Raw genomic sequence first — 217,840 nt, forward strand, 5'->3', positions numbered from 1 at the left:
CGTTTACTATTACTCTTATTCACGCCATGTAATCGCCATGAACTTATTAATGACGTATCATGTGATCATTTTACTTTGGAAAATAAAAGATGTAATGTGAACATTTTTATCTGCGCGCGCGTGTGTGTCACTGAATGCATTTAACTCCGTTTTATTTATATCGCACCAAACAATCACTTTACACCGTGAAGTAAAGACCCTACACTAATAGATTGATTTATCTATTGATAATTATCACTGAATCACTGTAACTGTACCTGCCTGTGTGCACTGAGCTAAACTTTGTTATTTAAGTAACGTCTGTCAGTTCAAACTACACAGAGCAGAAAAATGTTATCTTTACAATTAAATTAACTCAGGCAATCCATCTTTAAAAAAAAAAAAAAAAAAAAAAAGACAACAACAACTATCATCTAGTTTTGGATTCTAAGTACATACACAGAATACTCAGAGGAGAAGATTGTGCCATCGCTGTTGCTCCAGTGTTTCCCTCCGCTGCAGGTGTTGGGGTCCTGAGCTTATTAATCTGTGCTCAATACACCTGTGAACACCACTGTTGGTGAACATGTGGCTAATTAAGTCATCAACTACTTCATTAGGTCCACCTGTTTAATGCAAATATCTAATTGGCCAATCACATGGCAGCAACTCGAGGCCCTCAGGCACAGCCTGCTGAGGTTCAAACTGAGCATCAGGATGGAGAAGAAAGGTGATTTAAGTGTGAATGTGTCATGGTTGTCGGTCTGAGTGTTGGGATTTCCCCACACAACTATCTTTAGGCTTTAATAATAATAATAATAATAATAATAATAATAATAATAATAATAATAATAATAATAATAATAATAATAATACATTTTTATTTATGAGCGCCTTTCAAGTCACCCAAGGACACTTTATAATAGGATAAAACACTTAGTAAAACAATGGGAGAATAAGAACAATAAAACAAAAGCACAAGATAAAATGAACAAACAGTGGATTCACAGTGAATATGCAGATTTGAACAGATGAGTTTTGAGTTGGGATTTAAACTGGGGGAGAGAACCAATGTTTCTTATTTCTGGGGGCAGAGAGTTCCACAGCCTGAGAGCAGAGCAGCTGAAAGCTCTGCTTCCCATGGGGGTGAGGCGGAAGGAAGGTACAGCAAGCTGGATAGAAGAAGAAGATCGAAGTGAACGGTCAGAACAGGTAGTGGTTAACAGGTCAGAAAGGTAAGGAGGAGCGAGGTTATGAATGGCCTTGAAGGTGAGCAGAAGAAGTTTGAATATTATCCGGAATTTCACAGGGAGCCAGTGAAGTTCCTGAAGAACAGGGGTGATGTGCTGGTAGGAGTGGGTTCTGGTGATAATGCGAGCAGCAGAGTTCTGAAGCAGTGGAAGCTTATGGAGGGATTTTTGGGGGAGACCATGCAGAAGAGAATTGCAGTAGTCAATACGGGAGGTAACAAGACTGTGGACAAGAATGGACGTAGACTAGGTGGAAAGAGAAGGAAGCAATCTTAATGCTGCGTAGATGGAAGTAGGCAGAACGGGTGAGATTGTTGATGTGAGATTTATAGGAAAGTGAACTGTCTAGGATGACACCAAGGCTCTTAACCTGAGGAGAAGGGAAAACTGTGGAGTTATCGATGGTGAGTGAGAAATGGTTCGCCTTCAAAAGGTTGGATTTGGTGCCAATAAGGAGGATCTCAGTTTTATCCTCATTACAGAGAATGTGCTGTAAAAGAGACAATATCCAGTGAGCAGCAGTTCTCTCAGTTAGAATTCTTTGTTGTTGACCAGCCTGGTTCAAGCTGGTAAAAACAGGCAATACTAACTAAACTAACCACTTTTTGCAACTACAGTATGCAGAAGAGCATTTCAACAGGAGCAGAGGGTCACTCCTGACTAGAGATGGACATCAGATATTACGTATCGGTATCGGTCCGATACTGACCTAAATTACTGGATCGGATATCGGAGAGAAATAAAAAAATGTAATCCGATCCATTAAATATAAAAAAAAGCACCTCACAAAACTTGCGACATGGCGTAACTCGGCTCATAACCGTAGCATGTCGGAGCAGTGTGCTCAAGTGATAGAGAGGCTGTGTGTATTTGAAGCCTGCTACCAAACCAGGGTTTCATCTCTGAGAAGGTTATCCCAGAGAGAAGTAAAGCAAGTGTGTAAGTCCATCTCTGAATGTTTGTAAAGCATTCCCGCGTTAAGCTTAACAACCAATACCTGGAGCGACTGCATCTTCTTGCTGCTACTTCAATCGTGAAACTGCTTAATGATCAGCTGATCGGCTTTTCTGTGCGACTCCTTCTCTCTTCTTTGTTTTTGGCCCACTTCGCGCCAGAAAGAGGAAACCAGCGGCTGAACAACAGCAGCACGTTTAAGCTTGATAATCTGTTGTTAGAATTTATTTAGTATTACTTTCTACTCGAGGATCTTTTGCAGCTGACGGCTGGTAACTGTCCAGGGGCGGATCTAGCAAAGTTTAGCCAGGGGGGCCGATAGGGCATGAACAGGGAAGAGGGGGCACAAAGACATACTTTTCTTTCTTATTCTCATTTAAAATGTCTAGCTTTTAATCAATAACTATCTGAATCTTACACCCAAAGTCCATTACTGTATATAGTAACTGTTAAGTCTAATATACCCTAGTAAGCTATATTACTTTTTCCTTTGGGAAGATACCATCTGTGCAGTCTGCAGTTCTGTTGAAGGAAGATGTTGAATCTATTTAATTATTTTTCAAAAATAATTTATTTCTGTGCATTTTTTTTCCCACACTGCATCAAATTAAAGTTGATTACGTCGATTAAGCATCATGAGGTGGAGGGTGGGTGGTTCCCTATTTTTTTTTTGCTGGGAGTTTGCAACCCTATTAGTTAGGTTGCTTAAGATTTCTGCTAAGTACTCTTTAAAATACCACAATAGGAAGGATGTAGTAGGTTTAAGTTTATTAGATTGATCAGTATTGCTGAACTATGAAATATTTTGTGCAGTGTATTTTTTACATACAGGTATAACAGAATAGCTTTAGTGTTGTTGTTTATTTAAACTTGAGTATGAACTTATACAAAATGCAGCAAGATATTTAAAAAACAGTTTTATTGATTAAAAACACACTATATCGGATTCATATCGGTATCGGCACATATCCAAATTTATGATATCGGTATCGGTATCGGACATAAAAAAAAGGGGTATCGTGCCATCTCTACTCCTGACATCAACCAAGAGTCGTCTTATTCTTCTTCTCTAAAAACAGGAAACTGAGGCTACAATTCAAATTCACCAAAACTGCATAACAGAAGATTGGAAAAATCTTGCCTGGTCTGATGAGTATCAATCGCTGCTGCTACCTTCAGATGTTTTCAGAATTTGGCATAGACATTAAAACATGGATCCATCCTGCCTCGTATTAGTGCTGCTGGTGTCTGCTTCCAGCAGGATAACACACCATGTCACAAGCTTAGATCATCTCAAACTGGTTTCTTGAACATGATAATGAGTTCAGTGTTCTCCACAGTCGCCAGATCTCAGTCCTATAGAGCGCCTTTAGGATGCTAGATGGACAAATCTGCAGCAACTCAGCGATGACATCAAGTCTATAATAGACCAAAATCTTTGAGGAATAAAGGGACACATCAGTACTAGAAGTGGCAAAGCCAGCGTTTGTATACGAGGACAGCAAGGTGGCTGTCTGAAAGTGCTAGCAGAGGATGGTTTTGATCCATCGACCACTGCGTTATGGGCCCAGCACGCTTAGGCTGCGCCACTCTGCTGGACAGCACCCCAGATGGGACTCGAACCCACAATCCCTGGCTTTTAGGAGGCCAGTGCCTTATCCATTGGGCCACTGGGGCTGCACACAGGAGCTAGCAGGTACAAGCAAGGTTTAACTTTAAAGGACACTTAGACATGTTAGTGTTTGTGTGCCTGATTATTAACCCATGAAGACTTTTATAATCACTTGAGTACTGCTCCATTTTATTATTTGCAGCAATTGACGTTAGCTTTGGCTTCCGGACCGTTTGCACGTCTCTGAAACTCACTTTGAGAACTTGAACTACTTTTCAGTTTTTGAGTCATATTTTCAGTGCTGTGAAAATCCATTAAGTTCTGCACTTTGTGACTCATTTTTATTTTTGTAATACCGCTGTGTAGTCATCACCAAATTCTGTGACCTTTTCATGAAATTTTAATACAGTCTTTTCTAATAATAAATCAGTGCACCTATGTCTCTCTTATTCTTTCCTCTCTTCGCTTTCTCCTAATCCTCTACCAGTTGCTTCCACTTCCTGAGACTTGGTCAGCTGGAGATCTCTTCCCGTTAAAAGGGAGTTCTTCCTTCCCACAGTCACCAGATGCTGCTCACAGGGGTTATTGGTCTAATACTGTCAGTTCTTTACGTTGTGATTCACCTTGAGGAATTGCACAGAACAAAAGAAAAAAAAAGCATACTACTTAACCTCGACTTTAAATCTGCTCGCGTGCTGCTCAAATAACCTACAAGCCTATGCTTAAGAGGCAGACACAGAGAAAGAGAAATCTTCCAAGCGTGCTTAAACTAATTGCGTTTATTTATATGCGTATAATTGCCCATCAGGGGACTAATGGTTATAAATCCCTCTGCAGCGAGAGCTCTGAGCTTCAGCCCCTGCTGACAGATTGTGAGGGGGAAGCGGTGATTACACGCCATGAAACATTTTGGGGAGGGCTTTCTCCAAACCTGGATTTTCACACTTAAAGAAAGGTCAAATGAATCACCGCGTATGAAGTTACACGTAGCACCTCCTTCACTATATTGCTCAGAAAAACACAAAGACATCCTGCAGCTCAGGTTGAAATAGGAAATAGTTTCTCGTATTTATTTAGGAAATAGTTACATAAAATATAGCATTAAAGTCTAGTGTAACAGACAAATTGCACACAGTAATAATAATAATAACAATAATATTAATTACCAAAGTAACACTGCTGGTAACTTTCTCTTTACAAAGGAAGGTTTAAGGAAAGAGGTGAAGCATGACAATCACACTACAGTCTGACAGTACAAAATGTGGGTATAAATACTGGACATCTAGAAAAATACACAAGTCCTCTTCAGACTCTCTTCATACAATATTAACAGTTTCATAGAAAAATCGAAAACACACAGTCGGCTCTGTTGATTAGCACCAGCTGGTCAAATTCCAGAGAGAAATGTGATAAAAAAAAAGTGATAAAAAACATTTTAGCGTGAGCTCTTATTGATCAAAATAATATTTTTACTTTTTTTAAAAACAACAAGAAGAAGAAGAACGCCCGAAAGAAAACACAAGACGCCAAACAGCAGACATTAAACAGGTTGAACGATTGGCAAACAATTTACATCTTTTTACTTTCTTTTTGTTCTTACTTGCATATATATCGATCAGCAATGCCCGTTCTGATATTAACTTATATTTTTTTAATATATACAACATAATATACAGCCACGAGAGGAAAGCTGAGGTTTTGGAGAGTTTGGGTGTGTTATGCTACATGAGACTACGTTTGGATGCTTGGAGAGCCATTTGTCTACGCTTTCCCGATGGCTGCGTTTTCATTTTTACAATCGACTTTAGTCCAGTATGTTCCCTGAGCTACGGGCGACGACACCTTATGTTTGCTTGTTTTATCTGTACCTGGTCTCATTAATTCATGTACCATGTGGAGTTTCAAAAATGGAGTTTTATGCAAATATTGCCCATTCTGCTTGTCGTGTTTTCTTTTATTTTACACATCTTTGTACAGTATTTGTTACAGTGCAATGATAAGAAGTACACCAGCATGGTGGGAGGAAGAGGAGGAGGGGTGGTCACTAATGATACAAACGTGTATTGCTGTCCAGTCCACCACACCCAAGCCAAACCTTTAAAAGTCCTGTTTTTTTTTCTTTTCTTTTTTAGGTTGAGGATTCATCCTCGCGTCTGTAGCTCTTCTAAGTGCTTCTTGTTGTAGGCAGAGGGGACCGGCACTCGTCCTTTCATGGCAGGGCTGTAACTGAGACAAGTCCTCTCCAAGATTAGCTGAAGGTTGAGAGGAAATCAAGAGCAGATCCAAACCAAAACCAAGACATTTTTGCAAGGCTGAGAAAAAAGAAGAAAATAAACACAAACTAGTGTTTAGGGTTGGGCGATAGGACAGTGACCGGCTCAGATGATTGGCGGTTGTATTATTGCGGGAGATTTTTGGCGTTTTAGTTTGCTAATTTTCTGCGTTGCAACCGTAGACAGTATAAAAGATGGATGTGGCTGTGGTAACATCACCCATTGGTTTCAGAAGTTCAAACTTCCGATGTTTTTAAACTGCAGTTGACGAGGGACGGACATGGCACACCCCGGATAATCGTTAAACTTCAAAGAATGTACAGAATGGACTTAAATATTTACTGAGTATGACCTAAATTAAGCAAGTGAGCTAATAAACTCATCACAAAAGTGTTTACTTATGTTGTCTCTGGATTATTTTCCCATAGACAACAAGTCTTTCTGGAACTACAGGTCTGCATTCCCTGGTGGTTATTAAAGAATAATGCAGGTTTAAGGCACTTCTGCATTGGCTTTATTTCTTTATTTATTTTGTTATACTCGGAAGTACGTCCACCTTTTATAATGTCGCTGTAAATAATTAACTCTAAAGTGCAATAGCTCCTTACTTTCTGGAGGTTTTATGAGCAAGAGTGGAAAGCTGTACACAGATATCAAAGTTTTTCACTGACATGCCAAATGTTCCTGGTTTTCTACCCTAATTGTTTGATAGAGTTGCTGTTATCCCATCTGTGGTTCCCAAAGTTTGGGCGTTTTCAATAAATAAATACAAACTTTTTAAAATGTCGGCTTTCCAAAACGATGCCACTTCAAATTGATAGTTTTTTAATTAATATATATTTTTAATTTGGGAATGGCTGCTTTAAGATGCTAAGGTGTACCTCAGTTTGCCAAAATAATTAGTTGTGGAGATGTGGCAGAAAATGTTAATGTATCGCCCAACCCTGTTAGGGGTAATCCCCTAGAAAAACAGATGTAATCTACCCAAAAATCCACTCCATATGTCCACTGTGTCGTTCAACCTCCAGCCAATCAAGGCATGATTTCCAATAAGAAGGACAGAATCTGAAAGAGAAATGTCTTGAAAACTGGACTCCATCTCTACAGCCCTGCTTTTTCAGACTTCGTTGGATCCCTGGCTGGTGCAGGAAGAGAAGCTGTCGTACAGCGAGTCGCTAAGGGAGCCCACGGGATCCACCCCGGGCCTGCTCGTGAAACTGGAGGAGGACGAGGCCTCGTCTCCTTTGAAGCAGCTCTCCCCGCTCTTCCCCCCGTCGGCGTGGCAGTCAGCTCTGCGGCCGCCCGAGCCCGTGTCCGGGTACAGGCTGCTGGAGCTGCTCTGATTCAGCTTGTTTAAGGACTCCAAAGAGAAGTTGAGAGAGAGCGGCTGGCTTGTGCTGACGGGCATCTTCTCCATGGGAATCTCTTTCTGCAGAGAGAAAGGAACATCTGTTAATGAAGAGCAAATACACGCTAGTTCATGTTACGGTAAATGCTGCAGTGTGAACTTTTTGCGCTGCCCTGTCTCTACTCTAACAACAGTGAGTACGACAGTGATCTATATTGAGATTTTTGTCACGCTCAACGACCAAATGTACGTCTTGGGTGCTGGCAGGCATTCATCGCAGGGAATTTGGTCCCCTCGGCACTCTTCCTGCTACATTAACTGTGCCATTCAACGTTATTATTTCTTTTGCATTACCTCTGACCATCTGCTTTGTAGGAATACATTAGTAAAAAAGCTGCTGTTTGTTAACACTGCTTCAATTAGCAGGAGTGGTTTCATCTCTTAGCTGATGCCAAAATGTGCCAGACCAAGAAACACACCTTTAGCTAACTCAGCTACAAAAACTGTAAAAGCATGCATTAGCCGTCTGCTTCACTGTCATATGACCCATTGCCACACAATCACAGAGTAAAATAATCCCTTCAGAGGGAAAGCAACACAACACATACACCTAAAAATAGTCTGTTCTTATTCATAATGTACCTGCTTCCCAGTATCTTTTTAATGCGTGTCTCAAAAGACACTTTAACAAGGTAGTTACTGTACCCCTCAGCATCAAAACACCTCCTCAGAGGCTGTAAACAACTTTATTTCTGCAACAAATAAAGCCTGGGAGCACAGCAGCTATCTTCATAGGTGCTTTTTGCAGGGGTAAGTACACAGAGGAGTAGCTGCAGGGGCTGGACAACCTCTAGGGACCCTCCAAACCTGGACCGTTTAGCATTTAGCTGCGAGCTGTAGCTCCCTTCGGACATAAATCCAGAACTACTTCACACAAGGAGCACAAACACATACGCCACTGAACTTTATTAGCACAATTTGGCCCGTGCAAACTCTTACTGCAAGGGTCACGCACACACAGAGATCTTTAAAAGTTCCCCTTAATATGAAGGTCTCATCTGCCTCTTATCACACTGAAAACGTGATCACATTTGTCTTACTTAGCCATAAATACATGCTTTCACAGCCTTTATTACAAAAGTTCCACCTAAATAAAAACCAAAAGGGTTTGATCGAATAAGTCATAAAGCAAGGAATTTCTCCTTTTTATCAAAGAGGCCACAACGAGAAAAGTTTAATTTGGTTATTTCTGATTTAACAGTATGTAAAAGTGGGCGACCTAAGGAGACATTAGCTCACCTTTTTTGTTTACTCTGTAAAAATGTCTATGTTCATAATGCTGCTATATCCCAGCCTAATTAATATACTGTAGGGTGAAAGCTTCACATGAGCCTGTTGCTGTTAGTCTGGTCCACAGGGTTGACATTTCCAGCCACAGAGCAGGAGCAGGCTCATAGCATCAATCTACAAGAAGCTGAAGTCACGTAATTTTGAACTGTAGCAGGAAGTACAGTGTCCCTTTATGTAAGCACAGCTGTTAATTAATTAATTAGTCCTGTTGTCTGTGAAACCATTGATTGAACAGCTTATTTTAATTTATTTTTTTATTATTTATATTTTTAATTCATTCTAAGGTCTGTATGTAATGGAAGTGTGTCCATTTAGGGTTTCTTCTATTTCCTGCTGCAGCCTGATCTAGCATGTTTTTCTCCTTATCAAGTAGCCTCATCTCTTATCTTATCAAAATATTCCACCTTTGGTGATGTGGTGCTTCTGTAGATGTATGCAGTGACAGCTTACTGACTAAATGACATACCGCTGAAACTGGATTTCTTTCTGTGAGACATAGCAGGCTGTTCGTGCTCGATACAGGGATGTCACTGCTCTATAGTGAAACATTAGTGAAGTCTTCTCAGTTTCTCTTACTAACAACCTAATTACATTCACGTGCCAACCCAGGTGTAAACTATGTCATGATGAGGAAAGGATTGAGAGGGAAGAGAGGAAATCATTTGCCTCTAAATGCAGCAGGTCTCATAAGAGCATCAAATCCTGGAAGAGTTTTAAACATGCAAATGTAAAAGAAAATGCCTGAAAAGTTCAACAGGAAGGCTAAAAATGAAAGTAATCACCTCATATTGTGACTGACGCCGAATCAACACAAAACCCTAACATCCCATCGAGGCCCATTAATCTGCACGGTGACCTTTGTTGGGAGGCGGAGTCATCATAAATTTGTAAAGAGGTCGGAATCAAAAGAAATATTAAAGGAAAAATGTGCCCAGAGGTGACGTGTGACTCACATCTGACACACAGGAGCAGCTTTTTTTTTTTTTTTTTGCAGGTGCGGAGGTTAACTTCCAAATTAAAAACAGGTGCTGAATGCAGATTAGACCGGACGAGTTTTAATTCGACACCCACGCGTGCTTTTTCATAGCTTTCCTATTTTTGTGTCAGATTTTTGTCAGCTGTACAAAAAAGAAAAGACCTGTCGTTAAACCGCCTCGGGGCAAAGAAAAGAGTGCACAACGTGAATCTGTGATTAGCTGTGCGACAGTGAAAAACAGTCTTCAGATGCTGATTCTCTCAGCCAGCCTCCATTCGTCACAAACAAGAGGAGAGAAAAGAAAGGGGGGTTGGCTGTGCCATCGCTGATTGGGTTTGATTTCGGAGGAACACAATTACCAGCAGATCGAAGCTTCCCGGTGCAGGTCTCTGTACCACCTGCGGGCGCAGCCAAAATGATGGCTCCACACATAACTCAGGCTCCAGGCGGACGTCTCAGTGAGAGCTTCCTTCTTGAAAACACGAGGGCCCGAATCAGCAATTGGTTCTGCATCACATGCCAGTAATAGGATGTCTAAACTCAAATTCAGCAGACCTGCTTGCTACAAAAGCTGAGTGAAAGGGTCTTTTATTAAGGCTCAAGCAAGAAACATTTTTTTGTTTTCCCCTGCTGTTATGTATTTTTCCCTTTTTACGTTAATATTCTGAGTCGTACAGATGTTACACGTCTATGCTTTAGATCTGTAATCCTTCAGATTTCTCATGAAGTCAAACTAATTGTATGCACACTGCTATACTTAGTAGCTTTTAATGACCAAAATTGTAATAGCCACACTCTGTAAATAAAAGATGGAGCTAGTAACAGTTGCCATCTTGGAGTCCCCAGGGAGGGGGGGGGGGGGGTCGCCTTTACTGGAATGAGAACACATCAGCAGCCACAGGTCAGGCAAAATAATGACTTTACCTTCTAGGGAGGCTGATGAGAGCCAAACCGCTCCAACAGCTGCTCATCACCTTCTACACATGCACAACAGAGAGCATTCTCATAGCCTGCATGACAGCCTTGTATGGTAGCTGCACCAAAGGTGACACAAGCATGTTGTGAAAGCAGCACAAACAAAAACAAAATCATAAAGAGGGCCAAGCAAAACCATGAAGACAACACACCCCTCGGACGATGGTCTGTATTTGTATAGCACTTTTCTAGCCCCTAAGGACCCCAAAGCACTTTACACAACCAGTCAGCCACCCATTCACACACTGGTGATGGCAAGCTACATTGTAGCCACAGCCAACCTGATGCGCACTGACAGAGGCGAGGCTGCCGGACACTGGCGCCACCGGGCCCTCTGACCACCACCAGTAGGCAACGGGTGAAGTGTCTTGCCCAAGGACACAATGACCGAGACTGTCCAAGCCGGGGCTCAAACCGGCAACCTTCCGATTACAAGGCAAACTCCCAACTCTTGAGCCACGACCGCCCCGATCTGTGTTCAGGCTCCTATGACTATGGCAGGCGCTTTAAAACTATCCAAACACATACAGACCGACCGAAACACAGCTTCCTCCCCATCTTAACACGACCCCACAGTAACTATGCATGAACCTCATGTGCAGTTTCACCTCCTTATGGGGATTTTATATTATGCAAAAAAACTCATGTAAAGTGCTCAGCATCATACCATTACAACCCTCATGTATCTGTTAATTAGTCAGTAAGCTATGTTTAAATATGGTATTTATTGTCAGTAATTTTGTTATGCTGGGATATTGACAATGAAGAATTTTTCTGTCTAGTGACAGTGATGCTGAGATGAGCTGTTTAGGGCGTGTGAACTTTTCTGTCAGTAAGTGCAACTGTTTTTGCTGCTGTTAGCCTCTGTTAGCTGCTGTTAGCCTCTATTAGCCACCGTTAGCTTCTATTATCTGACATTAGTGAAACTGTCTTCAATTGGATTGGACTTAGACACTTAGTGAATAAACTCACCAAGGATTTGAGAATGTAATCAAACTGTTATCAGAGGGAAAGTGTGGTTTTTAGGACTCTCAAGCCTAACATTAGCTGGCATAATGTTAGCTTATAACCAGCTGTTGCTGCTGTTTAGCGAGCTCATTGTCAGATGTCCAGAGACAGGAGCATCACATGTCTAATGTGCTGATAATAACAGTATCAGGAATAAATGAGTATATTTATCCACATTTTTGCATGTTAGTGTTCAGGACATTGAGGATAACATTTTATTAAAATGTTGTTTGCGTTTTCTCTTTCCTTTGCATTCTTTGGTGGAGAGGACACGTTCTCATATAATAAAACATTGGCATGACGCCTCATATTTTGAGTCTGCAGTTGCAGTTTGTTAGAAAACATAATTACACACTAATCAGTGCATATTTATAACTATATTATTCTTGTTTTTCTATTTAATAAAGCAGCTGATGCAAAGCAGTTGGTCCAGAAGTAAACTCTGAGGTTGAAAATTGCAACGACTGCCATTTACTGACATATCAGTGAGTGTCAAACGTATGGCTATGCTGGTATATACATGCATGGTTCATCATTATATATTTATATGTAGATGATGCTTTAATACTGCATAACTTGGAACCTTAATACGATTAAAATGGGTGGCTTAAAGGAGCCCTCATCTAGTTTAGTTTAGTTTCGTAACAGGCTGCAAACATGTTTATTTCTCCTGAATAGTATGTATTTTTAACAGGAATGTATATGGAGGATTGACTTGCTTCTTTTGACTGGTTTATTAAAGATATAACTTGCAATAAGATGACAAATATTATTATCTGCACTGTAAACCAATTAGCAAACCTTCCTGTCACCACGAGCCAAGATTGAGAGCTCAAGGACTTTGACATAGATGTTATTTGTTCATCCTCAAAATAAAGCAACAAGTCCACTGCTGGCATTTAAGTTTGCTGAAAGGATGTGATGAGAAAAAAAATTAATAGAAGCAGATCTGTATTCAGCACATGGAGGCATTATGAAGCGAGATTTGTGTTAATACTAACAAAACAATTTTTTTCCCATGTTATCTGCAAGAAAATCAGAGCAGCTGTGGACAGACATCAAGCTGGGTGTTGAATGGTTATTAGAAACTATTCATGGCCAGTTTCAATGACGTGAAAGTGTATTCAGTGTGAACTGTGCTGAAAGGAGGCAACAAATCACAAGTTTGGTCAGTGTCAGGTTTGAGAAAAGTTTGGAGGGAGAAGTAATTGGAAAACTCATTGGGTGGATGCCGTAGGCATCCACACTATTGAGATCCTGTTTCTCTTTATTCTTTATCCTTTATTATTCTAGTTGCTCCGTTTCTTTGCCGCTTAACTACTCCCTCAGTTTTCAGCCGATTTTTACCATTCAAACTCTAAACTGTTCTGCTATTTCTGCTTTCGACTGCTATATCTTTTGGTACTTATTACTATTATACTTTTTAAAATATTACACTTTTTTCCTTTAATTTGTCCCATTGAAATGAATGGGAAACTTCTACAATTCTGCTAAAACTTGCTTGTCTTTGAAACTTAACTACTTCCTCATACTTTCACCTAGAAACTCCATTCAAACTTTAAAACGTTCTCAGATGATTGGGCTATTCCTGTGTGATTCAGCTTTTTCATATCTGTTACCGTTTTCATGTAATGACTCTTTAAGTTTTCAGTTACAACTTTGTGATTTTTCAGAAAATACATGTGTTGCTATGGTTGCTATGCAATTAACTCCCACTGCACACTCGTCCGTTCTGAATTTTCTCTTCATGTCTGAACAACTCCTTGCTACTCGCTCAATTTCCACTCAACTTCCACAAATTATACATCAAAACGTAGGTATTTTTGCTGGCTTTAAGACAGTGTCACTATAATTATTGTGAGAGTTACGTTTTTTTCACAATTTGCCTCGAAGTGACACATGGTCTAAAAACTCCCCATTCAAAGTCTATGGGGAGGTTGTGAAACTCAGAGCTGAAATACTGAAACTGAAGGCATTTTCAAATCGTCATATCTCCTTAACGAAGCAAAGTTAAGACATGAGGCTTGTCCCTGTATATCTTCAGACACTCCTGACACTCACAATTCAAGAATTATTTTCTCACCTATTACCGTTCTGAGATGAGTTAGACTTGTTTGAGGGGTGGAAATCTGTCCTCCTCTCATTTTTCAAATTCCGAAAATGAAGCCGTTTCTTCTCTCGTCATATCTCCGCGACGGAGATACAAAGAGCTATGTAAATCGCAGTCAAAGTACACCAAAGTCCGCTGATTCACCCAGTGCAAGAATTATGCTTCTATCCCACCTAGTTTTTGAGTTACACGACGTTTTGTAACTCCAAAAAACGGCGTTTTTCGCGTCTCACCGCGATCTAATTCTGACTCCTCATCACCCTTTTTTTCAAAGCGCCCGCCCCCTTAGAGGTGGCGCGATTGGTAATGACACCGCTCTTCAGACCAGAGGTCGTGGGTTCGATTCCACCTTGGCCCACATGTTTTTTTTTTAACTACAAATTTATACACTATCACAGACCGGTAATTCATATTGATAATTTATTACAATTCTGCAAAGTTTAATGATTTTAGCAGCTTTTCTAATATGGACCTCAGATTCTGGTTAACAGTCTATGGCAGAAATACATACAAGTACACAGCCTGATGAAGCAGACAGAAGCAGTACCTCTGATTGGTTCCGCAGTTTCACCTCTTATCAGCACAAATCTCACCCTCTTCTGCTGTTTTCACCTCTTTTCTGCTAATTTGAGCTTCTGTTCCACAGTGCACTCAGCCTCTTCTGCTGTTTTCATTAGAATTTTAAGCTTTTCCACCTTTTTTCAGTTACGTGAGAACCAGTTTGGCTCAATGAGTAGCTGAAAAATATCAGCCTCTTCTGCTGTTTTAGCAGGATTTCAGAGTTCAGCTTTTTCACTTGTTTTAAGCACAAATTTCAGTTTCTTTACCTCATTTCACAACAAAGTTCTTCCTCTTCACCTCTTTTCTGCTAATTTGAGCTGCTGCTCCACAGTGCACATTTTCCCTCTCATCATATCTTTGCTTGTGACCAGAACTCATTTGGCTCAGAGGGTAGGGCATCTGTCGTGAGACCCGGTGGCAGAGGTTCGAATCCTACCTGTGACAGCTGCTACACATGTTCACTGCTTGCATGCGCTCTGCTTTCTTGACACTCTCCAGTGTGTCATTACACATACAGCCATCTTCAGCAAGCACTTCTGCTTCTACACTTCTTTTCAACTCGGCTTTTTGCTTCTTTACCTCTTTTCAGCAGAAATTATTCCTCTTCACCTCTTTTCTGCTAATTAGAGCTCCTGCTCCACAGTGCACTTAGCCTCTTCTGCTGTTTTCATTAGAATTTTAAGCTTTTCCACCTTTTTTCAGTTACGTGAGAACCAGTTTGGCTCAGTGAGTAGCTGAAAAATATCAGCCTCTACTACTGTTTTAGCAGGATTTCAGAGTTCAGCTTTTTCACTTGTTTTAAGCACAAATTTCAGTTTCTTTACCTCATTTCACAACAAAGTTCTTCCTCTTCACCTCTTTTCTGCTAATTTGAGCTTCTGCTCCACAGTGCACATTTTCTCTCTCATCATATATTTGCTTGAGACCAGAACTCATTTGGCTCAGAGGGTAGGGCAGCTGCCGTGAGACCCGGGGGCAGAGTTTCGAATCCTACCTGTGACAGTTGCTACACATGTTCCCTGCTTGCATGCGCTCTGCTTTCTTGACACTCTCCAGTGTGTCATTACACATACAGCCATCTTCAGCAAGCACTTCTACACCTCTTTTCAACTCATCTTTTTGCTTCTTTACCTCTTTTCAGCAGAACTTCTTCTGATTCACCTCTTTTCTGCTAAATGTTTAGCCTTTTCACCTCTTATTAGCACAATACTAAGCAGCTTCTGCTAATTTCACCAGAATTGTCAGTCTCTCCACCTCTTCTTTGTAAGAATCAGTTTGGTCCAGTAAGGTGAGACGCCGCCTATAGATCAGAAAGGCCAGGTTCGAATCTCGCTCAGGGCAATGTTTTTTGTTTTTTCAACTTTTTCTGCTTTTTTCAGCAGAAATCTTCAGCGTAAGGTATCCACACAGCATTTTCGCAGGAAATGCAATTTTTTCTAGTTTTCTATTGTTGCTGACAGAATTTCAGCAACTTCGTGTCCGTGCATCGTGTGATTGTAGCGTCTGGGTTACTTTACAATGAGGACAACAGTGGTGGTGGGAGGGGAAATGCTAATATAACTTATTTATTGTCTCGGGCTATGTGTTGTCTTTGCTGTCACCACTGCGCGAGTAATTTGATCGCGGGCCAGTGTGGTGAAAGTGCGATGGCGGCTTCTCGCTTTCTATTTCGGGGTCTTTTCCATCTGACTCTGGCGATGCTATCAGCCTGACAGTGACACAGTGGGAAGCGCATATTCCTGCTGCTGATATTTATTTGTACACTGATGCAGTTTTGGTTATCTAGCAGCCTTATTTCAAACTGCATGTCAACTGAAATGTTCCCCTAACCCTCACCATGTAATTACTGCCCAAGGTAACAAGCTGTTCCACGCTTGAGGAGTCTGCTGATTTGTGCTACACAGAAGGGTTTTGTTTGGACCTGGGCCACAGGAATATCACCAATGCCACACCTTGGCACAAGTTCTGATGCTGTTTTCCTGCAGCAATATCCCAGACAAAGCGTGGAAATAAAGGGGGGAAAGTAATGAGTAAGCAGGAAAAGCAATAAAAGCACAAAAGTTCATTCAAGGAGGACAAAAACAAGACAGAAGGAGACAAAGGAAACCTGTTTAGAGCGAAAGCGGGCAAAGTCAACTGGGAAGAAAGACAAAGAGAGTTGTATGGGAGACAGAAATAGAGAGGGGCAAAACTGAAGGGGAAGAAAGGCAAAGACACGTGGGAGAAAGAGAGACTGGGAGGAAGGAGAGGATAGAAAGGAGAAGGGGGTGGGGGGCGCCGTTAGCGGGGCTGTCAGGTGCTGTCAGGATGATGAATGGGAGGCCAGCATGGGCTGTGAGGGCCCTGATGGGAGCCGCTGAGCTTTACATCACTCGCCTGAGTGTTTGTGAAAGGTTATTAAAGGCGCTTAAATCACGGGGCTCTGACACAGGCCCGCTACCAGCCACCAAACTTCCCCAAACTAAAGCCGGTGACAGTCAAATGCTCCCGAGCCACGACAAAAGGAGAGCGGCCGCACAGGTGTGGACGTGCACAACCAGGGGTGAGGAGGTGATGACACTCGGATAGATTGTCTTTTTCAGAGGAATAATGCGGGGTAAATGGGTTCAGAAGCAGTCATCCATCATTACGGTCGGTTCACGGCTGACGAATAAGGTTATTGTTGACACGAATGCTTATTTTAACGCAGAAGTTTGAAATCAGTGGAATTAGCTGCTAGTAAAATCACAGCAAACGTACACAGTGCGATAGGATGCTTCAGTAAGTGGGTTCCCATCGGAGTAAGTAAATTTACTATGCAGCAGTAGTAAGGTGGAGTCAAACTTTACAGGTTAAATTTTACAGCTGCTCTTTTTTTATTTGTATTTTGGGTTTTTTATTGGTGCTTTGTCTAAAAACTGTAAGTTTACAATACTATTTGTACCTAAGAAAAAGTTTAGACAAACTCAGGTGTGCTGTTGTTGCATTTGAAACACCTTTTACCTTTTATTAAAGCTAATCAGACTTCCTCTTCATCTGGATTTGTCTCCCTGGGTTTGAAAAGTCACATTTTACACGGACTGGTACTTCCACTCACCGGTGACTTCATTAGGTACGTGTGTTTAACTGCTCATTAATCCAAATACCTAGTCAGTACCAGCCAATCACAGGGCCCACGCATGCATAGATCCATCCTGTCTTGTAGCAATAGACATAATCAAACTCAGTTGGTACTAAAGGCGTACTAAGAAACTTTAAGCACTTTGTCTAACATTCGTTCGAGGAGTTCTAAATTGGGACCAACTTGGGGTCAGTATCTCGCTCAAGGACAGTGTGACATGCAAACTACTAACCTTTGGATTAACAACAACCAGCTTTACCTTGTGAGAAACAGGACTTGAGATGTAAGCTAAGGGTAGCAGGAACAGATATCATTCGTCACATTATTTGGTTAGCCTAGCAGACAGGTGTGGATACTTGCGTTGGCACCCATCTTCCAGTGAAAGCAGCCAGGCTCTTAAATTGGGGGAAAATTGGTTAAAACCATAAAAACAGTTTTTAGCTGCTGGGTGGAAAGTTGTTTATTTCCTCTGTAAAACTGGAAGTCTATGGGGAACGAGTCATTTTCAGAGCCAGTAGAGAAACTGCAGTTTCTGAAATGTCGTTGTTTTTGTTATTCATGTATGGAAGTTGCTGCTTTATTTGAACTTTTTGCAGTAAACATGACTACCATAATACGAATAGCAGAAAAATACGACACATTTCATACCAAACGCAAAGTGTCTTGAAATTAGAGTTAGAAACCTGCAAAGTGGTCTACAAGTAAATTACTCCTCATGACAGTGTCAGCTATTATTGAGGAAGCTGTTTCTTTAATCTCTTGGATCAGTTCATAAACCTCCAATGCTATGACACACAAAGCCATTGATCCCAAGTGGTAGCAGCTAACACTCATTATCGCTGTATTACTGTACAATGGAGGCCTATTGATAAACTGCATTTGGGGCCATTGCAGCTTTGGTCCTAAAGTACGTGCTCAAAAACACGTGAATATTAGAATTAGGCACATCCACAGACTAATATAATCTCACAGCTGTGAAACAATACTAAGCAGCTTTTTAAAGAAAGTTGAGCAGCTTTATGACAGCAAGTTTTCACGGGTTTCACTCTGACAAGGCGTGCTTCTTGGGTGTTTCAGGGGTTGAACTTCTGACCTCACATTATTGCAGCAGTCCCTGTAAGTGTTGCAAGCCAACACTCAACTGGGAAACGTAGCCTTGCGCATCCAATTACATGACAGGCAGGTCTGAGGATGAGACAAACACAGCCTTGCTTGTCCTGTTTGAGTCCGTTGCGTGTGGGCTAATGGAGCTGTGCTTGCAGCTTGGCCGCACAGCGTCACTTCAAAAGCTTCCCGTTCGATGCTTTGCCTGTCCACCGGGACTCGGATCGGAATCAGAAATCTCTCTCTTCCTGTTTCCTCGCTTGTAGTTCGAGTGGAGTCGCTGAACTTTGCTTTGTTAAATGGCGAATCGGCCTCTGTACAATAATGTAATACTTGATCGAAACGCTGCTTTTGCTTGACTTGGCAGAGTCAGCAAACTGACCTCGGAGCTTAGGGGGATTCATTTGTGCTCGAGTGCCGCTCTCAGGACACTCGGGTGTGTGTTTACTTGCTGAATCACCCTGGACTCACTGCATCACCTACACCCAGCGCAATTTGTCATAATAATCTGCAGCATGGTTCAGATGGAGGCTGCATGTGCACAACAAAACTTGACTGTTTAATGGTGGGAATGAGATCTAAATTCGAAAAAATGTTTATTTTTTCTAATTTGTGGGTGTAAATGATTACAAATAGATTCGATCTGATCTCATTTTAAATTCCAAGATGACTTCAGAGGTCGAGAACCAGCCCACACCATAAATTGAGATTTTTCTCCCCCATCTCTAATAGACAATAGTTTTTCTTAAAAAGTCGTGCTGACTCAGGCCTTTTTTTTTTAAATTATGGATTTTTATGTCAGGGCTGCTGCTGCTGGGGCAGGCGCACTGTAAGAGAGTTTGTCCCAGAGAGCCGGCATATTGCAGGCTGCAGGCCATTTCATGGTCTCTGATTCTAATTTGTCATTCAGCAGCGTTAAATACTTGTAGGCAAATACCCGCTGACACAAGAGGGTGAGGTGATCGAAAGTAATTAGGCGGATTTTTTCCGTGAAAATCTGTAAACGATTCCAAACGGCCGAAGAGAAAAACCTTGGGAGCGCAAACAACTCTATCGGGAAGAAAAAAGAAAAAACCTTGGATTTTTAGTGACTTTGAAAGAGCTCTTGTGCTTTGGGAGTCTGACCATCTGAGGAGTCTCCTTGCCGAAGTTTGCGACATACGAGAATCCTAACGGTCCAATTTATTCTTCCTCCCTCTGCCTCCGCTGCAAGGAAAGCGAAATTATGCATCTTCCATCCTGGGAAGACTTTCATTGAGGTCAGGCGCCGTTTTTCTGACTCAATACTCATCCTCTTTATGCTGCATAAAGAAGCATACATCTGGGAGCTGCATGGCTTTTAACACTTTAAAGTGCCTCTTTTTGGGCTACGCTAAGAGCCAATTGATTTATCCTAGAACAACAAACACAGGGCGTAGTGCATTTTCTCTTTCTAATGGTATTCTGAGGCCTACCAATCAATAATAACTATTAATATACAGAACATTCACCCGCTAAATTGAAACACTTAGAAAGTGACCTACTGGACGGCTTCCTTGACAGGAAAGTTTAACACGAATAAAATGCTTGATGGGAATCGGCAGCAAGCCTGTAAAACAGCTGTTAATGAGCGAATCTGATTAGCGGGGAAACAATGAGGAGTTTGAATACTCACACTGAGTCTGTCTCCAGCTTTTCCATCAAGGGCCGACTCCTTGTGCAGCAGGTTGTACTGCGAAATCTTCCTGCTGTCCTTCTCCAGGTGCGAGAACATGTCGTGTTGGTAGTAGTCCATGATTGACAAGGATTTTTCCACACTTCTTCTCTTCAGGGTGTCCTCATTCTGCTCGACTAGAAACACAGGAAACAGATTCACAAAAAAGGCATTTTTTGTTAAACTTGATCCAACTTCTACAAAAGATAAAGACTGAGGAAGCTTCATGAAAGATTCAGCGACTACAACTTTCAACCACACCTGAGTCATTCCTCTTAGCTCTGTTGATCAGGGTCTTTTGCGGCGAGCCCAAAGTGCTTCCCGTCCCCTCGGGTTCAGTCTCAGTGTCGCTGCTGCTGCCTGAGTACGTGCACACTCGCAAGGCTCTTTCCTATTCATGGACAACAAAAAAGTCATTTTAAAACAGAGACATAACGCGCCTTCAAAGCCATACGAGTGCTATTATGCAGTCTGGTTTTTGCACAGAGAAGATACCAGGAAAAAACTTTAAATATAGCCCTCATGACTAAGTTAACTTTTTGCAAAGCAAAGTGGTGTTTAAGCTTCTCTCTTTTTTAGTTCAGTAGCAAATTTAGTTATTCATATGTAGATACCTACAGTTTTGAGAAAGTTTACTTTTAAAAGTTATTTGCAACATTATAAAACAGTCGGTAATGTTACAGAGTCACAAAGGCCTGGAGACCGGCTGGGAGCCATAGATCCCAATCCCAAAGTGTCAAAGTGTCCCCTTAGCAACTATACTAACCCTATAAATGGAGCGGAGCGGTCAGTAAGCCTAGAAAAGCACCATTTGAATCCCAGGTCTATAAGACCTCAGTCACACAGGTCTAGAGTTTGGTCAACAACCCCCCTGGCAACCAAGAATAACTTTGTTGGCAATTGGCTGCTGAAAGTTGCTTTCTAGGTGAAACTAGTTGCAAAGAGGTTTACTGTGCTTGGGGAGTAACCTCCTTTTAATTGCTTTGGTCTCTAGTGGTTGCAACAGTTGCCAACTAGTCTGCAAGCACTTCTCAACTACTTGCTAAATGGTAGTGAAACTGTGAAAAGTGTGACACAAACCAGAAACAGAGACTATTAACTGTCAAATAAAAAGCCTTCTGAAACGTAAGTGAGGAGAATACGCATTTTTCACTCATGACTGGAGGTTGCCACGAGGTTGCAGACCAGTCTCTGGGCCTGTGTGATCTTACCTGCTGAGGAGAGCAAAGTCTACAGTACTTTTGGGTTATTCTTTTTCTTTTAATTTTCTTCCTGTGCACCTTGGACATGGACTAACTGCAGAAACATCTGATTCTAAACACACTTTAACCAGTGAAGTGATTGTGTGAGTATCTGTACACTGCACATCATGCTGTAGATATTGGCCAGATTTCTTTGATCTCAATGGGACTGGTTAAATAAAGGTAATAATTAGCTTGTGCATGTTGGTTATGTTGTCAGATTGGAGTATATCCTACCGGACTTCTACATCTGAATGTATTCTCCTCTACCACATAATCAGCAACAAGCTAATTAATCCCCCTTGGAGTGACAGTTTCAGCTGACCTAAAAGCTAGGCACTGATGCTCTGTAGCTGCAGCACGGCCATCATTATTTTTCTCAACACACACACACTGCATTTCACTGTGATGCAGTTATTGTCTCCTTTCAACTATATATTCAAAATAAAGTGAATACTTCCATGAAGAAAAGGCTGTCTTTTCTGCCATCTCACTAGCTTAGCAGCGCTAAAGAAACGCATTAAAAAACTGTAACTGCTTAATTCAAAAGCAATTAACTGCAACAAAAACAGATATTTCTAAGAAGCTCCTTCACAACACGTTACCCTCAACAGTTGGTAAGTATACAGCCTCCCTGGTGACATTAGTGGGAAAAATGCTAGTGTGTGGCCACCACTTTATTACCTCATTCCTCAAAAACAAGCAATGACCATTTTCAACTCTGCAGCTAATGAAAGAATTTCATCTTTGAAACTGTGTAAAGTTTGAGACAGTGTCTGGGTATCTCTCGAGTCCCTTTAAGAACCACAAATATGTCAACTTAGACTAAGTGTAATGTAAACGACTTACGCCCAGCATATCATGGTCCTTGGATTTCATCTTCCTCTCTGCTTCTGTCTCTTTGTCCTCAGTGGAACCTGAGATGTTGCTGCGTGGGGCACAAAAACTCAACCTCTTTGTCTGGATTGCGTCTAGAAATCGGGGGATATAAAAGAGAAATGAGGCAGGAGGTTTATAACAAACATGATAAGACGGTGATGAAGGTGATGAAGGTGATGTGGCGAACACTGACCACTGAATTTTACAAGAAGATCTGAACTAACATATGACCAAGTGGATTACCTATGCAAACAGAGCGTGGAATATCCACTGGCAACTAGATACACGCAGGATTTTTGAGTATTTGAAAAATCATTAAATTATAAGTGATCAAATAGGTTATGCAACTACTTTTTCTCTTAAAATTGATATATTTGCTGTGCTAATCGATGTGCCTGATAGTGTGTAATGTGCCACTGCTGCCAAAAAGTGGTAATAATTCAACTAGAGGCTGTTCAGCGACAAAACAGAAGCGGAATGGTTTGTTAGCCAGCTAAATGCTACCGCACAAACAGGAGAAACAGCTGTAAAGCTAGCAAGTCAGAAGTCTACCACGACAGTCATTTGAGGAACAGTCAAATACTTCAGAGCGACAATCGAAAAGGACTTTTACTTATAAACTACAAACTGCAACATATTTGGACGTAGGGCAGATAGACGTGGGAGTGGAGCAGGGAAAGACCACTGTAATTCTCGTGGTAATTTCTCCTTGAGCTGACAGGCTGATGAAACACGGGATGAGTACATCTTGTACATCCATTCAGTCGAAACCTATCCAGCTGGCTACAAACCCATTTCCCATTCGCATATCTGAATGAAACATTAACAGCGTCCACCCTGTGACTGCTCCATCCACAACTCCTGGCAGCCAACAGAACAGCTTTCAGCTGTCATCCCCAAATGACGTCGGGCCGTCTTATTATCACTCTACCCAGTGCTGTCAGACGCCAGTTTAATTGTCTCGCATTCAGAAACCTCTCTTTCAGCTGCATTACAATAACGGGCTGCTTTTGGCTCGTGTTCTGTCTCCATCTGAGAAATCTGCATGGAGATCATAAAAGTCCTTTCCCCTTCTTCCTCTCACCCATTACGAAACAAACAATGTGACAGACGTTCTGTCTGTTCAGGTATCCTTTGCTTTTTTTGAATTTTTTATAATGATGAAGGAAAGGACAAAGAGGTAAAACCTGTGATAAAGACGCACAGCTTACTGTTAAGGCTTTCATAATCAACTTGTTTCACAGGGAAGACTCAACAGGAGCCACTTTATGTTTGTAGTTTTGCCTCAGATTCCTGCCTCTGCAGTGACACCGCAGCACTGGGGTGAACGAGATGCCGCCTAATGTCTTGTAAGCATAAATCTCCGGGTGTGAGCGCTCATCCCTGCATGTTATTGTAGCTTTAATTAGCCATCTGATTGCATGCTACCCTCCGCAGTTCTGCCGTGCATCATGGCCGACGCCGAGGCAGAAGGTGCTTTATGATCTATGGCTGCGGTGACGTGCCTATCTAATTGCATTTGTTGGTTTTCCTCGGGGAGTGGGAGTGTATGGCTTTCTACTATCTCAACTGAGTATCAGATGTCAGTGTTGATGCATTAGTCTCTGAATTAGCTGAACAAACAAGGTTCTTCTTTTAATCAGAGTTTAATAAACCAAACGGCTTCCTCTTGTCTGCTCCTCGGGAGCCCTTGAGCAGTCAGGAGGAAAATGCATTAACATAAAGTACAGTGACATTCAATACTTCACTTAACTTCCTGAAAGGTAAATAAGCTGTCTGAGGCTTTCGAGCCTAGGCTTTTTGTCCATCAAACATGATAATGGTAACGTTTACAGGCATGGATTTAAATTTATTTCCACTGTGACCTCGATGGAAAACATGAATAGCCTGAAAAGCACAATGAAAAGCACTGTTCTTTCTATTGTGGTGCCACATCCTGGCAGCTCTGATGACCTTCAAGTTAATTTAAAGAAAAAAAGTGCTGTAAAAAACTAACAGTACAAAGCACTGATGAGTATCAGTGATATATTAGATTAATAAAGCCAGACATCTATTATCTGTAAGATATAAATGAGGCTGGCACCTTTGCTTTGATTTAAGAAGCACTGCAAGTTGTAAATGTAATGCTTATACAAGCGAATGCACAAGCTAGGGTTACTGCAGGTAGATATACTGCAGAAACTCATCAACCATCACTTGTAACATTGAAGGAAACTCTTCAGAAATGAAACTGCTGTCATTGTAGTGGATTTGTTCATTTGGCCTGAAAGGCAGATTGACTAGGAATCAAATATTCATCCAAGAGATTCACAAACTAGCCAGCCATATTTACTTGGCTGATATTTTGGTTAGGTGTTTAATCCAATACCGATGCACTCATGTCAGTGTAACAACACGAGTAGCTGGGTGTATTCTCCACTTTGACTGTTTCAAAGCAAACAGTTGGCCTCTTTGGGCAATCGCCATCTCTGCTGTTTCAAAAAAATCGTCCACAGATTTCCATTCAGGACTACAACCTCATTCCATTTAGGAAAAATTGGTGGGTGCCCAGTGTTTGCATTGATTTTTTTCTTTTGCATTTGGTGACCGAATGCAAGTAGTTAGCAGCAACCAACTGGTTCCCCAGAGGTTGATCGTGCAGTGCCTTCAACTCCTAAGGAAACAGTTTCAATCACAAGACAATTAAACAGGTTGCTTATTGGAAGGCAACCTGTCTCCAAACGATCAGAGACCAGCTCTGGCTGACTGCAATCGCTCTCAGCAAAGGTTTGTAAGTAACTGCTTCTAATCTATGAAACTCCCATCATGTTGCAGTCAATCTGATTCACTCTACACCAATGAGTACAACTTGTCTGCGATGCCATAGGGGACTCGACTCAATGGGTTGCCATTCCACTTAAAATGACCGGTCAATACTATAAAGGGTCTACAAACAGGAAAAAGAAGGCTATGTTGTGAGGCATTTGTTTACAGTTAATATTCCTGTCTTACCTGAGGATGCTAATTTGGGCAGGCGGCTCTGGGTGTCCTGGGCGTTGTTGTTGCTGCAGGTCACAGTGGGGTCAGACAGGGAGTGACCCATGCTCATAGAGACATGCGGGTGGGGTTTTGAAAGGGAAGGCACTTTCACATCAGGTTGTGAGGGGTCAGGGTGAGAAGAGGGAGGCTCCCGATCGAGCTCAGAGGAGCCACTGGTCACCCCCTCGGGGCTGGATTCAGATTTAGGGATGTGGCGACCGCTGGCCCGGGTGACAGAATCGGGGAGAGGGAAGGTGCCGATGCCACTGTCCAGGGTTCTCATCTGACAGCCGAAGCCTAAAGTGACAGGGAGAGGAGTGTGACGTCTGGGAGAAGCAGGAGACAACGACACAGGAAAAGAAAAGGAGGACCTGGATTTACATGCAGCGGAAAGGGTTGTGTTTAAACAAGGAATCTGTAGCAGGTTCAAAACACAATGTAAATGGAAAAAGAGAGAAAACAAAACATTTTAAACTGACACAGTACTTTTTGGAAGCTCCTTTCTGGTGCCCATTTGTAGTTATCACTATGGTGAGAGGCACACAGCTCTCATATACACAGTACACAAGAAACACCTGCTGCCAGCAATTCTGAACTAAATACACGATTGAGCTGCAACCCGAGGACATGCTCCTTGGATTCATCAGAGTGCACGCTGGGTTGTAATCAGGCGATGTGACAGCGAGTAGGAACAGATGGATGTCGTTTAGAAACCACAGTTTGCAGAGCCTTGACTCAGGCTGGAACAGATGGATGGCCATTCAGCACAGCACAGGCCCTTGTAACTGTGAACGGTAATGGCCAACAGTTACATCGGCTAATTATTAGTGGTTTGCAACTTTTTGCTGAGTTACACTGAAAACCACTGAGGATTAATTAGCTTTCTTACCAGGGACCTGTTATTCTTTTTCTTGTTTTCAGCTGTGTATACTGTTCCAATGGTGGACGCTCATATTAAACATTGCCAGAGTTTTACATAATTACGTCAAAGTAATTCTTGGGTCAAAAAGATTCAGATTAATTTACAGCACTGGGAAAAGCCTTGAGCCACCCCCACTTCTTTCTATTTTGCAAGGAAAATGGGAAATAGTGATTTAATGAAGCATGTGTAAACATACATGTAAATACAGCATATAAAGCAAAACCAAAATGTGTAGAATTCCAACGAGCTTGAAAGTCGGAATTTGGTATGACCAAGTTTTTACTTAATATCTCTTTGGGAATCACCTGGTGCAAAAATACCATACTAGTACAGTTATCTTTGGTATTTTTCATAGATTGTACTTAAGAAATTGGGGAAAAAAGTGTTTTTGTGACAGGCTGCTAATAACAAAGTTAAAAAAGTAAAATAGGCTCTTCACTAAGGTGGCTGTTACATACAAAAACAAAACTGGTTCATCCATTGAGTTAGGAGTCTTTTTATGCTTGAATAACTTATAGGTCAGAGTTAAGTGGCTTAACAGACAAAGCCATTCCTTTTAAAATGGTTGGGAACACGTTAGGGCTGCTCAATTAATCGAATTTTAATCACGATTACGATCTGGGCTTTCAACGATCATTAAAAATGACTGAGCCGATTATTAGCCCCTCCCTAATTTATCCGCGACACCTTAAAGGCCGGTCCGTGAAAATATTGTCGGGCATAAACCGGTCCGTGGCGCAAAAAAGGTTGGAGACCGCTGATTAAGAGGACCCGAGGGAAGCTCGGAAAGCTAAGCAGAAGTTATTTGGAGAGTGACTGCCGTTGGTTGAAAAGAGAGTTTAAAAAAAAAAAAACTTCAGTGGTGTTGCACACTATTTTATATTATTTTTTTAAAGTCATTGTTAACCCTTTAAAGCCGGTCAGAGCAGCACGCTCCGTTTTGCGTAACTATTTTTAAATCCCTGTAGAACCTGAACCGAGTAAGCTAGCGCAATAATTTGTTTTGCATATGAAACCGGAGGAGTTGTACTTACATCTGATGCCATCAGCTTGTCCTCGGTCACGGTTTCGTTCCACATATAGCTTTGCAAAAATTGCATAAAAAGCGCTTGCAGGAACAAAAACATAATATTCCAGAAACACGCTTTGCCGTTCCTATCAGCTGTTCGTAACACTTCCCACAGTGAAATGATGCACATGCTGTTTTCTTTGCAAATCTGCATCATAGGATTGTTTTTTGTTTTTCCTGCAGTATATAAAAATTGCTGTATCTCCAAAATAAAACTATGAAGACACTCAAAATAAATTTCCTGTTGTTGTAAACTATTTTTTGCAACTTTATTGTATTTAAAATTTTGAGGGATAAACCTCTTAAATTTCTCCAAGTAGAAATATATGTAAACAAAACAAAAGCGATTTTCAATTTTTTTTGTAGTTTATTGCACTTTTTTGCAATTTATGTAATTACTATGGACTTAATGCATACATATTATTAAAATATGGGCTATAACAGTTGTATTGATGTATAGCAACTTGAAATGCTCCCACAAATGGCACTACAGCATGTAAAAAAAATAATATAAGCTCTGGTGGACTTGGTTCTATAGTAGGTCTTAAAGGGTTAAATAAATATCGTCAAATAATCGTGATCTCAATTTCAGTGAAAATAATCGTGATTATCATTTTTGCCATAATCGAGCAGCCCTAGAACACGTTCTGGACTGACAGTGAGTGAAAAAGAAGCCAATGTCTAAAGAAACACTTTGAAAGACCTTCAGAAAGTCTGGAGAACTATTGCTCAAGTCTGGTTCCTTGGACACAAGAAAGATGAGAAGTATGATCGGAGATACTGGAGTGTAAACCTCCTAAAAAGTTGTCTGAAGTAAAAAACAGTGGAAGTTCAAGACTTTTTCAGTTCTGCATCTCCAAGTATTGGTTGTTAAAAACTCTTAAAGCGAACCTGAAGGCTTTCTTTTCTTCAGTCTCTCAGAAATGCGTAGATATTTACAGATTCTGCTTCTCAGTGTTACTAAAGCTTAAAGGGTTTCTTTCAACGCTGTTGTGCTTCACAGTGAGCTTTAAAAAGAATTTGCAAGTACTTAATCGGGCATACTTCAGAATTAGTTTACCGCTAGAAAGAAAAACAGAAAACAATATTTACACTTAGATGTGAAGCTCATACCATCTATCCATTTTCTCTTTGGACGTTTTTCTAGCAAGGATGCCAAGTACATTACTTAAATGTACATTATCTAAATTTAAAAGCATTGCCAATAGATGCACAAAGTAGGGGAATATTTGAGCGAGTTTTTGAGAAGAAAAATCGGTGCATGTCGCCAACTTTCAGCAGATTTCGCAACATACTGTGAAAACGAGTCCTTATATAAGTGTTTGGATGTACAGATACACCATGTTCATTGCACAGATGGCCTGTTAGTTGCAAATGTATCTGCTATCAGGCCCTCGAGGACACTTACATGTACTGGAATAAACAGAAATGCTGATCTCAGTGCATGTCATAGCCTCCGTATGCACATGGATGTTTACTTGTATATGAGAGCGAAAGGCGGAGAGAGCCATAGATTACACGGCTGTGTAATTGAATGCCAAGCCTGGCAGTTCAAAATGCCCTCTATAACCAAACTATAACAAGGTCCACAGTAATTCTACCCAGAGGGAACAACGACTGGACATAATCTAGTTTTTCATGAGCTCCCTATCACTTCTGTATACAACCTCCAGGGTTTGCGCAGAGAGAGTTGCCTTATTGATACCTCCTCTGCGTGGAAATGGGTTTATTCGAGGAAGAAAAACACAACAGAAATTGTAAGGCTGGATTAATACAACAGAGTGTACTATCTCTTTTGTTGCTGGAGCAAACATCCAGTTGAAATTATTCCTCTTTGGCTGAAGAATACAGTCTTTTTCTGTTATTTTGTACTTTCGTGCTTGTTAAAAATGTTTTAAAAAGGCAGCGCCATTTTCTAAAAACAAAAGTCTACAAAGTAAGTTTTGAACACCACACACATCAGCACCTGGTGAAGTAATAGCTGAATTATTAGTATTGATCAACAGTGCCATCAAACCTCTGCAGACGTATTAGAGTCATTTTGAGCTCCGGGTCAGTCAAAACGTTATTTATTGTCCCTTTATGAGGAAAAAAATACCTGCCTTGAGGGAAATTCTTCTAATGCACAGTACAATAACTGACCAGTGTGAACCTCCAAGCCCACATTCATAACTCGAGCTGCTTGCATCATAAACTGGCTGGATGTAAACTATTTTTATGATTGATGTGTTTACCTGGCATTAAAGCCTGTGAATGCTGCACTTTGGAGGGACGTGACATTATAGCAGTGCTGAAAAGCAACGAGCAGCCACAGCTGAACCTTTATTAAATATTTAATTCAGGCTGTCGGGAAGCGCTTAGTTGGCAGAATGTAAAGAAGGCAGCCTGTTAACCAGAATACAGAGACAATTAACATTTTTATTTTTGGTGACATGGCTCAGACCCAATATTAGTGGCTCAAGCCAAAAGTATTTTGTGATTGATTAGTAGCTTCGCAGCTCAATCTGCCAACTCTGTGCTTCTGTGGAGATTATTTCCATCTGCACTCAGCCTTAACAAACACATTTATTTTAATTGTGAGAACTGGCAGATGTATAGATTTTTCACTGTCACCAGCATGCATGTTTTGCATACAAACAGGACTAATTAAGATGCAACCCCAGAGAACAATGGCCAGCTTTTCCATCTAGTTAAAATATATTACGTTTGGAGACTAAGACTTTATTGCTATTGTTAGTAAACCTTTGAATATTCAGTTTTGTTTTTGCTCCGTTTTGATCTCCACCAACTCCTGGAGGAACTTTCTGACTCTTTAGCACCTAAGTTCTTAACTACAGTCCCTGGCCACTTTGTTAGGTACACCTGTTCAATTGCTAATTAATGCAAATATCTAATCTAATAAGTAACGCAACAACTCAGTGCATTTAGATATGTAGACATGATCAAGACGACCTGCTAAAGTTCAAACTGAGCATCAGAATAAGGAAGAAAGTCGAGTTAAGTGACTTTGAATGTGGCATGGTTGTTGGTCTGAGTATTTCAAAAACATAGATGTTTCTAGAGTTTACAGGGAATGGTCTGAAAAATTAGAAAATATCCAGTGTTTGGTAGTTCTCTGGGTAAAAACAGCATGTTGATGCCAGAGGTTAGAGGAGAATAGCCAGACTACATTCAGCTAATAGGAAAGCAACAGGAAGTACAATAACCAATCATTATGACCAAGGTATGCAGAAGAGCATCTCAACAGCAGCAGAAGACCACGGTGGGTAGGGATTGGGTACTGATAAGATTTTCACGATTCCATTTTCGATTCTGTTTAACGATTCGATTCTCTTATCGATTCTTTTTTTTAAAAAAAAGGAGAACACTAAGGTCGATTAGCTTAGAACTTTGTTTTATATCTTCTCTTTGAACAAGATAGAAATTTAGGAGTAACATGGCCTTACAAACCCAACAGTGAGATCTTAAGAGATGCAGCCTATGGCTCTTCAATGGGGTGTCACAGGGTCCCCAGGAGAAAAAATTGTAAATGTAAAATAATAAAATAAATATTCTCCTGTAGCAATAACAAAGTATAACATAAATTATTCTGTAGCAATTACACAAGAATATCCAGTAATGTCCCTGCCTACAATTAAACACATTCACTTACCAAAAATCAGGGCATCTGCTGTGGTACATGGGTGCAAGCCTTTTACCACAAACTTAGTCACTGCTCGGTGACATTCGTCTATCCTGGCCTGAAAGGAGACGCTACCGGTAGACTGCAGCGAGAACTGCCAGCATCTGAGCCAGACTCTGTCTGTCTCTCTCATCATGGTCACCTAAATGCACAGTAATGGCAGGTTTTGTAATAAGGCAGATCGCACTAACATAATATGCACTGTTAGTTGATTATTTACCTGCCGCATTAACGGGAGAGGACGTGGAAACGTTACCGCTGCTGCTGGGTTGAGATTCACGAGTCCGGAGCGGAATTAAAAACACGACATTCATTTAAGGTCATCGTGTGTTTTGTGAGCAAATGCTTTTGCATATTCGCAGTGTTTCCTCCCTTAAATGAAATATCTACTTTGCAAGTATTGCAAGTTGCCCTGTTGTAATCCGTTCTCGTAAAGTATAACCAAACTTTTGAGCGTTTGAGCCGCCATGTTTCCTGCCAGGTAAATGACGCTCCGCAACGTGGTGATGTCATTCAGGGCGACTGGAATCGATAAGGGAATCGTTTGCAAAAATGGCAAAGAATTCCAAGGAATTGAAACAGTGGGAACCGGTTCTCAACAAGAACCGGTTTTCGATACCCATCCCTAACGGTGGGTGCTGCTCCTGTCAGCTAAGAGCAGGAAACTGGGACTACAATTCACACAGGCTCACCAAAACAAGACAACAGATTATTGGATGTTTTGTTGTCTGATCAGTCTCGATTTCTGCCACGCCATTCAGAATTTGGTGTAAACAAAATGGAAAACTTTGGGCTCTAAGTACCAACTGAGCTTGAACGTGTCCATCCTTTTAAAACCACAGTGCACCTATCTTCTGATGACTGTAGGATAACACACTGTCTCACAAAATTCAGATAATCTCAACTTGTTGAATCTATGCCATGAAGAATTAAGACTGATCAGAAGGCAAAAGGGGGTCTAACCTAATACTAGAATTTACAAAACCACGACTCTGAGCAGTCGTTGGCGAGCCAACTTTCATAAAAGTCCACTGCTGGAACTCACCCCAGATGAGACTTTAACCCACAATCCCAAAATCCCTAGCATAGGAAACTAGTGCCTTATCCATTAGGCCACTGGGGTGTGCACACTGTAATAATGTAACAAAAACATTTTGTTCAGTGTACAGCCGGTACATTGTGGCTTGTTTATTTAAGCTGTCTGTGCTAGCAGCAGCAATCAAAGATTCTTATCCTTTCAGGAGCATCACAATGGTAAAGTAAGGTGTGTCTTTAAACATGGCATAGTTGTCGTTGGTGCCTTGTTGCAAAACTCAAATAAAACTGGTTTCTTGAACATGACAAAAAGTTCACTGTACTCAAAAGATTACCACAGTCGCCAGAGCTTAAGCAACTAAAAGCCCATTCACATGGATGTGCAAGCTGACAAATCTGCAGAAACTATGTGACGCTATCATGTCAATATGGGCAGAAAAGTCTGAGGAATGTTGCACCTCGTTGAATCTGTGCCATGAAAAATTGAAACAGTTTTGAAGAAGAGGGTCCAATACTTTTACTAGCAGTGGGTAGCTAATAAAGTGTCCGGTCAGTGTATGTTCACCAGCTGTGTCTGGTGGCTAGTTGGTTTTTGGAGGTTTTCATTCTCTGAAAACTCCTACCTATCACAGCTGAAAATGACACAAAAATTCTAAAGTTACATGCTTGAAAAAAGTACCCATAGGGCTTTTCCCTGTCTAAAAGGAATCACAGAGTCAGGAATTTCATCACCTTAAATGACCTCTTTTACATGCAGTACACGCTGTCCTGCAATTCTATTTTTAACATGCATGTACAGGTTGGCCCTCGGGTCTTTTGCATCCTCAGACAGCTGCTCTAAGTGGCAGCTCCAACTCGGCTTCTAAGAAGGACACATTTTTAGTGGTTTTCAGCTCCCTGTAGCGTTTCTGAGATTTTAGAATATACTATTTATTTTATTTGAAGTTTTATTTGCGATACTGTTCTTACCTTTACTTCACTTACATCTTTTATTATTTTCGATTTCTTCTCTCTTACAGTTATAGCACATATAAAGCACGAAATGGTTTGATAGTACAGCCATCCTAACCATTTGCCATCAGAATAAGCTATTTTATTTACAGTTTTAGTGTTCTCCCAAGTTTTGGCAAGGCAAGGCAAGGCAAATTTATTTGTATAGCACAATTCAACAACAAGGTGATTCAAAGTGCTTTACAGAGACATTAGAAACAAAAACAAACTAGAAAAATTTGCATTTCCTGCGAAAATGCAGTGTGGATGCCTTAACGCTGAAGATATCTGCTGAAAAAAGCTGAAAAAGTTGAAACAACAAAAAAAAAAAAAAAAAGCGGCCCTGAGCAGGATTCGAATCTGGCCCTCCTGGTCAAAGGGTAGCTATTTAGCTCACTGAGCCAAACACTTTCTCACAAAGAAAAGGTGGAGAGATTGACAATTGTGCTGAAATGAGCAGAAGCTGCTGAGAATTGTGCTGATAAGAGGTGGAAAGGCTGAAAATGTTTCAGAAGAGGTGAATAAGCAGAATTTGGGCAAAAAAAGAGGTGAAAATTCTGCTGAAAAGAGTTCAATCAGCAGAATTTCTGCTGAAAAGAGGTGAATGAGCAGAATTCTGCTGAAAAGAGTTTTTTTCTGAAAACAGCAGAAAAAACTGAAAATTTTGCTGAAAAGAGTTGAATGAGCAGAATTCTGCTGAAAAGAGGTTTTTGCTGAAAACAGCAGAAAAAAATGAAAATTTTGCTGAAAAGAGTTGAATGAGCAGAATTCTGCTGAAAAGAGGTTTTTGCTGAAAAAGAGCTGAAAAAGTTTGGATTTGTGCTGAAAAGGGGTTAAAAAAACTGAAAATTTTGCTGAAAAGGGGTGAAAAAGATGAAATTTGTGTTGAAAAGAGTTAAAAAAAAGTTTAACTGTTAAGTGAAAGAAATGTTGCCATAAGCTGGATTTGAACCCAGGCCTCCCAGTCTGAGAACGGATGCTTATCTCACTGAGCTAAAACACAGCTCAGCCCATCATGCAAAATCAGTGACCACATTGATAATGTGTTCCATTCATTTCAATGGTCAAAAGTCATAACACACATCAGCAGAAATAGCAGAATTTTTTAAAGTTTAAACATAGTATTTCTGCTAAAACTTAGTATTTATACTAAATAATATTTTTTTCCTGCCAAATCATAGCATTTGTGCTGGAACACAGAAAGTTCTGCCAAATCATACAATTTGTACTAAAACATTATTTATGATTTAGCAGAAACACTGGGACTTGGTAGAAATACTATGATTTACATGAAATACTTTGACTTAGTAGAAGTACTACAATCTAGGAAAAAAGTACTACAGCATAGCAGAAATTCTATCATTGAGCAGAATTACTAGGATTTAGAAGAAATACTAAGATTTGGCACAAACACTGATGTGGCTCAAGAACCTTTATTGTGCAGTTATACTATGATTTGGAAGAAATACTATGCTTTGGCACAAATACTATGATTTGGAAGAAATACTATGTTTTAGCACAAATACTATGATTTGGCTCAAATACTATAACTATCCTCGGTCAGAAGGAGAGGCTGACATCCAGGGATTAGATTACCACAGGTGGAGTTTATTGCGGTCAGATGGATGGTACAGGGAGGTATGGCATACAGTAGGAGGATGTGGAGAGGTGATATGGTGTGGTTTCTATGATTAAGAACAGGGTATGCATTACAACATGCATACAGATTAAAGATTAAGAAAACTATGATTTAGAAGAAATACTATGACTCCATACAAATACGATGCTTTGGGACAAATACTATGTTTTGGTTCCAATACGATGATGTGCAACAAATACTATGATTTGGCACAAGTACTATGATTTAGTACAAATACTATGATTTGGCAGCAATACTATGCCTTAGTAGTAAAACTATAAAATAACAGATATACTATGGTTTTGCAGACATACTATGTTTTTGCACAAATACCATGATTTGGCACAAATGCTATGATTTAGCAGAAATACTATGAATGGGTACAAATACTATGATTTGGCAATAATACTGCGTTTTAACAACAACTACTGAGATTTGATTGAAATACTATGACTCCATACAAATACGATGCTTTGGCACAAATACTATGTTTTGGCAGAAATACTATGACTTAGTAGTAATACTATAACACAACAGATTTCCTAAAAAAACTATGAAATTGCAGTAATTCTATGACTTGGCAGAGATACTACGTTTTAGCACAAATACTATAACAACGCAGAAATACTATGACTTAGTAGTAATACTATAACATAACAGTTCAATGTTCTTGCACAAATACCACAATATGGCAGAAATATTATGTTTTAGCACAAATACTGTGATTTGTGAATACTATGTTTTGGTTCCAATACTATGATGTGCAACAAATACTATGATGTGCAACAAATACTATGATTTGGCACAAGTACTATGATTTAGTACAAATACTATGATTTGGCAGAAATACTCTGATTTGGCAGAAATACTCTGATTTAGCAGAAGTACTATCTTTTGGTAGAAATTCCTGCTAAAAGGTAGTATTTCTGCGTTTTAGCAGAAATACTGTAATTTGGCATAAATACTATGATTTGGCATAAATACTATGCCTTAGTAGTAATACTATAACATAAGTGATATACTATGGTTTTGCAGACATACTATGTTTTTGCACAAATACCATGATTTGGCACAAATGCTATGATTTAGCAGAAATAGTATGACTTACGGTGTGTTCACACCGAACGCGATGGACGCGAATAGAGCGTCAGGTTTACATGTAAAGTCAATGGAAAGGCGCGATGACGCGCGATTGCGGGTCCCGCGAAAATTCGGAAGCAGATTTGCGTCGCGAAAACGCCAAAACGCGTGAAACGCGCGTCAGTGTAGCGCGTCTGGCGCGTTTGACGCGCGAATAAAACCACGCGCGTGAGTTTTTGTGTTGCACTTTGTGCATACGCGCGTTTCGCGTCTACCGCTCGAGTTGGAAAAATCTGAACTCCAGCGTCAAATCGCGCCGCGACAACCAATCAGGAGCCTGGTGACGTGGCTGTTACCTAGGTCAAAGGGGCAGATCCAGCCAAAGCCTTTCATACTTCAATGGAGGGGAAGGCTAATCAATGCGGTAGCAAACAACTCGGAGCTGTACAACACCAGCTGCTTTCAGTACCGAGACAGGAATAAAAAGGACTGAGCTTGGAGGAAGATATGTGAAGAGATCGGGCAACCTGGTAAGTTCATTCATTTCTCTTTTGAAAGTTTTCACTGACCCGGGGAAGCCGCACAAAAGCTAGCAAGCCACCGCTATTTTCCCACTGACGTACAAATACCGTTCTGCTTTTATGCATGTTATCATTTAGGAATATATTTTATTGTTTATTAATAAACAGCACACAGTGGTCCCGCTGTTCATCCGTCACTGCTTTGCTTTTTCGCTGATTTTTTATTGCACAGTACAGCATTGCATTCTGCAGCCTGATTGACAAATCTCCTGCGCTTGCCAAATTTATCACGTTTGGTTTTGATAACCATCGCGTCCAATAGAAAAAACAGCACAAAAACACCCATAACTATGAGCCTCATTCGGAAATAGACACCTGCACCGTGAGGGAAAAAGGCGCACGAAAGTGGCGGGCAGATGAAGACAAACCGCGGCATAATAATACTTTTACGTTTTGCAATCTACAAAGGTTTGCACTTTGAGAATCAATTGTGAGAACTGTGACCAGGGGCTAGTTATTCTGAGAACCCCTGCAATAAATGAGGGACCACTGTCTACTCTACGATTATTATATCCAACCTGTTAACATTTAATACTGTATTGATAGAACCAACTGATTCTGCAGCAGAGCATCCCCAGTCCCTGAGCTCCTGCTGCTGCACCCACAGATATGTACAGCAAGCACTGATACCTTTTTAGTCGGTGGGATTCCCTTGTGATCACCTTTACTAAATATCTACAACCAATCTGATTATATCCTGTTATTGTTTTTTTTTTTTTTCAATGTTGAAATTAAAATCTAGTAGCAGCCTTCTCATTTCTTTGTGTTTTGTGCTGTTTTACAGGCCCACAGAGGAGGACGGCTCCGAGGCAGATGAGGGACGGGTCCCAGGACGGTCCATCGGCGGTGGAGCTGGCCATCCTGGAGTCCCTGAAGAGGCCACACCAGTCTCCAATGGAGCATTTCCTCCTCAGCCTTGTTCCTGCTCTGGAGAGCAGCTGGTCCTTTTTATTCCTGTCTCTCTGTAAATTCTTATATTTTATATATTTATGTTTAATGTTTTTCTGTTTGAGACTTTTAATATTATTTTAAATAAATGTTTATAATGACTAATGTCTCAGTTCTACTACACAGCAAATGTTGGCACACGACTTGACACATGTAGACTTTATTTCATATTATACTAATGACAAAATATACTGATACAGTGGGATGCAGAAGTTTGGGCAACCTTGTTAATAGACATTATTTTCCTGTATAAATCGTTGGTTGTTACAATAAAAAATGTCAGTTAAATATCATACAGGAGACACACACAGTGATATTTGAGAAGTGAAAAGAAGTTTACTGGATTTACAGAAAGTGTGCAATAATTGTTTAAACAAAATCAAGCAGGTGCATCAATTTGGGCACCACAAAAAAGAAATGAAATGAATATTTAGTGTATATCAATGTGTGTGTCTCCTATATGATATATGGGGTGCCTTTGTCTGGATGTGCTTCCCATCCAGAGCTGCACAGCACAGAGGAAAGTTCCAGCGCTCCTGGAATCCCTCTGTGATGGAGCGCCAGTCTCCAGGTGAAGGCACAGCCATGAAGTCGTCCACTAGACAGTCCCAGATGGACGTCGCTGCCTGGGGGGTGATCTGGCTCACCGTGGACACACCGACTCTGAAACTGAACGCGATGGTCCTGAAGGAGTCCCCGGTGACAAGGAACCTGGACAAAATTGTTCAAAATTAGTATTATGTGTGCTGCAGTTACAAAATACATTATTCAAATTCCAAAATACTTTTGTGATGTCAGATTTAAATCACAAAACATGAATCTTACATAAAACCTTTTGTAATTATAAGGATAATTACAAAATGTATATTAGATAATATCTAAAACAGTTGTGTTTTGTTTTAACTTTAACATATCATAATTTGATTGGTAGCAACTTTCACAACTACAGTGAGCCAATCACTCATAATTCCTAAACATGTCAATCAGGTAGGAATGAAGTAAAACATTAATAGAAATAAAGAGTTGTGTGTTGACATGTAGCCCTTTCCTTGCTTAAATCATTAATATTTTTGAAAAATTAATCTGTGATAAGACAGCTTATCAAGATAGAACCATGTAACTAGAGATGAACCAAACTGTTCACAGTTTTATCTAACTCTGTTTTAATAAAGGCTGTGACCCCTGCTATAGAGTCTGACAGCTGCAGGGATTATATACAAATATTCAACTATCCCAGAATTAAACCAGGTCTAAATAAAAAGGAGTGAGTATCACTACAAAGGTTAACTCAGTGGTCCTAATGCTACAGTTTGATATCAGCAAACACCGAGCGCATACATTGATGTGACACCACAGCCATGCTATCATTCAAACACTGATAACAGCATAAATCGAATTAAATCGGGACTTGATGAGACCTTCTGAGTATCACTAGAAATATTATAAAGAGTCGTCTCTGTACCACAGTTTGCTTTCAGTAAACACCGACAGCATTCACTGTTAGCATAGCACATCCATGTTAGCAGTGTATAACTGGATGGATTAGCATATTAGCACAGATATCAATAAAGGACTACCGTATTAAATAGTTTTACTAACCTCAGGCAGACGGACAGGCGCTCTGCAGGTGGGATTGAGCGTCTGTAGTTGGTGTCTAGGCGGGCAATGCTGGGACCGACGAGGGAAAGCAGGTCCTCAAACTGGCCGACGGTGATAGCGCTGGAATCGGCCGTCATCCAGGCGCAGCTCCTGGAGCAAGTGGTGAAACTCACCAAACTGCTCATGCCTCTGGAGGACCTGATGGACCCAGGTATGGCGAGAACGTCTTTTACGCTGCTGCTCTGCTCTCCACAGTACATAGAGAAGGGAGACTCTCTCTTCAAGCGCTAGCTCGATAGCTGCCATCTTGCAAAACCAGGTCTGGCACAACTCCCTCCCACATTCCTCCCACATTTCCGGTTCACGCGCGTCAAAATATCATATTTTGAGGCGCGATGGATTTTTCTTGGACACGCGTTGAGACGCGAATGTACACGCGTCAAATTAGGGGCGTTTGGGGCGTTTTATTCGCGTCCATCGCGTTCGGTGTGAACACACCGTTAGTAGTAATACTATAACATAACAGATTTCCTAAAAAAAACTATGAAATTGCAGTAATTCTATGACTTGGCAGAGATACTACGTTTTAGCACAAATACTATGATTTGGCAGAAATACTATGACTTAGTAGTAATACTATAACATAACAGATTTCCTAAAAAAAACTATGAAATTGCAGTAATTCTATGACTTGGCAGAGATACTACGTTTTAGCACAAATACTATAACAACGCAGAAATACTATGACTTAGTAGTAATACTATAACATAACAGTTCAATGTTCTTGCACAAATACCACAATATGGCAGAAATACTATGTTTTAGCACAAATACTGTGATTTGGTATAAATACTATGATTTGGCACACATACTATATTCCGCAGATACACTATAACATAACAGATATTCTACGACTTAGTAGTAATACTATAACATAACAGAATTATTAATTGGGCACAAATACCACGATTTGGCAAAAATACTATGATTGGGTACAAATACTATGATTTGGCAATAATACTGCATTTTAACACAACTACTTGAGATTTGATTGAAATACTATGATTTAGAAGAAATACTATTACTCCATACAAATACGATGCTTTGGGACAAATACTATGTTTTGGTTCCTATACTATGATGTGCAACAAATACTATGATTTGGCACAAGTACTATGATTTAGTACAAATACTATGATTTGGCAGAAATACTATGCCTTAGTAGTAATACTATAACATAAGAGATATACTATGGTTTTGCAGACATACTATGTTTTTGCAGAAATACCATGATTTGGCACAAATGCTATGATTTAGCAGAAATACTATGAATGGGTACAAATACTATGATTTGGCAATAATACTGCGTTTTAACAACAACTACTGAGATTTGATTGAAATACTATGATTTAGAAGAAATACTATGACTCCATACAAATACGATGCTTTGGCACAAATACTATGTTTTGGCAGAAATACTATGACTTAGTAGTAATACTATAACATAACAGATTTCCTAAAAAAACTATGAAATTGCATTAATTCTATGACTTGGCAGAGATACTACGTTTTAGCACAAATACTATAACAACGCAGAAATACTATGACTTAGTAGTAATACTATAACATAACAGTTCAATGTTCTTGCACAAATACCACAATATGGCAGAAATACTATGTTTTAGCACAAATACTGTGATTTGGTATAAATACTATGATTTGGCACACATACTATATTCCGCAGATACACTATAACATAACAGATATTCTACGACTTAGTAGTAATACTATAACATAACAGAATTATTAATTGGGCACAAATACCACGATTTGGCAAAAATACTATGATTGGGTACAAATACTATGATTTGGCAATAATACTGCATTTTAACACAACTACTGAGATTTGATTGAAATACTATGATTTAGCAGAAACACTATGATTTAGCAGAAGTACTAAGATGTAGTAGAAGTACTTTGCTTTAGCAGAAATACTATGATTGAGGAGTAATACTTAAACATAGGAGAACTATTGATACACAGACACACATACATAGACAGTAAAGGGAACAGGAGCTGTGGAGAGTCTGTGCTTGGTATATGTAGGTCAGTTAAATTGGCTGCACCTGCTGTAGTCAGCCCTTACACACACAGAGACAGAGAGAGGTGTGAGTTTTCTTCAGTGTATTTCTGACATTCAGGATTCCCCTCGAACAAATGGCCATAATTTCCTAACCGTAGAGGCTAGAACGGTCATTCAGACATCGTTTTGTTCAGAAGAGATGGGGGAATCTTCAGGTCTTCTTAATTCAGAGATAAAACATAAATTATTAAAGATATATGACTTGTAATACACTGTAACTGTGTAGAGGCGAAGCAAAAACTGCCTTGACTTGCTCTCACACAACCTTTGGTAACTCTAAATCTATATGGAGCATCAAAATCATTCTTTCACCGTAAGAAACAGCAGGCTTTGGTGAACAGTCATGGAAATTTTCAGGGCTCTGTGGAAATCCATCGAAAAGATATGATGAGAGAAAAAAGTGCCTCATTTCCAGAGATTGAAATCTGACGAAATCTGAGCGAGGGACAAATTTCCACCCCTCAATCAAGTCTAACTCATCTCAGAACGGTAATAGGTGAGAAAATAATTCTTGAATTGTGAGCATCAGGAGTGTCTGAAGATATACAGGGACAAGCCTTATGTCTTAACTTCGCTTCGTTAAGGAGATATGACAATTTGAAAATGCCTCTCATTAGAGAAATCCAGCGGTGATTTTGAACAAACTCTCCATTGAGTTTATATGGAGAGTTTTCACACTTTGTGTTACTCTGAGGAGATTTGCAAAATATCTATGAGTCCCACAACAATGATAGGGACATTTTCTGAAAGCCAGCAAAAATACCTACGTTTTGATGTATAATTTGTGCAGCTTGAGTGGAAATTGAGCGAGTAGCAAGAAGTTGTTTGGACATGAAGAGAAAATTCAAACAGTTTCACTGTCCCCTCTGAGTTAATTGCATAGCAACCATAGCAACGCATGTATTTTCTGAAAAATCACAATTTTGCAACTGAAGACTTAAAGAGAGATAAGATGAAAACGGTAGAAGATCTGAAAAAGCTGAATCATACAGGAATAGCCCAATCATTTGAGAACGTTTTAAAGTTTGAATGGAGTTTCTAGGTGAAAGTATGAGGCAGTAGTTAAGTTTCAAAGACAAGAAAGTTTTAGCAGAATTGTGGAAGTTTCCCATTCATTTCAATGGGACAAATTAAAGGAAAAAAGTGTAATATTTTAAAAAGTATAATAGTAATAAACACCAAAAGTCATAGCCGGCATAAGCAGAAAGAGCAGAACAGTTTAGAGTTTGAACGGTGAAAATAGCACAAAAATTGTGGAAGTAGATCCACGGCGAAAAGTGTACGGAAACACCCGGAATAATAAAGAATAAAGAGAAACAGGAACTCAATAGTGTGGATGCCTATTAAGGCATCCACACAATAAAAAGCATGATTTAAAATTGATTAAAACAAGCAAACAAACAAACTAATTAAACACACACATTTCACACCTGTTCGCGCGATCTGAACCCTTATCGTAAGGGGAGCTACCAGTCCCTCTGTGGACGAGCTACTTTCTATTTTAAATTCCCTGAATTTAAAATACTCTCTAGACCCAGTCTAGACCCAGTTGGGGAGCTACCCAGAGCTCTAATCCCACACCTGTTCGCGCGATCTGAACCCTTATCGTAAGGGGAGCTACCAGTCCTTCTGTGGACGAGCTACTTTCTATTTTAAATTCCCTGAATTTAAAATACTCTCTAGACCCAGTCTAGACCCAGTTGGGGAGCTACCCAGAGCTCTAAACCCACTTAACAAACAAACAAACAAACAAACAAACAAAACAGTATATAAAATCAAAACAGATAAAATCAGAACAGTAGATAAAATCAGGCAATGAAGGAACAAATAAAATAATGATTCTGACTTATCTGCACACCTCTCTTTTCCCTCCGAAACAAACTGGCTGGGGTTATAACCCATCTAATTTATTTTAATAAAACTAAGAGAAAAAACAAAATCGCTACCCTGCTATCAGCAAATCTAAATTCACACCTGCAATAGAGCTACATTTCAAGAAGCATGCCATTATGTACTTTGAGATGAATCTGTGAAACAATTTGTCAATAACCCGGTGAGTGACAGCTGAGTAATGAACACGGTGCACTCCACATCCAGTAAACAGCACCTACACCCCCTCCTTCCCCTCACCGAGCTACAATCTACAATGTAAGTTTGTCGCTCTGCAGTAATAACAGTCATCATCTCATCTCACAATTGTTTGATGCATTTATTTTTTCACTTCTTTAGCTGCTCAGGCATTGTGAAACATCACCCAGCTGCACGTCAATCACCTGAACAGACTGTCAACGTGCCGTTTGCAACCGCTGCTATTTCCCCACAGTAATGGTGAGTCTGGCAGTGAGGGGAATCAGTTGGCGACGGACTTGAGTTGTCAGTCACATCAGGAAATTGCAACTGTAAAAATGTGTTAATGCTTTGTTGCACCGGTTGATTTTTGACAGGTTTAAGCCAAATGAAAACCTGTACTCAGTGAGATAAACACTTGCAGATAGAGTATGAAACCCAGAGAAGAGAAGACGTGAAGTTTAGGCAAAGTAACAACTCAAATCAGAGAAGAGGAAAGATATTGTTCTTTTAAACTGCCTTTAGTGAAAGCTGAAAAGTAACTCATAGACTCACCTAACATGTGGTCTTGACAAGCTGCGTCTGGGATGTGTCCCTCTACATTTTCAGCCTTTAGGTTGATCTTCTCTGTCATTATGAGGGTCTAGAAAATGAACAAACTCCATGTTAGTGACAAAGTTATGACGTAAAGCAGAGATTTTAAACCTTTTTTCTGACACACCCTTAAAGGTTTGTCAGATAGACCTGAGAACACCTCACCATCCCCACTTTTCAAGTTCAAACACGTTTATTTGAAAATTATTTTAAACTGGAAACACTTTCAGCTTAGTAACCAATCATAGCAATTAAATTCAGTCACACCACAGTACAAATAGGACAGAAACCTTCTTGCTTGAACAGAGAAAATCAGTGGTTGCTCAGTAACTGCCCTGAATTTTTTCACATTGGTCAACTGATTGCAAGATGTTGCAGCAACCGCTCTCCAAACAATCCTAGTCTAGCTCAGATTGCCTGCAATCACTCTCAGACAGATTGGCATACATTTACTGGGAGTGGTCCCCAACTTTGAAATAACAGTGAAAGCCCGTGCTTTGAATAATTTTAGTATAGTATGACTAGTATAACTGCAGCACTAGTGAAATATCCCAACTATTAGATGACTGACAGTTTGTTCATCTATTCTTATTTTGCTAATAATTTGCTAATAATTTAAAATGATTCATATTTCTAGCTAGATTGTGTAATGGTTTAAGCTAGTTTTAGCTAGATGGTGCAAGTTTTATTGCTCTTTCATTTCTTCATCTAAATTTTTATTTGATAGGTACGCTGTTAGGTCATAATTTCTCCCTTTTTAACCCTAATTTTAGCGAGCTACTGTGACTTTCCTGCAAAAAAATTTCTCTTGCTTATGCCAACATTTATCCAGGTATTTTGACATGCCTTTTCTTAATTTTTTATTACTTACGCAATCCAAATCCCTATACATGTTTATAGTTACATTTCTATTGCTTATCAATTAATTATTTTTTTCTTTTAGATGAGTTGAGCTAAGCTGTCCACATACCCCAGGATACCTTCTGGATATATTAGACCGTATAGATGCAGCTTTGTTAGTATAAGCTGTTAACATTTATCAATTTAAAAGGCTTTCTTTTAGGTAATGTGCAAAAGAAAATTGTGGATGAAAAGGATCGGTTAAACCGATTCACGTACTATATGACTTTCCAGAGGACTGGACAAGATTCTGGCTTTGTGAAATGTGTTGAAAGTTTTGTTCAGAAAGAAGTAAGGTAATTGTCACAGACTTTCTGCCATACTTTAATTAGGTTATTTTAAAAATGTGGTTTTGGGGGTGGTGTAAAAGGAGCTTGTAGGTCATAAAGTGTGGCTCTTTTGTTGTATTTCTGTGGGGAGAAGATAGACGGAAAGCTTGGAGGATGGTATTAAATGGCTCTTTTGTCAAATTGAGTGTCTGCGATAAGGGGCTCCTCCATGTTATCAAAATTTCACATCATCTGGATTAAATTTCCTACATTATGCGGTGAGACTGTCATTCTTTCCCCCTGTTCAGACTGCTCCTTTCAGTTTCTTTTATTATTGCTGTCTCCCTTCTTTCAGTCGCTCTCAAGCTCTCAGGCTCTCCGTCATATTTTGGCATTTTGACTGACAGGTAATAAAGAATAAACCCACAAGGTCAAGATTTTAGCATTTTGCTTACAAAGTGCACTGATATGATTTACAAAATCAAACAGCTGATAGGAGCCTAATTTAAGTCTGTACTACATCCACAGCCTGATGGCTGCCTCTATGTGAGATATAGCTTAAAAACCTTCAGCTTTGTGGAGACAACAACAACACAGGATTGGGTTTGATAATAAAAAAAGTAGGCGATGAATTGTAGGCTGAGTCAGAACACAATGCGAATCAATATTGAGCCTTCAGGGGATGTGATGGTGAAGAGGCAGAGGTGTTGTGGATCTGTTTGTGAACATGTTCATACTGTACAAGTGTGAAAACCTATGGGAATTTTGCACGTATGCGTGCACTGCAAACAAGCTTGCCCCAAAAACTGTAACAAAGTCCGCAGTGCATGTTTGTCTACTTACAGCAGTATCTGAACAGATCTCCATATCTCCCTTCGTTTCGCTGTGTTTTTTGGGCGTGGCGATCCCAGGCGGCGATGTGGCCACGGAGTTGCCCTTCACAGCGGTCCTGTCAGGAAATAAGATTTGATCTGTTTTTCATGTCTGTGTGCCGAGTACTTCCTTTATCAACTCACCAGGTAGAAAGCGAGACTCCTGATAAATTGCGTTGACCCACTCTTTCGCTTCATGAACGCGCAGGTAAACACATATGTGCACGCACACATACACACATGGAAATGTCATCGCACGGTTAACAACCTGCATGAAGTGGTACTTCACAAGTGTTTGAAATCTGTCAGCTGGGTTTTTGAAGAGGAAAATGAGCAAAGAGAGTAGATGACTGTGGCTTAAACACACAATAATCCTGAGTGTTGCTGACTATGTGTCTGATCCCCAAACTGTTTATGCTCACTAGTGAAGAGTCACACCTCAAACAGACAGCTGCTGTTTGTGTTTCTCTGAACACACAAGCTTAATGTAGGGATTGCTCATGTTTAATGTAATAGAGCTACTACTTTGCTTCTGAATCGTTGATTCACTTGGTAGAAAGGCATCTCTGAGAAAGCTCGGTGACAGGAAATAATCAGCACAGCATCCGATCAATTAGGATAATAATACTTGATTTTCTTAATGACAAAGGTGTTGCTAACTCACCTGCCAAGAAGCTCTTTCACGAACTGGTCTTTTCCAATAAAGGCCGTCGTGCACTGGATCTGACTGGCAATCTGACCCATCTGATTGTTGCAGTGGTCCATAATGGAGCTAAGCTTGTTGTTCATCTCAGACAGACCCTGCACCTCCTGGCTTTCTTTCTGCTGATTATCATTTTTCTTCTTATCCTTCTTCTTGTCAGACTTCATCTGTTTGCCTCCGATCTTCAGCTCTTTCTTCTCCTCTTTTCCCTTGGGAGAGTCGGCTTTTTTAATACTCAGAGCTGGAAGTTTGCTCTTACGGAGGCCGAACCAGTTTGCCAGAGAGGGACCCGTCTTCTGTTTGGCCTCGGTGGCAGCGACTTTCTCCTGTTCTTGACATTTCTGCACGTTCTCCTCAATTCCCATCATGACTTTCTCTTCAATAGTGGTGACTGTTGGGCTGATTTTTTTCTCCTCCATATCTGGGTGTTTGTTTGGGGAGTCCGCCTGGGTTTTGACTTCCCTGCTGAAGTCTGCCTCATTAGGGAATGCTGCTTTGTCTTCTGTCTCTCTAACTGGATTTTCCAAGCCGTAGACACAAGAGGACGGAGGATGAAACTGTGGATGAGAGGCAACCTTCGATGGCTTACGGATGTTTAAACCAGTCCGATCACTGATGGGTAAACTACGAACCACTTTGTGAGAAGGTGACATGACTGCCTCCCCCTTCCCTGTGCCCTGTGACCCCTCAACTTTAGAACCCGATTTGAAAGCTCTGTCAGGGAGGATGCCGTGACTATTTGACCCTGTCATCCCTCCATAGTGGCTAAGTCTTGTCCTTGGAGAATGAACAGGGCTCTCTGCTAACCCAGCACAGGTCGCTTCTAAGGAACTCTGTCTCGACAGAGAGTTCCCCCTTTCCCCTGAGTTGGTAATGATCTGAGTTCTGATTTTTCCCGGCCCATCTAAGGAATTGATGCTTGGTTTTTCAATGTAGTTGGTGCTGAAACTCTGGCTACGAGCTTTTGCCCCGTTCATCCCTAACGCTGGCTTTAAATGAGGTTTGGCAGCAATAGATATGGATCTGCCAAAAAGCTGACTACTCCTTTTCCCATTATCACAAACACCCCCTTCCTCTGGCACCATAAGAGCTTGTAATTCTTCTTCCAGTAACCTACACTGGACTTCACCTTTCCCCTCTGTAACAGACATCTTGGATGGCGAATCAATATTGTACTCTGTCTGCAAGTTGTCACACTGGGCAGAAGCATTTGAAGTCACAGTCTCCTTGGAGACTGAGTTGATATGATCTTTCTCTTGTTTGCCTGGTATAGAGGGACTATTTTTATGGCTAGGAGGAGACTTTAAAAATGCCTTAAAGCCCATTGGGATGCGAGTCTTTGAGGCTTTTTCTGCTAGGTTAGGGGACATAATAATAGAGCTGTCTAAAGCTTTGCCAGTTTGTGGCTCTGCCTGACCTTGAGGTGTGTCCTGAAGTGAAACAGGTAAACTAATAGAGGTCTTCTGCACTGACTGATGGACATTTTTATTAGCAGATCCTTTTTTGCTTGCAGGTGAGTTCTGAAATGAGGACCCTCTGAGGGCACTGTAGGGAGGAGGGACATTCTTCGAGGTTTTAGGTGCGGTTTCAGGTTCTCGAGCACACCCTGAGTTTGCAGAAGGGAGGTAGTCTTTCGTGGTCATCCGCTTGGAATCGCCTTTAGCAGGTGTCTTAGTCATGGCAGGGGACTTTTGAAGGTGCTGACTGGTTTTGTCAACCAGTTTCTGAGGTGCAAGTGCAGTCCCGTAGCCTGCATCCAAGTCTAAACAGTCTTTATCCTTGATGGGTAGCGTTGATTGCATATTTGGTAAAAGTGAGGTGTGGTAACTTGGGGGTGGACCCCTCACAGTGGTTGGCGACCCCTCGTAATTTGGTCTGATCAGTAAAGAGGTGGTGCGGCCCGGGGGAGGGGGAGGAGAGGGGGACCTGAGTTTATTTTTGCTGTTTTCACAGTGTTTGTCTCTGGTTGGCTGTTCGCCGTTGTCAGCATACTCCAGGTGTCTCCTTGAGAGGTGAGGGGAACTCGATGAGGCGCCCTTATTCCATTCGGCCCTGCTGGGGAGCTTTGAGTTCACCGCTTTTGGGCTTTGAATACAGGTTCCTGGTGTCTTGATGAATCTGGACATTTTAACTGTCGGAGAGGAGGGGGACTTCTCCTGCCCAGGGGGTCCTGAGTTCCCGCTGTTACTTGGTTCAGTGGCAGAGCCCTTAGATAATCTCAGTGGGGATCCTGAAGGTTTATTACTACCAGGTATCTTTGAACTACTGTACTTGGAACCAGCAGCATCATTCATGGGAGGGATGGAAAGGCCTTTACTAGCTCGGTTGCTTGGTGGTTTGATAAGTTTCCGTTGTGGAGTCAGCTGCATTGATAGCCTCTCTGCACTTCCCTCCCTGCTACTGCTTTGCTCCCTTGGCTTGTGGGTCCTGATCTGATATTCAGACGGCTTCTCTGGAGACTCAAGAACACTGTAGTTTCTTGATTTTGAGGGTTTCTGCTTTGTTGGCCTCTCTTGGGGCACCAGTTCTGTGTAGTCAGGAACTACTTTGCTACCCTGAATGTCTTTTTGAGTCCCAGCAGCTGCTGCAAGTTTCTCTGCACAAAGTTCAATAGGCTCTCCTTCTGCATCAAATATTGCCAACACGCTCTCCTCAGATTGGGTGCATTTGGCCACTTTGGGCTCCTTAATCAGGCTGAAAGGCCTGGGTCTTCCATCTGCAGACTGGGTACGAACCTGGTCTCTCCGCAAGCACTGCTGTGTAATCAGCTTGGCAGCATCTCTTGACAACCTCTTCGAGTCCCTCTCGGCTTGCTCTGGTGGCTGGCTAAAGGACATTCGGATGTCACTTGACTCAGACTTTAACTCCTCCAGATCATCCGCATCAGACAGACGGGGAACTTCTGGTTCAGTAGGGGTGAGGTGCAGCTTCGATGGTCTCGTAAAAGCTGATATCCGCCCTCGTTCAGGGAGAAGGCTGTTAATAAAACTCATGAGTCTTTCAGGCTGCTCCTTTGAGTCATACCCAGAAGGGTGTTTAGTAGCCACAGGACTTGAGATAGTGTCACCTCCGCTGTCTTGCGTTCCCTCCCAGCTACATAAACTGTCTGAGATGCTGTGTGAGAGCTTCTTACAGTGAAACCAGTTGTCCTTGGTGGGGATGTTATCTCTACAACTAGAATGTGCTAGTTCATCATCTGCATCATCAGAATCATAAGCGAACTTCTTTCCCTGAGCAGTTCTCCCCACATGGGTAGGCCTAGACACCCCTTTACTGCTACTCTTGATGCCCAGTGAGTAGATGCCCTCATTGGAGTTCATGCAGTCTTTGTAGCCTGACTTGGAGACCTTGGAGGAACAGGAGGAGCTCCTGTGTTTCCTCCTTTGGAGCTTTCTCAGTCCTTCCAGTATGTGGCTCTCCTTACGTCTTGTGGGGAGGTGCTCCTCCTGAGCAGCACAGATATTACTAGGGGCTGACGAACCCAAACTCAGCCTCTTCTCCCACGTCAGAGATGACTAAATGGGAAAGAGAAAGGAGGCAGAGTCAGTCTCTGTGTAGTAAGAACACATATTCTTTAGTACGTAAAGCAATAAAACTGAGAAAAGCAAATCATAATGTTGGCTTTTGCGTGCAAGCTATTTTTATTCCACCACATATTTTAAATGCTTGGAATTAGGATGGTGCAGGACTGTCTTTAAATATGAAATCTCACATTTTCTCAGAAGCTTTAAACTCCAATTGGAAACATAATCAGCAAACTCATGCATGAAGGTTGTGGGATTAATTAAGGTCTCGAAATAAAGACTAAAGCACCCCTAATGAGCCTGATGAGGTGGTTTACCATTTTCCCACAGGAGCGTCCATCATTCCAGGTGTACGAGCCGCTGGAGAATTCACTGCACGCGCTCGACAGCGACAGCTCACTGCTGCTACAGCTGCTGCGTGGGTACACGGGGGCTGGCACTGTCAGGCTCAGCTGGCTCAGACATTTGGCCACAGGGAGACCTGCCTTTCCATTCAACTGAACCTCCTATGACACAGAAAAGAGGCGACATAGCATTAAGATGGAGTCACTTACATGGCCGCTTAACAATGTTTGTGAGTTACATAAGCTTTCCTTTAGTCCGACTAGACATCAAAAGTGTTTATGTGTTGGGTACTGCTGCATATCTAATTGCCATCATGCTGTTGATTTTGTGATGAAAGGTATTGAAGAAAACCTTGAGACACCCAATCAAATATCACAGAAAAGTCGACTAAATTGTCGATGTACTGCACTTTTCAAACTTAAAGAAATACCGATATCAATCATCTTTCGTGTGCAGTCACCACACCGCGGCAGATGTTTGTCCAATTAGCATTTCCCTGAAGACAATCTGACAATGACAGTGGAGTTTAAGATGAGGAATCTGATACATCCATGGCACAGTTTTCAATTCTCTAATCTCACATTCGTGTGCGTGTCACTTAACACGGCTTATTTAAGGATATGTAGAGGTTTTGCTCATCCTGATTACAAGATGATTCATAATTCGCTTTTCAGCCATTATTATTTCATTTTCTTTTTCTGCTCTGATGGCACGCATTAGGGTTTATCAGGTGGCATCCTCAGAGGGGTAAAAGGGCAAAGGAAATGGAGCAAACTCATTTTCGGGCCTTAATGCATAATATATAAGATGATTAATGTTCCAGAGTGTCCTGTGGAGTCATTTTTACTGAAGACGAGTCTCAATCGATGGTTTTCTGGTAATATGACAAGGATATATCCCTCTTAGTGCCAAGTGATACTGCTGGCTTTTCCTGCTGAGAGCACAGGAGGGGTCACGGATTTGGATTTTAGATCTGTATTTTAATATCTTGGAATGATTTCTTGATGGGAGACGGGGGTATAGTTGTGCTGCAACACTTGGATGAGTTATATGGGTAGGGGAAAAAAAGTACATTTAATGTTTCCCATTAGGCTTACATTAGAGGGGGAGTCTGTATTCCTGGAAAGTAGGAAAGCCTTGCTTCTCTCTGGCTCCAGGAGCAAATCTGCTGCAGACAGATCCATGATCCGAGAGTGGAGTTTCTGAAAGTCAAACGGGAAGTACACGCAAAGATGAATTTTTGACTTTGGGGGATCTCAAGAGGAGCATCTGAGATGACAGAAGAGCATAATTGGTATGAAGATCTTTATCAGTACTTTATGCGGCGCACAGCATAGCCTGAAATTCCTTTTTGTAGCATCTCAGCTGGGCGTGAGGATTTTGATCTGAGTATTGTCTAAATCTCCCTCGAATGACAAATATTAAAAGAAAGCAATTAAACAAAGTAATCATTTGAGTTCATTTTTGAAAATCTCAAACAACTGCACAGTAGGCTGAGGCGGAGCAATATTTTTTACCTATCTGATTCCCTCCACTGGTGCCAAACGGAGCCCCGATTCATCCCTCTCTCTCTCAAAGTCATTAATGTCATCGTCCAGAAAAAAAAAATAATAATAATGTGAATAGGAAATAATTGCATCAGGGAGTTTGGGATTGCTTTGATTTTTTCCCCCTTTTTTATTTGTGCTAGTCTCTTCTGTTATTTCACTCTCATGCTTAAGAGGGAAGGATACAAAACCAAATACATTTCCACATATTAATCCCAGAACTTAATTACACTGGATTCCCTGAGCTCAAATTAACTTAAACTAGAAATCTGCAGGAACAGAACACTTGATCTTGTGCTGCATTTCCTGCCAAGGGTAGAACTAATGCTCACTTAGGGAGTATATGCATGTGCTTCTACGCACTGGTCGCTTTGTTTTCTTTTGTTTTTGTTTTGTTTTTTAATTCAGTTTCTACCATTAAAGTAAGTGGCGACTCACATGCTGTGCACCCCTTGAAGAAAATAAATTGGGTGTTATAAAAGCAAAAGTCACCCACGGTAAATGGAAACTGAGCTTTGAAAATGATCTCCTCAAATTTTCCTTCAATGGCATGAACGTTTTAAAATAAAAATGGTTTCCATTTTATTTACTTCCATAAACCTCTTTCCCGACTGTGTATATCGACTTGTGAAAAGAAAAAATACACGACTTCTAATGACACCAAAACTTCCCTGCTTTCTTTTGTCTCTTTAGAACAAGTAACCTGTGTTGCATTCATTGTGGATTTTTCACTCCAACTTCAGACAAAAAAAAATCCAAAAGAAAAGCTGCTTTTTGTATTAGAGAAAGCCTGTGAATAAGCTGTTAGCGTGACTGATTTTTGTACCATCAGCGACAAGGTGGTAATTTGCCATGGAAACAGATCGATGCCCATTTTCCATGTTTCCTCTGAACAGACTGTATAAGGACCGTATTCTTTACCATTTGTAAGATTTATAAAAGCATCCGGCTTTAGATGCTGGCACAGAGTTCTTTCTAACGTGTTCAGGTTTCAGTGAGTTCAAAAACAGTTAAGCTACAGGGAGGATTTCTATCTTTTTTTTGCCTGTTACAGATCAAAACTTAACTTTTAAAATGATCTTGCCGAACACTCATCAGATTTATAAATATAAAGGGTCTGTTCTGTGCCCTGGAAAGCTTAGGAGATCACATTCTTTCAAAAGCAAATAAAGGCAAAAGTAGTAGTAGTAATATCGTGCAGTTGTACTAGTTTGGGCATATGTATATATATATATATATATATATATATATATATATATATATATATATATATATATATATATATATATATACACACACATTCGGATGTCACTTGACTCAGACTTTAACTCCTCCAGATCATCCGCATCAGACAGACGGGGAACTTCTGGTTCAGTAGGGGTGAGGTGCAGCTTCGATGGTCTCGTAAAAGCTGATATCCGCCCTCGTTCAGGGAGAAGGCTGTTAATAAAACTCATGAGTCTTTCAGGCTGCTCCTTTGAGTCATACCCAGAAGGGTGTTTAGTAGCCACAGGACTTGAGATAGTGTCACCTCCGCTGTCTTGCGTTCCCTCCCAGCTACATAAACTGTCTGAGATGCTGTGTGAGAGCTTCTTACAGTGAAACCAGTTGTCCTTGGTGGGGATGTTATCTCTACAACTAGAATGTGCTAGTTCATCATCTGCATCATCAGAATCATAAGCGAACTTCTTTCCCTGAGCAGTTCTCCCCACATGGGTAGGCCTAGACACCCCTTTACTGCTACTCTTGATGCCCAGTGAGTAGATGCCCTCATTGGAGTTCATGCAGTCTTTGTAGCCTGACTTGGAGACCTTGGAGGAACAGGAGGAGCTCCTGTGTTTCCTCCTTTGGAGCTTTCTCAGTCCTTCCAGTATGTGGCTCTCCTTACGTCTTGTGGGGAGGTGCTCCTCCTGAGCAGCACAGATATTACTAGGGGCTGACGAACCCAAACTCAGCCTCTTCTCCCACGTCAGAGATGACTAAATGGGACTGATGACTGATGCCGAACACTCATCAGATTTATAAATATAAAGGGTCTGTTCTGTGCCCTGGAAAGCTTAGGAGATCACATTCTTTCAAAAGCAAATAAAGGCAAAAGTAGTAGTAGTAATATCGTGCAGTTGTACTAGTTTGGGCATATATATATATATATATATATATATATATATATATATATATATATATATATATATATATATATATATATATATATATATATATATATATATATATATATGTCTGTGTGTGTGTGTTAAGGCATTTACAGCAAAAGAGCAAAAAAAACCTAACATAAAAAAAATGCATCAGAGAGTTAGGGGTTTTCTTTGATTAAATAAAAAAAATATATTTTAAGTGCAAATTCTTGTCTTATAAAAAATATGCAATTTTCACTTTTCTTTTTAAAAGCCGACAAACTGCTGAAAAACTAATTATTAGAAACTTCTACAGGACTAAACGTGATAAAATAAAATTTGAGTTCATTTCGTTTTGTCAAAATACAGTGCATCTCAGGTTCTGTAAAATTGTTTGTAACTGTTTGTTAAACACAATCCCACTGTTCCCAAGAACAGACGGCGATTGAGCTGCTGAGGTCAAAGTGATCAGCCTGTGCCAGCTAGGACTCGGGTAATTCTGTACCCGGGTTTGTGACAGTTCTGCTTCTGTGTCTAAACTTTGTCTTGTACTGCTCTTAAGCATGTTTTAATTATTGTGCAGTATAAACGGCCTAATTAGTATTATTATTATTATGATATGTGATAGTTTTAGGTTTTTAAATAAAAAGCTGTCTTTTTCACATGGTTTGTTAAAAAAACAAAGCTGACAACCTTTTTCAACGAATGTTTCATCAAGAAAACATCAAAACCATATCGAAACAGTTTTAATTTAAGACAGATGAAAAAACATCTACAGGATTTGAGTTTATTTTGTTTTGTGAAAAAAAATACAGTTCAGGTTCTGTAATTGTCATTTTACTTTGTTAATCTTTTAGTTCTTCACACTTTCCTTGTAACATTTTTTATCTAAAATTATCTTTTGTTAAACATAATCTCACTAAGAACAGGCGGTGTTTGAGCTGCCGAGGTTACAGTGACCGACCTGCGTCAAGCTAAACACTCTTAGCAACCGGCTTCGTTCCATTTCTGCTTTTGTGTTTTTTTACATTAAACCTTTTCACCCTCACAGTGCTCTTAACCATGTTTTAATAAATGTGCAGTATTTGTAGTTGATCTTTTTTTTCCTTTTATTTAAAATTTAGATTATTGTCTATAAAGCACTTTGCAGTTTTTGCTTGTAAAAGGCACCATCTAAATAAACATTGTTTGGTTATTATTTTATTCTGTCCACAGAGATAACTGTGTATGAAGCTCTGATGCGACACGGCCGGGCCTGGATGCTGTCCACACAGGATGGGAGTGGCTGAGCTGTCACGGGGGGGCTCTGATCTTATCATGACGGTGCTGGATTTCACCTCCTCAGCATCCTCATCAACGATTCAGTCAATAGTGTCACAGGGTCACGGGGGGAAAGATAGGTGAAGGAAATGCTAGCTGACAAGGCCGACTGTACGCTTCTTGAACTTTTTGACATTCAAAGTCAAAAATGTAAATTGTCCCATTAATGCAGGGATGACTGCAATATATCATGCAAATAATGGCCTTTTATTGACTATTAGCTAACGTCTGGAGTAACTTCATTAGTCTGGGAGCCAAACTTTTCAAGATATACTGAACAGAAGGAAAAAGCCTTCCTGCTTTTGTTCTTTTGTTGTTGCTTTTTTTCTGCTTTGACAGTGGTCATATTTCAAGATAATGAACGTCGGCCCAGAATAGCTTCCAAACAAATACGTCAGTATTGGCACTCGCTGTCAAAAACACATCGTCCTGCAACACACCCACACATGCACAAGAGAGAAAAGCCGTGCTCGCAGATTAATTCACAACACACACACACCTACTCATCCACATAATGCTCACCTGCATGACCTGATCTATACGTCTGACTCATCACAAAGGCTCTTCCTAAATTTCCAGCTACACACTGCCCACTGCACTGTAGCTGGAACTAAGACAAATGCTCCGCTGCAATATAATAAAGTAAGATATATGGAGCTCCATTAAAAACAGACATTCTAAAGCTCCACTCTGCAAATTTTGTTATTTATGTTTGTGGAAGAGTATTTGTTTAAATCTGCTATTGCAAACTTCTTTTTTTCTTCTGTGCACAAAGTTTTTACAACTTTTTCACAACCGCATGAGCAGTAATGAGGTCACGGCATGCATGTTGTGTCCTTGGGGCTCTTAGGTTTGAAAAAGAAAACAAGCATTTGTCCCAGTAATGGGTGACTCAATTGCTACTAGCCCGAGCAGCATTAGTGGCTGGTACTACACATAGCTGGTCGTAGTGCAGAGTTTGAGAAATCTTGCTTTTTGTTTTATTTTTTTTAACATGTGGATGTCAGAAATGAATATGTGGCATTTTCACACAAAAACATTTCAGCTGAAGGCAGCGAAGGTGCACAAACGGTGCATTCACTATCAAATGTTCAGTTCAGTTCAGTTCAGTTCATTTTTATTTCAAACATTTCAAACATGTGCCTTCACAATCATTACAAAATATCATTCCATTATTTGTTTGAAAAGGAGTAGGCTGAAGTATTTACTTATTTGTCCCTACCCCCTCAAGTCAAATGCATTATGGTTCTTTATCAGAGGAACTCAAGATGCCCACGGGGAACTGGGGAACGTTTAATTACTGATAAGCAAAAAGGTCCAGAGCTAAATGGGAAACTGTACACTCATATCGGTGATTAAGTCTCCCTCGGCTTGAGGGTGTAGGACAGAAAAGAAATGAAAACTCACCCCGGTTATTTTCATATTCTCCTAAGTAATTCAGCTCAATTGGTTTAGTAAGTTGAACACAAAATCTATCTGTAATCTGACAGATACAAAATCCAAACCCGTTTGTTATCCTTTGCTGTACGCTTACGCAGACTTCTCAACTGAGTATTTATGACTATTTAAATAATGAGAGCCTCATTTCTATAAGATGAATGTGTAATTGGTTCACTGTGCTTAGCACGTCAGCGGTAAACAGAGAAGCTATGTTAAAAAAAAAAAAAGATTCTTGCATTTTTCAACTTCACTAAATGTGTAATCCATTAAAAAGGGGGAGGAGAGGGTTAAGCCAACTATCAACTAGCTTTTATTTGAGGCCCCAGTAACATAGGCCCAGAGACCAGTCAGAGGAAACAATCAAATCATTCAAATGTTTAATTAATAAGGAAAATGTGTTTGATATAAAGTGAATGCGTACCAATGCAGTATATTCCATTTGACCATATTTAATAAATGTAACATTTTGTAGTGTAGTTGTGAGCTTTGTGCTAACACAAATCCTGTATTCTTTATAAGAAGAACACACAGACTTCTGTGTCACGGTTTGCGGGGGCAGACCGTGTGTATTGTGTATCAGAAATACACAATACATAATGAACTTGACATTCATTATGTATTGTGACAGATGGCTGCCCATCTATACAACCAGAATGCCCATGACATTCTGGTTGTATATTTAATTCAATTTAGCTCAGTTCAATTCTTCTGTAGCCCCAAATCTCAACAACTGTCAACTCAAGGTGCTTTATATTGTAAGTTAAAGATCCTACAACAATACAGAGAAACAATACAATACAGAGAAATCCCCAACAATCAAACGACCCCCTAAGAATAAGCACTTGGCAACAGCAGGAAGGAAAAACTCCCATTTAACAGGAAGACATCTCTGGCAGAACCAGGCTCAAAGAGGGGCAGCCATCTGTCACAATCGGTTGGGGGTGAGGTAAAGCATTGAAGTCTAAGCTCCCTTGTTCTGGGACCTCCATAAACACTTTCTTGATGACTTAATGGCCTCAATTGTTGATTTCAGGCGTTATTAAATAAAACACAAAGTTCATTTTGTAGCTCATGGTCACTATTGGAGTCAGAAAGGAGGATTATCAAGGGTATGCTCATTGGCTATGCTCATTGTACTCATTTTTTGGTTGGTTCTGCCTCTCAGCTGTCACATCTGGTTTGAAAACACTAAGATAAGAACAACAGGAAATGCTCAGCTCGAGGCTTCAGAGTGACTTCACCACCACTACTACCCATGAATAGCAGCTAAATCCGTCTTTTATAGAGTCTATGGTTGTAGTGTTACAATGAACAGGAAGATAAGAAAGTGGCCTCGATCTTCTTATCTAACTCTGCAAAAAATAAGTATAAAAATAATAATTATACAGCACGACAGATAAAAATATAGCTGTTCCGTAGGAAGTCCCGAGCCTTTGTGACGTGGATAAATATAGCTGTTTTTAACAGCTCTCCCACACGACTGAAGCCCTCATAAAGGACACGCCGAGCATCCGGAGAGGCGTGATCACATTATGATTAACTCTTACATTGAATCACCCTGATGATGGTTAAAATGTTGCTATTAAATAATGAGCGGACAAAAACCCACACGCTTGTAGAAACCACACAAACAGCACTGTAGCACGCACACGTTACATGATTATGTTCCTTTCACCTGCCTTACGTTACGTACGTACTCATAATGTCTGAATCACGCCGGAAAGAGAAGAAGAAAAACAGTCTCGGCTGGATGCCAGAGGGATATAAAGCAATACGCCGCAATCCAATTACCCGCATGGGATCTCAATAACGACTGAACTTGATCTCAAACTCTATCATATTCCTGAGTGCCTTAATACACCTCTTCAGTGAGATTGCACCTCTTTGGTTTCCGCTGCGGTGTCGGCAGTATCCTTCTTCCAGCCTTTTATATTGCACTTTCACTTAACAATATTCCTGCCTGTCTGCTAATGGCAGCAGAAGTACCTTGAAAGGATCTTTCTAACACGCCTACAACTACATTAGTTCTCTTTCCTCATTTTTTAAATTCATTTTCTGCATTTGTACCACTTCCTGTTTTTGCTTTGCTTTCTCATGTCCTTCCTTTTCCTTATCTACCCATAATTTCTTTCTCCCGAAAGAGCCACAATTATGTGACATTCCACTTTCCGAACTCATCATATTCCCCTCTGACTTCGTATCATGGTTGACAATAGCTGCGTAAAAACACAGCCGCAGGTCCGTCAGCCTCATAATTACACCTTACAGAGTCTGCTGGATGGACACATGGACACTTTTCAGTAAATTGGGACCAAAAGGAGAGAAAAAAACACCCACTCCTGCTGAGAGAATATAGGGTTTATGGGGTGTACAAGTACAGTGATGTTTGGTGATGGCTACAGGGTTCAAATCTTTGTTGTTTGTTGGATGTGGAGAGTTGGAGATTATAGCCCTGGCGCTGCAAACATTTCAGAACTTATGTGAAGTGTGTTATTTTGATTTGGAGGAGGGGATTTGTTTTCAAGAGGGCACCAGGGAAGACGCTCTACTTTGGGGGAAGGCAGGAGATGTTTTAAGTTTGTATCTGCCATTTAAAGACTTCCAACATAGTTTTTAATGTAGAAAGCCGTGCTGCAGGGAGACCCGATTTCATGTGAATCCTCAACATAAAACTATAAAAGTAACATTAAACGGCACATATGTAAGCTTAGAGAGAAAGATGTAAACCCGTAAACAATCAAAGTGTTTACGGGTTATTTTTCTTTTCTTTTTTAGCAGTCTCTTTCTCTGGTTAGGACCCCAAAGCTCTTTAAAAACAACTAAAAATGGAAAACAACTTCAAATGCATGAGAAGAAGTACTCAGGGTCGTTTACTGGAGTTCTTTCCACCATGTTTGAGTGTGGATATGCAAACTCAGGCTAAAACTATAGGACCCCAAACTGACCTACTTAATTTTTAAAATGTATACCTTGAATTTTTTTCAGGATAAATAATATTAATAACTATAAAATTTAACTATATAATATGATATTCAGTCTGCTGCTCAAGTTTGCCAGTAACTTGTCTGAGCAACAGGAGACATAAACTGTTCCAGTAACCTGAGGAGGTGGCTGTTTCGATTGGAGAAGCCAGAGCAAAGACTTATGTTTGAGTTCAAATATCTACAGCGGGGAAAATAAGTATTTGACACATCAGCATTTTTATCAGTAAGGGGATTTCCAAGTGGACTATTGACACAACATTTCCACCAGATGTTGCCATCAAGCCAAATATTGAAGTCATACAATCAAATCAGAACATATAAGTATACAAGTTAAACCATAATAAATAAAGTGAAATGACACAGGGAATAAGTATTGAACACACTTTATTCAATACTTTGTAGAAAAGCCTTTGTTGGTGATTACAGCTTCTAGACGCCTCTTGTATGGATAGACCAGTCGTCTGCATTGCTCAGGAGTGATTCTGGCCCATTCTTCCACACAAACGGTCTTTAAATCTTGAAGGTTCCTTGGGCCTCTTTTATGAACTTTAATCTTCAGTTCTCTCCATAGATTTTCTATGGGATTTAGGTCAGGTGATTGACTGGGCCATTCAAGCAACTTGATTTTCTTTCTTTGAAACCACTTCATTGTTTCCTTGGCCTTGTGTTTGGGATCATTGTCTTGCTGAAATGTCCACCCTCTTTTCATTTTTAGCTTCCTGGTAGATGGCAGCAGATTTTTATCCAGAATGTCCCGGTACATCTCTCCATTCATCCTGCCTTCAATAATATGAAGTCTGCCAGTACCCCTTGCTGAAAAGCAGCCCCAAACCATGATGCTTCCACCCCCAAACTTGACTGTTGGTATGGTGTTCTTGGGGTGGTGAGCAGTGCCATTTCTTCTCCAAACATGGTGTGTAGAATGACTGCCAAAAAGTTCAATTTTGCTTTCATCTGACCATACTATAGTCGTCCAATAATCCACAGGCTTCTCCAAATGCTGTTGCGCAAATTTTAACCGAGCCTTGACATGCTTTTTGTTCAGCAATGGAGTCTTGCGTGGTGAGCGTGCATGGATGCCATGGCGGTTCAGTGCATTGCTTATAGTTTTCTTTGAAACAACAGTACCTGCTGATGCAAGGTCTTCCTGAAGTTCTGTCCGAGTGGTTCTTGGCTCTTGGAGAACCCTCCTGATTATTCTTTGGACTCCTCGGACAGGGATCTTGCGTGGAGCACCTGATCGTGGCAGGTTTATGGTGAACTGATGCACTTTCCATTTCCGGATAATGGCCCCCACAGTGCTCACAGGAACATTCAGCATTCTGGAAATGCACCTATAACCATTCCCATCAAAATTCTTTTCAACGATAAGATTACGAAGATCTTGAGAGAGTTCTTTGCTTTTACCCATCATGAAGTCTTTCCTGTGTGCCTTCTGGGTAATGAGGAGCCTTTATAGGCCATCAATTAGGACTAAAGCAGCTGATATCAATTAGTACTGATAGGGGACAGGATTTCTCTATCAATACTGACAGATTTCAGGTGATCTCCTGGCTTTCTATGTCATTTTGCCCCTTGTTATCTCCATGTATTCAATACTTATTCCCTGTGTCATTTCACTTTATTTATTGTGGTTTAACTTGTATACTTATATGTTCTGATTTGTTTGTATGACGTCAATATTTGGCTTGATGGCAACATCTGGTGGAAATGTTGTGTCAATGGTCCACTTGGAAATCCCCTTACTGATAAAAATGCTGATGTGTCAAATACTTATTTTCCCCGCTGTATATACAGTACTTTGTGCATTACTAAAACATTTATGTGGTAGTAGCGAGACTAAAATAAAAGTATACTGGCAAAGGAGTAGCTGAGGACGGTATAATCCTGCAAAGCTTGCATATGACAGGACTCTCTGCAGCTCTGTGCAAACTAAATCATTCCTTACTGATTCACATTAAGAGGGTTAAAGCACTCGATTAACTGATCATCAGCCACAGGGCCTGGACATCTTACAGTCACTGAGTGGACCATGAACTCCTCTGTATTTTTAATTCACTTTTATTTATATAGCCCCAAATTAGAACAACATTCAACTCAGGGTGATTTGTATTGAAAGACAAAGGCTCTACAAAAATATAGAGAAAGGCCAACGATTAGACAACCCTCTGTGAGCAAGCACTTGGCAACAGTGGGAAGGAAAAACTCCCTTTTAACAGGAAGAAACCTCCCTTAGGCTCAGGGAGGGGCGGCCATCTGCAGCGACCGGTCTGGTCGGCTGAGGGGAGGAACACACTCTGTTCTTCTTTGTTTTTTGTTCTTTACCTGTTTAACGATACATTTCCTGCCATTTGATCACCTACAATGTAGTGTATCGACAGGAGGGTAGGTTCTGGGAAGGGCAGCGTACCTGGAGAAGCAGGTCCGAGGCCGGCTTGATCTTCTGCTGGAACAAAACACCGAGCGCCCGATTCTGCTGCTCGAGATCGAAAACCCTTGTTCGCAGCTTCAGACACTCCTCCCTCAGATCCTGATTCAGGAGGACAAATAGAAAGAGCATCGTCTGAGTGTAAAATTCACATGACAGTTAGAACAACACTGAGAGTATATCCATTAATTTATATTAGCATGCATTAAGAGAAAAAGAAGTAACAAACCTTCTGGGTTAGAAGCGCCTGCACGACTTGATTGGCAACCTTAAAGAGAAAAAGAAAACATCACAGAATATAATTTATCTGCTTTGGCACCATAATAAAGTCCTGACCTCATATGACCCTTCCGGGCCTCTATAGAAACCCTTACACTGCACTTTGGAGTGTTTGTACTTCCTCAGCCAATTTACACCTCGGATGAATTATTATGAGCCCAAGCAACCGCTGTGGCACAATACATTGCACATTTTTCCTCCGCTATTGGGTGTGTGTGTCTCTTTTACACACTCGTGCAGACAATGTTGAGCTCTCACAGCATAATGGTGGTATTGACAGTGCCTGGTTGATGTAGGGTACCAGAGGTGTGCCTGACTTAAGTGCTGCTGTGCCCGGGTCTTGGTCTCAGAGCGGTTCGCACTTCAGACCGCAACGCCGATGGAGGAGCGTCTACGATTACTGCCCATTGATTGCTCATTAATACCCCGTGAAGCCCCATCGGCTCTTTCGAGCGCCTCGTTTCTCGTTTATTGAACGAAGAGAGATGGGGGTAAACATAGCAAAATGAGCCCTGCTTGTGGAACCGCAAAGTTACAGATCTGCCTCTTGTGATCAAACAAACTGGAGTTAATGGTGTTTGACAGAGGATGTGAACTTGCGCACGCTGTACGTCCTGGAAACAAGTTACAAACACAACAAACGACTTTAAAATTTCACACAGACAGCTGGTGTAACATAAAAAATAATCATCCCTTCTGTTACACTGTTGTTCTAGTTAGAGGGGCGCACACAGTCTCCATCATTAAAACAGGATTATTGCTAAGCCGTCCTTCCACCGAAAGCCAACCACAAAGGAAAACAGTTGACAAATAAACACAACAAAACCGAGCTGAGCCATCTTAGTGAGAGCAGGGAAGCAGAAAGGAGACGAAGGCTGAGTTTACTCCAGATGCAATCCATCGAGGATGCAGCTCTGTATAACAATGGCCCCGCTTCCCTGTACTTTCTTTTCTTTTTTTTAACTTTCGATCTTCTTCCTCACCCCCTCTCATTTTTATTTCCCCTTATGCTCTCACCAGTCTTTCCCACCCTGCGGCAGATCTGCTCAGTCTGCTGAGCTTGTCGGTTTGAGGACAAATTGGGCGACTTGTCCCTGCTGGACATGCTTTCCTTTAGCAGCGCTCCCTCCATCCCGGAGTGATTCAGCAAGCAGGCACAGCCCAGAGCCGGGGCTGCTTCATTTCCCTCATGTAGCTCCCTAAACAGTGCTTAACAAGCTCTCGCAAAATAACCAGAGGGCACAGAAGTGATATTGTTATGTAAACTATTTCTGCACAAACACCGGTTCATGTCAGGATGAAGCTACATACAAGCTGACATTTCAGACTTGCATCACAAGCACTTAACTGCACGTTACAGTTACAAAAAGAAGGAAAAATAAGTAGTTAAGGAGCAAAAGAGACTGCAGTACCTCAAATAGCCACTTGAAGCTGGCACCAAGTATGAGTCAATCCCCACAGATTTTCATATTAAAATGACCAACTTTACAGCAGAAATAAACATGTTTAAAGGCTAATGCAAGAAGCATTTTGGGCTCTATAAATAATTTCAGCTTCCATGAGAACTTTACAGAGGGATGGATACCAGCCGTATGCTATAACAGCTGTACGATAAGCTTAGCTTAAGCTAATTTGAGTGACTGTACTTGTAGTGTTAGTGCCTTTTACAGTTTAATGTGTGTATAATTGTACTTCAGTGCATCAGTCTCGAAGAGTGAAATTCTAGTAGTTTCTTTGTATTTCATTTTTAGCACTGATTACCGCATTTCTGTTGTGTATTATGCTATTCACACTAGCTAGCATTAGGTCCTGGTGAATTATAGCATGAAAAAACAAAACCAAAGAAAGAAAGAATGGGGTATTATCATAATGCTAAAATTATACATTGTTGCAAACTGGCCTTGTTTAAGGAAAAAGTAAGTGCCTACCTAGCTGCTAGCTGTCCACTAGGCTTAATTTCAGATACTTTGTGCTGCTGTCTTTGTGGTGTTGGTGCTTTTTGGAGTATTTTTTATGCAACTAGTTGTCAAATAATACGGCTTAATGTGTGGGTAACTGTATTGACAGCCTGTAAAGAAGTCTATGCTTCAGTTTTGATGAGTGAAATTCTAGTTGTGTCTTTGAATTTCAATTTTAGAAAATTGTTATCAGGTATCCCAACCTCCAATTTGAACCCATCTGTCACACCTACTGTCTGCCTATCCTCATGTCCTTCCTCCTCACTTCCTTCCTGTCTTTGCATCATATAGATATACTGTTGATGGCCTACCAGCTACTTGCGCTGTATACTGCAGCTGCTAATAGTATGGAAACTAAGTAGTATCCATGTAGTTGTGAAGTTTTAGATTCTTTATTTGACATATAGTGCAGACATAGACATAACAAAATTCCAAAGGCAACTGCTATTAACTATCATATCTTCTATTAATTTAGCCTGGATAGTATAGAGTTATGTAAATGTGTGTGTGTTGTTACTTAACAGTTTAAAAGTAAACAGAGGATGTGAAAAGACAAAAAATGTCAGATAAAAGAGTGTGCGTTAAGATTTAGTTGCATGAAAAATAAAATTAATTGTCATTATCAACAAATTCTCTCCAGCCTTCCTCGAGCTGTGGCTGGAGTAAATTGCCAAGCTGTAAGATAACCATAGCATGGCTCAGGACCTCATTAAAACCTTAATCTTCAGGTCCACAATACAATTTATTTTATTCTGTCAAAACAAATTCAGTTTCAAGGTAAGTAAAACATCTCACAAGCCACTCAACGTCCTTGAATGTTGCCTGGAATGAATAAAGATAAACAAGGTGTGCACTCACCTCGTCGAGACACCGCTCGTACTGCTCCCTTTGACTCTCATTCTCTAAGGCCAGGGTGGAGTTCTCCTCCTGCAAAGAACACACACTCCAGTTATGTTTGATCAAAAAACAACAGAGACAGGAGCGGCAATCGAGCGTTGCTCCGGCTAAGACTGAGACTTCCCTCACAAAGGTCATATGTCAACTTTGAACCAGGACAGCCAATAAAAATTTACCAAGTGCAACTGAGAAAAAGGTCAAGGGGATGGAAGTTATGATGCTGAACTTTGGGGCGGCAGCTAGCCGTTTGGAGCCCGGACCTAATAAGAATATCTCCTCTGCTTGCCAAGCGATGAGGTGGCGTCCTATTGATCTTTGGGAGTTTCCAATTTGTCAGAGGCAGGCAGCATATTAGGAGCTGTCAGACTCTTTGGTTCTCTCGCCCTCTGCCCTTTACTAGAAACTACCAATCCCTTGATGAAAACATGGGAAACATGATTACAACCCAAAACAGTCCAACGATGCTGTCTTACGAAGAAACACTGACTAATTAAAGCCTCAAAGCCTGCAGCGTGTGGTTATGAGTGCAAATCTAATGAATGGCCTGAGCAATTAAAGAGAGCTCGAGCATCTCATGTGTTAGTTTCTATTTTCAAGAGATGCATTTAGCTTGGGAAATCCCCCTGACAGTGTATTTATCACTGTTACACAACTTAATTTATGATTCAAATGTGCCAGCGAAGACTCATATTCCCATCATTAACTGCAGAAGGAGAAAAACAAATAAATCAGCTCCCATTTATTCACACCCAAAAAGAAATGAGCATGACTTTTTAAAATATGTGATGATTTAACCAGAGCCTCGCCTACACGGCAGCTCATTTTCTTTAACTCAAGCTTCAGTATGAGGCGCTATCTGACACGTCCGCGCGCAGCCTAAAATCAGTTTTGCTATGTTGTTTTAGTGGCATGCAAGTCTGTAAGTGTTGGCGACTGGACGTGCTTGTGTCCTTCTTTCTTTGTGCTGTAGTTATAGAGATGAGCAACCTGGAAGTGCACCGCTCTCTTAGCAACAGGGCTGCACATGGAAACACATGCATGTGACATTTAGGTCTGTGAGGTAGCACGGTTTGGACGGATTATTTACATTCCTGCCCCTCAGAAGACACCAGAAATATTATATTAAATAATCATATAGCATTTAATTTCAAGGTTACTATGCCAAAATAGTAAAAACATTTCATTGTATTAAGTTATGTCGCTGTTAGAAGAATGAATGGCGGTGGCTCTGAGGTGTCTACACCAGGGAAAACACTTAAGCGGGAGCACATCCTTGGCAGGTGGCAGAAAATTAACTTTCTTTGTGTTGAGACTGGAATTTAATATTTTTCAGGGATGATGCTTTCTGAGACCAAGAATCAAGGTAAAAGGATTAGTCTGTCATTGAAAATAGTACAACTCAGCACAACAGGCACTAAAAATTTGACAATAAACCTTCTCAGTCAAACCGTGTAATCCCGCTATCATATTCTGCCATAGTTCAGTGTATTATTATAACACCACAACAACCCTGCAGTCATAATGTCAGTGTAAATAACAATTCTTGTAACTAACTTTAAAATCTATTCATGACTTGGGGCAGAGCAGACGCCTAAATAATATAATCTCTAAAAACCTTCGATTATTTAATAATGCTCATGTTATGTGAAAAAAATCTATTTTGGGCCATTTTAAAGCTGTTTGTTGTCATTAGAAATGAAACAGGATTCATCTGAAGTCACCACTGACAGTACAAAAGACCGATATAGCTACCATGACATCACCCACTGTTTTGAAATATTGTCACGGTTACCATCCCGCTGTTTTGAAACCAGCGAGGGGTGCATCTAACAGTGAAACATTTAATGTGTTTCTCATCCTTAGAATGACCATAATTTAGAAAATGCATTTAATTAATTTAAATAATTTATACAATCCAAAATGAATGACTGAGCTCATTAACTCATCTGGAAAGTGTGTACACAGGTCAGGGCTGAGGGGCGTTTTCCCACAGACATCTACAGCATTGGAAGTTTTTTTGCAACCAGAGCTGTCGCCCCCTAGTGATTATTTAAAAGAATGTAGGTTTAAGGCACTACTACGTTGGCTTCATTTTTCAAACTTGGAAGTTAAATCACCTTTAATGTTGCCCATAGAAGTCATGAAAGTCTATTTAACTTGCATCTGCAAGCCGCTTTGCAACCCCACTGAACCCCATTTTCTCCATTTAACGCTGAGTAAAGTCTGACATAACAAATGGCATGCCTATTATCATTGATGCCTGCTTTGTACTGGACCTGCTGTGGACCTTTAATGCTTCCAATCTACACTGTAGGGACAAAATTATTGGGTTCCACAGCTTAATCTTTTATTTTATACCTCTGTGGCAATGGGACTTAAAAAAACCCTTCATGTTAATGGTGTGGGTTTCTATGCTTGAGCAGCTCCTGGAAGTGTAGGTGGCCTAGCACTTTAGTTCATATAGTGCACGTAAATGTGAGGGTGGGAATGTTCCAGAACAGAACTACAAAATTCAAATTACTGTACATGGGATACTAATCTTCTTTTGACAGTAGTTTTTTCTCACTGTTTAGTGACTAATAATTTAAGGATTCGACTCTTCTTTATGCTCTATTTTTTGGGGCCCAACATTCTCTGAGAACATTTCTTTGGCTCTTTAGCTCTTTAGTCATTTTCTTCATCAACTAGTACTCTACTTTATCTCCCTGTCATTTGGTGCTTCCTAGTAATGAACTGGCATGGGTAAAATCAAAACAATTTACATAGCTGATAGGAATATATCTATGCTGTCAAATAATATTACAGCAATTACAAACCTATAGCTTATCCAGTTTATCCACCAATATGTGAAGTACAGACATCTTTAGACTCAACCTAATCCATATATAATGTATATACCCTGACACGTCTTACAACAGGCTCACACGCTTGCATTTTTGGGTCTTTGGTAAATATTTATCAGGTTGTGTTTGTCAGGTGTGGACTCCTGGGTAATTTTAGCTTTAATGCCCTTATCACCTAATCAGTAAAATGACCAGTGGCCATTTCTCCCAGAATGTGCTATGTGTATTCATTTAGGCCCCGGTTACAGACTGCAGCACGTGCCTGCCAAGTTAATGAAGAGAAACAGAAACAGGAGCCGGGCGGTGCTTACTTAGTGCCAGTGGAGTTTATGCACAATGAGGGGCAGTGATGTATTGCCTCTGTTTTGTTCCTGCTGCTTTAGCTGGGGGTGCATCCATCACCCACACAGCAGCAAGGAATAAAAACGGCAGATAACTTTTGATAAAGCTGTTTAAAATGTAGCGTCTCCGTAATGCGCTTCACCAGATGGATCGCAGGGACAGGTTGACCATACTTTTCGCCAGTCTCAGAAGATAACTCACCGCTGGAGGAGCAACAGGCAGGCAATTATCTGCCACTTTGCTGTAATTAGGGTCTGTTTTCTTTCAGGGATGAACAAACAAAAGGAAGAAAAGATCAAATACACTCTGAGGACTTTTTTTACTTTTTCACTTCTTTCTCCTTCATGTGTCTTTCTTGCTACCAAAGTGTCATCTTTATTTTTCTACACGCATTTGGATTGTTTTAATTGTTAGATGGCATCTGCTGAAATATTTGGATTGTTTTATTATCAGCCTGTGTACACAAAAATGTTTGTGAGCACTTGTTTTGAACCCATTAAATTGAGTAGTAGGTACTCTGTAGTATCTAGTAGGTAATTGCCACCTCATTAAATGCAAGCTGCTCCACCAAGTGAAACAGAAGCAAAGGGCAGAAAACAGCAACCAAATTCAGCAGAATGAAGCATGAATGGTGGTAGAAGCTTTATCCATTTAATCCAGAGCTCAAAACAATTTTTTTATACAAGCTTTCTAACAACTTGCCTTTTATTTTCAATTTTATTCACTCTATTTTTATTTAATATGTGCGCTGTTTGTTTATATCAGAGGTCAACAACCTTTACTATCAAAAGAGCAACTTTTTAGCAAGGTTTGGCTTAAACAAGCTGTATGGAGACACTGCTGTGTGTGGGGTTATAATGAAGTCAGCTAAATACATATTACACTATTAACATAAGTAATAGGTGCAATACTGTGTACTTGTTATATATAATAAGTTTTTATATTTGAAATAACTAAAAAAACCTACTGACATATAAAGGCCTACTTCAAGCCTGCTTTTGATTAATAAAACATGTAGCATTAGAGCATGACTGATATATATCTGCTGGACTGATATTATCGACTGAACGTAGCTATTTTGGATTTGCTATTTATAAAGGCCAATAAATGAAAATTTAAAAAGTAAACCAGGGATAGAAAAAACACCCTTCAACCATGTTATGAATGTTGATGTTACATAGTTTGTCCACCAGAGGGCACTCCCTTTGCAGCCTCTCTTTAATGTGTTTGGAATGGCACAAACAATAACCAGATGATCCAAGCTGAGCATAAACGAGTAAATGACGAGCCGTGCCAATAAAACAAGATCATGTTTAAACTGTGTTATCATATTACCTTAATAATGATTAATCATTACGCATAACATATGTTTGGAAAATTAGTTTACTGTAATGTGTGTCTAAAAGAAATAAAATATCAGATTTTTAAAATCACCAAATCTCGATATCAGTTGTAAAAATGCTATATCGCTCGTGCTCTATGTAGCATAATAGCTTTAGTAAAAAGTAACATTTTCATTTCAATTATAACTGAAGTGCACAGATCAAGCACACCAGTAAGAAAACTATCTTTAAAAAAAAAGCAAAGCAACAAACCTCTTTGTTCATTTTTATAATTAAATTCTTTTGTTACCGTCATTAGAAGAGTTGCTGGAATTGGATAAACGAGCCACATGTGGCTCTGGAGCTGGAAGTTTGAGACCCCTGGGTTAAGCTTAGGCACCAAAGTGTCTGGCTGGGGTTAGGAAATGGTCATGACATTTACTTCTACTTCTTCACTTCCTCCTAGATAATCTGTGTTGCTCTCTGTTTATCACTGATGCAGCGGAGGATAATAGCCTCCTGAGCCAGACTAGAAGGTAGAAGAGGGCAGCTCCTGGCCGTATGCATGTGACAAATAACAAAGGATGACATCCACTCACTGGGATGATAATATATGAAATGAGTGACATGACTCGGGGTAAGACCGAGTGCCACGCACCCTTCACCACACCAAAACCAAAAAGCCACGTGGAGCCACTTAGGAGTGTATCAGTGAAGACTAAAAGCCTAACTTAATTAAGCCTGAGCACTTTAATTACTGAAGAGATCTGAGCGGATATGTGTCCAGTGGCTTCAGCACAAAAAACAAACAGTGTAGATCGCTGTGGCTGAGCATCTGCTTTGGCTGCTTTGGCTCGTGGCGGAGTATAGCCCAAATCCCCAAGCGCAGAGGAAAACAAACCAAAGCTGGAGTACAGCCCGAGGCCCCGGCGGCGATTCTCACAGGATGACTTTGCTCTCCAAATGAAGGAGACCGGAGAATTTGATGAGCTGTCATGCTTTCAGACACAACCGAGCAAGGACTCTGACAACTGTCAGACGGGCTGGCCACAAAGGATAGCCAGGGGTGGCTAGGAGTATGGATACAAGAAGTATACAGAGGCACGAATAAAGAAAACTCAGAAGGAAAAGGAGGTAGGCAGAGAGAAAAAGAAAGCTGAAAAATTCAAAGCAGGAGAGACTTAAAGAGACAACAGAAATGCGTGGTGGCGAGTTAGTACCTCCAGGGCCTTGAGGCGCTCCAGCAGGAGCTTGGTTTTGTCTTTATCCTCTTCTGCTTGGCTGGCATCATGTTCAGGATTCAGCAGCAGCCTGGGGTCCAGCTCTGCTTGAGTCACCGGCAGGGAGCCCTTCTCTACTGGGCCGTCGTGCTGTTTCTGCACTTCCTCAGAGAGTTTATCCTGACGCACAGACAGCGAAAAGAGGTTAGAGAGGGGGGTGAAAAAATAAGGAACAGAAAATCAAAGCATGAATTTGGCGAGCAAAAAGCAGAGCAGATGGGAGGAAAGAATTGAAAATAGAGGTATGACAAATGTTTCAGGGTAAAACGGTTAAGGAGGCGTGAAAGGCAGAACTCAGAGGGAAGGAGGGAGTGAATGAAGAAGAAAGGAAAAGGGGAGAGGATCAGATGGGCAGATGGGACAACAGGGAAGCAGCTTCAACAACAGAGCTCCAAAACATCCCATAATCCCTAATCATGTTTCTCTTGTTTTCTAAAGAGTGGCAGTGACCTTCAGGGGCTTTCTTTTCTGTATAATGGGGATCCTGTGCTCTCCCTCTTTGCCCTTACACAGTGTCTGTCTCACGCAGTCTCATTGCCAGCAATCTTTTCTCTTCTGGTGTTTCCTGGCATCTGTGATAATTAAACACTGGTTATAAGTAGCTAATAATGAGGTACTGTCTGGCTAGCGCCAAACTGCTAAAAACAAACTCTTGGTCACAGTTAGAACACTATTCATGCTTTTCAAGGGATCTTTGGAGCCTCACATTAGATGCTTACTGAAAACATCTATTCATCAATATTTGCTGGAAAAAGATCATCTGCTTCTTTGCTACAAGGGCTGAAAAACAAAACAAACAATTTATAGTAATGTCATTGAATTTTAAAGAAGAAAAAAAGCCCCAAAGTGGATTGTTCCAGCTTTTGTGTTTGTCTGAGAAAACAATTTGAAGACATCACCTTAGATGAAAACTCTGATGCACGCTTTGTTCTGCATTTTTTACTTTAAAAGCTGTAAAAGTATCTGACTCCACTTTTCAGTTGAAGTGAATTTTGCTTTGGCAGTAGTTTAGATATTAAAGTCATCGCTCTCTGGCATTTTTAAACCTAAAATAGTGGTTCCAGTGTTTGCAGCTGGTGACCTTTGCAAGCGCTCATCATAGGCTGAACATGTTAATAAAATTTGAGCACTGATGTTCTCTAAATATTGCATTTCACCGTACCTTAATAAGTGTAAGAGACAAGAAGTAGCCAGTATAAGATAACTTCTGAAATAAGAAAAATTATATAAACCTGGGGGGAAAATAATAATTGTTTTTGATGAGATATACTCAGATTTGGTCTTTGGACTTTCAAGGAAAACCAAGTCAGTGCTTGCCCACAACCAGTGATTGCCCAGCTGGAGTTCTGGGCAAGTAAAGCTGCACTTCCTCTAACATCAACTTCCAGTTGGCCCTAAAAATCAGTCGACAAATAATAGTGCTTGTTGAGCAGTAATACGAACTAAAACTGACTGACTGAGTTTTAATTAGTAAAATTCTAGTTTTACTAGAGAATCATGGGTATGGACAAAAACAGCCAAATAATGACAGAATCGAGAACAACCAGTGTTTCCAATATTTCACTTCACTGCCTGCAAATATTTCTCAAAAATGTGCTGTTGAATAGTTCCTGATATATAAACTGCAAATAAACAGCGTACTATCCTCCTCTAGCAACCTTCTCAGGTATGAGGGATCCAGTCTGGCCAATTAAGGGGTGACATTTACTTCCTTGGTGACTTTTCTGTCTTTGGCCTGTGGCGATAACATTTAGTGGACTGACGATTGACGATTTCTTTTAAATATAGTGGAATTTTTATTAGAGGTTTCACCATTTACAAAAATGCAAAACTGGGTATTTATCTGTTTGCATTGTTACTACATCACAGTAATTCAATTAACTGACACAGTTTGACACCTTCCAACTCCCAACAAGATAAACAGCACGTTAATCCTGTTAAGCTAGAAACTTTGATATACAGTGCTTGGTTCTGGAGATTTGTAAGCACTTTTGTTTGGGTCATTCAGGAGTCCAGTAAGGATCTCAGTCATAAGAGCTTGAATATACTGATGATTCTTGAGAAAAGAATTGTTATTTTCCTACAATAAGTCTTGCACTTGAATAAATGAATGAAGTAAAATACTTTGCTGTATCTGATATTCAAGAGTGGCTGATTTCTTTAAAATCAGCAGTGTCTCAGTGCTTGATCATTTAGGGCAATTTTCCCCCCAGTGGTCTTTGATTTCTTTCATTTGAACAGGTTTTCAAAGAGGCAAAGATTCACAGGATAAAATAAATATGTGAGGAAAAGCTGGATGGTAAAGACCCAAATTTGATGCACATTTTTCTTTTTTTTCCCTCACAAATTCATCATCTTGTGACCCTTCAGATTGATCCTAAAACCTCTTGAAGTGATCCCTAGTTGCAGTTCTTTATACTTACTAACTGCAGGCTTTTGGTAAAAAGATGTGTTGAATAAATGTTAATAACATGTTAGCTAGATGACAATGAAGGTATTATTGCATCCTAAGTCACAAGAGCAGAGTAAGAACTTGAGTGCGACATATCACTGTGCATGTGCCTTAAAATTTTCCTCCTCAGCAGATGAAGTCTGAAGACACCTGCGGTTAATGTGCTCGACAAAAGTGAGGTTAGCATCACAGATGAATAGCCGCAACTCTTTTTTTTTTTTAAATCTGAAAGCTGCACAGACCAAGCTGCTACTTTCTTCTAAAAGGAATTGGAAATAATGTCCTTCAGAATACACCCCCACCCCACCGCTTGATTAAATGTCGTCTAAACATGTATTAGGTTTTCAATCTTGTTCGATTCCATCAGACAATTGTGTTCAAGGCAATACTTTATAGTCAAGGTTCTAAGTCTGCTTTCGTTCGCCTGTGATGCCTGTGATTTGAGAGACTGCTCATCAGACGGCGTTAAAGGGCTCTGTAATAATCTCCGCAGAGAGAGTCTGGAGTGGGAGAGGGGAGGGAACTTTGTCCCTCACGTTGCCCTTTCAAGTTATTGAGTTTGCCTGCTGAATACACAGAATACAGCAGCGGCAGCAGGAGCACATCACTGCGTAGGAGCGGCTGGTGTTTAGTTATACAGCATATGGGAATAGCACAATAACCCTCCAAGTATATTCTCTATCCGCTGCTGATCACATAAGGAAATGTTTACAGTTTACATCAAGCAGCAGATCACTGAGTTTAGCTTGTTTTTAAATTTTTGACTTCTGTTGCTAAAAAAGATAAAGAAATCCAAGTCCTTCATATATCTGTTATCATTTTGTGATCGTTTCCATGAAGGTTTATGTGATGTATATCCATTTTAATTTGCTTTAATCTAGCTAGCAGTTCACTATGTAGAGAGCTGGCATGCTAACATACTAATGGTAATGTAGTACAATATAGGCTACCATAAAAAACATATCTTGTATATATAGTAGCCTTTCAGAATATACTAGCTAAGGTTTTGAGGGGGATATAGATTCCTGATCTTCCTGTTGGTCTGTCTTTAGGCTTTAAATAAAGAGCACAGAACTTTCACTTGGGAGAGTAGAGTTCAAATCTCACTTGAAGACAAAAATTAGCACTGACTGGTAGGAGGGGCAAAGAACAATTGAGAAGGGAGTCTCCCTGTTGTTTAATTGCAATGGGTTTTTCTAGATTTCCACCTTCTGCAGTTAAAAAACTTTGCAGTGTTAGCGTTCTTGTTGGTATTTTGACGGCAAAAGTTACCATGTTTGGAGTACAACGAGTTCTAAGCTATAAGCTAACACTAGCAAGTGTAGTTAGCAAGGTGCCATCTGATAACAGGTGCCTAAGTAAGAGACTAAAGCTTATTTTAGACTTCTGTGTTGAGCCAAGGCAAGTAGCCAATACCGTTGCCAGCATTTATACCTGTTCGTGCACTTTTGGCACCAAAAACCAATTTGGTGGCTGATTTTCTCTCTTCAAATTGATCCCTTATCTTACAGTCGCTTTTGAAAATGGCAGCAGAAGAAGTAGCTGAAAATGCATAAACAGGCCAATCAAAGGTGTTTTGAGCTACATCGAGGCAATGGAGGTGCATGTCAGGAAATGGCATAGGGCTTCTTCGGTGTTAATGGTTATGATGTATCTACGGTATAGATTTAATTACACTGTAATAAAATACTCTAACTTAATTCATAAGCCACAATCTTCTATACATCACAGCAGGTCATATTTTTCCTCAGATAATTCAATTGCCAACAACATTAGAGAGATCCAATTAAGTCCAATTAGTGGAAGTGGGTAGTAGCAGGAATCCATTAGCACAGTTGCTACCCCTAATTCCAGTATTTGATGGACAATTTATTGAAGTTGGCTCTTGAGTTTCTTCAAGTTTGTCTATTGTTTTCCTTTTAAGGCTTTAGATAAAGAGTACAGAAGTTTCACTTGGGAGAGTAAGGTTCAAATCCCACCTACAACCAAAGGTTAGCAAATGTTATTAAAAAATTAACCCCATTCAGAGTTTTTGTGAAGAAGGAAGCACAGAAGTCAGAAACACTCTTGTATTAAACTGTAAATGTGCTTTCTATAGCTGTAAAGTATTTTCTAACATGGGTGTCCAGGGTGAATTGAATCGCTTTTGGAGAACAGCCTCAAGTGGCCATTAGACGAACTGCAGATTTAGTACTTCATGCTCAGAACCCCAAATTTTTTAACACCACTGACTGAGTGTTTCTTCCCCTCACACTCCCTTTTTAAGGGTTTATTTTATATGCACAGACAACAGACAACGCTATCTGCATATTAACAAAGTGGATTCATTTGATATATATTTCATAAGACTGCACTGTCGAGTTGCATTTTTGTGATGAAGCTTTTGCGCCTCAGGACAACTTTCAGACATGAGTCTATTATTATGGCTGCTAAACCCATGTTTCACATGTACTCAGTGGAATACATAAGCAATAGAGCCACTGACAGTGAACTTTACGATCCTTGTTCTTTATTCGGGACACTTTGATTCGCACTCATCAGTCAAGGATGATTTTTGTCTGCATCTATTCCTGTCTTGTGATATACACATGTAGTCATTAATAAAGACACTCTTTTTATTGCATACTTCATGAACTAGTGGCTGCCCTTTTCTTCTCCTCCCTCGAGGCATTTCACTCTCATTTCACCGGCTCGAAGTTAAAGACAATAATGTGGCTGCTGCTTTATGGACACTGTAGTTACCGTGTGCCCCTAGTGTGACATATAAGAAACAAACGACCAGTGAGGCTTAATAAATACTCTAAGAGTCTAAAGTATTTTCAAGACTACAAATGAATGCAGCACACATAGCTGGGGGCAAAAGAACATTTGTTTTCTATAGTTAGGCCTCTCAGATAATGCCCCACTGATGATAGACCGAGCGAAGCATTTCTGCACTGCAACACTGTGTAAACATGTTCAGCTCCAAATTGTGAAGTGAGACCCCAAAGGTGACCCAAGCTTCAAAAATACACGGTATTACTTATTCTTTCTGCATTTCTGCTCAATCCCAGCAGCTATTTCTCTTACATAACAGGGCCGGGAATGAATTCTTTCACCTTGACTCAGTCTGGCTTTAGTCAATACCCAGGCTCTCAGCTAAATAAGAAAAAACAAACAGTGGAAGACAAAGACGCATGTCTCTACTAAATGATCACTGCATGTCAGTAAATAAATTCTGAAAATAACAAATTTCATTTGTCCTTTCATTATTTCTGTACTTTTTCCTAAGATTGAAGCAGCTTTAAGAATAACCTCTCTCTGGACCATCACTGGCATCACAGTCTCACTGTAATGAGATTTTTAAATGAGAGTTTACCTTGTAGACCTTCATGATGTCCACCGTGTCCACAGCAGTCTGCTCCAGGACACCCTGATTCTGCAGCAGTGACCGCACTGTCTCTTCCATCCTGCGCACACGAAACACACATCGTCAGAAAAAAAGATGCATTAGTGGGAAATGATGATGATGTGGAGACCTAAAAGTCAGAGGCTATAATGTCCTTAAAACTAATATTAAGTTCTTTATTTTATTTTATTTTATTTCATACAACAACATTGCTAAATATCAGCCCAGCAAAGGAGGAAGTATGCTAATGTTATACATTGCCACTGTGTGCGTACGGAGGAGCTCAGGGTGCATGTAGGGTCAACAAAACATGTAGGAGTGAAGAAGTGTAGTTTTAAAACAGTTTATTTTCCTGTTAGCTCTAAATACGTTTTTTTTACACATGAAATTAGGACCGAGTGTTGTCAAAACTGTTGGTAAAAGCATCTGATTGGTAACATCTTCATTTTTCATCATGATAATGATCCCAAACAATAAATAATATTAATAATAAATAGGTAAAGCTGGACTTTTTCATGTGTCGATACGTCTTCTGGCCCTGCACCTGCCCCATTTTTAGATGGGGTAGTGCATGTACTGTATTTTTCTGTCTTACTGTAAAGCAAACCCTCATCTTTCCTGAGAAATCTAATAAAACCTCCACCACCACCCTCAGATTTGAGGCATGTACTGGCAGATGTGTTTTTCTGCAGGATGGTGCATATTTTAATTTAATTTCGAGGACTTCTTGTTCTCATGCACGCTCACCCAAGCAAAAACAAAGATAGATAAAGGCTAATAACGGTGCCTTTCAGGGTTTTAGGTTCCACTACTCCAAAAAAGATAGTAACTCAGAGCCAAGGTCCAAATGACCTCAACAGTATATAAAACATCCCAACCCATGTGATACCAGCAGCCTCAAAATGATGAGCAGAGTCAAATGTTCGGCTAAAAATATCTGACGTGGAATCTGTTTTCAAGCTAAAGGCTTGCTGTTTGAAACGGATCATTGCGTTCTTCTTCCTTTGTTTTAATACTCTCCATAAGAAAGCCCACACAAACACACACACAAATGGCTCAGAAGTGAAAATAGAAAGGGGAATGGGACTGAATCAGAGCCAGAAGACACAAGATGGATGAGTCGCAATTTTTCTGGACTGAATCCCAACTTCTGCTCCGTTCGCTATGCGAGGAACATGTCGTCCAAAATGACCAGACTGAGTGCAAAAAACTGCAGTCGCAGTGTTTACTGACTTATTGTGTGAGATTTTCTAGGCGTGTGTCAGCGCACAGCTGTATTCACGTCTGCTGATGACTTGAATTAAGCGCAATCACGGCAGCACAAACCAAGCGAGCGACCCTGACCTTCAAGGCCCCCGTCTGCTCAGAAACAATCTTTTGCTTCTATTTTGTGCTGCGAACGCTGCAAGCTGCATGCAGAACAGGTACCAAAGAGTGAAAACACCTCTACCTATTTCCATCTGAATAGCAGCCACATGCCCTTTCAATCCCCAGCGCTGTACGGTGACCTTTCACCTCACAGGCGTTCACTTTGTGATTCTGTGAAAAAGAAAAGAAAACCTACCCCAGCACCAGATAAGCTGTGAAAGATAATCCCAGCTGGGATCATGTAAATGGAAGTGATAAGATGAAACTGACATTCAGGAGCACCAGAGGATCCAGAGTAACAGGCAGTCTTTGTAAAAAAATAAATAAATTTTAAAAAAGTCTCGACAAAAGAAAAAACGTTGACACTGTCAGCTGGGAATCATCTGGATTCATGACACCATCTTCTTCTTCAACTTTTGATTGGTTTGATTTGCGGTGAAGTTAAACAAGGAAGGACCCACACGGAAGGAGCTGAGATGTAAATTTGAACGTTCAGAGCGACATTCAACCCAGTCTGCCGCATGCTATTTGCATTAGCAAGGACTATCACCTCCTTTTTTCTCTAGCCTCAAAGTCGGGACTCATGTGCCTGTCAGTGTGACAGAAGGCCTTGTATTACTTACTGAGGCAGTGCAAAAGTGCATGAATCATTCAAAAAGTTTAACCAACCAGAGTTTCAATCAATTTCTGGATGTCCTTTACACATTTACAGGCAATGTTATCAAAGTTTTGACTTATTTGTACAAGAATGTCAAACATTCATAAACTGTATGTGGGGGCTACGAGGACACTGTTACACAGTTTTAAAAAATACTTGTGTAATTCAAAGAAATTCTTCAAGGTTTCAGGATTCTCACGTACAGTGTTGTGAGGAACCTTCCTTTCTGATTTATTCGTTTTTTATATATTTGTCACACTTACATGTGTCAAGATAACCTGAGTAAATTCAAAATGCAGTTTTAAAATGATGATTTCATTTATTAGGGGATCAATTTTATCCAAACCTACCTGTCGCTGTGTGAAAAAATGAACTGCCTCCTAAACCTAATTACTGGTTCTGCCACCCTTGGCAGCAAGAACTGCAATCAAGAGTTTGTGTAAACTGGAAATCAGTGTTTCACATCACTGTGGAAGAATTACATCCACTCTTCTTTGCAGAATTGTTTTAATTCAGACACATTGGAGGGTTTTCCAGCATGAAGGGCCTGTTTAAGGACAATGCAAAGCATCTCAATCCAATTTAAGTCCAGACTTTGACTCAACCACTCCAAAACCTTCTTTTTTTTTTTTTGAGTCATTCTGAGGTGGACTCGCTGCTGTGTTTCTGATCATTGTCCTGCTGCGAAACCCAAGTGCTCTTGAGCTTCAGAGCATAAACTGATGGTCAGACATCCTCCTTCAGAGCAGAATTCAAGGTTCCATCAGTTACAGCAAGTCGTCCTGAAGCAGCAAAGCAGCCCCATCACACTACCACCACCATGTTTGACTGTTGCTGTGATGTTCTTTTTATGAAATGCTGTTAGTTTGATGTCAGATGTAACAGGACTTAAACCTTCCACAAAGTTCAGCTTTTGTCTCGTCAGTCCACAGAATATTTTCTTGGGATCATCCAGATGTTTTTGGTAAATGTGAGACGAACCATTGTGTTGTTTTTGGTCAGCAGTGGTTTTCTCCTTGGCCTCTCCCATGGACGCTATTCTTTCCCTTTCTTATTGTCTTTCTTATTTTAGCGTTATGGTAGGGAGCATTGCCATTTTCAAGGAAGCTGGTGCCACCGGGGAGTTGTGTGTTTGGTCTGAAACAGATTTTGGTGGACTAACAAAGTGCAAAGTAGAAACCATAAAAATACCAGGACCCAACGATAACCAATGCTCCTCATTTTGTCTGTCTTCATTTTTATAATGTCGTGACTGACCAGTGGTTTTATCCATTCATATTTTTGGAGCCAAAGGCAGAAGAGCACAACGATGTTCCTGGTGGCTTTTCAGTGATCAGCAGTGGCTGTCGGCTATGTGGTAGTGGGTGAAAATGAGCACATGGAGGCAGGGCAGAGGAGGAACACCATCTGTCCAGGCTGAGCCATAAAGCCGGCTGTAATCAGGCTGCTAGCTGCTGAACGAACAGTCAAAGCGGCAGTCAGGCAGAGCTGATGGCAGATTGCTCCAGTTTCTGCTTTAAATGCTGCCCTTAATCAGCACAACCTATAGAGAAAAGAGGGCGTAGACACGGATAGCTTCGGTGTCCGGAGACGCCGAAATGGGTCAAGGACGAACATGATCAGCATTGCAAGCGGTTGCCGTCCTTGGGGCTGAGGGGATTTGGGCAGGTGACCACCAACAGATATAGCACCAGTGTCTGCCTCTGTGTATTAACATGCCACTGAGATATCTATCAGCCTGAGAGATAAATCCCTAGCAATTTTTCAAGAAGTCACAAAGGTCTTTTTTTTAAAACACCTAACTTTCAGTTTCACACTCAGTTTCTCAAGCTGTGACTCTTGATTCCAACCGAACGTGACGTGCATGAGCTGATTCTGAACAGCACTTCATTATTTTGTTGATCTCATCCGCGACAATTCAGGAACGAATTGCCAACAATTTATGAGAATGCACTATAAAAATGTAGAGCAGTGTGTGTGTGTGTGTGTGTGTGTGTGTGTGTGTGTGTGTGTGTGTGTGTAGGGGGCTTTTAAACCTAAACTGCGATGACATTTCATTAAGCGACACAACAGATGGAGTCGAAATTATTCTAATACATGAAAAATGCACCAGATAAGCCGGCAAAGCGAAGCAGAAGAATTAAATGAATACATGAATGACATGGTTTGCCAAAAGTTTGGTTTTGTTGCACACAAGTCCACACCTGCATAACTCGCTGTGAACTGGCAAGGCCTCGGTGACCTTCACTTTACTAAAGTGGCAGGATGGTGAGAAACACTTTGATGCCTCAGGATGCCTGCCTGCTGCTCATATTGTGGCTGGAGAAGGAGGAGGAGGTGGAGGAGGGAGAAGGTCTGGTTTTGTGGCACACCTGAAAGAGAGCCTTTGTGTTTCTAAACAGACCCGGTGCGCTCTGGAGGTGCCTCGTTTTCCATACCCCTTCCATTTCAGAGATCACTGAAGCCACAGATGTGTGTGTGTGTGTGTGTGTGTGTGTGTGTGTGTGTGTGTGTGTGTGTGTGTGTGTGTGTGTGTGTGTGTGTGTGTGTGTGTGTGTGTGTGTGTGTGTGTGTGTGGCATCTCACTGGATAGACTTTGGTCCTTTTGAAGGCTCGGGCAGAAAGACTTTGAAGTTTTGCGGTGGTGCTGGGGGACTGGAGGTCCTCATTGTTGACAGAAAAAAAAATCTGGCTCCATCTGGACTAAAGATTTATTCTGCGTGGCGATAACTCTCCCGTTTTCTCCGTTTGCTACAGCTACAACCACATTTCCACAGATTTGCAAATCATTTAACGTCCATATGTGACCAGGAAATGTTATAAAGGCAACATATTAAAAAAAATGTTGTTGAAATTCTATTTTATGCTCGTTTGTTACTTGGGGACAGGGACATGTTTACCACAGTGTTGCATCACCTCCTCTTTGAACATCACTCTGTAAACATTTGGGAACTGAAGAGACCAGCTTCTGTGGCTTTGACAGCAGTGTTTTCTTCTTTTTGCTGCTTAGATTTTTTTTTTTTTTTTTTTTTGCAGACTTTAGTTTGGCGTTGTCTTGCTGAAATAGGCAAGGCCTTCTCTAAAAAAGTCATCTGCTGGCAGCGTACGTGGCTCCAGACCTGAATATATTCCTCAGAGTTATTGCTCCTGTCTCCAGGATTTCCAATAAGATCTGAGATCTTCTGAGCTCGAAACATCCCCTTTTTTTCCTGTACACTATAAATTTTTACTTGCATTTGAAGATTCAACAATGAATGCACCCACGCAGTGATTTCCAACTACAGAATCAATCCGGTTTTCAATACACTGAGGGCCCGAGGTACATGACCACTGAATATTAGTTTTCAGCCTCGTCTTTTATGAAAACAGTTCCTCTGAATTTTGTTACTATATAAATGATGTAGATACTGTAGATGCAGGAATCTGCAAATTCTTTGAAATTTTCAAATTTCTCTGAAACTTTTGTCCTCACAAACCTTTACAGAGTGGTGAACTACCATTTTACATACTATTGGCCTTCAGAGCTGCCTTAATTCTTTGTAGTACAGATATGACAAGCTGCTGGAAACATTTCTCAGAGTTCATAGTGACATGATAGCATCAAAGAGTTGCTGCAGAGTTGTACATCCAACCAGTGTTCAGTGGATCAGTGCTTTCATGTTTTTTATGCTAATGTCACAACAGAAATCAAGACTCATCAGACCAGGACACTTTTTTCCAATCTAGTATTGTCCGATTTCGTGAGCCCGTGTAAACTATGGCCATAGTTTCCTGTTGTTAGCTAAACAGAATGGTACCTGGTGTGGTCTTCTGTTGCTGCTGAGATGCTCTTCTGCGTAGTTTGCTCATAACAAGTGGTTATTTGAGCTACGTTTGCCTTCCTGTCAGCTTCAAGCATTCTGCCAATTCTCCTCTGACATCAGTGAGGCATTTTTACCCAGAGAACTGCCGATCCCTGGATGTTTTCTCTTTTTCAGATCTAGAAGTGTGTCCTTTGTAAACCCTAGTGATGGTTGTGTGGGGAGAAATCAGATCTGCCCTTCAGGTACCAACAGCCATACCACATTCAAAGTCACTTAAATCACTTTTTTCCCCTGATGCTCATTGTGAACTTCAGTAGAAGTTGCCATGTGCCATTTGTATTAATGAGCAGTTGAACAGACAGACCTAATGAAGAGTCTGGTAAGTGTACATCCAGTTATCTTACTAATTAACCTCACAGGTTGCACTAGGTGTTTCTATTTTTTTATCATTACCTTACTTTTTCAGTCTTTTATTGCCCTAATCATAATGTAAATGCTTAAATCTACAAGCAGATTAATTTCTTCAATCTCATAAAAATCATATTCAATTAAATAGAGTTTCCAATTTATTTGAAAATCCCTACATTCTCTTATTCCTGACAGCTAACAGAGCACCAGCAGTTTTTGGAACTGACTTGTAGTTCATCTGCTTGAATTTTGAACTGTGATCTGACGTCTTGTGCCTGAACTACTCGTTCTAATCTCATTTTCTTCAGCAACTCATGCAGCCGGCACTATGACTAAGAGTGCTTTGAATAATTTGCATTAATTTGTTAGAAAGTGTTTGCGAGAGAGGTAATTATGAAGTAATGCGGTTCCTCGAGCATTAAAATAGTGCATTTAAATAAGCAAACGTATGTTTCCAGAGCTAAGTAAAGAACAGGACAAGCTCCCAGCTAAACAAGACAAGTAAACAGTGCAATTTGTCTCTGCTAAAGTCAGCTACTTGAAACATATGTGAGAGAAAGGGAGTACGCTAAATGCTTTTGATGGATGGAATATAACCCTCAGATGACAGAGCATTAGTTTACATAAAAAACATGCTCAGTGTGATAGTGTGATTAATCTCAAAGTGCTTGCAGGGACCTACTCAAAGCACCATTCTGGGAAGGAGAGACGAAGGAAAGGACAAAAGGCAAATGCCAATTCTGACTCTCGTGACCCTTGTGGTGCACCGGCTGAATTTCAAGTGTGGTGCTTGTCAGCAGTCCAGGAAATACAATTAAGACTCCAATAAATTTTCAGCCTGGGGTCGACAATGTTAAGGCTAACACACCCCTCTCGCCTCCTCTCAAACACGCACACACACACGGAGAACGCACACGAGCTCAGAGCTCTTCATGTGTCAGCGATCCGCAGCGGTACAAAACGATGCACTGTCAGAACAGAGCGGGTGATACAGTTAGCATATGAAAAACTTCCAGTCCTCTTCCTCTTTTTGCCATACAGCTGTCAGAAGCCACAATGACTTCAAACGCTTCATTCAAAACTATTTCTATTCATCAAAACTGCATCCCCCTTTATTCAGCTCTAACCTTCAATGACAAATTCCTTCACAGACCTGAAAATGATCAAAGGGCTCCAAAAACCTCTGCCAAAAGCTGAAAATTGTAGCTCAAAACTCACCCCGTCTTGACTTTTTCTCCATTTTTACTGCCGCCGTTTTTTCCGAAAAAGGCCAGAAGCACCGTGCAGACATCCCTGAGCTCCATATGTGAAGTCATCCGCTGTAAAGTGACCTAGACACTACAGCACATATGTGGGTCTCTGGGCTAAAATAGGCCATGCGGTCATCATATAAGCCTGAGTGCTTTTCACTCAATCGACGGTCAGTCCAGCGGCCGGGTCAACCAAGTCAGCCTGACGGCACAGCTCCTGTTATCACTCTGTACTTGCTGTGTCTCCAACGTGTCATTATCCGGCACTAGCCTGTGCAAAGACAGTGATCTGGCAGGCAAAGACTTTCCCATATGTCCCATGTTAAGCCCTCCACACAAGAGAAGGGCACCTGCTGGGCGGCAAGCAGGCCAGCAGTCTCAGATAGCATGGGGAAGGCGGTGGCGGGGGGGGAGCAGCGATGGACTTGCACAAGTAAGGACAGGGATCCCCCTGTTTGGCAGCCTGTGTGTGTGTTTGTGTACACGCACATGTGTAGCTGTGTGGGTCTTTATTAGTGATTAAGAGGCTTTGGCTTTCATAAAATCGACACTTTCCGTGCAAGAAAAGCTGAGAGGGAGGCAGCGTGCCAGGACACTCACCGCACGATCAGAGATCTCTACAGGACTTCCAGCGAGTCGCTTTCTACCATCACATTTTTGGTTAATTTTAGTCAGTGCTCTCCTGCCACGTGCATGTTTGCAAGTTTCACAGCTCAGATGAAGCAGGAGACACACACACACACACACTCCTATTGTGGGGATATTCATGCTGCCAGCGTTCCTCGGCAGGCACTTTGTCTCTATCCCGAATTAGAAATAAAAGCAAGGTCTTTTACTTTGTTTTTCCTCTTTATCACAGAAAGTCCCACAGGCATGTGTTTGAGAATGAAGACCATAATGTGAGGATGAAATATCTGAATCCTCAAAGAATCTTCACCTGAACAAGAGGACGCTCTTCTTGCTCTCTCCGACTGTGGTCGCACTCTCACTTTATCAGCGCCGCAGTCAGGCTTCGGTTGACTGAAACCCTCTAATCTGATTTGACAGGAGCACAATTGGAATATCCCAAAGCTGGTGAAACGATACTGTGAACAATCACCTGGTTGTGCAGCTGAATCGAGGCCATGAGGGGCCCTCGCGTGACTGATTCATCGACAGCTCCAATCGCCTTATCTGACCTTAACAAGGTGCTGCGAAACTGTCTGTTTTTTGGCCCCGAAATAGTCCATTCTTCTTCTCAGACTCCTTTCCAGCAACACACACCCACCGGGTGATTGCCTAGCTTAACACAATGCTAAGCCACTCTTATCCTCTTAGAGCTGTTTTTGCAGAAAACTCGCAAGGAGACCCTTTCTAGTACGTGACCTAAATGAAGCAGAGAGGCAAACAAAACTGGTGGTGAAGAGTTTGGCTTTGAGGACAGGTCAGAGTTGTAAAAGTCATGCATATCAGTCATGCATGTTACAGTGGAGTAGCATTTCAAAGGTCCTCGCCCTTGTGACCGCTGCCTCTCGCCAGAGAACTTTAACCTGACCAACAAGACACACATGCAAGAGACGCAAGGGGGAAAAGAGATCAAGCGGCCGGAGCATTTAGTGTGCCCCGTAAATCATATTTCATAAATCTTTGCTGTGACAACAACGGCAAATAGTAAAAATGTGCAAAAACCACAACAGTTCAGCCATCCAAGACTTCTGAAATAACCACAAAAGGGTTTTTAGCAGAAGCACTGCACAGACTGCACAGACAGGGTGCAATCGAGGACTAGCCTGCAAGAGTGTAAATTAAAAAGGACATATGGAGGCGACCAGATTTAGATTCCTCCTTCATCCCCCTCAACCCCCAGCACTTCCACTATGTTTGGGAGGATTTAGAGTGCAAATTCACGAGGTCTGTCCCACATGTTCACCCCTGGCCAAAGGAAGCATTTAGCAGCAAAGAAGCCATCGGCTCTCGAGAGCATCTAGCTGGAGCCTCTCTAAGCATCTCCCTTATGGGCTGCAGGCATGTGCATCCCACATGTGAGAGAGAGCTACAGACTGAGCAAGACATCCCAGCGGGAGACCTTAGTCGTGATGACAGCGTGTAGCGCATTACTTACACCCAGACCCTACAGCCTCTTCCTACCATGGACTTTTGGGAATTTGAAGGGGTCAAGATGGAGAGAAGGGGTGGAAGACCATTGTTTGACCAAACCCAGTCAAGCCATTTTGAAGGAAAAGCAAAGAAACCAAATCAGTTGTACTGATTTCCCAAAAGAAGTGTGGATATGTATGTGTCTCTCTTAGTCTGGATAAGTTAAATATATTTCAGGCTTCTTTTTCTAATGATTAGACAAAAAGATGTATGTACCCACTGGATTTAAAAGCTCTGAGCTAAGCTTTTGGCTGCCACTCTTTAAATCATTCTCTTATTTGTCATCTATTTTACCCTAAATGGGATAATTACTCACAATAAGAACTTTATGCTGTATTAAACTTAACTTCAAACAAGCTATTTAAACTATAATCCTATTAGGAAAATGTTTACTGGGGACATAAATCTAGCAAGAAGCATAGACGTCCTCCTCATAGACTTTTAAACAATCAAACTTCTCTAGGCAATCTAACAAGCTGGAAGAAATACAGATTTAAGGCACTTCTGAATTGGCTTCACTTTTCAGACCTGGAAGCTACATCCATCTTTAATGTCACCCATGGAAGTCATTGAAGTCTACTATTTAGCTTTGTAACTGGCATCTTTAAGCAGCTTTACAACACATGTGAACCCAATTTTCTCCATTTAATGCAAATTCAAGTCTGACTTAGCCAATGGCATGTCTGTTATCACTCATGCATGGTTTCTACCGTACATCAAGCGTCCAATATACACTGCATTGACAAAAGTATTGGGCCATACTACTTAATCTTTAATTTTATTCTCCTTTGACAATGGGGCTGCAAGCCACTTTGCAACCCATGTGAACTCCAAGTTCTCCGTTTAACACTGAGTAAAATCTGACTAGCCTTCCTTTATATCAAGTCGAATGCGCAATTTCAAAATGTAAGCCTGAACACTGGCTATTTTCTGAAAGTTTGGAGACTAAATGAGACCTAAGTTGTTATAGAAAGTAACTGGTTGACTGATCAGCCTTTCTTGCAAAAATTCAGGCAAAAACAAACAAATAAATAAGTAACAGCCAAATTTAAATACTGGAATAAAACTGAGAAATCATTTGTGAATAAAATCAAACCTCAACTCTGTATCCTGTAAGTTAAGATTACCATAAAGATTTCCTGCTTAGCATTCTGCAGCAATGAATGGCAAACAGGCAGATTATTACACCGAGGTGACCCTTCTTTGATTTATTTCAGAGGAAGAAATTCAGCGTTTACATTTTTTAAACTCACCTCAGCTGAACTACAGGGGCAGAGGCGGACGAATCGACCCTTTAGGAAGTAGGTGAGCTGCTTGTGTAACACATCTGTGTATATGTGTCATTCAGAGCAGCTGCCAGACAGCGAAATCTATAGTGCAACCATGAGATCAGTTTGAATTACATGCTCTTTGGCTTTAGGCTACAGTCACCAGCTTCACACTCCAGAGAAAACCGGTGAGCTGCTGCTGCTGTAGATGGATGCCCTACTTCCACACACGCTTGTAATCTGACCTATTTACATCATAACCAGCATGTTTAATCCAAGGTGGAAGTTGCTGTGGTGCAATGGAGAGGGCATGTGCAAGTATTTGTGGCCGTCTGACACAATTACAAGCAGATAACGGGTCACTTTTTGCCACAGAAACCCAGTGGAGCGCTTTAAGTGAGGGGACTGTGTCTTATCTTCAAAGAAAAATGTGAAGATTGATACCAAAGCCCTCTTATGGGCTAGTAATTTAGTGCATGTGATAGAGTAGAATAACCCAAATTAAGTTCAATCAGACATAATTCCCTGGTCAGATTTGGAAGTTAAAGAGAGGAGGGAGGGGGCTGAAACGGACCAATAAATCCTTTCAAATATGAGGTGCTCCCAAAATAGTCCAGACACCTATTATCTATTTAACAGCCCCATTCCCCCATTGGGCAACAGTAAGGAAGTAACTTCAAAAAAGACTGACCCCTCCTCCATCCTGTTAATGACCCAAGATGTGTCGCCTTGAACAGAGGGCCTGATTCATCTGGCTAAACCCTGCAGAGGGAGTGGGAGGAGGGGGGAAGATCTGTTTTGAATGCGCCAAATTAAAACACTTGGACCTGGCGTGGCTGGATGCTTGAATGATTAGAAGAGAGGGCATTGATCTGCAAACAGAGCGCAATCACTCAGCTCCCCCTGTCTGAGCCTATCAGGCTTTGGCGGTCCAGCTGTGGCGGCGGTGGTGGTAATGGAAGCAGAACATGAACGCTGCAGACCGCGGTGGGATCTCAACCTGAGCGTGACTGTCCAAACAACGCGTCCAGACTTGAAAAGCGCTGCCATTCCTGCATGTTTACATCACCGGCCTCCTAAATACGCTGCGTATGCAAGCGTGCATGCATGTTCTCACACACCGTGCTGAAAAGAGCACGCCGCTGGGCTGTAAATCTGCAGGCACCCGTCGTCATCTGCTGCTGTTGTTAGTCTGGCCATAAGTCTCCCATATCCTGCGTGAAGAGGGCCCTTCAAAGACAGTAATGAGTCAAAGTCAAGTGGAGCGAGTCGGCTGTAAACGCCCCAGTTTTGTCAATGAGCGCGCCCGTCTTCTGGGCGACAGAGAGTCTGATTTAAAGATAGAGCAGAAAAAAGTAGAGAGGAATCTCTTGGAAAACAAGGACTTCACATTTTCACTCCTTTCTGGAAGTGTCTGACCTCCAAGAACAGGCAGAGGGATGAGTCCAATAAAGTTTTTAGAGTGTGAGGAAGGAAACAAAACAAATCACTGCAAAAAGTTCCTGGGTAAAATGAAATTTGCACTTGTGCTCATTACCTGCAAAAACTGTCTTCTTCATCCTCAAGCCACATTTTTAATGCAGGGTCCCCAGTGGCCCCTGTGTCTCCCCGGCGGTCATCCTGTCTGAGCTTGGAGCCGAGATGTAGTCAAGGCCTCGGAGAACAGACATCCAAATGTGCTCGATCGTTTCTGTCCCTGACATTAATTTATGCCATCATTTAAGGAAGGACAAGAAGATTTTTAAGTTGTGTCCCCCATCTTTTCTCTGTCTTTCCCCTGCTGGGCCAGTCCTGGCTCTTAAAGTGTCCGTGTGGAGTTGTGGGGACGTCCAGGGTGGGCCGAGGACGCTGCTGAAGTCTCCCGCTAATCCGCTGGAGTTTAATGACTGCAGAGGCCTTGCAAGTAGTGGGGGGAAGCCTTAGAGAGGGGGTCGGTCAGGGGAGGTTGGGCATGTGACCCACACCAGGCTAAGAGCCCAACTGGTTGGGGGAGGGTGCGTGTGCATGCAGAGGAGAGGATATAGACCTATGTCTAGAGTTAAGTGGCCAGTCAGTTGAAGAATGCCAGCTTTCTGATCTCGGGAGCAAATTGAGCTATTTCTTTTATTTTCTTTCTTGTTTTGTTTTTTTTTTCTTTAGGGTGAAAGCTGAAAAGAAAAAGCCAGTTGTTTCAGTTTTGCCAATTCCTGCCTTAAATTGTTACCCCTGCCAAAAAAGGAAAAAAAAAATAGCCTGAGCATTACAAAGGACAGAAAAAAAGCAAAGGAGACAAAACAAAGGCTGTAAGAAGCCGAGATTCCCTGGAGTTTGTCTGGCTGTAGGGGTGACCGACTGATCTTTTCTGTTTGGTGTTGCTTTTTGTTCACGTATCTGATACAGTAAAGAGCAGCTGTAACAAGCAGCTCATTACCTTCCTGCTTCACATCATCACACAACAAAGCAGAGAGCTCAAAAAGCAAAGAATTCGGAGCAGAAATTACTTATTTGCATAGAGTCTGATACCACAGCTAAAGCACTTGGCTGGCTTTTATCGTTCCGACTGGTCCGCCTTATTTCCATCCTCATCTCTGTGATTCCAAAAGTGCCACCTCAATTAATTAGCGACACGCAAATCAATTGTTGCCTGAGGTCAAGCAGATCACGGTCTATTTATAAGACTGGACGTCCACTTAACATGATTTGTGGGCATTAACTCAAAAAGACACATTGATGAACTAAGGTTTCTACCCCCCCCCCCCCCCCCCCCCCCCCCACACACACACACACATCAAATGCACAACAAATAATGAGCCCGAATCAATCAATCAGCCAGCAGAGAGGTAAATAAGTGTCGTCTGCCGGTTGAAGGCAAGCATCCGTAAGCCAACAACTGAAACAGCAGATGCAAGTAGGGCAAAGGTTTACAGGAAGGCTTCTTTTTTTTACTGGCTAATTAAAGTGACCACACTGTTGTCCCATCTGCCACCGCAGATTATTGGCTGCCATGTAAGCATGCTAATGCGGCGAAGGGACCAGGTACCAGTAAACACACTCCACATGCTTGTTAGGGGACTCGTTCACATTCAGATAAGCGCTCGGGCATCGCTTTAAACAAAGATTAAGGCTCTGAAAGTGAAATCCTGTTAGCTTATTTGTGCAGAGGCGTTAGGGGAGCGGGGAGATATCTTTCGAACTTGCAGCCCGAACCCCGCGTTCCCTTTGGGAGTTGCTAAGAAGCATTGACGACGCGGGGAAATTGCAGCAATCGAGCATGATGTCAGCGCGCCACACAGCTGGAATGGCAACAGCCGAGCGAGGTAGGGCCGAACATCCCCACTTCGATGAGCGCTTTTTAAGGACATAATGGAATCTTTGTCTTTACTGCCACGCCGTTGCTTGGCAGCAGGAACGGTAGCCGCCGGATGCCCGATGAGAGCCATCTATCTGGACAACCCCTGCCATGCAGACAAATTCATCTGGCTCTGCGGGGACCTGTGCAGGACCCAATCAGGGATAAGCTTCATATATTTCCCCCCTAATAGAATTGCTGTACTTCATCTCACTCTGGCTTCAGCACATTGACTCTTGTATTGCGAGCTACTATCTCACTAATTCACTTTTAGCCTTGAGGAGCGAGTGCACTGTATCTGCACTCTTTATTATGCCGGGGAACCTGTGCAAAAACCCAATAAGTCTACGTAAAGGTCAGAAGGTGACCCCGATGGAAGACGTGGACAGGGGAAATGCCGGAAATAGAAAACTGCTTCAGGTTTAGGAAGGATAAAGCAAAATGAACTCCCCTCAGCTATCTCCAAAACAGTGTAAACTGTATAAATGTGCATCAGGAATGCGAGGAAGGCCAACATGAGTGAGAAACACCGCTGAGCTTAATTCAGAGGCATCAATGGAACATTTTAAATATGTGATAAATCTTTGGAATGGCTCTTAAATATTTTATTCCTCCCCTGGCAGCGACTCTGCCCTCGTCTGCACTATAACACTGGGACCATTAAAACGTACCGGATTTTCTCCAACCAACTTAATGAGAAGATAAGCAGTCAATGTAAAATCCCCCAGACTCTTTTTTTCCCAGCCCCGTCCTTTTGCATACTGAATGCCTATCGCCTAATTATGGCATCAACTCGGGCCCTGGCTCTTGATTTGCTGTCCCTCTCTGTCACACTTCAGCAGCTGCAAAGAGGAGGATGAGTTCATGAAATAGAGGTTACTGAAGTTATGACGAGAGCATTGTTTAAGGGCTTCACACCTTATGGGTTCCCTTTCTGCAAAGCAAAAGTAATGTATCAGACGATCTTTTTCTGACGAAGACAAGGTCAAGCGTCGCAGAGAAATGGCACTGAAGTGCTCTGATGAAATGGAAAAGCAAAGAAAAGAATGTGAGAAATAGAAAAAGTGGGAACAAGGTATCGATTTTGAAGGTTACTGAAAGATTGTGCTGATTGCAGAAAATTGCTGGCAAAAATCTATTGCTTTCACTAAAAGGGATAGTTACTGGTTTCTGGACGCTTCAGGGAAAAAATGCTCCAGGCTGCTGTACATGCCACTGATATCTCCTTAAAGAGAAACAGTTTGATAAAAAATGTCCAAGTTTGCTTTATTAGATTTACTCTGATCACTTGGATCACCCATTACTGCAGCTTACTGTGAAGTTTTAAGAAATTGGAGCAAAGGGTTAAACTCAGTACCCAGGCAAAGGCTTAGTACAGTGATGGTGGCTGTGGCTCCTCTAGTCCACATGCCAAAATATCCTTCGACAAGATACTGAACCCCCGAGCTGTTGGGTTAAAAGTGCACAGGTATAGAAAAGGGTACTTGTTTGAATGACGTTTGTAGTAAGGAAGCGCTTTGAGTGCTCAAATAGAGTAGAAAAGCACTACTAACTCAAAAGCTGCATTGGGACAGATTGGAATCTTCACCGTGCCAATTTTGGCCTAACCTGGCTCCGTTTTTTTGCTGCCTCTGCAAGCTGCTTTGCAACCCACCTCAATCCCAGCTCACCCTTTTCATTGCATGTCTGACCCAGTCGTGTTTGTTGGTTGTCTGCTGGGTGATAGCATTGATCAGAATAGAAATCAGGAACTGGCTGTATTGTTCCATACAACTATACTCAGTATTGTCTGCAATATCTTTTTAACCCTATGACCATGATTCTCAGCTAGAAAAGGGTGGAATGCCCACTTTGGGTCTGGAAGGAGTTGTTGTCAAGGGTGGATGAGTTTAAGTATCTTAGACAGTACAGCTGCTACTCCTCCACATCGAAAGGAGCCAGGGGAGGTCATTCAGGTATCTGACTAGGAAATCAGTATTTTTCCCCCTGAATTCGCTGAATGTCACTGTGAATGCTTTCTGTGTGGACATAGCTTTCAATACTTTTAAATGCACTTTTATAAAGAATATGGGAGTTGAGATTCTTCACTCTTGCACATCTATCGTTTTTTCTTAGCATTGGGTCCAAAAGTCCAGTTTTATTAAGCCTCTGGTAAAGACATATTTTAGAAGACAGAAAAGTCTAGCATGGCTCATTTTTCCTTCGTGAATGAAAAGTTAAAAAAATAAAAAAAAGTGAACACAGGTGCCCTTTTCCAGGGCAACAGAGTTCAAACCAGAGAGGAAAAAACATCCAGGGGTCTCTGAGTCCAGACTCTGACTCCGAGCTACAGACTTTGAGTAAAATCTACTCAAACTCCTGTCATAACTTTCACAGCAAAGAGACAATAATTACTCGATGACCAGATGCTTTGGCCTTTTCAAATGAAAGTAGGACAACAAGTAATGCAAGGGACTCGAAATAAGTCAAACCTCTGAAGGATTAAGCGCATTTCTTCACTGATTACAATTTCTTGCAGATGGCTTGTGATGACCTGCAGTTTAGTGAAAGGAAAGCGTGTGAGGTCATCTCTTTAAAACCTTTTATTACCCAAGGATTATTCATCTAGCGTGGTGTCCGACACATCCATAAAGTCTCAAATAAGAACAGAAAATAAATGGAAAAGCAGTTCAAGGATTTATGTGTGGGTGGTTGCCCTTAAATGGGGTTAAGAAGTAAAATTTTTCTTCTTTAAAATGTTACAGATACTGTGCCGTGAAAAAGTATCTGCCTCCTTCCTGATTTCTGAGGGTTTTTTTGCAAATTTGTCACACTTTCATGTTTCAGATAACAAAGCAAATTTGAATATTAAACAAAGAAATGGATAAGGGACAACAGTTATCCAAACCTACTTGTTAATGCCCATAAACTTAAAAAGTAGTTGTTCCGCCCTTCGCAGCAAGAACTGCAATCGAGCTTCAGTGATAAGTGCAGGTGAATCTTTCACATCATTGCGGATGAATTTTGGTCCAGTCTTATGAAATGCTGTTAGTTTTATGTCAGATGTAAAAGGACCCAAACCTTCCACAAAGTTCAGCTTTTGTCTCGTCAGTCCACAGAATATTTTCTTCTTTTCAAGATGTTTTTGGTAAATGTGAAATGTGAACTTTGACCTTAACCGAGGTCAAAGTTCAAAGTGAGGCCTGTGGTTCTTTAATGTTGTTCTGGTGCAGTAATTTTGGTAGGCTGGTCACTCGCCACTGATACAAGTTTTCTCCATGTGTGTATAATGGCTCTCACTGTGGTTCATTGGAGTTACAAAACCTTAGAAATGGCTTTCTAACCCTTTCCACTGACACATGTCAGTACCTTTGTTTCTCAGCTCTTTAGATCGTGGCCTGATGTGTTGCTGTTTGAGGTCTTTTAACCTGCTTCACTTTCTCAGACAGGTTCTATTTAAGTGGTTTCTGGATTCAACAGGGCTGCCAGTAACCAAGCCTGAGTGAGTCTTGTGAAACTGAACTCAGCTTTCTAACAAATGTGGTTAATCATCAAAGAAAAACTGAATTTTGTACTTACTCAGGGTAAAACAACTAGACAAACAACAAAGAAATGAGGTGGGGGGCAAATACTTTTTCACAGCACTGCATAAAAAGGAGATCAAATCACTCAAGTGAAACACAATCATTTTATAGACGCTCGTACTTTTCATCACCTCCCACACAGGGTTACAGAGGGCTGAATACAATATTTGCTGATGCTGAATAAACAGGATCAGTATCATAGCAACTTTGTAATTCGTCCTCTATTTGTTTTTATTTATTCCTTTTGTTCAAACGTAATGAGTGAGGGCTGAAAAATGGGATTTAAAGCCCGCTCTGTGCTCCTGGGTTCTTTTACCTGGAGAATTGCAGCTGCAGTGAAACCACCTGCGCCTGACCCAGCTCGGACTCCTCCGTCACTTCCCGGAGACGCTTCTCGCTCTCCAGTCGCAGGCGTCGCTCTTCCTCTAGCTCGTGGATCAGCTTTTCTCGCTGTGGGAAAGAGCAGAAGGACGATCAACTCTCAGGCAGTGTGTGGCCTGGGGCTAAAAAGATCACCCTCAAGTCACATGCCACAATTTTACGACCCCCTTCCCCGAATATTCGACCCTCCTTGGATGAGGGCAAGCAAACACAGGCTGTCTCAGCATCATAATCACCAAAACATCTGCTCACCAAACATCTGAAACCAAACACAGCTTGTCCTAGCTGAAAAAGACAATCCACGCCTCGCCGCTTTTTCCCCTGACTTTAGGTGTGAGAGGAAATAAAAGAATAAGGGCATGATGACATTTAGGCCGCCTCGATTGGCATTACTTCCAGTAGTTTGTTGTTACTTTGAAACACTCATAATGAGCCTCCGCTTCTTTCTGTCTCTATGAGAGAAAGTTCACACTAAATGTCATCTGAAATCACTGAGCCCGCCCTCCCGTGCCTCAGTCTTTCTCCTGCTTTTCATTTCATTTCAGATCTATTCAGAAAATGCTCCCCGATATCACTGAAGCTATGAATAGCATGTTTACCCTGCTCCTCTCTTCCTCACACCATGCAAACCGTCCTCTCTTCTTCTGCGTGTTTCACCTTTTTTTCCCCCCTTTACGTTATAGTTATGATGATGAGTAAACATGACCTCATTCGACCCAACTATTGATAGATCCTGAATTAAAAAGCTGGAGTTCCTCGGTAAGAGGAGGGAGGGATCACTTATGCCTACTTATCTCTGCTTTCCATTCCTTGATTTCAGAGCTTTATAAATGTTGCTTGTGGTGTATATGGTCTCCATGAAGCATTTAGCCAGTTTTCTCTGGTCTTTCCCAATTCTTTAATTGGATTCTTCATTTCTGAAGGATTCTGTCTTTGGATCCCAAAAGAGAAAGACATCCTTGCCTCAAACCCAACTTCAAAGACTAAGGTCCCTGTGGTGGCACACTCCCTACTCCAGTTTTCTTGACAAAGTTGCAAAAAAAGCTTTAAGCAAATTCCTAGCAGCAAGGCGGAGGATTTTTTTTTTTAGCTGACGGAGCAAATAAGACGGGATCATTCTCTTGGTCTGGCAGTTTCTATTGTACATAAAGCCAAGCATCTGTCGCTGCTGCTGACAGTCTATGACAAAGCCACTGGCTTCCATTTCCGTAGATTTGGGTGATCTACCAACTGTCAAAGCCTTGCCAGGAATATCAGCTAAAAATACAAGATTGTAAAATATCTGCAAATGGGTCTGAGGCCAAAGACACACACTAGAAAGAAAAAGGGAGACAGTTTCTTCTTTTGCAAACAAAGATGCAGTGTTTGGTGAATAAGAGATTCAACTTTGGCTTAACAAGGGTTGATTAGAGATGATTATCATCCTTTTATTTCCACCTAGGAGTACAAGTACCCAGGGAGGTGGTGAAAAACGTATATGTGGATATACAGTGCAAAAGTCTCGACTCACTTCTGATTTCTTTTCTTTGGCTAGGAAAATGGGACACTGTTCAAATGAACAGATACTGACACTTCTTTTGTCCGGTTTCCTCAAACTTTTTAAGGACACCCTGCACACCATTGTGAGATATGTTACATTTTCAGCCAATATCTCTTTGGGAATCACCTTGCTGGTGCAAAAGTACTATTTTATCTCTGTCAAACTGTGGTATCTTTGACATCTTTCACAGATTGTTACTAGCAGCCCGTCACAAAAACGCACAGAGGGCCTAAAGACACATCTTATAATTGGGTATTTGCAAAGTTCTCTGTTATGCATAGTCACAAGAATAGTTAATCCCCTGAGTTAAGTTTCTTTTTTGTGCTTAAATGACTCATAGGTCTGTGTAAGTGGCTCAACAAACAAATAAAACATTCCTCTGAAAATGGTCAGTTACAAGGACTGGACTGAAAATGAGCAATAAAGGAGTCAACGTGCAAAAAAAGCTTCAGGAAGCCTAAAGAACTATTCACCCAGAGCACTTTAAACATTACCACAAAGTCTGGCTCTGTGGAAGAAAACATCTGAAGTGAATGCATTAGTATTTTAAACACAGACTACTGTACATAAGTGAATAAAAGTTTTAAATAACCTTTTAAATAACAGCCTTCACTGTACTCTACAGTATATCTATGGAAACACATCTGTTACCTTGGGAATTCTCCTGCACCTCTCCTGACAGATTCCTTTAAACATCTGAAGTTTTGAAAGCTCTTTGCTGTAAAAGTAAGTCTCTGGATCATTTTACAAACTATAGACCAGTGTCAATACTCTCCCAGTTCTATAAGATACTGGAAAAACTCTTCATAAAAAGATTTGACAGTTTTGTGGAAAAATATGAATTAATGACAGATAGTCAGTATGGGTTCAGAAACAACAGATCAACAGCTTTGGCACTGATAGATCTAATGGAAAAGATAACGGAATGTATGGATAATAAGAGGTATGCGCTCGGAGTTTTCTTAGATCTAAAGAAGGCGTTTGATACTGTTAATCATGAAATTCTATTAAAAAAACTGGAAAAGTACGGGTTTAGGGGAGTGGTTTTGGAATGGTTAAAAAGCTATGTAGGGAATAGGCAACAATATGTACAAATAAATGAATATAAATCTAATTTGATGGATATAGCTTGTGGAGTACCTCAAGGTTCAGTACTGGGTCCAAAAATGTTTATTATGTACTTAAATGATATCTGCAGAGTATCGGAGATTTTAAAGTTTGTAATATTTGCAGATGACACAAATATACTGTGTGCAGGTGGGGAATTGCCACAGGTTTTGGAAATGATCACACAGGAATTAACGATATTAAAGAAGTGGTTTGATATAAATAAATTATCATTGAATCTCGATAAAACCAAATTTATGTTGTTTGGAAACCAAAAGAAAAACATCGAAGTAGAAATATGTGTTGACAATGTATATTTAGAAAGAGTAAATGAAATAAAATTTCTTGGGGTGATCATTGACCACAAGCTCTGTTGGAAGCCACACATTACTTATGTTCGGGGGAAATTGGCACGGGGCATTGCCGTCCTGGGAAAAGCAAAGCATATGTTGGATCAGAAAGCACTGCACATTTTATACTGTGCTTTACTACTGCCATATATGAGCTACTGTGTAGAGGTCTGGGGAAACACATACAAAAGTAACACACAAACAATAACTATAATACAGAAAAGGGCCATTAGATTAATAAATAATGTAGGGTACAGGGACCATACAAATGCACTCTTTGTCAAAATGCAAGCTATTAAATTCCAAGACTTGGTGAAGCTTAAAACAGCGCAAATAATGTATAAAGTCAGAAATAAATTGCTTCCCAAAGAAATCGGTAAATTGTTCATAGAAAGAGAAGGTGGGTATAACTTAAGAGGGAGATGGAATTTAAAAATACAAAGAACAACTTTAAGAACTATGTCAATCTCAATTTCAGGAGTTAAATTATGGAACAGTCTAACAGAAGAAATAAAAGACAGTCAAAACATAAAACAGTTTAAAGTAAAATATAAAAACCTAATTTTAAATAAGTATAAGAATGAAGAAAACGGGGTTAACCCAGGATGGTAATGTTGCTGGTAATGGTGTTGCGGTTCTTTTTTGGTTGTTTTTTTGTTTTTTTGTTTTGTTTTGGTTTGTTGTTTTTCCATAACTTGTGTATCTGCAAATATACACATTCTGTATTTTTCATATGAAAGAAACTATACTGTGGTGGGGCTTGCTAATTTCTTGTTTTTGATTTATGTATGTTATGTTTTGTTTTACTTCATATGTTTATATGTTTCATATGTTGTTTGTTTAATTTAAGACAAAAAAAAAATTAAATGAATGAGAGGTAAAACTTGAGGGGGTAGGGACAAATAAGTAAATACTTCAGCCTACTCCTTTTCAAACAAATAATGGAATGATATTTTGTAATGATTGTGAAGGCACATGTTTGAAATGTTTGAAATAAAAATGAACTGAACTGAACTGAACTAAATGGAATTACTTACTGCCCATCCTCATCGTCAGCACCAGTCATGATGTGGTATTACTCAGTGCATGCCTGCAAAGAAGCTGGAGTGCTTTCTCTCAGACAAGCATTATGGGGACATCTTGTGGCGTGAAAGAATATAGGTCAGAGACAGTGAGCGTGTCACTCTGTGTGGCATATGGACAAAACATCCTCCTCGACATGAGGCCCTCCTTTATGCCGGGTCTCTCGTGAAAAACCATGAAACCAAACTGGAAAGAAAAACATCGAAACAACTATAATGTGACACCGAGTCGCATTGCTCCATTACTCCGTATGACCATACTCTCCTTATAAACTGTCTTGTGTCACTACATTGTTACTTCTGTTACAAAAGCAGATCCTAACTGGGTGATTCAGCTGCTGAGGGGGAATATTAAACCAGAGTCACCATTAAAACCAGTCCCCGTCTTCACTGCGGCAGTAAATTCACGGCTACTATGTGCAGCGGGGAGGCTCTCCCTGTCAGGAGTAATGGCTGCTGTAAATCCACTCATACAAGAACGTAAAGTAGTGCATCCCCCTGCCAGGAGCTGGACGTATATATATATATATATATATATATATATATATATATATATATATATATATATATATATATATATATATATATATATATATATGACTTTTCTGGTTCTTCTTTCTTTATGACACATAAAGTTGTTTTATGTTTTATAGGACACATTTTCCACTTAGCGTTTAAAGAAACGGGCGCTGATTTCAGCCTCCAGCGTCGCAGCAGTTTAGCTGAATTTCACCTCGATGCAAATGAGCACAAAGGCCTTTTATTTGCATCAACATGCATGGCTTTGTTCAGCAAAACAAAACAAAAAAAGCACAGTAGCAGCTTTGGTCCTGATTTTTTTGTTGCCCACACAGGCCTCCAGGCACAAACCACCGACCGCTACGTGTCTGCTGACAGTCTTGCCAACAACCTCAATAACAACACAGGATTTACAGTCTCTACATTGTAGTAAAAGCCCTGCGTTGCTTTTGTTCAATATATAATTTCTGCAATTTTACAAGGCCTGAGGACATTAAATCAAACATTGCTGTATCTTTCTGTGGCCAGAAATCCCCCGGCAATACATTTCTCCTCGATTGAAATGTTTATTGTCTGCAGCAACTTCTCTCTTTTTTTTTTTTCCTCCTTTGGTGCTCTAATTGAAAGCATATTCTTTAATAAGCCTTCACTGCAGCCACAAAGACAACACTTCTTTAGAAAAAGCCCTGGGAAGAGATCTCAAAGTCAACACCGAGAGGATGAAAACACGCCTGGCAACTTTCTGTGAGAACATTTATTTTAGTTAATCTGGCCGCTGAGGAGATAATCCCCGCTCTCTTGACAGCCTGTCACTGTTGTATGGATGGGATGAGGCGAGGTGTCCTGCCTTCTTTCTTCTTTGTCCTGCAGGGGGCAACATGCTCCTGTTCTATTAAACAATGCAGCGCATAGAAAAAAAAGGAGAAAGAAGCCAATGTCAAATGAAATATGGGGTGTAATCTATAAAATAGCTCCTGCTGGATTTTTATACCACATATATCAGAAACAAGCCCAGATTTGGGCATCAGGGGGTGGGGGGTGAGGGGTGAGGGGGTTTGAGGATTAAATTTGACCTCTGCCACAGAGAGATAAATAAAGAAATATATCCATCTGTATGTGACAGAATTTATCACCATCAACACGCAAAGCCTGAGAAATAAATGAAGAATCTGTTACACCGAGCGGCTTTGGAACATAAGATTTTATTAGCTGCACTCGAGCCCAAAATGAAGCCTCCCGCTTCGGTAATTGGACAACATTAGATGGTAATGGTATTCATCCGAGCTGAATTACTAGAATACTCGGAGCCCCCCTTTCATACCCTCTAAGATTCACTGAGGACTCTAAATTAATTAGAGGCCTCTGCCTCTCCTTGTTGTGCTGTGCTGCGACCTTATCAGGTTAAGTGCATGTGTGTGTGTCCCATCGTGTTGTAGGATGTCCATCTGCAACTGTATATACACTGTACTCGTTCAGGGTTAGGGGGTACAGGCCCAATAATCTCTTCATTACACAGGACATCCCCCCCCTTGCCTCGGTTGGAGCTCTTTGCCTAATCAAAGGGGCCGGGAGCGGCTCGGAGGCTCGCTGGCAAAGCAAACATCGGGGACACAAAGCACTGTGCAGGTTCTCCATTCATTAATAAAACATGCCACCGGGCTGTTTGTGTGCATCAGCGAGGCTGGATTCAAATGAAAGTGTAACACGAGGAGGATCGGGCCTCCTGGCCTGCCTGGCTGGCTCCCAGATACAAGTCGTAAAGATAAAAATTATAATTATGCTCTTGTTTGTTTAGAAACAGAAGAGAAAGCATCAAAGTGCAGGAGTGTGTGTTTTCCGATTACTTGTGACTAAAGTGAGCCCAAACAGTGTTTTATCACCCCACCCCACCCCACACCAAAAGACTCCATCAATTCAATTATCATGGAGCGCCACTATTGGAGTGTACCACTGCTCTCTTAGACAGCCACGGGCACTGTGGCAAATAATACACACACCCCAGGAATATGCAAAATCATACGAGTGGCCCATTTATCATTGCCAAGGGAGCTCCCCCACCCCACCCACGCACACACACCCAGAATGGGACGGTGTGGAGATGCGATTTGGACCTGGCTGTCAGCGCTCGTCACCCGGTGAATGTGCTGAGTCCTGCGGGGGGACCCCATCGCGGCCCCTGCCCGTGGCTGATAAGGCCAATCTGCAGAGACGGCACCTGAGTCCCCCCCAGTTCCCAAACCTCCACGCTGTCACACATCCTCCAAACAGCTGTCAGAAACCCTATATGAGGGTCCCCGAGCGCCCGAGCTCCACGTGGAGCCTCTCCTTTTTAAGCCCGTCAGAGAGCCCCTTTATCTGCTGGCAGCACGCTACGGAGCATGTCCACTCTGAAGGTGCTTTTTCTTTTTTACACACCAATAAATCACTGTCAGATAATCATCATACCTCGATCCACTTACAGCTAACTAATTAAACCCCGTGCTCAAAATTAATTAATATTGCCGACCCGGAGCCCTGCCAGTGTGCCTTATTTGCTTATTTGATTTGGCTAAATGTAATCCAGGTGAGCAGAAAAGCCACACATATGGTTATTTAAACAGTGTTAGTTATTACAGAAGTTTTATTTGGTGATAATATGCAAATGCTACACACTTATCTAGTAATCTTGGAAAAGTCCAGGAAAGTTTTTGTCTTATTCTTTGCGTTTATTTTAAATGTTGGTGCCTTTCAGGGACAAAATCTCGCTATCTTCCAGTATAACACAGTATTTTTCTAATGCAGTAAGTTTGTGACAGTAATTGCTGTTATGCTGCTTTCAGACTTCTTTGATACGGTTTTCTGGTGTCTGTTGCGGTTCAGCCAATCATTAGCTAGTCTGATGACTTAGCCTCAGGGGGCCTGTGTAGCCAGCAGATATCCAGGCCAAGGCTTCTTGTTTTATCTCCCCCCCTGCCTCCGGTCTTTGTTTACAAATACAGATGATTTTTTGTAACAAAGGGGTAGCCAACAGGAGCAAATCTAACTCTCCTTCAAACAAAAGCCTGCTCGTATGTGCCAGAACACTGAGAAAGAATAAATCTTGTTCATTTCCTGCAAAAGTTCGCATAATTATATATCTGATAGCTGTTAATAGACACTGTGTGTTAGCTGGTATTGTGAAGCGATTACCTGGTCTTTAGGGTGTTTGTAAAAATATTAAGAGAGTCAGAGTCATAACTTCAGCTGGATGCAGATGCCTGGGCTGCCACATTGATATTAGTTTCTTGTCCTTATTCCAGGTGACATTGTGATAAAATCAGTGTTTAAAGTCTAAAATGATCTCTATAGTTGAAGGATGTGACTTTAGTCTTTGGCTCGCTGACTTTCAATCCAGCAGGAGTTGCAGCATTTTCTAGAATACTAAGATGTTCTGTTTCAGGAGGGTCCAAAAGAGCGGTGTCATCTGTGAAATCTACTATTTAATCCTAAAGATACCACCCTCTGAGACCCAGTACAGTAGGAACCTTAAATTAAAAGGATATTGCCAACCATACAGCTGACATCAAAAATCATCATGCTGGTAAATCTTGTTTCTCCAACCAACCATCAGCGAATGCAAGTACTGAAGAATACAAAAGAAAAAAAATGGCAAAGGGTGTTTTAGATGCAGAGATTGGTTGGCAGCTACAAGGTTGCTCAGGAAAAATTTATATTCCCCAACTGGTTGGCAAGTGGTTGCTGGAGGTTGCTAACAGGCACTAATAGGTAAAACAAACTCCTTGCGATCGCTTTGGTCACTAGCATATTGATGCTGTTGCTAGCAGTTTGCAAGAGAGATAGCAACTTGTTGTAAACACTCACCAGCTACTCTCTAAGCTGTAGTGACACTTGAGAAAGTGGAACAACCTGTGGTCCATTTATTGAGCGTTTTTAAGTTTTTGGACTTTAGAGTTTTGTTTATTTTTAAGATCTATTTAATTTCTGGTTTGTTTAGTGTTTACATTTACCCTCATATATTCCTCTTTAGTGTAATTAGTGCTATTCCTAGTTCCCTGGTGCTTTGGAGTTTATTCCTCCCTCAGTGTTCATTTCACCTTTGTCAAGTTTCCTTGCTAAGTTCATCCATGTGTCTGCATTTTCCCCATTTGGTTTTCCCACTTCCTGCTTTATTATGAGAGTTAGTTCACTGTGCTTTGCTTTTAGTTTTGATTCATTGTGTCATCTTTGCTGATTAATTCAGCAAAGAATTCAGTATTTATAGTCACCACCTCCTCGCCACAGGGTTTCCAGCATGTTTTCCTGTGTTTTGAACTGTTTTGTACTGCCTGCCATCAGCCAAAATAGACATCTTGCTTTTTTGTTAAACAAGCTTGCCTGTCTTTGGCCTGGCTGTAGCTCAGGAGGTAGAGCAGATCATCTATTAATCCAAAGGTTGGTGGTTTGATCCCTGACTGCTCCAGCCTGTATGCCTTGGGCAAGATACTAAACCCAGTTGCTCTTTGATGCATCCTGTGTAATATAAGAAATGCATTAAAAAGCACTGTATAAAAATTATTTACCATTGATGTTGGGTCCTCACTCTTAACCACCCCTTGTCTGGAGTGCTGCTTTTCTTAGCAACTCTGGGTTCGATATCTTGCCCAAGGATACTTCAACATGTAGGTGAAAAGAGCAAGGGGATGAACTCACCGACCTCTCGACGAGTAGGTGGATTATTTAAGTCAGATATTTCCTGGAATATCTGACACCTCCTCTATCAGTCTACATTAAAGCCTACCCCAAGTCATGCTTTAGCTTAGAATCTTGATACCAGCTATAAAAGTGTGTAAATGTTTGTAAAAGTCCAACACAGACATACTGCAGAGCTATCCAGGGCTGCTTCTTCAGTGACTATGTTGAATTATTGAATGAAATCCTGAAGCTGAAGTAGCAACAAGATAGATTCGGGTGAAACGACCTGTTAAAAAAGGGGCATTCCCTCATCAGAGAACCGCAAATGTTACTTGATGTGGCGTTACAAACTATGTCACACACTCTTGAAGATTGCAGCACACGCAAAATCCATTTTCATGTACAGAAATAGCTGATTCCTATCGTGGCTTGGAGGCTTATTTAACCATGCTGTGCTCTCACTTTATATTCACAGACGCAGCGCCTCCCCCATCGTCCTCCTCCTTTATCTTAACTTCATTTTCTACATGAAATGCTCCGGAGAAATCAGATTTTTAAATGAGCAAGTTGCTCAATTAAGCCGAGGAGTTGAGGCAAATAAAAAAAACAATTCCCTTTTATCACTTGCATGTATGCTTCGCTCAACCGTGAAAGAATCAAACGCCGCAATCAGCCCGAGCGCCCATGGAAACGGCAATGTGTGGGTATGCACGAGGCGAGGCTCGGATATCACAGAGCATCCACAAAACCCAAAGAAAAATAAAGCTAGTTGTTCTCAAAGCCAGATCATTTATTTTCACATGTTGTTTAGACAGCCGTTTCCAGCGGTCATAATCTCACCTAACAGCTTTAAATGCCTTTTTAATGGCGAGCCCAGCCCCCCTCCGCCCCCTCAGCCCACAGAGCAGGCAGCGCCGCCTTTACAAGCCTACACGCAGACTTGTGTTCTCTGCCCCTGACAGGAAACCTCGGCATCCTGCCCCTGATGGACTTAGACTGCACTTCGGAGTGGCATCAAAAGAAAAGTGGGAGACAGAGAGCAGCTCTGCCCTGCCCTGCCCGGCACCTCACCGCACCACGCCTCTGGGATCGGGAAGAATTCCAGGGAAAACCTACAGCAGCGACGAGGCCGCGAACAAACGGGAGCAAGCTTGCTGGAAAGAGGCCGAGACTCTCGCAGTATAAACCCCGACCTGTGCTTTGTCAAACACCTAAAGGGAAACCTGCTGTTTTTCTAGCAGGAGTTTCAGCAGAGTGGGCCAAAAGCAGCACGTCCGAGCCTTGATGTGAAGTTTAAGAAGCAGTGAGAGGCGTAAGACAGGCGGATCATTTTCACTAATAACAAAACGCATCTTGTGTGGTCATATATGTGGTGAAATGCAGCGCAGGCCTAATTACTGATTGCCCTGCAAATTATTTAAAAAGGTTTCATGTGATTCTCCCAAACGATCCATAACAAGAGTTGTGCAGCTTCAAGCTGCCAGCAGTATGCGTGCTTCGCGGCGGGACGCCGAATTAAAGCACACACTCCTCAGTAAACTGTGCAGTTAGTGCTGTTTCACATGCGCAACCCGAGGCTTACGATTGTGGCGATGTTTCCTAGCGCCCTGCACGATCATAAAGATACCCTTCCCTTTCTTTTTCCTACACAATGCAGTCGTGATGGCGCTGCAAAAACACTGCCGCACACTCTCGCGGCATCTCTGATCGCCTTATGCGATCAGATCGAGGCAGCGATCAGAGGCTGCTAAAGAGAGGCATCAGATACAGAGGCGGGGTAGTGCCACTTCAAAAGTCTGCGCTGTTTTAATCTGACTCTATCGGTTCATCCCCTTGCAGGCGAAGATGTGGGGGATGTTGGGGAAGAAGGCGATGGGTTTTGGGGGTCTATGACTGGACGCAGGCTGGGGGTGGTTTGCAGTTTCCACTTCACTCTGGCAGCACTTTGACAATTATCTCCTTTACGCAGCAGCCTCTTTTTTCACTCCTATTGAAGAACCTCGCCTGAGCTCCGAAGCCTCCCAGGAATGCCAGAGAGAGAGTGGAAGGGGAATCCAATGGGGATAATCCCAATTTCAAATGGAGCTTAGTGATATCCCCCTCCTCCCTTTCTTCCTCCATACCCCCCCCTCCCTCACCCTCCTCCTGTCTGGCACAGATAACTCATCCTTCTCTCAACACTGTGCATGCGCAGACAGTAACTCATGTCGCCCTCTAAAGTAATAATTAGCATGTCATCCAGTCGTGTCAGTTGGAGAGCCGGGCCTTCTGGGGAGGCTCGCGGCATGGCGAAAGATATATTTTGGTTGGGCTGCACTGAGGTCAGAGGAAGCTGGGTTACTGTTAGAGGAGGAGGTGTTGACACGCAAACGTGTTGTCACTTTGGTGTGAGCACACGCAGGTAAAAGAAAGGAAAAAGTGGGGGGCAACTGCAACCAACCTCTGCTGGTGTGGTCCACATGAACTCTCCTACTTGTGCCCCAGAAAGCTGAATCTGTTCATCTGAATGATGTGTTTTCAGTGGGGATGTCCAACGCAACATCCAAATGGACTCCCTTTGACTTTCTCACTGGTATTCCTGGGAGGCTTCAGAGCTTTCCCACTGAAAACACAACATCTAGATGAACAGATTCCGCTTTCTGGGACTTCTTCGCCTTGATGACTGAGCGTGCATCAACACATCTCCTGCTTATGGCTGGCATTTGGTTTGGTGGACCAGAATGTGGGTCTCCAAGAAAACTGTGTTCATGGCACAAAATGAATCAACCACAGGACAATGTGACCATCGGATTAGAAGTTTGTAGGAACTCAGAATGTAACTCAAACAACTGGTTGTTTTCTGGGTACATTCCTATATAAAAGCAAGGTTATCGAGCGCCAATGTCATTTTGCAGTTAAATCACCCTCTTGCAGCAGCTACGTGGCTGTTTGTGGAAGAATTTCTGTTTCATATCTGTGGCTCGGGTCTGAACGTAAGCAGATTTATCATTTTTGATAATTTATCACACTCGGTCACTGTATTATCACAAACAGATTGCATCTCATTGTCAATTTGACCCCATTCAACTGCAAACTGAGAGCAGACTGACTTTTTTATCGCCTTCAAATCACTTTGAAGATCTCATCTGACTATGAGTGGTGATCTTACACAGTCTCACTCATTTTGGCCACACTGAGATCTCCAGTTACTGTTTTGTTCCCTACTGTAACTGTAGCGTAGGATATCAGTGACCAAACAACTAAACAAGAGGCTTCAACACAGTAACCCACAAACTTCAAAGTGGCTACTTCAGCCTGTTACAGACATTCTGTGGTTGAAACAAAGATCTTTTGGGTTTGTACAAAATTTGATTTTAAAGGGAAATACCACCAATCACCAAGTGTCCATGGCCCTTTTATTCTTCAACAAACACTAACTTGATTTTGGGCTGTTTAGTCTGTCAGATCTGGCCCAAATGTATCTTAAAAAGGACAGCTGTTTTGGACCACGTCACCCAAATATCATCACAAAAATATGATCACGCAAACTTGCAGGAAAAACTTCTTTCCCAGCAACTTTGAAAAGTCTCAGTTTCATTTGTTTTCTTTAATATTTCAATCCCAAAACTGACAACCCAAACACATACACAGTGAATGAATTTTTTGAATAGCTTAATATTGAGGTCTAACACCAAATCAGTTTCATCTACATATACATTTTCATTTCACAACACACTGGACACAACTTAAACAACTAGCCTATAAGGAACAGTGATGGTCAGGTTCATATTCCATTCATCAACAGTATGTCAACCCATCAATGCTGAACCTTTTTCAAAATCAATAATGAACCTTCTTGTTTCACACACTGGGCCATGCTTGGGGGCGACAGTTTGGAGTCAACCAGAGGTCAGAAAGTAAGCGCTGGCTGACTCCGGCGTGATTTCCTCTGACATCTGCTGACATCAACAAGTCCTAGAGGTAAAGCCGGTCTTTGTCTGTGCTCTTTTAGTGTCTATATTTACGAGCCGAAGCACAAACTTAGCTACACATCTGGTACAGCCAATAAATTCAGTATCTACTGTGCTAAAATGCCCTTGAGCAACATGCCAAACCCCTGCCCATCTCCAAGGAGGGAGCTCTGCTCAGTATCTGACCCTGTGCTCTGACCTCTACAACTCTGAAGAGGTATGAAGAAAAAATAGAGCATTCCTCCTTTGGGGATCAATAATCACACGCAGCGGTGAGGAGATCTCGGAGCGTGTCGGCCCTTGTGTGCTGTAGCTTTAGGCCTGCTGCCACACAGAATCAGAGGCGTCACTGGGGTGCAGTGAAACAGCTGGGCCTGTGGTTAAAGCGTCTGCTCAGAGGCTGCAATCAGCTGAGCCCCGCTTCATCACCCGGTTCTTCTCGCTTCCTGACCTCGCTTACAAACACACACTCTATAAATGCATTCAGACACACTTGTGGAAACGCAGACACAAACATATACGCTGCTTTGAGCGCATATGTATGCTAATGACCACCTCCAGAACTCATAAAAGAACGGCACATCAGCACTTTCTACCAGAGACACGATGCAGTGTGCAGCATTCTACGGTCACAGAGCCTGGCAGTGCATTCAAGTACCTGTAGTTTGTGCAGAAAAGGTCAAATTTATGCAACGCACTGCTTTTTCCACAAACAGGCAACTGTCACATAACACAGTATTTTTGTACTTGCTTCTATTATTGCCTACACATGCATTTCTACAGGATTACTGCCTTCAAGAGCTTCTGATGAGGTGTCGAGACACTCAGCCAACACAACAGTTTTGGCAGAGCCTGACGGTTTCTGTGTGGGTATGTACGTGGAGTGAACATACTGTGGCTTTTCTGGCTTCGTGAAGATGATAGGGCCAAGCACTTCCACTGTACTTTACCATTGTTCCTTCGCTCTTGCTCCGTGCGACTTCCCTCTGCAGGCGAGCCACAGCCAGCTTTTCCCTAAACCAAAGAAACAGGAGATGGAGGGGAGAGAGAGAGAGGGGGGAAGGAAAATAAGAATGAGTCAGTGTGTGGTCAATCAGCAGCTCAGTGTGCCAGGTCTGAGTGCTAACAAAGTGGCAAATCAAGAAGTACCCAAAAACATATTCATTCTCTACTAGTCCACTGATCATGTAAGTGCTATGCATGTGGGACTCTAGTATGTCTTAGAAAATGCAAACCATTCTTGTCCCAGAGTTTTTGATAATGCAATTTTATGAGAGGCCACCTGCATGTCTCCATTATCCACAAGGTAGCTCTTTGGCCTTGGTGCCAGCACTACATTCGTGGTTTCCAGACAGCTGGAAAGAGTCCTCAAAAGATCACAACAGAAGATAGGGAAGAGGAGGATGTTGGGTTTCCAACCAGGATCCCATTCGTTCCGTTTTCTTTGGACCTTGAACATTAATTACATTTTTCCCTCTCTTTTTATCCTCACTTCTTTCACTGGTTAGGTTTAGGTGCTAAATACCTTAATGCATGCTCAACGCATACCTCAATAATCATCCAGGTAAGTAAATCACATGAAGTTGATTTTGAAAGTCTTTAGACTGAAAAGGTTACTTGGATGAGTGACAAAACATTTGTCCAAATGAAACGCATAAATTAAATGCATAAATTAGCATTTAGCTTCTAGCTTTTAATACAACAGTCGCTTTAAAAAAGGCAGTGAAAGAAAACAGTGGCACAGCTTACATTATTTTGACTATGTGGAACGGACTTGCAATCTCATTGCCTTTGAAATTCTTGCATTTGTTAATATTGCAAGGAGACGCATCACAGAGTGACTCAGGTTGATTGCAATGCAACAGCAATCAATTTGAGTCAGACCAAAGTAGTTTGAGGCTGGTTGCCTCACACCAGACGACCTGTGAAATCACCTTGAGATCAAAGCTGGTCACCCAGACGTTGAGGCTATTACAGGCTCAACCTCTGATCAGCTGGTTGTTGCAACTGGCTGCAACCAAACAAAAATCCAATGCAGTCACCAGGCAACCACTAATAATTTTCCAAGCATACCAAAGGTGTACCTCAAGGATCAATCCCGGGACCACTTGGATTTTTTTTACACGTCAAAACTTTTAGTGAAAATGTCACCAAGTTAATAATAGATTGGATTTTATTAGCGCTTTTCAAGGCACCCAAAGCGCTTTACAATACCACTATTCATTCACACACTGGTGGAGGCAGCTACAGTTGTAGCCACAGCTGCCCTGGGGCAGACTAACAGAAGCGAGGCTGCCATATCGGCCCCTCTGGCCAACACCAGTAGGCAAGTAGGGTAAAGTGTCTTGCCCAAGGACACAACGACTAGGACAGAGAGCCCAGGGATCGAACCGGCGACCTTCCGGTTACAGATGCGATTCCCAAACCCCTGAGCCACGGTCGCGGTACGTTCTGCTACAGTTAGCTATTAATACACTAAGGGACACCCAGCATGGGTACTTGTCTTTTGCCCTGTCTCCCTCTCCTCATCCCCAACCAGTCAAGGCAGATGGCTAAGTCTTGTTTTGCCTGAGGTTTCTTCCTGTTAAAAAGGAGTTTTTCCTCCCCAGTCTCTCCAGGTTGTTGTTTATAGGGGGATTCATAGTTGGGGTTTTCTCTGTATTATTGTGGAGTCTTTACCTTACAATGTAAAGCGCCTTGAGTCGACTTTTGTTGGATGAGAGATGAAACATCTTCAACATAAAGACGTCCAGCTGCCAGACAATCAATCCTGATATTCCTCCAATAGGATATCATACCTCACAAACCTGAAACCACTTAGTTATCCTTTTATTTAGAGCGATTCTTGTTTTGTTTCCATCTTTCATCTTACTTTTATCTTACAAAAACATCAACCACTGTCTTCACACCTAAGACTCACTCCCTCTATTCGTGCCTAAAGGCTGTGATGAAAATGGAAAGAGAAGCCTCCCCTCAGCTGCAAAATCAAATTTATCATCATCAGAGGACACTCAAGCTCTCTACTGGGCAAATCAAATTCCTCGACTTAGCTAATCATTTCTTGTTTACTAAGTGGTTGGTATCAGATATCCAAGATCAATATCAGCTCACTATACAAGAAACCAACACTTCTGCCCTCCATCTATCTCCAACTTCGGCAGAACCCACACACGCCTGCAAGCAAACCAGCAGACACACACATGGAAGAGGCGAGGTCGTCGGCTAACTACGCAAAACAGAGTTCGCGGTTCTATCCAGACAAAAATAGCTCAGAGGAAACAAAAAAAAGAAAAGAAAAAAAAGCTGGGCATCCTCGTGCCAGACCCTACAGCCTTACAGGCAGACACACACACACTCATAACAAACTCTTCCACACAAATACGCACAGAGCTGAACAAAGAAATTGACTGTGCACATCCAATCCATTTCCCACGTGAGGGCATTCCAGACTTTAATGGGATAAATCTTGGCACACTAGCACGGATAATAAAAAACCCTGTTTTAAAGCCCCTCCTGAGGCATCCACAACAACTGAAGCGGTGCTCCAGGACAAGCCAGACTGTGAATGTGTTTGCTGAAGGCTTGTCAGTATACAAGTGTTTCTATCCGTATTTCTGGGAAAACAACAAATGTGTAAGGGGATCAAAAAGCCTCCTTTGGCAGCGTAGCCTCTGAGTGAATCTGTTCAAGTCATTATTGTTGTAAATATAGTACTCTACATGCATTACTAGAGGCGCATGATGTGTTATCACCCACTTATTAATGTTTCTGCAGACCGGCTTGAAAGCCAGGTCTGCTAGGAGGTAAATATCAGAATCAATCAGAATCAGAATCAGAATACTTTATTGATCCCTGGGGGAAATTATTTTTTGTTACAGTGCTGATATGATAGTTGCTTTAAAAAATACTTGAAAATAATTAACTTACTTAAAAAAGACAGTAACGAGTCAAAAAAACCAAACCTAATAAATGAATTGCATCATCTTACAAAACCTTAGGTGTGCAGCTCAGGAGGAAAGTTCCTGTCAAAGTCTTGTTCCCGACTGTTTTGTCTTCACAGCACACCTAATGTGGGGCTGTGGGACCCAATAAAGAAGCTGATACACCAGACAGCCCGAGTAATCCCAATCACCTGCACATTTTTCACATTTCTTCAACAATAGCAGACATCCAAACCCCCCAAAAATAGCTCATGAGTAACAACTCCTCACCGCCTCGCAGTCTTTGACAAGACGCCGTTGTTTCTGAGCGGCTTACCTGTCGGAGGGAAAACCCCCCGGTGATTAAGAGACAGCTGACAGAGATGGATGAATCAACCGTCTGAACTGAACAGGCAAAATACAAGGTGGGCTACGTTTCTGCTCCTGGATGGCATTCCCACTGCAGTGATTCCTCTAATGGGAAAACACTGAATAAGACAAAGGTGAGCTAAACGAGCCGATTGTGAAACACGCACTGTGGCGGTGACGAATTCAGGAGGAAGTCAAGCAGAGTGCCGATGCTGTGAAGCAAGCAGGGGTGTGTGCGCGTGTGCGTTTGGGTGTGTATTCTGGACTTTTACTGCATTGGTTACTGCATTCATAAATTCCGTGTGAACGCATGCCCCACACCTGACTAAAACACTCGTGTTTACATTACACAATGTGTCTCTTCCCATTACAGCACACTGTACACCATTACACCACTTTCATTTAAAAAAAAAAAAACTCTCTGGAAGTTCTCACTGCAGATATTGTTTTGTTAAACGGGACCGGCCTGGCATTCCTCCAGTCTGTGTTATGGCTGAGCGTCACAGTGCTGTAAAGGGTTAAGTTTCAGGCCACTTATGTACAGGCATGTTCCAGGAGCAACGGAGCATGAGCCAACTGCGCCCGGCGGCAAAAATCGCCGCCAAATATAGAACAATTTGACATTCTGTGTTAAACGTAATTATAGTAATTGGCACGAGCGGTAGTCAAAACAGTATTCCAGTGAAAAACGCTCACTGGCGACGTCTTGCATCCAGTTGGCGCTGGTGTGGAATTATATGATATCTGAACTGCATTCAAGCGCACATGAATGCAATCTGTAATGTACTCTGTGTGTGTTTTTATGCCTGTGTTTAGGCTGACATATTCCACTCTAAATTTGTCATGTGCATTTCAACCACAATGGATGCGAGATCCATCACGTCGTAAACTTTTACCAGCTGTGTAAACTGGCCCCGAAATAGTCAGACAGAGTCCAACCTGACGGCTGTTAGAGTCAGGGAGTTTATCTCAAGCCCATCTCTCGCAGAAGGCTCTAGTTTGGTATGCAAAGAGCCATGTTAACACATTAATTACGATGTTTTCATTTTTCCCTCCACATGTTCTCATGAATGTCGTCCAAACGGGTCAAAACGCAGGCACGCGGTCCCTAAACGCCTCATTTTAAAGGGTAATTCCATTTTATAACAAGCCGGGTCTTATTTTCCCAGTTATGGACGTTGTTTCGAGTGGTTATGATAACATTAACAAAGTTTTACAGGGGCTAGAAACCTGAGCAGGCAAACAATCAGCCAACAGTTTGGACAGCGATGCAGCCAAATTATCAAAACCATACTGAAAGCATGTAATCCGTCACAGTGGGAAGACACGAATAGAACAGACAAGCCAGAGCTTTCCACATAAATCAGGATAATCTGGGTTTTGTTTATAACCTGTCAGATTGTTTGTGTTTATTGCCCATAGACTGTATATAAAAGATGTATGTGGCCACAGTGACATCACCCTTTTGTTTGTGGACTTTTGGATTCTAGATCTACACCATTACAGCTGTCACCATCTTGAAATTTTGGACCTAGAAGAAAGCATGACAAGCTCACTAATGGTTAGCTTAATGCGAGCAGCCCTAATAACACATTAATGCTGCTCGCAGGTACCCCCAATATAGCTGCAGAAGATTAGCACGCTGTAATCCGGTTTATTTTAATATGGGACCCTTAGAGTGAGCCTCAAGTGGCCACTTGACGAACTGCAGTTTTACACACTTCCATGTTTGCTTAGATTTTCAGCCCTGGATATTTTGCTTCCTGCCGTCCTTTAAATGAGCTAAAAACATTTTCATTGAGGCAGAAAAGTGAATGATTCTCTTTGGACTCGAAGCCCCAACTTTATATATTTCACACTTGATGCGTTTGTCTTCTACATCCTGATCTTGTGATGAAAGCATAAGCTGACAGCTGACCGTGTGCACACGTTCTACCTCCGCTGAAACCCGTGTGGGGTGTGGGCCTCCAGTTTCTCCTGCTGATTGCAATCACCTGATAGTGGTGATGACTTACTAAACAAGGGAATCCCACCAAGCACCAGTGGAGATACCCAAACCACCTGATTTGGGTATCTGATAGCCCCAGTTGCAAGTGCACTTCTCTTCAGTACACAAAATGCAACGAGAGTAAGGTGGTCATGTAGTCTGATCATGTCAAAAAGCAGTACTTTAAAGTGGATTTAATACAGTTACAATGCTTGTATTAAACATGGTCAAGTGTTCAAATATTGAGCGTAGTTTGTGAGTCACAGGCGCAGGCTTCAAACAAACTCAGTTTCAGACAGGTTTTTTTTTTCTACTCTTGGCTTCAAACGAGCAGTTAGCCCTAGCACAGTCATCACAGAAGCCCCACCCACCTGCTGTTTAATCTCTGTTTGTAAAGCGGGACCAGTCAGGATGAAGTTTTCATAAAGGAAGGAGCTGGTTTCAGACAGTGGCTTTGTGTAAGATAAATAAAGCTTATTTTGAACTATAAATCATATAATGCAGCTCTAGTAGAGTCCACTTAAAGCTTAAACAGTGATTTAACATCTAGTTTGTGATGAAAATCTTGGCTTACATGCCTCGTTTGTGCACCTGCTTTGTTACATTCTTAACTCGCACTACCTGCCATCCACCCACACACCTCACAGATCACGTCTTTCCTTTTCACATGCATTTCCTTCAGCGTCAAACGCCGCCCCGTCTCTGAGATAAGACAGACAGCGCGGCGCAGAGCGAACATAACACCCGCCCCGCCGCATTCACAGCAGATCAACCCTGTTTCCTCTGCTCAGTCTCCTGAGCTCAGACGCTGTGTAAACCCTCCGTGTGCACCCGCTCTTTCTCTAGCGTCGCAGCGGCGGTGGCGTGCATGCATGCAAAGACACGACCTGTCAGGGCCGAGAGAGGATCAATCACAGCTTGAGCTGACATGTTGTGGAGCCCTGCGCTTTGAACTACATTGTGGGAGGCAGACGTTTAGCCCGTGTTTTCATCACTGTTATCACGGCTCTTCCATACAGGTGGTTTAATCCACTGTACATTGTTTGCTGCTAAGCACATAATGAAAGAGGGAGAAGCGCTGTCTCCTGTATTTTGGTTTCCTCTTTCCCTCGCGGTACTGTACACCACTATCAAGTGCGTTTAATCTGTCCTCTTAAACACCACATACTGGTTCAGCTTTTTCCCTGCAGAAGTTACTCACTTTGACATAAACACATGCATCCTGATGCATAAAAGATGCATAAATATAAACCATCTCTCTAGTATTGTCATCGAGGCTTATGGGGGAGCTAAACATTTCAATCGTTCTCAGCCACAACTGTACACAGAGTGGCCAGGAGGGATGCATAAATGTTTGGATGAGAGCAGAGCTGCCATGCATTTATGTATTAGCGTCTGCACTCCCGCTGGGTTAAGAGCCCTGATACGCACGCAATCCCCATGGCCCACATAGGGCGCCCTCTTCAGAGGGATCCTGACTCCGGACCGGTCATTCCCATCCTTAATCCTTCTACAGCTGTGTTATGTAACCTTCTCTGTACCGATCCACCCAAAAAAATCAACCCAGTCCCAAACCCTAGTGCGGGACAATAGGCTTACTGATGTGTTTGATAAGTTACAACATCCAAGCCAGCCTGACAGGAAAACAGAGTTACAACTGCCAAGAGAGTAAACTCGAGATGGGGTGTGAAATGCATTTGCACAACTCTAATTTCTCATGTTCTGCATGGATTCCCTGACATTGTCATGGAGAAAATGAACTTGAAAAAGTCCCACTTCATTATGTGTAATTAAAAAGTCCTGTACCAACAAAGGCAACGTATCATTAAAGCATCATTTCCTTAAGACTTTAATGCAGGAATTCCTTTCTGCAGTCGAACCCCAAATGCCGAGATGGCATCAAAATCAGCGTCGGTGTAAACACTTTCATCTGCACGGGCGTCTGAGGGGGTGGGGCTTGCACATCTGTGACCGTTCAATTGGTCCCAATGCATTAGGCAGGTTCAATCAATCACCACGAAGCACTGTGGTGGATGGCGAGGAGTGGCCTGACCCGCGGCGATCCCCCGTTTCCCAGCCACAGCTGGTTCCTGACCTCCTGTCGCTCGTCACGGACCCCCGTCTGCAGTGAAGGGCAGCGGAAAAACATGAGCCACATGTCAGCACCTCTCACACCCAGCCAGCCAGCCAGCCAGGCAGCCAGACAACCCGGCACAATGAGCCTTACCTCACCACCGAAGACCATCAATTATTGACGAGGTGAAATGTGATGAGGTTCTGCTGTGAGCACACAAAGAACACATGCCTTTTCAGGCTGCCATGTGGCCTAATAACGTCTTTATTTTCCAAAAAGACACGTTTCTAATCAGCAACATAGTCCTTGTTTGATGTTGTGGAGCAATAATCTGCATTAGACACTCAGAAACACTGTTAGTCTGACCAAGTATGTATGATAAATGCCTCCCTGTGATGTGAATCTGGACAACAGTGTGCTTGACAAACACTAAGAATGTGGGTCATCTCAACACCCATACATAACTTCATCATCATGACTCATACTTAGTTTTAATTTAGGAGTTGCGTACTGGACTTTGTTTGGACACGTGTGTGCTACACTGAGCAATGTAGTTAGGCGAGTTGAGATGATCACGATTAGCAAGATTAATCCAAAGTCAATAACAGGTTGAGCGCTCCGAGTTGTTTATGCTTTTCCCTCCGAGATAACATCTAGCCCTCGGTACTTCACAGGAGTCTGACAGAATACACCGGGAAGCTTTGTTTTCTTTTTTTTCCCCTCCGACTCTAAGCATTGACATAATCTTGGAGCGTGTGATTGATGGCGGCAATCTCTGTGAACTAGACTGTGTGAAAATTTTTTTGCCTTTCCCACTTAAAAGAACTTCAGGGAATTCTTCAAAACCTCAAAAAGTCATTGCTTCTTTTATCCTATTAAGTGTCTATGTAGAAAAATTGGCAGATTCAGTGGATAAGTTCTTGAGTTGTGGTCTAAAATGTGGCTTTTGGAGACACTTTGACAAGCAAAATCTCATTAATTCTTCTGTGTCTCCTCAGCTTCCATCCTTAAAACAGTAGAGTCAAGTCATGTTAAACAGACCACACTCCTACCTAAAGTAATAGGAAGGGTTTCAGCTTTGATTTCAGTGGACATAAAGGACATAAAACCTGCGTTTAGATATTCATCAGGACAAACAGCTTTTACAAAAAGCCTAAAACTTTTCATATATCTCAATCAATCAATCAAAATTGTCAAAGTGATTAATGTCTCATATTGCCAGAACTCTTTCAAATGCTAAATTCCACTACAGATACGGTGAGTCAAGAAAAACTGCAAGCACTCCTAAAGAGCAGATATGCCTGCCACTACTCTGTTCAGACTGTTTGCCAAACTGGCAGATAAGTTTCCGAGTTTGGCTGTTTCTAAAGAAGGCAACTGGGTCTTTGGGGACAGGCGAGACGCTACCAAGTGCAACATTTGTAAATCACCAGCAAAACTAAACAACACATATCACCGCTATCACACGCTATTTTGCCCCTCTGGCCATACGAGTGTTTAGGCATAGGAAAAAAGTGGTTGTATGAGTGTGTGCTTGAATGAACGAATCTTGTAGTTAGAAAGCACTTTGAATGCTTAAACAGAGTAAAAAAACGCTACATAAGTACCAGTCCATTCACTATCATCGTTGGTGTTGCAGAAATATGTGGAAAATGCCTTCTGTTTTCATCTCATTTCCCTCAAGATGGCGCCGAGTATGGCAGCCTCGTCGCGAGCTCCCCCAAGCAACGGCTTTCTTCTGTGTTTAATTTTACTTTTCCTTTATTTTTTCACGAGCAGCACTTGTCTCCTTGTGTACGACCGACAAACCTTACTGGACATAAAAGACGGTCTTTCTTATAACTTTCCGGAGTTCAAGTTTTGCAACACGGACGCTCCGTTTGCAGACCCCCCATTCATCTCACCTGAGACGCCTTTGTTCTCTGGCCCTGGAGGCCGCAAACGCCGACGCAGAGGGAGAAGATCTGGCGTTCTGGTTCGACTGAGACGGCGCACTTACAGACCACCGTTACCCAGTTTATTACTGGCTAATGTGCAGTCTCTGGAGAACAAGCTGTGCGAGCTTCGGGCACGGATCTCATTCCAGTGAGAGATGCGGGACTGCTGCGTGATCTGCCTCACAGAAACCTGGCTATCGGACAAAGTACCGGACTCCGCAATACAACTGCCGGGGTTCTCTGTGCACCGCGCGGACAGGTCACAGGATCTTACTGGGAAAAGCAGAGGCGGTGGTGTGTGTTTCATGATCAATAACAGCTGGTGTGATTATGCGAACGTGCACCCGGTCAAATCCTTCTGCTCACCGGACCTGGAGTACCTGATGATTAAGTGCCGGCCATTCTGGCTACCGAGGGAATTTACAGCAGTGATTATTACGGCTGTTTACATTCCCCCACAAGCCGACACTGACCGTGCACTCAGGGAACTGTACAGCGCGATCAGCAGCGAGGAAACCGCACACCCAGAGGCAGCGTTTATCACAGCCGGAGACTTTAATAAGCGAAACCTGAAGAAAGTCTCACCAAAACTCCATCAACACATCCTTTTCAACACACGTGGAAACCGGCTACTCGACCACTGTTACACCTCTTTCCGGGATGCGTACAAAGCCCTCCCCCGCGCCCCATTCGGCCAATCAGATCACTGCTCCATCCTGCTCCTGCCCGCCTACAGGCAGAAGCTGAAACAGGAAGCTCCAACCCGGAGGGCGGTGCACTGTTGGACGGACCAATCGGAGTCTGCGCTGCGGGACTGTTTTGATCACGCGGACTGGGAAATGTTTCACGTGGCCGCCAGAGACATTGATGAATACACAGACTCAGTCTGTGGATTTATCAGGAAATGCGTGGAAGATGTCGTCCCATCCAGAACAGTCAAATCCTTCCCAAATCAAAAACCCTGGATTAACGGAGATGTTCGCGCGGCACTGGTGGCACGGAACACCGCCTTTGCCTCCGCGAACACATCGGACTACAAACACGCACATTACCAACTCCGGAAGACGATCAAAGCAGCCAAACGTGAGTACAGGGACAGGGTGGAGCAACAGTTTGACAACCCTCGGAGTATGTGGCAGGGACTAAACACGATCACAGACTTTAGAGGGAAAACCAGCACACCGCAGACCACGGCCTCTCTGTGTGAGGATCTAAACGTATTCTACGCTAGATTCGACGCAGCGAACACCATGAGACCGGACAGTGTGCGCACCGCGGATGACGTCAGTGCGCACACTGTGTCTGAGGAGGATGTGCGGAAGTGCTTCAGGAAGGTGAACGCACGCAAAGCTACTGGTCCGGACGGGATTCCCGGCCGCGTCCTCAGGTCATGCGCGGCTCAGCTGGCTGGAGTGTTCACGCACATCTTCAACCTTTCCCTCTCTCTGTCTGTAGTCCCAGCCTGCTTCAAAATGGCCACCATCGTCTCTGTACCCAAATCCTCCACCATCTCCTCATTGAACGACTGGCGACCTGTAGCCCTGACCCCCATCGTAAGCAAATGCTTCGAGAAGCTGGTCAGGGACTTCATCTGCTCTGCACTACCCGACTCACTGGACCCTCTACAGTTTGCATACCGCCACAACAGGTCCACTGATGATGCCATAGCCCTGACACTACACACTGCCCTGTCACACCTGGAGAAGAGAGACACGTATGTGAGGATGCTGTTTGTAGATTACAGCTCAGCATTCAATACCATCGTTCCCTCGAAGCTGGACAGGAAACTGCAGGATCTAGGACTGAGCAGCTCCCTCTGCAGCTGGATCCTTAGCTTCCTGTCTGACAGACGCCAGGTGGTCAGACTGGGCAGCATCACCTCATCCCCCATCACACTGAACACTGGTGCTCCACAGGGGTGTGTACTGAGCCCTCTCCTGTACTCACTCTACACCTACGACTGCACAGCCACTAACAGCTCCAACATCATTGTGAAGTTTGCGGACGACACTACAGTGGTGGGTCTTATCACCAACGGTGATGAGACGGCTTACAGGGAGGAGGTCAGCGCCCTGACCCACTGGTGTCAAGACAACCATCTCACCCTCAACGTCGCAAAGACAAAGGAGTTGATAGTGGACTTCCGGAGGTGCAGAGAAGTACACACCCCCATCACCATCAACGGCGCTGCTGTGGAGAGAGTGAGCAGCTTCCGGTTCCTTGGTGTACATCTGGCTGAGGATCTTACGTGGTCAGTACACACAAACAAAACAGTGAAGAAGGCGCAGCAGCGCCTCTTCTTTCTCAGGAGACTGAAAAGATTCGGCATGAGCCCCCGCATCCTCAGGACCTTCTATCACTGTGCCATTGAGAGCATCCTCACTGGATGCATCACCACCTGGTATGGCAACAGCACCGCCTACAACTGCAAAGCTCTCCAGCGAGTAGTGCGGTGCTCTGAACGGATAATTGGAGGTGAGCTTCCCTCCCTCCAAGACATCTACAGGAAGCGCTGCCTGAGGAAAGCGGGGAGGATCATCAAGGACTCCAGTCACCCCAGCCATAAACTGTTCAGACTGCTTCCATCAGGAAGGAGGTTCTGCAGCATCCGGTCCCGAACCAGCAGACTGAGAGACAGCTTTTTCCATCAGGCCATCAGACTGCTGAACACGTCATAGACACCTCAGCTTCACTACTGGAACTTCAACATTATGCACTCCACACTGTATATAAATGCCACTTGTTTTGCACATATTCAACTCTGTATATTTTATATATTTTATTATTATTATTATTATTTTATTTATTTATTTTTTTACTATTTAATTTGTAAAAATGTGTATACACACACACACACACACACACACACACACACACACACACACACACACACACACACACACACACGTAGGAAAATATTTAGTATACACATCCAGAAATGCATACACTATTATATATTGTACATATATTTATTAGTTTCAGGTTGGCCATTCTTATATTTTGCTCGTTTGTGTTGTTGTGTTTGCACATCTCTGTTGCTTGTGGGGCTCGCACACAAGAATTTCACTCGCATGTGCTGTGCCAGTGTGCCTGCACATGTGATGTGACAATAAAAGTGATTTGATTTGATTTGATCTGATTACATTTGTGCCAAATTTGATGGTGTTTTTAGGGTGTTTAAGACATACAGTATCACAAATATGTATGGGGTGGAATAGCTTAATGCCTCTGGCAACAGCTGCCACCTGAAGAGGCATGAAACTCTTCAAAGAATTCTGCAAAAATCTTCAAAATCAGAGTGAAGACGCTGATTTAAATGCACTGTTTAGTGGGCCAGAACTTCTCCAAAACTTATGAAGTAACAAAGATCAGACATAAGGAATCCTCTGAGAGAAATGCATTTGCCAAGCGTGGATTACCCCTGCTTGGCTGTCTGTCTGTCTACCTAAATGTTTTCTTATTCTGCGAGCAGGGCCTGACCTCAATTGTTTCCAAGCCACAGATGCATTCCTGCCCAGACGAAACGAAACATTGCGGATGAGCAGATGTGCTTTAAAAATGGCTGCAGCACCCGCCCGCCTGCCTTTCTTGTCTGTCGGGAGGGTTTACTCACCAGCGTGGCTCATGAAGAATGAGGATGGGGCTAGACATGATCACACGGAGGGGCAATCTTAAGCACATGGCTGAGCACACATGTACAAACACACTTGCAAAGATATGCAAAGACATGCACACACACACATTTACAGACAACTTTGAATCTTTCATGTGCAATTCATAAATGAGAGATGACTCCAAACTGGAAAGGTGCTGTTGCTGTACCTTAGCAAACACAGTTGAGGGGATATGTGGAAATGGGGCAAGAGAAGGAAAACAGAGCTTATCAAAAAGCATTCCCAGCCACATACTCACACTCCAACAGGTTGTAATCTTGTGTTTGCTTAAAATTTTCCCCAGTGATGGCTGTCTAACTTATGTCGCACCCTCTGACACATAATTGAGTTTAAGTGAGGCACATTTCACAAAAGACTGCAATTACCTCATGATATAGGAGTTCTCCTGTTTTTTGTGAAATGGATTCGGACAAGATAAACAAAACCAGTTTTTTATTTTTTCGTCCCTGAGAAATTATTATACTTCTCCAGAGATGAACACAAAACATCTCTGCAGATCTATACAGGCTCTGTACGCTTGAGATGAAGCCCAACTGTGTCTAAAGGCCAAGAATGTCTCAGCGTGTGCCAAGACGCCACGCTTAAAGGCAGCAATAAAAGCCTGCTATCATAGACAGAAGCAGGATGAAATGAATTGAAAAATTGGCGATGTGGTGAAGAGTGACGACAATCAAGAGACTAAGTTGGCTATTTTACTTCCTCACCTGACCGAAGTGGTATGAAATGGGTGGGTTTGTGTTGAAAAGCTACAGAAATATTTGTGACACTAAGAGGGCGACGTGTGGGAGGATTTTAGGCGCTGTTTGATCTTCTAATAAGTGTTCCTTTTGAGGCATGCTGATGTCTTTGTCTGGGTATTTACAGGTGACCTGGGTGGAAAATGAGATGATGCTGAGCAATCTGCTATGAAGCTGAACCTGATCGGTTACTGTGATAGTCTTTCCATCAACAGAGAGTTTTTACAAGACTCTCAAATGTTTTTCCATCCTTTTAGACATGTAGGTATGTGTACTGCTGATGCCTTCATCGGTCTGATAAAGTGACACTGTCATTCAGACATAGGTCCTATTACGTAAATTGTTCTTTAAATACTTTAAGACATCTTTAAGACTACAAACATATACCTTGTATTCATTAAACGTTCATAGGATGAGAAAAGGTGATCTGGGTGACTGTAACAACTGGCGGGGCATCACGTTGCTGTCGGTACCCGGGAAAGTGTTTTGCCTCGCTCTTTTGAATCGGCTACAACACGCAGTGAACGAACGATTGCGAGAAAAGCAGGCTGGGTTTCGGGGGGCCGGTCATGCGTCGAGGAAATCTTCACCCTCCGCATGATCATTGAACAAACATTGGAATACCAAAGGAAGATTTCTAGTAATTTCATTGCCTTCGAGAAGGCTTTTGACAGCGTCCACCGGCTGACTCTATGGGCTATCCTACGCCACTGTGGAGTCCCTCAGCAGTTTTTAGATGCCTTTCGTTGTCTCTACTCCAACTCCCGTTGCTGCGTCCGGACGGATGACAGCTGCACAGATTTCTTCAAGATCAATACTGGCGTCCGACAAGGATGCGTGCTATCCCCTTTCCTCTTCCTGTTGGTAATTGACTTCATCATGTGACGATCAGTTGACCAAGCTGGCATTGGTGTGCCCTGGCACGAAGCGCGTAATCTCACTGACTTGGACTTCGCAGATGACATCGCCCTGCTGGGCTCGACTCAGGAAGACCTCCAAAAGTTGACCGCGGCCCTGCAGAGGGAGGCGACGAAAGTTGGATTAAGAATCAGCGTCAAAAAAACCAAGGTACTCCGAGTTGGCTATGCACGTGCCCGCATTCCTGTCATGATAAACCAACAACGTGCTGAAGAGGTGGAGAATTTTACATATCTTGGCAGCATCATCTCGAATGATGGGGTCTCTGATCGGGATGTCGACGCCAGAGTAGGGAAGGCAGTTGGTGTCCTGCGACGTCTCCAACCTATTTGGAACTCGACCTCCCTGAATGTAAGGGTCAAGATCAGACTACTGAACTCTATCGTCTTCCCTACTGCACTTTATGCTAGTGAAACCTGGCGCTCAACAAGTGCAATTATTCAACACCTGAACGTGCTTCAACAACGTGGCCTGCGGCGAATCCTGAGAATTTCCTACCGGGACCGAATAACAAATGAGGAGGTCCTACGAAGAGCAGGCACCCGCCCATTAGCCGATGTTGTTGCAGAAAGGCGCTTCCGCTTTGCGGGCCATATTTTACGCCTACCCCCTCATCGCCCAGCTAAGATTGCCATGACATGGCGTCCACGCACTGGCAAGCTAAAGCAAGGCCGACCAAAGACCACATGGCGTCGAACATTCATGGACGATCTGAGAACTGTCGACATTGCCTGGGACGAAGCTGAAGCAGTTGCTGCTGACCGACATCGATGGAGATCACTAGCTGCCCGATGCGCCGCCTGGCGTAGGAGGAACTAAGTCTAAGTAAGTCATAGGATGAGATGCCATCATATTAACAGAAAGGAACAACTTGTTTCATTGCTGGAAAGTTTTCACTTCCAGTCAGTTTTCACTCAAATTATTGAAGTCAAAAGTCTCAAAATCCTCCTCCAATGAGCCATTTCAGCTTTCAAAAGCTGATTGAAGTTTCTGGTTCATAGAACTAACTTACTCCCCTTATCACGTTCATGGCAAGGTGCCTAAAGTGCTCCTTTAGACATGATAGAGACATGTTTGGAATGAGATAGTAATAGAAAGGAGTCTGAAAAGGACATTATTTTGGCAGATACAGAAGCTTGTTCAAACATCTGCTTATTTGATCACGTTAGATGCCAAAAAATATCTCCGTGAACCCTTCGTTTGTTCTCAAATTATTGTAAGAAAGTCTTAAAAAAGCAATTATGATCTAGGCCAAACTACATGCAACATATACATACGTGGTTGGAGCGTAACGGGGTGACAACAGGGAACCGCACCTCTCACTCCATGACAGCTGAGGTAGGCTCCCCTGTGACCTATGAACTGGATGTTAAGAAAATGGATGGATGGAAAGTAGATCTCACAGTAGCAGGTAGCCATAGTTTTGCACATGGCTACTGTGAGATGTACTTTGTTGAAAGTGACAAGTAAGGGTCACTAGAACTCAGTAGTATTACATCTTCAATTGAAAAGTGAGCATGGTGCACATTTAGGCACAAAGCAACATTTTCAGAAGACTTCAGATTAATATAATCATTAAGGATGTTTTTCTGAAAGACGCACGAACATGTTCAAATTACCATCAGAAGGTTTTAATAACACCACTCCAGTGAGCCTTTCCACACAGGCTTCTCAGCTTTAAAAGTCCAGTAACCCTGAACAGTGCATTACTGCCAGAAGATGCAAATGCTAATGTAGCACTTTTTGCATGTTCAGTGCTATAAATGCATCCACATACATATAACCAAGTCACACATTTCATCCATTGTTCTGTATTTCACACCCCGGCTAGCCTGCATTGAGGTAATTGGGGAACAGAGACTCATGTGTACTACTGTACTACAATGCTAGAAGGTTCTGCTGACTCATGGAGACCATGCAGAGGCTACAGGGTATTTTACAACAGCTGTCAACACAACAGTAGCCCTTTACAGAAGCGGACAAACGGCCACTGCATATACAATAAAGACAAAGGTGCTGCAAACAAGACGCATTTGAGCCAAGGGTCAGCCATCTCTACTGCAATCCACCTCTGCGGGCACACATATGTGTCCTCAGTGTTCCTGGGCAGTTCATAACTCAGACGCCCTCTACAGGAAAGGGCAGAGCAGGCTGTACCTGCTGCGGAGACTCAGGTCGTTTGGAGTGGAGGGCCCACTCCTGAAGAAATTCTATGACTCTGTTGTGGCTTCTGCTATCTTTTATGGCGTGGTCTGCTGGGGCGGCAGCATCTCTGCTGGGGACAGGAAGAGACTGAACAGGGTGATCCGAAGGGCCAGCTCTGTTCTAGGATGCCCTCTGGACCCAGTGGAGGTGGTGAGTGACAGGAGAACGGCGGCTAAGCTGTCATCCCTGATGGACAACATCTCCCACCCCATGCAGCAGACTGTGACAGCACTGAGCAGCTCCTTCAGTGGGAGACTGCGGCACCCACGGTGTGGGACGGAGAGATTTCGCAGGTCTTTCCTCCCCACTGCTGTCAGACTCCATAATAAAGACTTTAACTGATCAAGCACACACATCCATACATATGCAATAATACTAAGTGCAATAATCCTTTCTGTCATCGTTGTATTTTTACTCAGTTGTATATAGTATTTGTATTTGTATTCTATTTTTATCTTATTGTATATTTATTTTATTTTATTCTACTGTATATAGTATTTTATTTTATTCTATTCTGTACAGTTGTGTACTGTATTTATTCTTATTGTATTCTAATTTTTGCCTCATAACTTTTGCACTGTCCACTTCCTGCTGTGACAAAACAAATTTCCCACGTGTGGGACTAATAAAGGTTATCTTATCTTATCTTATCTGTTGCAAAAGCCATGGCATTAATATAACTATTCTCCATGTGTGATGCAGGCAGTTTTTCATGCGTTTAGTTGCATCGCTTTACTTAGAGTCACTTTGCACTGTAGCTTCCATCTTTAAGTATGTCTGGTCCCAGTAATTCTCTTTTACGTGTTCACAAAATTGCCATAGCGCTCCTGTTCTTGCCCTCTGGCATGTTGGTAACCAAGCAGTTAAAAGCATCTGCACGCTGCCGTAATTCACTCTAAGTAAAGACTGTCACCAAACGGCTAAAATACAACAAGAGAAGTGTTTGGAAAAGAGTTTTACAGCTTCAAAAGGTGAGCTTCTCCAGCAGCCTCTCTCCATTTCCTTTCCAGCTGCGCCAACACCTTCAGCCTCTGGACACGGTCCCGCATGTTTCTCTCACTATTATCCGACGATTTACAGCCAAGATAGAGGGGAGCTGAAGTTTGTTGACATTCCCCGCCCCCGTGCAACCTCAAATACGACACTGACCCCCTTTTCCAACCTCATAAACGGCTCACTCCGTTGAAAGCGTCACCGTGACGAGGAGAGAAATATGAAACAAGTGGGAGCGCTGGCAAATCAGGCTTAGACCGCTTTGAGCGAGAAAACTTGTGAGGTGCGTGCACGCACTGTGAAAGTGTGTCAGCCTGTGTAAAGTAAACAAGGACAACACCATATTATCTTGTAAACTGTTGGCATGCAGTGCTATGACCTAAAAAACAAATCCAATTTGGGGATTTGCTCCCCCCCCCCCTTCCAACACTAAGACTTATCAATAAAAGCCCTTACAAAGGAAAAAATTTGCAAGCCAAGAAGCTTTCTGTACAGAGGCAATATTTTAAGCCAGTTTTGACTGGAAAACAGGCAGTTTAAATGCAAAAAAAAAACCCAACCCAGAAGTTTTCACACCTTTTTGAACTCAAATGGAGCAAGTTCATCTGTTTAGAAACCACAAAAATGCTCCAGCTCTAATGACATCACTTAACAGTCAGCGAGGGTGTCTGGGCAATGCTTTGTCTCCAGGCAAAACAGTCAGCTCATGCAATAGACCATTGATAGCTAGCAAATAAAAGCCTTTTATTGGTTATAAATTGTGTCAGACCATTAAACTTTATATTTTTCCCGAGTGACATTGCTCTAACTTGAGCCAACGGGGAGACAGAGGAGGATAGAAAAAGAAAAAAAGACATCTGATAATCCAATTGTTCTGCATTTCCAACTTGTTAACATCCAAAGCATGAGACTTCAGTTGGAATTAAATGTGTTGTGGCTGCATGCATCCAAAAAAATAGCTGCGTCGCAAAATGTCAGGATTCTTTACCAAGCTTCTTTTTTTTTTTTCAGATGATGTATTGGCAAAAACAGGTTTGTATTAGCCTGACGGAGCTCTGCATACTGTTTTTAGGGATCCTATGTGCAGTTTGAGGGGGATAGGGGGGGAGGAATGCATTCAAAGCAGCCTTAATTGAGCTGGATGGCCTGCAGTCACAGAAGCAGAGTGTCTCAACAAGACTCAAGCGGGCGAGATCCTGAAATGTGCCTCACACGTATACATCATTAAACTGGCTTACGGCTCCACGGTGCCGATCAGCGCTGCAAAGACTCTGGGAATTATATGGGAAAGTTTGTCTGGAAGGAGCCCTCAACCCCCTCCCTCCTTCAAAATGAAAGTCCTCTGGCTGTCAATGAAGGGGAAGTGCTCCCATGCTGAGGCCCACTGGGCCAGCCATTGAACAGAGGGACATTCCTCAGTAATTCTGTTTGACCTGAGCCCAGAGTGGTAGCTGAGGGTCACCGAATACAGAGCGCCACATACGGGGAGGAGACCAAAGGGGAGGAGGAAAAGTTGGGAAAATCGGATGCACAGGAGTGAGAGTGAGGCAGACTGGTGGAAAGAAAATACAGTCGTCTTTTCCCAGCCTTTGTTTGACAAGTAAACACTCAGGTTATGTCATCTGTCAAGACTGTCCTCCAACAGCAATCCCGTAGGCTGTTTCATAAGCTGTCAACGTGACCTGAAAATGTGTTCAAGATGCAAACAACCTCTGGTGGTGCTGCGAAGAAGTGCCAGGTCAAAGTGGTCAAAAGTGCTTGGTATGAAAGCTGCTGGACTTCTTTGAGGTTCTTGAAGATTTTGAGGAATCCAGATATTTGACCTGCAGCTGAAGGCTGTTGTAGTAGATGCATCAAGTTCAGATAAGCAACAAATACTTTATTTTAACCCAAACCATCATTTTCTTCTATGAATAACCTATAATAGCCTCTGAAAACACCCCAAACTGAAAAATGGGCCCACACAGGACTCAAGACTCAGTTTCCTGGTTAAAAGTTGTCTGTTTTTGGCATCTGTGGTACACTCTGTTGATCTGTTTACAGAAATCAAATAAATTCTGCCCACATGTGAAGCTGTAAAGGTGCATCAGTCCTTTTCAATCTGCTAGCAAAAACTGGAAAACAGCCCAAAATCTGCAGTGTGGTGGGACTACTGCTGCACTACAAACAGGGCAAAGAAACCATAGATTTTTTTCGCAGCTAACTATGCAAATAATCCTCAAATATAGCAAACTCTAACACGCTTGTCCAGCATATTGTAGGGTTGACTGTTTTCCCCTTCAGTGGGGATGGTTGTCACGTTCCAGGAAGGCTTATGTGGGTCGTTTAGGCTCAGCATCCAGCATCCAAACCACTGCAGCACTCACTGTTTACTCCAACCAACGAACTTATGGCAAAACTTCCACCAGCACGTGATGAACTCCTTTTGACCGTTAAATCAAAGCTGGCTAAATGTAGGACACACGATGCAGTAATGAAGTAAGTGTGTCATAAAAGAGTGTGGCACCGGGGGCAAACGGGGGGCGGATGATAATAATGGTTGCACTGTGGCATGGCTGGGATGGAGAGAATTACAGTTTTAATTCTATAAAATCAAATCCCTCCACTTGGCAATCCTCTTATCCAGTAATCCCCAGGTAGGTTTCAGAGAGGGCAACAGGCTCAAACTGCCCACTGTGGCAACACATCTGCCTCCCCCGTGGTCGGTGGGGTTGATATCAATGACTGCTCCTGTGCTCCCCGATAAACGCTCTAAACTGAAACCAGACCAAACAGCTGACACATGTCCACCCTCAATTTGTCTCCGTTTCCATCCCTTCCAATAACTTCTTCTTGGTGGCCTTCTGAGAACCAGCCAGCAGCAGGATTTAGGGGTAAATAAATCAAGGTTGGTTCGCGTAGGTGCTTCTGACGTCTGCAATACTGGTGCTACCTTTTTTGCGGTGGAAACTGGGCGTCAGGAACGTGCTGGTGCAAAAGAAATCATAAACAAATAGCAGATAACATGGTGTGTGTGTGTGTGTGTGTGTGTGTGTGTGTGTGTGTGTGTGTGTGTGTGTGTGTGTGTGTGTGTGTGTGTGTGTGTGTGTGTGTGTGTGTGTGTGTGTCGGGGGGATCAGTGTCAAGTATGAAGCTGAGTTTTTAGGGCTTTGTTTGGCCGCTCGCTGCTGAATACCTCAGTATATACCTAAGTGCCTCATATACTGGGGTACTGCTGCAACCGTAATGTGCTTTAAGTACCTTTTAATCTGCTGTTTGTTACCCTTCACATAGATTGCCTACATTCATTGGCATTCCCAGCTGTAAAGCATCCACTCCATGCCAGATGCTATTTTTTGCTCTTGTGATGGGAAGCACCAGTTCCCAGGGCAAAAAAAAAGCTCTCTTTAACTCAAAAAAAGACAGAATGGCATTTCTCTCTGGCGCTTTGACAACACCAGCAAGAGAGTGATGATACCTCCCATGCTCTCCCATGCTCTCATTTCTCTATTCCCCAGCAGTTCTGTTTATAGAGATAACAAAGTCAGCCCAAAAACATAAAGCCGCCCCGGCATCCCTGCGATGGCTGCAGGCACCAAGCACTGAGCATCTATCTGTCTGCTGCAAATTAGGCTGCCTATAAGGGAAGACCCCCCCCCTACTGACCTGCCGTGACTTTGACACTGCAGGTCTTAACGCTACATCACTGGGAAAGACTATATATACATAATATTCCATATTATTGTCCACCACCTCAACCAGTTCAGCTCATTTCAGTGTGGGATTAGTGGGCTGGATAGGAAATCTTAATCTGCCTGAGCAAGCGAGACAGAGAGAGTGAGTGTATAAGGAAAGAATTGAAGCCTATGCATTCCTGCACATACAAATCCCTGCAAAGCCGGGCTTCTTTAACCTCCACTTTGTCTGTTTCCTGGTGTTATCAGTCAGAAACAAAGTGGGTTGTTTTTTCTATGCAGCACCCCTGACCCCATGCTGTTGCCACTAGCAACAGAACATGCGATTCCCCTCGCAAATCAGTGCAAATCGCACATGTGTGCAGTCCTTCTATATGAAACATGTCCCCCTCTGGGGCATTACTTGGAAATATTGCAGCTCGGGACAAAGTAAGGAAGCCTAAACGAGGTAACAGTGAACCTGCCGGCATGCATGTGATGCATCTTAAATCCCCAAACAAGCCAAGCGTACTTCAGTCACAATCAAATCTTACAAGAAAACAAGGTTTCTTTCTTTCTTTTTTTGCCATGTCATGAGCGGCTGACGCCGGCTCGCTCCTTACCCTCGTGGAGACGCAGCATCCTGGTGCATTCAGAGGACACGCATGGTAATCCACTGGCACGCTTTCCTCCTGCTCCGCAGCTGCTGTCCGACTGATCCCGCAGATGACAAAGTTTACATCCACAAACAGAGCGCTGCCGGCTCTGCCCCGGACTGCCTTTCCCTCTTCCTCGCTCTCAAAGTCCTTGCTTCCCACCCCCCACCCCCTCCTTTTTCCCCTACTCTGCTGCCTCCCTCACTCTGCCGGCGTGCACCGACTTCTCCCGATACACCGCTTTCCCTTCTCCCTTCCTGCTACATGCACGCTTCCCTCAGCGCTCCGAGGCTCCTCTTTACACACACGCACAAACACACCGAGTGTTTTGTGCCTCCGATCTGCCGCCCACCACCCCACCTCCCGGCTTTATCTTTCCTCCGAATATTTCTCTCCTCAGTCTGTCTCCGCTTCTATCTCTTTCTCTCTCATGCTGTCTGTCTCCGAGCCTCCCTCTCCCTCTCTCTCTGTGACTGCCTCCCTCCTCCTCTTCCTCGGGCTTACAGGACGTTTAACATGTGTTCAGGGAGACGGCTGCTCTGCTGCCTCTCTGAAGGTGGATCTTTCCTCAGGGGGGAAAGAGAGGGCCGGGAGGCTGGGGTGGGGGTTTGCACGGAGAAGGAGGAGTTGTTTTTTTTTAGGAGGTGGGGGGTGACAACAGCGTTGTAGGCTGGGGGGGGGGGGGGGGGGGGGGGTGCAAATCTTTACCTCAAACAAGGGGACATGAACAGGCAAGCAGCAGCCGGCTTGTAATGTTCCACTAAGTGGACTCCTTTCAGAGCGGGGGGGGGGGGGGGGGAACAGAAGAGCTCACACATGCAAAAATGTGGTAAAGTTGCAACTTTCAGGTAGTCACTCTGTCTCCCTGCACACCTGGTCGATCCTTTCCTGAGGCTGGCACCCTTGTTTGATCATACAGAAAGTTGCAAAAATGGGAAAATAGTCAAATTGGGAGCTCTGTGGGGAGATCGGGGAGGGGGGGGGGGGGGGGGGTGTCAGTCCCCATTAAATGATCTGACAACCACCTACTCTGAGGCCTAAGCCGGCCAAATTGAGCCCTTGTACAAAAAAAAAGAGAGAGAAATGTGGACGGGGAAAACACCGCAACACAAAGAGACAAGCGTGCTGACAAAAGACAGATAGAGACAACCGAGGAAGAGATCAAGAGCAAGGAGGAGAGCGAAAAGACGAAAAGTGAAGGAGAAGGCGAGGAGGAGAAAAAAAAGGAAAAAGAAAGCAGTGCTTGGGTCTGCTGGGCCGAGTGACTCCGGCCCATCTGCCACAATCACAATCAGTCCCAGCTGAATGGCTGTGACTAACTGCAGCATGAAGCCCGCAGCCTCAACCCAGGCAGGATGGAGATGAGAAGGGGGGGGGATGAAGAGGCAAAAGTGGGGAAGAAGAGGAGGGTGATGGGGGGGTTCTATTGTCTACTCCCCAATAGGACCAGTGCAGGAGGAGGCGGGCACCGGATGGGTGAAAAGGGGAGAATTAAAAGGGTCCCGGTGACAGGAGTGCTCAGTTAAAGAGGGTAAAGAAAGGACAGGGGAAACTTAGAGCTGGGGCCATCGCTGCCACTGTGCTCTACAGCCACTGTCAGTGATGTCCTCAGCAAACAATCACGCGAAGCAAAATGAGTCTGCAGGAGGCTGATGGAGCGGCTTGCTCACGTCAAGATAAGGGAAGGTAAATAAACCGCCCCAAAAAAGTGACACTCATTATCAGATGTCTCCTAAAGCCGGCAGCGACATTGTCATTTGTCATCATAAAACTCTGAGAGATTCATGATGACCGATGATTGCGCTCGTGACCAAAGTGTCACGCAGAGCGGGGTAATTGTGTTTATCATAAGCGCAGCTGTCTCGTGAGGGGAAATCTGAATGTGGAGCGAGCGAGATTTGATTTTACGAGCAGGTGGTCACCAATTACACACCATTGTCCCATTTGGGTTAAAAAAAATAAAGACAGATGAATGAATGGCTGAGTCAGCATTAACACAAGGACGCGCACAGTAATCAAGAAATATCGGCTTTAATTTGATCGACGGGGAGCGCCGAAACAGCGAGTAGCGCTGTGCAGTGCAACAGATGTGAGGCTCACTGTGTTTTTTTCCTGCAGGAAATAAGCGATGCTTGTTTGCTTAGCTTTGTTTATTTCCATTTAACTACATAATGATGGTACCATAAGTGCATATCTGCATGATTGTGTGTGTGTGTGTGTGTGTGTGTGTGTGTGTGTGTGTGTGTGTGTGTGTGTGTGTGTGTGTGTGTGTGTGTGTGTGTGTGTGCATGGGCTGACAACTGTAATTGCATAATGAATGGGTTTGTGAAAGCATGTGAAGTTAAAGTCCGTACATTTTAGGTATACACTGGTGGATGTGCACGGGTGCATATTTGTCTTCAGCTGCCCCTCATATCTTTATATTTTGCTTCCAAGCTAGACCTTCTTCACTCCTCTTGAGCAAAACGTCTCCAAGTTTCTTCTTCTTGTTTCTTCTGGTTTGTTTGGACATTGGTTTCTTTTTCACTGATTTTTAGTCCAGTCCTTGTACCGAAGCATTTTTTGTTAAGCCACGTAACACTGACCTATGAATCATCAAAAGAAACATAACTGAAGGGATGAACAAGTGCTGTGACAACACATAAAAGACAACTCAGCAACGAACTGGTTTTAAATGGTATCTTTAGCCACTTTGTTTCTGGCAACCTGTCACAGAAACACATCATTTTCTTTTCATTTCTAAAGATGAATCAGCTGATCATCTACTGAAGCCTCATCAGAAATTGTCTCAGTGGAAGGAAGGAAGCTGCCTAAAAGAGTTCAGACTGTGCTGAAGAATAAAGGTGGTCACACCAAATACTGACTTTTGAGCTTGTTAGAATTGTACAATCTCTGTTTTTTTTGCCTTTAGTGTGTGTTTACATGTATGTTTGCACATATTTCAGTAAATCACTGCATCTATTTCCCATTTACAAAGCAAAATATCAAGAAACATGGGGTGATTCAAGACTTTTGCACACTACTATATAGACTACAGTCTGACTGTACACGTGCACAACATCTGGGACTGAAAAATGAAGCCATGTCTGAAAGAGTCAATCCCTGTAGATCACCCTTACTGTAAGCACATATTTATAGCCCAGCACAACAAAACCCTTTTCCCCGCCATTATTAGGGCTGAAAGTTGTGTGTGGCATAATGACAGGTGATTCTAGCTAGCCAGGCCTATAGATGTCTTTCCACTTGTTACCGAACTGGATGTCGTGACTGCATTTGTGCTGTTAGAGCCCTTTGGACTCTTATTAATGCAATAACAACTCTACTGACAGCCTAAGAATTCTTCGTGCCAGTGTTGCTGGGTGAAATTCTTTTCTTTTATCTGTATGATACTCAGCACTAATTAGCAGCTATCTGCGTCTGTGCTATGCACTTATGCACCCTGCTAACCAAGCCTGTGAGCGTGAGCTGAAATCGTCACTTCACTAATTAATATGTAAAGTCAGGGTGGCAACTCCCATCCTTTATTTACAGTTTATTGTGTGCGTGTCTTCATGCAATACGTGCAAAATATAATCCATACGTTGTCACAGTGATAATTAAGTCCACTAACACCATTGTGTAAGTGTGTGCGCATGATGTTTGCAAAATTCATATGCGTATATGAACGTGCACGTGTGTGTGTGTGTGTGTGTGTGTGTGTGCTGAGTGATCTGCTGAGCTCATTAAGGCGCCGCTTATTGCTCTGCCAGGGGTGTCAGTGACAGATTCCACTGTTTGGAAACACTCGGCCGCCCACACAGCCAGCCTGGCTCCACCACTGTCACACACACACACACACACACACACACTCGGACTAGGTTAGCATTCCACAGGGAGGAGGGGGTACAGGGAAGGAGACAGGCCGGTGCTGGGACAGTGGCCGGAGGGCCGGTGGGTCGATATGGATTTGTAATAGGGTGCAGGGTGGTCTGAGGTATGCTGGCTGTGGCTGCATGTAGCGTGAGTGTCAGCACCTCTGAGGTCCTTTCGGGTTAGAAGGACGCTGGTGCTCGTAGTAGTAGTATGTGTGCAGCGGTTGAAGAAGTATTTAGGACGCTTACTGAAGTGAAAGTAGCAATTCAGCCATGCAAAAATACTCTATTACAAGTCTGTCACGATGTGTAAACTGCATTTTTGCAAGTGAGTTCAAAACAAATTTCCCATTTGGAGAGTTCATGCTGGAATCAAAGCTTTCAGTAACCTTGTTAAATGGATTTATCTGGCACAAATTAAAGTTTTTGGCTCAATTTACCACCCAAAAAAAATTATTTAAAATGAGACAACAGCGAGCACCGATTCCTGGACTGGCCTGTAAAATATAAACACATCACGTAAAACGAACGCACAGCTTGCTTTGCCGTCGAACTGGATATGCCTCGCATTTCATCAGAGCGATATCTCGAGGCTAGAGAGGGCTTGAAAGTGCTCATTATGAAGAACAGTTCCTGCCAGTGTTAAATAATTGATGCATTACTTTGTGGGCAGCATGATAATGCTGACCCAGATGGAGCTAAATACAACAGATAGTTTTTAAAGCACTGCAGCTGGCAATATTTCAACTGTAGTGAAGTGTAGGTGCACTCAGGTGTAGTACATGGCCCTGAAATGTTTAGAAAAGTAAGAGTAAGTGCACCACACGAACGCACAAACATCCTGTCGGCCCGCTGCTCTGGCGGTCAGCCACACTTTCCCTCCGTGACATTAATCCCCTGCAGCTTGATCACAGATGAGCGACCAGGGGCGACCGGCGTGCGTCACTTGAGGTCATTACCAGACTGGTCGATTCTACAGTCTAGGTGTGTGTTCCCAGTCAGCCTTTAATCGTACACTAGATTAGCCCAAACGTTTGGGCTTGAGATTTGTTTCTGAGAGCAACCATCTAAAATGTCTGAGCAAGCAAGAGGTGCAAAGTCATTTGGAAACACGTCGGTGGTGCTAGGCGTGGATATTTAGCTGTCAACATGGACGGGAATCTTTTGGGAAGAGGTTCAGGGAGTATTTTGTGCACAATGATGAGTAAAGGAAATGCCATTCTGCAGACAGGCAGGCCTGTTTGTTTACCCAACACTAGCTTGCCCTGGATCTGCACAAGACAGATGCAAATCACACGGCGGGGCTTCCTCCGGAGACTCCCTGCATGTTAGTGAGCATCTACATGTGTGTCATTTCACTTCTTTGTTGCAAGATGAAGTGTGTAATACAATGAAAACCCGCAACGCAGTCTTCGGTCATGTTTCATTAGAGCAGGGAAGGGGGTTGATGGGGGGGGTGGGGGACGATGCCAGTCCAGTGAGACATCATCAAGTGCACCGAGATTTTCCTCTCTGGAAGATCTCAGGAAATGTTTAAAGTCATTAGGAGTGGAATGAGCTGGATTAACGCTGATGGCGGTATCTTTAATTAAACTTAAGTAAATCTTTTTTTAAGAAAAAGAGCATTCCTTGTGTGATTACAATTCACAAATGGGGGCTATTATGGGGTAATCTTAGTTTTATCCTCCTCTAATCAAAGGGACAGTTAGATCTCGCAGCAGAAAGACTTTTTTTTTTTTTAAAGAAAGCAGCAAATTTAGAATACACAACATTTAATGCATCCTCTAATTCTTATGCAATCAGAAAGTGCTTATTGTAAAGCACTTTGTGATTTTTATCTGTGAAATGTGCTATATAAATAAATTTTACTTACTTACTTATACTTAGAAGCTCGATTAGGTTTAGAGATGGTCAAATGCAGGTCAAAATTAGATACGCTTTAAATGGTGCTTTTGTACTCCAGCCGAGCCCTCAGAACACTTTTCCCCTACAAGCCACATTCAACCAGTCACACGAGCATTCATTCACCGCTTCATTTTATGCCTTTCAAGTGCTTTTTAGCCATCAAGCACACCAATGGATCCATCGGGAGAATATGGAGTGTCTGACTCAAATATGCAAGATGAGAATTGAACCTCTGACCAGCTCTATGTTCAGTGCCGAAAAGTGAAAACTGTGAACTCTAACCAATCATTAAACCAGATGGGGAGTCTCTAAATTGATATTGATCTTTACCTGTAATACGTTTAACAAGGCTTTGCAGTCCTTGTGATCTAAAGCAACCATCAGCCTCTCTCCAGCTACCAAGAGGTTAACAGAAGCTGACATTCACTTTTTCACTGTGTTTATATGCTGTACTTTCTGGTTACAGCCCCGGGCCCTCTTGCAGCAGTGCTGCAGGAGCTCATCTCTGGAGATGGGGAAGATTATCCCAAAATGCAGGACACTTGGGTGGGGTTTTACAGGACTATTAAAACCCCACCTTCCTGCATCTGTAACTGCTTTCTCCACCCTATGTTCATCATGATCCATGCAGCGCCTTACACCACTGACAGAGACTTAAGCACATCATGTTTTTGTGTTAATTCTTGTTAAGATGGACAGTTATCGTCTTCTTAATAGCTATGATTTAATGGTCAGCAGCATATGTTGTGGCCCTTGTGGTAGCCACTTGTTTTTAGTGGTTTCTATTGTTGTTTTCTAACCACTCACATTTCTCTCTCCCACCTCCGTTTTCATGTTTCAGTGTCAATTTGTTGTCCTTTGGTTACTTCCTGTTTGAGTTTAAATGTTAGTTTTACTTCTTTCCCCTCCTTTGGGATTGTTTGCCCCACCTAAATTTGTTTCCACCTCTCTCTCTAAAATCAGTTCTATGTGTTTGTGCAGCCCTGTGAAAAAGTCCACCTCATGATTCAGTAACTTAAAGAACCACCTTTAGCAGAAATAACTGAAGTAATTATTCTGTGTCTCATGTTATCGGTCTCTCAAATCATTGTGGAGGAATTCTGGCCCACTCTTCTTTCATTGAGGTTTATGCACAGCTCTCTTAAGGTCCCAACACAGCATTTTAATCAGGTTGAGGTCTGGACTTTGACTGGACCATTGTAACACCTTGAATCGTTTCTTTTTCAGCCATTCTGTATTTGTTGTACTGTCACAGCACCCATTTTGGGCCGATCTTTATCTGTTGTACAGATAAAGTCACTTTTGACTCTAGAATACTTTGGTATACGGAGGAGTTCAAAGTGTCCAGGTCCTGTAGCTACAAGAAAAGCCTAAATCATCACCCCTCCATCGCCATGCTGACAGTGGATATGAGGTGTTTGGCTTTGTGCTTTATGACCACACATTTTCACTTTGGTCCAAATGATTTTGTTCCAGAAGTCTTGTGTTATGTCCAGATGCAAACCTAAGCTGTGCTGCCATGTTCGTCTTTAGGCACTTTTGTTCCTTCTCCCGAAAGACCTTACAAACTATACTTGTTCAGTCTTCTTCTAATTGTACTGTCAAGAGCATTTAACATACTAGCTGAGGCCTGTATAGTCTAATTTGTAGCCCTTTGGGTTTGTTTATCCATCCCACCTGCTCCACTTAGGATCCGACTCCAGAGTTCTGTTTAAAACTGACCAGTACATTGTCCTGAAACATTATTCTACATTTACTTTAAGAAACATTCAATTTTACAACTTATCACTTCATCAGAGACTCACAGGACACCCACTTTCAGGACTGCAGTGTTTTGATTTTCACACATTTTCACCCTTTCCTGTTTCCTCAACGACATGAGGATGTTTTCCAGAGAGCCCTGAGCTGGGGGTAAATAGCATGGTTGCAACCACTGTGACTGCCACCACACAGGTTGTGTCAACAATGAAAACCACACGGGCTCTATCAATCTGCTCATCTTAAAGCGAGGATGTTTACCGGAGTGCTTCGCAGCACATGTTTTAGTCAAAATAACGGCACACTTTCAGGAGCATAAAAGGAGTCATAACATATTCACCCTAGAGCTGATCTTGACAAAAATCTATTCACTGTACGGTGAAGAACTCAACTAAAGTTTACAGACCTGAACATTGTGGTGAACAGTCAATTCAGCTGAAATCAGATAAAGTAATATACTAATGTGTAGAAGTGTTTCTTTACAGTACAATACATTTAACTTGAGTGTCTGAGAACCCGGTGAAACACCAGCAGTAATTAGGCATTACACAAAATCCCACTGGCAAAAAGTCTCTTAAGTGCACCTAATTGCTTTTAGGAATGCAGATAATACCCCATTCAGTGGAAATGCCAAGAATAAGTGTCACAAGTCCTTTAAAACGCTGCATATGCATGTTGTGAAACCACCAGAAAATGGTTTAGTGAAACACTGCATGTACAGGGAAAGGACAGATCCATTAGGTTAAGCTATTTTCAGAAAAACAGCCAGTACACTACGGCTCTGCAGTGTACTTAACCTTGAAACCAATCAGAAAACATCAGAAACATGAAGGCTTAAGGTGAATGATATGGGAGGCGAAGCATATTACTGGCAGGTTCTCATATGCAATGAACAGGGGAATGCACCTATGAAAACGACCTTGAAGACGCTTCGGTAAAAGGCCTCATTAAACCATTCGATTAACCTTTTCCTCTCATGAGCTCCATAAAACTGATGCATGTATTTTACCAGGGCCTGGACTGTTTTGGTGTGGGGGGATGGGGAAGATCGTCCCAGCTAGACAGAGTTAGCGAGTTTCTGAGAAGATAACCTAGCACGTGTTGACTTATGTCACAGGGCAGCGGTGTCACCTCCTTAACTTCAGGCTTCAGTGAGGTTATCATTGTGTTCACAGTGAAGTGAGGTCAAGATAAACAAGAAGCTTTTCTGTCGACTTGCTACTTCCTTCAAGAAAACAAATTCTCACACATGTTAACAACTTACTGCTATTTACAACAAATTTCAGCATTATTTCTTTGGACATTTTCTACATCTTTTTCTCATTCATTCTCAATTTGAGTCAAGTCCAAGGAATGTTTTGTTTGGTCGACCTGGTGTGTAGTATGTCCTTAAAAAAACTGAAGAAACTTGGACCTGAGAGATGCATGTAGACCTTCAGCTGAATGAAGCCTCATCAGAAATGGTCTCGGTGGAAGGGTGGCTGTCAAGAAGCCATTCTTAAAGAAGGGAAATACGCAGAAAAAGCTGAGGTATGAAAATTGCAGAAGAACTGAACTGAAAATTAGTGGAAACAAGTCTGATGGAGGTTAGGAGACGGGTAAAAAAGTGTCTACAGCCATCTGTAAAACACGACGGAGTTTCTGTTATGGTTTGGTATGCATTTCATCCAGTGTTGTTGGAGATCTTGTCAAAATTGATGATTTATGAACACAGAAAGGTACCATCAGACTTTAACATGCAGTAACATCTGGAAAGAGTCTAATTGGCGCAATTTAATTTTTTTTTAGCATGAAAACAACCCAAACCCACTGTCAAGAAAAACACACAGTGGAGCACTATCAGTCATGGATCAGCCTCCCCAGAGCCCGGACCTCAACATTATTGAAGCAGTGTGGGATCATGTGGACAAAGAACAGAACAAAAGGCAGAAACATCCAAAGAAGAGCTTTGAATGTCCTTCAGGAAGCCTGGAGTGTCATGGTCCGGAGTCTGTGACTCCGTGTTTATGTTAAGTTTATTATTATTCTGTGGTTTTGGTTATCTTGGGTTTTTGTATTCTCCTGTTTCACGTTTCATGTCCCTATGTCTGTGTCCCCCAGCCTGTGTTTAGTTGGTGTGTGTTGTGTTCAGTCAGTGTGTTTCCTGTTTTACTTTGAAGGTCTCGTTTCCCCTGCCTCGTCAGCTGTTATGTCTCCCAGGTGTGTTTCCCTCCTGTTTCCCATCCCCTGATTACTGGTGTGTATTTATAGTGTGTGTTCCCTCGTCCTTGTTGCTGGTTCGTCTGTGTTATGCCCTTCGGTTATTCTGTGTATTTTGCCCCATCTTCCTGTGCATTCTCCCCGCGTAGTTCTCCCTGCAAGGTACCCTCGTTCATGTTCAGGTTTTGTTGTTTAAGTTTTAGTTTTCCCAGTTTAGAGTGTTTTCAGTTCTGTTTCTCGCCATCCTTTCTTTTGTGTTGTACATCACTGTCGCAATAAAGCTCGCTCACCTCAGAAGCCACCTGCATTTTGGGTCCTTAATAATTCGCACGGCTTGCCCCGGCAACCCGTGACATGGAGAACTATTCCTGAAGACTACTTGAAGACATGACACAAAAGCTGCCTAAGAGAGTTCAGACTGTGCTGAAGAATAAAGGTATTGACTTTCAAATATTGACTTTCAAGCTCATTAGAATTATACAAACTGTGTTTTGCCTTATATACCATATTTAAGGTAAGCAGCAAGATAAATCTAGTGGCTTTGTGAAGTGCGTGTAACCTCTGGTCACAAAGCAGAGCATAGAACACACGGTACACAATAAATTCAGCTCTATAGTACAAGATTTATGCTACAAGGGTGTATTTTAGCAAAAACATTCATAAACCAAACCAAGCATCTCTGGTGCCTAAAACTAACCAAACAAATGGGTGAAAATTAAGCAAATATTATAACAAAGGGAAAGCTAAGTTGAAAGGAAAAGTCACAGTTACAGCTTCTGAATTGGATTTTTTTTAAACCACACTTAACTCATCATATCTTCCTTTCAGCAGAGTGAAACCACGCAGTCACGGTTATGTTATTGGCGGCCACCGACTGATAATTTATACTGGGCTGCTAAACAACTCGTACTGGCCATCAAGTAGGAAAATAATATGCAAAACCAGATAATTATACATGAAGAGCAGAGACTTTTGTCATTTTACCACTGGCTGTTCATGGTTTACACTCCACAAGGTTTAATCGAGCATTTTATTAAAAAATAACAAAGTCTTGAGGAAAAATACCAACAAATTTAAAAAGGCAAATTCCACCCTCGCATGAAGGTTTAAATGAGGGTTTCACAGACTGATTTATTTGCCCACTAACTGCTCCTTTAAGATATTTTGGAGTCTGGACTCCTGGGCCGTAAAGTGACCTCTAATGGATGGATTAGGTTCAGTCATTTACTTCAGAGGGCGCACAAATATACTTTGGGAGCATATTAGATCTCTTTAAGGCTTAGCGTGATCAAATTATTGCATTAGACCGGTCAACTTATCCAATTAAAGTTGTAAAATGCATGGCTCTCGCCCAAGCGAGACGGCAGATCCTCGGGGCGTCGGAGGGGTTTGCGGGAGGCTGAACCCTATCCACCTCCTCATCGGCAGAGCAGGCCTCGCCGCATACTTCAGCTGAGGATTACAGCCTTTCATCTTGCTCAGACCGCCGGCAGCACACAGGCGTCTTTGAGGCCAGATATGGCTTGTAGCAACATCAGCAAGGTCCAGATTTGTAAAGCGGTTTCCCAGCTTTGTGCTCCTGTGGTCTTTCTTTCTCTGGCATGTTTACAGGCTCACTCATTTAGCTCTTTCTCTCACTTAACGCCACCATCCTCTGTTAAAGGCGAAGGCGCTTTGTACGAGCCCTTAAAAAGGACAAACTTTAAGAAAATTCAGTCTCTCAGAAAACTTTTAATAGCTCAAACAATTTTGAGAATTTGCAGCTCAAGAAAGGACTTTCTTGACTTTCCAGTCAGTCTTTGATAGTTGGTCTTAAAGCTCAAACATTGTATGATCAAGGACAAATAGGCAGAAATGTTGAGCTGCTTCTCAGAGAAAAAATGGACCAATTTCAATTCCACCCACAGGCGAATTCACTTACACAAAGCAAGTCCTATTAGCTATAATCCCCCACCTAAGAGCACATCTGATCTGACCTCCGCTTTCTATCTCTGCCGTCTTCGGAGCGGGGCTGCTCTATGAACATGACAAATAGCTTATTGATCAGCAGATGTCGTCGTCAATGTCCTTTCGACTTGGGCTGCAGCTGCAGTTGCCTGCTCCCTGCAACCTGTCCTAAGCCCCGAGCATCTCCAGCTGAGTCCCCTGCCTCCCTCCCTGCTCCCTCATCACAACTCCCCACTTCCCAGTTGCTATGAGGGAGCCCCCCCCCTCTCTCAGTCCTACCCCACACCGCCTTCCAGCCACCCTCCTCATCCCTCCTTGTCCTCCAAGGTGTGGAAAGGGTCACAGACAAACGCCATCTGCTCCAGCAGGCAGAAAATGGCAGGTGAGACCAGCTCTGGGCCATGTGACCCCTTACACTGGCCAGCTATGGCCACTGAAAACAAGGTCAGGGGAAGATTTGTGGAAAAACAAAAAACCCCAGCTCAGCACATTGACAAATCAACAGTGGGAAAGTAGAGATGGAAAGAGGGAAAAAAACTAATCTGCATTGTTTTAATCCACAGGGAAGATTACACAGTCACGGTGCCTTGACACAGCAGCTTGTCAAAAAGAGGTCATGCAAACTCACTCCCCGCCCGTCATGCTTTTTAGTGCTGCAGAGCATCCATATGTTCCCCACCACCACATGTCTGTCACTCAGCAACGACTTTAATAAACTCTTTTTCCTCAACACATCCAACCTGCCCTGACTCAACTGTGTGTCAGCGGCATATCAAGGCCACCACTAATGAGAGTGTAAACCTTTAAAAAGACATTTCATCATGTTTAATGAGTGCCCTGCAAACAAACGATGAATAACTGGAAACCCTGGGTTTGGTGTCCAACTGTACAACGTGTCTGATGTTTCCAAATTTGGATTTGCTCCATCTGATGTTGACACTGTGCCGTGGAGCTTTTGTTTCCGTCTGTCAAGGACGTGGTCACATTGAATAGATCGAGTGGGAGAGGCCGGCCAGCATCCCACTGGGGCTTTGTGCTCCATCGAGCAATGATGCTGAGACCGAGTGCAAGAGACGGCGATTGTGTATCTGCATGCGAACTCATGGGGCTTTAGGATGACGAGGATATAGCAGGTGTTTCTGACACTCAAAATTATCTTTAATTAGATTCAGATAATTAATAATCCATGTTTTTCATTAATTTACACTTACCACCTGTAGCTCTGCGACATTTGGAGCTTGTTTAGGTACAGATGACACCCACTTGGCAAACATCAGTGAAAACTCCAGCTTTTGCACAACACACCACATCCATGTTTTCTTTTAATTTATAAAAATGCAAAAGTCTCGATCCACCACTCATTTCTTTCATATTTTGCTTCCAATGAGCCAGATATTCTTGAAATGTATTCAAGCACTCTCGGGCAATAGCCCTCCAGGCTTTCTGGAGGTCTTTCAAAGCTTTTTTTGGACATTAGCTACTTTTTCACTCACTTTTAGTCTAGTACTTGTTACTGGCCATTTTCAGAGGATTATTTATCATTTCCTAAGCCACTTAACGCTGACCTATGAATCATTCAAGCATAAAACACTCAATGGATGAACCAGTGTTGTGTCTAAATATAAAATTCCAAAGATAACACAGTTTGAAAGACATAAAATAGTATTTGTGCACCAACAAGGTGATTTCCAAAGAGTTATTACCTAAAAACTTGGCATATCTCAGCATGGTGTGCAGTGTGTCCTTAAAAAAATTGAGGAAACTGGACAAAAGAAGTTTCCCATTTGATCAAAATATAAAGTAAGACCAAGATGTACATATTTAGCAATTAAATGAAAGTAGTATCTGCCTTCTAACATAAAAGAAAAAAGTGAAATTAGGACAGAGATCAGCCATAATTGTCCAATTGGTGTACTTTGCCAGTGTGAAACTACCCCATAATATGGTACAATGAGAGCCATGAATGTAGTAGGTCACTGGGTCATAAGGAAGGATGCAAAGAACTAGAGGAATGTACGGGCTTCTCTTTCTCCTCTTGACTGATTGATGGGCCCCATATTCTTAGGGGTGGAGCGAGACATCTACAGCATCGTGAGATGCTGCCTAATAAGGGAAAGGAGGCGGTTTTTTGTTTTTTTGTTTTTTTTTTTTTTAAGTCGAGGTCTATGTTTTAGCTGAACAAAAGCCTTTGTGAAATCATTCATCACTGTCGCCGCTCTGAATCGAACAACACTGGAAAAGAAATGAGAACAAATCCTGGCTGGTGGTATGTTGTTTCTAAAAACTGAGCTTCAAAGACAAGGAATTTTCAAAGTACGGATTTCCACTGGTTTGTTTACAACATCTAGAGGCTTGCAACAATGCAGAGCCCCTCACAGTTGAATCTCTCACTGGAGCCCATGGAAGACAAAAGCAATCTTTGTAAATAGCACTTCTCCTCAAGACACCAGCATTACGTGAAAAACTGGAGCCTTTATCCATGATTCTTTCAATCAAGATACTGACTTGAAAGATGTACTTCAAATGGCAAAAACTACTTTGAGTTATGAGTGAGTTTATATCTTTGAACCTCAAGGAAACAAATGTCAGTTTTACAAGGCAGGGGTGCATTGGGGGATACTTAGAGAATCGGTCTAGTCCTTTTTAAAACATACCAAACTGACCGTTAGTGGTTTGGTTTGGTTTCTCAGGTTTTGTCTACTTTTACTGACTGAGCGTTTTACACAATGGCACAATGGCTAGAAAAACATTGTAGAAGACCAAGTTTGATGCCTTGCGGAGATAAGAGCAAAAGGAAGAGACGTGGCCAAAGGCTAAGACACAACGCTTACATGTCAACGCTTAAGCACTTCAAAGTACAATGCCATGTAGCATTAGATCATTTAAAGGTATAATTTACCCAATCAGAAACAGGGTACTAACCTTGTTTTTAAGCCAGTTTGGACAACCTTAGAAGGATCAGGTTGGAGTACACTCCAAAGGGGGGGTTTTTCCTTCTCACATGGGGTACAAACAGTAAATGGGAAGCTGGACAGAAGCTGGACAGGTAGAGCTTTGAAAAGGGAGCACCATGAAGAGAGCCCACTGGCATTTATCCACTATTTTTTCACTAGTGGGCAATCAGACATCACATGGACTCCATGGTAGGGCGCTGGCAGGTTAATGACCAGTTAATGCCCAATCTACACTACTTGGGGCATTTGTGTTTCACATGCAGCTTCCAGGGTAATCGGGGTACTTCAATCATTTGCAGTTGTACAAGTTCAAGGCTTTTGAAACCATTTGGTCCCCAGGTCAGTTTGCACAGGTCATCTAAGTGGCTATTAGGTCACTCTGGCTCTCACACGAGATGTCTTAGAAAGTTGGGTGGGGATGACTTAGATGAGAGGGTCATTCCTTTACACATCACTTCCTTTATTAAGGGGCTGTCCTGGCCGAGTAAAGGGGATGGTCAGTGGTCATTTAACCCCCCGCAGCCACCGATCCTGAGACCCTTATTCCCCTTTCCCCTCTGTCCAACCCCCAGCCCCTCTTTGCTCACTCAGGGGGAAAATTACTTTGAGCCGGGGGAATACAGCTCCATTGAGATGGAGAAAGGGTTGTACAAAAGAGGGTGAAGTTTAAAAATTGTCTCTCTTTTCTATGGGGGCTGTGCATCGCTGGAAGGGAAAGGATGATAGCAGCATTGAGGGGACAAGGTCATTAGATTGGCATCTCCATAAGCTCTTCATTTCCATTGTCTGTGCAAATCTGCTCCAAAGGACCTCCATGAGAAATGCCCCCAGTCAACCCCAAACTGAGCCTGGAGTCTCCCCCTTTGTCTGCCACTTTTAGTGTGCTTCCAACACAAAAAGCATTTCTCAAGAACTGTGCACAAAGCTTGTCTCAAGCTCAAAACCAAACAACATTGTTCTGCAGCCTCTGGTTGGCAATGAATTGCAGGCAGCTGCTGATATCTTCAGGCAGAACCTCTTACCTTCGAACGTTTCGGCGCTCCTCCTCGAGCTGCTTGAGAAGTTCATCAATGCATTTGTTGGCGTCCATGTATTCCTGCCGAGAGAAAGAAAACTTTATATGTAAATGATCAAAGAGTCAAATGCTAACAATGATTAAAGGAATACATGCAAAATCACACCCTGACTGCATCCTCGTGTTGCTTTCATAAATGTCAAAGAACGTCAAGACAGGAGTGCTTTTTAAAAGGTGTGATAATTCAGTTTAGCCTCTTATCCCCTCTCCATGTGTAATTCCAGAAGTACCTCTGGGTAACTTCTAATGGCTGGCCCAGAAGCAAGCCCGGCAGTGTAATGTCAGCTGGGAATAGCGCTACTGAGTTACAGCACACACAAAATGAGCTAAGGCTGAGAGCAGAATGGAAGAAACAGATGTTAGGATTTCTCGGCTTTGGCCTAATGATTTGCTTCTTAGTGGTCTGACATCATATAGCAGAAGGGGGTTGTAACTGTGAGAAATAGGCCACATACAGCGGGCACCATACTTCAAACATCTGGGTTTTCAGATACTCAGTGTCTACCTGCAGTACACAGCAGAGCACACACTGTGCTGTCAGATCAGTGCGGTGGAGGTTTAAGACTAATTAATTAGATATTAGCTTGACAGCTCACGATACATCTCATGGGTAAATGGTTATCTCTGTGGGACAGATGCTCTCCATTGATTTCCAGACACTCTCATCATGTGCTGTGAGTGTAATTGAATAATGGGGATTCCCAAGAAGAAGTCCCTAAGCCAGAAATCTCAGTCTAGGAGGGGAAAAATGGTCATAGTATCTGCAAACCATCCATTTTTTTTAGATCCTTTTATTTTTGCTTTTACTGCAACTACGGCGCCTTGGCCTGCATCTGAACATAACTCCCTTTGCAGCTATTGTAATCTCAGTTCTCTAATTAGTCACTGCCAAAATAAATCCCTTCAATAAAGCACAAAGTCACTGTTGTAGACCAGAATTCAAGGAAAAAAATGAAAAACAAACACAGTGTCTGCAGTTTCCAAACTTTGTGGGAAAACCCTTGATGATAAAATACAGCAGAGTGTCCACACGAGACAAGTTTGGTCAATATGGAAATTTTTCTTGTTGTAGTGATACACTATATCATAGCAATACACTTTTCTGGGAAACACATTGGGAAATCCCACATAATCAGCCAAAAACAGCAACACAGCCTCAAAAATGACCAATTATTTGACAAATGGTCTAATATTGCATTAATGGTCAAAACCAACATAACCCCAGCACCAACAATGCAATTGACCAGTAACACTGTTGCGATAACACAGCATGCTGACTTAAGGGCTTTCTGCCATTATAATATACTTTACGTGATTATGATTTAATCTTTTTTTAACATTTTTTCTTGCCATAATAGCAAAAGCAGCAGCTTCATTTTGCAGCATGACAATGATTCTGTTTTTCTTAGCAAAACACAAAGGATTGGGGGATGGCTCAAGACTTTTGCACAATACTGTTGCTTGGTGCCCAGGCCTAAGCAAAGTAACAGGTAAAACAGATCATTTACAAAAGCAGAAACAACAAGTCAGCTCAATATTCCCTTTTGGTTTCACACAGAGCACAAACCCAGTCTCCTGGGTAAAAGTTTTGAGCTTCACACATTGTCATGACTACATGAACGTTGCCGATCTTTATGCTATTACTTCTACTTATAAGCATTGTTTTTATGTCTTTTCCCCGATTCACAGGGAAGCTATGACATTACCACAACATGACTGGTGAGTAGCAATGATGGTCCCTGAACACTTCATATGATACTGTGGAAAAACACATACACAATGATATCAGATACAACTATTTGGCACAGGCTTTCAATGCCCTTATTGATTTTTCAGACATGAAACACTGAACTATTTCACGGCCTGTAACACAGCACTTTTAATAATTTGCATTGAGCAATATGAGGACAGAATGATTCTGACCTCCCTGCGAACCACATCTGGGGCCTGAACAGACCTAAAGTACTTCTGTTATCACTACATGGGCTTTTTTAAGCTGTGGCCTTGAGAGCAAATTCACCAGATGTTCAGAGACTGCTGATCTAAATACATTAAGCACAGTTGTTTTGTCTGCTGCTTCTAAAGCAATTATTGGACCTAATCTCGCATCTGAGACTGCCACTCAAAGACAGCCATCACCAGCAGCTTGCACCAGTGCCAGGAGAACATGGCAAAGGCCCAGGTGTCCTGCCGAGTTTGCATTCAAGGGCACTCTGGTGACCATTAGGCAAATAGGGGCAAAGAACGACAACAGATCGATGCTTAACAGTGTGGTGTCACATTTTCCAATTTCTGTCATGCAAAAAAAAAATGACAACAAAAGACATTAACTCAGTTTCCATCCATCATCCCTTTCATCACTGGAATCATCCATTTTTACTTAATCAGCATGACAAATCTTTCATGTTTGGAAAGCAACCAATTACAGTGCCTAACAACACTGCCCTAAAGCCATCTGTCAGTCTCAGAGTGTCACAGAACGGGGCCAGAATGGCACTCAGACCCAAGGCGAAAAGGCCATTAGTGCTCAGTGCTAAGTTCCCAAAGTTAAATTTACCGTTGGCTCCAGGAGTAGTTAATCAATAGTGCAAACCATGGCAAATGATTGTTCATGTTTGTGTTCTCTGAATTCATCCTGACCACATGGGTGGACGGAGAGAAGCTTGTAGCTGTGAAATGTGTTCTGCAGAAGAAACAAAGTACACTCTAACAGAAAGATCTCATGCTTTGGTAGGAGGTATGCTAGCTAGTAGTGTGGATAAACAGTTGAAACTGCTTATATATTATGAATAAAAAGGTGTAACTTGTGTATGGCAGAAAAGTTAGAACAGGAAGGTGAAAGCACAGATACATATATCAGCAATAACCTTAAAGAAGCAAATGGTGCTGCCTTCTAGGAAGTGTGAGGCCATTTCCAAATAATTTGCAGTGAGAAAGGTTATTTACAAGTGGAAAACGTTCATGACAGCTGCCAGTCTTCCCAGGAGTGGAGGCCCAGGCAACTTCACCCTAAGGTGAATTAGGTTTGCAAAGTTGCACCTGAAAAAAATCACAAGACCTGTGCAACAATGTGCTTTAGAAGGACAAGACCAAAGTGGAGATGCTTGACCATAATGCACAAAACACAACACATCAGCACAATCACCTCATGTTAGCTGTCAGCACAGTGGTAGTCAAATGTGAGGACATCTGTCTGACAGATAAAGCTTCGCCCAATTTATGTCATGAAACAGGTCAATGATCCCAAGCACAGCAGCAAATCTACAACAGAATGGCTGAAAAATGGAAGAATCAAACTGCTGCAATGGGCCAGTCAAAGTCCAGAATTCAACCTGATTGAAATGCTGAGTTGGGACCTTGAGAGAATTGTGCATAAAGTCTCAAGGAACTGCAGCAACACTGTAAAGAAGAGTGGGCCAGAATTCCTCCACATAATGTGAGAGACTGATAAAGTCATTTAGACCTGAATTATTTCAAGTTATTGCTGCTAAATGTAGTTCTACACGCTACTAAATCATGAGATGTGATTGGTTTTCACGAACTACTTCTGCATGTTGGTATGATAATATATCATCACCTAATTTTAAACCTTGTAAAGACCAGATTATTTTTCAATATGTTCTGGTATGAAAAAGGGTGTACCTACCATAACTGTAGCTAACTCTAACTGAAAGTTACCTAGATCCAATTAAAACTGACTTCAAGTGAACACATTGAACATGAGTGGCCCTGAAGATGAAGAAGTTCAAATATGCTGAACCACTGGTCTAAAGAAAACAAGCACACTCTGAACATTCAACAAACCAACATCTGCCAATTCATCAACTAAAATGTGTGACTTTTTCTCAAGCGGCCAAGAGAACCTTCTTGGGTAAAACATCTGTCTCTGAAACACCATTAGCAACACAATCCCATAATGATTACGACTGCTCCACAAAGGGGAACCTTCTTTGCGAAAAGCCCTGTGTCAGGGGAAATATTTACAGGCCACATCAAAGTCAAGTAAAGCTGGCTAAGTCAGTGTTGTCATCACGTAGCCCTCGTCCTAATGACAGGGCACTGAAATAATCCTCAGCACACATGAAGGAATGTAGAGAATGCAGCATGCTTGTTGTCATGTGAAATAGGAGGGTATTTAAAGCGGAGATTTAAAGCATGACTCATGTATGTAATGCCGCGTGTTATATCTTCAGCCAGGCATTACTCCTGACGGTTTTACGGCGTGAGTGAAAGCTGTACCGTTCCCACGAGGCCCAGGTACTCACGTGTAGACTGGAGAGGGGAAAAAAACACAGAATTTACTGACCCGAGACTTTATCAGAGGCATATTTCTCAGGACCAGCGCTCTGGTGAATGCAATTCCTTACAGTGCTTAAAATGTCCTAAGAGCTGTAAGCTCATAAGGAGTACGTAAGCACCTCCAAAGTATACTAAATCATGAAGAGGCTTTTACAAAAGTCCCAATATACTTCACCTGACAGCAAGATGTGCACTTACAGAGCAACAGACCTTCAGGAGACGTTGTGGTAAATTAAACTGAATAAGGCGAGATTGGTTGGACTGCTGCATGTAAATCTAATTTTACAGGTAACAGATTTCACTAAAAATTGTTTCTCGTACTCAGTGTTTTAAGATGACAATTGGACTTGAAGCTGCTGAACAAGGTGAAGCCTCTTTTCAAAGCAAATGTCTAAATGTTATTTTATTTCCTTATTGTAGGTATAACGTAGAATGGGGTTAAAACCTGAGCCATTCAGTCGAAGTGGCCTCTTTTAGGATCTTGTTCCCATCAATGAGGCATGAGGGATCACTAGATATTTTGATGAGTACTTCCTTTTGTCCTTTCGCTGGCAACCTGGTCCCACGTTCCTGCAGTGTGGACATATAAAAAGCTTGCACCAGTTACTAAGACTTCATATGCCATGGAGTTTGTGGTCACTAGGTCTACACCCAGCTGAACACCTATGGAAGATTTTGGACTAATGAGGAAATACATGAAGGGTATATCTTTTACAAGAATGATGTCTGTCCATCAGTAGAGTTCCAGAAACTTAAAAAGTCAAGAAGGACTGAAGCTATTCTGGCAAAGCTTGTTGAATCAACATCTTTTAAGACTCTTTATTTTGTTTTATTCTTTATTTTGTCACCTTTATTTTGTAATTTATTTCCTGCACTTGAGGTTTCCTAAATAAGAAACCGTTTTAATTATAAATACACATTTTGCCTATTCTTTTTTGTGTGCAGAATGAAAGCTTTTTAAGGTGAATGAATGGAAGGATTGCCCATGGTACAGATGATATTGCACTTTAAAAAGCCATTCATTAACAGCCAGTGCTGTGCACAGCATTGATTTTTGCAGCTATAATAAAAGCAGGGGCCGAGCTATTGTTAACCTGTCAGGTAATGTGTTTGCAGATGTTCATGCTCTGCGACCGCTGCTTCTCAGTAATGTTTATCCAGCCGTGTTTACTCAAGTGTGTGAGAGCGTTTGATAAGCAGGCGCTCAGTAGCTGCCGAGGAAAGAGCTTCCCCTGACTCGCGCCATGGCTCGAGTCCCATATCCAGGCCCCCCTCCAACTGCTTGTGTGCCTTTATGAAAATTTTAAACGTGAGTGCCATCCCCCCACTGCCTTGGCACCAAGAAGCAGAGAGGGAACATATATATATATATATATATATATATAAGTGAAAAAAAACCCAACACACTTCTGACCACACAAACATGCAAACAGGCAGACTGTCTGACACTCAAAGTCAGTGCAATCTGTTTAAGATTAATGGTCCAGATTTCTCAGTAATAAAACATCAGATGCATTATTCATCCATATGAGCCTCGCAAGCACACTCTGCTCTTTCACACATTTTTGGAGATTAGGAGCGATGGAGCCACATCCCCGACGAGCGTCTGCTTCTTATATCGGCTGCTTTGGAGTCGACTGGAAAAAATAAATAAACTTTAAGCTAGATAAAACTGACCTGGTTGCTGCAGAGGTCAGGATACGTTCCTTTAAATCCTCGCTGATGTAAGTTCCTTCCACCACCTTGATGTGTCTGCAGATGAGAACCTCCGCCTGGCTTGACTGATAAGACACCTTGTAGAGGTCTGCAGCCTCTGGGAATAACACCCAGCCAAAGACAAGGTCACAACCTCGATCCTCCCTAACCCTGCGTCCCAACCCATCCCGCCAACCTATCTCTGCTTTCCAGGAATATATTTGTTTTTGCAGACTGATGACATGCCAGCAAGGCCTGTGGGACTGAAAAAGCATCTGAAAAGCCTGAAAAGCTGCAGGTTTGATAGAAAGTAACAGTCCCACATGGGCTACTGCAAGTCAAAGGTTAGGCCAACAGAATTTAAGATTTCGTTCTGGGCGTTTTGTTTTGGGGGGTTTTTTCACCGTACACTTGAGAATGAGTTATGACAGTGACTTCTCAAGGTGTGGGAGATATACTACATCTGATAGGGCTGTTAGTCTGGGCTTCCTGCCAAACACACAGATGTGTCTGCTGCCGAATACACCTGCCATCCAATACTCCAAAGTTTATGTGAACATCACCGGCAAAAGATGTAAACACTGCAAATTTAATTAGCGTCAATGAAAATGTATTCTCGTTTCCCCAGTATAATTTCTAATGACTGTGATCCTATCATATTATCCGGTAAGACTAAAGCCACTGCTGCTTGTATCAGGTTTAGTTCAGCCTTAGTTAAATTCATTAGTCTTATCAGGATGTTTCGGGGCTCTGTGGTGGTGATCCATCTCTCAGTGGTCTTTACTCACATCCCCAATGACCTGGCGTCATAATATCTGCTCAGCCATCAGGCGCTCATATCCTCAGACCCCGATATCTCCACTGATAGCCCTGCTGTTTAATCCAGGAGCGCGCAGCTTCTTGGATTAATGCGTGTTATTATTCATGTGGGAAAAACATAGAGGTCTGTGTGCTGTCAGCTTGATCTGTCAGGGAGGATTGCTGTCAGTGGCGGATGTGATCCCAGATATTTTCATCGGTCGCATAAAGGACAACCATTTCCTGCATCCAAATGATTTGATGAATTCATAAAGGAAATTGTTGATTCTTGAGAAGACACAATGGGCTGAGACAAGGTCACGACCTCTACTGCCGTGGGAGGTCGGCTCTTCTCTGTCCTCAGAGGCTATCATCTATCTTGGTTCAGTCAGAGACACTACAGAGAAAGACGCATTCGAAGAATCCTTAATAGAAATCTATTGGAGAGTTCCTTAATGGCAGAAATGTGGCTTTGCCCTCCCCGTTCCCAAAGAGCCAATCAAACTTACTGATCACGCTGCACAAATCACTCACTAATTCTAGTCAAATTTTAAGCACAGCAGTGAAATGAATGGAGTTTACCGTTATTAGATATTTATAGCTGTTCATTTTGTGGCTCGCACATGTGGACTTGTTCAGTTCTTTTTTTTATTTTTTTATTTGATGACTTTTAAGTTTTATGTTAGCAGTTTTTTTTACAGTTCTTTTATAGTTCTGTAGTATATGCTGTATATATAGTTTCTATTCGTATGTCATTTCCTAGCGTCGTTTTTGTATTTTTGCTACTATAATGGTTGACAGTTTGTATAGTGCAAAATGGAAAAGGAAACCTTGCAAAATGCAAGGAATAAAACAGTTTAAATGAACAAAAACACTAGAGGTTGTTATTAAGCTATGACGTTACTTTTATTATTGTTGTTGTTGTTATAGGCTGTTTATAAAGATTGCATTATTCTACAGTCACACATGGGGAAAACAGTGTGTAGGAGACCAAAATAAATTTCCCATGACCAAATTATTGCAACTGTGCCATCTTGCTGCCTTGGGTTTCTTCTAAAACAGGGACCAGGTCTGCGACCACTTACGGTCAGGTGCCATCTCCAAAGCAACTTTGGTTCACCAAGATGGTGATAAAACCACAATAAGACAGAGTCTTACTCGTCCATCAATAGTGGCATAGTTACTGCAGGATAGGCTAAATGACTGCAGGCGCTTGGCCAAGTTGATAGGGTCAAGTTAGCAAATACTTGCAATCATTTTGTGATAATACAACAATTAACTGAAATCAGAATCACAAATCTTTTGCCATCTACAAACACAAAAATTCACATTAAAACACAAATTCATATTTCTTCCACAAATTGTGACATAGTCGATTTAGGATGGTGATTTAATTGCACTCAGTAATGTTATTTTTATAGAAATGTAACCAGAATACAACCAGTTGCCAACCCGTTGATTTGCAAAAAACTCACATCATAGAAAAGTTGCATTCTGGACAACCACTGACTGTTGCCAGCTGCAAGGTGGTTGCTATCAGCCACTGTGAGTTACCACTTTGGATCCTTATGTTGACCATGTTTAGAGACAGAAGACACCATATTTGTAACTACTAAGATTGCAGCTAATGCTAGCTAGCTTGGTTAGCAACATGCATATCACGTTATGGTTGTACTGCTAGGTAGATAAAATAAGAAGAATTTCATGAAATGCAATTGATTACCAAAAATATGATGGAGAGGTGGAAGTCCACCCACCTGTCAGTGTCCTAATTATGTTTCGGGTTTAGTTTAATTGAAATATGCAATTATTATTATTTTGCATACAGTTGTGAAGAGGAGGAACTTAGCTACACAGACTAACACCTTTGTTTGTACTAGGCTATAAAAAAGGTTATTTTTGCTGTAAAGTTCAAAATTTTATCATGGAAGTCTATGAGGCTTGACAGGCTTTTGGAAAAAGCCTCAAGTTACTGCATGTTATTGCCAGATTACTGACCTATAACAGCTAATAACAGTAACAATCCCGGCTTTGAGTGTTCATTAGAAAATATTACATTTTGAAATGAAAACTAAAATAAAAATCTCTTTCTGGCACGCAGTTAATGAACCATCACTCATTAAATGTTGCTGAATCTGAGTTGAGTGCTTACACTACGCCTGATTGTACCTAAACTGTAACGCTCACACAGTGGCCTCATTGAGTAGAGGACGTTTGTGTAACAAATGCCTCCAGTGAGCAGGATATTCTTCATCTGCCTACCTGCTCCAAACGGAGGAGTGTCAGGCACCAAGGATTACTTCAAGATACAAAAGGGAGCCTGTTCATCATCTAGAATGGGTTTCAGCAGTTTGGGTTATCTGATGTTCTTCCTCCAGCAGCACCTACGGCCGGGCCCAGCCCAAACATCAACACCTCGCCACCGTCAGGAATCCAAATCCCAGCAGATTATCTTTCCAAACATTAAGATACGCTCCTTCTCCGCTCTTTGGGTTTGACAGAGTGTCCCATTCATGCCTGTTGGGAACAGTGGCCAAGCTGTTCATGCCACAAATCTCTCAGGGAGGGAGCTGAAAAAGTGCCTCAGATGTCAATATTTGATCGCTTCCACAGAGCTGCCTGTGTGGAAGAGCCTGTGGATGCGTGGTACACCCATGTGAAAATATACACGTGTGGATTTAGAAGTTTATATGTGTTTTTGCTGAATCTGTGTGCAAATTTCAAAATAAAAGTCAACAAAAATGAAGCAGTTAAGCGTAAAGAGTACCAAGACACCATCATATAGTTTGTGCACATAAGTAAGGCTGTTCCTTCTTTGTATGTGACGTCGAAACCTTTGAAAAAATCAATAAATATATCAACAGGAATGAAGGCGTTTGAAGAAGCATTTTTCAGCCAAGAATTGTACTCCAGCAATGGCTGCTCTGACCAAACCTCACGGCTGAATTGGATTAAAGAGCTACTGAACTTTGTCTGCATTATATATTTTTCCATTTGTCACATAAATCCCCTTTCTCCTTTTGCTTTGTCTCTTTAATCCCTTTTTATGTTCTCTGCCAAAACACACATCAGGGAGGAGCGGTCGAGGAATGCTACCTTTCCAAATATAAACAAACACTTAGTGTATCCACACTGGTACCAGTGTTTCCAGACAGGATGGGAATCTAGGAAACAGGGAGGGGGGGAGGCTGTTGTGTTGCCTGTGCCCAGATTTTAAAAGCTTGGGGGTTCGCTGGGTTTTTATTATCATCTGGGGGCCAATATTCAGCCAGGTGTACTCTGAGCGGGAGGGAGGGTGGCGATGACAGAAATCAAAAGGAAACCTGGACCTGACAAGCCGCGGGAGAGCACCGGGGAAACCAGGGAGGCTGCTACACGAGAGAACGAGAAAGCAAGTGAGCGTCAAAGAGGATGAGAGAGACAAAGGGTACAAAGAAAGAAAGAAAAGGGATATTTAAAACTGCAACAGCTGCTGGGGAAAGAGAGCTAAAACGCGGTTTTGATATTGTGATTTTGACTTTACCCGAGGAGGTTTATTTTTTCTGTTGGGTGAGATCTAAAAGGTTCAGATAAAGTCGTGGACAGTATACAGTCAACACTGAAGTGCCTTTGCACCTGCACGCTTGTCTGTTGTCTGTTTGTTTTGAAAATGTGCACGTGAGGATGGATGACTCACTGCACACAAAATCTACCAACAGGTACAAGTAAAGTAACCTGAACCTGAACGGACAGCGAAGGATGGCAGTGACCACATTCGCACAGGTCGCCTGGTGGGAGGCACACACTCTGAGACAGATTGGTGAAGATTTGCGAATAACTGTTGCCCAAGTTATAGCTGTAGCACTAAGCTATACTGATGCTACATGCTTTCAATTAGAAAAAGATACCTAACGCTTTTCTAGCTGGATTTTTCAGACAGATAAGCAGCTTTGGTGACGCTGAGGTAAGTGACATGGCGCCATCGTCTTGACAACAAGCAAGCTAAATCAGCACTACCAAAGCCCTCTGTATGTGAGATGCCCAGGCAGAGGTAAAACAAAGTCAAAGCAGCGCTAAGGGACGAAGAAATGACCTCTTCCCAATGACCAAACACGCGTCTCCACTATATAGGAGCTACCAACACCCAAACACCACATACAGGCTATGTCAATAGTGCTGTGCTGGATGGAGCGTGATTTACTGGCTACGTTCCTCCATAATAGCGATGGAGAGTGCTGTTTGGGTAGGGATATCTGGTCCCATTGACATCATAGCGAGCCAAGAGTAGGACAAACTGTCTGAAACAGCTTATTTAGAGCCGTCTAAATCCTGAGCTTTTGGCTCACAGGGATTACTTGTATATACACTGACCTCATTGTTTGAAACTTAGCCATGTTTAATATGAGCTTCCACCATTGTAACAGTAAACACAAGACCAAAAAAATCAGGAGAAACATAATAATAATAATCCCCTTCAACTGAAGTTTCCCAAGACCAGAACCGTAGAGTTAAATCGCAGCAGCTAGCTACTATTAATTATGGCATACATATAAACAGAATACGTAAAACACTGTTGATTATGTCAGTGATTTAAGCCAAACATCAGTCAGTCCTGAGCCAAAGGACGAGTGACAACACTTTGGGGAAAAAGGAACAAAAAAAAGAAAAAACGAGCATGAGAGAAATCCTTTGGCAAGTGACAGAAGAAGGGGCAGATCAGAGCAGAGGGCTGATGCTAACCAGATGTTGGTTGGTTCGCAGGGGTAAGCTGGGCTTCTGTTTATGCAGGCTTTGACAGACAGGCACTACACCTAACCGAGCCACGCTGTAGCCGAACAGTTCTCCAAGAGGAGGAAGGCTCGATCCAGCCGCAGCAACGGCGCTCACTACACGGGAAATTAGGTAGATTATAGATCGAGCAAAAGACCTCAAGAGGATCCATTTAGCACTATCTGCCTGATACTTATTGTACACTCTTTGGAGGCTTTGTTTGCACTCAATGCTTTTGGCTTGTTGCTGGTACGTTCTATATTTCAGTGTGTGTGTGTACAATTCTGATACAAAACCCACGAAGCAAGGTTTAAAAAGAAATCAGGAAAACATTACCTACTGTGCCAGAGTTCAGCTGAGAGGACAAGAGAGAACAGCATCTCAGGTAACAAATCAAAACCCGCAAACAGGACGAAATCCCTTCCAAGCGTGTGTTTTTGCAGGATATTTCTTGCCTGAGACACTCCATCAGATTCCCTGACAGCTCACGTACATTAGTTTCAGGACTCAGCTTTATCACGGCCTCTCCTCTGTTTAATCCAGAGGCTGATTTATTGACGGGGCCTGTCTGTGCGCTGAGTCGGCCAGCCCAGGTGCCGGGCAGATGTCGAAGCAAGCTCGGAGGCAAAGAATTGCATTCCTGCTAGAGAAAGCATTAATGTCAGCCTCTGATTTTCGGCACTGGTAGGGGGGGAAGACAGAGATTGCCTCGGAGGCATGCAAGGAAACCATAAGCAGAGAAATGGTAATGTGACAAGCAGTAGGCTCCTGTCATCCACAAACCCACCTGTGCCACTCATACTTATCAGGTCCACATCCCCTATCTGGCCTGGCAGACACAGGGTCCAGATATAGTGTGGTGTTTCTTTTTTTTTAACTCAGGAAGCTGGAGCAGAATAATAATAATGAGAAATGTGAAAGGAGATAGGATATGGCGACTTCTGACCTCTGCAGCAGGACTCTGTGCTATGATTATTACAGTGGTCATGAATTATTTCTGCGGTGATCTGGATGCTCACTGCATCTTTCCAGACAGATCGTGGGGGAGGCGGCAGCCTCGGGGTTAACACAACAGGTTTGTTTGAATTCGAGGTCCAACCAGAAAGAAAACTGAGTGTGGTGGGGGGGAAATGAATGAGGACAGAATTCCCTAAACAGACAGGTGCCCATGACCACCACTCGAGTATTCTTCGAGGCTTCAGAAATAGCTGTGACTTTAAAGGAGAGAACTGCAATGATAGTTTTTGGGGGGGGAGTGGACAGGCGGATGACTAACTGACAACTAAACAAATATTTTTAGTCACAAAGGGCGGGGTGTATCATCTAATGAGTGCATTTAGGCATGTTCATGATGAACTACCAAAGTTCAAACTAAGCATCAGAATAGGGAAGAAAGGTGATTTAAGTGCCAGATGGGTGGTCCAACTATTTCACAAACTGCTGATCTGCCAAACAACCTTCAGTAGAGTTTACAGAGGATTAGGGCTGCCACAAACTATTATTTTGATAGTCGACTAGTCACTGATTATTTTTGCGATTAGTTGACTAATCAGATTCTGCATCCATTGGACGTAAAACGTACAGCTTATTGCACCAGCAGCATCTGCTCTTATATAACTATCATTAGCTTACAGCTTTAAGTGTTTAAGGTATGTGCTAACTAAAAATAAAGACAAGATGATACATTTTAATGAAATTTGCAGATTGTTTCGGTGGAGTTTAATGAACTCAGCCGTCTGCTCCTTGCTATCTAAAATATAACAGGACACCGGAGTATATTCTCGACCATCTCACACTTCTGATGATCTGCTTGACGTTTATTCAGCTGTGTAAAAACTATAACTTTAATCTCAGCTAAACCAATTCACTCAGGAACAAATAAAATACTGAAAAAGGCCAAACAACAACATTTTTAAGTTATCTAAGTGACTTATATATCATGTTTAACCTGAGTAGCGAAAGACAGCGGTGGGTTTGAAAACAATTTGCCGGGAGTCCGGTGTTCTCACCGGCTCTAGTGAGCCTTGAACCCCGGCTAGCTATCGAGCTAGTGGGTAACAGACGTCTCCGAAAACGTCAGAACGCTTTTGAAAATATGTGGTGTCTTGATAAACTGAGCAGATATTTGAAGTTTACACAGTTACATTCTCGCCTGAAAATATGTTAAACGTTTATTTTGTGACCCAGAAAGAATAATAAAAGTAATATTAAAACTAGCTAGCTGCCGCCATTGTTGGAACCTGAGCTGGGCCGCGCTATGAATTCTGGGATAGGCTGGGCCACGAAGGATACACTCGACCCATCCTTCAAATCTGGGGAAATGAAGAGCACATTTGTCGGCTGCATTTGTTGGAGTCTTCGAATTTGGACAGCCTTCGTCTTGTCGCTGTAACGTAATCGGCCTACAAATGTGGGCACAGGAGGATGCGGTTCCTGAATTTGGACACAGCTACGATACCGGAGACAGCTTCTTCTTCTTCGAGGTTTAACGGCAGCTGGCCTCCTTGTGCATGCAGTGCTGCCAGCTCCTGTTTCAGTCCGTTATTACACTCTTAAATCCTACTACTTATTTCTGCGTCTTTCAGGATCTTACAAAGCTTCAAACGACCCGTCGACTATTAAATTAGTCGTCGACGATTTTGATAGTCGACTAATCGTGGCCGCCCTACAGAGGATAGTCTGAAAAAGAGAAAATATCCAGTGAGCAGCAGTTCTCTGGGAGAAGATGTCTTGTTAACGCCAGAGGTCAGAGGATAATGGCCAGACTGCTTCAAGCTGATAGGAAGGAGTCAGGAAATCAAATCACCACTTGTTACAGCCAGGCTACGCAGATGAGCATCTCCACAGCAGCAGAACACGAAACTGAGACGACAATTCAGAACCACCAAAACTGGACAATAGAAAACTGGATGTTCTGGTCTGATGAGTCTTGATTTCTGCTCCAACGTTCAGATGGTACGGTCATCTGTGTGATATGGTCATAGGGTGTGCCGGCTTTTTTTATTTAAACATAAAAACAATCACTTGAGCCTAAAGGAAAAAATTGGAATACTGTGAAAAAATGTTGTTATTATTCCTGCCCTACAGGATTTAAAAAGCAAACACATCATTATGCTGTTTTGATGGAAACTGAAATTCTGACACTTTTAACTCGTCACAGAAAGACCATGTAGGTCTTACAAATGTGTCTGCAATTTGTGGGTGACCATCATTGAAACATGACGCTGAGTCTGTTTCCGATCTGCGGGTAAGTGCCGCCTCACAAAGCTTACAGGAAGATTTTTGGTCTTATATTTCAATTTCCACGTGAGTGCAGCAGTTTAAGCCTGAAGACATTATCTCCAGGCTACTGCATCCATTTCATGGGTTAATGTGAACAAAGACCTCTCACTGCAGCGGCTTACCGCACTCTGTCAAGTGATCTGACAGAAGACTGAGGGTCCAATAATTCAGCAGCATAAAATATTTAAATCGACCATCATTGACTTTTAAAGGTATTGTTGCGGCCCTTTTTCGGGAAGCTTTTTACGGTCAGAGCTCATCCAGGTTAGGAAGGAATTTCAATATGAATCTGGAGCCAACCACACGCTGTATTTACACAGTTAATGGCACTAAATCTTTGTTATCATCTCAAGTGGAGTCGTATTTTTAGCAGCCATTTTTTTTGTTTTATTTCATCCAGATGGGAGCCGGGGAGGAATCTGACATCAGTGCTGTTTCTCATTAAGCCTCTCAGATGAGGTGACATCAGTAGACTTTTGCAGCAGGGCTGAAATACACTGGATTTCTCCTTGAAACAGGCGTGGGGTTAAAGGTCTATCTGATAAATAAATCACATTTCCATCAACACAAGAACTCATTTTCCAAACAGGAGCCCAAAATCAAATATTATTTGTTTGTGCTAAAATTAAGTTCATATCCTCACAGCACTGAAACTCTTTGAGATATTTCCAGATATTTCGGAACGTGATAGTGTCGCTACTGTGGGAAAATCTCGCAGAGCAAGGACCTGAATTTCCTTTGCTTACACCAGCTATTTGCTCTTACAATAACAACACTGTTCCATCATTATTATTTGTTTACTCGGCTAACCCTCTTTATCTGGGGCAACCCCCCCTCTTTTTAGCGAATGCTCCAGCATTCTCTGAACCCTCTGGAAGCCATTTCTCAACCAGACCTTCCAATAGGCTGTTTGAAAGTGAGGCACCAGCTTCATTCTGAGAGTTTACAATAGCACACCCATCAGATGCCCTCTGCCCCTAAAAGCATTACCTTCAGCATGAGCTTTTTACCATGGTACATAATACAGGACATGCTAGAGCACTCTGCATTGTTCCACTTGTAGGTCAAAAGTTGGGCTGATCACATTGGCTGTAGCATTAATGGGGGTGAGCAGACAAGATCCTTTCACTCCATGGTAGAGTAAACAACTCTCACTCCTATAATATCCTGTTGTGCAGAGGGGCTGGAAACAAGAATGATTGGAGTCCCATGAAGCTGTAGCCCCAAAAATGCAACTTAATAAGTCAAAGTTTATGAAAAAATCTTGAAAACATGCTACATAAACTGGAAATATAGAGTTTTTGCCACACATTCACATTCACTGCAGTGCTTTAATGGATGGCTTTAATATTATATGTAGTTTAGGGTTAGTATCTTGCTCAGGGACACTTCGACACACGGATTAGAGAGGCTGGGGATTGAACCATATAGCTTCCGAAGAGCAGAGAGTCCCGTTTATATCTGCCCTGCAATTTTAAATGTATTTGACATAAAAACTAAAATGAGGGATTCTTTTCATTACTCTTAGCTCTTTCATCTGGTTTAGATTAGTGTGGATATTTTTTACGGTTGCAAATATGTCAGATCTCCTGTTTAAATAATTTGGTGATGAGTTAATTAAGAAAAAATGAATAAGCACAACTTCATAATTTGAGAGGCATGCTTGTTCGCTCTGTCATTAATTTGGGTAAGAACATCTTTCATATCTGTTTGTTAAACAGCAAGCACCTAATGAGCTTAGTTTAGAGTTAAAGATAGAAACTCCGTGTTTGGTTATCACTGATCTTTCACCATCTTTTATGGGGAGGAAATTGTTACTTTCCCTAGTCTTGTGTTGCATATCAGGTGCTGATGACTGATCGTGGCGTTTTGGGTAACGAGGCCTGAAAGGAGAGACTAAGTCAGTGTGAAAGTTAGTTGCAGTTAGGGCTGCTCGATTATGGCAAAAATGATAATCACGATTATTTTCACTGAAATTGAGATCACGATTATTTGACGATATTTATTTAACCCGTTAAGACCTACTATAGAACCAAGTCCACCAGAGCTTATATTATTTTTTTTACATGCTGTAGTGCCATTTGTGGGAGCATTTCAAGTTGCTATACATCAATACAACTGTTATAGCCCATATTTTAATAATATGTATGCATTAAGTCCATAGTAATTACATAAATTGCAAAAAAGTGCAATAAACTACAAAAAAAATTGAAAATCGCTTTTGTTTTCTTTACATATATTTCTACTTGGAGAAATTTAAGAGGTTTATCCCTCAAAACTTTAAATACAATAAAGTTGCAAAAAATAGTTTCCCACCACAGGAAATTTATTTTGAGTGTCTTCATAGTTTTATTTTGGAGATACAGCAATTTTTATATACTGCAGGAAAAACAAAAAACAATCCTATGATGCAAATTTGCAAAGAAAACAGCATGTGCATCATTTCACTGTGGGAAGTGTTACGAACAGCTGATAGGAACGGCAAAGCGTGTTTCTGGAATATTATGTTTTTGTTCCTGCAAGCGCTTTTTATGCAATTTTTGCAAAGCTATATGTGGAACGAAACCGTGACCGAGGACAAGCTGATGGCATAAGATGTAAGTACAACTCCTCCGGTTTCATATGCAAAACAAATTATTGCGCTAGCTTACACAGTTCAGGTTCTACAGGGATTTAAAAATAGTTACGCAAAACGGAGCGTGCTGCTCTGACTGGCTTTAAAGGGTTAACAATGACTTTAAAAAAATAATATAAAATAGTGTGCAACACCACTGAAGTTTGTTTTTTTTAAACTCTCTTTTCAACCAACGGCAGTCACTCTCCTCTCCAAATAACTTCTGCTTAGCTTTCCGAGCTTCCCTCGGGTCCTCTTAATCAGCGGTCTCCAACCTTTTTTGCGCCACGGACCGGTTTATGCCCGACAATATTTTCACGGAACGGCCTTTAAGGTGTCGCGGATAAATTAGGGAGGGGCTAATAATCGGCTCAGTCATTTTTAATGATCGTTGAAAGCCCAGATCGTAATCGTGATTAAAATTCGATTAATTGAGCAGCCCTAGTTGCAGTGAAAAAATTAGGAGCTTTCAGCATCACCCCATTTCACCATTTTAGCACATAAGAGGTCCATTTACTGTGAAACCTGTCCTGAGATTATTCAGATGCTTTCCAGGTTACCGGTCCATGCTGGACTCGAGCCATGCAAGCAGTTGGGGAAGTGGGTCGGAAGAGAAAGGCTTAATAATGCACTAATTCAACCAGTTTGACTTGATTTTCACTGACCTCTCCTCAGTGTCTCAGCTTAGGCAGGGATATGAGAGGGGAGGGGTGGGGAAGAGAGAAAATCCAATCAGGGAATACCTCCAAAATAAAAACCTGTTTCTGAGTGAATAAATTGAAGGAGGCAGGATTGCATTGCAATATTCAACAAAGGCCAAATACAGGATGCTTTGTTGGGCAGTAATCACACGAGGGCCATTTCCAGCAAATTCATGATAATCCCAGAGAATGAAGGTAATGGAATAATCATAAGGCTCTTGTTTGCGCTGCATAATTTTCCGCATGGAAATCTATTGGCTCCTACAGCTGTTGAGCCAGATGGATGTTGGGTTGCTGTGTGATAGCCCTCTGGTTAGCTCCCACAATAGCCCTTCATTGACCATGGGACCACACACAATGGCGATTGTTGACCACTGGAGCTGCAGACAATCAGCCCTGAGGGTCAAACGGGTCCTCTGCGAAAGCATCCCTCATTCAATCCTGTTCACCTGAGGCTCGCTCCGCCTCATAAAACCCCAATCACTGCTCTGCTGTCTGGCTACGGGGAGGGAAAATCATTGAGTGCCATGAGCACATCACCATAAAATTGACTTATGGACTCATGCAAGGTATACAGATCATATGATATCTTTAGAAACTGGGCAACACTCAATAATGTCAGTGGCTCCAGCAGCCGGATGAGCCATACAGACAAACATTGCTGCATGCAGATGACATTGATTAATCCCGTTTCGCTCTGGTAGGAACAAGCTAGCTTTTAATGTTGGAGTTTAGCATTCAAATAGCTTCATCTTATAAATCAACCACTATAAAAGGATGTTCAGTTTTTTTAATACTTTATCTTTGATTATTTAAGAAATCAGCATTTAAAGGTTGGAACCAGGTTGGAAGGATGAAGCTAAACTAATTTAAGACAGACTTTTTTCAGTGTGTAATTGCATAATCTTCTAGCCAGTGACTTTCCTTTAAAATGGTGCGCCATCAAAGAAGCTTTCCCTCTAATCATTGTAATAACTCTGCCCTGCACCTCAATTGGATGCTTGGCATTTGAGATAATGTGCCCACAGTGTCATGATAAGTGCTTTAGAACCTCAAGAAAGCAATCGAGTACAGTGTTGAAATGCAGATTGCTTTCAAAAAAAGAAGCAGGCTTCCTTTCCAACCTGCAGTGTGATTAGCAAAGTTTATGGTCTGTATTGCCAAGGCAGGGAAAAGACTGAAATGGACTACCTATCGGCCCTGACAGGACCCAATGATAGCAGAGCTGGCATGAAGGTCATTGCCTCTTGACTGGTGAAAGTGTAGCCGGCAGGCGAATATGGTGAGCCGGACTGCACTCAGCTCCCTCTCTCCCTTCTCAGTGACTTTTAACAGAGTGGAGACAAGGCTAGCATCAGCCGCAAACGCTTCTGACAGTGTGCATTAGCCACGTCAGAGGAGACCGGGTTCCCTACAAACAACACCTTATTATAACGCGACGCACTGCAGCAGTTTGAGGCAAAACAGGTCCCTCCGCTTTTGTTGCCTCCGCTCCGTCACTTTGTTTGCATATGAGCGAGTTCCAGCGCAGGATATTGTGGAGAAACATTGCAGAGAATGGCTTATACAATGAAAATAACCGCTGGCGATTTTTTGTAAAATATGTCAGAGAGAATTAAAACCATTTTACAACAAGAAGCAGCACAAACCAGAAAGCTTCCTGTTATCAGACTTGAAACTCCAACCAGGAGTTTCCACCTTTTCTTTTCCTCTAACGTACCCTTGCAGCGATTACAGGAATGGCTTTCTATTTTCAACTTCCTCATCTGAAATTTACAGAGTTTTTGAGTGGGTTTTGGTTAGATAACTTCATGGTACAGTAGGTTATTGTTTTAGTTTACTGAGTAGCAAAAAAAACCATTGTGTAGGTTAATCAGCATCAGTTCATCAACTAATCAATTAACAGTTTCAAAGACATTGGTTGGAAAATACAATATTTAAAATACTGAACCTTCTTCTTCGTAGCTTCTGCAGCTTTTGGGCCAAATCCTGATTGTTGGTGATAATTCCTGCACTATCGGTTCTTGACATTGACAGCCTGGAGCTTCTGCACACCCACCTGCATTTTAAAGACTGACCAGTACAACAAACATCCTCAGAGACCAGCTTCTTCTAAAGTTTCAGGGGTAGTTTAGTGAAAATCTGTGTATTTTCCAGCACACAAAGTGGCTCTGAGAGTATCAAATTAACATTTTGGATCCATGGTCCTGCGTTTGACTCCACAGAGTTTGCATGTTCTCATGCATGTCTCCCAAATGCTTGACGGAGCTGCAGAAGCTGGTGATAGCCTAGCATACTCAGCCAGATGGTGGACATGTACATGCTCATACAAGTTAGTTGTGCTTGAGTACTTTGCTCGCACTATACGTCTACACAAGTGGCACACCGCTTTGGTTACATCCTAGGTTTACCTCTTTCATCTGGTTTAAAGCCAAAGAAATCCCAAATTGGCAACGTTATATTTTTTTTAGTGCTGTTAGCGTTAACGCTCCATCATCAGGACAAATGCGATTAACAATTAACCCATTTGGAGCACAGACTGAGTCAAAATCCCTGAAATGTCTCTGTTAATGCATTTCAGCCAGTTTGTCCAAAGTTTGTTCGTTCTGCGCTCCAGATGGGTTGAGTGTGTTAAATCACTGTTAATCGTGTTAACACCGCCTTAACACTGACAGCCCTAATTTTGGGGGGGGGGAATTAGCTCATCCATGTTTGGACTTCTGTGTTGTATATGCGCAAATCAGTCCATGCATGATTACATTGCTCCACCCGATTATTGGACGGACGATTGTCGGTTGAAAAATTTTTACATATCGCCCAACCCTAATGGCACGTGCATACAACTGCAGATATTATGAGGGAGAAGGGTTGACTTTTTGCATACATTTGATTTATTTGCGAATGAAAGCTTTTAAAATGTGTAAAACGCAGGAGATTATTACCTTGATGCGTCCTGGTGCAACAAAGCTTCAGCTACAAACATCTGTGCCAAATGCTCCAAAAGCAGCTTAAAATGAAGTTAAGGTTGCTTTTTCAGATTGAGGTTATTATAATTAAACTAAAACTAAACTAAAAGATAAATAAAATAAAAACTAGAACTCTACTAGAACTCTAGAAAGTTCAAATGAACTTAAACATTTTCAAAAAAATAACTACAAATAAATAGATAACTAATGTGGAACAAGCAAGCTCACTCTGAACTGAACTAAAAGCCCCACACTGTGATACAAATCAGCATTCACACTCCAGTGACAAGTGTTCTTGTAAATGCCCTGAAGCATTTAGTAGCCAACTTTATTTTTGTCAAAATCTGCTCCACTGCCAACGCTTTTTAGAATTTCTACAGAACTTCATTAAATTTTCTATTCAAACCTGTTCAGCTCCACTCAGTTCTTTAGTTAAACCGTATTTCCCTGTTTGTTGAAGCCCTGAAGCGTCACACGCAGGTTATCCAGCCACACCTCGACTATACCAACAACACATTCTGAAAGACAATATGAAGCTGTCCTGACGCATGTATGCTTTCCCCTCTGGGCTCCAAACCTGTGATGCCTCACACAGCCGGGCAGGTGATCTTTTGTGTGGGAGGGAGTTGATGATAAAACACGGACAAACACATTAACTCCCAGTGTGTGCACAGTATGAGAGCAAAGAGCTTCAGCGCAGAGAGGAAGGGAACTGAGCAGTGAAAAAGCAGAAAAGATGAATGAGGCCTCAAAACAAATAAAGGAGAAAAATGAAAGACAACTGTGCAGCAGGCTTTCTCCCCAGTGTATAGGAAAAATACAGCAGCACTATTGTATTGTCTAGCTCTGCTGCTGGGGCCTGACAGGCCCTTTAATGCTGTAGAGCCGTCTGTAAGAGGCTGTCATCAAAAGAAAAGCACAGGGGACCAGAGGACGGTCGGTCAGGGCCGGGCCACTGTGCGGGGACACAACCAACTGGAGCACCTGGAGCTCAGAGCGGGCACACAAAAGACGCACGCACCGATGCTGACGCACAAACACAGCTACACACACATGAGATGACCATGTGGCGGCACACACGAACCTCTTTTTTAGTGTATTTGCTTGCACATGAGCAAGCAATGATAATCTGAGTGCACATGAATGCTCACATGCTGCACACATAACCAGTAAGAATGTGTGTAATATCACCAAAAACCTGACAGCAGTGGTCAGTTGTTAAATGCAGTTAAAGCAGCAGCTGTGTGGTGGTGACCTCACGGGGTTGTGTTAGTAAATGCATAAAAACAGTGCAAAGACAACGAATAATAGTGGTAACCAGGAACTTGGACTTGAGACGCTTGTTGAAGACGAGCGGCAACTTTCAGGGTTGAAAAATGAAGCCAGCACAGGGGTGTCAAAAACTGCAGTTCCTTCTAGTGGCCACTTGAGGGTGTCTGTGATGAAAATCAATCCAAATATACTTCCATGATATAATGTCAAACTTCACAGCGCAACATAAACACATTTACAGCCTGACGCTAAAAGTGGTTTTGGCCTTTATGAGTAATTTCCACCTTCGTGACAGCTGTACATAACATGGAAGTTTTACATGACTCAGTAATTTAAAGTGTACGAAAGCTTAAAATTGTTTAGGGTGTGGCCTCTTTGAGTGACAGACAAGTCCTGAGTAGTCTTGTTTAGTGCCTAGTTTGGTTCAGCTATCCAGATTCTCTAATAAGTTCATTGTAATTTAAGTCTGTCTTTAGCTAAACAACATTAGCATCCCACAGATTTCCATTGCTGAGCAGATTCTGTAGGGGTACTGTGCAGGTGAAGCAGCACTTTTGTCCATATAGTGTGTCCTGGATCCTCTTTGGGGACTAAGTTCTACACTAAACTTGTGCAACCGTTTAATAACAACCACAACTTCTGAGCAAAACACAATTTTTCTGCTGATTATTTTTTTTGGAGCAAAAAAGCATGAATTTTCTGAACTGTATAACTGAAAGTAAATCATTACCCAGCTTCTTGAAACAGTGTTGTGCTCGCTTTCAAAGGCAACTGTATTCATGACTGATTTTCTGGTGAAGGTCATATAAGAGACAACGACAGTCTGCCACAGATTTACGAGTAACTGTTGGGATATTGAGCAAGACGTGAAAGACAGTAAATCCCGCTTGTGCGACTGCGCATCGCTGCAGCTTCAACAGTTATAATTACAACCATTCTCTGTCAGTGTCTGACAGCTGGCTTCCCGTAGGAGCAGATTCTCTCTCGTAAGTGAAAAACCCAACGTTCACTATAACCAACTCACCTAAATCTCTCTGCTGAACAACACTACCTGCCCACAAATTGAAATTTTGCATATTCACCGCAGCACCAGTGAACACCGTGACCTCGATATTTTCAGAAGTGTGTTTGTGTGCCTGTTTTGGGTGGTAGCTGTTGTGGCGACAGCATAATGTATGCAAAGCTCCGAAGCCGAGTTTTGGCTGTTGAAAGCCAATAAGGCGGTATCAAAACGAGGGCAGAGTTAATTAATCATCTCGGCTTCCTTTTCATGGCCCTCCCGTGACTGTCCCGGGGGCTCGTGTGTGTGTGTGTGTGTGTGTGTGTGTGTGTGTGTGTGTGTGTGTGTGTGTGTGTGTGTGTGAGGCAGCAAAAGCAAGGCAGGGAGGCAGGAGGGTGGTGCAGGTTGCAGCTGGGGGTTATTAGCATAAAGTAATGTGAGCCAGTAGACTGCTGAGCTCCTGTAAGCCTGCTGCAAACCTCCAAGGACAAAACAGGAAACTAATGACACCAGATTTATTCACTGACCACGGGGAAAGATAATTAAAAGACAGTAGATGACGCTGCGATTTAAAATCATTTACCAACTACGCTTCTTATGACATTTTTTAAAAACACCACATCAGCTCTTCGGGATGCCGTAACCAGCGCATTTGAAAAGTCACAGTGGTGGTTTTACTGATTTTGTGTGACGAGAAACGATGCCTGCCATCAATCATCATCACCATCAAACTGTGACTCTGGATGCCGCTGCTAATTAAACATCATACGGGAAAAGCAAAATGTTTTCCCAAAGATTTCATACATTTATATTGTTTTGTTTTCTGAGCTCTTCCTCGAGCCGTCTCGCCGCCACCCATAATTAGTTTTAATCTTTTGCAGCTGCGAGCAGCTCATCTCTGTCTCTCGGTGCAGTGCGATGTGGCAGCTCAGCTCCATCAAAACACAAAGGTCGCGTCCAGGCTCACACCCTCGTTTATTCAGTCAGTAGTTCGCTCACTGCCGAGGCACAGGTGTGCTATCGCACAGCTGCTTTTAGGATGCAACAATTGGGACGTGTTGCTTTTTGGCTAAATGCTAATAACCTGCTGTTTAGCACCAAATCACAACAACAGTCACCTTGAGTCGCATTACGTTACACTATAAAGAACTTACAATAACACAGAGAGAAGAACACTAATAAAAGTGTATGGCTGTAATGTTCTGCAGAAATAATTTCTTTAAAACTGCCTCAATCAGTATTTTTTCAGTTCCCACCCTCACCCCTAGAAATAAGCTAGGTCACTAGCTTTGGTTTGGGAAAGGCCTCATCGTGATACTTGTGAGAGGAGCTGACAACCAGAGAAAAAGGGGGAGGGAGGTTGGGGTATGAAAACAAGAGTAAATGTGTAACTGATGCAAGTAGGCATTTATGACCAGAAGGGGAGTGTTTGGGGTGTGTTCCAGCTCCTGAAATTCAGATAAATGACCTCCAATATATAAGCCATGAAATGCAAAAAACTACTTGTATTAGCACGCTTGGTTTTAAACCATTAGCAAGTCACAGTTTTCAACATAATAGCTGCTTCCAGCAAGTCTTTCCATCTTGCATAATACTAAAAAAAAATGGAAACGATTAAGGGAACTGATACGGTACGCTTATTATGGTCCGCCTGGGATTATGTAATGGATGAAAACATGCAAAATGAGATGGATACTGAGTACAGAAAGGATCTTTTTGTCCTTTGTTATATTTTTATTTTCATTATGGCCACAGGGCGAGCTTTTATTTTGGCAGCACAGTCATTGCCAGCTGAGGAGATTAAAGAAAAGGGAGAAAAAAAAGCACTCCTGGTCTTTTAAGGTGCTTCGCAAGCAAACGGAGCGCAAAAAGTCAGCATTTGCTCTCGGCCTCAGAGCGCCTAATGCTTTCATTCAATTGACAGTAAAAGCAACGTTAACGGGGAAGAGTCGCTCGTGGCCCTGACACAGCTTTATTTTGATTTAGGCTTTAAGTACATCGTCAGTATTGAAACTGCGGTGGTGAAATACTGAGCGCTATAATGCAAACATTGATGCCGCGTTGCATAACGGCCAAGAAGAAAAAGAAAAAGCAGGACATATTCTGCAAAATAAAAGTCTTTCAGGCTGGAAAAAGACTCGTGGGACTGAGTGTGCGTGTGCGTATGTTTGTATGTACATGTGTGGAGGTTTGGGATTGTTGAGGGGGGGATTTCTAAAAGGAGCACAGGGAGAGATCTGGGCAAGGAAGAGTGAGAGAGTGAAATAGGATGGAAAAATGCAATCATGCATCGCGGCCCTCTCCAGCTCCTCGTCGTGTGTTGCTTCCCCCTCCTTCCCCTCCACGAGCCATTAGTCACTATCCAGCTCCTGTTAATGTAATTAGATAAAGGATATATGGAGTCTCGGAGCTCAGCGGAGACATTTGTCTGCATAATTGTGTCCGAGCAGTGGCCGAGGCTAAGAACCCCTGGATTTCCACAAAACACCTCTGGCTTACTAACCCAGAAAAGGAATTTACAGAAGGACAGAGAGAATGAAAGAAATAGACGGGTAAAGATTAAAAATCCTCTCTAAAGTAATCTGTTTTTTACAAAATATCTGTTGCTGTGTTCCCTGTTTTCCTGCCAATCCAATAAGCACTGCATGTCTTCCATTTCAAAACGTATAAACCCATCCGAGAGTACAGAGAGTCGAGCATCAAAGAGTTGTCATATCTGAAAGGCATCCTCCAACAAAAGGTGGTGTATTTTTAGATCTCCTGTTGCCAGAAGAAGTTCAAATGCTGGATTCTCCTCCCCAAAATGCAAACCCATCACCACATCCTACTAATAAACTGTCACATGTTGCGATCCATCTCAACCACATGGGGTAAATAACTACAGATGGCAGCAGGTCCCCTGACTCAGACCTTCTGGAGGGGTATCAGAAATGTAAAACAATCTCAATTCTCGCATCTAATTAGTAGTAGTCATAGCTTGCCAGCGAGTGACCTACATATGAAACACGTAAAGTGTTGGAGATGCATGACGCGCTGCCGAGGACTCCGGCATTCCCGTGCACTTTGCGAGGCTTGGACATGCACACAGTGAAAAGCAAAGAGAGACTCAAAACACTCTGATTCCTCTTTTTGATTAATCCTCGACAGTCCAACAGAGAGCATCCTTAGAGAGCCACATACATTTAAAAGTAGTCAACAAACAGCCACTTTAGCCGAAGACCAAAGATGCAAATACAAAACGCACACTCCAGATTTGAACTACTACTTCCCTTTGCTCTCTGCTTGGCTTTAACATTTCCTCCATCAACATCTCTCACTCCTCCCTCCTGCACTTCTTACCCAGGGCAATTCCTGCCTCCTGTCTGGGGCACAAGCAACATAGTTGGGTTTGGAGGGCAGGATGTTAGCCTGATTATCACCCAGTCAGACCTACATCCAGCTCCAGACAGCCTTCCTCTTGCCCCAGATACCTCCTTTGCTTGCGGAGGGTTGGAAAGGAGGGGGGGGGGGGGTGAACGTATGGACCGGCACTCACCGCGAGGAGCTCCAGCAGGGGGATGCTTCGGATCTTCCCGCTGACCGACACAACGCCGTGGTCCACGAACTGGCTCATCCTGCGCTCGCTGTCTCTCGTCTGCTCGCTTCCTCTTCTTCCGCTTGGTTCCACACTTCTGCCCTAGCTGAGTCTCAGCTGCTGCCTGCCACTGGGTGTATGTGTGCGTTTGCATTCAGCGGTGTGTGCGCGCGCACGTTTGTGTATGTTTGTGTGTTGGAATGATGATGCAGCAGGCAGTCGTGCAGCCCTGGCAGCAAAGTGCCTCTTCTGAGTTCTCTCCTCGGCGAGGCCACACCGGCATTTTGTCAATATTTAACCAGCAAAGTCAGGCTGGATTAAATCACCTGGGCAAGACCTACAGCGCATAGTTACCCAGGAGACTTTGTGTGCACTCATGTTTACATGTTTGTGGCTGAAGCAGTGAATTGCTGGTGTTTGTGAGTGCGTGTGAAGACATAAAACATTAACTCATGTCACGCAGAGGAGTCTGATTCAGACTCTGAGTTGACGGTTTTGCCCGTTTTTGGCGACTCCAGCTTCAGACCAGAAACTCACACTTCTGCCACTTCAGTATTACCACTGCTGTTACCACCGCTGGCAACAATCTTAGGCCATGTAAGTGTAAAGAAGCTAATGAAGCACCTCTCTGACTTTCGCCTAACGACTGTTTCTCAGCATCACAGCTCTTATGACTTGTGAACTCTTGCAGGAAACTACTGTGTGCCGATCTGCAGACATTTTACTTGGAAGACATGTAAGCGGAAGGTCAGAGGACAGATCCTGTCTTTATAAACCACTTGTTTTTATCTACCTTAATTAACAAGGAGCAAAAGTTTTGGTACTTTGAAGCTTTCTGGGGACTATTTGCAATTCACTGCCTATTGACTCAACACATTCGCTGAGAATTTATTTGCATGCAGGTAAAGCAACAGCCTTGAGAGCAGCTGAAAGCAGACACAAGCTGACATGCAATCTCAAACTGGCTGGCCATTGTTTTATTACCTTTTGTAATTTATCTGCATTCAAATACAATAACCGGAACAGGAAGTCTTGGCCTGGATTTCCGTTGGCTACAGTGCAAATCCTAATATATTGGCTACTGTCTCCATATTGATTTAAACACAGTAATCTTTGTTATTTAGCCACAATATTAGATGACAAGGACACTGGTCAGAGGCAACATTTGAACATCTGCATTTTTAGTACAGTTGCCCTGATAAAGCCCATTCACTGTGGTCACATGCTTAAAAAACAGTTACTTAAATGTAGTTTGGACCCTGGAAAAGTATTCTAGACCTTTGTTTCCAAGGTACGTGACAATCTACAGCTCAAGCTGCCAAGGAAGATCACGTGATCGTATCAAAAGGTTCCACAACAGCCTCTAAACTGACCTCTGGGTTAGATCGCTTTCCGTTGTTTTCAAGATCCCGAGTCAGCTTCTGACCAGTTTCCTGAGTGACATGCTGAGAATGAACTTCAAATGTCAAGATGGGGGTTTGGATTTACTCACAGTGGTTTGGTCAAGTAGGCCACACAATAGATAATGGCAGTTCTCTCATTCAGAGTGTAAAAATGTGGAAGTGGTTTTGGGGGAACTTCTACATTTCTTCCTAAAGTGTACACCGAGAGTAGTTTATTTTTGCATGCCTGATTGATGTAGTTCCTATCTGGTCTGTAGGAAGTTTCAGTAGATGATTCTCAAACTTTAACCATTTAATGGTGTCAACTACAAAAACGTTGACCACTGAGTCTTTGTCCTTTTTGGAAAAGTTGTTAGAAATTGAGGGGTGTAAAAGTTTGGACTTCTGGGTATGAAAACCAGGAAATTATTATTAAGTAGAGCCGACCGATATATCAGTGGATATTAGCAATTTGACAATATCAGTGTCTGCATTTATGCAAAGCAAAGAAGAGACCGTGTTGGTGCTACATTGCCCATAAGAGAGCACTCTGCAACTTTTATGTTCACACATGCTTGAAAACACCACGAACACAACAAAAATCTAATCTAAGAAGATTTCCGTAGAGCATAACGGAGTAATCCCTGGCTTGTTGTCACAATAAAGCAAAAAGGTATTTTTTAACTATACTCTCGTTTTATCTTAGCAAGGACTCAGAAATAACTACACATAACAACTTTTGGGGAATTCTTGATTGGTTTTGTTTGTCTGAAAGAAAAAAATATCTGTTGATCTGCTAGATTGGCTTTAAATCAGCAAAAATCTGTATCTGTCTTAAAAGTCCTATATCAATCAGATTCTACTCTTAAGTAGACAGTTCACATACTTACTATAAATCTTGCACCAAGGATTGAACTCATAAGATCAGCCAGGCTTCAATATTTCAACCAGCAGTGAAACTATATAACGTATATAACACAGACCATATATGTAAAAGAAAAACGTTGCTACCTTGACATCACCCACTGGCTGGCAGATCTCAATTTAGCCTTTTTGATGTTCACAATCTTTTGGGTGGGGTTTGGAGCCAGAAGTTATCACTTGTGTACAAACGTGTACAGTGTTGAGTTATAAGTTAATGCTGCCAAGCTTTGTTAACAAGCAGCAATCATTTTGACTATATATTTTAAAAAAATCTGGTGTTCAGTGACTCTAGGATTTATATAAAAACTCACCTCTTGTACAACAGCCATAAAGGGGGAAATTAACTACAGACACCAAAATGTTTTTGTACCAGGCTAAAAACTTGTTTATTTCTGCCTTAACATTTGGCTTTTCAACATTAGAGCCTATGGGGGCTGACTCACTTCTGGAGCCAGAGGAACTGCAGTCTTTGGCACTTCCGAGCTGACTTTAATTTTCAGCCCTGGCAGTTGCTGCTTGGTATAAATTACATGATCTAGAAGCTCCAGTGGGACTATTTCAGAGGAGTTTTTCCACTGACATCTCCTAAAATGACATAGTTACATTTTGCAAATGTATAAATCACCAAAAAAAAGCATACATGTGCAGTTTTACAGCTGGTATAGCAGCAAACCATGAATATGAGTCCTGCTCCTGCTGACCTATATAAGCTATGCTTTTTTTTTCCAATAGAGAATAAAGCTCATGACCTTAAGCTATCACTGTGATTGATGGGAGATGAGTGGCAGGTGGTGCTCCTGTTCAAACGAAGATTACAAACTCATCAGTCATCAGACGCCTGGGCGAGCTTCGCAGAGGAATTTATGACATCTGACAGAAGCTTCACACTGGCCAGGTTTTATGGAGCAAACAGAGGTGATGCAGGTGCAAAATCATTGCCCTGCCCAAAAGCATTCCTGCAGATGAGTAACCGCTTACCATCAAAGCAGTTTTCATTTGGTAATGGAACTTTAATTAAATAGAAAAGTACTTTGAATTCTATTGTGGTTTTGCTGTTGGTTTAGAGATGAGTTATTTGACTGACACCAGTGCTGCCAGTCATCTGTTCATTGAACCAGTGTGAGCCATTACACAATACAAAGCTATGCAGAACACATAATGAACATTTTATCACTTAAATGAGGATCCATGTCTCTATAATAAAGACAGAGATTTTCATAATGCATCCTTTGGCAATTTAGGGATGCTTCATTTGTCAGTGAAAAGGCATCATGACACTAATGCCCATATAATGGTTTTGGTCTGGAATGGTCCGAAAATTGAATCTGGATGGGAATGACTGAATGTTTTAGTAATAGATCTTTAGCAAATGAGACAGTCCATTTGTCAAAGCTGCAATGAGATTAATGGTGAAATAACATAAATATAATATTATAAATTAAGGCCAATTATTGTGTTTGGAATGGCCATAAGACAGCAGTGAGGTAGGAATTACTAAATAATTTACATCATTTATCAAGTTGGAAACTATTTGCAAATTACAAGGTAGTCAAATTCCAGAGCATGTGCATCATGTATGAATCCAATGAAGAAAAATCAACCAGCCCCCAACACTTACAGTTTTCACCTTTAACCCTTTTCTCCAGGTGCGAGGAAGCTCTGTAGGAACTCACCCGACAAGCCAGACCAGTATAGGTGCGACAGAGCGCCCAGGAAGGCAGAGGGTAAGTGATTCAGAGGTCATTGTGGCACTTCACGACCACCAACCAATGCAAAGAGCAACTGCAGACTAAGAACAGAAGCAGAAATTCACTAGTTTTCAATGTTTTTAAGACAATAAATGGAAGATTAATGAACAGTAAAAATAACTGCTGGCTACAGCCCCTATTGAAGGATCAAGCAACAACTCTTTGTCTCCGACTAATGAATTTTACTACTAAATATGCACCAGCTATTCATATACTATTTTATCAATATGTTTTTCATCTGTGAGATGACCATGAGCCAGCATTTTCTGATAGATTCAATCAAACATAAACACTATAATCCATCCAGGAAAGATAAACTTTATATGAGCTGAACATAGCATCTGGGTATAGAGAGTGAAGACCTGCTTTCCTCTCGTGGCACCTTGCTACTGGATCACTGCGGTATCCTATCTATTCCCTATGCTATACACAGTGGTGTTTTTCTGCAGGTTAATCTCATAGTTTAATAGATCCGTTTTGTAGCACATTAGAAGCACATTATCTGCTGACTCAACTTCAACTTATATTTATACTATTCACTCACGTGTGTCATTAGGGATATGCTAGCTGAGCATAGCTACCTTACCTCTTGGCCAAATCACTACTAGCATATCTTCCTAAGTGTCAAGTGTTTAGTTATTCCTCAGGCTCCTTTAGTAACAATGACATGTGTAAAAAATGTAGCCTGTTCATAGCTTTGGAGACCAGGTTCAGACCCAGCTCCACAGCTTTAAAAATCCTGTAGCTAGCCAGATCCCTGTAGTCAGTGCAGGCAAAGATAGCTTAGCCCGAGGATTGCATTTCATTATTAGTAATTAAAAACTTCAGGCTCTCTTTGCTTACTTCTCACCCCAAATAGGCTGCAGCAGATGGCCATCCCATCTTAAGCCTGGTTCTGGCAGAGGTGTCTTTCTGTTCCTGTTAAAAGGGAGTTTTTCCTTCCCACTGTCGCCAAGCGCTTACTCATAAGGGGTGGTCTGATTGTTGGTTCACTGCCTTAAAATATAGGTATGCACAGTTATATATTTATACCAATCTATTTATGAATATACAAAGAGAATTAATCATAGGAGATGGTTAGTTTTTACCTATATTTACTGCTTTTGTTTGTGTCCCAGTACCACGGTGGTCACACATTGGCCTTAACTTATATACGAGTGAGTAGCATTAGCAATCTATAGCCAAAAGTCAGTGTTGTTTATGTTTTTTAGCAAAATTGAAAGGAAGTACACCACTTTGTCTCGTGTGAGTGAAGATTTAACCCTCCTGTTATGTTGCGGGTCCGATTGACCCAGAACATAAGAGATGTCACATGTCATCTGCATCGCTACAGAAAACGAAAAAAATCTAAATTCTAAAAGAAAATTGTAAAATAATCAGTGCCAGTGTTTCTGACACTTTTGGATGAGTAAATTTGCCCTGGGTCAAATTAAACCAGGAACATAATTGGTGTTCCTGGAAACCAACATAACAGGAGGGTTAAGATTGGGTGGGCCCTGTGGAATTTTCTGGTTTTTAAGTGGGCCGCAGCTCTCTTAACTGTTCATTTTAAGAAACTGCGGTCTCTTGTGAAATAAATTAGAAGATAAAGCAGGGTACACTTTTGGGCGGGGCTATTTGTGTTTGAATTCTTATCATTTAAGTCTCAAGTTCTCGAAAGTGAGTCAGACACACACCTCACCTGTGAAATCTGGTCTCAAAGGACAAATATGTTGACAGCTGTTTTCTCTTGCACTTTTTCAAGGCGTGTCACACCTACAAACAAGGTTTCCTTTGGAACTGGTTAGTGACACACTATCTTAGGCCGACCGTAACATGTGTCATCATGAGCTTCAATCCTTATCTCTTAATCCAACCAGCAAAGTGAAAACTGAAGCAGAAATCTACAAGTTAAAACAACATGAGTCAGAAAATGCCAAAAAACAAGTGAAAAAACACTAACAGGATGCAAACCATGATCTCCTATCAGATAAATCTGTGGCTAAAATGGGACCTCTGTCTCTGAACAGACTACAACAAGCCAGCTCCCCACATTTAAAGCCCTGGTCTTGGGAAACCATGCATGAAAGAGCCCTCTCAGAGCCCAGCTGAGGGTTTGGCTCAGCGTCCGATGAGGAGGATGTGATCACAGGGCGGCCTCTGTGCGGAAGAATAGCCAGGACGCGCTGCCGCACCACCTTCTGCCTCCCACACCCACACCCAGTCTGCCAGGAGGCTATACAAGGAGCTTGTCCCCCCAACCCCCACCCCAGCTGCAAGGTGAGGAGGTGGGTTTCCTCTCTGCTGACAGATGCAGCCCCTCCTCAGCCTCCTCTCACTGGGCTCTTAATCTGCACGTCCAATCCTGTTAGCCGCCCTCTGTCAGTTTCAAACCCAAACCTGCAGCACCAGTTTGATCCAAATATGGTGCCTCATCTGCATACGATAAACAAACATCCCTGGAGATGGATCTTCCATGCCAGGTGGACGAGGTTAACACCGTGGGTTAAGCCCTTCTGCCTGGCTCATGTTTCAAGTTTGTCTGCTTCTGAGAAAAGAGTATGCATGTTGGGAGCCATGCAGTAGACGCTCTTTAAGCTATATACAAAAAAACATATCAGAGAAAAGGCTTATAGGTCCGTAACAGTTCTTGCTATTCAAAATTTAAAATGACTGGACCCAACAGGAGCCAGCTTTCCTTTGATGATTTCAAACATGACTTCAGTTTTTTGAAATATAAATCCATTTTCATTTTGTGGGCTTGTAAAAGTCAGACGTTCATAGAGGATGAATATGGTGAGGCACGCTGAAATCAAAGCTGCCGCAAGTTCACTGCATTTAATAACATTTCTCCACAGTAAAATTATAATTTTTTCAAAAGACCAAATTTATATGGACCACACTTTAAGTTACTAGTTCCTGGTTGCTTAGTGATGTAGTTTCCCTCCTTGAATAAGCAATGGAAATAATGGCTCTGTTTATTAGATGGCAAGGATCTGTTAACTGTTTTTTTTTTTTTTTTTTTCAATCCTTGACTAAACTGGATAAAACCCATTGAGATGAAAATGTCAACACAAATGCTGCCTTTCAAGTCATCTACTTGTATTACTGACTCCCTATTTCAATAGAAAAAAGTAAATTAGCTTAAAACCTACACCAGCTTTGTATAAAATTCCACTGGACTCTCTTAATTCTTCATGGAATAGATTCAAAAAGGTGCTAGAAACAGACTTTGGTCCATGTTGGCATGACAGCACATCAACTGCTACAAATTTGCACATCCATGACCAGAATCTCCCCTTCCACAAACAGAATTGGCCTAATGGATAAGGCACTGGTCTCCTAAGCCATGGATTGTGAGTTAGGGTCCCCTCTGGGGAGATTTCCAGCAGAGTGGCACAGTGGGATCAAATTCATCTTCTGCTAGGATAGGACTTTTGGATAGCTGGCCTTAGAAGTTATTGTTGGAAGAAAACAGCTCATCATCATTTCTAGTACCTTGTTGGATTCCCATTTTGTCTTCAGAACTGCTTTAGTTCCTAATGGCAAAGATTTAACAAGGTGCTGGAAACATTCCTCTGAGATTTTAGTCCATGTTGACATGACAGCATCACATAGTTGCTGCGAGAATCTATTGGACTGAGATCTGGTGACTGTGGAGGCCCTTTGAGTGGACTCATTGTCATGTTCATGACTCAAGTTGCTGTTGGAAGACGCCGTCAGAAGATGAGTACAAAGTGGCTGCACAGTGGACAACAATACTGAGGGAGCCTGTAGTGTTTAAACAATGCTCAGTTGGTACTAAGGGGCCCAAAGTGTACCAAGAAAATATCCCCCACACCAGTCTGATACTATTATCTTAATGTTGCTACAGAAATCAAGACCAGGTGAGGTTTTACCTATCTTGTCCTATTTTGGTGAGCCTGTGCAAATTGTAGCCTCAGTTTTAAAGCACCTGGTGTGGTCTTCTGTTGCTGTCAAGGTGCTCTTCTGCATAGCTTAGTCATAACAAGTGATTATTTATGTGACTGCTGCCTTCCCAAAACAGTATGGCCATTGTCGTGTGACCTCTGGCATCGACAGCAGATTTTCTCCCAGAAAACTAACTGGATATTTTCTCCTTTTTTTGGACCAATCTCTGTAAACCCTAGAAATTGGTGTGTGGGAAAATCCCTGCAGTTTCTGAAGTACACAGAACAGCCCATCTGACACCAACAACAATCCCACGTTTAAAGCGACTTAAATCACCTTTCTTCTCCACTGGCTCACTCATTCTGATGATTGGTTTGAAAATCTCTAAGCCACCTTGACCATGCCGGCATGCCTAAATGAATGGAGTTGCTGCCATTGATTCGATTTCTGCATTAACAGGTATACCTAACAAAGAGGTTGCAAAGCTTATATATTTTGAATACATATGTTATTTTACTGGATTCTTGTTTCATGAATAAATGGGGATATATGATTCAAGCTTCAAGCTTTGGTTATACAAGCACAGTTTGTGAGACTTAAAAAAATATAGATATGATTTTTTTTAAAAAGACTAAATGTTGCATGACCAGGAAAAGCATAACTCCTTCAGGAAAGCTGTGAACATCTGATCTGGTCACACTTTTAAGTGTGGTATAAGGCATAACAGTGGCACAATCAAAGCCTTATGTGCAGTGAGACTGAAACAAATAATGTTTTCACCATCAATCTCCTTGAATAACTAATAATTTACTCCTAAAATGTGTGACTTGCTTATCTTGATAAACTTCCACTTGAGTCCAGAGTAAATTTGTGGACACAACGAGTGGTTTAACGTGTTTGATTGTGTGGGCAGATAACGCTGGCTGATAGAGAGGAGACTGTCCTTTCTTTGTCTGTGCAGACTTCAGGCCTCTCAAAAGACCTCTGTTTTTCTGGCACTGGGCTCCAAAGAGGGGAAACCACAGGCTGAATAGAGATTGGTGCAAAGCGCTAATGTTTGGGGAACAACGCATGTGACTCTGACAGCACGCGGCCCCGCTATCAACTTTGATCTCACTCATGATTGGAAGAGGAGAGCTCATAATTGGCCCCTCAACTCAAAGGACACAAAGGATGGTCTCATTGGACGATGGATAATGGTGGTCCAATTACAAGGGCTGGCAGTGGGCCCTGGGCAAGAGGGGATGCACACAGAGCAGAAAACTCACTGTCACTACAAAGTAAAAACACTCTTTAATCAAACTGGAATGAACCCAAAAGCTTCCTCTTTTATTTTCCGACTGATTATTAAAGCGCCTTTGATTGTGCGATGAGCTATAAACCTTGAAGATAGCGCTGTTTACAATGTGGACCTAGGTTCAGCAGGCAAACTGCACGCAACTTGTGACACGGCTCAGAGATTTCAGTAAGGGGGCACTTGAGAGGTTTTCATGCCAAGCTGAGAATAAGCAGGTCATTTAGAAAGCCTGGTTCATTATCACCCAAAGCAAAACTAGGTTATCTTTTGTTGCTCACCTGAAATAAATCTCTAAACTGTACTTGAACCTCTGCTAAGAGCAATGAACTCATTTTCTGACATTATTTGATAAACTAGCTCTCGAGGACTAGAGTTGGAGACCCGTGATCTAAGTCAAGCTGCGCGCATGAGCATGCCCTGTCTGCAACATGCCTCTTTGCAATTGGTTACTCGATTAAGATTGTTGCCAAGTAGTTGTATTCTGATTGTTTTCCAAAATAAAAGCAAGATTGCTGAGCCATGTATAAAATTCCAACTAGATTACTATTTATTGAGGAATTTCTGCATTTCTGTTTCAAATCTATGAGGTTTTGGCTGGACTGTGATTGTAAGTAGTTAATGTAAGTTTCTGTTTAATACGAATTTCTCTGTCTGTAGACAGCAACAGATTTGCAACCTTTGCCATATTATTACAAACAGATTGTCAAGTAATTTCCGACTTGACCCCATTAAATCACAAACCGACAGCAGAAAGACTGTCTCGTTCTGTTTTATCACCATGTTCATACATCAGGGTTGCTTGGAAGCAGCCATTTCAAATATGAACAAGATTTCGAGTTCAATGCACACGATCCAACAGTCTCCAACCATGTTTTTTTTTTTAATCTGCCAGTGCCACAAAGTCATTTAACAGCCCGGCTACATCACTGTTCGCCTATTCCTAAGTGCAGGCCCCTAAGTGTATGCCTTGCACTAGGTTACTCAAGAGTATCCAGCCTACTATCCATATTCAAACCATTTGCAGTCATGAAACTGAAACTGTTGATTTAGGACGCCAGATGAGGATACCAGACTCACTTTTATACTTATTTATCTACAACCACACTTAGACATTCTTTTTTGGGTTATCAAAATGTATAACGTGTCTTTGTGAATTATCTGTCAGATTTGAAACGGTATATGGGTTTTTTTTGTATATGATGAAAAAAGAGACCCTGATGTTATAATGACTATCCACAAAATATTAAATAATTGCTTTAATAAAAACATAAGCTATCTATTAACATTAATATTCTTGTAACTTGGAGGTTGGAAAACCAGACGATAATAATTATTAAACCAATTTTACAGGCAGATGGAGGCTGTTTAGTCTTATCCACAGCGTGTGGTGGAATATGGGGGAAACCTCTGGATTTCAGACTGGAGTCTAGGGAAATGGCAAGGTTGTAATCGCTCATCATCAGGCACATGAGAGCAGAGACGTTCCCATGAGACAAGAGCAGAAAAACGCCGCTACTTCAGTCTCTCAAACTTGACGAGTGTCTCGGAGTTTGCTGGCTTCCCACACCCTGCGGCCCCGTGGCTACCCACGCGGTGAGCCCAGGTATGCACGGTATGTCACCTGGCAGCTGAGGAAGCTGTCAGAGACCCAGCCGGAGGCTGGTACACCCCTGCCGAGAAACTTCATTTAAGCACTCAAGGTAAAGTGTGTGAGACTCTGAGAGAAAGGAGCTTTCCAGTCCGAGAAGAAATCTTTTTTATGTAACTGGCTCCCACCCAAAATGTCCAATCAGCCTGGGCTTCAGAACCACACTTTACACCAGTTACTCAAGAATCAAGCTGACAGACTAAGTGAGCACTAAGTGAGCACTCGTCCCATGAGCCTGGCACCCTGTAATACACATGGCGTGAGAACGAGGCCCACGCTGGGGACGGCATTGTCGGTGGATTTCTACTGTATAATTACACTCAATTAGTTTGAGCTGCTCAGTAATAATATCAAACCTCTCCATTTGTCCGCCTGACGATGTGGGAGCCAATCAGATTAGACTGAGCATTTCTTCCCATCCAGCTAAAAAGCCTGCTCCCCTGCTTAGTTTTATGTCTCCATTCTGCATTGTAACAACCAGCTATAATAGGATGAGGGGGGAAGAAGGAGAGGAAATCCAGTCTTGCCTAGCGGACTCCACGCTGGCATGCCATCTAATTCATTTGCACTTAAATTTAGCATAAACCAAACTAATTTGTCTGTTTTGGGGTTTGTTTTGGGACAGTTTTATTGTCTTATTTTCGCCGTTGGGGAATGAGCCAACGAAACAGGCCAATACAACAACATGGCAGCAAATCAGCACGTAAAACACTTTATACGAGGAGGCGGCTTGACAAAAGCCAGGGGGATTTAGCTAAAATCCAAATACTTTGGAGATAAACAGGAAAGCACTACCACATGCTGTTTACTCAATACAACTCACAACTATGTAGCAAGCGTTTAATCAGTAATGTGGAGCACTTGATTATTAACCCTCCCCTGCGGAGTGTTTTCAATTTGGCCTTTTGTTATCAATTATCTCCGAGCATGATTGCACTGCTGCGCACATCATAAATGCTGGCAGGGAAAAGAGTGTGGAAGAGAAAACAGGGACATGCTCTCACCAGTTTAGACATCCTTGGCTATTACTTCACTGTTTTAGGAAATGCATTAGACACTACATTTTAGACAGAAGCACATGAGGGTCTTTTGTTTGGGTACAAGTGAGGAAGAGAATTGGCTTTAAGCAATTTCTGCAGACATGCACTAAAACAAAGCAAAGAAGACAATGATACTGAAGTGCATTTTTGGCAGTGTTGAGCATGTCAGGGGTCAGGTCCATTGTGATGTTCCTGTAAATCTCTTCTTTAATAAGCACCAGTTTGGTAGCGACCTCCTATAGATAGGGTTGGGTTGTAAATAAATTATAATAAATGGAAAAATAAGCACATTTTCAGAAACTAGATGCTACTTGTCAACACATGTCTTGCAAAAGCTGAGCATTTGGCCCTCACTATCATGTTGATGTGACGAGCTCAGGATGTACCTGACGGAGAACCTGGGGATATTGCACAAACAAAAGCATACCCAGATTTATCTTCTATTTCACGCTAAATAGGACCATGGCTTACAAAATTAAAGGTACATTGTGTAAAATCTCACCAGTAGATGTGACTTGGAGATTGCAGTCAACTTTCTTACCCAACCCAATTCAAGTGCAGACTCCTACCATACAACCACTATTCATCTGTAGTGAGTTTAAGGTGTCAATTCGCTCTTTACCTCAGCCGGGTGTTCACATCTATTTACTTTGGAGGAGGCTGTAAAACTTGTGAAAGGAGTCTGATATGAGTAGATGAGTCAGTGAAGCTCACTTTTCACCGTTGACAGTGAAACGAAGGTGAGTTGCTGAAGATATAATTAACTTTTCTGTTGGTATGTGCTGCTGCTTTTGTCTGTGTTAGCCTCTGTTAGCGGCTGCTAGCCTCTGTTAGCTGCTGTTAGCCTCAGTTAGCAGCTCATTATTATGCACGTTAAAGAGCCCTGACTTCACTGACTGTATCTAACAACATGTTTTATGAAATAGGACTTGAAATGAGCGATTGAGACCACAAACTCACAAGGAACATATGGAAAGGAAGTGAAAAGTAGTGATTTTGTCTTAGATTCCTATACCATCATTCTTCCCCTGATGAAAATTAGAAATACTACAGGTTTAAAACACTTCAATTCTTAATTTCTATATCCATCTTTTATATGCAATCCCCTACTCCCTCAAGTCCAAACCAGATGGTTTCCCATGAATGTCAAGAGGTTAACCAGTTAAAACTAGGGCTCAATGCTATGAGGTAGTGATTACATACATGTGCTGTTGATTCAATTTGGCCTTTCATCTCAGGCTGAATATACAAGGTCTGTGTTGTTTCCAAAAAACAATTCAACAGTGAGACCAGGTGCACATAGGTGTGAGAGCGGGCAAAGCTCCAAGCAATCTGCCAAGTATTTTCAAAGTCAAAGTCAAAGTCAACTTTATTTGTCAATTCTGCCACATGTACAGGACATACAGAGAATAGAAATTTCGTTACTCTCAAACCCTAGATGAAATAGCAAATGAACATTTAAATATAAGAGAGTGATTAAAAAATGCAAATAAAATAATTAAAAAGTAAAAATTTAAATAAATACAATACAATTTAACAAGAAAGCTATGCAATATACAATATACAGTATTCAGGTAAGGGTAAATGACATTGAGTGTACATTGAGTGTTCTCTACATTCCCACTTTAGATGAAGTTTGTGTACACTGCTGAGCAGAAGCAATCACCGCTGTGATGACAGCAATTCAGGTGGGGCACTTTCACCAAAGAATGACTGGAACCAGATCAGGAATAGATTTGCATCGGCTGATAACCTCCAGCACATTTGGAGCTTCCTTTTGAATGAATCCCGTTTAAAGCCAGATTCACAGACTTTAATTGAAGGAACATATCTGTGCTGCACACTTACTAAATATATCCTAAACTCACCTGAACTGTAAAAGTTTTTCATTTGTGTGTTTTTAATTGAGATAAAATGCAACATTAATGGTGTACAACAAGCAGCAACTCCTGGGTGAAGAATGGAAAAATAAAACCAATGCATATGTGCCAAAAGATGCAAAAAAAAAAAGCGGAGGGGGGCCCTTTAGCCTCGTTTCAAAAGCAAGTCAGTCCTCACAGATTACCACATTAAAATGCTCAGCTTTACAGCAGAAATAATTATGTTTACAGCCTGGTACAAACAGTTTTGTTCTCCATAGGTCATTTGTACATTCATGCAGCTGCACAAGGTGTGAGTTTGCTTATGACTCAACCGTTTAAGTGTTATTATGGTTATACATTAATGGAGGTATGGGCATTTTGAGTGATGGATGTGTAAGCTGCTAGCTGTCTGCTACACATCCCCTCAGCTAATTGAATTAACTGAACAGGACTTTTCAACCTTGTTTGTCGTGTTGGTTTCTTTTAGAGTAAGTTTAATGCAGTTATCTGACAAATAACATAACTGATGTGCAGTTAGTTGTCTTTGCTCGAGCTTTTGTGAGTGTGTTTGCAGTGACTTAACACTAATTCCTCAGTTCACCTTTCCACTAATGATGGTCACATCTGGTCGCTGTTCAGCACCCTAAAATGAAACCTTGCACCCCAAAGGATACACAGGTATGAGTCCTGAAACATCATCAAACACAATCTTATTTTCAGCACCTCAATCCTCAGACATGATAATGAACCACACCAGTGTGTTAGACTCCACTGTGTTGGATAGACCTCTGACTGAGGTTCTGTGATGACCTACTTAAAGCTGGCTGGCTGCAGATAGCAGCAGCAGCTCACGGACCGTCCACGGCCGTCGGGCTCACCGTGCACGTCCCAGCATGACGAAGAGAGTCTCCTCCGCAGGCGGGCATCAAATGATAAAAATAAATAGAAGCACAGAATCAACCCAGCAACACAGCTGTTATGTAATTCAAATGTTGCCCCAGTTACTCGCGAGAGCTGCTGCTGCAACTCTGGGCCATCACTGAGCTACATAACCTGATGCAGATTATATAGTCCAACCCAGACTGTTACATGAATAAAATGCTGATAACAATGACTAAGACTCCACTCCCTGCACATGCATTTACAATACATCAAACACAAACATAATCAGAAAGACGGAAAAGCTCGAGCTCTGGACAGCTTTCAGCAAACAAACTCAGGAACATGAGTACAATGAGGAAACACGGCGCATATGTAACTGACATTCAAGCCCTCTGATTGCCAAATTACCCACATTGACAGAAGCTAGGCCATGTAATCCATCCAAGAGGAGCAGACATAAATATTTTACCTGTTCCTCAGCTGACATATGGCATTTTGTCTTCATTTTTGTGTTGCTAGTGTGAACTGAAAAAGCCTTCGGGGGCGTCCCTCAAGTGGAAAATACATTTCATCATCACAGCAGGCCATGAAACTCAAGCTACTTTCTGCATGAAACATGGGTGTAATCTTACATAAAGGGGACAACTACTGGTCATCTCTCTGGGATTAATCTGCAGTCACACAACCAGCAGAGCCTGATTTTTCAAGTGACACAGAAGGAAAACGAGGGCATGAACGCTCATGCCTGTCGTCTGACGGAATGTCAGAAACCGCCTCTTGTGTTTTCTCAGATGCCTGAAAAAATAAATGTATCGGAGCCTCATATCCTCCCAGGAAAAGGAGTGTTTACAGGACTTAGTGGGTTTATCTGTGCCAGGGCCAGCTGGGCCACAAGGGCCATGGACAACATGTCCCGCATCAAGCACTGGAAGGATAAAGACGCAGGTCGGCCTCGAACTGACTGACTTTCGGTCGAACAAAGCCTCATTTAACTAAAGGCATGACGGCACGGTCAATAGCAACGTGCAATATGTGCATATTGGAGTATTGAGCGACATAATAACCCTCTTCTTCAACTTCAAGATTTGCTCCACTTTTCATGGCATGGAATCAAATCTGCTGCAAACTGCCACCAGATCTACACTGGACATTTACCAAAAATGCTCCAGGCGTCTACATGTCCCACTACTAAAGCAACCCAGTGCTCCTTCTGCTCCTGCTGCCCTGAGTAGGAATAAATCATTAGAGAGAGAAGAAAATAGTTGAGTTGGAAAGAAGGAAACCAATAGGAGAAAACAAAGACACAAAGTGAGAGTGAAATTAACAACATACCAAAGGCAGAAAGAAGCCGATATATTTAATAAAAAAAAGGAGAAAGTGGGAAAAGGGAGAGAAAAAAATGCATGCATGGATAGTTGAGTGGGCAAATGTGAGCATGTTGAATCATAAAGCCATATCACAAACATGACCCAGATTCAGGCTCACAGTAAACCAGGCCGCTGTGTGTCCAATTTAAGCAATTAAAGCCACAGTGTGTCTCACATCAGCCCGTATCGGCACGTCTGGAAGTTCTCTAAGGATCACACGTTCAGCGAAAAACAGACATCATCCAGTCATCGTGTGCTGTGTCAAAGGAAGTTACATATTCACAAAGCTAAACCGCGGTGAATAAATGATAAACCAGGAAGTGTCTCGCCTTCCTAAGAGGATTTAAGTGTGTCACCACAGTGAATCTTCGACATCCTCAACTCTCAGTTTAAGAAGTAAATTACTGACAGACTCAAAGGTTAATGCCAGAGAAAATCAAGACCGTTTTCTGAGGAGCTACTTTTTCTTAATTGTCTAATTTACATTGTTGTATATCACATTCTTTCAGTCACAGATTTTCCTGCATTTCCTTGATTAGCAACAACGATTCAGTGAGGACAGTGACTGTGGACATCTGGATGTGAAGTGACTGTAAAGGTGCTGCTGGGGTTAAAACACCGACTGTTATGTAACGTCGTGTTAGATGTATTCATGGACAGATAAAAAGTATGGAGGGCCATTTAGTTTAGTTTGGCATAAATATAATTTTTTGAAAAAAGGAATTATTCATCTCATAATTTCATTTCTGTAACTTTTATTAAGGTTTTTTTTCTATACTTCTACATTTATTCCAGGCTATATTGTTTCTTTCAAAGTTTATTCATTTATTTATTTATTTTTAGTTACTTATGCATTTCCCATTTATTTCTATATTCTTACAATATTTTGTTTGTTTAATTCTCAATTTTATTTATTTCTTTATCAATCTATGTACATTTCTCTAATTATTTCTATCAATTTTTTATTTATCACTTATTCCATTCAATTTCTTTTTAAATTCTCCTCTATTTTTTACATTTCTAAATATTTTTCTTTTCTTTTTTATTATTGTCTTAAGTATTAATTTCCATTTTTCTATATTTAGATGCTACTAACAGTGAGCATAAGTGCATAAACACTAAAAGGGTCATTTTAGTCCGTTGCTAGGTGGTTGCTAGGCAACATGTTGACATTAAAATATATCATACATAAGCCAAGTTTTGAGCATATGAATTCGATTTTATTATTGTGAAGTTAAACACAACACTTTTATAAGGTTTTATAGTTGCACAAACACTAATAAAGGGTCATTTTAGCCCATTGGCAGGTGGTTGCTAGGTAACATGACAATGTTACAAAATGTCATACATAAGTCAAGTTTTGCATATATAAATTAGATATAAATTAGATATTACTATCATGAAGTGATGCAACGCTTTTATAAGGTTTTGTAGGTGCCTAAACACCAAAATTTGTAATTTAAGAGTGGCAGGTGGCACACATCACAATATGTGATATAGATAAGAACCTTCAGGGGTCTAGGATGTATTTCACACCTCAACTCCTTAACAGGTGAGAACAGTTTGGTTTAATTTAAGTTTGTCCCCAAAGTAACAGACGCATACATAAAGACGTATAAATAAACTTTTCTTTCTTCCAGGGTGTATTTATATTTACTTAAATTCTACTTATTTCTGTTTACACTTTCACCATTTCTTGTCGTCCAAAGAAAAGACTGTAAAATTACAGAAATCAATAGCATGTTCACTGGTTTCTCCTGTACGGACTCTAAGGACTGAGGCTCTCTTGCAGGTCAGGAGTAGGTAAAGAAAGGTCAGCAGAAAGCTATAAAGTCAGGTCAAGTCAATAGAGTGTGTAAACATGTTTCGACTTCTTTAGAGACTGATGGTCTGTAACGCAGGCAACAAACTACAAATTAAACCCCTGACCTGCAGCATAAGCATGCATACGTTATTTAACGGCTTTACAGCGTTTCGGGGTTTGTTTTTTGTTTAATTGGTTAGTCACATGGACAAACTGCAGCTTTAAACATTTGCCATTTCATTTGCAACAAACGTGTTCTTGATGACTTCATCACTTCCTATATCTTCATGCTATTTTAAGACTCTTTGATTTATTATTTCCTGCGCAGTGACCGTACTGTATGCACCGAAGGGAAGGGGGGGTAAGCTTCTCTTCTCCCATGCAGACACAACACAGCAGGCAGTTAAAGGCTGCACTTGACATTCCAAAGAGGCTCTTTCGAGCAGATTCACCTTCAGTTAACCCTGAGACAAAACAAGTTTCCACTCCTGTGATTTGCAAGAGCGGCCCGGCATAAAGATAAGCCTGTCAGTCACCGGTGGGCAAAGAGTGTTTCACAAACAGTCATGGCAGACTGTCCTTTCTCACTTCTGTTTGACACGTGGGTGTGTTTATGCACTTGGGGGAAAAAATTAAATCTCGGTGTAGCTTTGACATTCTTGCAAGCTAATTAATCTCAGTCTGTAAAAGGCTTAACATCACATTTTTGTGCTCAACAGTGAATAAAAGAGGGTCATGAATGGGAAAGATTTGAAGACAGGAAATGAAACATTTTTCATTCCCACCAGATTGAATAAACAAAAACAGAGCAGGTATTTACCATGAGCACCGCCAACTGCTTCGTGGGAAATGCAGTCCAAAAAAACCACAAGCAATGGTAGCATGGTCCCAAAAGCAATACCCACACAAAACTCACTCACAAAGGTTTAACAGTGCGATTAAAGGAAAAAGCAGCCACTGCTTTGAAAATTGAAATATCAGCAAAAAATATTTATTTCATGTGAATTACCACTATAATCTTAGGCAATAGCCAATAAATACTGTCCACTTCCTGACCGAGTTAATAGTCTAACAAAATAACACACTGACGGTGTTTAGGAATGACTTACCAGTATGTTGCTGTCAAGAGACAATCTCTTTAACTGTTCTCTCCTCTCCAGCTGTCTGTTCATGCTTCCGCTGCCCTGCAGTGATCCATACACCTGGACAGTCCTTCAGGGAGGGGAAAGGGGCGGAGTGGAGGACAAAAGGACAGTGAAAAAGTCAACAAGGAAAACCTCATATCAGGTGGGTCGTATTTCCGCTGTTACGAGGGCTTTCACCTTTTACAGTGAGATCAAAGTCCAAGTTAGGAGCTGCACAGTCCAGTCACACACTATCCCTTCCCCCTTATTTGTGTAACGCTTCATTCGGTCTCTGTTGCCGTACTTTCAGCCAAAAGCTGACAGGACACTGGGATCACAGTGTTCCTGTTAGCCGTGTCTTACCGCTTGCTCTCGGCGTCACCCAGGCATCCCACCCTCTACCCCAACCCCAAACCCCAATCTACAGCTCTTTGTTTTTCTAGGCCTCTCCAAACAGCGCTGGGAACCAGTCCGACCTGGCCTGACTGAGGCCACAGCAGAAGATAAACACTTCACTTCACGCATACTACTCCTTTACAAAGAACTACGGTTTTACACTCACTGCGGTGGTGTACAGAGTAAGTATACCACTTCCTCATTGGTGAGCATGTGGTCAAAGGTCAGCTGTTGGATGCCTCGGGGTCAGAGACAATGTCAGTGCAACTCAACTTGCTCTAATGTTATGTAGTTAAGGCAAAGGTTGAAATTAAACTAAAGAATACAGGTAATTATGTGGATTGCATTTCATGTAAAAAAAAATGGTTAGCATTAAATGTGGCTATGACGCACTTTCCTTATTAGTTATTAGTCTGCAGTGATAGATCTAAATCTCATTTAGATCTAGATCTACAGTCTCATTTATTTAAAAAAAAAAAAAAACCCTCTTAGCCATCTGTCTCACAGGCCTAAACACCAGTTGGCAACCCCCCAGCAAAATATAATCACTTAAGAAAAATGTGTGTTCTTCAACCGGTTGGTGACTAGTTACTGGAGGTAGCTTTTGCTAGCTGAAATCGGTCCCAAAGAGGGTGTTGCAGCAAAAACCTTGTGATTGCTTTAATTGCAAACTGATTTTCAAGGTTACCCATAGTTTGCATGAATGACACCAACTTGTCTTTAAATGCTCACCATTTACTTGCCAAGCATTGGCAAAACTATGATAAGTGTATTTGCAGACAAGTTAGTTTCTTACATACAATCTAGAGGCAATTGCAAGAACCTACTAATTAACTGTATTAATTATATTAATTCTATTATTAAAGATTAGGCTTTATCACTACCTATTAGCTAATAAGGAAAGTCTTTGCTGAGGCCATAAATAATGTGAGAAGTAGGGTTGTTTTCTCATAGACCTTTATGCAACATGACTTCTTTTTCCAGCCAGGAGTTGCCCCCTGCTGCCCATTAGGAAAATTGGATCCTGGTTTCAGGTTGCATTCATCTTTTCTATGCCCATCTTTTCTATGCCCACAGTGACTGCAACTCTGATATGGTTTAGATAATTTAGCATTTAATAAGGTTTACAATTACTGACCAAATCAGCTACAACTGGGGAAAACCCTGTGTACCTCTTTGTGACCAGTTTCATGCCAGCAATCTTGAGCAACCACTCACCTACTGGTTAGGAAATTCACATTTTTCCATTGCAAACAGAGGTCGCCAAATGACTGAGGCCTTGTAATATGGCCACCCTGTGTTAAACAAGCTGCTTTCCAATTCTGTGAGCATGCAGTGTCCTTGGTTTTCAATCAAATAGCTGATAGCTAAAAGGTTCAACTCAAAACCTCAGAAGTAGCTGAAAAGTGGTGACACAATTGTTAAGTCTACCTTTTACATGGTGGATTTGGTTTAGATCATAGTTAATATCATACTTGAGAAGTTCAGAATAGGCAGAACTTGGAAAAGGCATTTATGAAATTTATAAGGTAAATCTACAGTCCTGCTCTGTATCACGATTTACTAGGTTCAGAGTTTAGGTGATATGTGCTTACCCTCCTCACAAACCTACTTATGCAACAAACAAACCCTTTTGCATCCACTGCAGGCGCTATCCGTTACACCCTGTCTAAAGCTTCAGCAGCATGACTGCACTTGTCAAATATGCCCACACATCAACATGACATGTTCCATCCACTGCCAATCTGTTAAGTCCAAACTTATCGACATGAAACATCAGGATCAGCCGCTGCCTTTTCATCCAGATCTGATCTTATATTTTGAAACATGATACTGTCCCTTTCTGCCCTATTTCTGAACAGCCCTGGGCAATCAAGTGTAGCGGGAATTTCTCTAATCAGCAAACAGGATGTGAAATGCTCTGTCTTTAATGACACAGAAACATCAGACTCCTGACCGTCTCACTTACTCTGGCTTTGTGATGACTAATTGTGAAAGTGTTTTGCAACAGATGAAATGATGGTCTATGTTTAGCATGCATTTTAGTTTGGTCTATTTTCTCCTGGAGATTAGGAGAGGAAGTAAATCTTCCCTTGGATTCAGAGATAGGGGGTTATAGGAAATTGAGAGTAAATGATTAAAATGGATTACAGGACAGCGCTTGATTACACAGACCCAACAAAGAAACCATGGATGGCATTTTCCTTTGGGTGTACAGTGTGAGGGATGAGGCAGTGGATCGATGGGAAGTGATTAAGATGAAACAAACACCTTACAAGCCACATATCAGGGACATTGAGATAAAGGCAGGCAATAAAACACTGGAACACTGCTACCTTTGACATTTGAACAAACCGAATGATGTTTTGTCTTAGTGCTGTCAGTTGCCCTTAGTACCAGGTAACATTCAGTAACAGCTCAGAGAACAAAATGGATCAAAAAAGCATATTTAACACTGATAACAAGAGAAAGTGGAACATTGTTACAATATATACAGTTATAAAGTTAAGCACATAAACACAAGTCAGGGGCTGTACAATTAACTGAATTTAGTCTAGATCATTTTCTGGCTTCTTACTTACACTTAAAAGCCAGTGGAAACCTTTTAAGCGATGAGGACATGTACATCGTGGACAGGAATGCGGGTTTGAGTGGGAAGTCATCAAGACCATTTATGTGAAAGGGGGACAATCATCTCTGAACTGAGGAGGGGGCTTAAGAGTACATCTTTCACCATCTGACAATGTTGTGATTGCAGCCATTCCCCAACTCTCTGTGAATGGTACTCATGGTCATTGATCAATTGTCATGAGCGTTTGCATATCAATGATCATGTAACTGACCTCAAAGCCCAGTGTTCATTCAATGGCTCTAGTTTCAGTCATTACGCAAAAGTACTGTTTATAAGGTTGGAGAAACCTGCAGGCAGCTGAGACTGAAGAAGTCACTTGGATGAGTGACGAAGCCTTTCTCCCACAGAAAGCGCTACGTCCAGATAAACAGAATCAACTTTCTGGTATTTCGTCACCTGCATGATTGAGCATGTATCACGACAATTTTTGGCTTTGATCAAAACAGTTGAGCAACACTGCAAGTTTGCAAAGCAAAGGCAAATCACACTAAACTTGTAAGCTCTTGTAGGGATGTGTGTGTGTGTGTGATTGTGGGGCTTGTAGTGAAAAAGTGCTACATAACAACAGGTTCATGTATCAACAGTGGAAATTCGTTCAGGTAAGGTTTTATGATACGGCCCGCAACTAAGACCCCTTACTCACGCAACTTGCATTGTCAGACATTCCTCTGTCACTCCTTTTCTTTAAATGTGTGAACAGAACAAGCTGCTTTGATGAGGCTGTGACAGGATATGTTTTCTGTTTGTGTGATCTAGATTTTACAGCATTACACAGCTATCACAAGGAAGACGAGTTAGTCTGTAATTGCTTTGGTTTGTTTCGTCGGCACTTCTTAAAGAATAATAGTTGGCGATGAAGTGTGAAATACTTCCAAGCCTCGATGATAGAGTGTAATCCTGGGCTCTACAGTAAAGAACTAATCAATATCTCATCCATTAAGCATTCACTGGGCAGATGTGGTGCTCATGGAAGCATGGAAATCTGATTGCTGCTGAAAGTTACGGCCGTGGCCGCCGTCTGTAAAAGTCAAAGCCATGGCCAATTTTCCTCAGACGACAGACTTGTTGACTGTCGACCGATCGTTCGTATTTCTCGGTTGCTTGGTTTTAAAGGAAATGAAACACTTGGGGTCTGTTGGCCATGATGAATGCTCTTTTAAATATGGATTGACAAACAGTAGTTTTGGACGAGCTATTAGAGATACAGACATTAGAGTAACTCAGTCTCCATCTACATAATGTGATTTTCTCCTGCGTTTAGCTGAAGTTATACTTCATATTCCAAGAACTGACACCACTTTGCAAGCATTTATGACAATCCAGGGGCCTCTCTGCAACTGTCCCGCCTCCCTCCTCATTCCCCGTGATTTACACCTAAAGCAATTACTGATATGTTAAACTGGACTAGTGTTGACCTACGCAAAGTGACACGCGTCAACGCCTATAGTCCACACGGCCCCCAGCCAGTCGGCAACCAAGGCAGTGGGATGGAAAGGATATAATCAAAGGAGGCCAGGAGGACGCTGACATCTGGGAGTCTTTGTGCTGTAGGCCTAATTAGATGCCAGGGTGAGGGAAGGAGGGAGGAAAGGCAGGATGGTGTGTGTGTGTTTGTGTACAACACAAAATGGGGGTTGTTTGAGGTGGGAGTCGTTTTTTAACATCTGCTCCAGGAACAAGAGAGGACCCAGCTGAAGTCACAGAGCCCCAGACAGCTCTGAAACTACAACAGGGATAATGTGAGGGGATAACAGCTTAATGATAACACTTAAACCCATTGAGAGATCGCTGTACAGAAAACAGCCTCGTGGATAAATGGCAATAACAAGCCCAGATTGTCCATGAATATGGATCGTCATGGCTCCGGTTTGATACTGTTCTTTTGTAAGGTGGGATAAATTAGGCAGCTGTGCATTTATTGCAGTCACTGGCTTTTTTTTTGTTACTGGCCCTCTTAACTCTATTGCAGGGCTGAATAATCATACAGTAAAGGGACCTCCTGAAGAAACACTGTTGCTCCACCCTCTGGCTTTTGATTCGTAAGTGTTACAGAGATCACACTCTGCCTCAAGTGACAATACCGCCCTTTGTACCTAGTATAGTAAGGCATTCTCCCACGCATATTCTCGCTTCGCCACAAATAAGAAAGTCCTTGTCGTGGTTGGTTTAAGCAGGGGGTGGCCTGAACTTTGGCACTCGCGCAACAAAACATTTAACTGAGCAATGGGAAATTATTTCCCCCTCCCTTTATGTATACAGTATGAAGTGGTTTAGTCACGGGTTATATAATAAATTATATGATAAATAGTGGAGCAAATACATGTAAGCCTATATTTAAATGGCCATCTGGAGCCAAAGATTAGCAGTATGGGGGCTTTTTTGTATAATTAGTGGAAACCTTTAGGTCTTGGAAACAAAAGCCTCTTGGCCAAATGGTAACTCTGAACTCTGTGATCAATACCCCAAAATGGGGGGCAGGGGTGCCAGGAAGTGCCAGGGCCTGAAAATGGATGGTAGTGGTGGTGAGGGGAGATTGGACATTGATTGGTGCACCCCCCTTTTGCCCCAGGAACCAATTCATTTTTGTGTCTGTACCCTGTGCGCTGGCTTGAATTAAGGATGGGGGGTGGCTGAAACGGGGTCAGCACAGAGGCATCCCCTACGGTCCACAGCCTAGTTCTCTTTATTTTTCTTCTTCTTCTTCTTCTGAATGATCCATCCGGACTGCCATGTCCGCTGCGACTGAATGAATGAATGAATGACCGGGGAGAAGATTATACGTTTGAGCCTCGCTTTTAATTTGCTGCAGTGGGAGGGTAACGTTTTGGGAGTGGGGGCTGCTATTACTTTCCATTCATGGGGGAGAAAATTGAAGCATGCGAGTGCCTGATTTGGGGTTTTTAATGTGTGGAGAGAGAGCAGCACAGATGGCCTGTGCTGATCGGATGTTTTGAGTCCCTCTGCTGGCCGGCCTGTCTCATCCTGCCTCTGCATGTGTCCCGGTACAGTTGGCACAACCTAACGTGGAATTACAGCGTCTGAGGGTCCCAAACAATAGGCCGTATTTTACACTGGCCTGTTGTTGCTGTCATGCTCTAAGGAAACCAATCATTAAAATGAATGTTTTGTCTAAATGTTGTATAGCCTCTGCCACGGTATATCAGTGTTTAGACTGTGCTGGTAATCAGGTTAAGTGAGGTGAGTATTTATCATGTGGGTGTGAAGATGTGAGGCTTATTGCCAAGGCTAACAGGTCAATGTAACACGCTCTTTAAAATGAATACTGATAATCCAGGCGAGGGATGATTCGCATACGCTTTATGCTTGCTTGTGAAACCATGATTATGTTCTTTCATTTTAATCTTATACGAGGAGGCCAGTCTCAGCATGCGCATGTTTATCAGCACCGAGATTATGCGGCATGAGCATGTGTGTCTCCTTCTGGCACTTAAACTAGATTATTAGAAAATTATGGGCTTGTGTTGAAGGTATGGAAAGGATTTGTAATGCACATGTCTGCATAACTGTGTGCAGGAAAGCATGGTTATTTGCTTAGGCCTTTAGTTCTCAATGTCATTATGATTGCAAAGGAACAAGGACAGCCTATGCATAACTGAATAAACAGCCTACGTCCTTTGAACACAGTGAGAATGACTACAGCTGGCGAGGCCGAGTGAAGACAAACTCGATTAGAGCTGCAGTTTATTTTCATTTTCAATTTACCTTACTAATATGGAGGCCCTAAAGTGTCATAATAATTTTGAAAGTGTGTGGTTAGTCATAAGCTGTGTCCCAAAACGTCGGCTGCATCCGTCGGAGGACTTGGCCTTCGCGGCCTACGTGGGCTGGGTCCTTCGAAGACCAAGAAGGCTGGAAGTGTGAGACTGTGAAATGGGACGGTCTAGCCTTCAGATTTGCGTCAACGCTGTCTCGGTGGAGTTTAATAAACTCGGCCGTCTGCTCCTTGCTATCTAAAATATAACAGGACACTGGCGTAAATTCTCGACTAGGGATGGGTACCGGTGTCGGCACCGGTTCTGACATAAACGGTAGTAACCAGACCGAAAAGCAGCGCACATTTCGGTGCTTTTTTTCGGTGCTTTTTTTCCTGAGCTGTGATACACTTTAGATTCTAGCCAATCATTTTACGTTTCCGAGGATAGTAGGCGGGGCCAGGTACGTACGTTCTGTTAGAGCAGAGCTACAGATTAAAAATGTCCAAGGCGAAGCGGTCAAAAGTCTGGTTGTACTTCACAGCAAAATATGCAAACTCAGCAGCCTGCAACAAGTGCTTTAAGCTGATACTGTGATACTGTCAAAGGAGGTAACACCTCAAATCCGATGAAACACCTGGCGACGCATAGCGTTTTTTTTAAAAGCCCAGAAATGCGTTGTATTTGATAGCTTGCTGCGAGACCTCACACCGAGCACATCTACTGCGGGTGGGTTGCCTGTTATGCAACATCCCCCAAAAACACGAAGAGGAGAGTCCTGGCCCCTAGCCCTGCCAGTGTAGCAGAAATGATGACAGATGATGGTGGCAGCAGCCGTTCTTCTCTGCGTGAGTAGCTAATTTACGTTGAGTAGGCTAACCACGTTATTACATTAATGCATGTAAGGTGAACTAGCAAACATCATCATAGCTACATGCAGCTGTCCTCTTGTTTGATGGCAGATGCTCCCTTCACCCTGGCTAAAAAGGCTAAAATGACCAAAGAAAAAGAGGAAAACAGTTAAACATGAGAGGTTTAGGACAAAGTTTGTGTTTTTTCCATTGTTTAAGCACTGCTTCCAGCCAAGAGTGATACCATATATGCCCCATAGCTGCAGAAAACGCTAACATTGTTATATTTTTACAAAAAGCAGCTGAACATGAGAGGTTTTTGGACCAATTTTGTGTTCTCCATTCTTTAAGCACCGGTTTGAGCACCGTTTGAGCACCGGCACCGTTTCAAAAGTACCGATTTGGCACCGGTATCGGATAAAACCTAAACGATACCCATCCCTATTCTCGACCATCTCATACTTCTGTTTAATCAGTTTTCTGTTTGACGTTTATTCAGCTGTGTGAAAACCAAGGAAGAACCCACCCAATGGATTAATAAAGTTTTATTTAATCTAATAATCTAATAACTTTGATCTCAGTCAAACCAATTTACTCCAGAACAAATAAAACACAGAAAAAAGCCCAACAATTACATTTTTAAGTTATCCGAGTGACTTTTAAATCATGTTTAACCTGAGTAGCGAAAGACAGCGGGGTCTGAAACGATGAAGCCGGGAGTCCGCTGCTCTCGCCGGCTCGAGTGACCATTGAACCCCCCGGCTTGCTATCGAGCGGGTGGGTAACAGACGTCTCCGAAAACATCGGCGCACTTTTGCAAATATGCGATGTCTTGATAAACCGAGCTGATATTTGAAGTTTACACAGCTACTTTCTCGTCTGAAAATATGTTAAAAGTTTATTTTGTGACCCAGAAAGATTAATAAGAGTAATTTTAAAACTTAGTAGCGGCCGCCATTATTGGAAACTGAAATTGGCTGGGCCGTGCTATGAATTCTGGGATATGGTGGGCCACGAAGGACACACCCGACCCATCCTTCAAATTCGGGGAAATGAAGGACGCATTTGTCGGCCGCATTTGAAGGAGTCGACGAATTGGGACAGCCTTCGTCGCCTGGCTGTGACGTAATCGGCCTTCAAATGCGGCCTCCGGAGGATGCATCCAGCATTTTGGGACACAGCTACAATGTTGTGTACTATCTTCACACAAGACAAAATAGTTTGTGGGTTTGTGACAATAATTATATTTATTAATAAATACACTAATAAATACACTTTGCTTATGGGCAACATAAATACTAATCATGTTTTTGACTGACATGTACAGTTGTGGTCAGTAGTTTACAGACACTCCTCGTGAGCATGAATGTCATGTTAATTTGTAATTTGGGGGGTTTTAATGGTTTTAAAAGCAGACTTGTCCAGTATCAGCACTGTGGGTGTTGTACCGGACTATCCATCTATGTTCCACCCCTTACCTATGACCATGTGATCTGGGTAACAGTAATAGTAATAATAATAATTAGCAGCCAAAATGAGTTTCCTTCGTAGGGTGGCTGGCTTAGAGACAGCTGATGTGGTTGGAGCATCTGGTTAGGATGCCTCCTGGGAGCCTCCCTTTGGAGGTTTTTCTGTGAAATTGGGAAGAAACCCCAGGCTAGACCAAGAGCACACTGAAGAGAATGTATATCTCATCTGGCATGGGAGCACCTCGGGATCTCCCAGGACGAACAGTAAAGTGTTGGTGGGGAGAAGGACATCTGGAAATGTCAGCTTTGCCTGCTACCACCCACAGACTGTGCAAAAGATGGCCACCATGACCTCACCCACTGGTTTTGGACTCCACTTTCTGATACGTCAAGGTTAGCGTTTTGGCCACCCCCACGTTGGTTTTTGGAGCCAGAAGTTACCTTATATAGATAATTTATAGCTTGGTCACCAATCTACAACTAACAAAACAGTAGAATTTTACTCACCAAAACTGAAGTACAAACCTCTGAGGTGGCCACAATATCTGTAAGATTTTGGAGCTCCAACACTACATACACGGTGACTAGATGTATGGATATCCCATAACTCCAAATCCATTTACTCTCATGGCATGGCCATATTCAACCCAAAACTCCAACACATTTCTCCAACAAGCAACAATGAACAAACTGAATCTTTTGTAACGGTGTTCCACTAGTGTGTATCTGAAATCCCCATGCTAATGTTGTTCCTGTATGATCACAACAATGTTGGTCCATGATCAATATTGCAATTGACCAATCAATGGTTTGATAGTGATAGTTTTAATAGCATTAGGCTAATACTAGCTTAATGCTCAGCTGTCATAGGTCAGTTGCAATGTTGATCCTGGACCAACATTACTATGATGGTGTACGAATGACACCAACATGGCGATATTTTAGATCATGCCAAATTTCCAATTAGGGTGAGAGTGGAAAATTCCACCAGTAAAACTTTACCCATAGGATGAGTCTTCAATAATCCGGTTAAATGCAAGAGCCCAAAAAGATATCAAGAAACATTCACAAGATTCAGTCCAAATCAGACAAGAAAACACCTCAGAGCACCATACACTGCAGATCATTTAAATGCATCTTCAAGGGCAAATAAAGTTTATTAAAAAAAAAAAAAAAAGAAGTAACATCTAAGTCCTCATTTAAGCCAGGATATTTAGTGGCCTATAATTTATAAATCCAAAAAGCTTCCCTTTGGTTATGGAGCCCTGGTAAATTATTTCATCGTATTGAAAGAGGAATGTGGTTAATTCCAATCGCTTGTACTGTAGAAGAGTTACTATTATGAAAGTCCAGGTAGTGTTTAGCCTTGGACTCATTAATGTTACTTGTGTGTATGGCATATTTGTTTTCCGCTAACCTGACCTCCAACCTCCAATCTTTTTGTTCTACCAAAGTAAAAAGAGAGCAGACTAGCCCCACCAGACTCAGGTCAGGACATCTGTCATTCAAGCCATTCCACTTACTCAGTTATCCAGCTGGATCAACCAGCCCCTCTCTCAGGCTACGTCCACACTAGCCCGGATAGATTTGAAAACGGCATTTTCATCTGAAAAACATGTTTTCAGTTGTTTTCAAAGAGTTCCGCGTCCACACAAAAACGGCCGAAAACGCTGACGTTGCCGTTCCGCGCATGCGTGAAACGCAAGACAACTCGACCTGTGTCATTTCCCTCTGCCATTTATTTACATTCCGGCTCTTTGAACCGTGGCGGCGAAATGGCAAGACAAAGCATGTTACCACTTGGGTTAAGTGGTCACATGACTGCATCATGACCAACATGCGTCACCGTTTTCCAAAGTCTGCATTTTCGAGTGTCCACACTGCGATGGGACAGCTCTGTTTTGAAATGTATCCGTTTTCGAGAGCGTTTTCCAAACGCTGCGTTTTTCCTTGGGGAAAACACCATCTCAGTGTGGACGGGAGGGCAAAACAGAGAGAAAATGATGCGTTTTCAAACAAAAACGCATTAGTGTGGATGTAGCCTCAGTCTGGTCCTGCCTGAGATTTTTTGCTATTAAAAGGGAGGTTTTCCTTCCCACTGTTACCAAGTGCTTACTGATAGGCGGTCATCTGATTTTGGGCTTTTCCTTGTATTATTGTTGGCTCTTTACCTTACAGTATAAAGTAAAGCAGTAAGGCTGTGAAGCTGATTTTTAATAATGTACAATTTAGCATTTGAACATGGGAGTTTATGGCAGACTACTCGAGTGAGAAGAGGAACTACCACTACTTCACTAGCTCAGTAAGATCCCAGTTTACATAAAATTATTACTTGGGTAAGATGACTCATTCATATGACAAATACATATTTTGTGCGCAAGATAATGCCTGGTAAAGACCAAATGAAAACTTCTTTCCACAATAAGTTGATAAGATTTTGCACACAAGATGAAAGAAATCCACCTTTTGAGATCCCATGGGCTAAAATAGCTTCTTGTTTCATAAATCAACAGTCCATAGCTTACAAGTGTTCAGTTCTATCAGATGTAATCTAGAGCAGATTTTGGATATTCAGAAGCTGGAACCAGCAAATGTTGGCAGTTGTCTGCCACGTTTCTGCCAAACGCTCACAGGCAAGGACAGCGTGACTAAGGGAGAAAAAACAATCCTGTATATTTAATAAGTAAGGAACAAACGGAGCTCCTCGTTATGCTTTTAAGCTGTAACTCGGAGGCATTTGTAAATCATTTGGTGTGCAATAACCAGACAGATTTTTGACACCTAGTTCTGCATTTTTAAACAGGGCTGTGCTTATATTTTCACTCGCTCTGTTCCAGTTCTGTCTCAATGTGGAGTCCTCCACATTGTGATGTTATTTATTCATACCATTTAATGATACATTTTACAGAATTTGCATGAAGCCTTCACAGTCGGGATGCTTCTTTGAAGATTGTATTAATATTTGACTTAGCCTACTTGTTCACTAAAGATGAGCTTGGCTGAGAAGACTGACAAAGCTCGTGTACTTTGCTTTCATTACTTCCTAAGTAAAATTGTGCCAAGTGAGATGTCTTTCTCAGTCACTTACAGTAACAAAGACTGTGCCCGAACCTGTCTGCCCTCTTTAGTCAGTGGTATTTAGCAGGCAATTTAATGTGGGGGTTTAAAAAAAAAGGAGGGAGGGGTCGGAGGTCTGTTGGAGAGAAAAAAGAAAAACAATGACTACAATGTCGTCATCCTGTTCATGAGGGGAGTCCCTGCAATTCCCTGCGATTATCCCAGGACATTTTACATACACATCCTGGAAAAAAAAAAAAGTTAACTGAACATCCTGCTGGGGGACTTGCAGCGTGCTTCAGCAGCGTGACTCTCCACTGAACTCTCTCATGATAGTGCTTCAGGTAGAAAAAAAGCCAGAAAAATATTCTCCAAAGGCCCAGTAGTGATGCAGCATGCCAAGAGAGGGCAGAGGAATTTTCCAAGCGTTATCAAAATACACAACTGTGCCCCCTTCTCAGCTTGGTATGCGAGCATCATGCGATGGGCAGCTTGCTGAAAAACTGAACACATGCATTTCATCAGCAGGCTTCTGCTGACAGCTTGAGAAACAACAGCGTTTTTGTGCATGTTTATCTTTGCGGATGTTTTCCAATGTGCATTTTCTCTCAAAGAAGGATGTGAAAACCAAACACATTCATGTCTTTTTATGAGTTTATCACTTTTTGTTTTTAGGCTAATTTGAGCTGTTTACAGTAATGATTAGTCTGCTTTACGTTACATAAATTCCACAAATATATATTATAAAAATGCTTTTTAAAATGACAGTTGTAATAAATGTAGACTCTTTGTAAATCTGCTTGAGCTAGTTGTAATCAAGCAATTTTAATATTTCAGAATTAAATTAAACCACCTCTTTGATATTGTTTTATTTAAAAAACAAACAAACACAGTAATACAAGCCTTTATATCTATTTGCACACCAACATCTAGCAATTTTACATATCAGTAATTTCATATTTTTAAACATCACAAAAAATATTGTAAAAAACAACTTTACTAGCTCTTTCTTTAGCTAAATGATTTGCCAATTAGCGCATTGCTAAAATGTTACTAAACATGTTTTGATCTAAACAGCATTTTTATTTTAGCTTGACATTCCTCGCTCAGTTAATTATCCTAGCTACAAATTAGCTAGCCTAGTTGCTAATTGCATAGGCTAATTAATAGACTAGCTCATTTGTAGCAAGATGCTATCCTGAAATTTTGACTTCCCAATAGCAAAAAGCAGTTCTCAAAAGTGTATTTATTTTTATTTCATTTTGAAAAAAAGAAGAAGAAGAAATTAGCCAATTACTAATACGGCTACATGCTGGGTGGCAAATAAGTAGTGGATAGCAATCACAGATTCAACTGGGCTTACTTACAAAGCTAATTAGCTTAGTAAATAGCTGGCTAAATTTTGTTCTGAAATCTTGAAATTGCTTCTTACAACCAGCTAAATCACAAAGCATTTACATTTTTGGGGTTTCAGGTACTAATTACAAGTTAACTGGCCTTTTTAAAACTATTTTAACTACCTTTCCACAGACTTTGCATTAATTTGCATAATATAAGACAGAGGAAACATTACTGTAAATACTATAATTAGCCCATAAAAGCTCAACTGTCAGCTTCATGGATTAATCTTGGAGTTTTAAAGTAAGAGTTCCATTTAAATGAATAAAAACAACTGAAAAACAGCAAAATAAAAAACTTTCATGTTGCAGAGCTACTATTACTACTACAGGAGAAAACAATACAAATTGAGTTAAACATCAAATTGGCACTAGCTGATATTAGTCAGCTAGCCCAATGAAGGTTTAAACTGCTCAGTTTCCCATAATGTCAGAAGACAAACAAGCAGGAATCCAAACTTACTCTGCGCCAGCCGGATCCTCTCCACTCAACAGGTCTGCAGCTCCCAGACTGTCAGGAGTGTTTTGGCTAGGAAGACAACCTGATGATGTGGACCTTTCTTTGATGGCAGCTGAAAACATGCTGTTGTAAATTCCCCTGGAAGTGTTGCACAGAGGGGGGGGAGGAGGGAAGTCACACACACAAACACACAACACTATCTGTGCTGCCAGCTCTGGAAGTCTGCAGCAACACCCAGTGAGACTTGTAAATAGAAGGGAGGGAGGGTGGTGGTGCTGGTGCTGGTGCAGGAGGGAGCTGGGGAGGCGTGGTGGGGCGGGAGGATAAGGAGAGTGAGGAGAAGTTCCACATTACATCAGCAGCAGCTGTTGACAGGCCTGCGTTTATTAACTAACTGCCAGGGCCGGAGGAGTCACACCACACAGAGCGCGCCCTTGCACACACACACACACACACATACAGAAATGTGCAAACACATGGATGGTTCCTCAGAATATAAAAGAGAAACACTATACTGCTGGGAAGCTCTTAAAGAGGAGCTTCTTTCCCAGGATTCACCTCTCTCTGCTTGGCTTTCAGGTGTTACCTGTCATGTGTTTACACTGGCTGCGAGACTTGCTGACTGGACTGGAAGAGCTGTTTGCCTGACTCAGACAGCAGTAATGGCATTACTGCAAAGAGAGGCCTGCTTCTGCATTCCTCAAGTGTCTTGGCTTGGCGGACTCCCCAGCCTCTTAGCTCAGCCTGTATTTCTCTCCCTCCCCTTCCCTGCCTCTCTTTCCTTCTCATTTAAATGGAGGCACATGACTCTCGGCTTCACTGCCAAGTATACTTCTCTGTGCCGGCCGCGAGCCACCACCAGCACTCTGCTTTTCATTGCCCTCTCTGCAGGGCACTCCTCAGAGAGTCTGCATTCCTTCGCTGCCACCCATCCGAGGCTCAAAGAGCAGCCCTGCCACTTGTATTAACCTCATCTCTCGTGCTATATCTCCTTAAATTCGGTTTGTTTTACTGATTTTTTGCAGGATGCACCAAAAACACAAAGTGCATTTGCTTGAAATAAGCCGGGGTTCCATGTTTTTCAGCACGACCGCCCACCGCTTCTCATCCCTAACCGCTGTGAACAAATGGTCTGCTTTCAGCCCGTCTCTGCTACATTCCTTGCGGTCTCAAATGCAATAATTTCTGCAGCAATTCCATTCTGTTTGTCGCATTCTTGCCCCGTAAGCTCACTGCATTGCAACATTGTTCACTCGGCGGAGGCAGAAGAAGATGGAGTGAGCTGACGACATTGCAATACGCCGGGGCGGTGGGGAGCTGGAAGATAAATGACTTCATGCGCGCGCACACACACACGCATGCACACACAAAAACACCTAAAAAGATTTCTGAGCTGCTTTGAAGGCAGAGCACACAAGAAAGAGTGAGATCCCCGGCCATCCTGCAATCACAGGCATTCAATTAAACCTAAATGTCAGGAGCTAATGGGATAAAGAGCAGCATGGTGTTACGCTGATCAGCATCAAGGAGAGGGTTAATAATACAAGAACCACCGTATCTTCTTCATTAAGCTTTTCATAATAGAAATCTTTGACTGGATAATTGGAAGCTTGTGATTTATTTATTGAATCTGGAGTGAAGAGAGAAATGTCTTTTGCTAGATTTGAATTTGAAATATTAGCATTTGTAGACTTGAATTTGCATAATTAGGTAAATGTTAGCTTTTATTTTTGCTGACAGTGTTATTCTGAGCTTTTTACAGGTTCCTCATGAACCTGAGTGGCTGACAGGTGGAGTCTGCAGTATACGCGTGCACTGTGTGTGCGTGTATGTGCGTATGTAAACACCTGTGCGTGCTTATCTCGTGAAGAAACACTGACCGAATCTGCTCCTCCTTCCTAAATCACATCCTGTCTTCCACATCTGCCTCCTCCACTCGTTCTGATGTGTTCTTATCTTGACATAAGGAAAGAAAAATATTTCTATTTTCCTAAATTCTTTTTCTTTTTGCTTTGTTGTCAAGCAGCAAACCCATGGTGGTAAGTTTTGCGGTATAAATCAAGTCATTTATGTGGTATGTTTGGAAACTATTACACAGTTTTATGGAGCAAACAGGCCAGCTGAAGAGAGGTCATGAAGATGCCAGCTATGGCTTTTCTATCTTAAGCTCTCTTTTTACGAATGGTTGTCCAAATGAGAGTAACATCGTCCCTTTTCAAACAGTTTTCAGGTTTTCATCCAAAACCTCAAAAAGGATGGCTATAAAAGGCTTTGGAACTAACACAAAGTTTTAACTGCGATTTGACTTGAGCATGCCCAGAGATGGACGACTGACAAAAGAGTCACACAGATCCAGAGATCATTTGGTAAAATCTAGTCGTTCAGGAAAAATAGGTGTTCCTGTAAACCTCCTTGCAATAGATTTGATTGCTAGCAGGTTGTTAGTCTCCTGGAGTTTGCATGGAACACACCAACTTGTCTGCAAACACAATTTACTCAGCAAACTGTAGTAAGAGGGAGAACATTTGCCTTTAGAGCAAAAGTTGCCCTTGACTGCTGCAAACAAGACATTTCAAAGGGCTGTTTGGTGACTATTGGTGAGTGTTTGCAATCATGCAGGCGTCTTTAATGCAAACTGTGTGCGACTGAGTACAATTCTGGTACAACAGTGAATACTAGTAGCAGCTAACAGCGATTCACCAATAAGTTGGGGAATTAAAGACACAAGACTGGCAAGAAGCTGTTGGATTATTAACTGGTCACATGACAGCCACTGGAAGCCAACGGGTAAAGCGATCGGTTTTTATCGGATTCCTTCGTGGAAGAGAAATTGTGCAAGTCATGTTTCCGAAGTCACGAAGAGGCAACAGAGGGCTTGGATTGCGGGGAAACTCCCAAAACACACCGTGGTACAAGAAATCCCTTTCACTGGAAAGAATAGTGACTGTCGCTGCCCCCTCTCTCTTCCAGTACTCCGGAGCGAAGAGACAGACAGGACGGCCGGGGACACCGCCGGGTATTCTTTGCCCCGCTCCGATTTTAGTGGATTTTAATGCTGTGGCTGACACCACTGGACTTTTAATGTTGTTTTTATGTTTTTACTGTGTGTTCTCCCTGGCCAGGGGTGTTTTTAACTGTTTTTAATCTTTTTTGTGAAATAAATTATATTTTAGTAATAGAGTTTTATATTGTTCTATTGCCTTGGCTACTCCACTGCTCTGTCCGTTTTTTTAAGGGGTTGCCCTTCACTTACAATAAAACCTGGTGTCCACCTACATATCTGGCTACTCGGAACATGTCAGTGTCCTGTACCCATCCGTCGGTAAACTGAAACTGGGCTTGTTGCAGGGATCTGAAGTTACTAAACACTTCTTGAGTGTATGCACTCACACTTAGGAACATATAATTATAAATATGAGCGTGATGAAAGCTGGGCAGCACGCTAACGTCTTTAGCCCAGTCTGTATGCTCGTATGGGTCTAACTCTTTCACTCCTTTGATTTTTTCTTCATACCTTTTTTTTTTTGGCCTTTTCGTCAAGTCTGTCTTTGTACGGACCTGCCATGTTCTCCTTCGTTTTGTACATAACTGTTTTGGGGGCAAATAAAATGCAGGTAGGGATTAAAACTGCTAAATTAATGGTTATCGGTGCTGGAAATGCTAGCGCTTCATGCAGTGTTTTCATTTTGCTGCCACTCGTACCTACAATGCAACGCGCGAAAGTCACGTGGTCTGACTGACTCACTTTTGTGACAAGCCTCCAGTGGCCATATGAGGAATTGCAGTTTTGTGGTACTTTACATTTTCCTTCATTTTTTAACCTTGTATGTTGCTGAGGAATTCAGCTATTACTTTATTTAAAGAAGAGCAAAAATCCTTAATATTATACACAGGTAATGGTTTAAACAGTCTATATTTCTTTTTTTTTCTTTTTTTTTTCTTTTTTTTTTTTATATTTCTAAACTATGCAAAACCAAGACCACTAAAATGGAAATCAGTCAGCAAGCAGTGATGATGGAGGCGGCTAATGTTCGTTAATGTTGTACTTTCTGGATGATATCGATTTAAAAAAAAATCCCAAAACAAAACAAAAAGCACATTAAGGCACTCCGCACCACATCACACTATTTTCCAGATGTGACTCATGTGGTGTAACGGCTGTTCTTCACAGTTGGTTTGTCACACCTGTGTCTCCTGTGGATAAACATCTCAGTTTTGCGTCAAACGTTCTCCCCTGAGCCCTGTGGCATTTATTTCTATTTCTTAAACATATCTGGGCCACCCCGGGCCAGACCACATGGTTAACGCCTTTAGATTTATAGCACCCAAGCTTCGCGTCAAGGTGAAACCTCACACGTAGGCTAATAGATAACTCATAAAATTACCTAAGGGCAGACAAGCCTCTGCCGTTTGGTCCTGTTCATCATTTTTAATCTCGCCTTTACATCTTCATATGTGGACACTCCTACATTTTTGCATGTGTGTGTGTTTGACATGGAGGGGTGAGAGTCTAGTCTCAGATAATTACAGGCCACTGATCCCATCAGCTGTCACCGCCACACTCTTTTTACATGTCAATGACAGCCAAATGGGACCTCATATCCTTCCTCCGGCTCATACAATGCTCTCATTGAAAACATGAGCAGCGGAGAGAAAATCCGAAAGCAAGAAAGCATAGGATGCCACTCCTCGTCCCAGCTGGCGCTGGCTCAATGGCAAAGGGCACTGAATCTTGTCCGCGGAATAACAACCACTCCTATTCCTCTCCTCAAATCCTCCTCCTCATCCTTCACCTCTCTCCGGCCGACTTCATCACCGCCTCGGCTTAATCTCTGCACATTCATGGGGACTTGCACCCAGGCTCTGCTTCTTTGCCTCCTTTTGTGTTTGCCAGCACTCTGAAGAAAAAAGAGGGGGGACAGGGGTGGATGAAGGCAGTGGTGCCTGCGGTTGCTTTGGTTTGTCTTTTTTGGCAGGGGGGGTGGGGGGGTAAGAGCTTGGCAGGACGCCTGGCTGTGGCACTGCATACAAACATAGGGTGAAAACACAAGGTCTGTTTGTGTAGGTTTTGTTTGGCTGTCACATCTCCTTACCTAAAGAAGAGCGGGGGAAAAAAATTGCCACAAGAAATGGTTTGCCCCTCGCTCCCTCTAGACAGCCATCGATTCTCTGCAACAGCCAGGGGGGAGATGGACAGAGATGAGATGGAAAGCAATCCATATCAGGAAATTACTGACCATAACTCAATGAAATTAAATTAATCTTTACAATAAAGTCTTGGCAGGAAGCCCAGTCTTGTTTTTTTTTTCTACTTTCAAAATAGGAAAAGAGCTCTTCGATTAAATCTGAAATACTATCAGTCTGCATGTAAATCTACAAAACAGCACCAAGAGAGTAACCGCAATTCATCACTACAGTATATTGTATATCTGAGTAGACAAAGAGCTGACACAGTCCCTGTTTTCTTTCCTGCATTACATCCCGTTCAGCTAAACCTCCTTAACTCGATCTCCCTTGGACTCGGAGAAGCTGACTTCAGCGCAAACGGCACATTGCATGTGATTTGTGGAAGATGAAATCTTTACCGTATGTGCCGCTCTTGTGTCCCTCTCGGGGTCCACGCTTACATGCTTGGTAGGGGCCACTGATGTGAAAGGGGACATTGCCGGGTTCCCAGCGCAGCTGCGAATAACATTGAAGTGGCATTCCAACTTGTCAGTGTAGCGTGGGCCATGCACAAAGCCACTTCCTGCTCCTCAGAGGGAAATTTGAACCAGCCGCCCATGCACGGGAATCCGGCAATCTGATCAGATTCAATATGTTTTCCAATGTTTATATGTAAATTAGCCACTGTGCCACTTTGTCATAGTTTAACGGCATGTGGTTTATATCAACGTCTACACAAATTTGTATTTATGTTCTATCCTGTCAGTGTTGCAGCACATCAGGGCCTCTGGGATCTCCTGGTATTTCAATTACAGAATGTCCCCCTGATAAAGGACAATCTGCATAGGTAACGCCGAAAGAGCTGTAACTTATTGCAGCATACGGCTGAGCTGACTGCTTTATGATCACTCTGGTCGTAACCACAACGCCAAATCCAAAGGGAAGCTTTGCGGTGGAATGAGAAGGAAGCCTAACATGTTTGGAAGTAGAATGAAATTTGGAGTTTAAGCTACCTTTGGAATTTCTGTTTTCCCTAAAATAATCCCATCTGTTAATTCAGTTACTGTAATATGCATGAGATTAGCTGGTTCTGTTGGAGGCTTCTTCCTGTTAAAAAGGATATTTTCTTTCCTACTGTTGCCAAAGTGCTTGTTCATAGTTGGATGTCTGATTGTTGGGGTTTTCTCTAGTTTGTTTGTATTATTGTAGCGTCTTTACCTTACAATATACAGCACCTTGAGGCAACTGTTGTTGTGATATGACACTATATAAATAAAAGTGAACTGAAATGAATATATTACATCTATACAGTCTAAAGATTCAGCTTGCTAAGGTCTCATTCACAGGCCTAGAAACAGTCCAAAGAGGGTGCTGCACCAAGTTCACTTGGTCACTTGGCCCAGTTGCCTGTCGCTTGCATGGAAGACGGCAACTTGGAAATAGTCACCAAATACTTGCCGAGCAGAGGTGAAACCTGAAAAAGTCAGGTGCAAACTGGAATTAAATAAAGTTCACTTTTAGAGTAAAAGTAAAACTAAGATGTTTCAAACATCTACTTTGAAGACAAACAGACTGTCTTTCTACTTTGCAGCACACAGTTTCACTACTGTTCAGCGAGTTTTTGGTGAGTGTTTGCTAACATGTAGGGGTCGCACCAGCAAGTTAGGGTATAATAACTATTTTTCCCCAGTGACCTGCGGTCGCCAGGAGTCGCCGCCCTGTCCTAACAGAGTTTGTTAGCTTCTGTCTCCATAAAACCAAGATGCCAATGTCACAGAGGCTTTCTATGTAGTTTATGATCTCCAGCAACTCTTTGGTGAAGTGTGCAGCAAAATACAGCACTATGTTGAGGGCATTAACTTTGTCATTTGGTGGCTTCAGATACCATATATTCAATTTATCCTTAGGTTTGCTTTTTTTTGTTGTTTGTTTTTTTTTTTGGGGGGGGGGGGGGGGGGGGACTCAGAGCTCTCTCTAACTCTTCAGAATGGAGATAAATGTGATTTAGTTTGTGGTACTTGTAAAAAAATGTAAACACTGCAAAATCTCATTATAACAAAACAGCACTGTCAACAGCTTTTATGTGGACTATTTCTTCTGTACAAAGTAGTCTCTTTGTTATTTAACTGGTGCGTGCAACTCCCACTAAAACCACAAATTGCTGTTTTTAAATTCCACCTTTCACACAAGTTGAGCAAAACATACACAATGTATTAATCAGCCAGCTCTTCGTGATGGGGAGGGATTTTCATCAGTATACTTGGTACAGTTGATTCCCACTAAGCTGTCAACAGAGAAGATCAATCTGATGTGGAGTTACTCACTTTTTCCTGCAGCTCAAAAGGTAATTCTTAATATTTTATCTTGAAGAGTCAATAAGATAAAGGAGTCATATCATATCTCTATCAACAGATATTTGTATATTTATGGGAATCTCTGCAAGATTTCTGTTTCCACGTTTTTTGACCAATTCAAAATGAGGCAGGCTTTGGTTTCATGCAGATCCATGTGAGTATAACTACACACCTGTTATCAACCAATGGATAACCTGGCTATAGCAGAAGCTTCCAGAACCTGATGGATTCCCAGACTGACTCGATGATGTTGCTGTCCTCCGCTGTCCAAAGGGCTTCTCACTTTCAGACAGTGTACGTCTGTATCCACTGTGGTGATTAAGCTCTTCTTTCAAGCTCGGGTCTCATCTGAAGGTGAGCTTTCTCTTTGAACCAAGGAATCTGGGCTTCTGTCAAACCACCGCAAGAGTCTCAGGGTTCCCACAAAACCCAGCTGATGACAGTTGCTGTTTGGAGATGAGGGCATCAACTTGTGAGACCCGGCTCTCCCATGGGAACCTGTGGAAGCTTATCCCAACCCACTGTGCACCCCCTGAAACTGGTGCCTTTCCCATCATGGATTACAGGAGCTTTATAAAGACTACTTAGATCTCCATGCACATCTTTCATCCAGAATGTTTGCACCCATAAGATTGCAAAAAACCCTCTAAAACAAAAAAAACCCCAATACAACCCCCCCCCCCCCCCCCCCACACACACACACACACACACACACACACACACACACACACACACACACACACACACACACACACAATTTCAAAGAATGTCAGGGAAGCAGAGAAGAAAATCAGCCGATTTGCAGAATCTTTAATTAAGGATGGGACAAAACTGTGGTTGCCTCAAGGTGTTTTATTTTGTAAGGTAAAGACCCTACAATAAGAGAGAAAACTCCAACAATCACACAGTGCCTATGAGCAAGCGCTTCACAACAGTGGGAAGGAAAAACTCCCTTTTAGAAAGGAAGAAAGCTTGAGCAGAACCAAGCTGAAGGAGGGGCCGCCATCTAACGTTAACTTCAGGGTATTTTACAATGCTAGCATAAGCTACTGCTTATGGCTAAGAGAAAGTGCTAAGATTGGCCAGCACATCTCTTTGTTTATCTAACCCATTGTTTAGGTGACAGTCGGTGGTGACATTCAGCAGTCCTGGAAAAATTAGTGGAAACTCATTAATCGCTAATGAGTTTCCAGTAACTTTGACAAAAACAATGCCTGGCCATCTAGTTTATTGGTATCGCCTTTGGTAATTCCTTTGAATTTAAACTGTCACATGCAAAAGTAAAAGCGCTATGAACCTCAACTATAATTTATAGTTTTAACTGGCAAACATGTTAATGCTATCAAGCTAAGATCTCAAACTGAACATCAACATCATTTAAAGCTTGCAAGCATCTTAGTTTAGTCAAAATACCACTATGCTAGCTAGTTCTTTGTTAACTAATTAGTTTTGCTTAATTTCAAAATAATATAAGTTACTGTTCAACACATTAGTCTGTAAAAATGTCACTGCTAGATGTAAATTGATAGTAGATTTTTTTCTCATCTTTGGAAGGCTTTTAGCCTTGTACCTCAGCTATCAATGCTTGATAAGAAGCGTTTGCCTTTATTTACTCTAGAGACTGTAAAACTTTATAAAAGAAGTCCAACTTCTGAGGTGAGTTGTTGAGTATGTGCTGAAATGTCTGTAAGTGCTACTGTTAGCCTCTGCTAACCAACCTTAGTGAAACTTTCTTTTAGGTGGATACAACATTGTTCGACTCTGACACTTACTGAATGAAGTTATGATTATGATTTAAGAACGTAATCAAACTGTTTATCAAAGGTAAAGTGGTATTTTGTATCCTGAGCCTAATATGGCATACGTTAGCTCTTAATAACAGCTTATAGTTTTTAAATGGTTGTTGTTTAGCAGGCTCCTTCTCAGCTGTCCAGAAATGAGAGGGTCACATATCTAATCTGCTGACAATAAGTTACTGTGACAATAATATCAGAAATAAATAAGCAAGTTTATACATGTTTTCATTTGTTAAAACCCTGATTTCATTTCTGAAGCTGACGCTTGAGGTCATTTTACAAAGAAACCGGTGGTGTACCTTTCATTCATGTTTTCGTTTCGTTGGTGAAGGGGACCCCTTCTCCTGTGATAAAACATGGGTATGGTCTTTCATATCTTGAGTCAGAAGGTGCAGGCATAAATGTATCAGCCTGTCCACAACACCAGAAACCTATGATGGTATTCCTTCACCTCAGCTTTTAGTGCAATATGTATGTGGCTGGTCTCAAGCTACATACATAAAACACCATTAGTGTAAAGGGTGATGTCCTTCCAGCCCGCTTTATTAAAATATGGTGGTGGATGGCAGAGACTGCTTCCCATGAGTCCATGCTGAATAAACTTAAAAACGATACAGAAGATAAAGATGAACATTGGGACTACTTTTGGAGCTATCTGAAGCAAACAGGAAATCATGACCATATTATCATAATCTGAAGGATTATTAACTGTGACCACCGGTCCAAATGTTACTTTACCGTCATTTTTATTTGCCCATTTCTGTGTTTCTTCTCTTGGAACCCACTGTTAGTTAGTTTCTCTTTTCTTTCTTTTAGACTTGTAAGGGCAGGGGTGCACACCAGCAGTTTTCTTGTGTTTTTTGTTTGTTTGTTTTTTCTCTCTCTCTTATACATGTTGCAAAATCAATAAAAACTTAAATGTCAAAAAAAATAACAATAATGAAAATATGGTGGTGGCTCCCATAAACTGCAAACCTGCTCCTATGCATGCATGCAAATGTACTGATTCTTTAGCGCTTCTCTAATCTATCTGAGCACGCAAAACACTTTTATACAACTTACCTAATTCACCCATTCATACAAGCACTTTCCTATCTAACCTTCACACACATCAGAGAACAATTTGGGGTTATTATCAGGCAGTAGCATGCAGACTGGAGAAGCCAGGGATCAAACCACCAACCTTCTGATTACCAGAGAATCTGCTCTACGTCCTGAGCTACAGGCACCCATAAACACATTTATGAGGATGCGTCAGTTTGTTGGAAGATGTAATTACACGCTAATCTGTGCATATCTACAAGTTCAGTATCCTTTAAAAAATACAGATTGTATCTTTAAGGTAATAAATACATAAACAGAGACTAGAGACATAATATGTGACTTATATGGACATGTTACAGAGATAAACAGGGATGGGAAGCAGATGGAGATAGACAGTTGAAAGAATAT

At 42.0% G+C, this 217,840-nt stretch overlaps 1 protein-coding gene and 1 long non-coding RNA gene across 15 annotated transcripts; one reads left to right on the top strand and one right to left on the bottom strand.

Annotated features, from left to right (window-relative positions):
* Positions 1–5,966: 5,966 nt before the first annotated feature.
* LOC308393645 (nck-associated protein 5-like) lies at positions 5,967–207,209 on the bottom strand. Of its 14 annotated transcripts, none has more exons than XM_080877593.1 (20): positions 207,076–207,209; positions 193,083–193,185; positions 147,126–147,199; positions 109,317–109,380; positions 95,104–95,237; positions 76,976–77,066; positions 71,106–71,285; positions 65,340–65,408; positions 62,474–62,512; positions 62,227–62,346; positions 51,491–51,595; positions 50,366–50,554; positions 46,486–50,039; positions 45,793–45,898; positions 43,742–43,829; positions 25,405–25,728; positions 22,384–22,505; positions 20,555–20,684; positions 20,255–20,430; positions 5,967–7,497 (listed from the first exon to the last, which is right to left on the bottom strand). In XM_080877593.1, the coding sequence occupies exons 1-20, from the start codon at positions 207,192–207,194 to the stop codon at positions 7,186–7,188; spliced, it is 6,099 nt and encodes a 2,032-aa protein (XP_080733719.1). In that variant the 5' UTR covers positions 207,195–207,209; the 3' UTR covers positions 5,967–7,185. The 14 variants fall into 14 exon arrangements, with proteins under 14 accessions (XP_080733719.1, XP_080733713.1, XP_080733720.1 ...); XM_080877587.1 differs by having other exon boundaries at positions 109,260–109,380; XM_080877594.1 differs by lacking the exon at positions 51,491–51,595 and having other exon boundaries at positions 109,260–109,380.
* Positions 35,903–37,478, top strand: LOC308393647. Its single transcript, XR_013971016.1, has 2 exons — positions 35,903–36,378; positions 37,214–37,478. It is a non-coding gene; the product is annotated as an uncharacterized lncRNA (long non-coding RNA).
* Positions 207,210–217,840: the final 10,631 nt, after the last annotated feature.

The sequence above is a fragment of the Rhamphochromis sp. 'chilingali' genome (genome assembly GCF_963969265.1).
Source record: "Rhamphochromis sp. 'chilingali' genome assembly, chromosome: 3".
NCBI classification, from domain to species: Eukaryota; Metazoa; Chordata; class Actinopteri; order Cichliformes; family Cichlidae; genus Rhamphochromis; species Rhamphochromis sp. 'chilingali'.

What these genes read in the sequence shown, in the direction of transcription:
- LOC308393645 (XM_080877587.1), bottom strand. Translation starts at nt 207,194, where the DNA reads ATGTTTTCAGCTGCCATCAAAGAAAGGTCCACATCATCAGGTTGTCTT. An exon ending in ACATCATGAAGGTCTACAAG is followed by an intron (nt 71,286 to 76,975) that starts GTAAACTCTCAT and finishes TCTGTGCGTCAG; the next exon opens with GATAAACTCTCTGAGGAAGT. An exon ending in TTGTCAAGACCACATGTTAG is followed by an intron (nt 25,729 to 43,741) that starts GTGAGTCTATGA and finishes CTGTCACTTTAG; the next exon opens with GCTTCGGCTGTCAGATGAGA.